General features: G+C 41.6%; 11 protein-coding genes and 1 long non-coding RNA gene across 14 annotated transcripts; 7 read left to right on the forward strand and 5 right to left on the reverse strand.

Annotated features, from left to right (window-relative positions):
* Window positions 1–25,783: 25,783 nt before the first annotated feature.
* On the forward strand, window positions 25,784–27,118 carry LOC124112752. Its single transcript, XM_046472880.2, has 3 exons — window positions 25,784–25,872; window positions 26,147–26,252; window positions 26,494–27,118. Exons 2-3 carry the CDS (start codon window positions 26,165–26,167, stop codon window positions 27,051–27,053), a joined length of 648 nt encoding a protein of 215 aa, XP_046328836.2. The 5' UTR covers window positions 25,784–25,872; window positions 26,147–26,164; the 3' UTR covers window positions 27,054–27,118.
* Window positions 27,119–29,898: 2,780 nt separating this feature from the next.
* On the forward strand, window positions 29,899–33,043 carry LOC124112753. Its single transcript, XM_046472881.2, has 5 exons — window positions 29,899–30,000; window positions 30,144–30,237; window positions 30,910–31,065; window positions 31,210–31,306; window positions 32,456–33,043. Exons 1-5 carry the CDS (start codon window positions 29,995–29,997, stop codon window positions 32,994–32,996), a joined length of 894 nt encoding a protein of 297 aa, XP_046328837.2. The 5' UTR covers window positions 29,899–29,994; the 3' UTR covers window positions 32,997–33,043.
* A 2,858-nt stretch (window positions 33,044–35,901) lies between these two features.
* LOC124112771 (ethylmalonyl-CoA decarboxylase-like) lies at window positions 35,902–50,164 on the forward strand. Of its 2 annotated transcripts, none has more exons than XM_046472909.2 (4): window positions 35,902–36,045; window positions 37,485–37,550; window positions 42,692–42,862; window positions 48,391–50,164. In XM_046472909.2, the coding sequence occupies exons 2-4, from the start codon at window positions 37,508–37,510 to the stop codon at window positions 49,068–49,070; spliced, it is 894 nt and encodes a 297-aa protein (XP_046328865.2). In that variant the 5' UTR covers window positions 35,902–36,045; window positions 37,485–37,507; the 3' UTR covers window positions 49,071–50,164. The 2 variants fall into 2 exon arrangements, with proteins under 2 accessions (XP_046328865.2, XP_046328866.2); XM_046472910.2 differs by having other exon boundaries at window positions 35,904–35,974.
* Window positions 50,165–50,750: 586 nt separating this feature from the next.
* On the reverse strand, window positions 50,751–58,727 carry LOC124112773 (elongin-C). Its single transcript, XM_046472912.2, has 4 exons — window positions 58,593–58,727; window positions 54,747–54,963; window positions 53,354–53,402; window positions 50,751–51,896 (listed from the first exon to the last, which is right to left on the reverse strand). The coding sequence occupies exons 2-4, from the start codon at window positions 54,913–54,915 to the stop codon at window positions 51,755–51,757; spliced, it is 360 nt and encodes a 119-aa protein (XP_046328868.1). The 5' UTR covers window positions 54,916–54,963; window positions 58,593–58,727; the 3' UTR covers window positions 50,751–51,754.
* Window positions 58,728–63,320: 4,593 nt separating this feature from the next.
* LOC124112774 (glyoxalase domain-containing protein 5-like) lies at window positions 63,321–77,505 on the forward strand. Its single transcript, XM_048399528.1, has 4 exons — window positions 63,321–63,446; window positions 73,393–73,539; window positions 75,295–75,447; window positions 76,712–77,505. Exons 1-4 carry the CDS (start codon window positions 63,402–63,404, stop codon window positions 76,844–76,846), a joined length of 480 nt encoding a protein of 159 aa, XP_048255485.1. The 5' UTR covers window positions 63,321–63,401; the 3' UTR covers window positions 76,847–77,505.
* A 9,143-nt stretch (window positions 77,506–86,648) lies between these two features.
* Window positions 86,649–120,192, forward strand: LOC124112744. Its single transcript, XM_048399182.1, has 56 exons — window positions 86,649–86,714; window positions 86,896–87,421; window positions 87,694–87,780; window positions 88,062–88,658; window positions 88,931–89,017; window positions 89,299–89,895; window positions 90,168–90,254; window positions 90,535–91,131; window positions 91,404–91,490; window positions 91,771–92,367; window positions 92,640–92,726; window positions 93,006–93,602; window positions 93,875–93,961; window positions 94,243–94,839; window positions 95,112–95,198; window positions 95,479–96,075; window positions 96,348–96,434; window positions 96,716–97,312; window positions 97,585–97,671; window positions 97,951–98,547; window positions 98,820–98,906; window positions 99,188–99,784; window positions 100,057–100,143; window positions 100,423–101,019; window positions 101,292–101,378; window positions 101,658–102,254; window positions 102,527–102,613; window positions 102,893–103,489; window positions 103,762–103,848; window positions 104,128–104,724; window positions 104,997–105,083; window positions 105,363–105,959; window positions 106,232–106,318; window positions 106,598–107,194; window positions 107,467–107,553; window positions 107,833–108,429; window positions 108,702–108,788; window positions 109,068–109,664; window positions 109,937–110,023; window positions 110,303–110,899; window positions 111,172–111,258; window positions 111,538–112,134; window positions 112,407–112,493; window positions 112,773–113,369; window positions 113,642–113,728; window positions 114,008–114,604; window positions 114,877–114,963; window positions 115,243–115,839; window positions 116,112–116,198; window positions 116,478–117,074; window positions 117,347–117,433; window positions 117,713–118,309; window positions 118,582–118,668; window positions 118,948–119,544; window positions 119,699–119,785; window positions 119,951–120,192. Exons 1-56 carry the CDS (start codon window positions 86,649–86,651, stop codon window positions 120,091–120,093), a joined length of 18,606 nt encoding a protein of 6,201 aa, XP_048255139.1. The 3' UTR covers window positions 120,094–120,192.
* Window positions 120,193–130,382: 10,190 nt separating this feature from the next.
* On the reverse strand, window positions 130,383–142,845 carry LOC124112775. The gene is made up of 8 exons (XM_046472914.2): window positions 142,139–142,845; window positions 137,527–138,631; window positions 136,085–136,368; window positions 135,239–135,436; window positions 134,647–134,735; window positions 133,578–134,103; window positions 132,097–132,183; window positions 130,383–131,692 (listed from the first exon to the last, which is right to left on the reverse strand). Exons 1-8 carry the CDS (start codon window positions 142,290–142,292, stop codon window positions 131,562–131,564), a joined length of 2,574 nt encoding a protein of 857 aa, XP_046328870.2. The 5' UTR covers window positions 142,293–142,845; the 3' UTR covers window positions 130,383–131,561.
* Window positions 142,846–143,085: 240 nt separating this feature from the next.
* Window positions 143,086–152,850, forward strand: LOC124112776. The gene is made up of 6 exons (XM_048399529.1): window positions 143,086–143,553; window positions 146,431–148,116; window positions 148,500–148,588; window positions 148,893–149,052; window positions 150,225–150,430; window positions 151,343–152,850. The coding sequence occupies exons 1-6, from the start codon at window positions 143,385–143,387 to the stop codon at window positions 152,021–152,023; spliced, it is 2,991 nt and encodes a 996-aa protein (XP_048255486.1). The 5' UTR covers window positions 143,086–143,384; the 3' UTR covers window positions 152,024–152,850.
* Window positions 152,851–161,138: 8,288 nt separating this feature from the next.
* Window positions 161,139–172,714, reverse strand: LOC125382019. The gene is made up of 2 exons (XR_007222141.1): window positions 172,587–172,714; window positions 161,139–162,093 (listed from the first exon to the last, which is right to left on the reverse strand). It is a non-coding gene; the product is annotated as an uncharacterized LOC125382019 (long non-coding RNA).
* Window positions 172,715–185,431: 12,717 nt separating this feature from the next.
* Window positions 185,432–194,088, forward strand: LOC124123029 (G2/M phase-specific E3 ubiquitin-protein ligase-like). Of its 2 annotated transcripts, XM_046486272.2 has the most exons (8): window positions 185,432–185,739; window positions 186,176–186,427; window positions 187,333–187,595; window positions 188,054–188,346; window positions 189,682–189,860; window positions 190,317–190,489; window positions 192,378–192,598; window positions 192,938–194,088. In XM_046486272.2, exons 1-8 carry the CDS (start codon window positions 185,587–185,589, stop codon window positions 193,192–193,194), a joined length of 1,791 nt encoding a protein of 596 aa, XP_046342228.2. In that variant the 5' UTR covers window positions 185,432–185,586; the 3' UTR covers window positions 193,195–194,088. The 2 variants fall into 2 exon arrangements, with proteins under 2 accessions (XP_046342228.2, XP_048255487.1); XM_048399530.1 differs by having other exon boundaries at window positions 185,614–186,427.
* Window positions 194,089–194,164: 76 nt separating this feature from the next.
* LOC125382018 lies at window positions 194,165–196,319 on the reverse strand. Its single transcript, XM_048399531.1, has 2 exons — window positions 195,379–196,319; window positions 194,165–195,148 (listed from the first exon to the last, which is right to left on the reverse strand). Exons 1-2 carry the CDS (start codon window positions 196,228–196,230, stop codon window positions 194,825–194,827), a joined length of 1,176 nt encoding a protein of 391 aa, XP_048255488.1. The 5' UTR covers window positions 196,231–196,319; the 3' UTR covers window positions 194,165–194,824.
* A 12,038-nt stretch (window positions 196,320–208,357) lies between these two features.
* LOC124112777 (cis-aconitate decarboxylase-like) lies at window positions 208,358–212,864 on the reverse strand. The gene is made up of 4 exons (XM_046472917.2): window positions 212,654–212,864; window positions 211,884–212,022; window positions 210,401–210,893; window positions 208,358–209,726 (listed from the first exon to the last, which is right to left on the reverse strand). Exons 1-4 carry the CDS (start codon window positions 212,669–212,671, stop codon window positions 208,811–208,813), a joined length of 1,566 nt encoding a protein of 521 aa, XP_046328873.2. The 5' UTR covers window positions 212,672–212,864; the 3' UTR covers window positions 208,358–208,810.
* Window positions 212,865–233,170: the final 20,306 nt, after the last annotated feature.

A 233,170-nucleotide genomic window follows, 5' to 3' on the forward strand; every position in this document is an offset into this window, starting at 1 on the left:
CGTTCACACGGCACGCCAATAGCCGGGGGTCGATGCCCCATATGGGTACAACGGAAGGTCTGGGGTAGGATCCCCGCCCGCGTCATACGCTAAGAGATGGTACTTGTTGTTACCCTGTCTGGCGCTCGGCATTAAGGGGCTAAAACAAGGACTGGTCGGCTCGGAGTAAGTATTCTGTGTCTGAGTGGGGTATTCATGTTAAACTGTGGCATGGTATCGCAGGGGGATAGCACTATAAAATCGGCATTCGTTAGGACTAGTACAAGCAGCCAAACACACACACACACACACACGCACACATACGCACGCACACACGTACTTGCACGTCGCTATATAAGTGCAATAATCTTGGACGCGACGTTAAACCCCATTTCACCTCACCTCACCACATGTCTGACCTTCTTTGTTCTGTAGTTCTTCTTGTGAGTGATGACAATGTGTGTACACGTTATTCAAGATATTACAAGTTAGAAGAAATTTCAAATATCATATGTTTAGATTTAACAAGTATTCAATATGTCTTGCATTGCCTGTTCAATTGCATTTTGTATTAATACATCTGTGGGTATAGTCTTGTTAATTACTGTGAAACAGCGAACTGGGGTGAGTGAGGTGATTTGGTTTAACGCGTCTTCGAACAATATTTCAGTTACATCATGGTGTGTCACCTTAATGTTAGTGTAAAGCACAAAGTTACGCAGTTTCCCACTTCAGTTAAATCCTTGAACACAGACATCGTGCATGCCGACCCGGAGTCGTTACGTTATTATGGAGTTACGTTTTGTCTGGACTAACGAGTCCATGCATAGTCCAATCAAATTCGCGCACCGAAATCGAAATCCGGTTCGTAAACTGTCGTGCTGATTTCGATCGATTGCAGGATTTGCAAAGCATGTGCATCGCCAATTCGTTGTCAGCAGATATTTCCCAAATCCTTTCATGTTTTTAATCAAGGTGCTCACGTGATTTGATGCATTTCGCGATGTAAGATCCGTTTTATCACAATTTAGATCTTGATTATCGATCAGATCGTCCTGACTGGGCGCCACCTTTATGTGCCCAGTAATTCCAGCCTAGTTCGGCAAGGGTGAAAACTGGACTTTTAAAGTCAGTGAACTCCCTTGCCTCGGGAAGATGACCCGGGATCACGATTGGTATGAATCGTGGATTGGAACCAATGACAAATGGACCTTGCAATGGGCAGGTAAGGGTCAGGATGGATCATGTGGGGCTGGGTTTTCCACACGTTTTACACGATGGCCTATATGAGTGAGTGAGTTCAAAGTGGCAGTCCAAATACAGGTGGTAATCCATCCGCAACCTCCACGTCTTCAGTGAAGTCCGTCAATCCCTTCCATCACAGCTTGTGACATCCCCACCCTCATCACGTGACATTGTTAACCGGGGCACCGTCTGAAATCTCCACATCCTATATTTAGCAATATCACAGCAATATCACGGCCGGGGACACCAGAAATGAGCTTCACACATTGTACCCATTTGGGGAAACGAACCCGGGCCTTCGGAGTGACGATCTAACGCTTTAACCACTAGGCTACCCGACCGCCCCTGTGATGCATGTAATATCGCCTATGATACCTGTATGTTTCATTTTTTGCCACCATCAAACATGGGTGTATAATTTCTTTTGCTCGGCAGTTTAGTAGCCGTCTAAACGTATGTCCATGTATCACCTGTTGATGTGTCACGTGGACAACTTAGTTTTTTATATTGTTATTGACGCAGTCAAACTTGAATGAAACAATGAGACAGATGAGGGTGATGGAGATGCCAAATATAAGAGGAATTACATCGGTGATATCTGTAGCAACAAACAAAACAATTCAAGCACGTATACGTTGAATAGGAACTACATGAAGCCCGACAAACAGGTTCCTGATATCTGTCCAATCAATGATGTGATTCCGATATCAACGAAAACTACAACGATCAATATCTGGATTCGACAAACCAGTGACTGATAGCTTGAACACTTATCCAATCACGAAATCGGGGTACGATGACACTATATCCACAAGCTCATATGATCTATAGCCCGTTTTTATACTGTTATGTTTTGTATAGTGCCATTGATTTTATGATTAAATACTAGTTTTAAATTTATTTCTGTGTTAAGTCTAGTTATTTAACTGTCCCTCGTTGGCAGGTTTTTATGTAAGCTTCAATATATGTATTATATTTAACCATTGATAGTCACGATATGGCTGAAATATTGCCGATGTGACTTAAAACTTAACTCACTCACTCACTCACTCACTCACTCACAAGCTCATATTCTGAAATAGTCCCTCCATAGCTCCATTCATTCTGTACAGCAGTTGTATGTAGCATTCCATCCAACTTGAGTCTTAGAGGGGCGGTCGGGTAGCCTAGTGGTTAAAGCATTCGCTCGTCACGCCGAAGACCCGGGTTCGAATCCCGACATGGGTACAATGTGTGAAGCCCATTTCTGGTGTCCCCCGCCGGGATACTGCTAGAATATTGCTAAAAGCGGCGTAAAACCAAACTCACTCACTCACTCACTTACTTGAGTCTTAGAGAAGCTTGGAGTGCATGCCTTCTCTCTCTGGACAGCGATTCCCTCGAGGTCTGCATAACGCGTGTGTGAAACCGATACACAAAACATCATGCTGTCAAAAATGACCTACTCACGTCATCTCACATGCTGAAACCACCAACAAACGCTTATGCAGGTGCCCCGGCACTGGATGTTTGCAATATCATCTATGAACTTTAGATACATCACGGCTCTCGATGTTGTAATACTAGAGTGAGGTTATCTTGACATTTTGTTTTGGTGAATCGGGAACATATTCATGCAGTGAGACGAATATGAGTTCCACTGAGACAAATTATTGTAAATTTCAGTATACTGTATACTGAACAAATATGGTTGGGAATCATGAATATCTAGAGGAATCCTATTATAGCAGTGAAGACTGAGTTTTTATAAATGTATACGGTATATAAAACTATTTCATGATCCCTCTTTTTGTTCAGCATACATGCTCGGGATCTTTGGTTGAGTTCAACGTTGTGGTATTGGTGTGTTGGGTATTTCGCCGCTTTCAGCAATAATCCGATCATAGCTCGTGCAACACCAACAATTGGCCGTCACATGCGGGAATCAAACCAGTGTCTCCGGCAAGATAAGTCGACGGCTTAGTTATTCACTAGGCTACCCCCATCGCCGTTTAGTCCTAAATATTTCGTCTACATCACAGCTATGTTGATATAAATGCAGTCAAAATGCACGTATGTTTAAAAAGAATAAGTACTTGTCACACCAGACAGCTATCGATAGTCCGACGTTATCATTTTAAGTACACTTGCTTCAGTCGATAATATATGACTCCGCCTTATAAGAGGTATAGTTCATGTGGACATTTATCGTTAATGCCATCGTATTGCTATGGATCTAAAATACTGTTACTTAACCTGTCTGGATATCTATACCTCGTAATCTCGAATGTCCGGATATCTCGAAGTTAGATTTGAGATTACGGGTTTCGACCGTAAGCGAATGCACTTGTTGAGTAGTCACGCATCAAAACTAAAAAGCATCTGACACAGAATTGTGTTTAAGCTATCCGTGCAATACAGATCAGGCTTTCTTTTCTACATATCCGCCGGCCAAAATTACTGACAAAATGAAAACAAATAAAAATAAAAATCATGTTTTTAAATACTTCGTCATCAAAAGTGTAACATAATATTTTTTTCATGAATCTTGCAACGCAGTAACGATGAGACTTTGCTTTCAAAACAGGCGTTTCTCACGCCCCTATATATTTTTAAATGGTGCAATTAAAAGTAATATGCTTTCCAGAGAGAATAAATGTATATATACCTTTTTATTTAGTCACCCCACCCCTCCACCACATTTTTTTTTCTTTTCTTTTTTGGGGGGCCTGGGGGGTGGGGGTCCATGAACCAACTAATAAAAAAGGTCTCAATGGGTATATAGTAATTGGCAAAGACATATGCAAGCAACATTAACATTTAAAGTGCAAACATTCACTTGGTAAGAGGAAACAGTTTCTTGTCAACATCATTAATCCGCGCCCATTTGCTCTAAAGTCCGCAGTTTATATTCCTTCATCAAATTACTCATTCCTCAGAGTAAATTTAAAATGGGAACCGAGCATTTGAATGGCATCCCCATATCACGAAGCTGACATTTGATGTTGTGGAAGACGATGCCAGAAACCGGTAGTACACAGACGCTACCTCAACAGAATGTGCCGGGGGTTGTGCTGTCGACCTTTGTCTGGCTCTTGTAGATCAACAGGTGGGACGTCGTTAACTCCGTGTCAGCCACCTCTGGGTATAGGTGGAGTTCTATTCCTGTCCCCCGGGGTTAGTTCGGGAGACGTGTTCGGGCTGAAGTGTGAGATTCATTTCAAAGGATGTTACAAGTCTTGCAGGAACCTAGTGTTCCGTGAACTGGCTGAAACTGGCTGAACTGGCTGAAACTGGCTGAACTGGCTGGTGTTGGCTTCTGGGCGCTGGGTAGCCTCGTTAAAGCGTTAGTTTGTTCGTTTGTTGTTTAACGTCGCACTCAACAATATTCCAGCTATATGACGGCGGTCTGTAAATAATCGAATCTGAAACAGACAATCCAATGATTGACAATGATGAGCATCGATCTACGCAATTGGGATACGATGACATGCATCAACCAAGTCAGCGAGCCTGACCTACCGATTGCCTCTTACAACAAGCATAGTCGCATCTTACTACACGCGTGGGTTGCTGAAGACCTATTCTACCCCGGATCTTCACGGGTCGATCAGTCATGGTCTCTCTAAATACCGGATCAAATTTACGGTCCTGAATTTATTAGGATAAAGGCCCAATAATGTCTTTCAAAATGACCAATTATACACCGGATCTTCACGGGTGCTTTCGCTCGTCACGCCGAAGGAGGTTGGTGCAGCGTGTGGGTGTTGGGTGCAGAGTATGAAGCCAATGTGTGGTTCCCCCGTCGTGATATTGCTAAAAGCGGCGAAGAAATATTCTCAAAAAACTAAAACACACAGCTTCTATCCTATTACAAAGTGATCGGGTTAGCTTCTATCCTATTACAAAGTGATCGGTTAAGTTTGCTAAAATAGACACGAATATTTAACATAACGAAAACTGTTTTCTTGAATATGCATTTTGATGTACCTATAGTCAGAATGGTTATCATGCATAGACATTCATGAGAAAAGTATGTCGAAAACATTATAAAATGCGATGTTTTAGACCATGTTGCCATCGTTACGTGTGTATGAAGCGTAACTCTACCCCACACCGCCAACCCTCCACTGTGGTATTGTGTGATGAGTGTGTGAGTGAGTGAATGTCACGGACTTCTTTATAATCGAGTTTGGGCTAAAAATGAAGATATGAACATCGCAAACAACGACCTACAAAGTCCGGGTACGATGATTCAATGAGCCAGATCACACATTGTAAATGAGTGAGTGAGTGAGTATGGTTTTACGCCGCTTTTAGCAATATTCCAGCAATATCACGGCGGGGGGACACCAGAAATGGGCTTCACACCTTGTAGCCACCCGATCCTATTTTGTTCGGGGTCAAGTTACCGGTGAACTATTCTATATTCTGGTCGCTTGAGGGCGAGAGAACCTGGGGAATTCTGGGTAAGAATATAAGTTCCCAGCAACCTTTGCTTGTTGCAAGAGGTCACTAAGTGGATAGGGTGATCAGGATCGGTGGTTTCCTTGATTGCATGTCATGGTGTGTTCATGATATCAGTCACTAGCTTGTCTGGTTCAAATTATTTCAGACAGCCATCATATTACTGGAATAGTGTTGAGTATGGTGTTAAATAAGTGCTGACAGTGAGAGGCATGGAATACAACCCAGTCCACACTTCGTCCTATTGAGAGTCGACCACGACGGGTTGAAGGAGGGAGAACACACTGCACACAGGGCTACCGCCCTGCCACCAAATATTTATTTGTCTGCAAAATTTACATTTAAGACCTGTGAAGATCCGGAGTACAATAGGTCTTCAGCAACCCATACTGGCCGTAAAAGGCGACTATGCTTGTCGTAAGAGGCGACTAACGGGATCAGTTGGTCAGGCTCGCTGACATGGTTGATGCATGTCATCGTATCCCAATTGCGTGGATCGATGCTCATGATGACAGTCAACGGATTGTCTGGTCCAGACTCGATTTTTTTACAGACTACCGTCATATAGCTGGAATATTGCTGAGCGCGGCGTTAAACAACAAACAAAACACAAATATTAACACTCAAGTCAATGTGAGTTTTTACCGAGAAGGATCGCACATCATTAAGCTGGCGGTATCAGCGACAATCTGTACCAACATATTTGCGATAGACACCATTCCACAATAAATGAAGTCATTCCGCCTGTTCTACTCACATGGCGGAGTACCTTCTTTAGATGTAGCATTTATACTACACAGAGCATCAAGTTGCTGGCAGGTGCTTCCCGAGACGAGTATGTGTGTGTTAAACGAGTATTTTGAACCCCCCTCCGTCCCCTACAAACATCTCCCCACCCCAACATTCCCGCGGCCCTTCCCTCCCACATAAGTGTACACACCCAGCCAAAACACAGCCCCGTGAAGATCCGTGGTAGAATTGGTCTTCAGCAATCCATGCCCGTCAAAGAGGCGACTAACGGGATCGGGTGGTCAGGCTCACTGACTTGGTTGATGCATGTTATGATCGTCATCGGATCTCAATTGCGTAGATCGATGCTCATGATGTCAATCACTGTTTTGTCTGGTCCAGACTCGATGAAATACAGACAGCTGTAATATAACTGTAATATGGCCGAGTGTAACAACAAACAAACAAAAGCACACACACACACACAACCACACACAGAAGCGCGCGCACACACACACACACACACACAAACACACACACACACACACACACACACACACACACACACACACATCCTTCTACAGCATGCATGTAGATACAATACTCTTCTCTGTCACCAAATAAATGACGACTGACAGAGACACAAGCCTGATGTTCAATCCGACAGTCCCCCGTGGGAAGACGACTAGTCCAACTCTAGCCGCCTCCACATTGGTGGACGGGCGCCACGATTCGCTGTGCAGAGTTGCGTCCCTTGGGCACGCCATAAACCTATGATTGTGGGTTCGAATCCCGGTTCGCCCCAATTATGTATCTAGGTTTGTCAGCACCATACCCGTGCTCGTGGATTTCACCGAAGTGGTAAACGTCTGAGACCTGCATCACTTCGGGCTTTCCTCCCACATTAAGCTGACACGCCATGATATAACTGGAATACTGTTAAAAGCGGCGTTAAACCCAACTCACTCACTCACTCACTCCACATCGGTGCGGTTCTCACGCAGGGACAACACAGAACTCGTACGAGGATATATTACAAAGACTAATTCAATAAACAGTAAAATTTTACCATATTGCCAATTTCCCCATCACAACCTGGTGGAAATTCCTCGAATTTGGGGTAGTAAAGATGATTAATGTTAAAATCCTGGCAAATTCTATAATAGCATTGAATTTCATTTGACATTTGGCGGCATGCCATCTCTCGCGCTTACGGCGTTTACGACAAAATTTCAGACATATGCATGCAGCCTGTAAAGTTAGTGCTAAATAGAACCACACTGCCTGTAGCTCACGTGAATTATGAAAAACAACAACGTTGTTTTACGCTTCAGCCTTGTTTATCGAGACAACGATCAATGGTGAGTTAGCTATATTGGTGCAATAAAGAAAAGGCATGTCTATGGCATCAAAGTTAAGTACCAAACATGAGTTTCGTTTCCATTGTATCTGTGAAAATCTACTGAAAAGAATATGTCCGCGTGTGTTAAAAAATGGGTTTTTAATGAGAAACCTTCATGCAAAATTTCAGCATACATGAAAGTCAAAGATCGTAGCTTGATAAATAAACATTCTATAATCATAAGAAATCTCTGCTGACAGCAATGTCCATAGAAAGGGTCCGACTATCATAAGCATGTGTTTGTGAAATCATATAGTAATGATACCAGATGAGAATATTGGTAATAAAAGCGACGAAAAACATTTCCATAATCATAAAGAAAAGAGACAAAACCTTTTCCATATTCATAAGAAATCTTTGCTGAAGAGTCAATTGTGCAATTCCGACTTTATCATAACCATGTGTTTATGAATCACGTATCGTAGGTTATTCCGCGAACTGCATACTTACATATAAAAAAATGATTCATGTAGAAATGGCCGAGTAACGGTCAAAAAATATATTTTCAACATGGCATCCGTAACGGGCGTTTAAAAACAGATGGATTCTGTGAGAATGTTTAGGGCACAAACGCGATTTCAAATTTGCAGTTCCATATGCTTTAAATATTGGAGAGTTAGGCACGGACAATGCCACCACATAAGCTCACGTCACTAAAAATCGAAGTCAGTTACGGGGCATCCGATACTCCCACATCCGTGTAACTACAACAAGCATACACAGAGCGACCAAGTAACTTTATACATGTACATTATACAAACCATGACACAACTGTCACCATCTGGCAAAACATAGAGCATAATGGAGAATAGACGTTCAAAGCTCCCTGTTTGCTCAGCAAAGGGCCATAACTCTTTGTCATTGACAGCCGCTAAACACAAGCGAGGACAATCCTTAATTGTGTCTTACATTTATAAGTGACATGTACTCCTGTTTTCGTGTCACGCTGGTATGTAAGTGTGGTGAAGAAGCAGTATTGTACTCCAGATCCGGGGCTGATAATGGGCAGAATTTAACGCCTGCGGGTTTGAGATGAGTGAAGAAAGGATTCGACAGCACGCTGGTGGCACGATGAAGATTGTGACCGATAATTAGTGTGCTATCACTGCTGTGATAATTTATCGACTCTTTAGTAACAGATGCATAAAGAAACTGTTTGTGACGGTTTTTCGCTTAGGCACGTTTGAGATGTATGAGCAAAAATTGTAAACAGTCGACCACACAGGCGCAGCTGTAATATGAGGATCAAATGTGTGCACAATGTTATGTTCGGCAAATTCCGAAAACCGAAGTTTATTTTTTTTCCATTTCATTCAAGGGCACAAATAATCTTCGATCGAAGGTGGATGGTTCTACTTAAGGAATAGTGACGTCATTTATTAGTATGAACACTGTTACATCAATTTGATGTGACCAGAATTGAGCTATGACACGATTATTAAGATTCATAATATCAACCATTGACTTGCCTTTGCATGTGTTTGTGGCGGTGCCACCATTGGGGCAGCATACGCTCACCTTTTCGCGAACACCTGTCAGCATCACTATTTGATAGTAATTCATTAACCTGCTCATGATGTAGTCGGAATCGAACAATCAACTCTGCTTTCAGCAGAGATTTCTTTTGAATATGGAAAGGGTTTTTATGCTTTATTATTGTTTAATTGTAGCAACGCTAAGATCGCTTTGTGGAAAGGGACAATGTGCCTACTTCTCATCTAAGCCTAGACGTTATAACTGGTGTCATGTATGAAATTCACATACTGTATCTGATTACTTACGTGACCATCATAAATTGTTTGTTTAACGCCCCACTCAGCAATATTTCAACTTTATTACGGCGTTCTGAAATACTAGTGTCTGGACCAGACAAGCCATTGATTGATATTGCGAAAAACAATCCACGCCCTCATGGTACGCTGACACGAAAAGGTCACGGTCATTGCGACAGCATGTAAATCATGCAGTTAGTGTTCCAAATTAAACAAACGAGGAGGGAGATTGATCGCATAACATTTTGTATGGGATGATTGCTACTGGCTGTTTCACAGAAGTCTTCATCGGTATACACGATGTTTGTGGCTTGTCTTCTGTGATCTGTTGTTCGTGTTTTGAATGTGCAAGTGGAAAAAAACTCGGTTTTAACTGTTTCCAGGAATGGACCCGTACTGCCGAATCCTTGTCTTCAGCATGATGTCTGTTGTTTGTCATCTTGCCTGTTCCCAAGAACGGTCCGACCCAGTTATAAGTTTTGTCATAAGCTTAAGAGCGCTAAGACAGCTTCAAGAATAGACTTAGGTATGATCTGTTTCAATACACCTTAACGACAATCTTAGCCCTGTTACAGCCCTGAATAGGCGCCAGGTGCTGGTTGGTTGGTCGTTTTTTGTTTAACGCCGCACGCAGCAACATTCCAGCTCTATATCGGCTAACTGTACTGACTGGGTCAGATAATCCTGCGATGAGCATCGTCATGAGCATCGATCTACGCAACTGGGATACGACGACGATCATAACATTCAAGAACAACCAACAACAGCCTCAACAACCGATCCTCCTTGACAAGCATGGGTTGCTGAAGACCAATTCTTCTTCTTCGACCAGACAATCCAGTGATTGACATCAGGAACATCGATCCACGCAATCGGGATGCGATGACATGCGTCAACCAAGTCAGCGAGCCTGACACCCCGATCCCGTTAGTCGCCTTTTACGACAAGCATAGTCGCCTTTTACGGCAAGCATGGGTTGCTGAAGACCTATTCTACCCCGGTCAGGCCCCAGGCGTATGCAGTTCACACCGAGAAACCGCTACATCTCATTCGCCATTTCAAATTTGAGAAAATACAATTTTGTTTCATATTTTGGATTACAAAGCAAACTGTCCCTATCGACCTGCACAAACACATTCGGCCCCTCATACTTCTCAGACAAATAACGTAATTATCCTGGTTCCCATTCACTACCCTGCATCAACCTACTATACACACACAGTTATAAGACACTGTAATACATGTAGCATATTCGAAGGCGGGACGACAAATAGATGTCGATCTAATCAAACATGTCGGTGACACCCATACGTGATCAATAGAGGCAGGTGTGTTTGCGGTAGGTGCACGAGATGTGTTGTATACTAACAAGCCCCCAGCTACATACTGCGTTCAGGTGTCAATGACACGTTACCTTCATGCAGCGAACATGCAGTCTGCATTCATCTATAGCTTCTCAGAGCGTTACAAAATGTCCATTAAGTGTGTGTGTGTGTGGGGGGGGGGGGGGGGGGGGGGGTATTTTTCAAAATACTACAAATAGGTTTTTTTAAATACACGAAATTACATTGTTATAAAGCCTTTATTACTAAGGTTTTGATGAAAATGTCAAAAATATTTGAATGGCTTTTCTTCACCCATTAAAATCTTGTCGCTGGAACGGATATGGTTGGAACTGGGTTCTTTCTGAATAGTACATCTCTCTATCGCTCTGATAGGATGAAATGAGGTGAAATGTGGTTTGACGTCACCTTCAATTTAAGATTATTGCACATATACAACGGCCGTGCATGCACGTATGTGTGGCTGATTGAACTAGTCCGGACTATAATTCCGCTTTTCTAGTGCTAGCCCACTCAGGTAGCACGCCACAGTTTAACATGAATACCCCACTCAGACATAGTATACTGACTCCGAGCCTACCAGTTCTCATTTTCCCGAGGCAAGAGAGTTAACTGACTATAAAAGGCCAGTTTCCACCTTTGCCGAACTAGGCTGGTATTATAGAGTTATATTTTGGCTATGCTAACGAGTCTATTTATAGTCCAATCAAAATCGCACAACGAAATCGAAATCCGGTTCGTAAACTGTCGTGCTGATTTCGATCGATTGCAGGTTTTGCAAAACATGTGCACCGCCAACTCGTTGTTAACAGATATTTTCCAAATCCTTTCATGATTTCAATCAAGATGCTCACGTGATTTGATGCATTTTGCGATGTAAGACCCGTTTTAACACAATATGGATCTTGATTATCGATCAGATCATCTTGACTGGGCGCCACCATTTAGTTTGAATCAAATGCGGGTGATACGAGGGGCGGAATCTGATTGGTCCATGGGAGAGGTTTAGAAGGGACTCTAATAACCACTGGTGGCGCGACGATCGAGCCCAGGAATTCAAGCCTAGTTCGGCAAGGGTGAAAACTGGACTTTTAAAGTCAGTTAACTCTCATGCCTCGGGAAGATTGCCAGGCCTTGTCTTACCCCGTTAATGGCGAACGCCAGGCAGGGTAACTACTAGTGCCACCTTAACGTCAGTTGGTATGACGCGGCCCCGGTCAGGCCCCAGGCGTATGCAGTTCACACCGAGAAACGGCTACATCTCATTCGCCATTTCAAATTTGAGAAAATACAATTTTGTTTCATATTTTGGATTACAAAGCAAACTGTCCCTATCGACCTGCACAAACACAGTCGGCCCCTCATACTTCTCAGACAAATAACGTAATTATCCTGGTTCCCCACTGGTGGCGCGACGATCGAGCCCAGGAATTCAAGCCTAGTTCGGCAAGGGTGAAAACTGGACTTTTAAAGTCAGTTAACTCTCATGCCTCGGGAAGATTGCCAGGCCTTGTCTTACCCCGTTAATGGCGAACGCCAGGCAGGGTAACTACAAGTGCCACCTTAACGTCAGTTGGTATGACGCGGCCGGTGATCTAACCACAGGCATTCCGCACCCCAACTATGATTACTCTTTGACATGGATGAGTATGTGCCAGCGTACCCTCTTCTGTCTTTGCTCGCACCATCGACCTGGCTTGTCAAACCAAGACTCGCCATCTTGTAATGCTGTAAATGCAACGTTCATACTGCGAAGCAAAACACAATCTACAAACTCCTCAGTGCGAAAGGTCAGAGTCAACAGGAGCACGCATCTTGCCAGAGAGAGACCCGTGAAGATCCGGGGTAGACTAGGTCTTTAACAACCCATGCTTGCCGTAAGAGGCGACTACGCTTGTTGTAAGAGGCTACTAACGGGATCCGGTGGTCAGGCTGGCTTACTTGGTTGATGCGTGTCATCGTATCCCAATTTTATGGATGCGCATGATGTCAATCTCTGGATTGTCTGGTCCAGACTCGATTATTTACAGCCCGCCGTCATATAGCTGGAATAGTGTTGAGTATGGTGTTAAATAAATGGTGACAGTGAGAGGCATGGAATACGGTCTTATTTTGCAGTCCACACTTCGTCCTATATTGAGAGTCGAACACGACAGGTTGAAGAAAGGAGAACACATTGCATACAGGGCTACCGCACTGTCCCTAAATATTCATTTGTCTGCAAAACTAAGTATATACACTTAAGACCTGTGAAGATCCGGAGTAGAATAGGTCTTCAGCAACCCATGCTGGCCGTAAAAGGCGACTATGCTTGTCGTAAGAGGCGACTATCGGGACCAGGTGGTCAGGCTCGCTGACTTGGTTGATGCATGTCATAGGATCCCAATTGCGTGGATCGATGCTCATGATGACAGTCAATGGATTGTCTGGTCCAGACTTGATGAAGTATAGACAGCTGTCATATAGCTGGAATATGGCCGAGTGTAACCGCGGCGTTAACCAACAAACAAACAAACTACTACTACTACTACTACTACTACTACTACTACTACTAGTGCGGCGTTAAACAACAAACAAACAAACAAACTTGCCAGAGAGGCATCGGTGAGGTGGGTTATGCGCATGACGGAAGTAGGCGCTGATACACGGTTCTAGCCACCCATCTGGGTGCATGCCAGGTAGGTCTCATAACCGTGATGCCTACGTTCGGTCCCGTGAACGCTATGTCAGAGAACAAGCCAACGTTGCCTCATGTGGAATCTACCTGGGCCGCAGAGCTGGCTGCCTTGGTGGTGCATCGTGTGGGGCAGCATGATGGATGATTGATATCAGTAATTAGAATAAACTAACAATTTCAAATATAGGTAAACAACGTACATCCACAGCGTCCTGCTTGCTTATACGATCTGTGAAAAAATATGTCTAACTTGCATCCAGGAATCAGGGCACAGACATCTCAAGTTGAACGCTCACGTTGCACCAAATGCCGCCACCGTATTGGCATAGTCGAGGTGTCAGTTCAGTACACAAGTCCGTGTCTACACGTGTGTGCATGCGGTTTAATGGTGTACATGTGCGTGTAGGGCTTTTTAAGCACGATAAATGAGGAAAACTATAAAAAAGACAAAATGTGACGAAGTCAGCAGTTGGCAAAATGAAAGCCATTCCCCGATAGATCTGTTCCTCACCCAGATTAAGCGGTGCGAGGTGACACAACCAGCACTGTAACAATACGAACATTGTCCTGTTCTGTGACAGACAAGGGGCAGTGGGGATGTATTTTGCCCTCCAAAGGATACGAGTTAGTTCGCCCAGTGTCACCTGATGCATCCTCCAATTGTGTGTTTGTTTGTCAGATCTTCTCGCAGAGTTTATCCAAGGGATTAAAATATTTAATTATATATAAATCTTTAGGGTGAGGTGAGATGAAATGGGGTTTAACGTCGCGTCCAAGATTATTGCACTTATGCAATGTACATGTGTGTGTGGCTGCTTGTACTAGTCTAGAATGATGCCGATTTATAGTGCTAGCCCACTGAGATACCATGCCACAGTTTAACATGAATACCCGATACGATATAGAATCTAGTCTAGGTTTGGATGCACCTGCTGCAGACCCATGAAGATCCAGGGTAGATAGGTCTTCAGCAACCTATGCTTGTCGTAGAAGGCGACTATGCTTGTCGTAAGAGGCGACTAATAGGATCGGATGGTCAGGCTCGCCGAGTTGGTTGATGCATGTCATTGTATCCCAGTTGCGTGGATGGGTGCTCATGGTGTCAATCACTGGATTGTCTGGTCCAGACCACCGCCATATATTTGGAATATTACTGAGTGCGGCGTTAAACAACAAAAAAACAAATAAAGCATCTACTGCACGCTGCGGTGCAAAACTACATTCCATCGCTTACGCACACACACTTAACATATCTGCCAGAAAAAACAGCGTTTAAGGAGGTTTTTGATGAGCAGGCAGAGCTTCCTGTATCGTCATAGTTCAGCATGTTAGACATGATCAACCCCATGCGCTTCCTGCTTGGCATTAAGGTGTACGTGTGCATGTGTCGGTCTGACATTGTGTTACATACATGTTTATGCCGTGAGCGGAAGCAGCTAGTACATTCAGTAGTAGACAGGGTCGTCACGTCAGAGGCTAGATGTTCGCCACGCACACGGAGTGTACACTTCAAGTACCACCGTGTCTCATGGCTCGCATCAACTCCTACAGTCAGAACTGTTGGAAATGTTCTGGAACTCCTAGAGGGATATAAATAATGGCCTACTTGTATATTTCAAGTGTCCCAGTCTTATATCTACACATCTTTAACACGTTACTTTAAGTGAGCACTCTGTTGCATGGTGGACTGTAATTACGTTGATATTATGCAAAAATGATAAAAACTTCAGTGTCCATGTTGAGTCCAAAGTGTGAGTGTGGTTTACGCCGCTTGTAGCAATATTCCAGTAACATCACGGCGGGGACACCATAAATGGGCTTCATACATAGTACCCATGTGGGGAATCAAACCCTGTTCTTCAGCGTGACGAGCGAACGCTTTAATCACTAGACTACCACACCGTCCCGTGTCAGTATTGAAGTGCCTTTTTTTGGTTTATTTAAATAACCACAAACAATGAAATCATTTTCCGGATTGATTCAAATTATATTACTCCAACATAATCTGAAGAAATGACCAAGGAATGGCTTTGATTATTGATCATTCGTCCGACAAGTGATTTCCATGTATTGAATGTGTCTTGTGTGATAATAATGAGTACTGTCAGCCAAGTTGCAACCTAATGACAAAATATTAAATTGTAATAAAAGCGTCATTATTCAAATACACAGCATCACATATGTGTCACGTAGTTGTCATTGCATCTCCCCGAGGCAGGGGAGTGAGTGAGTATGGTTTTACGCCGCTTTTAGCAATATTCAAGCAATATCACGGCGGGGGACACCAGAAATGGGCTTCACACATTGTACCCATATCGGGAATCGAACCCGGGTCTTCGGGGTGACGAGCGAACGCTTTAACCACTAGGCTACCAGATAGCCCCCGGGGCAGGGGAGTCAACTGACTATAAAAGTCCTGTTTCCAGCCTTGCCGAACAATTTCTGGATTCTTACGTTGCGCCAGCAGTGTGTCCCTTCTATGTCAGTTAACACCCTTGCCTCGGGAAGATGTTGTCGTTAATGATATCCGACTGTGTTATGGATGCAATAATTGGAATGTATATCGTCCGTAACTATTCCTCAGCAATGTCTACAAAGAATATATCAATCAATGGTTTGTGCATGTGTTTGAAGTTTTGGAACTGTGTATAATTTTCTTTGGTCGAATTATCAGAGTAAGCACGGTATTTCTCAGTACATTTTATGTTGTCTTGCGTGTTTACAAACGTTGCAGCTACAATGATAAGAAAGCACATTTATTCCTGTTAAAGTGGTTGTTCAGCGAAGCTGTTTTGTTTTACAAACGTCAGTTTTCAAGACACGATGTTAACTTAAAAAGATGGACTCCGAAAAATGTTTGACGTTTGAAAAAAAGGACAGAAAAAATTATCTCAAGTTGTCGGCACGGATACGGCTAACATTAAATTCTTATCAAGTTATACGAAGATTGGTAGCCAGAACAAAAAGCGTTAGTTTGTAGGTTTCTAAGCCATCTTCCTGCACGTTTTTGCTGCATCAGCCTTTCCCTAGAACCAGAGTGCCAGTGTTACAACAATACAGTCGTCAGCATGTTCCCTTGATAACAGAAACTTGCACCCAATTCCATTGGGATACAAACGGGTACTAGTAAGAGTAAGCCAATATAGCGTCTCCGGGTTATCAACAAGCGACCACAAACGTTATAAAGGCCTCCCCGAGCCCCCTAGAAAATACCACAGCTAGGTGGATAGGTGCCATGACTGTTGCTTCTCGACAAACTATATCATCCCTGGGTATCGCGATCCGAGCTGAAGCAATGCATGGCACCGGTGTGTTTAATGATGTATATACCACGATGCTATTGATCACTGCTGCATGCTGCACATGTGCCAGTCTGATGCATCCCCTAGATAATTCCATGCGCTGCACTGACACATAGGCTGATACGGGTATTTTACACTGTCACGTGGTTTTAGCCAAGCGTCGATGTGTCTTATCTCGGAAGAGAATGGTATGGTAAATGGCAATGAGTGTGGTAGGGTAAATACCGTGTAAAAATGACAAAATGTGTCAAAGATGGGTTTACATAATTGTCCTAGAAACAATAGGAAACGGATAATTAGGTATGTGCTCTACTTGTCTTTGGCGTGTAGGTTTCAGCTCGTGTAGTGCGCACGTGAAGAATGTACTTTGTCTTAAACCCCGCGAGATAAGATATTTGTAAGGTAAGAATGGGGATCTGTCAAATGTTTTTTTCTACTTTTTTTAAGCCTGTGAGGCAGCGTATTTTATTTTATTTTTTTCTCAAAGCCAAATTTGTCATTATTTCACTGCTGAAAACGTTGTTTTTTTTAATTTCCATTGACTTTAACGCTAACCTATAAACCACTAAAAAAAGTTTTCACGTATATGATAATGACTTCACTTAACGTATCCTTATTACATATGGCGAGAAAATATCAAATCACTAGACCATGCTAGACAAAGACCATGATATGATATGAGTTTGAACGCAAAACGCATGAAAATAAACGTGTTGTCCTAATACTACAAATCCAGGTCAGAAAACCACACCCATATATAGCTGATCCGCTGTGGATGACAAGGCGATGTTCTTTCTCAAGTTTTCTTTATGAAATCGTCTTTCTACTGAGAACAAACATGCTAGGCGTCTACTGGTGCCATGGGAATATCTCACAGGGAATGTTCTACCAAGGGTTCTGGAAAATAACACGAAAAGGACAAAAGAATAACATAAAAACTATTTTTTTCCGGATTTAAAAAGAATGTTACCCAGATTACGCGCAAAACAAACCGGCCAGTGTTTTCCCGCGAGTCTCAAATGGCAGCTTAGCTTTAGGATTCGAACCTCGGAATATGCAACAAGCGTGCCAAACATGTCGGCCTAGCCCTTTGAGACCTGCCCTCTGCGTCCGCTTTTGACTCGGGGTCAAACTCAAGTTTACACGTTTATTGGATCACTCTTGTGGTGTTGTGTAAATTTCCTCAATTTTCTAAGGCCATGTGTTTCTATATGAAATCCACATGGTACACACATAGTTCGTGGAAATAAAACATTCCATGGTGTTGGCGATGCTTTTAAATCTCATCTCAGCTGTTTAGTGAATGGAAGCGTCCTCGTGAGCGTTGTAGTCGATGATTGTGTTATGGGCTATTTGGTGTGATGTACGTCACCTACAGTGGGCTGATTGTTTTGTTTGTTTGTTGTTTAACGCCGCACTCAGCATTATTCCAGCTATATGACGACGGTCTGGAAATAATCGAGCCTGGAACAGACAATCCAGTGATTAAAATGATAAGCATCGATCCACGCAATTGGGATCGATGACATGCATCAACCAAGTCAGCGAGCCTGGCCACCCGATTCCGTTAGTCGCCTCTTACGACAAGCATAGTCGCCTTTTACGGCAAGCAAGACCTAGTCTCCCCCGGATCTTCACGGGTCGCTCTCTGGCAAGATGCGTGCTCCTGTAGTAGTAGTAGTAGTAGTTGTTGTTGTTGTTGTAGTAGGCGGATGAAGTAGTAATATTGTACCAGTAGTAGAGAAGTAGAACTAATAGTAGTACACATTTTATTAGCGGGAGTAGTAGTGAGTGAGTGAGTTTGGTTTTACGCCGCTTTTAGCAATATTCCAGCAATATCGCGGCGGGGGACACCAGAAATGGGCTTCACACATTGTACCCATGTCGGGATTCGAACCCGGGTCTTCGGCGTGACGAGCGAACGCTTTAACCACTAGGCTATCCCACCGCCCGCGGGAGTAGTAGCAGTAGTAAAGTAGAACTTAATATGATCCTAATAATAGAAGAATAATATCGCTTATGCAAGAACAGGAAAGTATTCATTTGCAACATCCCAGGAGAGTCTGATATAATTGATAGAACTACATGTATCAGCCACCTCGTATTAACCTCTGATGTTATTTCATTCACGCTGAAATAAACCAACAGCAAACATATGCATGACTCTATCAAAAACCCATTTAAATATTTGATTTTGATTTTCCGCTCAGTAAATCGTCGTATTTTTACCCCCACGGAGGTAATTTTTTTAATACTCACCACGAGTTGGCATTGCAAACAATTACCGTAGCCATTACGACTCACATTAAATCAACATTTTCCCAGTTTAAGCAGGGTGTGTACCAGCAATGTATAACATGTTGCCACAGTGTGGACCTCTTCAGCTTGGCTTGTGCGTACAGAGGGGGCTGGTCTGACTTGGAGTGCAAACAAATTACAAATACCGTTAATTACCAAATAAACTTCGTATGGTTACACCGTAAACACCAAATGACTTAGTTATCATCTTCCAGAGGCAAGGGAGTTAACAGACTATAAAAACCCAGTTTCCCTTGCCGAACTAGGCTGGAATTATGGAGTTTATGCATGGACCAATCAAAGTCGCGTAACGAAATCAACACCAAGTTCGTAAACTGCCGTGCAGATTTCGGTCGATTGCAAGATTTGCAAAGCATCTGTACTTTCTTAATTTTTTCATGTTTTTAATCAAACTGCTGACGTAATTTGATGCACTTTGCGAAGTAAGACGGGTTTTATCAAAATATAGATCTTCATTACCGATCATATCGTCTCCACTGGGCGCCGCCATTTTGTTTGAAGCAAATGCAAGTGATATCAGAGGTGGAGTCTAATTGGTCAAAAGGAGGGAAATAGAAGGGACATAGAATAGCCACTGGTAGCACTATGATCGAACCTAGAAATTCCGGCCTGGTTCTGCAAGGGTGGAAACTGGACTGTTACAGTCAGTTAACTCCCTTGCTACAGGAAGATGCTTAATAATATGGATACATGTTTACATGCAAGGTGGTTTCTTGCCTCTGGTTTGTTTGTTTGTTTTTTTAACCCTCACTCAGCAATATTCCATGTATATGACCGCGGTCTGTAAATAATCGAGTCTGGACAGGACAATCCAGTGATTGATATCATGAGCATCGATTTACGCAATTGAGATACGATGACATGCATGATCAAAGTCAGCGAGCCTGACCACCCGATCCCGTTTGTCTTGGGTTGCTGAAAATCAAATCTTATCCGGATATTCATGAGAAGTTGCCTTTGCTATTTGGATGGGTTTGTAATATTGTAGTGACATGGTGTCTTGTCATGGGCATGATTTATGATATAGACTGCTTTGTGTCTGCAGCAGTGTGTGAGTGAGTATGGTTTTACGCCGACTTTAGCAATATTCCAGCAATATTACGGCGGGGGACACCAGAAATGGGCTTCACACATTCAGGGTTAGATTTCCTTGTGCTGAACTATTGCTGAAAGTGGTATTAAGCCTCACTCACTCACCCACTCACTCACTCACTCACTCACTCACTCACATACATGTCGGGAATCGAACCCTGGCCTTCGGCGTGACGAACGAACCACTAGGCTACCCGACCGCCCCGTGTCTGCAGCAGATTCGTCAGTTGATGAAATACCTGTGTAGAGTGAGGGTACGTCAAGTACAAGGTGTGTACTCCACATGCTATCAACAGATTGGGTTTGCGTCTGTCAGACGTGTTAGCATCAGTGACACGACGCACCCTGAATTATGTATTTAAACGCTCATTGAATGTATATACTATTAATGACATGCAAACTGTATTCGATCACGTTCCAAGGCGAGGTCAAAAGAAAATAGACAACAGATGATGCCTTGACATATTTTATTTCTTAAACAAAACCGTTATTTATTTGACGTTCAACGGTAACGATTCGATGTCAATCACAATGCCGATCTCATTCCCATAATGCATCATTTTGAGTAATCTTCCGTGTGTTCGGGAGATGTTCAGCATGGACTTGGGATAGACGTAGCGTTACTGTTTAAATTCCTATACTTAAAAGTAGACGTGCGATAGACGTAGTTTTACTGTATAAATGCCCATATTTGACTTGATAGATGCAGCATGACGATTGTTGTAACTCCAATACCTTAACGCAGACTTATGCTAGCAGTAATAGATCGCTAGGTTCTGGTATATAACCAACAGTTAAAAATCTCCCCAACTGTTTATGGCTATAAATAAATATCAGCTGCAAAAACTGGACATTTAAATCACCATATTTGAAGGATTCTGTGTTTGGTTGAGTCGACATACTTAATAGTGTTATATGTTTCCGGTACCATGACGGTACCTTGCGCTACAATGAAACCGAACTGGTATAGCATCCAGCAAACAGCAAACATGTCACGTTTTGTTCCATCTTATTGTTAGATTTATGTTGCTGCTGTTGCTGTTGCTGTTTATCGGAGTTATAAGAAATGAAAACCACCATACATCGTCAGGAAGAGAATATATGGATGTCAACTTCTTTAGTATGAGGAACAGTACGTTTCGGTTTATATGCTTACTCCTTCATCGTCATTCCTATATTTTATTTGTTTAATGCAATGGTTGTCATTCAAAGTCTGGGAACATTTGCTAACCATATTGTTCTGTAAAAGACTGTCCAACTTGTTCAATGAACGTTAATCGCACATTGATCCACCGTGCCATCAAGACATTGAGATTCCGAATCGAGTCGGTTGATCATTTCTTGAAGCCGTGTCTCTGTACAAAAAAAACATGAAGAAAACAAAACAGAAACTACAGAGGTAACAGCTGTGTTTGTTTAGGATTGCACTGCTAAGAATACTTGGTCTCCGAATTCTTGGCAGTGTCACACTGCTGTACGTATGCGTGGCCAATGAGATAGCTTAGAACTGTTACTATAAAACACTCCGCCGAGCAATGTGCATTACTCATCGTTTTCTTTTGTCACGTGAAACACGCTACCTCAAGCTGTAATGGTCAAATAAGGCGACAGAGGAGGGGATTGAATGGTCACAATGGCGGAGTGTCCATAGAGAACATCTGGGAAGCCCAGTCCAGTGGAGGATATTACCTGTCGTCTTACTCCAATACAGTTACATATACGCTTCACGTATTAAGAGAAAATGTCGTAGCTTTGAAATCGTTCGTCAAAATGGGATGAAAGTGATTGTATGTCCCACTTGTGATCGATGGCGGTCCCGCATTGCTGTTTGTTTGTTGTTCAACGCCCCACTCAGCAATATTCCAGCTATATGATGGCGGTCTGTAAATAATCGAGTCTGGACCAGACAATTCAGTGATTGACATCCTGAACATCGATCCACGTAATTGGGATACGATGACATGCATCAACCAAGTCAGCGAGCTTGACAACCCGATCTCGTTAGTCGCCTCTTACGACAAGCATAGTCGCCTTTTACGGCAACCATGGGTTGCCGAAGACCTATTCTACCCCGGATTGGTCTAGGCCTAACACTACGAACTCTACGTGCAAGTGTACCAAAGTTATTAATCAACTAAGTAAACGTTACGCTCAGACTAACACTTACAAATTTAAACATACGCCAGTGGTCTACACCGCCACAACCCGCTGTGCAGAGTTGCGCCCCCTGGTCGTGTCAGGATCTCATAATCGTAGATTTGAATCCCAGTGTCACCACCATTTATTTTAACAAAGCGGTTAATATCTACGACGTGCGTCACTTAAGGCTTTCTGTCTGACTTTAAGCTGCCACATCTGGCTAGAACCGAAATACAGTTCGATACAGCGTCAAACCCAACTCACTAACTCAAGTATCGGGATATACCCCAAACCATTCCTACATCCCCCTGATGCTACATTCTACTTCACAAACTCACAGACTCCTCAACACGTGTTCTGTTCAGCATGGTTAATGGTCTGTTTATCATAGGGAAATGACCCTGAGTGACCTTAAAAAATCGTAATGCTCTTTGTAGCGCATCATGTATACATTGACGTAGAAGGTAGAGTAGGGTCAGTGTTATGAAACTATTTTTTTACCACAACGAGAATTATAAAAAATAAGCGTCATCTTTGATGTAAGAACATCTTGTGTTCAAAAAGCTAACCTATGTGACAGCATGGAGTTGTTCCACCCTCGCCGTGTGTACAGAGACGAGACGCGATGTTTGGTAACAGCTTCTCAACACGAGCCCACAAAGCCTTAAACGCTTTTCTATGTTTTCTCGGAAAGTAAACGCACACGAAATGGTTTTTATTAAATTTACAGTCACTTTAATTACACACAGATATTATTTGGACTCGGAAAGTAACAAGTTCTGCCAAGACGTCGTGAAAATATTATTGCTGTGCCTCGCGTCAATATCCACATGCTGTTTGTATTAAACTAATTTCCGTCTTGCTGAATGATAATATTTGACGAAGGCTCGCTGACAAGCAGCGGCTTGTCCGTGGGATGCACATGCATGGGCGTGGCCGTGGAGACGGAATACAAGACTATTCGACAAGCACGTAGCACAATAGTCGTAAGGTCAATAGTTTAAACCAACCATGTAGCAATGTTTCCGTTGTTTAAGAGAGTAGTGTGGGAGCGTTGTTATTCTGGTTTTCGTTCTCGTCTTTAAGTCTCGTGACATCAATGTTACGGTGTGTTTACCTGTGTAACACTAATAAACCAGTTCATAGTCAACATGACAAACTGATATTATTTCACCCGAAGTACGAGCATCAGAACCCATTATTTACTTGAATCTTTATTATCTGAAACCAACCGTAGATGAGGTTACGAGACATTTTATGGGCGCTTTCATTAGTTTAACCTCGTTACTGATGTGGCCCGCCAGTTCATCAATGTTATATTCAAAATGTTTTGTTCTTTTGTTTGTTGTTGTATATACATATATGCATGTCATCGATCCCAATTACGTGGATCGATGCTCATGATTTCAATCACTGGATTGTCTGGTTCAGACTCGATTATTTACAGACCGCCGTCTAGCTGGAATATTGCTGAGTGCGGCGTTTAACAACAATTCAACCAATCAATCAATTTAATCTAAATGTAGTGTGTTGTAGGCATTAAGAATGACTAGGATTTTGAGATTTTGGACCCCTCTCTTTTAAAATTGCTGGATCCGACCTTGAGATGGTTCAATACATTATGCAGTATAACTGCAATTCTCATTCACTGTCGTTTATGTTATTGCTAATGTCGTTGAAGGTGAGGTGAGGTGAGGTGAAATGGGGCTTAACGTCGCGTCCAAGATTATTGCACTTATATAGCGACGTGCATGCACGTGTTTGCGTGGCTGCTTGTACTAGTCCGGACTGATGCGGATTTATAGTGCTAGCTCACTGAGATACCATGCCGCAGTTTAACATAAATACCCCACTAAGACACAGTATACTGACTCCGAGCCGACCAGTCCTTGTTTTAGCCCCTTAATGCCGAGCGCCAGACAGGGTAACAACAAGTACCATCTTTTAACGTCTTTTGGTATGACGCGGCCGGGGATCGAACCCCGGACCTTCCGCTCTCCGGGCGGACGCTCTACCTCTAGACCACGGGGGCGGCTCTTATGTTATTGAATGTGTATTGTAAGATGATTAACATTCTACGAGTCACCACCAACTAATTTGTCATCTCGTCTCAATTAGTCAACAACGCTTGAAGTATACTAGTACAACACCTGTGGCAAGGTGAATTTTAAACGATCTGTCATCTACACTGGCTACGAATCAAGGGGTTACTAATCTAGGATCATGAGTTATATGTAACAGAGTAACCTACCTTTGACCGAATTTGAATCTTTGTGGTACACGGCACATATATCTCACATCAATGCAATGCAAATATGTAACCGCTGATAAAACATTTCGTTTGCGTCATCACGTTTACTGAATGAAGTTAACAATGGTTCACATGACACAAATAGGAAACACGCAGTGTATGAAATAAGTGGATCTAGACATTAAAGCAAAAGGGTAAACGGCTTTATGTGTGTTTGTTTTGTTTGTTTGTTGTTTAACGCCGCACTTGGCAATATTCCAGTTATATGACGGCGGTCTGTAATTAATCGAGTCTGGACCAGACAATCCAGTGATTGATATCAAGAACATCGATCCACGCAATTAGGATCGATGACATGCGTCAACCAAGTCAGCGAGCCTGACCACCGGATCCCGTTAGTCGCCTCTTACGACAAGCATAGTCGCCTTTTACGGCCAGCATGGGTTACTGAAGACCTATTCTACCCCGGATCTTCACGGGCCTAAACGGCTTTACAGCTGGATTATCGAGGTAGGATGTGAAAAGGGAGCCTTGTGGCATGATAAAGTGCCATTAAATAGCAGTTGTCCTATTGTCATCCTAATTGCTGCTACAGGGAAGGAAGCCATACTAATATTAACTCAAAATAGAATCATATGCATTTATTGCTGGTTTTAATTAACGATACACTTGATCCAATTTTACGAGGATGTATTGTGCAATACATTCAGTTCATCCTCGAAAGGGGCGGTCGGTTCGCTCGTCACGCCGAAGACCCGGGTTCGATTCCCGACATGGGTACAATGTGTGAAGCCCATTTCTGGTGTCCCCCGCCGTAATATTGCTGGAATATTGCTAAAAGCGGCGTAAAACCATACTCACTCACTCATCCTCGAAAACAGGAACGCCAAGGTTTGTCGAATGCCAGGAAGTCTTGCATTCGTCACCACACGCCCCTTTCCGTAACCTGCAAGAAAAGCGGCTTGTCCCGGAATAACACGAGTTGGTCACGAATGGAAGTACTGCAACGGAAACGACCGATTCTTTGGTCGCTAGGACGTCACTAGGAGGTATTATGACGTCACGCTATTGTCTGTCATTGTCTCAGCTTTGCTGCAGCAGCATCAAGACACGGATCACGCCTCTTGAGTTTTGTACCGCTACGGATAGATACTACAGTCAATAAGCTTTACAAAGGTAGGAAAATGTAATGATTCGTTTCATTTCATATTCAATAATGATAGGATGAACGGACAAGTTCTGATCAAAGAGGATGCCTAACGTTGCATTGTCGTTCCTTGTTTCGCACAGGGAACGTATCTCTATTACTGTCGTAAGTCTATGTTGAGATGCGAGGTTTAGGTTTAGTTTTTTTTCGGATTTGTGGATTAAAAGGTAATATGCATCTTTTATTTCCACTATAAAAACCAGATGTTATTAATAGAGTAATACAATAATGCATATTTTCCAGTCATTCACTGAGACCAAGATGCCGGTCGTCAGACTCCTGTCGAAGTCTGAGTGTGAGGGGTTCGATCCCGAGGTGGCGGAATGTTTTGCTCCAACAGAACCAATAGGTAGGTGTACGATCTTATAAGTTCAAAAACATATTCGAACCAAAACTTACCTATAATAGTTGATTCCGAAATCAATTCCCTTCTATAATCAGGGTTGACAAAGACCACGTGTTTCACAACCGGTCAAAGAATATTAGTTTACAACATCAACATGATTTTGTCAGACAGTGTCAGGTATAAAATAGGAATATATTTATTAATATTTTTAGATTCAAATGACAGCTATTTGTACATATTTCAGAATTCCATGATTCGGCTCCAAAGTTTGCCACAATCAAGCCAACTCCCATCCGCCCCGAGCCACCATTCCAGTGGGACTGTGTTAAGGAGGACAAACAAGCCAAGGAGCACGAGCTCCACGTGCAGCTAATGGCTGTCCTGGCCGAGGTGAACACTCTCCGCGCTGACCTCCGAGATGCTGGACTCCGTTCTCAGTCTCTGGACCTGAAGAACCTTCATCTTCAGATGCAAGTCAGACAACTCTGGGACCAGAAAGTCTCCCTCAGGAAGCAGGTGCATCGCTTGGTGAAGGAGGTGGACATGGTGAAGGGACAGCGTGGGCACGGGGGAGAGGGTGAAGGATTTGTCCACAACGACAGGAACACATTCATGTCTCTAGAAAAGGACAATGTGTCAGCCAGACACCTCAGTGACCTCGCTCTAAGTGATCTGTCCTCTACAGCTGATGTGTCGCCAACAACAAACAACTCCTCAGAACTCTGCAACGAGGGACACCATGCAGTCAAATCTTTATCTGTGTTTGGTCGAATTAGGAAATTGTTCAGAAGAAGGAAATCATAATTCTATATTCACATATAATTCAAAATTGTATATATCGAACTGATTAACTGATTAAAACTGATAAGTTAGAACTATTCTGTCATCTTGTATATTTTCACGACACGTCAAGTTTTCTTCGGGTTTTATCTGATGCAACTTACGCTACAGTTTTGGTTGTCCAGTTAAAACCAAAACTTGTGAAAGAGGTGTTGTGTATACTAGATTATGATTGGTCATCGGGTTTCAAATCATAAAAATATATCCCCAATGCAAAAAGCTGGATTTACCATCTTGAGTGAGTGAGTGAGTGAGTATGGTTTTACGCCGCTTTTAGCAATATTCCAGCAATATCACGGCGGGGGACACCAGAAATGGGCTTCACACATTGTACCCATGTCGGGAATCGAACCCGGGTCTTCGGCGTGACGAGCGAACGCTCTAACCACTAGGCTACTCACTAGTGAGTGAGTGAGTGAGTGAGTGAGTGAGTGAGTGAGTGAGGCTAAATACCACTTTCAGCAATAGTTCAGCACTATCACGACAGGGGAAAACCCGAAATTGACTTCACACATTATTCCAAGGAAATCTAACCCTGAATCGTGACACACCAAAGCCATGCTACTAGCCTACCCCACCGCCTCAGGCTGTACGGGGTTCAACAGGTTGTTAATATGGACTCATCACATGTACTTTGTGATCATCTATGTAAATAGTTGTCGATAGAAAAGCAACCTTCGTGCAGTGGATACAAACAGGTCTATTTGGATACAAACAGTTCTATTACAAAGGTCTGTTAAGCACATAGAGTTACACCTCGTCCGACCAAATCAGTGACCAAAAGTATGAAACCGATATACAGTAAACTACGGTTATAACGAACTCAAAGGGACTACTATTTTTAGTTCTTTATAACCGTAGTTCGTTATAAGCATATATACAGCATAACTACAGCAACTAGTCGGGACTAAAAAGTTAGTTCGTTATATCCGTCAGTTCGTTATAAGCGTGTTCGTTATAACCGTAGTTTACTGTATGTGCATTCGGGGCATAGATACATCAGCAGATCTGATAGACTTGAAAACGGTGTCCAGAGTCGTGCCATGATCCTCAGGTCGTGTGTTCGAATCCAAGATTCTCCCCGATTTGTACATTTAGTGAAACCTTAGTCACACTAGAGACGGAATGTTTATTCCTGGATAGTCGAAATGCATTCTAAAACTTCTGACTGCATTCTGAGTGCATTCCAAATATTCGGGCCCATTCTTGTGGCCGGCCCGAATGTTTTGCTCATGCTCAAAACATTCGAGTTTCATTCGAAGTGGAGAAATATCGAACGGCATTCGAAGTGTATTCTAACTGTACTCTGACGGCATTCTAAATATTCTTACGGCATTCCAACAGCATTCGAAATATTTTGATCGCATTCGAGGAAGAAACGAAACGACAAGCCACTACAAATCCTGCCAGAATGTCCCGAATGCACCTCTAATGCATCTCGATTGCTGCCGGAATCTATTTCAATATTAAAAGAATTCAGCTGGAATGCACTTCGAATGCCGTTCAGAATATTCGATTGCCCCTCGAATGCGGCTCGAATGCACTCGGAACGTCCCGATTGGCCATCGAATGAGTGCGGACGTAATTCAGAACACCGCCGTATCGCATAAAAACGCGGCCAGCTACCGCTGGAACGTCAGTCTGCATTGACTTTAATTGATTTGAATGGAAACTGTAATATGTTTGTAGAAACACAGTTAGAATGTTATACAAAGAGGCTGCAACAAAGGGGGCGGTATGCTACACATACAGTTTAGTAAATGATTAAGACTACATTTTAACCACGGACTCTCTGTGGTGCCTTTTTCGTCCTAATAATCTTACGTTTGGTGCCTTTATTAGGCAGAGTTGACCCCAAAACACTTATCATTCATTAAACGTACAGTTACCACTGACAGTAATGGTCAACCAATACAGCATATTCCCTAGAAAAGTTTATGTAAAATATTGGTAATCGATTATAACTGGATTGATGGGATGGAACTAGCTAGTTCTAGTCAAAGAGTGACGATTAATACCCAACACTGTTTCTGAAAGAAATATTGACATCTTGAAACTTGATGCTGGTCACAGTCGTTGCCCAGTGATTCTATTGTACTTTATTTGATAGGCTTACAATGGTTAAAGAAGAATGACACATTTACACGCCGAATATGATGTATGAGGACTTTTATTTTCTATTCATGCTTCGACATTGTCCGAGGTTATAAATAAGTCAAGAAGCTGCAAATTTGGAGTTTTTTTATATGTTTTTCAGGCTAACACAAGCTATAATATAAGAAGCTTCAAACTTCTCACACAAAATATCAAAACAACGACGTTCCTTTTATCTTGACAAAAAATAACAACAGGCACAAGGCATATTTAGCTGAATAATGATTGTAATTTACACAAAATATGTCAATGGTCCAACAAGAATGACAAAGACCTTTCCCAGCACCACATATCGTAAAACAATTTAAATTTAAATTTTAAAACATATAAAGATCTTCACTTGTTTTAATTATTGATAAAAATTGCAAACTTTCTCTTATCGCCCCTGGTATCAAATTCACAATACACTTAAATAATTGCACTTGTTTTTTTAATCAGTCTTCAGTGTATTCTTGCTGAGATGACTTTGATAGTGATATCCGACGACTATTAAAGGCAGGTAACTCTCGATGACCTGATGTATCTCGCCTACCATATATAATCGTCGCCAATCACTCGAAAGATTCCGCTCGATTCCGAGTTGACCCGAGTGAACCTAGTGTGAATACAGTTACAATGACGTAGCTACTAGATATTGTGACGTCATGCTATTGTACGTCATTGTCAATCGCTACTGCTGCAGCATCACGACACAGCTCTCGTTCATCAAGAATGTCACGTCAAACATAGAACAGAGCCATCCTCTCCTCAAATGGCGGTAAGAACTAGGACAGCTTTTGATTTGAATCAAGGAGTTTTCGACACAAAGCATATGTTTCCAGAACGGGGTCAATGATTTTATATGAGTAAGATAATATAAAGTTTCCCCAAGTCTGAAATTATTAACTGCATTTATTTCAGTTAAACTTGCGAACACTGGATGCCTTGGTTCTGCCGAAATTCGAGGAATATGACCCTGAAGTGTGGGGTTTCTTTGTTCAAGGAGAACCAAAAGGTAACAGCTGTCTCTTCTGATAATTTTCTGTTTATAAGCGAGTATTTAGCTAAAACACAAACCAGTTGAAATTAATAACTGTCTCTTTCTTCTGATTATTTTCTTTTTATTAGCGTATATAGCTAAAACACAAACCAGTTGAAAATGAATATCTGTCTCTTCTGATAATTTTCTTTTTATAAGCGAGTAGTTAGCTAAAGCACAAACCAGTTGAATATGAACATACATGTATTCTGTTGACGGTCGGTATTTATTAACAAAGCAAACTTTTATCATCGAATTCTAAGCCTACGGTGTTGGTGATTTATAGATGTTGAATTTCAAAGTTATGGCTACTCGCATTTATTTCATGGCGCATTTTAGGCTAGTGGTCGACACTTTCATTAAGTTCATTGAGTGAGTGAGTGAGTGAGTATGGTTTTTACGCCGCTTTTAGCAATATTCCAGCAATATCGCGGCGGGGGACACCAGAAATGGGCTACACACATTGTACCCATGTCGGGAATCGAACCCGGGTGACGAGCGAACGCTTTAACAACTAGGCTACCCGACCGCCCCCATTAAGTTCAATGATTTGTCGTTAATTGTCATGCTGCGATGTCGTAATGCATTCTGAAACAGTCATCATTTCCCATCAGCTGAAACTGTACAGCTACGCACTCCTTATTTCAGAGTTCCACAGCACTCCCCCGACTGGTGTTATCAAACCAACCGCAATCCGTTCAGTGCCTCCTTTTTCCTGGGACTATGACGGGTCATACATTCCGGGTGTGGCAGCATCGAAACTAAACTCGGCCTTCTGTCCCGTTACTGCAGATACCTGGCATGGTGAGTATATTCCACAGTTAGCTTTACTGCGAAGGTTAACTGTTATAAACGAATGTACGCCCTTCAAATCGTAATGTGTGCAGACAAACCGCACCCGGAATAATGATTACATTGTTTTGATATTTGTGTCGTTACATTCATCAGGTGCGGGGGAAGTGTCATCTGCAGGTACGGATGTTAAGAAACTCCTCAAATCCATGAAGATGACGGAGAGACAACTGAAGTTTCAGTTGCTCCAAAGGTGAGAACACATCACTTCCTCCACAGGCTATTGTGTGTTGTAGTTTACATGCATGTACATTCAACTGTGTAATCGTGTCACGTTTTGAGTGGTAGAAGCATTGGCAACAATATCTTCCGACACGAACACATTAAGATGACAGAGTGTTTTGAGTCATGCATGTAATTAACTGTAATTAACGCCTCTTTGAAAGGTATTACTGTTATATCACGGCATGCCAGCTTGGTGTGGCAATGCCCAAGATTGGTGCAGTTTATTGACATTTATAAAACTCTGATGAAAGATACGAGGGGCGTTCAATAAGTTGTGCAACTTCAATATAACAAGTCGCAGAATAGCTTTTGCACTTTTATTTTTCAATATAATCTGCGGATTTCTATAAAAGTGGTATTAAAAGCTTGAAGGACAAATGGAAGAGTGTATTGAGGTGAATGGAGATTATATTGAAAAATAAAAGTGCAAAAGATATTCTGCGACTTGGTTTTATATTGAAGTTGCAAAACTTATTGAACGCCCCTCGTATACTGTTCAAAGCGGTGTTGAACCAAATTCACTCACTTACTCGCAAAACAAAACACGTAAACCCTTAACCAATCTCATTAAAATCAGATCTTCTTGTTCTTGCTGTGTGTAGCGTTAGAACTAAGATCTGATTTTAAAGAGATTGACTCTTAACTGGTCTTGTCAAGGAGATATTGCACTGTATTGAATTAGTTGATTCCAAAGGGGTAACTATTTTAACTAATTAACAAGAACTTGTGAACACTAGTGCATCAACAGAAAATAGCGTAGATGAGCGAGTTTTAACAGTATTGCAGTAATAACAAGGGCGGATCAAGCATTTTTTAAATGGGGGGTAGGGGGCGGTAAATCGTCTCTCACTCGGTAATTTTACTGCCTACAACACACTACATTTGATTTTCAAAATGGGGTCCTGACCCCCTCCCCCCCCCCCCCCCCCCCCCCCCCCCCCCCCCCCCCCCCCCCCCCCCCCCCCCCCTCTTGATCCACAGCGTGTAAGCATGTAGTTTGAGGAAAGTCTAAAGTGACGCCAGGTCCCTGGCGTTTACCTTTTGGTGAAACCATTGCATCGCAAGTCTTCTTATGCCAAATCGCCTCGTTTATCTACCAGTGTACGTTTCCTTACAGGGCTCAGATGTATGAGAGAGAAGATGAGCTCAGTCAAGACAGGATGGTTCTCGTTGCTGAACTCCGAGACATGACGGAGTATGCCGAGATTTTGGAGCAGAAGAACCGAGATCTGAACACACATTTGAGACGAGTCACAGAGGAGAACAAGTCTCTCAGCTCCCACGTGGACCGCTTGGTGCGGAACATTAAGATGGTGGTGGCAGGGGAACTGCGTCAACAGAGGGGGGAGGGGGAAGGCCCCGGGGGGCTTGCTCAGAGGGTACAGGTCAATGAGGAGACTGGGATTGACCAGCAGGAGAGTTGGACAGACCTGTCTCCTTACGATAGTGACGTAAATGTTAATGAATCGACCCATGAAGATATCGATGGGCGGTTCCATTCACCGACTCGCCACGGTGTTAGTAGTGAAGTTCGGCTCATCAACGAAGATACTCCTCCTCTCGTGTCTTCAAAACGCAGGACAAAGAAGTCACAGATACCGAAATCTCTGTTTGGACGTCTCAGGGGTGCGTTCGGGAGAATTCGGGGTCAGATTTAACCTGGGAGAAGTGTATTTCAGGATGGAAATTAAAATTGTTAAAGTTATTTAATTTATCTTTTTATTGCGATCTATTAATGAACCTGGGATGAACGGAATACTTTGATGAGTGAGTGAGTATGGTTTTACGCCGCTTTTTCGGTGTGGCGAGCGAACGCTTTAACCACTGGGCTACCCCTCCGTCCCTGTGATTATGAAGTGAAATGGGAGTACAAGGACAAGTTCACAAAGTACTGCCATCTTGTAATCTGAGTAAAACTCCCCCCTTGCGGTCTACTGAACCTGGAACATAGCGGACGTTTGTTTCTTTGTTTGTTGTTTTACGCCGCACTCAGCAATATTCAAGCTTTATGTAAAATTGCTATATTCGAGTCTGGTGCAGACAATCCAGTGATGGATAATTAGCAACGATCCACGCCATCCTGACCTGACCACATATAAGACCCCCACTTCACGAGCATATGCTTGTGGAGACCCATTTTAACCCGGTATCCCTATAGGTAAATGGGGTGGCGTTAACTTGCCATCATTATCCCAGTAAACCTGCACGTGGGGAGGCTGTGCTAGGTATAAACGTACTCATCCTTTTGCATGCAGGGTACATGCGGTTTTATGCGTTCCTCGTTAGGTTTTATACCTCTCGCCTCCTGCTCGGGGTGCATGCAGAGCACATGCGGTTTTATGCGTCCCTCGTTAGGTTTTATACCTCTCGCTTCCTGCTCGGGGTGCATGCAGAGCACATGCATGCGGTTTTATGCGCTCCTCGTTAGGTTTTATACCTCTCGCCTGCTGCTCGGGGTGCATGCAGAGCACATGCATGCGGTTTTATGCGTTCCTCGTTAGGTTTTATACCTCTCGCTTCCTGCTCGGGGTGCATGCATAGCACATGCTTGCGGTTTTATGCGCTCCTCGTTAGGTTTTATACCTCTCGCCTCCTGCTCGGGGTGCATGCAGAGCACATGCATGCGGTTTTATGCGCTCCTCGTTAGGTTTTATACCTCTCGCCTCCTGCTCGGGGTGCATGCAGAGCACATGCATGCGGTTTTATGCGTCCCTCGTTAGGTTTTATACCTCTCGCCTCCTGCTCGGGGTGCATGCAGAGCACATGCATGCGGTTTTATGCGTCCCTCGTTAGGTTTTATACCTCTCGCCTCCGTCTCGTGTATAAAACCTAACGTGGAACGCATAAAACCCCTTGTACCCCTCGTGATCCTGCTACAACAAATATTCCCGCTACAACGAAGTGAATATGCAATGTGAGTTGGCTGTGTAAACACTTCTGTCTGTCTGTCTGTCTGTCTGTCTGTCTGGACAGAGTACATGTTAGATGTTGTTATTTCAATGTTATCTCTTCCATGCTGTAAAGATTCCATATTGTTTAACCAATCTCATCAAATTACTTTACCTCTGTACACACCAGAAATAAAGTAAATAATATGAAGTTTTATGCAAAAGAATAATTTTACTCAAATTTTGACCACCTTTTAAATTATACGTATTATAAACAAGCCTTTGTACTTAGTCTTACGTCATGTTGTCCAAAGTTCTGGTAAACCAAACTCTGTCCCACACTTCTTTATAATTTAAGACGATGATCAACCAATCGTGTTCTCGGACACAGGGAAAGTTGAAATGTTAAACGAATAGTTTTGCTCTGTTTGCAATACAAATCCAGAGAAAGAAACTGTACCTTACTTTGAACCACGCACGTCTAGTTTCTCATGTACAATTAGTGTTACGGAAACAGACATATCTGATGTAATTAAGAGTCTCCATGTAAACAAGGCTCGAGGGACAGACATAATTAGCCACAAATTATTATATAAACGCTAATCATGTAAACATTTGGGGAGAGGATATCTAAGTTGTTAAAACGTGTGCCCAATTCTTTTCCTTGTGAATAAAATGAAAAACATGAATATATTTTTATCCTAATGAAGTTCTATAACTAATGTTACTAGTATGTATTTGTATATATGTATATGCTCACATATACTATGTATAATTCTTATATATTTGTAGTAGTAGTAGTAGTAGTAGTAGTAGTAGTAGTAGTAGTAGTTACGCATTCTCGCTGAACATATCTATGTCTGTATGTGTGTACATATGTATAAGCATCTTTTTTTCAATTCTCTGTATCACACGTTGTTATTTATGAGACTTGACTTGACTTGATTAATGATGAAATGAGGAAACTAAGGGGCCTCTGAGCAGGTCTAGATAAACCCCTGCAAGTGTAGTGTTTGTTTTAATACAAAATATGCGACACAACGATTGAGTTTTGTCGTCTATAATTTTAGGGCGGTGGGGTAGCCTAGTAGTTAAAGCGTTCGCTCGTCACGCCGAAGACCCGGGTTCGATTTCCCACATGGGTACAATGTGTGAAGCCCATTTCTAGTGTCCCCCGCCGTGATATTGCTGGAATATTGCTAAAAGCGGCGTAACACCATATATTTACGGCCACACGTAAAACTATAGAGTGAGTGAGTATACTCACTCTATAGTTTTACGTGTGGCCGTTTTGACTTTTGTTTGGTGGTCTTTTTGACTATGGGTTTTGACTTTACACTTTTAAGGCCGTTCTGACATAGGCCATTTAGACCTGCTCCCGCTCCGACTCGATTATTTACAGTCCGCCGTCGAACACATACCTGGACCATTGCTGAATGTAGTGTAAAGCAACTCACCCAACTAACTATTTGTAACCTTAACCTATATAGAAATTGGAATCACATTCAATTTGTACCATTTATATACATTCATATTCATGTATGTATGAATCATTTCAAACTAGTTTTCCAAGAAAAAAATAAATAAGCACGAGACTCGAACATGCCACTATAAAGATAGGATCGAAAAGAATGCCGTTCGACAAACTGCTGAATAATAAACGAGAGTTACTTCCCTTGCGCTGATGACTGTCGAGCCAACAATCACATCTAAACGATAGAAGGCGTCCTTGACATGTAAATTTGAGGGTATTAAATACTTTGAAGTGTATATTACAACTTTTATCGCACATACACTCGTAAGTCAAAAACACCTGTTGGTAAGTACCGATAATTAAAAGAGGTTATCGTGTCAGTCACTGGCCCAATCGTTATCAGTAATCAGCTGGTAATCAGCTGAGTGATCATTGAAATAACAACATTCCCCATCACACGATACTGTCTGTCATTGTACGTACGTATACAATGTACTATAGGGAGCCCAGGTCTGACGGATCTGGCATTAGTTTCTCTCCGATGCCTTTGTCAGTCGCCTGCTATTTTCCAAATACTACAAATATATCCAGTAGCGCCTATAAACAGTCATTCAATTTATGGATTATAAATCAGTCATTTTATGTTTTCACGCTAATATGTTAAACAGTGAACATGTTTTGTTTCTTTGTTGTTTAACGCTGCTCTCAGCAATATTTCAGCTATATGATGTTTGTAAAGAAACAAGTCTGGACCAGACAATCCAGTGATTGACATCCACGCAATTGGGATACGATGACATGCATCAACCAAAGTCAGCGAGCCTGATCACTCGATCCCGTTAGTCGCCTCTTATGCCAAGCATTGTCATCTTTATGCCAACATGGGTTGCTGAAGACCTATTCTACCCCGGATCTTCAATGGTGCAGTGAACATGTGAAAGTTAAGAATTAGAAATCATGTCCAAAGACATTGTTGTGCTACTACCAACTCTGCACATGTCTTTTACAAAAGCCCTGTCTGATCTTGAAATGGAATGTTCAAAGCGTTGTGTATATCAAATGGTTGATGTTATTATCATGATACACGTACCAGTGTGCATAGCTGACATGTTGCAGGCCAGTTTATACATGGACATTTGTGTAGTGTTTTAGGAGATATGTTGGAGAAATAACATATATCAAGGCATCATCTGAAGTCTATTAGATGATGGGCAGTGTCTTTGGTCCCACCTCGAACAATGATAGAATGCAGTTAAATTTGCATGTCATTAATAGTATGTATACATGTAATGACCATGACATTAAATACATCAAACCACATCTGTTTATAGCATATGTAGAGTACACATCCTGTATGTGGATGTGCCTCCACCCTATACAGCGATTTCATCAACTGACACATGTACTGTTGTGAATGGTCTGCATCTTAAATCCAATGTAGATCATGCCCATGACAAGACACCATGTCACTACAATACTACAAACCCATTCAAATAGCAAAGGCACTTACTACCTGTGAATATCCATGTTAGAACTGATTTTTAGCAACCCATGCTTTTCTGAGAGGCGACCAACAGGATCGGGGGGTCAGGCTTGCTGACTTGGTTAATATATGTCACGATATCCCAATTGCGTGGATTGATTCTCATGATGGTAAGCACTGGATTGTCTGGTTCAAACTCAAATATTTAGACCGGCGTCATCTAGCTGGAATATTGCAGAGTGCGGCGTCATACAACAAACAAACTGAACACCTGTAGTGACGAGGTCTTTGTGTGTTGCAGGTGGAGCGGAAGGATCAACAACGATGATGCTGGCCAGGGTCATTGGAATCTCAACAGCGAAATATGGTAGATATCACTTGATTAAATTTTAAAACACAGATGGTGAAGCTTATGTTAGAAGTGACAATTTTTCTCAGACTCTTCTCACACTAACCCACACCACACATCGATAGGCCAACAGTTTTAGTTCACTCGTCTTTATAATGACAAAATATTGGGCAAATTTCTACTAGTCCTTATTGTACTGTAACTATTGGGCAGTTAGGCAAGGACTACAGGACGAGTGCCAATTTCTAATGCTGCTACACACAACAACTGAAGTAATCACAGAATTAAACAGAAACTTTGTCCTCTTGCTGCTGTTCTGTTTCGAACATTCACCTTCAGCTAACTCAGTGAAACAGTTGCAGTTCATTTGAGGATTGACTGTGGATTTTTTTAGGTATGAATAAAAAAAATGATGTGCAAACTGTATGAAACCTTGTAGTTTATTTTAGACTGCTGTACGGTGGTGTGTACAGAAACCAGTGAAGTCATGTTATAATGTCACGGAAAGCGTGTTGCGCCAAAGCTTAGCACTTGAACAATAACACAATCCTTCCTTTTTTCTTTAAAATGGACAACTCCAATGCATAACGAACTAATAAACAATAATAGGAAGGAGTGGAAATGTGTCAACTTTAAAGATCAAATCTCTGTGGCTGGTGGATGGTGGGGAGGTTGGGGTGGACCATGTTGCTTAGCTTAGTTTTTCCTCAGAGGGGGCTGTGACATCGCCGTGTTTTTCAGGGATGACTCAGGCGTGGTGTACATAGCAGGCTGATTTAGGTGGGGAACTGCACTTTCCTTTATCAGACTCGAATTGTCTCTTTGAGGGGAAATGTCACAGACCTCGGCACTGATGAGGTGATCAATATGGACGTGCATGTCACAACCGCCAGAATCTACTATGTAGCTGACAGGACCATGTCTTTCTATCGCTATTTCCATGGTCCATCTATCTGGACCTTTAAATCTTCTCATGGCAACATCGCCTCCGCGATCAAAAAGTTCTTAACTTCTTTGAGCCTTGAGACAGTTGTTGCTTCTCAACAAAGTTGCACTGCATATTAGGTTGGAGCATGTTGAGTTTTATGTCACCCCTTCAAAACTGGTTGTATTTGTCAGGTGTTTAATGCTAAATTTGGTATGAAATTAGATCCTCCTCTGTTTCAAATATTGTTCCACAATGATGTTAATCGACAGATGGTTGAAAATGTTATTATCATGTCAAAACTCGTTGTGAGGCAAGGCTTAGCGTATGACATTACGATGATTTCTGTTGCCGCTATTTTTGGCAAATGGAATAAATCTCCAATCATCACTATTATTTCATATTTCAGGTGTGTACTCAAATCAAACAAGAGACACACTCCCCAGTAAGGCCTAGATCATGTTTACCCTACTGTTTCATGTATGAGAACACTAGAAAGTATGTATTTGTCAGAAATTAAAATCTAGGTCTCATCATAAGTTAATCATCAAAATCTGTTCTTAGTATTAGTAGTTCAGTGTTTTGCGGTCAACGTGTCGGTTGTCAGTTTTAGGTGCTTATTATGCACTTTAATGAATCCTTAGAGTCTGTGAACTTCAAAAACTTATGGGATGTAATGTTATTAATACAAAAATCAGAAGTAAAGCAGTGAAGCATATATTTTATTACCGGATGTGGGGCGGTCGGGTAGCCTAGTGTTTGAAGCGTTCGCTTGTCACGCCGAAGACCCAGGTTCGATTCCCGACATGGGTACAATGTGTGAAGCCAATTTCTGGTGTCCCCCGCCGTGATATTGCTGGAATATTGCTAAAAGCGGCGTTAAACCGTACTCACTCACTCACTCACTATTACCGGATGTTGCATGATCAAGGTCACAGGTCATCATGCATACTGTATGTGGCAAACCAGAAATAAGGTCAAGGTAATACTTTGATTACGTTACTCAGAACAGCTTTACGAAAAGATCATGTATCTAGGAACGCTTTATGTTTTTAGATTAATAATATTTTGGAACATTATAGGTTTGTATTTTTAGGTATGTATCAGTTCGAAATTTACAGTTTAACAGTACTAAATAATCCAATCTAAAGAAAGGCATTATTAAAGGAACATTGTAAATATTTCATTATTATATGATGTGAAATGGTTATTGTTTAAATTGTTCTGGTATCCTTTATTAGTTATGTTGTTACACACAGTCCTTGTACAATTTGGTAGGTGTAACCAGTATCCTTTCAGAAGGTAGTTGAGGTCCCACATTACAGTATTGTGCAGTATAAGTACACACATGTATTAGGCATACTAACAAAGAATTATATGCTGTATGTGTGGAAAGTGAGACTCTATTATCAAAATATCAAGTAAAGGGAGATAACTCTGTAAAGCTCATGTGGACCATGTGATCTAAGGGAGATAATCCAGTTCATCCATCTCTTGTACTTGTGTACTGTATGACAATGATTTCTGTTGCCGACATTTTGGGTAAATGGAAGTGGAACACTGGGGTTTCTTGTGGACTGTCGTTTGTTCCGGAGGGGTAGACTTGAGAGGAGATCAGCATTTGATGCTCTTCAGCATTCCTGAACTGGATGTCATATGAACAGGCTGCCAAAATTAATACCCATCTTTGCAACCTTGGACCTGCAGGTGTGGGCCAGGTGTCTGTGGTCCCAATATGGCCAACAATGGCTTGTGATCTGTGGCAAGTGTAAAATGTCTACTGAACAGGTACTTGTGAAACGTTTTTACACCAAAAATGAGGGAGAGTGCCTGCTTTTCAATCTGTGCGTAGTCCTGCTGGGTCTTAGTAAGTGTTCTCAGGGCATGCACTGCAGGTTTTTCTCAACCATCTGGCAACACATGGGATACGACAGGTCCAAGGCCCATAACATGAGGCGTCACAATCTAACTTCAAGGAAAGGTCAATATCAAAGGTTGTCAAGAAATCTGCAGATGGAAAAGCTTTCTTTGCCTTCTCGAATGCATGTCGACACGAATCATCCCAAATCCATTCTACTCTATCTTCAAGGTGGTTGTTGATATGATAAAGAGTTGTCAGCATATCAGGAATGAATTTTGAGTAGTACTTTAGCATATCCAGAAATTACCTTATCTGAGTTTTGTTTGTCAGAGGTGGAGTGTCAACTTACACAATTACAAAATTAACTAGGTTCACAAATCAATACAAATTACTGCACAGCAATAACAATGGCAGTATGCAATGAGTGGTAGTTCAATATTCAATGGCAGTGTCAAATACAAAATATGATGGCAGTGGTGATATCAAAAAGTTAAGTGATAATAATATTCACCTGTTCGCAACAGTGGTCAAGATTCCGGGATAGGCCTAGGCTGGGAAAGTGATCTTCACACAAAAGCTGGTCTTGATGTAATGTCAAATGAAATGTGAGATGAGAGAGTGATGCACCCGCTCAACTTATAAAGTCTAACCAGCTTTCAGCACTTTCCACACAGTGCTTGACAAGTCCAGTGTCACAAGAGCAGCCCAGACTATTCCACTTTTCGCATAACGCTTGACATCCATCCATGCTATTCCGGAAGTTTACAGATAATTTGAGCACTTTAATACGAGAACATCCTCACCACTGCTTACATTAAATAGTACTTCATTCCTGACAAGTAATCATTGTCCAAATACAATGCAATGAATTTCTACTGAATCTAAACAGAAACAATGCAATACAGTTGCAATCATTGTTTAATAATAAAGTACACTGACAAAAAGCAATGTCAATTAGAGGAAAATGTAGTGACTGTCACAAAACAGAAAAGGGGGAGAAATGTATAACTAGATAGTTTTCATTAATGGGGCATTAGAAGGACAGTATTAAATCGAAACAAAAGCAAAATTCCTTCAACGATTCAGGCTGAAAGTATGGGTTCTGTAAACATCTCCCATATAACACCGGTACTTGCCTTAATGAAGTTAGGATTCAAATACACTAGGTGCGCAGCATTAGAAATTGATTACCACAGAAAAATGAATGGAAAGATTTGTCTTGAATCATTGGAACATCAGCTCCTTCCTGGTCTGGACAGCCTAAGCATGATAGTGATAGATAACGCAGGTTACCATAACATCCGCCTACCCAAAACTATAACTAGAACTAGAGGCAGTTTGAAAGCCACAATACAAGAATACCTTCCAACTCGCAGTGTTCATTTGAAACTGTCTAAGACAAACCTGCAACTCATGGAGAAAATCAGAGTAAGAAAAACTCCTATACAGTATAAGACAGACAGCCTTGCCGACCTTCGTGGTCATATTGTTGTACGACTGTCCAATACCGTTAACTCCATTTGATCTGATCTGACCAAACTGCAAGGATTTTGTGGCCTGACACAACACGACATTCTAACTGTTCTTGGGCCAGGATTAAAGTTCACCAGTGCTGATAATCTCATTGTGTTATATATACAGGTTTCAAAGTGGTGTCAAATGAAACTTACAAATTACCCTAACAGAGGAGGATTTTCCTCTGTTAAAATTGTATCAATGGCCAAACTTGTCAGAACCAAATTGTTCGTTTGGCGATTTTGACTTAGGCATAAAGCAATTTTAGAGAATTTCACAAGGTCTAGCAGATGAAAAGCATGTCAACTACAAGCCGAATTTATGTCAAACCAATTATTTACAGGAAAAAATAAATACATCATCTCTGCCTAGGCCAAAATTTGTGAAAATGTTTGATACACATGTACACATCAAGCAAGTGCCTTTTAAATTTTTTATTTATATTTGTTGATTAAACTGCAATGTTGATAAGACTAGGCTCATCTTGCTACATTTTGTATTTGATTTAAGGAATTGTTTAAATTTGCATTTTATTTTATGGATTTATCGAAAATATAATAGAAAGTAGCATTGTCTCTTCTAAATGAAAAATAATGTTTATTGAAAGTACCATTACTAATTCACTTAGGAAGGTTCAGATAGCTTTTTTATAATCATATAGTGTCGTGTTACTATGGATAGTTGATCCTGCCACAGTTCATCATGATGGTAGCTGTACATAAACTTAAGAACAAACCACAGTTTCTATTGATACAATGAAAAATATATGACAGACATGGACTTGATTTTGTGATTTATAGACTTTCAAAAAGGCTTAAGAAACCAAGGACTTTTTGTTAGACCTGATTCTAATTCTAGGTGTGTCCAGGTTTGTCCGAATGTCCACTACTCCTCAGGCCCCAAACCTGGATGACATCAGAGATCTGCTGAAGAAGTACCCAGGGGGCAGTGTTGACCTTGACCTTGACTCCACGTCAGGCATAGCAGTCCTCTCTCTCAACCATGTGAACAAGATGAATGCTATGTCAGGTAGGTGCTCTCAAATATTATTTCCTTGGTTAAAGTGCTAAAATGAAAGGTTGAGAGACTGAAGGTCAGAAACAAATTATGTACTGAATTTACTACGTTCTTTTAAGATAACTATTGATGAGAAAGGTGTATTTTCTTCTGAATTAAAATTTTCAAGAGTAGGGTTGAAATAAGCATAATCACAATCATAAAATATTTTTTATCAATTTCACTTTATTACTAAGTCAAAAGTCATGCAAGAATCAGAAAATCCAGGGTTTGAATCCCAGATTCATCCTGACTTTACTCTTGGTTTTACTCACATGTAATCCTGCATGTGGATGTCACCAAAATAAACCTAGAATCTGCATCAGTTAGGGCTTTCATCTTCATATTGAGCTGTACTGATGGGATATAACTGAATTACTTTTGAAAGTGGCATAAAACCTCCCTCACTCACTCACTCACTCACTTTTGATGATTCAGACACTGCCCACATCATCATAAAGTTCATTGCACATTTTGTTTTTGTTTCCATTTTCAATTTTTTTTGTGCATTGTGTTTACATGGTTTAAGTATTAGGATTTTTATATACTTTTGAAAATGGAATTAAAAACAAAACGTGCGGCAGCTTTATGATGATGCGGATGGTGCCTGAGAACCAAGACTATTATTTTTTTTAGCCTAAGCTTGTATATTTGAAGTTAATGTACAAAACACCAATCGGCATCACTCACTCAAAGCTAAAAATAAAATTTGTAGTGCCTCACTGGGGGTCACATATGGTGAATCCTACACCAACACACATACCAATAGAAATTGTACTGACCTGAACTATAAGGATTCCAAGGAAGACTGGAGCCTATCTACCCTAAACATGTCATAAAGGGTATATAAAATGGAGATTTGAGTGGCAATATGATTGAAGGCTGTAAATAGTCACCGGATGAGTGATCAGGTTGAAAGACTGACAGTTTCACTTGAGCTGGTAGTGGTGATGTGTTATTGTGCCCTGTGAGGTACACCAGACCTGCAAGATGGCGTGCCCTCCACCACATCCCCTGAACACACATGGGTATCACGTGCCTGTGTTGCTGGTGAACACACATGGTGTCACCTGGCTGATGTGTTGCTGGTGAACACACATGGTGTCACCTGGCTGATGTGTTGCTGGTGAACACACATGGTGTCACCTGGCTGATGTGTTGCTGGTGAACACACATGGTGTCACCTGGCTGATGTGTTGCTGGTGAACACACATGGGTGTCATGTGGCTGTGTTGCTTGTGAACACACATGGTGTCACCTGGGTGATGTGTTGCTGGTGAACACACATGGTGTCATGTGGCTGTGTTGCTGGTGAACACACATGGTGTCACCTGGGTGATGTGTTGCTGGTGAACACACATGGGTGTCATGTGCCTGTGTTACTTGTGAACACACATGGGTGTCATGTGCCTGTGTTGCTTGTGAACACACATGGTGTCACCTGGGTGATGTGTTGCCTGTGAACACACATGGTGTCACCTGGGTGATGTGTTGCTTGTGAACACACATGGGTGTCATGTGCCTGTGTTGCTTGTGAACACACATGGTGTCACCTGGGTGATGTGTTGCCTGTGAACACACATGGTGTCACCTGGGTGATGTGTTACTTGTGAACACACATGGGTGTCATGTGGCTGATGTGTTGCTGGTGAACACACATAGGTGTCACATGGCTGATGTGTTGCTTGTGAACACACATGGGTGTCATGTGCCTGTGTTGCTTGTGAACACACATGGTGTCACCTGGGTGATGTGTTGCTGGTGAACACACATAGGTGTCACATGGCTGATGTGTTGCTGGTGAACACACATGGATGTCACCTGTCTGATGTGTTACTGGTGAACACACATGGATGTCACCTGTCTGATGTGTTGCTGGTGAACACACATGGGTGTCGTGTGCCTGTGTTGCTGGTTAACACACATGGTGTCACCTGGGTGATGTGTTGCTGGTGAACACACATGGGTGTCGTGTGCCTGTGTTGCTGGTGAACACACATGGTGTCACCTGGGTGATGTGTTGCTGGTGAACACACATGGATGTCACCTGTCTGATGTGTTGCTGGTGAACACACATGGGTGTCATGTGCCTGTGTTGCTTGTGAACACACATGGTGTCACCTGGGTGATGTGTTGCTGGTGAACACACATGATGTCACCTGTCTGATGTGTTGCTGGTGAACACACATGGGTGTCATGTGCCTGTGTTGCTTGTGAACACACATGGTGTCACCTGGGTGATGTGTTGCTGGTGAACACACATGGATGTCACCTGTCTGATGTGTTGCTGGTGAACACACATGGTGTCACCTGTCTGATGTGTTGCTGGTGAATACACATGGTGTCACCTGACTGATGTGTTGCTAGTGAACACACATGGTGTCACCTGTCTGATGTGTTGCTAGTGAACACACATAGGTGTCACCTGACTGATGTGTTGCTGGTGAACACACATGATGTCACCTGTCTGATGTGTTGCTAGTGAACACACATGGATGTCACCTGTCTGATGTGTTGCTGGTGAACACACATGGTGTCACCTGTCTGATGTGTTGCTGGTGAACACACATGGTGTCACCAGGGTGATGTGTTGCTGGTGAACACACATGGTGTCACCTGTCTGATGTGTTGCTTGTGAACACACATGGTGTCACCAGGGTGATGTGTTGCTGGTGAACACACATGGGTGTCACATGACTGATGTGTGGCTGGTGAACACACATGGGTGTCACATGGCTGATGTGTGGCTGGTGAACACACATGGGTGTCACATGACTGATGTGTTGCTTGTGAACACACATGGGTGTCACATGACTGATGTATTGCTTGTGAACACACATGGGTGTCACATTGCTGATGTGTGGCTGGTGAACACACATAGGTGTCACATGACTGATGTGTGGCTGGTGAACACACATAGGTGTCACATGACTGATGTGTGGCTGGTGAACACACATGGGTGTCACATGACTGATGTGTGGCTGGTGAACACACATGGGTGTCACATGACTGATGTATTGCTGGTGAACACACATGGGTGTCACATGACTGATGTATTGCTGGTGAACACACATGGGTGTCACATGACTGATGTGTGGCTGGTGAACACACATGGGTGTCACATGACTGATGTGTGGCTGGTGAACACACATAGGTGTCACATGACTGATGTGTGGCTGGTGAACACACATGGGTGTCACATGACTGATGTGTGGCTGGTGAACACACATGGGTGTCACATGACTGATGTGTGGCTGGTGAACACACATGGGTGTCACATGACTGATGTGTGGCTGGTGAACACACATGGGTGTCACATGACTGATGTATTGCTGGTGAACACACATGGGTGTCTCATATGACTGATGTGTTGCTTGTGAACACACATGGGTGTCATGTGGCTGATGTGTTGCTGGTGAACACACATGGGTGTCATCTGGCTGATGTGTTGCTGGTAAACACACATGGACGTCATCTGGCTAATGTGTTGCATGATGAACACACATGGGTGTCATCTGGTTGTGTTGCTGGTAAAACCCGCATGGGTGTCATCTGGTTGTCGCTGGTGAACACACATGGTGTCATCTGGTTGTGTTGCTGGTGAACACACATGGTGTCACCTGCCTGTGTTGCTAGTGACCACACATGGTGTCACCTGTCTGATGTGTTGCTGGTGAACACACATGGTTGTCACCTGTCTGATGTGTTGCTGGTGAACACACATGGTGTCACCTGTCTGATGTGTTGCTAGTGAACACACATGGTGTCACCTGTCTGATGTGTTGCTAGTGAACACACATGGTGTCACCTGTCTGATGTGTTGCTGGTGAACACACATGGTGTCACCTGTCTGATGTGTTGCTAGTGAACACACATGGTGTCACCTGTCTGATGTGTTGCTAGTGAACACACATGGTGTCACCTGTCTGATGTGTTGCTGGTGAACACACATGGTGTCACCTGTCTGATGTGTTGCTAGTGAACACACATGGATGTCACCTGTCTGATGTGTTGCTAGTGAACACACATGGTGTCACCTGTCTGATGTGTTGCTGGTGAACACACATGGTGTCACCTGTCTGATGTGTTGCTAGTGAACACACATGGTGTCACCTGTCTGATGTGTTGCTAGTGAACACACATGGTGTCACCTGTCTGATGTGTTGCTAGTGAATACACATGGTGTCACCTGTCTGATGTGTTGCTAGTGAACACACATGGATGTCACCTGTCTGATGTGTTACTGGTGAACACACATGGATGTCACCTGACTGATGTGTTACTGGTGAACACACATGGATGTCACCTGACTGATGTGTTACTGGTGAACACACATGGATGTCACCTGTCTGATGTGTTACTGGTGAACACACATGGATGTCACCTGACTGATGTGTTACTGGTGAACACACATGGATGTCACCTGACTGATGTGTTACTGGTGAACACACATGGATGTCACCTGACTGATGTGTTACTGGTGAACACACATGGTGTCACCTGTCTGATGTGTTACTGGTGAACACACATGGATGTCACCTGACTGATGTGTTACTGGTGAACACACATGGATGTCACCTGACTGATGTGTTGCTAGTGAACACACATGGTGTCACCTGACTGATGTGTTACTGGTGAACACACATGGTTGTCACCTGTCTGATGTGTTGCTGGTGAACACACATGGATGTCACCTGTCTGATGTGTTGCTAGTGAACACACATGGTGTCACCTGACTGATGTGTTACTGGTGAACACACATGGTTGTCACCTGTCTGATGTGTTACTGGTGAACACACATGGGTGACATCTTGGTCCCAGCCCCAACCTGTCCTCCTGCATCATTTTCAGTAGATTTCACTCTGTACATATAGGTTTAAGGTTTTTTAACAGACTGGAGACATTATTTTTTATGGAGACTGTGGAAATCAAGTCACAATTTCATTGATATGATGAAACCCTAAATCCACACTGGATCATACTTAAGTATCATATGATTTGTTGTTTCATAGACACTATACCTTATTTATCAACCAAACTGTGATATCTTAAAATTTAAGTTACTTTTCTGTTGTTAAATTTCCTATTGTGCAAAGTGCCTTGGTTGTGTTTTATGTCAATGTTATCTGTGCTGACAGATATACAGAATTGTTTTTTGGTCCCGGCCATTACTGTATATATGTTGTATATTACTACGGTAATAACAAACTAGGTTGTTTTACTGCATTGTGATATTTGTTACAACAAAACCTTTAAACATGTTAAACTTATTGTGGCTGCCAATAGTTCAGTGGTGTTTGTGATACTTTTGGCCCTCTACATAGCCAGTTATGCATGTACCATTGTCTGCCTGCACATGTGAGAATGTCTCTGGTTAGTGGAGATGTCTCTTCATTCTGCTTATCCTTCATTGCCCTTGTTAACCTTTGTGATCTTATATAGAATTCCCAGAGAATTTCAAGTGAGCTACTTCTTGATGTTATTGCATTTTTGTATTGCAGGTCAGATGATGGTAGAATTGACTGATAGAGTTACTGAACTTGAGTCATGGTCAGAAGGTAAAGCTGTAATCTTCACAGGAGCTGGCAACACATTCTGTTCTGGAGGAGACCTTTCCACTGTGAGAGGGATTTTTGATCCTGAAAATGGTAACCAAATGTGCTACTACATGCAGAACGCAACAACCCGTTTCTGGAACTTGCCTTTGTTGACCTTTGCCCTTATTAAAGGGAGAGCACTTGGTGGTGGTGCAGAATTGGCTACAGCATGTGACTTTCGACTGATGTCTTCATCAGCCAAACTGGGCTTTGTCCAAGCCAAAATGGGAGTGACTACTGGATGGGGAGGGGGTACTAGGCTTGTGAAGCTGCTTGGCAGAACCAAATCTCTTAGTTTACTGTGTAGTGGGCAAGTGCTAGATGCAAAGACAGCCCAAGAAATAGGCCTTGTGGACCATGTGTTGGAAGATGTGGAGTCTGAACTGACTGATGTCAAGAGACTGATAGCTAGCCAATATTGCAGTCCCGATAGAAGCATTGTTAGAGCGATGAAAAGTGTTGCTACTGCTGCAAGTGATAATAATGTTTGTGAAGCTTTGGAGATTGAAAGGAATATTTTCCAAACTAAATGGGGAGGCCCATTACATGTTGCTGCTATAAACAACAATGTTAAACACAAATAGTTGAATATTAGCAAGAATGTTTTTGGTGTGAGAGAGAATAGTGTGAGTGGAAAATATTAAATAAATTATCATGCATTGTTTCAGTGTTTGTCTTCTCTAAATTAAATGCTGAGAAAATAAAAGACTTTGCTTGGAAAATACATAAACACAACTCCAGCCCGAGTGAACAAGTTACAGCTCTGGGACAGCCATCAGTGAATCAAGTTGGACCAGATAAACCTGTGGGAATAGTGTGAGCATCATTCTGTGCAGTTGTGTACAATGACAGGTAGCAGCTCTGTGGTTCGTCTTCCTCCATTATCCAGTGACCTGGGTTAGAATAGGTATCCAGTACTATTGATTTTCAGAAGAGGCTACGAAATGGGTTGGTATGCCCAGTCCAGATTTACAGATCAATGTGTTGGTTTGTCGTTTAACACCACACTCTGCAATATTCCACCAATATGATGGCAGTCGGTAAATAATCAAGTCTTGACCAGAGAATCCAGTGACTGACAGGAGCATTCATCTACGCAATTGCGATATGATGACATGCATCAACCAAGTTAAGTGAGCCTGACCACCCGATCCCACTAGTCCGATCTTGTGACAAGCATGGCTGAAGTTGAAGACATATTCTCGACCCGTATCCTCACGGGTATTTGATCTATGTGTACAGATAGAACATTGCTGACTGTAACAGCAACAAACAACAGGTACGACCTGGGTAACAACCACTTAGAACAGTATTTCAGTAATATCATGGCCTGTCATCTTCTTGTAAAAGGAAAGTCCAAAGTGATGCAAATTAGGGCTGACTAAAAAGATTGATAACTAGAATTATCGTTGATGTGAAGAAATATTTACTATGATCGATATGAAATTGTGCCACTGATATCTTACATAATGTATTGTGATGAAATAAAGTTTTAATTTATCGAAGCAGACTTGTTATGTCCATTGCCAAAGATGGCAAGCAACTGATTTTGTTATATCATAAATGTTGACAAAGTAATCCATGCATATATGTGTCACCACTCAACAAAGATATGGATTTGCTCCCTTAAGCATATTTGCTCAAAATTACTTCTCCAATATATTTATTGTTAAGGCTACAAAAATAAATCTTGGTTCTCAGGCCAGCATCATCATAACACTGCACGTTTTCCATTTTATAAAACAAACAAAAAATCCTTAAATATACCAAGTCCAACAGTAGTCAAATACTGGATTCCGGTATTTTACTCATAAAGGAATACATTTATGTAGGGAGGCCCTTTCCCAGGTTGATTGTACACAATTGTTTATTTGGTAACATTAGTTCCCCCCCCCGCCCCCCCAAAAAAAAAACACACTTCCCACCCACACAATAGTTTCAAAAACATTGCCTGAGAACCAATTCTTTTATTTTTTTTATGTCTAATTGGTCGATATTTAGTTAACGATTATCAATCTCTAAGATCGATATCGATAGCCAGCCCCAACATGCCTAATGCAAATTTATAGATTTGCAAATTTGACAAAACCCACACACATGGGTAAGGAAATTACAATTGGGGTAGACCTAGGATAGATCAGGGAATCGCTCCAACCAAGGCACCAACACAGACTTTGTCCGGTCTAAGCCCCTGCAGCGACCAGTACCCTAAGGAACTGCACCAACATGGAATTTGGATGTCAAATAAACAAAGGAGATCCATATGTTACGACAACACTGTCAGGACATATTTATTAAGACACTCTATAGTTTGTAAATGTACCAACATTAGTTGAAGAGCTGGGATAATGAATACCCTTTACACCAAATACAGATTCTCGACAAGACTCTGATAAGGATTTTGGGTCAATTTGGATCAAATAACAAAACTTCAATAGAATAAATGTACAAAAACAAGTCACTGTTTCATACCCATTAAGTGACCTATAGATCAAGCATGGTAGTAGAATCTGTGCTAGGTAGTGTCGCAAGGAACGACTAAAACAAAAAATATTTTTTTCCGGTACAACAAGCGAAGTTCATGCTTTTAGGTTCATACTCTACGGATAACGCTTGATTACTTCACATCGACAGAGCGCCACAAAGGTGTCCTTATGTATAAAACCTATTTCCTTTCTGCAGTGAGCTTTGCCATACCCTGGGGGATGCTAAAGCAGAACGAAAGTACACATTTTTTTTAAAAACAAGTGTTCTCCATATGCAGGATTGGATATACATGTATTCGAGGGACTATGATATATCCTAGATGGTACAGTATGTAACATGTATTACGTTATTCTAGGTGACATCAAAGCATGTTATTACTTGCAATTTGAAAGGTTTCTGTGAGGTACTTGTGCAAGTATCCGGCTAGGAGTGTAATTACCACTGCTTCACTTTCTCATCTTTCACACATTCAGCTTCCTCGAAAAAGCCTTTCCTCTTCTCTTCCTCTCCATGCATTGGGAAACGTTCAATATTAATATTATCAATATATATAATCCATCTTCATAGCAAAAATGCCCCACTGCTTGCCTTCTTCCGAGAAGACGAAGCACTTTGCATAACGCTCGAACTGGGAGCAGTTGAAAGCCAAGATACACGTATGAAAAACTAAAACACTTTCCAGTTAAACACCAAATAGTTTCCTCTAGCACAATGAGAATAATAATTAATATGTAATGATTATTGAAAAAAAAATTGGCAAATTTCTATGGAAAACAAAAGTTCAACAGTCGAGGAAATTGGCAGCCATGAGTAGCTCAAGTGCTATTTCCGGTGCAATGGGGAACTCGGGGATCTCTGTCGAGCTGTTGGTGTACCGGACTTTGTAGGTGAAGTACATACACACTTTCTGTAGGACATGTGACCTGAAAGCAAAGAAACAAGTCAATCAACACCTCATCTTCAGTTTATTGTAACATCAATTGAGTTTTGTCAGACCAAGTTTGAATTAACTTGACGTTTCTCAATGTATGCTTAAACCTGAGTTCAAGATTAAAGAGTCTAAACGATCAGAAGCAACACTTTTTTGTGCATTCCTGCAAGGGAATTCCCAGGGGCAGTGTTCCTGTTTACCGGTAATTACCAGTCTTTCACCGGTACAATTAGACTTGGACTAGTAATTCATGTGACTGCCAGTCCCTGTGGACCGGCAAATAAAATACCTTAGAAAGCTTTGTGGTTAAACAAAACATCGGCGATATTCATATTCATATTTCGAACGAAGTCAGCTTGTCTCTTACCATCTGGGTTTCCCCATGTTTATAAGGAAATAACATTTCGCTTTGCTTCAAGGTTAACAATATATTTGTGGTGAAATATTAAAAAAGAAGAAGAGAAAACTGTGACTGAACTTGCGTGAATGATGTGTAGGTCTAACTATGCCACGTCGGAGATGATGTCATTGCATTTAACATGATGTTGAAAGAACTAATACCAGGTAATTTTCATACTTTTTTTTATTTGTTGAAAGTTTGAACTGACAAAAATTAGGGGGGGACTTGTAATTTTTAATGATGACAGTCCACCAGGACTGGCAGTTTCAAAAGCAAGCGGGAACACTGCAGGGGTTTTCCCCCCTTATATATGCTTATGAACGTCAGTTTCGCTTCCATGTGAACATAACCAGCAACACAACTACAATACTATATCATATTTAGAGCTATGATTCATATACTAATGTCAATATTCCCGATTGTCCCTTCTACAGCATCATGTCAAAATTGCTGGACAAAACTGTGAAGCAAGGGAGGTAACACAGCTCAACCTTTGAATGGGTAAGCCTGGAGAAATCAGGGACAGGGTCACCCAGTGTATGGTTGTATGGAGTGGCTGATAGTGTAAGCAGCAATCAATGTGCTTGGTTATACACTGCTTGAATTCTTTATAATATTACTATATATTTGAGCCACAAATCTGGTTTATTCGTTTCAGTTTCTTTTATTCTAAGATTTTTCATTTCTTTAATTGTTCATGCTTGTCATTCATATTAAACATGACCATTTTGCGATGTCATTACAGCCAGTGAGCTGTACGTAGTGATTGCAGACACAGGGAAAGTCAATACTTACGGTATTTCTCTACAATTAATCTCATTATTACTCCCTTTTTCGTGTAGATACCACAGGACTCAGAAACGACAGGATGTATTGTTAATTGTTTTGAGATACTGAAATCTGATATGCAGGTTCAAGTGCTCACTCATCCCAAGAATTTATAGGGATTAGAAAGTTCACCTGATAAGACATTCAATGGAGGTATCCTACGACCTCAACATGCTTAATGCCGAGAAGTGATAGTAGACACAAGGAAAGTCAATACTTACGGTATTTCTCTAAAATTAATCTCATTCGTCTCATTTTCTGAAAACTGACCTGAAAGAAAATGAAATCATTATTAGCAGAGTTATAAAACAGAAGAGTGATATAAATCTAATAAACAAGAAACAAAACATGATTTACAAGTAAAGTGCTTTTAATAATGAAGCCAGGGAAAAACCACCATGTCATGTGTCCTCACATTTGCGTCCTACTGAGTATCTTGGTGTGGAAGAATTTCCCATTACACTAACAATGTTGACAATGCAGGGGTAGATATCTTTAGTCATATCCAAAGAGTCTGTAGCTCAGTTCACCTCGTGGCTTATGCAAAACTAGATTTTGGGGAGAAAGCAACATGTCCCTCCAGTGGCCGTGTCTATCCTCGTTTTGTGTTTCAAATTTTCAAGTCAGACACTAAATATCTACAACATCCATAAATTTCAGCAGATGCAGTGACGTTGAACATTGTAAAACCATGGCTGACACAATCAATCTGAACAAAAGTTCTGAAATATTATTTTGGACAATAAAATTAAAGGCTCCATAGTCCATAGATATTATTGCCGAGTGCCGTAATCTCTTCCCATGTGACTGTGGAAACTATTTGTACATGGCATATGTTATGTTTGAACTTAAATCTAACAGATAAGCAACTACATTAAAATAACATATTGACACTGATATGATACCTATCTCCATGGAGATCTGAGGACACCTCAATAGAAGATCTTAAACAATTCAGCTTAATTTTTGTAATACATTGATTCAGATATTTTGATTTTAACAAGTGAAATCCCACAGAGAACATAAATATTCCTTTAGTGGTACTCCCTTTTGGTGTAGATACCACAGGACTCAGAAACGACAGGATGTATGAAATATCCACAACAATATAAAGGTGTGGCAATAATTTCTAATCCTGATACTTGTCTTAATTGTTTTTGAGATACAGAAATCTGATATGCAGGTTCAAATGCTGCACTCACTCGTCCCAAGAATTTAGAGGGATTAGAAAGTTCACCTGATAAGACAATCAATGGAGGTGTCCTCCGATCTCAACATGCTTAACACAGAGAAGTATCATATTGGGGTAAAAAAAATTAGGTCATTGTCATAACACAAAGGTTATAAAATAATTATTAAAGGGGTCCCTAATTTTAAACAGTTCAGCAGTAAACCTTAGGCTCTCAGGACCCCCATTATTTTTCCAACGATGAAATGCCAGGGTGTGAAGAGGAGCAAAGAAGATTTGGGGTTTCAAATCCCCTTAATAGCATTGCTTAACCATGTATTTACAATATGAATTCTGCTTAATTAATACAAAGAATATCCTTACAATTAGCATATTAAGAAACAGTATAACAAAACTGACCCATGGTCAAATCATGTGTAACTTACCAGGTCCGCTTAACATAGCCTTGATCGTTCCGGATGTGAGGGCGTGATCCCTCTTGACGATGAATTCATGCCCATCCGATGAGATTAACTTGACATACATGGCATCGGGCCCCTCGCATCCCCCATACACCTTCTCATCATCCCCCTTGTCTTCCTTTGTGTCAGACATGGCTGTCAGCTACTGGGGGAGGGGACGACGACGCCCACCTACAGAATCCTAGAACAGATATATGTGAATTAAAATCATATGATCATAGCAGGCACACATCACTTCAGCTGTCTGTTTGAGCGTGTGTGTATTGATAAACATCGCACTCAGCAATATTCCAGCTTTATGGCGACAGCCTGTAAATAATCTTGAGTTTGGACCAGACAACCCAGTGACTGATATTTTGAGCAACGATCAACACCACCAGGGTACGATGACACATCATTTACTTAAACGTACAATTTGTCTCAAAATACAGTATCAACAAAACAACCACCAACTGGTACTATCAATACAAATATAACCATAATTCCTTGCACTACATTGGTCACTGTTGGTCACAGTTGTATTTTGTTGTTGTTGTTTTACACCGCACTCAGCAATATTCCAGCTACATGACAGCAGTCTGTAAATAATCGAGTCTGGACCAGATAATCCAGTGATTGACATCATGAACATCGATCCTCGCAATTGGGATATGATGACATGAATCAACCAAGTCAGCGAGCCTGACCACCCGATCCCGTGAGTCGCCTCTTACGACAAGCATAGGCGCCTTTTACAACAAGCACGGGTTGCTGAAGACATATTCTACCTCGGACCTTCACGACAGTTGTATTTTAACAATACCAGTTTTAATGATGGACTAAAACAGATATTGTGTGATTATGATTACATCAGCATGATTAGTTGATAATATATCATAATCATCAACAATGAATATAATCACCTGTGTACAAGCATAGATCTTATCCTGCTTATCATTGACTCCGAGTGAGTGAGTGAGTATGGTTTTACACCGCTTTTAACAATATTCCAGCAATATCACGACAGGGGACACCAGAAATGGGCTTCACACATTGTACCCATGTTGGGAATCGAAACCGGGCGGGGCGTGCGAACGCTTTAACCACTAGGCTACCCGACCGCCCCTCATTGACTTGGAACCTATGTCTAACGTTTTGTGAGGGATTATAAGGCTGGAAATTACTTGGGTTTGTGTATTTCTTAGTCTTGGGGACTCTCATTAATAGTTTTAGGATGTGCTAGGCATGAAAATGGAGGTGACCATTGAAATTCTTGATTCCCAGCTTTAAGGATTTAATAATGGAGACATCAGAGGTCTTGAAGCCTTACACTAGTCATAGATGGAGATTTCATAGTTTAATGTACAAATTTGTGATTGAATAAAGAAATTCAGACGTGGGGTTTAGATCTTAAGAATGTATTTCTTATCAGAATAGAACTGTCACCAGTAAAATTGAACGTGAAAGCTCGAAAATGGGTAACATCATGTTTTTTTATGATTCAAACAAATACTTTTTCTCATCATATGATGCTCAAAGTCACACTGTGCCAACAGGCACAGGCATAAAATTTGCATCCGTTCATTTTTATTCATATACAATACAAAAATTTAGTCACTATTACTTGAATCAAAGATATGCTTATTGCAAATTTTGGTTTTTTTGTTTTCAGGGACATAATCTTCCTTTCATCTTTAAACTTAATTGAACTTATATTATAGGAAAGGATGCCCGATTTTGAAGGAATATTGCCCATGATTTGTGTACATACAACATAACCATTGCCTCAGTCACTTTTGTGTTTTTTCTGCTGCATATAATTTTACTTTGAGTCTGTGAGTGAGTGAATGAGTATTGTTTTACGCCGCTTTTAGCAATATTCCAGCAATATCACGGTGGGGACACCAGAAATGGGTTTCACACATTTTACCCATGTCAGGAATCAAACCCGGGTCTTCGGCGTGACTAGCGAACGCTTTAACCACAAGGCTACCCGACCGCCCTCTTTGAGTCTGTGCCATATAACAATTGAGTCTACACTAGACCAAACTAGTCACTTTACTAATATAATATAGGGATGTTTGTTATCTAAGCATACCAAAGAAATGCTTCCAGATCAGGTTCTGCTAGCACACGATATTTTAATCCATCTTGCCTCTCAATGCAGTGTTCAAACAGAATATATCAAACAAGTCTAAAATGCCAAGAACTACTTTTGACAATGATAAAGTAAGTGAATGAGTTGTATTTTACACTGCTTTTAGCAATATTCCAGCAATATCACGACAGGGGGCACAAGAAATGGGATCCACACACTGTACCCATGTGGGGAATCAAAACCGGGTCTTAGGCGTAACAAGCAAACACTTTAACCATTAGGCTACCCCACCATCACAACAATGATAAAGGAAACAAGAACACAAAATTAATACGATGTAGGTATACACTTTCATCTTTATTTGCAGGGAAAATAACTGTTATGTTTTCTACTAAGAACACATATTAATATGCTGTACTACATGTCTACACTAAATCAGTTTCTATATTATGTTTTTTTGGCAGGGAACATAATTTTGCAATGAGATTTGTTTGTTGTTTAGAGCAATATTTCAGCTATATGACAGCGGTTTGGAAATACTCAAGTCTGCACCAGATAATCCAGTGATGAGCATCGATAGACGCACTTGGGATGCGATGACATGCATCAACTAAGTCAGCCAGCCTGACCACCCAGCCTGTTAGTCGCCTCTTATGACAAGCATAGTCACTTTTAGCAGCAAGCATGAGTTGCTGAAAATCTATTATATCCATGATCTTTGTAATGAGAATACATAATTTATGACAAATAATCATTTGATCGTGGCAAAGCCCTAATGAAACACTGGTTGAGAGACAATTCCTACTTGATATTACTAATTAGCATATACATAATGAAGAGTCTGAGTATGACGGTCTAAGGGAATGACACATAGTTTTTCCATGATTCACTTCTTTCATACAATGAAAAACAGTCGAAATAACCGCCAGTCCCTGCAGTCACTCTGACACAAATATACCTAAATTCATTAGCCTAACCAAAATGTATCAAATTCCAATATACTGTGTTATATAACTAATGACAAGTCTGAAATAGGATGAGTTGCATACACTTTGATTGTCATAGTCACAGACACTATGCATTTCCAAAGGAATTTTCAAAAGCTTAAATCAACCAAACATTAAGTTATGGTGGAGAGTGAAAGGGGTGTCTGGGTAGGCTGTGCAACACATGACATTGTTGATAAAACGCACTCCCAACGTGGTAGAATTGCTTTAGGCCCTATATGTCTCTCAAACACCACGCCTATTAACCGGATGAGATTATGGTTTCACATATTACTAACAATCGAAAGCCTTGATTTCAAAGATCGTCACAGGTATACTTTGTGTAAAAGAGTCATTCCCGATTCATTGACTGCTCTACTAAATATAACTGCCTACACGCGTGGGTTGGTCTGGATTCGATCGACTGTACAGTTTCGTAAACATCCCATCATACTTGAAAACAAGCTTTTTATACGATCAATTCAAAATCGGAATGTGAAATAACTAATGACACACGATAACATGGTACTTTTGAGTGCCCCAATTACGCCATAAGCATTGTTTTAAATTCGAAGCGGTCACCTATTTTCGTCATAAAAATGGCTGAAAACACGTTTCCTTGTTCAAAATTACACGCAATTTGCCAATACATGGTGCATAATCAAACAGAACAATTGGTTGTATATTGGTGCTAAAGTAATCACTTCGGCATATTATTGTTCATGAATGTTCATAATTCATACTCACCGAAATAAAGGTAAAAGTCTCAGGGTTAACCCCTGATATTGACAAAGCAAAACAAGTATTCACAACTCGACTGTCCTTACCAACAAGTGACCCGGATGTAGATCACATGACCAACGGGTCACTACGTCACATCCGCTTTTGATAGGCGCGCGAATATTCGAGGATTATTAATATCACTAGCCGGATTATTCAACGAAGTCAATCAAGAATACCGTACATTCAAATCCATCTCTTCTGGTATTCATTATACAGAATACAACATAATTAATTACTTTGGACAAAAAAGCTTAAATAACAGCTTATTCAAACTTGTTATTGCTAAATGATAAAAATATAAATGGTAGATCTAATATTTTACTGCTAAGAAAAGCAAACCGTATAGTTTACGAAGTCACTTGAAAAAAAATAAGCTAACATCAACGTTTTATTTCAACTTCATCTAATCAGATACAGATCATAACAAAGATAATAACAAAGAAAAGTGTGTTACTTAAAAAGAAAGCCTAAGTAAATATCCATAATATTACTCATAAAAAATTATTTTTAAAAACCCATTAAATCTCCAATATTAAGCAAAATAGCCCAACTGCATTGCGTTGGTATAACAACACCGTTACCATGGTCACCCTTAACAAGCCGTGACAGGTGTGACATATCGCAGTATAGCTTGAAGGTTAGGTGTGCATAGAAACATAATCTGGCCGCGCTGTTCTTCAACAAATCAACGGATATCTTAAGTACACAGTGTGTTACCGAACGAGTTAAATAAAACCACTTAGCAATGTTCAAACACAATACAACGATCCCCCACCCACCACAGCGAACTCGACAATTGACCAGCCTAACCGGCAATATTTACCTCGTACATTTTCAGTTATCTTTACCGCTAACTGCAACACAGTGGTGTGGCCCGAGATTATAAAAGAAAATATCAACTTTGCATTATATTTTCTAATAATTTGAAAGCTTCAAATAACAGAGGGGATAAATTGAACACTGAATGTATACATTAAAAAATAGAAGGCAAACTTCAAAATAGCACGAAAAGTTAATGTTGATTCTTGTAATGAGTGAATCCGCTTACCTGTTCATTACATTCATAGGCATTAACTCTCTTTCATTCATTAATTTCATAAGTTACACATGTCTATCGCTATGGTTTGTTTTGTTACGCGTTTGTTTATATATCGCAATTTATTATATCCTTAATGATCGTGTATTGTACGCGGTGACTAATCCCTTGAGCACTCCGCTACCGTAACCCCATTATCATTGTAATATTTGTTAATATATAGCAACGTTATTTTACGGTCATATTGACATATGTGATGAATTTATGTACAACAGTTACACTAACGTCTATAAATTATTCAACATATTTCATGCACGTATTCAGCTTGCTATAACTGTGTAACCATAGCAAGGACAGCTGTTACAATTGACTATTAACCTACCTGCGCGCATGCGCAATAGACAACACCATTTTAATTGTACACACAGTAAATTAAAAAGTATTGTCCCAGCTACATGGGAAAACATGAGATGTGTGTGTGTGTGTGTGTGAGAGAGAGAGAGAGAGAGTGTGTGTGCGCGCGCGTGCGTGCGTGCGTGCGTGTGTGTGTGTGTGGGTGTGTGTGTGTGTGTATGTGTGTAACTCAAAACAAGTTCAAGAACACCCACAATTGGAAGGGTGCAGCCTTGATAGATACAATGGTCTTATGAAAAATCAGCTGTTCTTTAACCTCTCTTGGGTAATTTATAATACTTAGATAATAGATATGAAAGTGAACTTTAAGACAATTTTTCTTCTTAATAAGATACCACTTACATAATCCATCTTGGATTATCGCTACCTCCTTTCTGTTAATCCGCCCAGCAGAATCTGCCTGGTGCCGGTGAATACTGATACTCTGCATTGATTTCAGCAGTTAGCGAACACATGGTCTCTATATGTGTCGGGGAATGCTACAACTACATATTCCCATCAAGATCATTAAAAGGGGTTAAAAGCGTGTCGCACGTTGATGGTCGCTGGCATGAGAAATTATGATAATGATCATGACGACCATTTTTTGTTAATTTGTCTTTTTTTAAAAGTAGAAGAGGACATTTAAGTCCAAAATATTACCATGTACAACCATCTGTCCCAAAATTTATCAGTATTCTATCTACCAGAAATGATTGTGTTATTAAAAACCTGTCCATATATTTAAAAAGACATTTACCTATGTAAATAGAAATGTCAAAAATGATGAACGTTTGTCGTAAGAAAATTTGTGCATGGGCATAGTATATATTATTCCTGTAAATGAAATCTGGGCCATGGGGCCTTCATTCATGAATAAACTTATAATAATAATAATAATAATAATAATAATAATAATAATAATAATAACAACGACGACGATTATTAGTAAAAATGCCATTGATATTGCACTATATTTCCAAAGAGAGTCATGCTCAAAGCGCTACATTATTATGACCCAGGTCAATGGATCAGTGTGCACTCGAATTTCTTTCTCAGCTTCCTAGGGAGTATACAACCCAGGCTTCCTGAGAGGTGCTAGAAGGTTAACAGTCACATTACCATCTCACCCTACCGGGTACCCATTCGCCGCTGAGCGACCAGCAGGCAGGGCATGTCGTCCATGCCGTAGGTCACCTAAATTCCACAGGCTGCTCGATTCAGCGCCATCAAACAGTAGGTCACGTTGCATCCGCAGGCTGCTCGGTGGAGCATTATCACACAGTAGGGCGGGCCTCCGCACTCTGCATGTAAATGTTGCTATGAATAGAGCGGTGACTGTTGATCTCTATTTCACTTACAGAGGGTGTGTCCGATATAACTCAAACAACATCTTTGAATGTTCACGAGAAGCTACCGACTGTTTCAGTGGGAGATACAACAAAAATTATATAAATATAACATTCATTTAACAATCGGTGATAATCATGAGGACTTTCTAGGGTGAGGTAATTAAAATTATGAATTTCCACTCAACATGTTATTTCGTAGTTCCATCCCATGTTTTACAAATAAAGACAGTTTAAACATTACATCGGCATCATTCGATGACAAAATAGAAACAAAAGCTATTCTACTCGTCTTAGATAAGAAACATTCTGGTATATATTTAGTACGTAATTCTGCATAATAAAGACATTCAAAGGTAAAATGTATTTCGTCTTCTATTGCAGAGTTACAGAATGGACAAATTCTTTGTATTCTTTCAAGTGATATATTCCGTCCATAGTTAATCTCCCAATCTGTAAATTCTCACCCACTGTATTTATCTGAACTTGTATATGGGCCGATGGCCTTTGATACAATAAACATCTTTGACTTTGACTTTGACTTTGACTGTTTCAGTGTTTATTGCGATTCTAAGGTACTACTGACTACACTTTTAATATTTGTTTTATATAATTCAACTTTATGAAAAATTTATTTGTTTGTTTGTGCATTTTGTGTGTAATCCTGCTTAGAAACTTCACAACTAAGTAACGTTGAAAACATACACAATGTGTTGAGAGGTATTTCATGTTATGTGTCAGCTATTTCCTGGAGTGAGTGAATAGGTGAGTATTGTTTTACACCGCTTTTAGCAACATTCCAGCAATATCACGGCGGCGGACACCATAAATGTATTTCCTTGAAATAAAATACGAAATAAGACGTACGTTTAGTATTTGTTTTAAGAAAATAGAAGGAATATCATTTTCAAAATCATTATTTTGAATGTTTTTTTAAAAACATTTTTTAGTCTTATTCCATTGAGTTTGTTGATACATTTCATTAATGGAAAAGCAAGCTCATATCTTGTAACATGTCATTTCCTTTCACTTGTATTTTTACCTTCATTTTAGTTAAACGTATTTAATCAACAAATCAAAGTCAAACGGAGTGGCTATTTCCTCCGCCCTCATCGCACTTACACATGCGTGAGGTTACAAGTTGATACACATTTCATGTTAATAACATACGATTTCATACAAGTAAAGAGTGCCCATGTACAAGACAGCTCGAAATGTGCATTGCCTTCTTATAAACCTCGGTACAACCATGTTAACCTTCTTCATGAATTCAACCTCTGTACAAAATATTACTTTTAAATGAATGCTTTACAATGTTATTTTTGTAAAATTCCGACCACTTTTAAATAAAATCCTTAAACCAGGTAATATAATAGGCGATGGCGATTAAATAGTGTGATATAACTTAACATTATTTTCCCTATCATAAGTATACTACTAATATACAGAAAGATAGGGTTGTCCTTAACTTGTTTTGAGTAGTATGAGACGGCAGAGGTTTCTGGAGTATGCGTCATGGTATCCCAGTGGGCTAGCACTATAAATCGGCATCAGCCCGGACTAGTACAAGCACACACACACACACACACACACACACACACACACGTCGCTATATAAGTGCAATGATCTTGGACGCGACGTTAAACCTAATTTCACCTCACTTCTTGACAAGCGGGTTTAACACTTAATATCAACAATTTTGATAACAACAGAATTATACCAACACCACTTATTGTTATTGCTAATGTTGATGAGGGTGACAGTGAACGTGATTGTTTATCATCATGAACAGAATAACTGTTTTTATTGTCTTATACTGTCTGAAAAACACCACACGCGATCAACCCAGGAGAGGGGTTTCCCCGTGCCTGGCACTTGTTCTAAATATAGCAATTAAAGGAATTCCACCGCCGAGCTCACAGCGCCTTGGACAAGGAGCGAATAGCGACAACGTGGGTTCATCGGAGTCGGCAAACAGGCATCTCCCTCCGAACCATGTGGCAGAGACTAGTCAGCCAGCAGTTCAGGAAACAATTACAGGTAAATCGGGGCATTTAGTAAGTTTGAGACGTTTTAGTACATCGACGATTGGCCAGGTATCACAATTGCGTTAAGTGATTGTACTGACAGTACGAATCTCACCATTACACACTTTGAACTTCCGGGTTACTTGTTGAGTGCTGTGTGACGTATACTTGTCGTACTGGGTACACTGTTTCATGTGTCGGTGAACATGTACATGGTCTTTGAAGTTGGACGTTTGATTTAGAATGGTTATAAATTAACGCCCTATTTTCTAAGGTAAAGTATGCTATTTCTGTTACTATCCACAACTCTTAACCCGACAATTGATGAAACGTGGCTTTATTTTGTTTCTATTTATTTAACCCATGCAGTTAATTTACATGAGAAGTTGAACATAGTCTGATGGTATTCCACTGGGCGTTGCATATGCAAAGGGACCCGTGAAGATCCGGGGTAGAATAGGTCTTCAGCAACCCATGCTTGCCGTAAAAGGTGACTGTGCTTGTCGTAAGAGGCGATTAATGAGATCGGGTTGTCAGGCTCGCTGACTTGGTTGATGCATGTCATCGTATCCTATAATTGCGTGGATCGATGCTCATGATGTAAATCACTGGTTTGTCTAGTCAAGACTCGATCATTTACAGACCGCCGTTATGTTGCAGGAAAATTAGTGAGTGCGGCATTAAATAACAAACAAAATATATTTTTAAAAAGCAAAAAAAAAGCTTAGGGACAGATATATCATAAAATATACATCCAGTTTACATGGATACACACCAGTCATACGAAGTACATATGCAATGTGTATGGCTGTAAGACGGTTTTCTAACATCGCTTCTGTATAGCAAGTGAGCGTATTTAAAGGGGGTAAGGTTAAGCTCTGATATTCAATATGCCAGTTTTCATTAATTTATTATTACAGGAATATAACATTGATGATACATGATTTCGGATTTATTATTTCAGCTCCACACATATGTTTTATTGTTGCATTTGCATGGTTAAGATTACGCCATTTTCATACAATGCAGGATAGTATAGGAATATATAGAAAGTGATGGTTGTTTATCGTGGCTATGTGTTATCCTGTTCGTTCTAAATTGCCTATAATGTAAGGAACAAAACCAAAGAAAACTGTATTTATAAGGTGAATTCTTCAATCTAAACACATAATACATTGTTGAACTATATATCAAGAGCACTCAGGCGTTTGGGAAATATAGATATATTTCAAACCATTAATCAGCAAATTAATACTCGAAACCTGTTAAACACTTCGCAACCGAGGATTGGAAATGCTCACTCAGCTCAAATCACTGTCCGTCGGATTAGCTCGGGAATGCGATCTGTGCAGGGCCCGAATACACCTGTATCTCTGATATTATACGTGCGCATTCAGGGACCGTATACACTTTGTGGTATACTGACTATGTAAACAAATATGCGCGAGTATTCTGTATGGTCGAGAGAATGGCACTGTAGGCCCGCGTTAAACCCTACAGTGTGAGACAGCGGACACCTTCAGCTGTTCAAACATTGATACGTGACTTGTTCTGCCACGCACCTGTCCCGTGTGGCCTTGACCTACTTTTATGTCAACTGGGCCACGACAATTTTAAGATTTCACACCTGTGAAAATCAATATCTTACATCGCGAACATACTCAAATTTCATTATATATGCATAAATGATATTTACATGCTTAGGGTCTCCGTAAAATAAGCCGCAGGCTCGGAAAGATTTGCAGAAATGGCAGTGCAAGAAAATTTGATTCAAATCATTCAAAAGATAGTTTGATTTTTTCATGGACCCAAAATATATATCGTATTAAGTGGCCATGATTGTATGCCGACTCAAACTGTATGGTGTAGATCAGTCTAACAGTAAACGGCTATTCTAACCACACAAAGACAATGTCTATTTAAGACAGTGTGCTGGGGGCACGGGTAGTCCAGTTGTTTAAGGCACAGCAATTCGTTATGCAGAGTTGCGTCCCTTTGCCGTGTCAGAAACCTATATTCGTTGGTTCAAACCCTAGGGTCGTCCTTATTATGTTTCAAGGCCTTATCAGCACCAAAGTGGTAAACGTCTAAGACATGCGCGCGCATCACTTCAGGCATTTCCCCTTCATAAAGCAAACACGTGGTGATGTAACTGTAATACTGTTCAATGTAGCGAGACCCGTGAAGATCCGGGGTAGAATAGGTCTTCAGCAAACCATGCTTGCCGTAAAAGGCGACCATGCTTGTCGTAAGAGGCGACTAACGGGATCGGGTTGTCAGGCTCGCTGACTTGTTTGATGCATGTCATCGTATCCCAATTGCGTGGATCGATGTTCATGATATCAATCACTGGATTGTCTGGGCCAGACTCTATTATTTACAGACCGCCGTCACATAGCTGGAATATTGGTGAGTGCGGCGTTAAACAACAAACAAACAAATCAGTGTGGCTTAAACCTCACTCACTCTCAGCATGGGCGCTATTATTACAAGAAAACTTTGATGCGAGTCAACTCGGCGGCAAACTCTTTGTTCGTCTGATCATATTTACAATAAAATAATAGTCCCTAACTGTTTAATCAACACAGGCATGTTGAAAACAATATGGACGATAATGGTTTCAGTTCATTTCCTGTTTTAGTTCATACACCATACTTTGACTACTATTCGATTACCTCCCTTGTATACTGAATTTGGTAAATGAGCGCAGCCTATTCAGGCCGAAACGAGATAACAAGCATTCCGCTCGTGATAAACTAGCAATTCTCTTTCTCGTTGTTGCGGTAAACTATCAAACAAATGACATGCATTTCAGGGTTAAAATTTTATAATATACCGACAGCATATCGAGAATTTTAAGAACTATAGTACAGTTAACTACGGTTATAACGAACACGCTTATAACGAACTGACAGATATAACGAACTTACTTTTTTGGTCCCGACTATTTGCTGTAGTTACGCTGTATATATGCTTATAACGAACTATGGTTATAACGAACTATAATTAGTAGTTCCCTTGTGTTCGTTATAACCGTACTTTACTGTAGACCAAATGTGACATGTATATACACTTGTTTAAGACAACATGCATGTATTTTCTCTTCAATTACCCATTCGTTCTATATTCAGGGCTTAAACCATGTAAACGATGTCCTGTAGATGGATTGAATCTTATTACATTTTTGTAAGATCTTTAATAACACTTTTGGTTTCATAAGAAAACAAGAAAACAGCGTTATCAATATCCCCCACCGTAGGGCACACTAGGATTGTGTTTGTTCATATAGTAGTGAATATAGGCTACAAAATAGAGTTCTATAATTTTACAAAGCGTTGAGAAGTGATAGGCACTAGAGTCACTTTCATCATAAAAAAATGATTAAATGTGAAAATTATACACACACAAGGCCCTTTCTCTCAAAAAATAATTTATGGCACCAATTCTCGAATTCCGTCTTGATAAATATCTTTTAGATAAGCTAACTTCAGTAGTCTCTGTGAACAATTGTCCTTTTTGCAGACACTATGTATTTGTAAAATAACATGGATCAAGGCCCATAACTGTGCATGCTCAAAATCTAAAAAAAGATGCAGAAGGGAAGTAACTCTGGAAAAAAATTCGAATTCAGTCTTGACAAGTATCTCACTGATAACGTCATAGTAACGACTATGTAACGTCATAGTGACGACTACGTAACGTCATAGTCATAACGTCCTCATTGCTCACAATGCACTTAGTTGAAAAGCACGGAGCAAGGGCCATAACTCTGTAAAATGATACGGCACCAATTTTCTAACACATCTAAGATCATGACCAGTAATATCAGTGTGTCAAATCTCATTTCTCCAACTAAAATAGACCCGTGAAGGTCCGGGGTAGAATAGGTCTTCAGCAACGGTACCTCAGCAACCCATGCTTGCCGTAAAAAGGCGACTATGCTTGTCGTAAGTGCCGACTAACGGGATCGGGTGGTCAGACTCGCTGACTTGTTTGATGCATGTCATCGATCCCAATTGTGTGGATCGATGCTCATGATGTCAATCACTAGATTGTCTGGTCCAGACTCGATTATTGACAGACCGCTGTCATATAGCTGGAATATTGCTGAGTGCGGCGTTAAACAACAAACCAACCAACCAACCACGTGCGGCGTTAAACAACAAACCAACCAACAAACTTAAATAGTTTTTGAGAAAGCGGACCTACGGTAGGACGGACAGACGGACGAACGTATCCGTTCCTATACCTCCCGCCCCACTTTGTGGCGGCAGATAATACACTAGCTACCTCCTCATGTGAATTTATGTAACGTAGGCTTAATAAGGAAGCCTTTAAGGGCCAATTGTTTATCAAGATACTAAGTTGAAATTTCAAGAAACTAAGTTGAAATTTCAAGATACAGAAGTTGAAATTTCAAGATACATACTGAGTTGAAATTTCAAGATAATGATCTTGAAATTTCAACTTATGTATCTTGAAACTTCAACATAGCATCTTGGAACTTCAACATAGCATCTTGAAACTTCAACTTAGCATCTTGAAATTTCAATAAAAAAATAAATAAACAAATGGCCCTAAAAGGCTTCCGTAGCTTAATGTACCAATCTATGAATATCGGATGACACGTCAGTTAATTCAGCTTTGTTCCTCACTCATGAAAGATTGACATCCACTGCACTTCGCACTGGCCGTTCATGGTCATTGAGGGCGGTCGGGTAGCCTAGTGGTTTAAGCGTTCGCTCGTCACGCCGAAGACCCGGGTTCCATTCCCGACATGGGTACAATGTGTGAAGCCCATTTCTGGTGTCCCCCGCCGTGATATTGTTGGAATATTGCTAAAAGCGGCGTAAAACCATACTCACTCACTCATGGTCATTGAAATGATCAGTGTTGAATTTTACGACGTTTCATTCAGTTTGCGCTACTAGTGCCATATGTTAAAATGATATTGACGCATACTTTACATCGACTATTGTTTTTTAGGATTTGGTACAAGTCTTAGACACGTGTATGTTATCAATATCATTAAAATCAGATTTGAATATGATCAGATTTGAATGAGATTGGTATATTATTAGACTAAAGGGATCGGGTGGTCAGGCTTGGTGACTTGGTTGATAGCGTGTCATTGTACTCGTAGATAGGATAGTCTTTAGTTAGGGCTCACCTTTGGAAAAAATACCATATATGCGCCATATTTTGCGTATGGTATGTGTTTTACTGGAGTGCAAATACCGATGCGGTACATCCTATTCTATGGACCAACATCTAGTCTCTGAAATGAGAATTTTTGACTGAAAAATAGTTGTAAAATTATCTTAATAAAATACTATAAAAAGGTCCGGCGAAAATTTGTGAACCTTCAGCAACCGTGCTTGTTGGTTTCGCTGAAGTGATACACATCTAAAACCTCATAACTTTGAGACCCGTGAAGATCCGGGGTAGAATAGGTCTTCAGCAACCCATCTTTGTCGTAAAAGGCGACTATGCTTGTCGTAAGAGGCCACTAACGGGATCGAGTTGTCAGGCTCGCTGACTTGTTTGATGCATGTCATCGTATCCCAATTGCGTAATCAATGCACATGATGTCAGTCACTGGATTGCCAGGTCCAGACTCGATTATTTACAGACCGCGGTCATATAGCTGGAGCTGGAGTGCGGCTTTGAATAACTTTCCTTACTCTCTCTTTATCGCCAAGTAGGCGTGGCGGTCAACAATAGTGCCCTTTGAGCTCTTCCGACCGAGAGGGATGAGGACACAGCTAGTACAGTAGCCAAGTGGCAACAAAGCGTCATAACTATTACCTGATGTTACAGTAGCCTACACAAACAATGCTTTTTCTTGTTTTGACTATTATTATTAATACACCGGATTATATCGCGAATGTATCCAACTGTCCCCATGTCATTAAAGCATCACCTTCACCGGAGGATATCAGTTCAGTTTCGACACGGTTTTATAATCAATAAATGTTTGGCTCGTTTTATAGCTCTGAGTAGCGGTCCTTGAGCAAAACCGCTGACACTTTCCCTGGCGTTGTTATTGTGTTTACAGAGTCTTAATACCAGGTACATTGCCCTATTAGGTTACCTGCAAACTTTTCAGTGCGCATAAAAATTTTCGTTTTTTCATCCTGTACAAATTTTCATGGAAAGCCGCCTCTGTTTGAAGACAAACAATGGGAGTAGGATGCAAAGCCGCTTGCACACTCTAGACTTCCGATATGCCGCTACAGTACAAAGCAAAAATAAGTTTTCTTTGTCACACTAAAACACCAAGACCAAACTCAGTTAAACCCAGTGACACAATGAGAGTGAACCTCTACAATTCCGTCCGACTTGAATGACATGCCTTTTTATCACTAAAACTACAGTCAAACATGTGGTGGGGCGGTCGGGTAGCCTAGTGGTTAAAGCGTTCGCTCGTCACGCCGAAGACCCGGGTTCGATTCCCACATGGGTACAATTTGTGAAGCCCATTTCTGGTGTCCCCCGCCGTGATATTGCTGGAATATTACTAAAAGCGGCATAAAACCATACTCACTCACTCACTCAAACATGTGGTTAAACTCTGTGTCCGAGACCGCCTCTGTGGTTTGGTGGTAGAGCGTCTGCCCGGAGAGCGGAAGGTCCGGGGTTCTATCCCCGGCCGCGTCATACCAAAAGGCGTTAAAAGATGGTACTTGTTGTTACCCTGTCTGGCGCTCGGCATTTTGGGGAAAACCAAGAACTGGTTGTCCTGGAGTCAGTATACTCTGTCTGAGTGGGGTATTCATGTTAAACTGCTGCATGGTCACGGCAAGTATGCAGTAACTAGATTACATATACACATTTCTATGTTATTGAGTGAGTGAGTATGGTTTTACGCCGCTTTCTTTTAGCTATTTTCCAGCTATATCACGGCGGGGGACACCATGTCGGGAATCGAACCCGGGTCTTCGGCGTGACGAGCGAACGCTTTAACCACTAGGCTACCCGACCGCCCCTATGTTATTGAACACACGTTAGTTTTCGTAGGCATATCTTCATTGTATTCGGCTGTTACGACTAGAAAGGAGTAGTGGAGACTTACTCGGCCCCAGATATGTATTGACACATGAAGTATACGAAAGCCAAATGATGCAAGTTTGGTAGCATTAATGTATTTATTAAATCGAAATTTCTCTTATTTCAATTATTTGTTTAGTTTTTCAAAATCTTAATTTTTTTTCGTTGCTTCGATTATTTCTCGTTATTTCAATTTCATTTAAAAAACTCGAAATTTCGAGAAAATAATTGAAAAAACGAGAAAATAATGGAGAAAAAATTCCAAATTTCGAGAAAATAATTGAAATAACGAGAGAAAAAACTCGATATTTCGACAAAGTTAACAAATACTTAAACTAGCGAAAACATTCGAAAATAACATCAATGTATGCTTCCAAAGTGGCACCATTAAGTTTTCGTAATGAAGCGGAATTCAGTGATATCCACACTTGCCCGGTACTGTAGAACGGAATAAAAATAGCGTTCTAGGTCAGGTCGCTCGGAGGCGCTCGGGTGGAAGTGAATAGGGCAAGTGGAAGTATATATACCTCAGCATCATAATGACAACAAGTGACGTGTTAAAGGTATGTTCAGTCCCCTACGTGTTTGTCCGACAGTTCGTACGAAATACCCATGCAAAAGAATATTTCGGGTTGTTTTATGTTATAATGAATTGCAGCTTATTAAACAACCACATAGGACGCATGATGTGTGATTGTGAAACAGCAGTGTCAATGGGCACGTTACCTACATACAGTGTGATATAATCTTCATACTTGTACAATGTCAGTTATTGCTTGTTGTATTGTTGTAACACACTGATGTATATGCAGTTTACTTTATCATTCAGCCGTGACGACACACACTATGGCGCTAGACATAATATATCCAACCTATATAGGTCAAGTAAATACAGTTCGTGATACGAATACAGTGGTGTACATGGTAAGGTTGACACTGAATGAAAGATGTCGCTTCAGATTTTATATGAATAAAGCCGCACTGTGTTTAATAAAGATATGGTTTATTCTTCTTCTTTCTTTCATTTTTTTTGTGGGGGAGGGGCGATTATAACAAAATATGTGACGATGTTCAGCTGTTTGGTTTTTATGTTCTTGCATAAAATACCACATACAACGTTGTAAGCCAACAGCAGCTGTTAACAGTTTTAGGATATCTCTAGCCACACTTATTTATCTGATAGTAAATGCAATATACAATGCGTCTGTTAGTGTGTCATTGGGATAATAGTATATATAAACGACCACGGCGATGCGGATATTTCTCTTTCATCTTAAGTAGAATATGCTTCAAATTGATGGTGCACATTCCTAAATCTATTTAAATCAATATGATTAGCTTGTGATACAGGGTGAACGCGGTAGAGAATGCTGTATTTTGCCTGAGTCCTCGAGCTCGGTGGCTTTGATATTGAGCTTAACCCTTACAGTGAGTGAGTCTTGTTTAACGCCGCAGTCAGCAATAATCCCACCCAGGCATGTAATAAGTACGAAAGCCTATTGGTGCCACTTTGGTAGCACAAGCGTATTTTTTATATCGAAATTTCTCGTTATTTAAATTATTTGTTTAGTTTTTCGCGGTTTTGAATTTTTTCTAGTTGCTTCGATTATTTCTCCTCATTTCAAGTGTATTTAAAAAAAATCGAAACTTTAGAGAAAGTTATCGAAATAACGAGAAATTATTCGAAGTAACGAAAAAAATCTCGAAATTTCGAGAAAATAACCGAAATAACGAGCAGATAATCGAGAAAATTTTCAAAATTTCGAGATAATAATTGAAATAACGAAAATAAAATCGACATTTCGAAAAACTTAAGGCATATTTTAAATAACGAAATATTGCGATTTAAAAAACCATTTTTGCTACCACAGTGGCACCATTAAGTTTTCGGAATTCAGTGATATGCACACTTTCCCGGTACTGTAGAACGGAATAAAAATAGCGTTCTAGGTCAGGTCGCTCGGAGTCGCTCGGGTGGAAGTGAATAGGGCAAGTGGAAGTACATGTATCTCGGTTCGCACTTTGTGAAAGATGAGCAATAATCCCGCCCAGGCATGTAATAACAGAGTCCTGACCAGGAGAAAGCAAGTCGTGAGCAATGATGGACGCCATCGGACCACGATGACACACAAACTGATTAAACCATCCAATTTATTTCCTTTTGAATCACGCAATAGAGTGCTGCATGCGGAGTTATTAATACATTTGTTAAAACACACCTTTCGCTGGAAGGTGACTGTTCCACAAAACCTTCTTTGGGCTACGACTGGCTGAAATCCAAATTTTCAACATTGACTTACGAATGATCTTTTTGTTGAACAGGACTCACACGTATTAACCATCTGTTCCCATATAGTCGAATCGTACGATAATCAAGGAATGCAACGAAGTATTGCCTCATGAATAGTCGAACGAGTTCGCTTATGACGCCGAAGAGCTGGGTTCGATTCCCCTCATTGAAAGACTCTCAAAGCCTAATTTACGTATCGCCTTCGTGATCTAGCTGAGAGGGAGAGTGCCCGGAGAGCGGAAGGGTTCTAAGGACGTTAGAAATGGTACTTGTTGTTACCCTGCCAGGTGCTCGGCATGAGAGGCTGAGGAGTCCGTATATAATTGGATATCCAGCTGCGGTTTGGTATCTCAGTGGGCCAGCACTGTAAAAGAGTCCGAATTAGTACAAGCAGCCACACCCACACTCGCACGCACGCACGCACGCACGCACGCATATAGCTGGAATATTGCTAAGTGCTGCAGTAAAGAACAACAAACAAACAACAAGCGACGTTAAACCCCATTTTACCCCACCTTACCCGATGTACGTCTGTCCGCCCTTATGCGATGTTATGGAAAGCAAAGTGTTGATAGTTACCAACTGTCTTGTTTCACTCGTCTATACATTCGTTTTGCAGAATGTGTCCATTCCGACGATTGGCCGGCGGTCAGTCAGCGGTTTCAAGATTGAACGCCTTGACCACTTCGTCATCACCGTCGCCGACATCAACACATCCGTCGATTTCTACACGCAAGTTCTGGGCATGGAGGTCGCTACATTTAAAGTAAGAGCGACCGCCTCCGTGGTCTTATGGTAGAGCGTCCGCCCGGAGAGCGGAAGGTCCAGGGTTCGATCCCGGGCCGCGTCATACAAAAAGACGTTAAAAGATTGTACTTGTTGTTACCCTGTCTGGCGCTCGGCATTAAGGGGCTAAAACAAAGACTGGTCGGCTCGGAGTCAGTATACTGTGTCAGAGTGGGGTATCCATGTTAAACTGCGGCATGGTATCTCAGTGAGCTAGCACTATAAATCGGCATCAGTCCGGACTAGTACAAGCAGCCACACATACACGTGCATGCACGTCGCTATATAAGTGCAATAATCTTGGACGCGACGTTAAACCCAATTTCACCTCACCACCTCACCTAAAGTAAGAGCAGCATATTGATCCGCTTACTGATAACATGCTACCTAGCAACTGGTGACATGCCACTCAAAAACTGATGACATGATACTCAACAACTGATGACATGCTACTCAACAACTGATGGCATTCTACTCATCAACTGATAACATACTACTCATCAACTGATAACATACTACTCAACAACTGGTGGCATGCTACTCAACAACTGATGACATGCTACTCAACAACTGGTGGCAGGCTAATCAACAACTGGTGGCAGGCTACTCAACAACTGGTGGCAGGCTAATCAACAACTGATGACATGCTACTCAACAACTGGTGGCAGGCTAATCAACAACTGATGACATGCTACTCAACAACTGATGACATGCTACTCAACAACTGTTAACATGCTACTCAACAACTGTTGACATGCTACTCAACAACTGTTGACATGCTACTCAACAACTGTTAACATGCTACTCAACAACTGGTGGCATGCTACTCAACAACTGATGACATGCTACTCAACAACTGATGACATGCTACTCAACAACTGGTGACATACTACTCAACAACTGATGACATGCTACTCAACAACTGATGGCAGGCTAATCAACAACTGATGACATGCTGTTCAACAACTGTTGGCATGCTACTCAACAACTGATGACATGCTACTCAACAACTGGTGACATGCTACTCAACAACTGATGACATTCTATTCAACAACTGATGACATGTTACTCAAAAACTGATGGCAGGCTAATCAACAACTAATGACATGCTGTTCAACAACTGATGACATGCTACTCAACAACTGATGACATGCTACTCAACAACTGATGACATTCTATTCAACAACTGATGACATGCTACTCAACAACTGATGGCAGGCTAATCAACAACTGATGACATGCTGTTCAACAACAGATGACATGCTACTCGTCAACTCATAAGACGCGACTCAACAAATGATAAAACAACTCAGGTGTACTTACTCGTGCACCGTCTCTGTGGTGTAGTATATACATCGTCTGTCCGGAGAGCAGAGGGTCGGTGTTTCGATCCCTTGGCCGCGTCATACCAAACGGCACACGTTAAAAGGTGGTACTTGTTGTCACCCTGCCTGGCGCTTGGCATTTACGAATAAAACAAGGACTGACGGTTCAGAGTCAGCATAATTTGTCTGAGTGGGGTATCATGTTAAACTGCGGCATGGTATCTCAGTGGGCCAGGACCAACCGGAATAAGTCCGGACTTGTACAAGTAGTCACACATACACGTCCACGCAGCTCGTGTAATAATAATCATGTGTTTTGTATATAAATTGAAGAACTCAAATTTGAAATATCGTTTGAATATGAAAACAATAGCCCCGGTCACCAGTAATAGGTAAACGTTTTGTTCCAGGGTCGCAAGGCGCTCAATTTCGGCCTCTCTAAGATTAATCTCCACGAGCGTGGCAAGGAGTTTGAACCCAAGGCCAGTTCCCCGACCCCAGGGTCTGCTGATGTCTGTTTCATCACCCACACGAAGCTGAGCGAGGTCATAGAGCATCTCAAGGTACTGAACCGCTATGGCATTCTGAACACACAGACACACGGGGGGCACGTGTGGCCCAGTCGTCTAGGGCGCCGCGATTCGCTGTGCAGAGTTGCGTCCCTTGGGCGCGCCAGAAACCTATGATTGTTGGTTCGAATCCCGGTTCGCCCCGATTATGTTTCAATGTTTGTCAGAACCATACCCGTGCAAAGGGGTTCACCGAAGTGGTAAACGTCTGTGACCTGCATCACTTCCGGCTTTCCACGGCTGACACGCCGTGATATAACTGGAATAATGTTAAAAGCGGCGTGAAACCCAACTCACTCACTCACATACACACATCATGATGACAATCCAACAGTAAACGGAACGACTAAAATATAAAGGACAAAACAGAGAGAAAAAAAGTCTGCTCAAATATGATTGATAATTAAGAAGAAGCAGCATTCCCAGTTGATGTACTTTGCAATGTATACTTAGGCTTATTAAACCTTACGAGTGTTACCCTTGAATAGATACGTAGTGTTTAAAAATTGGGGTCTCTTTTGTTGACCCTTTTTTCTCCTAGAGGTTGTTTTGTAACTGGAGGCGCCCATCTTAAAACACAATCGGTTTTTATGTAGATGGCACAGACTATTTGCCCAGTGACTGATTGTGGGTTCGAATCCCGGTTCGCCCCGATTATGTTTTTAGGTTTGTCAGTACCATACCCCGAAGTGGTAAACGTCTGAAACCTGCATCACTTCGGGCTTTCCTCCCACATTAAGCTGACACGCCGCGATATGACTGGAATACTGTTAAAAGCGGCGTAAAACCCAACTCACTCACTCATTTTAATATTTATGATCACCTCCTGAGGTTACATGTACATTGACTAAATATCACGACATGAAAATCAAGTTGAAAAATATATTTCCTTTCAGCTAAAACATATTTTCTCTATGTGGCACTGATTTGAAACAGTTTGAATTTGAATTTCCATGAGCCTGAATATTTTTAGGACCCCACATGACAATTCATTACGAACTCAGGGTATGATATATAGTCAATTAACGTTTTATGATTCAATGGTCCAAAGGGCCGCTTCGCAGAGTTGCGTCCCTTAACAATGCCAGGATCCACTGGCTATTGGTTCAAATTCTTCACGTGTGCCGAATAGGATCCTTGGTTTGTCCGCACCAGACATGCGCCGCTTGGGTTTTCCTCCCACATTAACCCTTGCCGTCGTGGTATTAGGGAACTGTTCATCTTACATCGCAACTAACTCAATCACTTTTTATTTTAGAGCTGCAACGTCACTATCATGGAGGGACCAGTAGAACGGACTGGAGCTGTTGGACCAATCAGCTCCGTCTACTTCCGAGACCCGGATGACAACCTGATCGAAGTGTCCAACTATCCCGACAACATCAAATCATGAAAACAGCTGTCAGTAACACGTGACGCTCGTATTGCTGTTACCGTGGTGTCGTGCTTCCGATTTATCAAAGGTGCTTTTCCGAATGAGAAGAATATATCCAAGTAATTCATGGCTGAAATATCCGTTGATCTACTTTGATGACAGGTAACATTCCAATGGTCAAGTGACACTGCACAATATTAGCAGGCAAAATGTTTGACTCTTAAGGATTCAGCTGCCTTGCTTAGAGGAAGCCATGTCATCATGGCGCACCGTTGCTTGCTTGGCATCATGGTTGCACTGCTTGCTACGACAATGTTTGAACTGTCCACTTACCGGGTTTAATTAGCAGGCAAAGTTTAATTATGATTATTGCATGCGTCACTTGTTTTTCGTCAGTTGTTTACATATAATTATTGTGTATATCTCATTTAACCAGGTGGGGGCAGTGGTTAAGCTTTCGCTCGTCACGCCGAAATACCGGGTTCGATTCCCACATGGGTATATTGTGTGAAGCCCAGTTCTAGTGTCCCCCGCCGTGATATTGCTGGAATATTGCTAAAAGCGGCGTAAAGCCATACTCACTCACTCACCAGGTATGGTGAAGTTTAACCAGGAGCCGATGCTCTGGATATAGATGTTGTGTGTCATAAACAGAATAAATGTATCGCCATATCAAACATGACTTGTGTTTTCTATTGTTTAGACTATAGACTATAGTTTAGAACTTTATAGACAAACTAATTAAACATACAATCTCATTAATCAGATCATTTTCTCCGATACGATACCTCTCTACCTTCAAGAGTCTGATTTGAATGAGATTGTTAAACATTGACACATACGAATCGTCCGATCATCGATTCGGACGGCCATGATTATCGCGATTTCTCACGATATCACAGGCGCTGTAGATGGTTTGTTGTTTGTTTTTTGTTGTTGACGGGGGTCTGTAAATAATCGAGTCTGGACCAGACAATCCAGTGATTCCCATCATGAGCATCGATCCACGCACGCATCAACCAAGTCAGCGTTAGTCCGTTATAAATACTCGGATGATGGCTTGTTTATAAGAATGATACAATAGGTGACTGGTATGTTTTTCAGTTGTTCATGTGAAAAATATATAATATATTATTATATACTATGCCCCAGGGGAGAACATTATCTTGCGATCTCCTCACAGAGTTATTCCTCTAAACCCTTCACCCTGATGTCCTGATGGGTGGGGGAGTCGTGTAGACCTGCTGTCGGTTCATTATCACTGCGTACCCGGATGTAATGCTAACGAGACCCATGTTGGAACAAGACCGGCTCCATGGCCTAGTGGTCGAGTGTCCCCACGGAGTGCGGAAGATCCGGTGTTCGATCCCCTATCCGTTATACCAAAATACGTTAAAATATGATACTTGTTGTTACCCTGTTTTGCGCTCGGCATTAAGGGGCTAAAACAAGGACTGGTCAGCTCGAAGTCAGTATACTGTGTCTGAGTGGGGTATTCATGTTAAACTGCGGCATGGTATCTCAGTGAGCTAGCACTATAAATCGGCATCAGTCCGGACGAGTACAAGCAGCCACACACACGTGCATGCACGTCGCTATATAAGTGCAATAGTCTTGAAAGCGACGTTGAACCCTATTTCACCTCACCTATGTTGGAACATAAAGCATGTTCTTCCTGATCAAGAGAACAGAAACTTAAAAATGTCTGTATGTTTTTAAAAACATGTTGATGCCCGCCACGATTAAATTTTCATGAGTATTTTATCAACTGGAACTGCGGGAGTCGTCGCCGGGCTGTCTAATCAGGGAGGCAGTAGTTACAACCGTCTCGTGCCAGGTGAGGTCAACGTGTCCACCATTCAATGGGGTCGTCAAGTGTGGCAGGTATCGATGGCTTAACCAACCTCAAACGACTGCGTAATGGCACTTAGGTGGAGATGCGGGATTTGAAAACCTCAATGCAGTTGGGAATGTTTAGCTAAATGATTTCATCTATGATGCGAGATATCAAATACAGTAAACTACGGTTATAACGAACACGCTTATAACGAACTAACGGATATAACGAACTAACTTTTTAGTCCCGACTATATGCTGTAGTTATGCTGTATATATGCTTATAACGAATTTCGGTTATAACGAACTAAAATTAGTAGTCCCTTTGAGTTCGTTATAACCGTAGTTTACTGTACCACCATACACTCGGACCGTTGTGACCGTGTTATACATTAAGATGATTGTTTCCATAAATCCAATGACCCGATCCACATGAAAGTGGGGAATATGTAATTATATCATTTTATTTATGATCAGATATATCAAAAAAAAACCTACTCTTGACAGTGAGGGCCGTGTTGTATCGTTAAGGCGATAAATCGAATGACCCGAAAAAAATGACAATAGGGATTATCATAATAAAATATCATTTTAATTATTATTCAAAATATTTAATATAACGATACATGCTGTAGCACCGAAAACTTGCCAACCAGCGTTACGTATACAGCATGATAGCAAGAGTGAGTGAGTGAGTTGGGTTTACAGCCGCTTTGAACAGTATTCTAGTTATATGACGGCGTGTCAGCTTAATTTTTCAAAGAAAGCCCGAAGTGATGCGGAAAGTGACTTTGGTGAAACCAACAAGGACGGGTATGATGGTAACAAACCTGGACACATAATCCGGGCGAACCGGGATTCGAACCCACAATCATAGGTTTCTGGTGTGCCCAAGGGACGCAACTCTGCATAGACGACTGGGCCACCCCTGCCCCCTGATAGCAAGACTGTGATGGGGAACAGTTGCTGATGCGACAATAATTTCAACTGATCTTATCCTCATCATAATACTTTAACGTGATGAACTGAATGCTGTTGAAAGCGACATTAAACTCAACTCTCACTTACATTGTCTCTCTTTACATGGACTGTATATGGAAATGACGATTGTAACTTACGAAATGTGAAGTGTGCATTATCACCGAAGTACTGAATTCAAATAGTAAAGCGTAAGTACATGTACATGCGTTCATTTTACGTGAGATGTTCCCGCCCACGACGCTAGGCACTTACACATCAACTAGACTTCTTACTGCTACGGGGCAGTAGGGTAGCCTAGTGGTTAAAGCGTTTGCTGGAATATTGCTAAAATCGGCATGAAACAATACTCACTCACTCTGACCTGCCGTCATAACACACGCTCAACATACGGCGAGGCTGGATTCGTTCAAGTTATATTTGAATGCGGCCCGCTCACACAACAGCTGTATATGTGTACGTTCACTACACATACTTGCTAAGAATGTATACATTTGTTGTTTAAGGATATCGAAGAGCCCTTAATGCTATCAGGACATCCATTAAACCATGGGGGCGGTCGGGTAGCCTAGTGGTTAAAGCGTTCGCTCGTTACGACGAAGACCCGGGTTCGATTCCCGACATGGGTATAATGTGTGAAGCCCATTTCTGGTGTCCCCCGCCGTGATATTGCTGGAATATTGCTAAAAGCGGCGTAAAACCGTACTCATACTCACTCATTAAACCATGCTTGCTTGTTCATATCAGTCTTCAGTGACGATAAAGACAGAACATTCGCACAGGAAATCTTATATCGTTTCTGTTTATCCATCAATTAAATGGATACCAATTCGGCAAAAGAGATATAGCTCTATCTACAAGCCTTTCTTAAGAAATATCATGTCAGTCCAAAGAACTCCCCTTTCGCGTCGTCACTTTTGAGGAAATCTACTGAATACTTAATCAGCTGTGGTCTCAATAAATCAGTTGACAGGATGACATCCTGTTAATACAATGTCTCAATAGTTGCTTCGAGTTTTAGTGAGTAGCTTTATAGTCCGCCTTTTGCAATAACCCAGCCACAATAACGGCGGGGACAACAGAAATGGGCTTCACTATGGAATACTGTAAGGGACATTCTCGCGATCTCGACCTTTGGAAACGAGGTAAATATGCCCAAAACACGAGAATGCGAGATCGCGAGATCGCGAGATCGCGAGAACTCGAGATTTTTTCGCATTCTCGTGTTTTGGGCATATTTACCTCGTTTCCAAAGGTCGAGATCGCGAGAATGCGAGATCGCGAGAATGTCCCTTACAGTAATCCATACTTCACACATGAGAAAATCAAACCCTGGAGTTGAGGTCGTGACGAGCTAACGTTAACGAGTAGGCTAACCAGTTAATAGCAAAGACTCCGTTGCCAAGAGAGTTAACAAATTATGAACGTTAACACTGTTGATAGGGTTAAATATTATGGAGCTCGAAACAGTTATCTTAATTCATTCTTCTTACTTGATTACTTATTGAAACTACATACATGCATTCAAACACTGTTAACATCATTCGCTGACAGACTTTCATTAAATTCTGCACAAAACGCCGATATATCCATACTGATAATATAAACTGCCGGACAAAATAAAGTATACACTCATATGTTTGATGGTGGCTTTATAATGAAACAAGAAATGGTTATTCCATGGTGATGTATTTGAAACGGATATCATATGCATAGTTATGTTTTTGGAATGTTTAAGTTTGGAGTGTTTCGGCGACTGTTTTCGGCCTGGTAACGTTTTGATAAAGTTTGATTTGTTTTTGTCGAATTCAATTTTCAAGTGTATACTTCCTTTTGCCAGACAGTTTATGTTATTTTTTTTATATAGACGTAATATTTCTCCAAAGCCTGACCTCCATTGAAAATCGTTACTTATGTGATCTCCAGTGAAGGTATTCCCTAACATATGTCGTAGCTCAGTCACCTGCATCAATAGCTTTAAGGTAATACTCACTGATTTGCGACCGTCACTGTCGCGTCGGTCTTGATGAACAGTGTAGCCCAGAAACAAACAAGAGCACTTCCTTGTTCGTCAGTGTATTGTCGGCAGACTTGCTTTTGTTATATTATGCATCCTTCAACACTGTCTTTCTTAAATGAGTCCAGAAAACAGGCCAAAAACGTGACTTTTAAAATACTTTTAACCGATTAAGATGCACGGGGGGGGGGGTACCTCATCTAGATACGTATGAGCGTCCTTTGACCCCAGTGACGACATCACGGGTATACTCTTTTGGTCTCACGTGCATTGCTTATGCGTATTATGCACTCTACGTTTGGTTATATTACCGTTACAATTTATGTGTACTACGTCACGGTCTCACGTGCATTGCTTATGCGTATTATGCACTCCACGTTTGGTTATATTACCTTTACAATTTATGTATACTACGTCACGTTCAAAACGTTTTCGAATGGTGTCTATTAATGTCAATCACGGTGGCTGTTGTCAGCGATGTTGCTGTCATTGAGTCACGTGTCCCATGAACCCAGTCATTGCAACGATGATGCAAGTTTGAAGTAGAAGCCTTAAAAGTAGATATGACAATGTTTTGGGTTGAAATGTCTTATAATGTTGCGTTTCTACATTCTGTTACGATAGATGGCTAAAGCAAGCCATGGGCCCGGTGACAGAAGCGTTGGCTGTAGGTGTTACATTGAAGACCCAGGTCCAGGTTTTCACATCTTAACACGGTTTCAGGTGCTCAACACCCCCTCACATATTTCAAACTGATGAAAACCTCACTCTTAAAATGACTGTAGTAAGAATTAAAATGATATTCCTATTACTTCAACTGCAGGTTAAACGTAAAATAATAATGATAATAATAATGAATAACAGGGATCATTATCAGGGTGAACCTGGGACTCAAACCACTATCATCGTGTCCTGGCACGACTAAGGGACGTAACCCACACGTACATTGATATAGTTAATGAATAAACATATGTCTACTGTCATAGAAAGGAATAATAAAAACCGCCAATGCCAGAATATAATCAGTCTCGATTATCCGCCGAAATCGATTCCAATGGCCGTAAAAGTGAGTGAGTGAGTGAGTATGGTTTTACGCCGCTTTCAGCAATATTCCAGCAATATCACGGCGGGGGACACCAGAAATGGGCTTCACACATTGTACCCATGTCGGGAATTGAACCCGGGCCTACGGTGTGCCGAGCGAACGCTTTAACCACTAGGCTACCCGACCGCCCCCCAATGGCCGTAAAAGGCAAAATAGCGTTGAAAACTGTACGAATGGATCACTGTAATTCAGTGATGACGCGACGTGTTCGCAAACCCATGTTGAGATCCCGGGACCAAATACGTCACCAAATACCCAACTAAAACGGGGATCTGGTAGTCAGGCTCATTGACTTGTCTGATAGAGTCACCCTACCCCTAAAGACCGTTTGCCATGCTTTCACTCACTTGTTACGCGGGACAGCTGCAGTATTGCTAACTGCGGCGTTAGACAACATTCACCCAATCACTCATATACCGTTATCATATATCTTTTGTATAAATGTTTCAAACATTCTACAGTTCCGCCTCCAAGATGTTATTCTGCAATTTCCTTCATTGTAGCCGTATGCGAACAATGCATCTGTTAAAGGAAAAATATACGATTATTGGAAAAACGTTTCTAGTCGAAGAGGTACAGTGTTTTCCGCAAATATTTTTGTCTATCAGCATTTTTTTTTGGTGAGGTTTCGTGTAAAACTATGGAGAGTTTTATCATCCGACACGACTGTGAAACTGAAACGCCCTGTCTTGTCATGGAGAGATTTAGGTAGACAACAGTGTTCAACACGTGTGTTTTAAATCGTTACGTCACCAGCCCATGTTAAAATACACCGGATTTTACAATACGTGACGGGCCACCTTTTCCTCGTGTTCGATGTATTTGACGAAAGTGAAAAACACAAAAGGGGACTAAACACTGGTTGTTACAATTTAAAAAAAAACTATTCTAAAATATAAAAGGTGTTGCCCTCCGTTTAACTTGAACATGTGCATATTGACATGTAGACTTTTTCTTTGAAGTTAGAAAAACATAGATACATATATTTGACATGTTTGAACGATATCCCTTACAAAAAGGGCGTTGTATAATTTTATCATTATAAAAACATCATCCTGAATGCAATTGTAATATATCTGAATGTTTAAAAAAAACGAAAACAAAAGTGTAGATGTTGTCCAAGCATTGTCCCTTTGCTTGTTTTCGTTCTCTATCAAAATATTAAAATATTAGGGATTATGAATATTTTGAGGTAGGGGCGGGGTGTGGGGGCAGGGGTTGTTTTGGTAGTGAAGACTAAGGAGTCAATTTTATAACAATATCCCCAAAACTATTTATGATTTCTAACGTTTTTGTTTCAGTACATATTGTGACATATTTATCAAATTGAGTTTTTGATCATTTAGAATATAAAGAAACGGACGCATCTATGAATGAAAATAGAGCTTGATTGAAGTGGTCATTTTGATCGGTTAACCCAGTGGTCAACTAACCTTGTGCACTGGTCAGTTCGGACACGCGTCAATACTTTAAAGGGTCGCGTGCGACTGTAACGTTAAAGAAAGCACTAGCCACGGAAGCAAGCTTTAAAAAGGTTACGCCCGGGGCGGGGAAGCGAGCGAACGGACATTAACAACGTAGGCAATATGCTTGGATGACGTTTTTCTAGAAACCTGAACGAGCTGAAACAAGGTTTAGAAAACACCACACCCCATCTTGTCCAATGTCACTCGTGACATGTTTGTGTTTTCAACCCCCAAGTCCAGAGTTCCGTTTAAATGTTTCGAGGGATTAAACTTTTTTTTGATTGCATGTTTTCCGATTTTGCGGTTTTCTAAACGCTAATGAATTACGCAGCACACAATGACACACCCTCACGCTTAACTGTGTGGGGATTAAGTATGTAGAACTAACCTGTTATCTTGTAATGATGGATTTTTGTGGTTAACACTGCCGGCTGACATGCATCCGTTTACAAGGCGTGAAATTCATAAAAATATGACAGCGCTTAATATAGCGTTAACCAGTTGTTGGTTTTGCTTTGAAGTTCACATCAAATAGATATTAAATCCTAATTATGGATATATCCGAATTAAACCACATGATATATTTATGGTTTTGTGTTATATTAAGAATAAATATATGATACAGAAATAGACCAGATGACCGGTGATTTTTTTGATTTTTTGAAATCATGAATCAACTTGGATTAATGTGTTATTCTGTACAACCCTATCCTGTTTTGTTTCATCGGTTGAATCCACGCACGAGTAGAACTATTATTGCTTTTATTATCATCATTATTATATATGTCATAATTATTGAAATTCCCCATGAAAAAAAATATTTTAAAAGAAGCATAGGTCAATAGCCTTTAGGTCACAATATTTATACATATATGATATATCTGTACGTTTATGATGAATATGAAAATGCAAGTATGTTTTACCTATGTATTTGAAGTTGTACGTATATCAATATATACATAAATATTGATAATATTTACACCAGTTGACACCTATTACGTGTCATAATTTCAAAATTGGATAAATATTTCGACCTTTTGCCCGGACCCCCTAAAGTAATAAACGAAAAAAATACACCCAATAATAACAAGCTAGGTACCCCCCGCGTTGCTTTGTTGAGCCAACACAGCGATCAGCTGCTGAGATATTGACTGAAATTGACCCGTGTCGCTACACCTTCACAGTTTCTCTCTATGACCATTTCCTCAATGTCAACGCACGCCACGTGACATCAGCTTCTCCGTACCGCGTCTGCAAAACGCAGCATGCGTCAATAGACAGCCAGCTGTTATTGAATATATATTCCCCGATCCACGGGATAGCTAGAGCTGTTACTAAAAATGAAACCTACACATGCCGTGATCAAAGATGGCCGCCAATGTTGTCCCTCCTTAAGTCCAAATGTGGTGTTTGAAACAAGTAGCCACGCCTCCCTGTCAATGACGAATCGGCTGACCGCACTCACAAGCCGGGACCACTGTTGAGTATATATATATTCGACCGATGGCCGTTAGTGTTATCAGAGCTCTCTTTGAGATCGGAGGAGACGAGTTGGAATTGAAAGATAGCGTTTGACAAACGATTTTCTTTATATTTCCAACGTCGTTAAAAAGCTTGTGCAAATACGGGATTTGAGAACTAAGCACTGGAATTCTTGGAGTTTGGAGATAGCGTTTTCAACGAGTTTTCTTCTATTTTCCAAGTGTGTTTACATTTCTCGTTACCCTCGGAGGCCTCAGTTTCGACTTTCGGTACCTACCCGTGAACCTGGATATAACATCAACTGTTGTTAGCTAAGGATTTACACGACAAGCGTTATCTATTCACTTTGGTCATTTTGAAAGAGTTCAAGAACACATCGGTGCGAACACCAGACACAAAGTACGTATATTCTTATATTCTTGTATCTATCTATGTTCATTCTGATGTTGTTACTCATTTATGTAAGTGATATAACTAAGTGGTATTATTATATTTAATGAACAAATTGCAAAATCGGAAAATGAATAAATATCATAATAGTGCTTTCATTAAAATTATTAGAGACAGTTGTTTACAAAATAATAGTCGTTGGAGAAAGTAATAATTGAATATCAGTATTAAATCGCGAATGTTTACATGACATTCATGCACAATGCGGCCATAAACCCAAAACCTAGTGTCAGAAAACATAATCTCCCACAACCATTTCAGTTGAACAAAGAGTGAGTGAGTATGGTTTTACGCCGCTTAAGCAATATTCAAGCAATAACACGGCGGGGGATACCAGAAATGGGCTTCACACATTGTAATCATGTTGGGAATCGAAGCCGGGTCTTCGGCGTGACGAGCGAACGTTTAAACCACTAGGCTACCCGACCGTCCCGTTGAACAAAGATCGATTGATAAAGTAAATTATATTGCGTTTCAGAAATCACCATGGTTATTGGGATAATTCGACGCCCTCCGGTGGTTACCCCCAGTGACATAAGGAGGAACACAAAGGTATTTCTTGCTTTGAAACTTTCTTCTGTAATGACTTACAAGGTATTCAGTATAAACATAATACCTTGTCCATGCTGTGTGAACACAATTATTGATCTGAAAACAGGTGACAAACCCCTTTCAACAATCAAAAGAAATATATGTATGTTAAAAGCTCAGCAACCGTTATATTTCATTCTAGCATTCCCAACCGAAGGACAGATTGACAATTCCATGTCAACTATTCAACTCTCGAAAAGCATCCGCCTTGCGAAAGGTGGGTCGAATCTTGGCACAAGGTGGAATAATAGGAACTCCCACAGATACCGTGTATGCCATAGGAGCCTCCTGCAAACATCCCGAGTCCATCCGAAGACTCTACACAGTCAAGGAACGTCCTGCAACAAAACCCATCTGTCTGTGTCTGTCCAATCTGGATCAGTTGAAAGCAGCCAAGCCCGACTTCAGTCCTCTCCTTTGGAACTTCATGGAAAGATGCTACCCAGGTGGTATCAGCTGTGTTGTACCGAAAGGAGAATGGATGTACAATCTTGGTGTCGGTGATGCCTACGATATCGTTGGAACAAAGGACAACATATGCATCCGTGTTCCTGACAGTTCCGTCTTGGCCTACCTCGTGTCTGTGTCTGGTCCAATTGCCATCACATCGGGCAATCCCAGTGGAGGAGCTGACAGCATTCACCATGACATGCTTATCAATTCACTGGGTAGGTTCACGTTGTCAAATCAGGCTACTACATGGTGCATCATTCTACACTTTAGATGATCGCTTCAATAAATAGCCAACTTAAATGGGAATAATGTTAACAGCATAAAAAGTCACGGTGACTCTTGAAGCACTTATCTGGATACAATATATTGAAAGCGCAAGGAAATAGAATTTACTGAAGTGGATATGATTCCAATGATGTTATTACTTAAGATGAGAATCATTTGCAATTTCACTTTCTTTTGATACAATACGGGATTTCTTTTGCAGGCCATAAACTTGATGGCATGATCTGTGATGGCGATTCAAGAGAGCTGAGCGCATCAACAGTTGTCAACTGTATGAACATCGACCAAGGTATGTGTGACTCATGAGAAAAAACTTCTTTGCCACTCTGAATACATGAGGATGTCATTTGGAGTCCCAACCAAACTATTCGAGTGCTTTCTTTATGAGTACATTTTGTCAAATTGTAGCATTTCCTGGATACTTTACATAAGAGTGTAAGCGTTTTGCCAAGATATTTCTCAGCTGAGGCAAAGTCTAGTCGTTTGTAAGACTGAAATACTCTTTCTGTAAAACGAAAGCCACCCTGCTTGCATATTCTCTTCACATCAAATCCCCCCGTTTTTTTGCAGGTGAGATCACCTATTTTCGAGTTGGGTGCACACCACAGGAAATTGTGGACAAGCATTTGGAGGACGCCAAAGCAGAAATTGAAGGCAAAACAAGCTACCCTCCATGCACACTGTACGAGTCACGTAAATCCTCCGATCTAAGAGCTGCCGCTGCTATCCTGAGTGATGGTGGTGTGGTTGGAACTCCCACAGACACCGTGTATGCCATAGGAGCCTCCTGCAAACATCCTGAGTCCATCCGAAGACTCTACACAGTCAAGGAACGTCCTGCAACAAAACCCATCTGTCTGTGTCTGTCCAATCTGGATCAGTTGAAAGCAGCCAAGCCCGACTTCAGTCCTCTCCTTTGGAACTTCATGGAAAGATGCTACCCAGGTGGTATCAGCTGTGTTGTACCCAAAGGAGAATGGATGTACAATCTTGGTGTCGGTGATGCCTACGATATCGTTGGAACAAAGGACAACATATGCATCCGTGTTCCTGACAGTTCCGTCTTGGCCTACCTCGTGTCTGTGTCTGGTCCAATTGCCATCACATCGGGCAATCCCAGTGGAGGAGCTGACAGCATTCACCATGACATGCTTATCAATTCACTGGGTAGGTTCACGTTGTCAAATCAGGCTTCTACATGGTGCATCATTCTACACTTTAGATGATCGCTTCAATAAATAGCCAACTTAAATGGGAATAATGTTAACAGCATAAAAAGTCACGGTGACTCTTGAAGCACTTATCTGGATACAATATATTGAAAGCGCAAGGAAATAGAATTTACTGAAGTGGATATGATTCCAATGATGTTATTACTTAAGATGAGAATCATTTGCAATTTCACTTTCTTTTGATACAATACGGGATTTCTTTTGCAGGCCATAAACTTGATGGCATGATCTGTGATGGCGATTCAAGAGAGCTGAGCGCATCAACAGTTGTCAACTGTATGAACATCGACCAAGGTATGTGTGACTCATGAGAAAAAACTTCTTTGCCACTCTGAATACATGAGGATGTCATTTGGAGTCCCAACCAAACTATTCGAGTGCTTTCTTTATGAGTACATTTTGTCAAATTGTAGCATTTCCTGGATACTTTACATAAGAGTGTAAGCGTTTTGCCAAGATATTTCTCAGCTGAGGCAAAGTCTAGTCGTTTGTAAGACTGAAATACTCTTTCTGTAAAACGAAAGCCACCCTGCTTGCATATTCTCTTCACATCAAATCCCCCCGTTTTTTTGCAGGTGAGATCACCTATTTTCGAGTTGGGTGCACACCACAGGAAATTGTGGACAAGCATTTGGAGGACGCCAAAGCAGAAATTGAAGGCAAAACAAGCTACCCTCCATGCACACTGTACGAGTCACGTAAATCCTCCGATCTAAGAGCTGCCGCTGCTATCCTGAGTGATGGTGGTGTGGTTGGAACTCCCACAGACACCGTGTATGCCATAGGAGCCTCCTGCAAACATCCCGAGTCCATCCGAAGACTCTACACAGTCAAGGAACGTCCTGCAACAAAACCCATCTGTCTGTGTCTGTCCAATCTGGATCAGTTGAAAGCAGCCAAGCCCGACTTCAGTCCTCTCCTTTGGAACTTCATGGAAAGATGCTACCCAGGTGGTATCAGCTGTGTTGTACCCAAAGGAGAATGGATGTACAATCTTGGTGTCGGTGATGCCTACGATATCGTTGGAACAAAGGACAACATATGCATCCGTGTTCCTGACAGTTCCGTCTTGGCCTACCTCGTGTCTGTGTCTGGTCCAATTGCCATCACATCGGGCAATCCCAGTGGAGGAGCTGACAGCATTCACCATGACATGCTTATCAATTCACTGGGTAGGTTCACGTTGTCAAATCAGGCTACTACATGGTGCATCATTCTACACTTTAGATGATCGCTTCAATAAATAGCCAACTTAAATGGGAATAATGTTAACAGCATAAAAAGTCACGGTGACTCTTGAAGCACTTATCTGGATACAATATCTTGAAAGCGCAAGGAAATAGAATTTACTGAAGTGGATATGATTCCAATGATGTTATTACTTAAGATGAGAAACATGTGCAATTTCACTTTCTTTTGATACAATACGGGATTTCTTTTGCAGGCCATAAACTTGATGGCATGATCTGTGATGGCGATTCAAGAGAGCTGAGCGCATCAACAGTTGTCAACTGTATGAACATCGACCAAGGTATGTGTGACTCATGAGAAAAACTTCTTTGCCACTCTGAATACATGAGGATGTCATTTGGAGTCCCAACCAAACTATTCGAGTGCTGTTATTATGAGTACATTTTGTCAAACTGTAGCATTTCCTGGATATTTTACATAAGAATGTAAGCGTTTTGCCAAGATATTTCTCAGCTGAGGCAAAGTCCAGTCGTTTGTAAGACTGAAATACTCTTTCTGTAAAACGAAAGCCACCCTGCTTGCATATTCTCTTCACATCAAATCCCCCCGTTTTTTTGCAGGTGAGATCACCTATTTTCGAGTTGGGTGCACACCACAGGAAATTGTGGACAAGCATTTGGAGGACGCCAAAGCAGAAATTGAAGGCAAAACAAGCTACCCTCCATGCACACTGTACGAGTCACGTAAATCCTCCGATCTAAGAGCTGCCGCTGCTATCCTGAGTGATGGTGGTGTGGTTGGAACTCCCACAGACACCGTGTATGCCATAGGAGCCTCCTGCAAACATCCCGAGTCCATCCGAAGACTCTACACAGTCAAGGAACGTCCTGCAACAAAACCCATCTGTCTGTGTCTGTCCAATCTGGATCAGTTGAAAGCAGCCAAGCCCGACTTCAGTCCTCTCCTTTGGAACTTCATGGAAAGATGCTACCCAGGTGGTATCAGCTGTGTTGTACCCAAAGGAGAATGGATGTACAATCTTGGTGTCGGTGATGCCTACGATATCGTTGGAACAAAGGACAACATATGCATCCGTGTTCCTGACAGTTCCGTCTTGGCCTACCTCGTGTCTGTGTCTGGTCCAATTGCCATCACATCGGGCAATCCCAGTGGAGGAGCTGACAGCATTCACCATGACATGCTTATCAATTCACTGGGTAGGTTCACGTTGTCAAATCAGGCTTCTACATGGTGCATCATTCTACACTTTAGATGATCGCTTCAATAAATAGCCAACTTAAATGGGAATAATGTTAACAGCATAAAAAGTCACGGTGACTCTTGAAGCACTTATCTGGATAGAATATATTGAAAGCGCAAGGAAATAGAATTTACTGAAGTGGATATGATTCCAATGATGTTATTACTTAAGATGAGAATCATTTGCAATTTCACTTTCTTTTGATACAATACGGGATTTCTTTTGCAGGCCATAAACTTGATGGCATGATCTGTGATGGCGATTCAAGAGAGCTGAGCGCATCAACAGTTGTCAACTGTATGAACATCGACCAAGGTATGTGTGACTCATGAGAAAAAACTTCTTTGCCACTCTGAATACATGAGGATGTCATTTGGAGTCCCAACCAAACTATTCGAGTGCTTTCTTTATGAGTACATTTTGTCAAATTGTAGCATTTCCTGGATATTTTACATAAGAGTGTAAGCGTTTTGCCAAGATATTTCTCAGCTGAGGCAAAGTCCAGTCGTTTGTAAGACTGAATACTCTTTCTGTAAAACGAAAGCCACCCTGCTTGCATATTCTCTTCACATCAAATCCCCCCGTTTTTTTGCAGGTGAGATCACCTATTTTCGAGTTGGGTGCACACCACAGGAAATTGTGGACAAGCATTTGGAGGACGCCAAAGCAGAAATTGAAGGCAAAACAAGCTACCCTCCATGCACACTGTACGAGTCACGTAAATCCTCCGATCTAAGAGCTGCCGCTGCTATCCTGAGTGATGGTGGTGTGGTTGGAACTCCCACAGACACCGTGTATGCCATAGGAGCCTCCTGCAAACATCCTGAGTCCATCCGAAGACTCTACACAGTCAAGGAACGTCCTGCAACAAAACCCATCTGTCTGTGTCTGTCCAATCTGGATCAGTTGAAAGCAGCCAAGCCCGACTTCAGTCCTCTCCTTTGGAACTTCATGGAAAGATGCTACCCAGGTGGTATCAGCTGTGTTGTACCCAAAGGAGAATGGATGTACAATCTTGGTGTCGGTGATGCCTACGATATCGTTGGAACAAAGGACAACATATGCATCCGTGTTCCTGACAGTTCCGTCTTGGCCTACCTCGTGTCTGTGTCTGGTCCAATTGCCATCACATCGGGCAATCCCAGTGGAGGAGCTGACAGCATTCACCATGACATGCTTATCAATTCACTGGGTAGGTTCACGTTGTCAAATCAGGCTACCACTTGTTGCATCATTCTACACTTTAGATGATCGCTTCAATAAATAGCCAACTTAAATGGGAATAATGTTAACAGCATAAAAAGTCATGGTGACTCTTGAAGCACTTATCTGGCTACAATATCTTGAAAGCGCAAGGGAATAGAATTGACTGAAGTGGATATGATCCCAATGATGTTATTACTTAAGATGAGAAGCATGTGCAATTTCACTTTCTTTTGATACAATACGGGATTTCTTTTGCAGGCCATAAGCTTGATGGCATGATCTGTGATGGCGATTCAAGAGAGCTGAGCGCATCAACAGTTGTCAACTGTATGAACATCGACCAAGGTATGTGTGACTCATGAGAAAAACTTCTTTGCCACTCTGAATACATGAGGATGTCATTTGGAGTCCCAACCAAACTATTCGAGTGCTTTCATTATGAGTACATTTTGTCAAATTGTAGCATTTCCTGGATACTTTACATAAGAATGTAAGCGTTTTGCCAAGATATTTCTCAGCTGAGGCAAAGTCCAGTCGTTTGTAAGACTGAATACTCTTTCTGTAAAACGAAAGCCACCCTGCTTGCATATTCTCTTCACATCAAATCCCCCCGTTTTTTTGCAGGTGAGATCACCTATTTTCGAGTTGGGTGCACACCACAGGAAATTGTGGACAAGCATTTGGAGGACGCCAAAGCAGAAATTGAAGGCAAAACAAGCTACCCTCCATGCACACTGTACGAGTCAAATAAATCCTCCGATCTAAGAGCTGCCGCTGCTATCCTGAGTGATGGTGGTGTGGTTGGAACTCCCACAGACACCGTGTATGCCATAGGAGCCTCCTGCAAACATCCCGAGTCCATCCGAAGACTCTACACAGTCAAGGAACGTCCTGCAACAAAACCCATCTGTCTGTGTCTGTCCAATCTGGATCAGTTGAAAGCAGCCAAGCCCGACTTCAGTCCTCTCCTTTGGAACTTCATGGAAAGATGCTACCCAGGTGGTATCAGCTGTGTTGTACCCAAAGGAGAATGGATGTACAATCTTGGTGTCGGTGATGCCTACGATATCGTTGGAACAAAGGACAACATATGCATCCGTGTTCCTGACAGTTCCGTCTTGGCCTACCTCGTGTCTGTGTCTGGTCCAATTGCCATCACATCGGGCAATCCCAGTGGAGGAGCTGACAGCATTCACCATGACATGCTTATCAATTCACTGGGTAGGTTCACGTTGTCAAATCAGGCTTCTACATGGTGCATCATTCTACACTTTAGATGATCGCTTCAATAAATAGCCAACTTAAATGGGAATAATGTTAACAGCATAAAAAGTCATGGTGACTCTTGAAGCACTTATCTGGATACAATATATTGAAAGCGCAAGGAAATAGAATTTACTGAAGTGGATATGATTCCAATGATGTTATTACTTAAGATGAGAATCATTTGCAATTTCACTTTCTTTTGATACAATACGGGATTTCTTTTGCAGGCCATAAACTTGATGGCATGATCTGTGATGGCGATTCAAGAGAGCTGAGCGCATCAACAGTTGTCAACTGTATGAACATCGACCAAGGTATGTGTGACTCATGAGAAAAAACTTCTTTGCCACTCTGAATACATGAGGATGTCATTTGGAGTCCCAACCAAACTATTCGAGTGCTTTCTTTATGAGTACATTTTGTCAAATTGTAGCATTTCCTGGATACTTTACATAAGAGTGTAAGCGTTTTGCCAAGATATTTCTCAGCTGAGGCAAAGTCTAGTCGTTTGTAAGACTGAAATACTCTTTCTGTAAAACGAAAGCCACCCTGCTTGCATATTCTCTTCACATCAAATCCCCCCGTTTTTTTGCAGGTGAGATCACCTATTTTCGAGTTGGGTGCACACCACAGGAAATTGTGGACAAGCATTTGGAGGACGCCAAAGCAGAAATTGAAGGCAAAACAAGCTACCCTCCATGCACACTGTACGAGTCACGTAAATCCTCCGATCTAAGAGCCGCAGCTGCTATCCTGAGTGATGGTGGTGTGGTTGGAACTCCCACAGACACCGTGTATGCCATAGGAGCCTCCTGCAAACATCCCGAGTCCATCCGAAGACTCTACACAGTCAAGGAACGTCCTGCAACAAAACCCATCTGTCTGTGTCTGTCCAATCTGGATCAGTTGAAAGCAGCCAAGCCCGACTTCAGTCCTCTCCTTTGGAACTTCATGGAAAGATGCTACCCAGGTGGTATCAGCTGTGTTGTACCCAAAGGAGAATGGATGTACAATCTTGGTGTCGGTGATGCCTACGATATCGTTGGAACAAAGGACAACATCTGCATCCGTGTTCCTGACAGTTCCGTCTTGGCCTACCTCGTGTCTGTGTCTGGTCCAATTGCCATCACATCGGGCAATCCCAGTGGAGGAGCTGACAGCATTCACCATGACATGCTTATCAATTCACTGGGTAGGTTCACGTTGTCAAATCAGGCTACTACATGGTGCATCATTCTACACTTTAGATGATCGCTTCAATAAATAGCCAACTTAAATGGGAATAATGTTAACAGCATAAAAAGTCATGGTGACTCTTGAAGCACTTATCTGGATACAATATCTTGAAAGCGCAAGGAAATATAATTTACTGAAGTGGATATGATTCCAATGATGTTATTACTTAAGATGAGAAACATGTGCAATTTCACTTTCTTTTGATACAATACGGGATTTCTTTTGCAGGCCATAAACTTGATGGCATGATCTGTGATGGCGATTCAAGAGAGCTGAGCGCATCAACAGTTGTCAACTGTATGAACATCGACCAAGGTATGTGTGACTCATGAGAAAAACTTCTTTGCCACTCTGAATACATGAGGATGTCATTTGGAGTCCCAACCAAACTATTCGAGTGCTGTTATTATGAGTACATTTTGTCAAACTGTAGCATTTCCTGGATATTTTACATAAGAATGTAAGCGTTTTGCCAAGATATTTCTCAGCTGAGGCAAAGTCCAGTCGTTTGTAAGACTGAAATACTCTTTCTGTAAAACGAAAGCCACCCTGCTTGCATATTCTCTTCACATCAAATCCCCCCGTTTTTTTGCAGGTGAGATCACCTATTTTCGAGTTGGGTGCACACCACAGGAAATTGTGGACAAGCATTTGGAGGACGCCAAAGCAGAAATTGAAGGCAAAACAAGCTACCCTCCATGCACACTGTACGAGTCACGTAAATCCTCCGATCTAAGAGCTGCCGCTGCTATCCTGAGTGATGGTGGTGTGGTTGGAACTCCCACAGACACCGTGTATGCCATAGGAGCCTCCTGCAAACATCCTGAGTCCATCCGAAGACTCTACACAGTCAAGGAACGTCCTGCAACAAAACCCATCTGTCTGTGTCTGTCCAATCTGGATCAGTTGAAAGCAGCCAAGCCCGACTTCAGTCCTCTCCTTTGGAACTTCATGGAAAGATGCTACCCAGGTGGTATCAGCTGTGTTGTACCGAAAGGAGAATGGATGTACAATCTTGGTGTCGGTGATGCCTACGATATCGTTGGAACAAAGGACAACATATGCATCCGTGTTCCTGACAGTTCCGTCTTGGCCTACCTCGTGTCTGTGTCTGGTCCAATTGCCATCACATCGGGCAATCCCAGTGGAGGAGCTGACAGCATTCACCATGACATGCTTATCAATTCACTGGGTAGGTTCACGTTGTCAAATCAGGCTTCTACATGGTGCATCATTCTACACTTTAGATGATCGCTTCAATAAATAGCCAACTTAAATGGGAATAATGTTAACAGCATAAAAAGTCACGGTGACTCTTGAAGCACTTATCTGGATAGAATATATTGAAAGCGCAAGGAAATAGAATTTACTGAAGTGGATATGATTCCAATGATGTTATTACTTAAGATGAGAATCATTTGCAATTTCACTTTCTTTTGATACAATACGGGATTTCTTTTGCAGGCCATAAACTTGATGGCATGATCTGTGATGGCGATTCAAGAGAGCTGAGCGCATCAACAGTTGTCAACTGTATGAACATCGACCAAGGTATGTGTGACTCATGAGAAAAAACTTCTTTGCCACTCTGAATACATGAGGATGTCATTTGGAGTCCCAACCAAACTATTCGAGTGCTTTCTTTATGAGTACATTTTGTCAAATTGTAGCATTTCCTGGATACTTTACATAAGAGTGTAAGCGTTTTGCCAAGATATTTCTCAGCTGAGGCAAAGTCCAGTCGTTTGTAAGACTGAAATACTCTTTCTGTAAAACGAAAGCCACCCTGCTTGCATATTCTCTTCACATCAAATCCCCCCGTTTTTTTGCAGGTGAGATCACCTATTTTCGAGTTGGGTGCACACCACAGGAAATTGTGGACAAGCATTTGGAGGACGCCAAAGCAGAAATTGAAGGCAAAACAAGCTACCCTCCATGCACACTGTACGAGTCAAATAAATCCTCCGATCTAAGAGCTGCCGCTGCTATCCTGAGTGATGGTGGTGTGGTTGGAACTCCCACAGACACCGTGTATGCCATAGGAGCCTCCTGCAAACATCCCGAGTCCATCCGAAGACTCTACACAGTCAAGGAACGTCCTGCAACAAAACCCATCTGTCTGTGTCTGTCCAATCTGGATCAGTTGAAAGCAGCCAAGCCCGACTTCAGTCCTCTCCTTTGGAACTTCATGGAAAGATGCTACCCAGGTGGTATCAGCTGTGTTGTACCCAAAGGAGAATGGATGTACAATCTTGGTGTCGGTGATGCCTACGATATCGTTGGAACAAAGGACAACATATGCATCCGTGTTCCTGACAGTTCCGTCTTGGCCTACCTCGTGTCTGTGTCTGGTCCAATTGCCATCACATCGGGCAATCCCAGTGGAGGAGCTGACAGCATTCACCATGACATGCTTATCAATTCACTGGGTAGGTTCACGTTGTCAAATCAGGCTACCACTTGTTGCAGCATTCTACACTTTAGATGATCGCTTCAATAAATAGCCAACTTAAATGGGAATAATGTTAACAGCATAAAAAGTCATGGTGACTCTTGAAGCACTTATCTGGCTACAATATCTTGAAAGCGCAAGGGAATAGAATTGACTGAAGTGGATATGATCCCAATGATGTTATTACTTAAGATGAGAAGCATGTGCAATTTCATATTCTTTTGATACAATACGGGATTTCTTTTGCAGGCCATAAGCTTGATGGCATGATCTGTGATGGCGATTCAAGAGAGCTGAGCGCATCAACAGTTGTCAACTGTATGAACATCGACCAAGGTATGTGTGACTCATGAGAAAAACTTCTTTGCCACTCTGAATACATGAGGATGTCATTTGGAGTCCCAACCAAACTATTCGAGTGCTTTCATTATGAGTACATTTTGTCAAATTGTAGCATTTCCTGGATACTTTACATAAGAATGTAAGCGTTTTGCCAAGATATTTCTCAGCTGAGGCAAAGTCCAGTCGTTTGTAAGACTGAATACTCTTTCTGTAAAACGAAAGCCACCCTGCTTGCATATTCTCTTCACATCAAATCCCCCCGTTTTTTTGCAGGTGAGATCACCTATTTTCGAGTTGGGTGCACACCACAGGAAATTGTGGACAAGCATTTGGAGGACGCCAAAGCAGAAATTGAAGGCAAAACAAGCTACCCTCCATGCACACTGTACGAGTCAAATAAATCCTCCGATCTAAGAGCTGCCGCTGCTATCCTGAGTGATGGTGGTGTGGTTGGAACTCCCACAGACACCGTGTATGCCATAGGAGCCTCCTGCAAACATCCCGAGTCCATCCGAAGACTCTACACAGTCAAGGAACGTCCTGCAACAAAACCCATCTGTCTGTGTCTGTCCAATCTGGATCAGTTGAAAGCAGCCAAGCCCGACTTCAGTCCTCTCCTTTGGAACTTCATGGAAAGATGCTACCCAGGTGGTATCAGCTGTGTTGTACCCAAAGGAGAATGGATGTACAATCTTGGTGTCGGTGATGCCTACGATATCGTTGGAACAAAGGACAACATATGCATCCGTGTTCCTGACAGTTCCGTCTTGGCCTACCTCGTGTCTGTGTCTGGTCCAATTGCCATCACATCGGGCAATCCCAGTGGAGGAGCTGACAGCATTCACCATGACATGCTTATCAATTCACTGGGTAGGTTCACGTTGTCAAATCAGGCTTCTACATGGTGCATCATTCTACACTTTAGATGATCGCTTCAATAAATAGCCAACTTAAATGGGAATAATGTTAACAGCATAAAAAGTCATGGTGACTCTTGAAGCACTTATCTGGATAGAATATATTGAAAGCGCAAGGAAATAGAATTTACTGAAGTGGATATGATTCCAATGATGTTATTACTTAAGATGAGAATCATTTGCAATTTCACTTTCTTTTGATACAATACGGGATTTCTTTTGCAGGCCATAAACTTGATGGCATGATCTGTGATGGCGATTCAAGAGAGCTGAGCGCATCAACAGTTGTCAACTGTATGAACATCGACCAAGGTATGTGTGACTCATGAGAAAAAACTTCTTTGCCACTCTGAATACATGAGGATGTCATTTGGAGTCCCAACCAAACTATTCGAGTGCTTTCTTTATGAGTACATTTTGTCAAATTGTAGCATTTCCTGGATACTTTACATAAGAGTGTAAGCGTTTTGCCAAGATATTTCTCAGCTGAGGCAAAGTCTAGTCGTTTGTAAGACTGAAATACTCTTTCTGTAAAACGAAAGCCACCCTGCTTGCATATTCTCTTCACATCAAATCCCCCCGTTTTTTTGCAGGTGAGATCACCTATTTTCGAGTTGGGTGCACACCACAGGAAATTGTGGACAAGCATTTGGAGGACGCCAAAGCAGAAATTGAAGGCAAAACAAGCTACCCTCCATGCACACTGTACGAGTCACGTAAATCCTCCGATCTAAGAGCTGCCGCTGCTATCCTGAGTGATGGTGGTGTGGTTGGAACTCCCACAGACACCGTGTATGCCATAGGAGCCTCCTGCAAACATCCCGAGTCCATCCGAAGACTCTACACAGTCAAGGAACGTCCTGCAACAAAACCCATCTGTCTGTGTCTGTCCAATCTGGATCAGTTGAAAGCAGCCAAGCCCGACTTCAGTCCTCTCCTTTGGAACTTCATGGAAAGATGCTACCCAGGTGGTATCAGCTGTGTTGTACCCAAAGGAGAATGGATGTACAATCTTGGTGTCGGTGATGCCTACGATATCGTTGGAACAAAGGACAACATCTGCATCCGTGTTCCTGACAGTTCCGTCTTGGCCTACCTCGTGTCTGTGTCTGGTCCAATTGCCATCACATCGGGCAATCCCAGTGGAGGAGCTGACAGCATTCACCATGACATGCTTATCAATTCACTGGGTAGGTTCACGTTGTCAAATCAGGCTACTACATGGTGCATCATTCTACACTTTAGATGATCTCTTCAATAAATAGCCAACCTAAATGGGAATAATGTTAACAGCATAAAAAGTCATGGTGACTCTTGAAGCACTTATCTGGATACAATATCTTGAAAGCGCAAGGAAATAGAATTTACTGAAGTGGATATGATTCCAATGATGTTATTACTTAAGATGAGAAACATGTGCAATTTCACTTTCTTTTGATACAATACGGGATTTCTTTTGCAGGCCATAAACTTGATGGCATGATCTGTGATGGCGATTCAAGAGAGCTGAGCGCATCAACAGTTGTCAACTGTATGAACATCGACCAAGGTATGTGTGACTCATGAGAAAAACTTCTTTGCCACTCTGAATACATGAGGATGTCATTTGGAGTCCCAACCAAACTATTCGAGTGCTTTCTTTATGAGTACATTTTGTCAAATTGTAGCATTTCCTGGATACTTTACATAAGAGTGTAAGCGTTTTGCCAAGATATTTCTCAGCTGAGGCAAAGTCTAGTCATTTGTAAGACTGAATACTCTTTCTGTAAAACGAAAGCCACCCTGCTTGCATATTCTCTTCACATCAAATCCCCCCGTTTTTTTGCAGGTGAGATCACCTATTTTCGAGTTGGGTGCACACCACAGGAAATTGTGGACAAGCATTTGGAGGACGCCAAAGCAGAAATTGAAGGCAAAACAAGCTACCCTCCATGCACACTGTACGAGTCAAATAAATCCTCCGATCTAAGAGCTGCCGCTGCTATCCTGAGTGATGGTGGTGTGGTTGGAACTCCCACAGACACCGTGTATGCCATAGGAGCCTCCTGCAAACATCCCGAGTCCATCCGAAGACTCTACACAGTCAAGGAACGTCCTGCAACAAAACCCATCTGTCTGTGTCTGTCCAATCTGGATCAGTTGAAAGCAGCCAAGCCCGACTTCAGTCCTCTCCTTTGGAACTTCATGGAAAGATGCTACCCAGGTGGTATCAGCTGTGTTGTACCCAAAGGAGAATGGATGTACAATCTTGGGGTCGGTGATGCCTACGATATCGTTGGAACAAAGGACAACATATGCATCCGTGTTCCTGACAGTTCCGTCTTGGCCTACCTCGTGTCTGTGTCTGGTCCAATTGCCATCACATCGGGCAATCCCAGTGGAGGAGCTGACAGCATTCACCATGACATGCTTATCAATTCACTAGGTAGGTTCACGTTCTCAAATCAGGCTACCACTTGTTGCAGCATTCTACACTTTAGATGATCGCTTCAATAAATAGCCAAATTAAATGGGAATAATGTTAACAGCATAAAAAGTCATGGTGACTCTTGAAGCACTTATCTGGCTACAATATCTTGAAAGCGCAAGGGAATAGAATTGACTGAAGTGGATATGATCCCAATGATGTTATTACTTAAGATGAGAAGCATGTGCAATTTCACTTTCTTTTGATACAATACGGGATTTCTTTTGCAGGCCATAAGCTTGATGGCATGATCTGTGATGGCGATTCAAGAGAGCTGAGCGCATCAACAGTTGTCAACTGTATGAACATCGACCAAGGTATGTGTGACTCATGAGAAAGACTTCTTTGCCACTCTGAATACATGAGGATGTCATTTGGAGTCCCAACCAAACTATTCGAGTGTTGTCATTATGAGTACATTTTGTCAAATTGTAGCATGTCCTGGATGTGTAATAAAGAAAGTAAGCGTTTTGCCAAGATATTTCTAAGCTGAGGCAAAGTCCAGTCGTTTGTAATACCGAATCACTCTTTCTGTAAAACGAAAGCCACCCTGCTTGCATTTTCTCTTCACATCAAATGCCCCCTTGCTTTTGCAGGTGAGATCACCTATTTTCGAGTTGGGTGCACACCACAGGAAATTGTGGACAAACATTTGGAGGACGCCAAAGCAGAAATTGAAGGCAAAACAAGCTACCCTCCATGCACACTGTACGAGTCACGTAAATCCTCCGATCTAAGAGCTGCCGCTGCTATCCTGAGTGATGGTGGCGTGGTTGGAACTCCCACAGACACCGTGTATGCCATAGGAGCCTCCTGCAAACATCCCGAGTCCATCCGAAGACTCTACACAGTCAAGGAACGTCCTGCAACAAAACCCATCTGTCTGTGTCTGTCCAATCTGGATCAGTTGAAAGCAGCCAAGCCCGACTTCAGTCCTCTCCTTTGGAACTTCATGGAAAGATGCTACCCAGGTGGTATCAGCTGTGTTGTACCCAAAGGAGAATGGATGTACAATCTTGGTGTCGGTGATGCCTACGATATCGTTGGAACAAAGGACAACATCTGCATCCGTGTTCCTGACAGTTCCGTCTTGGCCTACCTCGTGTCTGTGTCTGGTCCAATTGCCATCACATCGGGCAATCCCAGTGGAGGAGCTGACAGCATTCACCATGACATGCTTATCAATTCACTAGGTAGGTTCACGTTCTCAAATCAGGCTACTACATGGTGCAGCATTCTACACCTTAGATGATCGCTTCAATAAAAAGCCAACTTAAATGGGAATAATGGTAACAGCATCAAAAGTCATGGTGACTCTTGAAGCACTTATCTGGCTACAATATCTTGAAAGCGCAAGGGAATAGAATTGACTGAAGTGGATATGATCCCAATGATGTTATTACTTAAGATGAGAAGCATGTGCAATTTCACTTTCTTTTGATACAATACGGGATTTCTTTTGCAGGCCATAAGCTTGATGGCATGATCTGTGATGGCGATTCAAGAGAGCTGAGCGCATCAACAGTTGTCAACTGTATGAACATCGACCAAGGTATGTGTGACTCATGAGAAAGACTTCTTTGCCACTCTGAATACATGAGGATGTCATTTGGAGTCCCAACCAAACTATTCGAGTGTTGTCATTATGAGTACATTTTGTCAAATTGTAGCATGTCCTGGATGTGTAATAAAGAAAGTAAGCGTTTTGCCAAGATATTTCTCAGCTGAGGCAAAGTCCAGTCGTTTGTAATACTGAATCACTCTTTCTGTAAAACGAAAGCCACCCTGCTTGCATTTTCTCTTCACATCAAATCCCCCCTTGCTTTTGCAGGTGAGATCACCTATTTTCGAGTTGGGTGCACACCACAGGAAATTGTGGACAAACATTTGGAGGACGCCAGAGCAGAAATTGAAGGCAAAACAAGCTACCCTCCATGCACACTGTACGAGTCACGTAAATCCTCCGATCTAAGAGCTGCCGCTGCTATCCTGAGTGATGGTGGCGTGGTTGGAACTCCCACAGACACCGTGTATGCCATAGGAGCCTCCTGCAAACATCCCGAGTCCATCCGAAGACTCTACACAGTCAAGGAACGTCCTGCAACAAAACCCATCTGTCTGTGTCTGTCCAATCTGGATCAGTTGAAAGCAGCCAAGCCCGACTTCAGTCCTCTCCTTTGGAACTTCATGGAAAGATGCTACCCAGGTGGTATCAGCTGTGTTGTACCCAAAGGAGAATGGATGTACAATCTTGGGGTCGGTGATGCTTACGATATCGTTGGAACAAAGGACAACATATGCATCCGTGTTCCTGACAGTTCCGTCTTGGCCTACCTCGTGTCTGTGTCTGGTCCAATTGCCATCACATCGGGCAATCCCAGTGGAGGAGCTGACAGCATTCACCATGACATGCTTATCAATTCACTAGGTAGGTTCACGTTCTCAAATCAGGCTACTACATGGTGCAGCATTCTACACCTTAGATGATCGCTTCAATAAAAAGCCAACTTAAATGGGAATAATGGTAACAGCATCAAAAGTCATGGTGACTCTTGAAGCACTTATCTGGCTACAATATCTTGAAAGCGGAAGGAAATAGAATTGACTGAAGTGGATATGATCCCAATGATGTTATTACTTAAGATGAGAAGCATGTGCAATTTCATATTCTTTTGATACAATACGGGATTTCTTTTGCAGGCCATAAGCTTGATGGCATGATCTGTGATGGCGATTCAAGAGAGCTGAGCGCATCAACAGTTGTCAACTGTATGAACATCGACCAAGGTATGTGTGACTCATGAGAAAAACTTCTTTGCCACTCTGAATACATGAGGATGTCATTTGGAGTCCCAACCAAACTATTCGAGTGTTGTCATTATGAGTACATTTTGTCAAATTGTAGCATTTCCTGGATGTGTAATAAAGAAAGTAAGCGTTTTGCCAAGATATTTCTAAGCTGAGGCAAAGTCCAGTCGTCTGTAATACCGAATCACTCTTTCTGTAAAACGAAAGCCACCCTGCTTGCATTTTCTCTTCACATCAAATCCCCCCTTGCTTTAGCAGGTGAGATCACCTATTTTCGAGTTGGGTGCACACCACAGGAAATTGTGGACAGACATTTGGAGGACGCCAAAGCAGAAATTGAAGGCAAAACAAGCTACCCTCCATGCACACTGTACGAGTCACGTAAATCCTCCGATCTAAGAGCTGCCGCTGCTATCCTGAGTGATGGTGGCGTGGTTGGAACTCCCACAGACACCGTGTATGCCATAGGAGCCTCCTGCAAACATCCCGAGTCCATCCGAAGACTCTACACAGTCAAGGAACGTCCTGCAACAAAACCCATCTGTCTGTGTCTGTCCAATCTGGATCAGTTGAAAGCAGCCAAGCCCGACTTCAGTCCTCTCCTTTGGAACTTCATGGAAAGATGCTACCCAGGTGGTATCAGCTGTGTTGTACCGAAAGGAGAATGGATGTACAATCTTGGGGTCGGTGATGCTTACGATATCGTTGGAACAAAGGACAACATATGCATCCGTGTTCCTGACAGTTCCGTCTTGGCCTACCTCGTGTCTGTGTCTGGTCCAATTGCCATCACATCGGGCAATCCCAGTGGAGGAGCTGACAGCATTCACCATGACATGCTTATCAATTCACTAGGTAGGTTCACGTTCTCAAATCAGGCTACTACATGGTGCAGCATTCTACACCTTAGATGATCGCTTCAATAAAAAGCCAACTTAAATGGGAATAATGTTAACAGCATCAAAAGTCATGGTGACTCTTGAAGCACTTATCTGGGTACAATATATTGAAAGCGGAAGGAAACAGAATTGACTGAAGTGAATATGATCCCAATGATGTTATTACTTAAGATGAGAAGCATGTGCAATTTCATATTCTTTTGATACAATACGGGATTTCTTTTGCAGGCCATAAACTTGATGGCATGATCTGTGATGGCGATTCAAGAGAGCTGAGCGCATCAACAGTTGTCAACTGTATGAACATCGACCAAGGTATGTGTGACTCATGAGAAAAACTTCTTTGCCACTCTGAATACATGAGGATGTCATTTGGAGTCCCAACCAAACTATTCGAGTGTTGTCATTATGAATACATTTTGTCAAATTGTAGCATGTCCTGGATGTGTAATAAAGAATGTAAGCGTTTTGCCAAGATATTTCTCAGCTAAGGCAAAGTCCAGTCGGTTGTAATACCGAATCACTCTTTCTGTAAAACGAAAGCCACCCTGCTTGCATTTTCTCTTCACATCAAATCCCCCCTTGCTTTTGCAGGTGAGATCACCTATTTTCGAGTTGGGTGCACACCACAGGAAATTGTGGACAAACATTTGGAGGACGCCAGAGCAGAAATTGAAGGCAAAACAAGCTACCCTCCATGCACACTGTACGAGTCACGTAAATCCTCCGATCTAAGAGCTGCCGCTGCTATCCTGAGTGATGGTGGCGTGGTTGGAACTCCCACAGACACCGTGTATGCCATAGGAGCCTCCTGCAAACATCCCCAGTCCATCCGAAGACTCTACACAGTCAAGGAACGTCCTGCAACAAAACCCATCTGTCTGTGTCTGTCCAATCTGGATCAGTTGAAAGCAGCCAAGCCCGACTTCAGTCCTCTCCTTTGGAACTTCATGGAAAGATGCTACCCAGGTGGTATCAGCTGTGTTGTACCCAAAGGAGAATGGATGTACAATCTTGGGGTCGGTGATGCTTACGATATCGTTGGAACAAAGGACAACATATGCATCCGTGTTCCTGACAGTTCCGTCTTGGCCTACCTCGTGTCTGTGTCTGGTCCAATTGCCATCACATCGGGCAATCCCAGTGGAGGAGCTGACAGCATTCACCATGACATGCTTATCAATTCACTAGGTAGGTTCACGTTCTCAAATCAGGCTGCTACATGGTGCAGCATTTTATACCTTAGATGATCGCTTCAATAAAAAGCCAACTTAAATGGGAATAATGTTAACAGCATCAAAAGTCATGGTGACTCTTGAAGCACTTATCTGGCTACAATATCTTGAAAGTGCAAGGAAATAGAATTTACTGAAGTGGATATGATCCCAATGATGTTATTACTTAAGATGAGAAGCATGTGCAATTTCACTTTCTTTTGATACAATACGGGATTTCTTTTGCAGGCCATAAGCTTGATGGCATGATCTGTGATGGCGATTCAAGAGAGCTGAGCGCATCAACAGTTGTCAACTGTATGAACATCGACCAAGGTATGTGTGACTCATGAGAAAGACTTCTTTGCCACTCTGAATACATGAGGATGTCATTTGGAGTCCCAACCAAACTATTCGAGTGTTGTCATTATGAGTACATTTTGTCAAATTGTAGCATGTCCTGGATGTGTAATAAAGAATGTAAGCGTTTTGCCAAGATATTTCTCAGCTAAGGCAAAGTCCAGTCGTTTGTAATACCGAATCACTCTTTCTGTAAAACGAAAGCCACCCTGCTTGCATTTTCTCTTCACATCAAATCCCCCCTTGCTTTTGCAGGTGAGATCACCTATTTTCGAGTTGGGTGCACACCACAGGAAATTGTGGACAAACATTTGGAGGACGCCAAAGCAGAAATTGAAGGCAAAACAAGCTACCCTCCATGCACACTGTACGAGTCAAATAAATCCTCCGATCTGAGAGCCGCAGCTGCTATCCTGAGTGATGGTGGCGTGGTTGGAACTCCCACAGACACCGTGTATGCCATAGGAGCCTCCTGCAAACATCCCGAGTCCATCCGAAGACTCTACACAGTCAAGGAACGTCCTGCAACAAAACCCATCTGTCTGTGTCTGTCCAATCTGGATCAGTTGAAAGCAGCCAAGCCCGACTTCAGTCCTCTCCTTTGGAACTTCATGGAAAGATGCTACCCAGGTGGTATCAGCTGTGTTGTACCCAAAGGAGAATGGATGTACAATCTTGGGGTCGGTGATGCTTACGATATCGTTGGAACAAAGGACAACATCTGCATCCGTGTTCCTGACAGTTCCGTCTTGGCCTACCTCGTGTCTGTGTCTGGTCCAATTGCCATCACATCGGGCAATCCCAGTGGAGGAGCTGACAGCATTCACCATGACATGCTTATCAATTCACTAGGTAGGTTCACGTTCTCAAATCAGGCTGCTACATGGTGCAGCATTTTATACCTTAGATGATCGCTTCAATAAAAAGCCAACTTAAATGGGAATAATGTTAACAGCATCAAAAGTCATGGTGACTCTTGAAGCACTTATCTGGCTACAATATCTTGAAAGTGCAAGGAAATAGAATTTACTGAAGTGGATATGATCCCAATGATGTTATTACTTAAGATGAGAAGCATGTGCAATTTCATATTCTTTTGATACAATACGGGATTTCTTTTGCAGGCCATAAACTTGATGGCATGATCTGTGATGGCGATTCAAGAGAGCTGAGCGCATCAACAGTTGTCAACTGTATGAACATCGACCAAGGTATGTGTGACTCATGAGAAAGACTTCTTTGCCACTCTGAATACATGAGGATGTCATTTGGAGTCCCAACCAAACTATTCGAGTGTTGTCATTATGAGTACATTTTGTCAAATTGTAGCATGTCCTGGATGTGTAATAAAGAATGGAAGCGTTTTGCCAAGATATTTCTCAGCTAAGGCAAAGTCCAGTCGTTTGTAATACCGAATCACTCTTTCTGTAAAACGAAAGCCACCCTGCTTGCATTTTCTCTTCACATCAAATCCCCCCTTGCTTTTGCAGGTGAGATCACCTATTTTCGAGTTGGGTGCACACCACAGGAAATTGTGGACAAACATTTGGAGGACGCCAAAGCAGAAATTGAAGGCAAAACAAGCTACCCTCCATGCACACTGTACGAGTCAAATAAATCCTCCGATCTGAGAGCCGCAGCTGCTATCCTGAGTGATGGTGGCGTGGTTGGAACTCCCACAGACACCGTGTATGCCATAGGAGCCTCCTGCAAACATCCCGAGTCCATCCGAAGACTCTACACAGTCAAGGAACGTCCTGCAACAAAACCCATCTGTCTGTGTCTGTCCAATCTGGATCAGTTGAAAGCAGCCAAGCCCGACTTCAGTCCTCTCCTTTGGAACTTCATGGAAAGATGCTACCCAGGTGGTATCAGCTGTGTTGTACCCAAAGGAGAATGGATGTACAATCTTGGGGTCGGTGATGCTTACGATATCGTTGGAACAAAGGACAACATATGCATCCGTGTTCCTGACAGTTCCGTCTTGGCCTACCTCGTGTCTGTGTCTGGTCCAATTGCCATCACATCGGGCAATCCCAGTGGAGGAGCTGACAGCATTCACCATGACATGCTTATCAATTCACTAGGTAGGTTCACGTTCTCAAATCAGGCTGCTACATGGTGCAGCATTTTATACCTTAGATGATCGCTTCAATAAAAAGCCAACTTAAATGGGAATAATGTTAACAGCATCAAAAGTCATGGTGACTCTTGAAGCACTTATCTGGCTACAATATCTTGAAAGTGCAAGGAAATAGAATTTACTGAAGTGGATATGATCCCAATGATGTTATTACTTAAGATGAGAAGCATGTGCAATTTCACTTTCTTTTGATACAATACGGGATTTCTTTTGCAGGCCATAAGCTTGATGGCATGATCTGTGATGGCGATTCAAGAGAGCTGAGCGCATCAACAGTTGTCAACTGTATGAACATCGACCAAGGTATGTGTGACTCATGAGAAAGACTTCTTTGCCACTCTGAATACATGAGGATGTCATTTGGAGTCCCAACCAAACTATTCGAGTGTTGTCATTATGAGTACATTTTGTCAAATTGTAGCATGTCCTGGATGTGTAATAAAGAATGTAAGCGTTTTGCCAAGATATTTCTCAGCTAAGGCAAAGTCCAGTCGTTTGTAATACCGAATCACTCTTTCTGTAAAACGAAAGCCACCCTGCTTGCATTTTCTCTTCACATCAAATCCCCCCTTGCTTTTGCAGGTGAGATCACCTATTTTCGAGTTGGGTGCACACCACAGGAAATTGTGGACAAACATTTGGAGGACGCCAAAGCAGAAATTGAAGGCAAAACAAGCTACCCTCCATGCACACTGTACGAGTCAAATAAATCCTCCGATCTGAGAGCCGCAGCTGCTATCCTGAGTGATGGTGGCGTGGTTGGAACTCCCACAGACACCGTGTATGCCATAGGAGCCTCCTGCAAACATCCCGAGTCCATCCGAAGACTCTACACAGTCAAGGAACGTCCTGCAACAAAACCCATCTGTCTGTGTCTGTCCAATCTGGATCAGTTGAAAGCAGCCAAGCCCGACTTCAGTCCTCTCCTTTGGAACTTCATGGAAAGATGCTACCCAGGTGGTATCAGCTGTGTTGTACCCAAAGGAGAATGGATGTACAATCTTGGGGTCGGTGATGCTTACGATATCGTTGGAACAAAGGACAACATCTGCATCCGTGTTCCTGACAGTTCCGTCTTGGCCTACCTCGTGTCTGTGTCTGGTCCAATTGCCATCACATCGGGCAATCCCAGTGGAGGAGCTGACAGCATTCACCATGACATGCTTATCAATTCACTAGGTAGGTTCACGTTCTCAAATCAGGCTGCTACATGGTGCAGCATTTTATACCTTAGATGATCGCTTCAATAAAAAGCCAACTTAAATGGGAATAATGTTAACAGCATCAAAAGTCATGGTGACTCTTGAAGCACTTATCTGGCTACAATATCTTGAAAGTGCAAGGAAATAGAATTTACTGAAGTGGATATGATCCCAATGATGTTATTACTTAAGATGAGAAGCATGTGCAATTTCATATTCTTTTGATACAATACGGGATTTCTTTTGCAGGCCATAAACTTGATGGCATGATCTGTGATGGCGATTCAAGAGAGCTGAGCGCATCAACAGTTGTCAACTGTATGAACATCGACCAAGGTATGTGTGACTCATGAGAAAGACTTCTTTGCCACTCTGAATACATGAGGATGTCATTTGGAGTCCCAACCAAACTATTCGAGTGTTGTCATTATGAGTACATTTTGTCAAATTGTAGCATGTCCTGGATGTGTAATAAAGAATGGAAGCGTTTTGCCAAGATATTTCTCAGCTAAGGCAAAGTCCAGTCGTTTGTAATACCGAATCACTCTTTCTGTAAAACGAAAGCCACCCTGCTTGCATTTTCTCTTCACATCAAATCCCCCCTTGCTTTTGCAGGTGAGATCACCTATTTTCGAGTTGGGTGCACACCACAGGAAATTGTGGACAAACATTTGGAGGACGCCAAAGCAGAAATTGAAGGCAAAACAAGCTACCCTCCATGCACACTGTACGAGTCAAATAAATCCTCCGATCTGAGAGCCGCAGCTGCTATCCTGAGTGATGGTGGCGTGGTTGGAACTCCCACAGACACCGTGTATGCCATAGGAGCCTCCTGCAAACATCCCGAGTCCATCCGAAGACTCTACACAGTCAAGGAACGTCCTGCAACAAAACCCATCTGTCTGTGTCTGTCCAATCTGGATCAGTTGAAAGCAGCCAAGCCCGACTTCAGTCCTCTCCTTTGGAACTTCATGGAAAGATGCTACCCAGGTGGTATCAGCTGTGTTGTACCCAAAGGAGAATGGATGTACAATCTTGGGGTCGGTGATGCTTACGATATCGTTGGAACAAAGGACAACATCTGCATCCGTGTTCCTGACAGTTCCGTCTTGGCCTACCTCGTGTCTGTGTCTGGTCCAATTGCCATCACATCGGGCAATCCCAGTGGAGGAGCTGACAGCATTCACCATGACATGCTTATCAATTCACTAGGTAGGTTCACGTTCTCAAATCAGGCTGCTACATGGTGCAGCATTTTATACCTTAGATGATCGCTTCAATAAAAAGCCAACTTAAATGGGAATAATGTTAACAGCATCAAAAGTCATGGTGACTCTTGAAGCACTTATCTGGCTACAATATCTTGAAAGTGCAAGGAAATAGAATTTACTGAAGTGGATATGATCCCAATGATGTTATTACTTAAGATGAGAAGCATGTGCAATTTCACTTTCTTTTGATACAATACGGGATTTCTTTTGCAGGCCATAAGCTTGATGGCATGATCTGTGATGGCGATTCAAGAGAGCTGAGCGCATCAACAGTTGTCAACTGTATGAACATCGACCAAGGTATGTGTGACTCATGAGAAAGACTTCTTTGCCACTCTGAATACATGAGGATGTCATTTGGAGTCCCAACCAAACTATTCGAGTGTTGTCATTATGAGTACATTTTGTCAAATTGTAGCATGTCCTGGATGTGTAATAAAGAATGTAAGCGTTTTGCCAAGATATTTCTCAGCTAAGGCAAAGTCCAGTCGTTTGTAATACCGAATCACTCTTTCTGTAAAACGAAAGCCACCCTGCTTGCATTTTCTCTTCACATCAAATCCCCCCTTGCTTTTGCAGGTGAGATCACCTATTTTCGAGTTGGGTGCACACCACAGGAAATTGTGGACAAACATTTGGAGGACGCCAAAGCAGAAATTGAAGGCAAAACAAGCTACCCTCCATGCACACTGTACGAGTCAAATAAATCCTCCGATCTGAGAGCCGCAGCTGCTATCCTGAGTGATGGTGGCGTGGTTGGAACTCCCACAGACACCGTGTATGCCATAGGAGCCTCCTGCAAACATCCCGAGTCCATCCGAAGACTCTACACAGTCAAGGAACGTCCTGCAACAAAACCCATCTGTCTGTGTCTGTCCAATCTGGATCAGTTGAAAGCAGCCAAGCCCGACTTCAGTCCTCTCCTTTGGAACTTCATGGAAAGATGCTACCCAGGTGGTATCAGCTGTGTTGTACCCAAAGGAGAATGGATGTACAATCTTGGGGTCGGTGATGCTTACGATATCGTTGGAACAAAGGACAACATCTGCATCCGTGTTCCTGACAGTTCCGTCTTGGCCTACCTCGTGTCTGTGTCTGGTCCAATTGCCATCACATCGGGCAATCCCAGTGGAGGAGCTGACAGCATTCACCATGACATGCTTATCAATTCACTAGGTAGGTTCACGTTCTCAAATCAGGCTGCTACATGGTGCAGCATTTTATACCTTAGATGATCGCTTCAATAAAAAGCCAACTTAAATGGGAATAATGTTAACAGCATCAAAAGTCATGGTGACTCTTGAAGCACTTATCTGGCTACAATATCTTGAAAGTGCAAGGAAATAGAATTTACTGAAGTGGATATGATCCCAATGATGTTATTACTTAAGATGAGAAGCATGTGCAATTTCACTTTCTTTTGATACAATACGGGATTTCTTTTGCAGGCCATAAGCTTGATGGCATGATCTGTGATGCCGATTCAAGAGAGCTGAGCGCATCAACAGTTGTCAACTGTATGAACATCGACCAAGGTATGTGTGACTCATGAGAAAGACTTCTTTGCCACTCTGAATACATGAGGATGTCATTTGGAGTCCCAACCAAACTATTCGAGTGTTGTCATTATGAGTACATTTTGTCAAATTGTAGCATGTCCTGGATGTGTAATAAAGAATGTAAGCGTTTTGCCAAGATATTTCTCAGCTAAGGCAAAGTCCAGTCGTTTGTAATACCGAATCACTCTTTCTGTAAAACGAAAGCCACCCTGCTTGCATTTTCTCTTCACATCAAATCCCCCCTTGCTTTTGCAGGTGAGATCACCTATTTTCGAGTTGGGTGCACACCACAGGAAATTGTGGACAAACATTTGGAGGACGCCAAAGCAGAAATTGAAGGCAAAACAAGCTACCCTCCATGCACACTGTACGAGTCAAATAGATCCTCCGATCTGAGAGCCGCAGCTGCTATCCTGAGTGATGGTGGCGTGGTTGGAACTCCCACAGACACCGTGTATGCCATAGGAGCCTCCTGCAAACATCCCGAGTCCATCCGAAGACTCTACACAGTCAAGGAACGTCCTGCAACAAAACCCATCTGTCTGTGTCTGTCCAATCTGGATCAGTTGAAAGCAGCCAAGCCCGACTTCAGTCCTCTCCTTTGGAACTTCATGGAAAGATGCTACCCAGGTGGTATCAGCTGTGTTGTACCCAAAGGAGAATGGATGTACAATCTTGGGGTCGGTGATGCTTACGATATCGTTGGAACAAAGGACAACATATGCATCCGTGTTCCTGACAGTTCCGTCTTGGCCTACCTCGTGTCTGTGTCTGGTCCAATTGCCATCACATCGGGCAATCCCAGTGGAGGAGCTGACAGCATTCACCATGACATGCTTATCAATTCACTAGGTAGGTTCACGTTCTCAAATCAGGCTGCTACATGGTGCAGCATTTTATACCTTAGATGATCGCTTCAATAAAAAGCCAACTTAAATGGGAATAATGGTAACAGCATCAAAAGTCACGTCGACTCTTGAAGCACTTATCTGGCTACAATATCTTGAAAGTGCAAGGAAATAGAATTTACTGAAGTGGATATGATCCCAATGATGTTATTATTTAAGATGAGAAGCATGTGCAATTTCATATTCTTTTGATACAATACGGGATTTCTTTTGCAGGCCATAAGCTTGATGGCATGATCTGTGATGGCGATTCAAGAGAGCTGAGCGCATCAACAGTTGTCAACTGTATGAACATCGACCAAGGTATGTGTGACTCATGAGAAAGACTTCTTTGCCACTCTGAATACATGAGGATGTCATTTGGAGTCCCAACCAAACTATTCGAGTGTTGTCATTATGAGTACATTTTGTCAAATTGTAGCATGTCCTGGATGTGTAATAAAGAATGTAAGCGTTTTGCCAAGATATTTCTAAGCTGAGGCAAAGTCCAGTCGTTTGTAATACTGAATCACTCTTTCTGTAAAACGAAAGCCACCCTGCTTGCATTTTCTCTTCACATCAAATCCCCCCTTGCTTTTGCAGGTGAGATCACCTATTTTCGAGTTGGGTGCACACCACAGGAAATTGTGGACAAGCATTTGGAGGACGCCAAAGCAGAAATTGAAGGCAAAACAAGCTACCCTCCATGCACACTGTACGAGTCAAATAAATCCTCCGATCTGAGAGCCGCAGCTGCTATCCTGAGTGATGGTGGTGTGGTTGGAACTCCCACAGACACCGTGTATGCCATAGGAGCCTCCTGCAAACATCCCGAGTCCATCCGAAGACTCTACACAGTCAAGGAACGTCCTGCAACAAAACCCATCTGTCTGTGTCTGTCCAATCTGGATCAGTTGAAAGCAGCCAAGCCCGACTTCAGTCCTCTCCTTTGGAACTTCATGGAAAGATGCTACCCAGGTGGTATCAGCTGTGTTGTACCCAAAGGAGAATGGATGTACAATCTTGGGGTCGGTGATGCTTACGATATCGTTGGAACAAAGGACAACATCTGCATCCGTGTTCCTGACAGTTCCGTCTTGGCCTACCTCGTGTCTGTGTCTGGTCCAATTGCCATCACATCGGGCAATCCCAGTGGAGGAGCTGACAGCATTCACCATGACATGCTTATCAATTCACTGGGTAGGTTCACGTTCTCAAATCAGGCTGCTACATGGTGCAGCATTTTATACCTTAGATGATCGCTTCAATAAAAAGCCAACTTAAATGGGAATAATGGTAACAGCATCAAAAGTCACGGTGACTCTTGAAGCACTTATCTGGCTACAATATCTTGAAAGTGCAAGGAAATAGAATTTACTGAAGTGGATATGATCCCAATGATGTTATTACTTAAGATGAGAAGCATGTGCAATTTCACTTTCTTTTGATACAATACGGGATTTCTTTTGCAGGCCATAAGCTTGATGGCATGATCTGTGATGGCGATTCAAGAGAGCTGAGCGCATCAACAGTTGTCAACTGTATGAACATCGACCAAGGTATGTGTGACTCATGAGAAAGACTTCTTTGCCACTCTGAATACATGAGGATGTCATTTGGAGTCCCAACCAAACTATTCGAGTGTTGTCATTATGAGTACATTTTGTCAAATTGTAGCATGTCCTGGATGTGTAATAAAGAATGTAAGCGTTTTGCCAAGATATTTCTAAGCTGAGGCAAAGTCCAGTCGTTTGTAATACTGAATCACTCTTTCTGTAAAACGAAAGCCACCCTGCTTGCATTTTCTCTTCACATCAAATCCCCCCTTGCTTTTGCAGGTGAGATCACCTATTTTCGAGTTGGGTGCACACCACATGAAATTGTGGACAAACATTTGGAGGACGCCAAAGCAGAAATTGAAGGCAAAACAAGCTACCCTCCATGCACACTGTACGAGTCAAATAAATCCTCCGATCTGAGAGCCGCAGCTGCTATCCTGAGTGATGGTGGTGTGGTTGGAACTCCCACAGACACCGTGTATGCCATAGGAGCCTCCTGCAAACATCCCGAGTCCATCCGAAGACTCTACACAGTCAAGGAACGTCCTGCAACAAAACCCATCTGTCTGTGTCTGTCCAATCTGGATCAGTTGAAAGCAGCCAAGCCCGACTTCAGTCCTCTCCTTTGGAACTTCATGGAAAGATGCTACCCAGGTGGTATCAGCTGTGTTGTACCCAAAGGAGAATGGATGTACAATCTTGGGGTCGGTGATGCTTACGATATCGTTGGAACAAAGGACAACATCTGCATCCGTGTTCCTGACAGTTCCGTCTTGGCCTACCTCGTGTCTGTGTCTGGTCCAATTGCCATCACATCGGGCAATCCCAGTGGAGGAGCTGACAGCATTCACCATGACATGCTTATCAATTCACTAGGTAGGTTCACGTTCTCAAATCAGGCTGCTACATGGTGCAGCATTTTATACCTTAGATGATCGCTTCAATAAAAAGCCAACTTAAATGGGAATAATGGTAACAGCATCAAAAGTCACGGTGACTCTTGAAGCACTTATCTGGCTACAATATCTTGAAAGTGCAAGGAAATAGAATTTACTGAAGTGGATATGATCCCAATGATGTTATTACTTAAGATGAGAAGCATGTGCAATTTCACTTTCTTTTGATACAATACGGGATTTCTTTTGCAGGCCATAAGCTTGATGGCATGATCTGTGATGGCGATTCAAGAGAGCTGAGCGCATCAACAGTTGTCAACTGTATGAACATCGACCAAGGTATGTGTGACTCATGAGAAAGACTTCTTTGCCACTCTGAATACATGAGGATGTCATTTGGAGTCCCAACCAAACTATTCGAGTGTTGTCATTATGAGTACATTTTGTCAAATTGTAGCATGTCCTGGATGTGTAATAAAGAATGTAAGCGTTTTGCCAAGATATTTCTAAGCTGAGGCAAAGTCCAGTCGTTTGTAATACTGAATCACTCTTTCTGTAAAACGAAAGCCACCCTGCTTGCATTTTCTCTTCACATCAAATCCCCCCTTGCTTTTGCAGGTGAGATCACCTATTTTCGAGTTGGGTGCACACCACATGAAATTGTGGACAAGCATTTGGAGGACGCCAAAGCAGAAATTGAAGGCGAAACAAGCTACCCTCCATGCACACTGTACGAGTCAAATAAATCCTCCGATCTGAGAGCCGCAGCTGCTATTCTGAGTAATGGTGGTGTGGTTGGAACTCCCACAGACACCGTGTATGCCATAGGAGCCTCCTGCAAACATCCCGAGTCCATCCGAAGACTCTACACAGTCAAGGAACGTCCTGCAACAAAACCCATCTGTCTGTGTCTGTCCAATCTGGATCAGTTGAAAGCAGCCAAGCCCGACTTCAGTCCTCTCCTTTGGAACTTCATGGAAAGATGCTACCCAGGTGGTATCAGCTGTGTTGTACCCAAAGGAGAATGGATGTACAATCTTGGGGTCGGTGATGCTTACGATATCGTTGGAACAAAGGACAACATCTGCATCCGTGTTCCTGACAGTTCCGTCTTGGCCTACCTCGTGTCTGTGTCTGGTCCAATTGCCATCACATCGGGCAATCCCAGTGGAGGAGCTGACAGCATTCACCATGACATGCTTATCAATTCACTGGGTAGGTTCACGTTCTCAAATCAGGCTACTACATGGTGCAGCATTCTACACCTTAGATGATCGCTTCAATAAAAAGCCAACTTAAATGGGAATAATGTTAACAGCATCAAAAGTCACGGTGACTCTTGAAGCACTTATCTGGCTACAATATCTTGAAAGCGCAAGGTAATAGAATTGACTGAAGTGGATATGATCCCAATGATGTTATTACTTTAGATGAGAAGCATGTGCAATTTCACTTTCTTTTGATACAATACGGGATTTCTTTTGCAGGCCATAAGCTTGATGGCATGATCTGTGATGGCGATTCAAGAGAGCTGAGCGCATCAACAGTTGTCAACTGTATGAACATCGACCAAGGTATGTGTGACTCATGAGAAAGACTTCTTTGCCACTCTGAATACATGAGGATGTCATTTGGAGTCCCAACCAAACTATTCGAGTGTTGTCATTATGAGTACATTTTGTCAAATTGTAGCATGTCCTGGATGTGTAATAAAGAATGTAAGCGTTTTGCCAAGATATTTTTCAGCTGAGGCAAAGTCCAGTCGTTTGTAATACTGAATCACTCTTTCTGTAAAACGAAAGCAACCCTGCTTGCATTTTCTCTTCACATCAAATCCCCCCTTGCTTTTGCAGGTGAGATCACCTATTTTCGAGTTGGGTGCACACCACATGAAATTGTGGACAAGCATTTGGAGGACGCCAAAGCAGAAATTGAAGGCAAAACAAGCTACCCTCCATGCACACTGTACGAGTCAAATAAATCCTCCGATCTGAGAGCCGCCGCTGCTATTCTGAGTAATGGTGGTGTGGTTGGAACTCCCACAGACACCGTGTATGCCATAGGAGCCTCCTGCAAACATCCCGAGTCCATCCGAAGACTCTACACAGTCAAGGAACGTCCTGCAACAAAACCCATCTGTCTGTGTCTGTCCAATCTGGATCAGTTGAAAGCAGCCAAGCCCGACTTCAGTCCTCTCCTTTGGAACTTCATGGAAAGATGCTACCCAGGTGGTATCAGCTGTGTTGTACCCAAAGGAGAATGGATGTACAATCTTGGGGTCGGTGATGCTTACGATATCGTTGGAACAAAGGACAACATCTGCATCCGTGTTCCTGACAGTTCCGTCTTGGCCTACCTCGTGTCTGTGTCTGGTCCAATTGCCATCACATCGGGCAATCCCAGTGGAGGAGCTGACAGCATTCACCATGACATGCTTATCAATTCACTGGGTAGGTTCACGTTCTCAAATCAGGCTACTACATGGTGCAGCATTCTACACCTTAGATGATCGCTTCAATAAAAAGCCAACTTAAATGGGAATAATGGTAACAGCATCAAAAGTCACGGTGACTCTTGAAGCACTTATCTGGCTACAATATCTTGAAAGTGCAAGGAAATAGAATTTACTGAAGTGGATATGATCCCAATGATGTTATTACTTAAGATGAGAAGCATGTGCAATTTCATATTCTTTTGATACAATACGGGATTTCTTTTGCAGGCCATAAGCTTGATGGCATGATCTGTGATGGCGATTCAAGAGAGCTGAGCGCATCAACAGTTGTCAACTGTATGAACATCGACCAAGGTATGTGTGACTCATGAGAAAGACTTCTTTGCCACTCTGAATACATGAGGATATCATTTGGAGTCCCAACCAAACTATTCGAGTGTTGTCATTATGAGTACATTTTGTCAAATTGTAGCATGTCCTGGATGTGTAATAAAGAATGTAAGCGTTTTGCCAAGATATTTCTCAGCTAAGGCAAAGTCCAGTCGTTTGTAATACTGAATCACTCTTTCTGTAAAACGAAAGCCACCCTGCTTGCATTTTCTCTTCACATCAAATCCCCCCTTGCTTTTGCAGGTGAGATCACCTATTTTCGAGTTGGGTGTACACCACATGAAATTGTGGACAAGCATTTGGAGGACGCCAAAGCAGAAATTGAAGGCAAAACAAGCTACCCTCCATGCACACTGTACGAGTCAAATAAATCCTCCGATCTGAGAGCCGCCGCTGCTATTCTGAGTAATGGTGGTGTGGTTGGAACTCCCACAGACACCGTGTATGCCATAGGAGCCTCCTGCAAACATCCCGAGTCCATCCGAAGACTCTACACAGTCAAGGAACGTCCTGCAACAAAACCCATCTGTCTGTGTCTGTCCAGCCTGGATCAGTTGAAAGCAGCCAAGCCCAACTTCAGTCCTCTCCTTTGGAACTTCATGGAAAGATGCTACCCAGGTGGTATCAGCTGTGTTGTACCCAAAGGAGAATGGATGTACAATCTTGGGGTCGGTGATGCCTACGATATCGTTGGAACAAAGGACAACATCTGCATCCGCATTCCTGACAGTTCCGTCTTGGCCTACCTCGTGTCTGTGTCTGGTCCAATTGCCATCACATCGGGCAATCCCAGTGGAGGAGCTGACAGCACTCACCACGACATGCTTATCAACTCCCTTGGTTCGTCACAGTTGTGTCTTTTTGCAATTGCTGTTGATTTGTGTGTGTTGCATCATTTGTAATGGATCACCTGGTGTTATTTCTATTTAAAACATTTTGTAAACAAAATATCCACTTCAGATTCAAGATGTTAATACTGCTTGTCTTTCTGCAGGTCATAAACTTGATGCTGTCCTTTGTGATGGGGAATCGGATGAAAAATCAGCATCTACAGTAGTTAACTGTATGAACATCGACCAAGGTAATGGATCTTTGTGTATGTAAAATATGTAAGAATAAATATATAATCCCTTTTGTGATTTAGAATCTTACTTTTATAGTCCTTTAGAACTTGCATATCTATTCTTCCTGCATTTATTAACGTTTTTCCTCAAAACTCTAGACTTTCTATTCTTTTTATTCACAGGTGACATCAGTTTCTTCCGGGTAGGATGTACCCCGCGCAATGTCGTCCACCGGCATCTGAGAGACGCAAAGGCTGATATTTTCGGAAAGAAATATGTCTTAGAGAAAATGGTCCCTTTGTTTATGATGCAAGGAGGGGCATAGCATCTAACACATAAAGGGGAGATGCGTGTCTCTGTGCGTATGCGTGTGAGTGTGCGTGTGCGTGTGAGTGTGTGCGTCTGTGTCTGTGTGTCTGTTTCCTTGTGGTCACTGGGTGTCCTTCACAACAGATTAAAAACAAGTTTCATTTGAGACCTTAGCAGCCTACGTCACTGGACTGAAGGAACTTTATTAGTCGTTAAATTTCGAAATTGAAGAAGATTTTCATGTGTTATGGGGTTAAATTAGCTGAATGTTAATCGCAATAACGCCAGGGAGGAAACACAGTTATGGGCACTAGTATATGTTTCATTAATGGATATACTTGACCTCATAAATGTTCTGAAGGATATCAGGTGATCGCTTTAGAAGTTCGGGTATGGATTTTGTACTCAACTCATTGATTTTATACTTCATTTGTTTCTGTTATTTTGTTCTTTTTCATAACTGGTTCATGGTTGACATGTGATGTGTTGTTATCGAGTTAATGCACTGAAAATCAGGAAAAATAGAAATACACTGATACATCGAATCGGTATATCACTTTAATTACAAACCGTCGACACCGAACATAAAGTAATAGTCACAGTCTTATAAAAGCATTCGTTCATTGACTAAAAGTAGTGTATTGTTTTTCATTTTTAATTAAAATTGCCTTCTCATGCTGGGACGTTTTTATGTGAATGATGAAAATGTGTACCTTCTAGTGATTTACTTCATTGTTATTCACATGTAATGTATATTTGTTTATCAACATTGTGTTAGAAGTTATAGAACTTTTTCATTGGTCTAATTCATTTATTTTCTCTCTTTAATATTCAACATATTAATTCGGCATCCGGTATGCATTGATTTATTCGTGTTCATTGTCTTGTACCTATCGTCCTTAGTGTGCATAACCACTTCATTCCGTGTAACACAGATGCACCACGTAGCAATCTGGTTCATGTATATATCATCGATCGCTACATTAGAGGTTGCTATAGCAGTGAATACCTGCCATAATGTCTTGTACATAAAGAATTACAGTATTATTGTTCATCTTTTGTTTCTTGCATATGATGTATTGAATTTGAATAAAGGTATTGTACATAATAACAGTTCTGCAACTTGTCCAGTTACTCCTATATACCATTTTATAAAAGCGATAAACCCCTTTCCATGGCCATAATGAGTCCATTGTAGGATTCCGACTGTATCACGAGCATGTGTTAACGAATCACTCTCAAATAGTGGCGAAAAATACCAGGTGTTCGCGAAAAGGTGAGCCACACCGGTGGCACTCATAGTAAACCCAGACAAAGGCAAGTGTCAACTGTTTACCTGAACAAAAACACGGGAACATATTTTACAAGTCAAAATAGGGAATTGCATCGGACATCCTGTTTTTCATTGATGCGTCAGATTTGGAAATGTCCTCCACATGTCTACCATAAGAAAAAATGAAAGCTTTTCTGAGTCCTTGAATGTTGTAACCTTGATCAAACAATTTTTCAGCAACAAACGTATGACCCTCTTTGAAATCTACTTTAAAAAAAGGTGTGCTCGATTGTACCTCAAAGGTGAAATGTAGACACCAAAGGCTTGAGCTGCTGGTGCTGATTGAGCTGCTGAAATATTGCACCACATAAAGGTAAAATTGACTTCTGGAAAGTTGAAGTCATCCTTCTTGTCTTACAGTCTTGTTGGGAGTGTTTTGTCACTCTGAATCTTTGTGCATAAATCTAAACGTGAAACAGAAGAGGTGGTCCCACTGTCTCCTTTATTTCTAGATCACGTGAGTAAATCAGGGAAGGGACTTGATATTTGGTAGTTATTAAACGATATCAGATCAGAAATTAGCTCTACGAAACTAAACGCAACAAAACCCTTTTCATAATCATAACAAATCTCCATAGTCCGTTGTACGATTCCCACTATATTGTAAGCATGTGTTAAATGAATCACTATCAAATTAAGATGGTACCAAGTGTTCGCGAAAAGGGGAGCGTATCCTGTCCCACAGGTAGCCCCGTCACAAACACAAGTCATGCAAAAGCAAGTCAACTGTTCACCTGAAATAATACGGGAGCACAAGGCACAGGCCAAAATACGGAATTGCATCGGACATCATTTTTGTCACTGATCCGTCAAATTTGGAAATGTCCTCCCCATGTCCGGACAAAGTAGCTATGTCTATTATAAAAACGTTTGGAAAGCTAAACATGAAGTTCGACCCCTTATTCATATGCTTTGTGTTACTTGTTAGTTTGGGTTTCAGTTACTATCGTTAATTTAAGAAAAGGTCAGTCGTGCCTTGATATGTCAGACGTGATATGAATACACCATTGTTTTTCAACCCATTCCATAACTAAGAACATATGTGTGTGACTTCGCGGTGCAGAGTTGCGTCCCTTTGGCGTGTCAGAAACCTATGATCGTAGGCTCAAATCCCAGATTCTCCCTGTTTATGTTTCTAGTTTTGTCAGCACCATTACCCACGGGTTTCACCGAAGTGGTAAACGTCTCAGACCTGCATCACTTCGGGCTTTCCCGCCACTTCAAGCCCCCACGCCGTGATGTAATTGAAATGTAGCTGGAATATTGCTGAGTGTGGCGTTAAACAAACAAATACTGGGGCGTTAGGGGGCGTTCACAGGGGCGTTAAACCAAAATTCACTCACTCACTCCGTTTTCATCAAAGAATGTCGACCCATGACAATTAATTCCGCTAACAGGAACAAAGGGTGACTGAGAAAGGGAGTTTGTTTGTTTGTTTGCTTGTTTGTTTGTTTGTGTTATGTTTAACGCCACACCTAGCAAAAGTCCAGCCATATGACGGCGTTTTGTAAATAATCGATCTGGTGAGTGATATCATGAGCATCGATCAACGGAATTGCGATACGCAGCAAACAACCAAGTCACAGATCATGAACACTCGATCCACTTAATCGTCTCTTATGACAAACATGGGCTTCTAGAGAGCTTTTGTCTCATCCGGATTCCCCACGGGGGAAGTTAGATATATGACCTTAGCTATGCAGAGTTTATATAAACATGCTTCTTATTACCATGCTGGTTGTTGAAAGTATTCCGTGTCTTCAGGACGAGCAATAGTTATTGGTTTTGGTCTAGTCGTGCCGCCATCGATGTTCAGTACCGTTCTAACTACTCACACCAAACCAAGACACTGGTCAGTAAAATACCGGTCAGTGGGTTTTATGTATATCATCGCGACCTTCAAATAACATATCAAGAGTCAGAAATTTCATATTGACGTCCAAGCTGTCGGAGTACGATGATACGCAATCAACCAAGTCACAGAGCCTGACCACCCGATCCCATTTAGTATCGCCAAGCGAGTGTAAGAAGCCTATTCTTAGCCTTGTCCTCGAGGGTCGGCCGAGACCATCAATGTACCCAGCTACCCTCTCGATCGAAAAATCTACAAATCATCATTTGTCCAAATAGATTGTCCGGTGGTAAATGTCCGGGTGGCAGTTGTCCTGCTCCCATAGAAACACAAGACATTGAGGACGTAAGTCATGGAACAAGTTCTTATATCATGGGGGCACGTGGCAGTTGTCCTGCTCCCATATAAACACAAGACATTTAGGACGTAAGTCATGGAACAAGTTCTTATATCATGGGGGCACGTGGCAGTTGTCCTGCTCCCATAGAAACACAAGAGATTTAGGACGTAAGTCAAGGAACAAGTTCTTATATCATGGGGGCACGAGGGGCCAGAATCGCTATGCATAGTTGCGTCCCTTAGGCACGTCAGAAACCTATGATGTGGAGGCAAATCCAGGTTCGCCCCGATTATGTTTCAAGGTTTGTCAGCACCATACCCGTGCTCGTGGCTTTCACCGAAGTGGTAAACGTCTGAGACCTGCATCACTTCGGGCTTTCCTCCCACATTAAGCTGTCACGCCGTGATATAACTGAAATAGTGTTGAAAGCGGCATTAAACCAACTCCTCACTCTTAAATCACGGCTAACTGCTCTATATATTGCACTCAACTTAGTAGGGATATTTTTCTTTCTTAATGATTCATAAAACTGATTCTCATAATATGTCAAGTGTATAAATAAATTAATGGCATGTCTGATTATTCCTATCAAAAACTGACAAGGACATATGAGATCACAGCGGTGAATATTAAATGACAATAAATAATGCAGTCAACCATCATAGGGTCTATGCTGTGTGTGCATTCCACGTAAACTGTGGTATTTTGTTCTCCTTACACTGAATAAGAATTCGTCTACTGACGGGATATAAAGCATCGTTATCGTCGTGGGTGTCCTTGGTCATGCAGTCACGCGTCCTCTGTCCAGGCTAAATCCTGTATTGAGTCAGTAATGAATTATCTGTTGTTATCTACCTCACTCACTCGCCCGATGTGATGCAGACCTACATAAAAAAACTGACGGCAATCCCCATATGGTTGTTCATACTTTACATCATCACTTTACAACTGATTTACAACTGATTTGCCTGGCGCAGACCCAGCAAAAATAGCGCTGACAGTCGACAACATTCTCTCAATCACACATGTGAACCCATGGGACGGAACCAATCAAAGCACATTTACATTTCACTGTCTTGCACCAGGTTTAGTGCTAAGTTCTGGTTGTGCGGTCCGGCCTGGGTTCAAAGACTCAACAAGGCTGTGCATGCACTCAACAGGTAGGGCGTTATGAACGTATTGTCCGCGGTCACTAGTTCTATATATGTCTGAATGAACTTCCCTCTGAGGTCACACGTCCTTTGATGTCCGTGTAGTGTCCACGGCGATTTTACAGGAGTGGTCGACAGTACGATACTGACCACTGTGTGGCCGACCTACAACCACTGGGCACTTCGTTTTCTGCTTAGAGCTATATATGTTATGCTGTGTAGAAAGATACGTTCTTTCGTTTTTTCTATGGTCTAACATACGCCCGTAGGATTTGTAAGTGCAGTTAGGTTTCTCGGTTTGAAAACGAGCATCTAACAACAATACCTTACATAGATCTTCTGGTAATTGGAGCCTGTATTTCAAGACATTTTAGAAAAATGAAAATAAAATTTATGTAAGGATCTTAAATAATAGTTTTGACATTTATCAGAAATGTTCAAATGGTCAGTGAGCAGCTAGATTTATTTATTTTAAAGACTTGCATCGTTTGACCTCATAACAACACTAAAGTATAGCTGGACAATTGTCTAAAAAGATAATTAGAAGGTTTTTGGGAGAGTTTTTTTCTGGTAGTGGTAGTTGAATCGGAACAAGTCCTCAACACAAGGTGTTTTCTCAGGTGATGTATGTTGAGACTTGCGAACACATGGTGAAAACATTGTAACCATAGTTCTGTTCTGGCTGGGTCAAGTTATTTATCCCAAATTCGCAAATTATAGAAAAGCCAGTTTTTATACTTATATGTCCGATTACTTTCATGACAATATTTCCAAATTTCCCGTGCATTTTACACTTACAAAGGTGGAAAAGCCATTACCACCACTTATCCTTGCGATAAGAACTCGAGCATTAACGCTTAAGAAGTGTCCAACTGAGATATGACAAGGTGAAGTACATTATGATTGAAGATGTGAAGATGACGCGTACTGCCCTAGAGCGAGTGAATGTTGTTTTACGCGACAGTCAGAATTTTTTCACCTACACCACGAGAATCTGGATATATTCAGTTATGGTTCTACTGGAAGAACTGAGATCCGGGACACACACACGAGCACGCACGCACGTACGCACGCACGCACACACACACGTGGCTATATGTTAAATAATCCTGAATGCGACGTTAAACCAATTTCACCATACTTTCCTCTCTTCACTGCACTGGCGAAGCGGTCTCAAAACTGTCAATATTATGCAGGTTGTTAGTTAGACACATCAGGAGTTACTTCCCTTGGACCAGTAGCCGTGAAACGTAAACTGGCTATTCTGGAGCAGCCCGGTCATTCGACTCTGATGTCAGATTATGTTTAGCTGGAAACGTCTGGGGCGAACAGAGGCTAATGATCTTTCATGATTCGAGTAGTTTCTGGCTGCCTACATAGTCCCTTTGTACAGATTATTGCCGCAGCCACAACGATTGGAATCAAATGTATACTAATAACCATTGTTTTTCTAAACACAACACACAGTTTTTATGTTTATTCTGTTGACTGGCATAAAGGAAGTTCAAAGGCAATAAAAGAATTGAACCGAAAACAGTTCACTGATTGGAGTGGTCATGATGCCTAGTTTGACACAAGTGGGTAGAACTCTTGACCCAAGCAGTGATCACTCACCGGATGCCTATGGTGTAATTCCTATTCTTTGAATGACATTGTTATAAGTTGTTACAACTGCTGCTCAATAAATATTTACTGAAATAAAGCTCTCTCTCATGAATGCGATGTTTCATTAATGCGAACAAAGACCACTCTCATTTTTCGCATTTAATTCACGCTCGCGTTACTTTCAAGATTTACAGTTCATATTAACATCAATATACCCATATGTAGTCCAGGTGACAAACTAACTGCATGCGTTCCTGGTTATTATAGTTAGATTATTTACTATCATATTGATCAAGTCTATGTATTTCCTTGAAGGTTAAAACTGCACTGGCGTTGTGCTTGAGATGAGTCTCAATGACCGTGTACATTCATATATTTTCTAAATTTACATTTAAACCAGTTTAGTTTTCAAATGAAAATGCTGCTGAACAATTGTGCTTCTCTGCATACACGCAGTTGTCGATAATATAAGTGTTTACAATTCATTATTACAGGGGCGACCCGTGAAGATCCGGGGTAGAATAGGTCTTCAGCAACCCATGCTTGACGTAAAAGGCGACTATGCTTGTCTTAAGAGGCGACTAACGGGATCGGGTTGTCAGGCTCGCTGACTTGGTTGATGCATGTCATCGGTCCCAATTGTGTGAATCGATGCTCATGATGTCAATCACTGGATTGTGTGGCCCAGACTCGATTACTTACAGACCGCCGTCATATAGCTGGAATATTGCTGAGTGCGGCGTTAAACAACAAACAAACAGACAAATTACAGTCTGTAGAACTCACTCCCTGTCCCGCCAGGTGGCGAACGTGACTCGCGGTGTTATTTGGGTGCCAGTGATACTGTCAGCACTATGGACAAGCTTGCTATAAATGCTGGCATGCCACGTTCTCTGTAAAGATGTAAAGCTTGACATGTTTTCATGTGAAGTCCATTGTTCAGATATATACCGTCACAGTCATGTGACGCCAACTGTACAGATATATTCGGACACATACAGTCATGTGACGCCCACTGTACAGATCTATTCGGACACAGTCATGGGACGCCCACTGAACAGATCTATTCGGACACACACAGTCATGTGACGCCCACTGTACAGATATATACCGACAAACAGTCATCTGACGCCCACTGTGCAGATCTATTCGGACACACACAGTCATGTGACGCCCACTGTACAGATATATCCCGCCACACACAGTCATGGGACGCCCACTGTACAGATAAAGACTGACAAACGCTTCAATGCGACGCCCACTGTACAGATATAGACCGACACACACAGTCATGTGACGCCCACTGTACAGATATAGACTGACAAACGCTGCAATGTGACGCCCACTGTACAGATATAGACTGACAAACGCTGCAATGTGACGCCCACTGTACAGATGTAGACTGACAAACGCTGCAATGCGACGCTTAAGAAACAGTTTGTGTTTATGTATGTTAGAATACGAAAGGTTTCTAAAACGACATATGGACAATTTATAATATTCGAGGTGTCTTATATGAGATCAAAGACAGCTTCCGTCATTTCTTGTTATGTAAACAAACAATAGCCTCACTTCTTCGCTTCACGACCTGCAACTGACGGTTTCTTGGGTGTGTCTATTTCCGCTAAAGGTCACGGGTGTTTTGCCGTTGTCCGGACACTGACCGCTGTGACCTACACATAGTGCGCGGTCAGCTGACTGAAGTCTGACCACCAGGGTCATGAAGGAAGTATATTGTTCAAAAGGCGACAGGGAGTAGCTCTAAAAACTATAATCTTGGCGGAGAAGGAACGATTTGACGATCAAGTTCGTAAGCAATTGACCGACTAAGCACATTTACATCTTGACATCGAGTCAAATAAAGTATTATCTCGGCAGGTTATTTAACATATATGCAATGAAATATAGTCGAAGTAAGACAGGTCTTCTTCGTATTTCAAAGTAGGTTGCGTTATATACATTATAGATACTGTACCTTAAGAATCTAGCTGCTCATTAATCTACGTACCTATCAACATTTACAACACTCACTCACTCACTCACTCACTCAAATAATAGTTATAATTAAGTCATGGTCGTCAGATGGAACACTAGGGGCATTTCTCAAATTAGTGCCAGTGACAGAGCAAATGTTCTTTTCCTATTTCCAATAAGAAATGTAACCTTTAAAGCAGATCTGGACTTGGTAGGCAACTGCAACGTTATCAACAATATACGCTATCAGAGAATCACCACGCCGGCCATAACCCCATTAGTCCGGAAATTTGGTAAGACCGGAAACCCCAGTAGCTCGGAAACCTCGCTAGTCCAGAGATCCCGGTAGTCTGGAAACCCCTTAAGTTCCGAAACCCCGTTCGTCCCGAAACCCTGTTAGTTTGGAAACCCAATTAATCATGTGATTGCGGAAACCCTATTAGTTCTGAATAGTTATCCTGGAAACCTCGTTTGTCCGGAAATCCTGTTTGTCCGGAAACCCCTATCAGTTCGGAAACCCCGTAGACCAGAAATCCCGTTTGTCCAGAAGTCCCAGGATTCCAGAAAGCCCATTAGTAAGCCTGGTAACCTTGTAAGCCTGGAACCCCTTATTTCGGAAACCTTGTTAGCCTGGAAACGCCCTTATTCCGGAACCTTGTAAGCCTGGAACCCCTTATTCCGGAAACCCTGTTAGCCTGGAAACGCCCTTTTCCCGGAAACCCTGTAAGCCTGGTAACCACGCTAGTCCGGAAAACTCATTAGTCTGAAAAAAAAACGTTAGCCCAGAAACCACGTTAGTCTAGTAACCTGTTTAGTCCTAAAGCCGGTTAGTTCGGAAACCTCGTTAGTCTGGAAAACCTGTTGGTCCGGAAACCTTGGTAGTCCGGAAATGCCATGATTCTGGAAACCCTGTTAGTTCGGAAACCCCATCAGTTCGGAAACCCCCTTAGTCCGGAATACCGTTAGTCTGGAAACCCCGTTAGCTTGGTAACACAATGTCTGGATACCCCATTAGTTTGGAAAACTTGTTGGTCTCTAAACCCAAATAGTCTGGAAACCCCGTTAGTGTGGTAACCCTGTTATCCCGGAAACCCTCTTACTCAATAGACTGGAAAACCCATCAGTTCAGAAACCATTTAGTCCGGAAACCACATAAGCCCAGAAACCCCGTTAGACCAGAAACCCGGTTAGTCCGGAAAACCCGTAAGTCAGACAATTCCGTCAGTCCGGAAACCCCTTTTGTCTGGAAACCCCTTCAGTCCGGAATCCACGCTTTTTGGATGATTGATCTGTTAAACTAAGGGAATAAAGTAATATACATATCATCCCATACCCACACATGCTTACTCTAAATACTCATCCTGACGATATTACTCGGACCAGTACCATGTTGATAATGGTCTACAAACCTTTCAGCTTGTTTTGTGGTACACATGTGGAGGATATTTCCCAATTTGACGCTTTAGTGACCAAACTGGTGTTCGGTAATCCCCTATTTTGACTTGTGCCAGGTGTTGCCGTGTTTTTTTCAGGTGAACAGTCTACTAGCCTTTGCGTGTGTTTGTGATGTTGCTCCGTTAGGGCAGGATACGTTTACTTTTTCACGAACACCTGGTATCATTACCATATGATAGACCCGTGAAGATCCGAGTTAGAATAGATCTTCAGCAACCAATGCTTGCAGTAAAAGGCGAGTTTGCTTGTCGTAAGAGGCGACTAACGGGATCGGGTGGTCAGACTCGCTGACTTGGTTGATGCATGTCATCGAATCCAATTGCGTGGATCGATGCTCCTGATGTCAATCAATGGATTGTCAGGTCCAGACTCGATTATTTACAGACCGCCGTCAAATGGCTGGAATATTGCTGTGTGAGGCGTTAAACAACAAACAACAACAACCATTGGATGGTGATTCAGAAACACATGGTCATGATATGGTCGGAATGGTACAATGGGCTTTGTTTTAGCAGATATTTCTTATAATAATGAAAATGGTTTTGTCGCTTTCTTCGTTCAATGACAATAACATATAGAATTCAAAACATTAATAAATCGGACATGAATTTATTTTCAAAATATAATATGTACAAAGGTAAAAAACAATATACATGTAAACAATAGCAATCAGTTCTAAAAGTATGAAAGTTTGTGAGGGTATAAAGACGAATGTGCAGAATTCTGATGACTGACTCTTCTTCGTAACGTGTTCCACAACATCCTTCATTAACATAAAGCTAAACATATCTGCAGCACGTGCACTCGTACCTATGACGTCATCTACATAACAAACGGCCCTGAACTAGCGTATGAACACAGCTATATAATACATTGGCACTAGGTATAATATTACATCCGTAATAATCTGTATTTTTTATTGATAATGTTGGGTAAGAGAAAGTAATATTATGATATACTATTAATGAATTTCGTGTATTTTCAAATTCCTGATGTCTTTGCTGAATTCCTCATTATACGTGTGATGAAATACTTATTTCAGCAAGTTAGCCATGAAGGATTGACCCCGAAAGTGAGTGAGTGTGGTTTAACGCCGCTTTGAACACTATTTCAGTTATGTCACGGCGTTTGAGCTTGAAGTGGGCGAAAGCCCAAATTTATGTATGTCTTAGATCTTTACATTTCTGGTAAAACCCTAAAGGACAGGTTCGGTGCTGACAAACCAAGAACATGGTCATAGCGAATCTGGGATTCGAACCCACGATCATAGGTTTCTGGCAGGCTAAGGCACGCAACTCTGCACAGGTAATTGCAGCGTCTTAGACTAGTGGGCCACCCCTGCCCTATACCCTTAAGAATAGCCACGGGGGGTATATATAAATGTTTATAATCGGTGTAGGTTTGTACTTTCATAGAACTGACATTCATCAATGATTGAATAAATAAATAAATGAGTGTGGTTGATACAACAGCTTTGCATTATTTGAATACAATATCAGAGGTAAAGTTGAACGACGATGATTTATCACAATGGATATGCATGACTATCAATAACCCTTAACTACTGAATGTTTCATGAGGGTATATTTCGTGTAATGTTGGTGTTGTCGTTGCACCGTGTTCAGGGAACATCAGAATGCATATCCAGGATGCCATTCGCAAGTATCGCCAACGACAGTGAGCGTTGATAGAATACTCATCAACACAAACATAAAACTGTCATCTAGTTGGTTTAAGTTGGTCTTTATCACATCCACAAGGGCTAACGCTCTGGTCATTTCTTTAGGTCAGCGGACCCCAAAGTAACCACTGTGTTCTTTTCTGTCATAGCGGCTTTGGCGTCTTCGAAATGTTGGTCCACAATTTCTTTCGGTGTGCACCCGATACGGAAGTAGCTAATATCCCCTGAAAACACAACACACAAATGACGTTAAGGTGATGGGAAGTTTCGTATCCTATGGTGTTAACTAGTGTTGCACAGGTTGAACGCTAGCTTGATATATTTTATTCAAACATTCAAGGAAACACTGAGCCGATACTTCCTTTGATAGGGATTTACTAGAGGATTAACTCCATGGCCACTAACAGCAACGGACGGATGTGTTCGGGTAATCTCATAACAGTGACATCCCGTTAGTCTGGAAACCCCGCTATTCGGGTGATTATTTTAGGACGTGTTTTGCATACAGTGGCGTTGCTCCGTTACAATGACTCCATATTCCGGACATTTATAAATCGGATGATTTCCCTGAAAACGACACTGTCCGGATTAACGGGGTTTCACTGTATACAAATGAATGTGGTTTTACCTTGATCTATTTTCATACAATTGACCACTGTGGACGCCACAAGTTCCCGAGATTCACCATCACATATAACAGCATCTAGTTTCTGGCCTGCAATACAACAAAAAGACATATTTAATCTCTGAAGCACGTACATGCAAATTGAGGGGACAAAATGCAAGCGTTATCACAACGTTACTAGGCTGAAAAACACTAGTTGACACCGGTATCAAATAAATCACCATCGAATAAAAAATTCTTTTTTTTCCCCTTCATTTTAGCCCCCACCATCAAACATGAGTATACAGTAAACTACGGTTATAACGAACTCAAAGGGACTACTAATTTTAGTTCGTTATAACCGTAGTTCGTTATAAGCACATATACAGCATAACTACAGCAAGTAGTCGGGACCAAAAAAGTAAGTTCGTTATATCCGTCAGTTCGTTATAAGCGTGTTCGTTATAACCGTAGTTTACTGTAATTGTTTATCTCATTATACAACTGATATAAGATTTGATATTTGATCTGTCAAGGATTTCTTCATTGGAGTAGAATCCAACTATAAAAAAACATTGTAAGTACATTAAGTACTGAATTCAATCTAAACACACGCAATACATAGATAGAGTAGTGCAACGCTAAGGCAAACAACAGTGTGACCTAATTCGTACGTGAGGTTTATTTAAAAATGTTACGGCCATCTAACTCCTTCCGGGGATCAGAATTAACGTCGTAATAAGAATTAAGGTTGAGGTTGGAGTAATGCAAAGTTAAATGGTTTTAAAGCATCCTTTTACCGAGTATGTTCATTCATTAAAAAATGTTTAAGCTCATTATAATGACCATTAGAGTTGCGGTCGGTGGAATACGTGCAGGGTGCGATTGTACACACTGCTTACGTGCTTTTAACGTTTAAAGATATTTAGACCCTAATTCGGTGCAATTACTACAAAATAACTTGACGAACTGTTTGTAAACGCCATCACGTGTGAGAATTGAGGAACAAGTATACGTGTGTTAACTTCATATTGCCATAAAATGCATGTCATAATTCAATTCAAAATCATAAATTATGAAACAATGTATCTCTTCCGTGAATATTCGATATTGAAATGGGGTTTCATATTGTGAATAATATAAGGCAGCTCTATAATGTATAATAGTAAAACAGATAACAAAATATATCAATAAACTACGTTTATAACGAAAACGCTTATAACGAACTGACCGTTATAACGAACTTTTCTTTTAGTCCCAGGCATTTGTTGCATATATTCTGTATATATGCTTATAACGAACTACGGTTATTACGAACTAAAACAACAGTGGTCTCCCTGAGTTCGTTATAACCGTTGTTTAGTGTATTAGAAATTATATTTTCCATATCTGTAAATGGAACTAGTATTCGTCAAAATGCATAAAGTAAGTTCAAGATGGGAGTCAAGGTAGATTCGATTGACAATTCTGACTGAAATTATAAAAATAAATGAACAATGACCTACCCAAAGACCCAATAAGCATACTGTGATGAGTGCTGTCGGCGCCACCGCTGGGGTTACCGGAAGTGAGAGCAATAGGTCCAGACCAGGATACCAGGTAAGCAAGGACACAACTGTCAGGTACCCGGATGCAAATGCTGTCCTTGGTACCAACAAGATCATAGGCATCCCCGACCCCAAGATTGTACATCCATTGTCCTTTGGGTACAACACAACTGATACCACCTGGGTAGCATCTTTCCATGAAGTTCCATAGTAGCGGGCTGAAGTCGGGGGTGGCTGCTTTCAACTGATCCAGGTTGGCGAGACAGAGGCAGATGGGCTTCTCTGGGGGGCGTTCCTTGACGGTGTAGATGCGCTGAATGGACTCGGGGTGTTTGCAGGAGGCTGCGATGGCGTAGACGGTGTCTGTTGGGGTGCCGATGACGCCGGCGTTGTCCAAGACCTTGGCTACCTTCCGGAGGGCGGACGATCGACGTGAGGGGAAGAGGGGACACGGGGGGTTTTCGTAGGGGTCAACGTACTTCTCCTGTAGTGCAAAAATGAGTCATGATATCATATTTGTTTTGTTTTTTGTTTGTTTGTTGTTTTACACCGCACTCCATATTCCAGCTATATGACGGCGGTCTGTAAATAATCGAGTCTGGACCAGACAATCAAGTTATTGACATCATGAGCATCAATCCACGAAATTGGAATACGAAGACCAAGGAGACCAAGTAAGCGAGCCTGATCACCCGATACCGTTAGTCGCCTCTTACGACCAGCATAGTCGCCTTTTACGGCAAGCATGGGTTCTACCCCGAATCTTCACGGGTCTCATGATATTATAACGAACGTCATGTACCATTGCAGACTTTCATCATGAAACCTTCTATTTATGTTGGTTTGCACCCTGTTATGATCATTCTTATTATCGTATGAAATAGTGTTCTTGTGAGATCACCGCAGGTTCGTTATCGTCACTATCTCCTGACATCAGCTCTCCGCGTCTCGAACAACGGATTAATCGACCTTAGTAGGGAGTTTCCTTAAGATTACGGAAATGGTTGCTTCGCTTCTATTTACTTACCTCAAAAACTGGATGACCGACAGGGATGACCACGTCCATCAACACGCCGTTTACCAACTCAGCAATAGCTCCATAGAGACACACGGCACCTACAACGACAGTGGATATAAATTGTGGTAATTACACTCGGGTATTCGGTATATTCGACTTCATAACGTCCGGTGTCCACTGTACTTGGAAATCAATACTCATTGGGAAATGGAGGGTGGGGGTGGGGTGGGGGTAGGGGGGGGGGGGGGGGGGGGTGTGTGTGTGTGGGGGGGGGGGGGGGGGGTGGGGGGGGGTGGTGGTGGTAAACGTTGGTTATTTTATATGCGATTGGTCGTCATACCTGTACTTGTCGTACATAGAGTAGCCTTACTTTGAAAGTATGACATACACAGCGATGGATGATAGAATTTGGCTTTTAGTTGGTTTGAATATGCAATGGTTGAAAATTCATTCGGTATATCCGAAGTTATCTGATCCACGGGGTTGGAACATAAATTGAGTATGCAATCCTCGTATATTCGGCATAAACGAAGTTGACTTTACTTCATTCCGGGGTGGTTGGAATATAATGGAGTATGCTGTTGATGATTATTCGACTTACAAGCAAGAACGGCTGTGACGAGGATCATCCAGGTGGGGTTGGTGTTGAAGCAGCGGACGACGAGTGCGATACTGCACAGCTCCATGAACATGGAAAAGGGGATCCACACCCGGGTGAACACCGGCGTCACAAACATCCCGATTGTATGCAGGACCAGAATCCCCACAGCAGCAGAACGCAGGGGGAATGCCTGGGTGTCTGAAACAAAACAAAAAAATTAACTAATTATTCCAATTTCACTTCAATTTGTTGTTTTATAAAAAGCCTTGAAAATGATGATTGAAATAGTAAGATATGCATGTCATAGTTTCCGATCTATGAACGAAGTTTCCGTTCTATGTTGCTCCAGTTCGTAGATATTCGCCAAACAGGTATACATAATTATGTTTAACACCTGGTAGCAGTGTTCGAAAAAGCGCCTGCCCGTGGGGCCGTGGCAAGTAGATTTCGTGTCCGGCCCGTAGTTTCAGCGCTGTATGGGTCCTTATGGCCTGCAGTAAACTTACGAGTTTATATATTTCTCACAAAAAGCTATTTTTTAAATGAGGGCCTGAGAAGTTTAGTCAGGGCCTGCAGCTTCTAAAGTATGTGGGTTCTGATGGCAGCTTGGGGCGGTCGGGTAGCCTAGTGGTTAAAGAGTTCGCTCGGCACGCCGAAGACCCGGGTTCGATTCCCGACATGGGTACAATGTGTGAAGCCCATTTCTGGTGTCCCCCGCAGTGATATTGCTGGAATATTGCTAAAAGCGGCGTAAAACCATACTCACTCACTCTAATGGCAGCGTGGCAGTTTGTTTTATTTCAAGCATAACAAAATATTATTTTCAGGAAAGTTGACAGAACTCACTATCAATAAGCAGAGCGCTCCATACAGCCCAGAAGCCAGCCAGAACGAGGATGTAGTAGGCCTTCGCTAGACTCCCCGCGGTGAAGGAGAGTCGGACTGCGTACAGGTTGAGCAGGATCCCAGCCACCACCATCCAGGGGAGGGCCAGGGTCCCCCCTCTCTGGCCCTCAAGGGGGGCCAGGCACGCCAAGGCGACGCTGTTGGCGATGAGCGCGAGAGTGTCGACTATCTTCATGTCGACCTTGTCTTCGTCTCTGTACCAGCTGTTGTCTCCCTTGCCGCCACTGAAATAAAGATAGAGAACGCCATTTATAATGTTGAAACTCTCTGAGGTTCAGAAAGGGAGTTTCAAATATGCTTAATGACTTTCTAGTCATCTCATATCATAATCATTGGGGCGGTCACTTGTGTAGTTAATCGTAGTGAATATGTGAATTAATATATTTTAATATTATATACAATGTAGATGTAGTTTTCTATCTATACATAAGGAATTAGTCGGAAATTTGATGGCATGAAAATAAATAAATAAATAAATCTATAAAAATAATGGTAAATAGATAAACAAATAATTCAATAAATAAATAGATTTAAAAATTAACCAGCTAAAAAAATGTTAACATTTATGAATATACTATATTTATTGTTATTGAAGATATTTAGATATTTGAAGCCATTTATAAGTAAATGTGCAAAATCATAGGAAAGGAAACTACAATTGCAATTCAATCAGCAAATGTTTTTTACCAAAGTGTGTCTCTTTATACAACACATCCATGTACCAGGCTGACCCAAGGCGACAAAACAAAGATAGGTCAGTGATTTTAGAAGGGCGGCAATCGTCTTTGATCTTTGTCTGTTGTCTATTTCCGCTAAAGGTGAAACTTACACATTCCACATCACCACATGCCGGCGTCACGCATGCTTATTGTGCAAGATGGTTATTTTCATTACGTATTTTCTGTCAGGCCATGTCCGGTAAAAATTTGAACTATTGAACTCCAGTCACGGGCGGGTTAGATTTTCTTTCATAACGTGGCGTTTGTCATTGTTGTGTAACACGTTTGTCTTGGGTGTGTAAGTGCTTGTATTGGGTTTTTTAAACGAAAACTATTTTGTTTTTTATTATTTTTTACACTAAATCTTAACATTTTGTCGGTGAAATGAACGTCTAACCCGTAAGTGAATAAAAATGAAAATGAATTTTGTACATTGTTTTCAATAATCGGGAACAATAAACAATTATTTGATCAAAGATTCTCGAAAAGCCTACTGACTGCATTCTTCATTGTGTCAACGCAGATCAGTAATATTCAAACCTTTCTAGGTTATCACTCTGGAATGGCCTGAAGAATTTGGAAACGTGATCCCTATACAATGTTGATATCTACTGTATTATATGATCAACAACTCAGAAACTGATGATTCATTTTGATACATACCCCATTCCCTTGAATATTCCGATTAAAGCCTTCTTCAGCTTGTCTGCATGGACAACCTCTTCCCCAATCCACATGACAGACTTCTCCGCGATGGAGTTCTCCAGATGTGCCATGGACACATACAGGGACACGATGGCGAAGATCGCCCCCGAAACCCCGAAGGAGAAGTTGTGGGCCCGATGAGGGATGTGGTCGACGGAGAGTACCACCACGCAGAGAAACAGGAAGTTGTACAAGAAGACGACCTTATTACGGGCAGCGGACAAGAGGAGGAGGAACAGGGCGATCGCGATGAGACCCCACTGACCGAAAAAGTTCACCCTGAAGTCGTCGATGCCGGGGAAGTTGAGGGAAATGAGAAGCTGGACCGCTCCCCTTGACAACCAGAACAGGAAGTAGATGGCGAACTCGACGGCGTGGAAGAAGTCGTGTCTGAGGAACGCGTAGTAGCTGGCGAGGAGGTGGCAGTAGAAGCAGTAGACGAACATAGGCATGGCGGCCCGGAAGTCGGAGAAGTATCCCAGATGATGGAAAACCAACGTCGCCGCAGGCACCACGTTGCCCATGTAGCCGAGGCCGTAGGGTTCACCGTACTTGGTGTTCTTCCTAGCTTCATTGGTAGTGTTGGGGTTTTCCTTGACTCGGATAAGAAGTGGGTCGAAGATGGCGTTTCCAAGGCCGGGCAGGATGTATCTCTGACTCACCCCTTTCAGTGCCATGACAACCGAGGCGTAGACACTGGTGATGACGATGAAGAGTTCGAACGCTGCGGCGACTCTTCTTCCCCAGTCGAAGAAGGCCCCAACACCTTCGAAAATGAGAGTCAACATGATAGCAAAGAGGACAGGGGGCATGATGTAGTTGACGGTGATGGCGCAGAGAGACAGAATGACTGCCACGGTCATGAAGCCTATCATACCGGGGAGGATCCCCACCCTCAGGATCTCGGCCCCCATGACTGGGGCTAGGATGTGGTTGATGCCCATCACTGTCCACAAGGCGGCGAACACGGCGAAAGCTGTTCCGGTCAAATGGTCGTTACGCCGGAAGCAGAGAAGAGATGCTACCAGCTGCAGAAACCCTCCCATCACAATCAGGTGCGCCCCTGTGGAAGAAAATATATATACTGTAGCCATGGCAATTAAATAAATAACGTGAAGAAGAATCTACATATCTTTGAAAAATTACCTTTCATTTACCGAGCTACTGATATCAGCGTATCATGGAGATGCATTTTTCATCAGTTAATGTTTATCAACAATTCAGAAACTGAAGTTTTTAATTGACAAAATCTTAAAAAATTATCCTACATTTCCCTTTTTCCCCGTTATACCCGTTTTCTGTTTCCATTTTCATATTGTACAATGCAGTATGTAAATATTGTAAAGCATCATTTTGCGATCTTATAATAGGCAGGGAAGGATTTATTAGAGGTCTGTGGTTATTGCTCAACTTGCCTACGTTGGGTACGCTTTATACATGAATATAATTCTTCAAGTCAACTGCAGCATTATTAAAAATCTACACTTTTGATATTTTTATAAATATTATTCTATCCATTCAACTTCATTTCTTTATTACAAGTCAATGCAACGAGCCCAGCTATACCAGCCCAACATAAGCAACACGCAAAGCTGCCCACAAACTGTGAGGAAGTGAGTGGGTCGTCTCCACCATCAACAAACCAAGGCTGTACTTCCTAGCCTCCACTGCTCGTATACCGTTATACGGGAACCTTAACGTGACTCGCGATTAACCCCGTTAACCAATTACCCGGGAAATCCTGTCATCACCTTAATCGCAGTTGATGCCCTACGGCCGTGAGACCAGAGTGTTGATGGAGATTAGGAAGTTAGTTTTTCCTGTCTTTAACTTGTTGACATACCATATTTCAATATTCGTTTGATGTGGGTTTTATATGTTTTTATAAACCATATTGGTGTTACAAAAAACATAATACTCTTATAATTGGGTTAAATTTTGAAAAAACTGCAGAAAATCTGCAAATTCTTCCGGAAATGTAATATAACTGGAATGTTAAATTTGTTTTTTGTCACGAAAAACATGTAGTTTAGCTCTGTTTGAGTATAAACATTATCTGTCACGTGCGAACAGATCATAAAGTGCACTTTTTGTCTGTATTTTTTCTAAACCCTTTGTTCTAGGGTCTTTGTGTGTACTTTTCTCGCTTCCAGAAATCAATTTAGAATTTTAACTGTTTCTTGACTCAAAACGTAACTCAAACACATTCATGAATAGAAATGTTGATCTATTTTATCATGGTTGTGATCTCTTCGCGTTGTATTAGAACATGTCTTTTTTGCTTTAATGCCCCACCCCGTGCCTGTGCAAACAAGGGACGTAACTCCTATCGGCCTCGCAGTCCACCCGTTCCAGAAACCCCGCACAACACTTGTACTCGGCCATAAACTTGATTTAGCTATGATAATTTTACAGAATATTGTAATATACTTAATTCATAATATTTTAATAAGTGGATATCTACACGCATGACAAAGAAAACTATTCATATGCCAATAATTGGACACCCTTTCAGTCGAAGCTGAGAGAGTGAATTTTAAACCATGGACTGGCGTGTGTGTGAGTTTGATTGACAGGTAAAGTGTTGACCGTACAGCTGACCGACGTGTCTTGGAAGTTATTTCGCAGGAAACAGTGACCGATGGGAAACAATTGAGAGGAAGAAGAACAAATAAAAGACAAAAGAAGGTCGAATTGTGTCTGTCTGCCTTACATGTTTTAATGGATTCGTGACTACCTGATCTGCCGCGTTTCTAATTAGACACGCACGCGGTATTTTGGAAACGGTTCTCTTCGCTACTGCTTGTTAGAATGGTTAAAGGAATTACTTCCTTGAAAACATTCTTTGGGCTTGTTGTAGTACGTCAAACGAACCGAAATTGATTATTTTAAATCACAGTCATATTTGATCGAAGAGTTTTTTCATGGTTATTTGATGACAATATGTAAGTGATTGAGTGAGTATGGTTTTACGCCGCTTTTGGCAGTATTCTAGGAATATCGCGGTTGTGGACCCCAGAAATGGGCTTCACACACTGTACCCATGTGGGGAATCGAAACTGGATTTCGGTGTGACGAGCGAACGCTCTAACCACAAGGCTACCATACCACCCCCTTAACAGTATGTAAATATTACATTTGCTGGTTGTCATGGTAACAGCAAAGATATATGATAACCAGGTATAATCACTACGTCATTTTGATGGAGACCTTTTGAAATTAGGAATATGACCTATACGTGTTATGTTGATAGATTAATCATTTATAGTAAATGACGGCGATGGTGCACCAGAAATGGGTTAGACACATTGTACCCATGTGGGGCATCGAACCTGGACCTTTGGAGTGAAGAGCGAACGCTTTAACCACTAGACTACCCCACCGTCCAACACCACTTAGATACGCCAAAACGACAAATATTCTTGCGACCTTCTTCTACGTTCGTATCTACCCACACTGTACATTCAATACGCATTGGAATTTATATTCCCGCTTTTTCAGCTGTAAACCTGTTTCGTAAAAATATTTAATTTCCGCGATCATTAGTCGTTGAAGTTTTAGATTCGACTTTAACATCCATATTTAGATCTAAACCGCGGGAGCGGGAACAAATATAGACAGAAAACTGATATTTCCGTTTCATCGTTGTTGTTACATTCTTTTTATCTGACGGTTGTTCTTTAATGTAAACCAGATTACAAGGGGAACGTTTCAAAAGGAAATGAGAGCTATATCCTAAGGTTACACAACAGTGGTAATCGGCTTAGCGACAAGCTTAGACTTAAAACAGTAGGCGACTTACATGTATTTCCTTTTTATACATACCAGCTACACATGTGTGGCTTCGGAAAAACGGAACATTTAGCTACTTGTGCAAACATTTCCAATTTTTAATGCACTTACAAAGTTGCACTTTGGTGATGTACAAGACATATTTTTTTCTATAAATGGATGTCTGCATTTTTTACTTCAACAATGAGATTTTCTCATTTACAATCTTCTAAAATCTCATCAAAGATATATATTATTTTTTAATATGATTTTATTTTGTAGTCGTGACAACAGAAATGATAGTTATCAATAATGGTAATCGAAGAGCATTTTCTCTGTAATCTCACAAACAGTTTCAGTTGAATTGAACATTGTCATTGTATTGAAAATTGAAAAATATCGAAATTTGGAATATATGTTTCAACATTTTTGACAAACTCCTGTTATGTCCCGTTGAAATCTTAAGCCGGCGATTTCTATTTGTTAAGTTACGCAAATGGCGGGGGAACGCAATAGGGAAGTAAGCGGCACACGAGGAGACGTTTCCTTGTGTGTGAAAGCATATCTCCAACATAAACAAAATAATGTTCTACCAGAAAGGTTAAGATGAAAGAAACAAAATCCCAAACGAGTTAACGTCAAAATATATGAAAATATGAGTGTTAAATCATATTTCAGTTCAGATTGGGACCAATACAAACGTATGAATAAATATTGATTGATATATGTTGTTTTAAATAATTAATAAATATTAATGCCCAACCATATATTTTAAAATGGAACATTTTTTTTTACTTACCTGCGAGAGTCATTGCGGGCTGTGAGAATGGACCGTCAAGCATGTTTTCTACTGCAACGATCAAAGCTGACATAATATTTGCAATCAAACCAAGGGTGCCAGGTTCGGCGTATAATATCGCCGCAAAGGCTTCAACCTTCTCTTCTGGATCCATAATTGTCGTCTGCGATCAGAACGGTCGTCTGTTCCGATCACGTCTGCTTGAAGTGATTCTCACACTCTGGTGGAAAATAGAGTCGACGACCTCGGGAATTTGTAATAATTGTCCGCTTTAGTTCGAGAAACGATGAGGAAAATATTTTTGAAAATGAGCTGTCCTTTAGGTTAAATGTCGCCTGGCTAACTACTGGCCATGGAACTCGCGCGAAAATATTCAGTGTTGCCTTCAAACGAGTTCCAGTGTTTGTGGTGATGAAGTAAGCAGTTCTCCGTTTTGTGTTGTCAACGCGGACACAGGGAAACGCCACACGAAGATTCCCGTGACTCGCAACCCTAATCTCCCGAAATGTCAAATTGCTGCAGTGTCGTCGCGAACCTTGAATATATAACCAATTTTGATACGGGTCTACAACGACGTATATCTATTTTTATCACTGGGTGGAGTCACGACATGCGTAGGCTTTGATATAATATTTTCCAGAGTGGGTGGCTTTCCCAAAACGCATGTATCTTTCAATCTTAGACGTCATTCTATATCTGAGGCCGGATCTTCCCGGTCCGAACAGTTGTAGCGCCGCCCCCTGCCGTTTCTTACTCACCTCCACTTTTAGCATAACCCTTGTCTACACTACATCGCGCACATTGATTCGCGCACTGACCGCTGCTCTCTTTTCCTACTAACCAATCGGTAGGGACACGTCTGTTCTTGTAGCCAATCCGTAAACCCGGAAGAACCTCTGCACTGTTATTGTAAGGTACATCAAAAATTAGTAACTTACCTGACACGGAACTAGTCGCGGAATGTTCGTGCGCGCAGGTGACAGATGAAAAAGGCACGGCGTGACAAAAAATATTATCTTCATTGAAATCATATGATTGCATGACGTCGAGGAACATCGCCACGCCTTCATACTGACAAAATCCGCCTTATATTTAAATGAGCTAACCATTTTCACAGTTTCATACACAGTGACGTTTTTTCTGCCACCGCAAGGAAAAGAGAGTGCGAGTGGTTTTATTCTCAAAGGCCAGTTGTTTGCCGACACAAGACGAGTAGCAATTGAGACGTCAAGACCACATAACGAACATGGGCCTGATACGGCGAACCTCGGCCACTGTAGCTGGTCTATACTGTACATTTGTCACACTACTTGTAGTGTGTATCTTTAACTTTAGTGTTACAAACAACACCCTCCCCATCAACGTCGCGTATGGAGCCGTCCTCATCGTGCTGTCAATACTCAGCATCATTGTCGGTAAGTCAAGTTTCCTTGTTTCAATTTATAAATTATAAATTAACATTTCAAATTTTCTTAATATCTTTTTGTAGTTACCAAGCTATATATGTATGAACGCAGTTTATTTTATTGATGATGTTTATCATAATACTAGTCATATTTATATTAAAATATCGTCACATACGTGAAGTGATATTGATGCGAATTTTTAAATAATTAAGTTATATTGTATTGACTCGATACTCTCCTTAAAGGTCATATCGCTTATAGCTGATACGATGTTGAAAATTAGAACGAATATATATCAATAACAAAACAGTGGTTGACATTTTGTATATACGATCTCAAATATATATATATGTAAATATATATACATACATTCATGTAAATCTATTCACTTTGTATATACTTATGGAAAGAATTAACGGAACAAATATAGAGAACAGTTTCACCTGTCATTTTGCCTTTACCCTGTAACTTGACTGGGATGTTTGTGTTGTAAAACAAAATATTAGATATTTGACTATTGTTTATTATAAGAAGCTAAACTTAAATTGGTGTTAAATGAAGATGCTTTTTTCATGAATATATAAATGAGAATTGAGAAATGGGTACATATACACATCGACAACTATATCAATCCTGGTATCAGGAGTGAGTGAGTGAGTCAATTGAGTTTAACGCCGCTTTTAACAGTATTTCAGTTATATCGCGGCGTGTCTGCTTAATGTGGGAGGAAAGCTCGAAGTAATGCATGTCTTAGACGTTTACCACTTCGATGAAACCCACGAGCACGGGTATGGTGCTGACAAACCTAGAAACATGATCGGGGCGAACCGGGATTGGAACCCACAATCATAGGTTTCTGGCATGCCCAAGGGACGCAACTTTGCACAGCGAATCGCGGCGCCTTAGACGACTGGGCCACCCTCCTGGTATCTGGAAGTATTGGACATTTGAAACTGCACCTACATATCCATATTATTTTCATTATATCAAACCTAATATTATCATACAGCATCCCTTCCGTTCCTCTCGCTGTTATAGATTTCAATGTAGGTAACATCAATTACTCGTGTATGTCTTTAGAGGCCAATTCATGTACTTTGTCAAATGCGGTGTATATTTCATCGATTGAATTCTAACCATTCATATTTTCGAAGTCAATTCATGCCTTTTGTTCCATTGATTCGATTGTCTGCTAAACACCTTTTGACTTGACGTCATGAGGCATTTCACTGACGCGATAATGCAACATGACGTCATCCATTGTTCATGACGCGCTAGTCGATTCAACAAGAGACTATAGGTGTGGATGTCTCTTTCATGTGACCTACGTTTATGTGTATGTAAGGAACCAGTCCCAAAACGTAATCGTAACACGCGAGTTAAAACTATACTTGTGATCCAGTAAATTCCAACTAAACCTGTCATTAGCCGTCTTTCGACACAGAGGATGAGACTGTTGATTCGCCAGTTTTAATATTTATTTAAATTACAGCCTAACATCAGTTGCATTTAGGCCATATAGAGTTTCACCCTCCTGTCTTTTCATACCCCATATATCAACACGAGTCGATAAAAGTTCCAAATTCCCATGCAGGCCAGTGTTTGGATGATAAACGTGGAATAACATTACAATTTGCTGATTATATAACAAAAATAAATAAGGCTAATTTCACTGGCTCGCGGATAGCCGTTGAAAAAAAGTAACGGAGGAAGGAAATGAAAAAAGATGTGTACTTCCTTAAGACTGTAGACAAGTGTCCATGGCCTGGACCGTAGCCCGCTGACTTACCGACGACGTGGACAGGAAGACGAGGAACTGAGGGGATGTGTGATGCAGAGCATTTCACATTTATTTCCTTTGGAAGTAACCGCAAACATGTATATAAATAATTCCGCGTCGTGTGGTTACGTTTTTAAATAATGCAAAGCCATGTGTACTCTACTGCTATTGCATCTCTGAAATCTCAAACATTCAGTAGCCAATTCGTCATTCTATCAAATTTTATCAGTTAGTATTTAATTTTTAAGCATATAAAGGCTTAACGTCATATACCACTGCGACGTCATACAAACTAAGGTGCAAAATTTATGTAACTGACAATTGAAAGAATTGTTTCATTATGTCATTATTTAAATATCACTCCTTTCCTGCGACAGTTTGTGAAAAATAATTTTCGGCGCCGTAATTTTGGTAAAAAATATTGGTTCAATGAAGACTGGGATAAGAAATGAATTTGCAACCACATGGCCATATTTGAAATGTTGTTAATTTATGCCGAAAAAAGCAAATTTATTGATTTTCAAAGATAAATTATACTAAGGTACCAATGAGTTGTTGTGTACTATGCGAAAATTAAAAACATTACAAACGTATGATTCCTATATTGATAAAATCATTTAAATAGAATCTGCCCTTATTGATGATTTCACGTTCAGCCCACAACGAAAACATCGACTCAACGTGATACGTGCGAGTCATATCACTACAACTTCATGTCGTTGCTGACCGTCTCCGTGGTCTAGTGGTAGAGCGCCCGCCCGGAGAGGGGAAGGTCCGGGGTTCGATCCCCGGCCGCGTAATACCAAAAAACGTTTAAAGATGGTACTTGTTGTTACCCTGTCTGGAGTTCGGCATGAAGGGGCTAAAACAAGGACTGGTCTGCTCGGAGACAGTATACTGTGTCTGAGTGGGGTATTCATGTTAAACTGCGGCATGGTATCTCAGTGAGCTACCACTATCAATCGGCATCAGTCCGAACTAGTACAAGCAGCCTCACACATACGTGCATGCACGTCGCTATATAAGTGCAATAATCTTGGACGCGACGTTAAACCTAAATTCATCTCACCTCATGTCGTTGCTGATGTATTCATTTTGACTTTCAGGTATATCTGCCGAACACCCTGAAGAAAGCGTCCTCAGATCCTTTCAGCTCTGTCTCGCGGCCATGTGGGGCAGCATCGGCATCTATCACGTGACTGAAGGCACCAACCCCCAGGGTGTGACAGATTCCCAGGCGCTATGGGCGGGGTACGGCGCCTTCCTCCTGATATTCCTCCTCTTCGTCATCGGAGCGCTTCAGCACAAGGCGAAGTTTGCAGCGGTTCTCTCCCTTGGTTTCTTTCTCTCCTGCATTTTCGAGATTGCCTCCCTTTGGCGCCCCCTCCGCTCCAGTGCCGGTTCCTACTACATCCTCCTCGCCGCTCTGACCCTCTACAGCATCGCCAGCAACCTCATCACCAAGCTGAAGAAACGAGACGACAAAGACAACGTTGAACCCCAAAACCACGCTCAAGGTCACTCGAAAGATTACATCCCTCTGGGCCATGCTATGGACACGCTAGCCTTTGCTATATTTGCTGGCCACGTGACCGGTATCTATAACAACCCCAGACAGGAGTTCATGTGGGTCGTATCAGCTGGTATATTCCAATCGGTCGCCGGCGTCGTCGCTGTCCGTCGTTCCGACGCCTACAACGGCTGCCTCTTTTTCCTCCACGGCATGTTCTGGATGGCCAACGCTTACACCCTCACTGTGGAATATGCCACGGGAACCCCAATGCCACCCCTTATAGCTGTGCAAGTCATCTACATCATCACCTTCTTCTGCGTCTCAATTATCTCCCTTACCCGCGAGATCTACCAATTCCTTCAACACCTTTCTCTCTGCATCATGTGCATCGCCTTCTGCGTCAACGGTTTCTCCGGCGTCTTCCTCGGCGCCATGGGGTGGATCAGCTTCATCTTCTCCCTCTACGGCCTCGCCGCCCACATCAGTCGACTCCAGAACGGCTCCTTCAAGATCCCGCTCGGGGTCCGATGCGTTGAGACGGCAAAACTGAAAAACTTCCTGGTGAACAAATGCCGCTGTTGCGCCGTCTGCATCTACGGTAGGCTGAAGGAGTCGGGAGGACGTCGTAGTAGCAGCCTCTTCTCCTCCAGTGAGATGTTGGGCTTCTCCAAGTATCTGGACCTCGATAGTGTCGGGTTTGCCCTCAATGCTGTATCGGCTCTGGCCGTTGTCTGGGCCCCACTGGGACCAGCAGTCATGCCATGGGTGATTGGGTTCGGCGGTATTCCTCAGATGGTTGTAGCATCCATTGCCTTCGCTAGAGGCCTGACAGTAGAGAGCTGTGCCTTCTTCACCTTCTCCTGCCTCTGGTTGATCTGGGGACCTGCTCGTGGACTTGGCATCCTCGTCCTGGACAACAGTGTTGCTGCTGCTACTGGTTGTATCGCCTTCCTGTGTGTGGGCCTCCTCAACATGGGTTTGGCCGCCCTCATCAACAAGGCATGGTTCGTCGTCTGTGCTGTCTTCGAACTGGTCGTCCTGGCCTTCCTGCTGCGCGTTCTCGCCGTCCCTGCTGTCAGCGTCTACGAGATTGTCATCATCATCATATTCGTCATCGTCTGCGTGTACTGCTTCGCTGCCTCTGCTCTGAAGACTGTGTGGGGTCGGGAAGTCCTGCCCATGGGTAAACCTCTTCTCCAGGTTAGCTACATTCACTCTCAAGGGGACAGGGCAATATGGGCAGATGCGAAGAAGCAAAGCGGAGTTAACACAATTGGAGGTATGTATTCAATCCCTTACAAATTCATTGAAAATTACCATGACCATGCACGTTACATGCCTATTTATCTGTATACATTTGAGGGGCGGTCGGGTAGCCTAGTGGTTAAAGCGTTCGCTCGTCACGCCGAAGACCCGGGTTCGAATCCCGACATGGGTACAATGTGTGAAGCCCATTTCTGGTGTCCCCCGCCATGATATTGCTGGAATATTGCTAAACGCGGCGTAAAACCAAACTTACTCACTCACTCACTTTATACATTTGTCTTCAAGCGTAAATTAAATTGAATTTATTGTTCACAGGCTTTTCAAATACAAAAGCATCTTCTCCCGTACTAACATGACTTTTAGTGTCACCATTGTATATACCCTTCTCGATTTCAGAGATAATGAACAAAGGCGGCATCTGTGGTATTCCGACTGATGTGGTGTACGTGCTTGTCGCTGCTGTCAAGTTCCCAAAGTCCGTCGAGGTAAGAAATACTATCATGCAAAACTACCGGGCAAGTCCAAATATTCATGCATTCTATGACATCCAAATGAGGCTGAAACATCAACCAATATGCTACTCAAAAACAGTCATGACAAATTAACTATTTTAGTAATATGAAAGGATCTGTCTGTCCTTAACGTATTTTGAGTAGTATTTACTATTTACCTTACCGACAACGATTCTCAGTTGACTGCATCTAATTCTCTCTGAGTTATGCACTCAGTTATTCATTATAGAGTTTCATGTTGTGAGCTCATGTTTGAACCTGTGTGTGTCTGGTACAGAGAGCCTACAAGTCCAAGAAGGAGGCCGAGGACCGACCTATGTCAATGTGGATCTCCCGGAGAGATCAGATCGCGGCAGGACGTCCTTTGTTTGGGGAGCTCCTGTGGGACTTTATGGAGGAGATCTGGCCAGGAACTGTCAGTCTAGTGCTGCCCAAAGGTACGCTCCACTTTATATAGCCAGTCTAGTGCTGCCCAAAGGTACGCCCCACTTTATATAGCCAGTCTAGTGCTACCCAAAGGCACGCCCCACTTTATATAGCCAGTCTAGTGCTGCCCAAAGGTACGCCCCACTTTATATAGCCAGTCTAGTGCTGCCCAAAGGTACGTTCCACTTTATATAGCCAGTCTAGTGTTGCCCAAAGGTACGCCCCACTTTATATAGCCAGTCTAGTGCTACCCAAAGGCACGCCCCACTTTATATAGCCAGTCTAGTGCTGCCCAAAGGTACGCCCCACTTTATATAGCCAGTCTAGTGCTGCCCAAAGGTACGCCCCACTTTATATAGCCAGTCTAGTGCTGCCCAAAGGTACGCTCCACTTTATATAGCCAGTCTAGTGCTACCCAAAGGTACGCCCCACTTTATATAGCCAGTCTAGTGCTGCCCAAAGGTACGCTCCACTTTATATAGCCAGTCAAGTGCTGCCCAAAGGTACGCCCCACTTTATATAGCCAGTCTAGTGCTGCCCAAAGGTACGCTCCACTTTACATAGCCAGTCTAGTGCTGCCCAAAGGTACGCCCCACTTTATATAGCCAGTCTAGTGCTACCCAAAGGCACGCCCCACTTTATATAGCCAGTCTAGTGCTGCCCAAAGGTACGCCCCACTTTATATAGCCAGTCTAGTGCTGCCCAAAGGCACGCCCCACTTTATATAGCCAGTCTAGTGCTGCCCAAAGGCACGCCCCACTTTATATAGCCAGTCTAGTGCTGCCCAAAGGTACGCCCCACTTTATGTAGCCAGTCTAGTGCTGCCCAAAGGCACGCCCCACTTTATATAGCCAGTCTAGTGCTGCCCAAAGGTACGCCCCACTTTATATAGCCAGTCTAGTGCTGCATAAAGGTACGCCCCATTAATGAATACAGAACTGCTTTACAATGTATAACGGTGCTCTTTTGGTCTTCATTCAATCATTCCTTCTTTAATGATATGCAATCTTTCAAAAAATATACATGTAAAACAACTTTACTTTGGAGTACATAATACAACGCGTATACAATGCAATGATCTTTTGTGAGTTTGAGTACAATCTAAAATTACATTTACTGCAAGCCTTTTTCTGTTCAATGTGGAATATTGTGATGATGATTCAATTTGTGTCCGTTCTCCCAGGCCCGTGGCTGGACAGTCTAGGTATCGGCTACGCTGAGAAGTACATCGGCCGTCCCGACAGTATCGCCACCCGTATGCCCGACAACACCGTCACGTCCGCCCTCCTCGACATCTGCGGCCCCGTAGCCTCCACCTCCGCGAACCCCACTGGCGAGGCCGACACCACCCATCATCTCCAAGTGCTGGCTAAGCTGGGACTTGAAAACGTAAGCTTTGGCACATTATATGTTTCCAAAACATTAAACTGTGCTCCAGTTTAGAACTTTTTAGTTCCATAATGTATGACGTGATGTAGTGAGTGAGTGAGTATGGCTTGACGCCGCTTTTAGCAATATTCCAGTAATATCACGGCGGGGGGCACCAGAAATGGGCTTCACACATTGCACCCATGTCGGGAATCAACCCCGGGCCTCGGCGTGACGAGCGAACTAGGCTACGCGAACGCCCCGATAATGTGATGTAACCCAGTTTAGATGTTACCGTATACTTATAATGATGATGATGTTGATGTTGATATAGGGTAATTTATATACCGAAAGGATGCACATCACACATGGTCATGCTCAAAGCACTTGGCATAATTACTTCGGTCAACGGATCAGTGTGCATCCCAATTTCATTCTCAACTCCATTGGAAGTATACATATGATATCAGAACATTTCTACTATTAAAAGGAATAAGCAACATTCTCCTTAGCAAAAGTGTATATTTGTTGGTCTATGTACGATTTGATATGATAGCATTTGCAATAACGACAGGCAATGAGATGGCGTGTTTTATACAGGTTTTCCGTATTATGAGTGTGTGTGTGTGTTATTATCAGGTTTCTCTATTTTCCCTTTCTCACCGTACCCACATGGATATAACGAACTACAAGGAACCAGAGAAATCAGTTCGTTATATCTGTTGTTCGTTATATACGTTTTCGCTCGGAAACGTCCGCCATCTCTGACAAAACAAAACACAATACATGCCATTGCAGCAATGACTTGTATAGGAGATAAATCGTGGATTTTTTAACAGTTCGATGTATCCGTTTGTTCGCTATATCCGTGTTCGTTATATCCGTGTTCTACTGTAGATGAAAACTGAGTAACGTTGTATTTACATGTTTTAGTGTGACGGGATTCTATGCAGCGGCCCAGCTCCGGAGAACTCCGCATCCACGGTCGTGGACTGTCGGAATATCAACAAAGGGCAGCTCGGGTTTTTCCGTATCGGGATCGTCAAGAGAACCTTTGTTGAGTCGGTGTTCGAGGGAGTTCTCAACTCACACAGAGGGAAGAAGATGGGTCTCCCCGCTTCTCCTTCCACCGCCAGCCTCGGCAGCCGAGACAGCGGTATGGGCGGCGGTGACGGTAACAACACTGATTCCCCCAACAAACACGCCGACTCCGACAGCGGAGGCGGCCATGACAACCCCGCATTTGAAGACGACACCGTCTCCATCCCTCTTGACGACGTCACTACGGAAGCACAGGTTTATGAAGAGCAGATAGGCGGTAGAACCAACCCATCTTACGACGAGGAAGAGTTCTCAACCGTTACTGGTTCCGAGACATACTCTAGAGACAACCCATACGACGAGGCCGCTCCCGCTGCACCCGGCCGAGCCTCTCTGAATGTAGACTTCGGGTCGGAAAGGTCCACTGATCAGAATCCTTACGAACCTATAGCTCGATTTTCGGGTGTCCCTGCTCTTCTAAAAGCATCGAGACAGATTGGCGGTAAAAAGTCACACAGTTTTGGCGGCGCTGATGCCCATATTCGGCTGAACCCAGTCTACAAAGATAAATGAGAGTTAGTATGGACTCGTTCAATGAAACTTGCTAGTCTGTGATTTCCTGAGACTCCTTGCCTCAGCTGATTTTATTTACAACAAAGAATATAAATGTTATTCTTGATGAGGCGAACGTACGTTCACACCGTTCACAATGTTCAGACAAGTTCTTGACTGGTACCACTGGTCATTAACTTATATCTTGTTGTAGATGCTCAAAATTCAACAACTTGTCATTGGAGAATGGTTTGGAGAAAGTCTCATTGCTCATATTACTCGAGTTAAACATATGATACATATTCACAAAATACACCACAAAACACTTAAATATGTTGCCCTCTGAAGTCCTTCCTACAGTACTTACGACTTATTGATGATATTATGATTATTCTGATATTTTATTTAAACAAACTTATTATGGTGCTCTCTGAACTCTCTCCAACTGAACTTACAATAAGTTGATGATTTTATTATTATACTTATGTATATTAAATGGAATACCTTGTAAATATGTAAATAATAATTTACGACTGTGAAAACTGGCACAATGGTGCAGTCGATGTGGAATTATCAGTAACATGACACAAGCTTGGAGAAAATCCTGATATGTCGACGTCGGTTACAGCAAAATGTCATGTATAGCAAATTCTAGTCCACAAAATCTCTGTTCACGTGACCAGGCAGTACGGATATAACGAACTTAAAGTTATTGTTCGCCATATCCGTTGCAAATCGGGAGAATGAATTTGAATATGTGTGGAGTGTATATTAGTTTTCTATTTTTATGTATTTTTATACTGATGCAATGTGCAATGCGTATTTCACAATAAAATATGAACTTAAAATGATTCATTTGTTTTCCTTACCCTAACGATTTTCATATATGTTAACGACTCGTCGGAGGGGATGAATATTGAGTATCATATCAGATGAATATTGGCGCTATGGCAGCTCAATAACAGAAAGGGGCATTTTAATAGACGTGGGGTGGAGTAGATTGTGGGACATCTTTGTATTAGAATCAGTTGTTTAGAAACTACAGTTCTGAATGTGTAAGTCTGACCATAGTTCTGTTTATGTAGGTCTAACCATAGGTGTGAGTCGAACCATAGTTCTGGATGCATAAGTCGAACCATAGGCGTGAGTCGAACCATAGTTCTGAATGTGTAAGTCGAACCATAGTTCTGAATGTGTAAGTCGAACCGTAGTTCTGATTGTGTAAGTCGAACTATAGGTGTGAGTCCAACCATAGTTCTGAATGTGTAAGTCGAACCATAGTTCTGAATGTGTAAGTCTAACCATAGGTGTAAGTCGAACCATAGTTCTAAATGCGTAAGTCGAACCATAGGTGTAAGTCGAACCATAGTTCTAAATGCGTAAGTCGAACCATAGGCGTGAGTCGAACCATAGTTCTGAATGTGTAAGTCGAACCATAGTTCTGAATGTGTAAGTCGAACCGTAGTTCTGATTGTGTAAGTCGAACTATAGGTGTGAGTCCAACCATAGTTCTGAATGTGTAAGTCGAACCATAGTTCTGAATGTGTAAGTCTAACCATAGGTGTAAGTCGAACCATAGTTCTAAATGCGTAAGTCGAACCATAGGTGTGAGTCGAACCATAGTTCTGAATGTGTAAGTCTAACCATAGGTGTAAGTCGAACCATAGTTCTAAATGCGTAAGTCGAACCATAGGTGTGAGTCGAACCATAGTTCTGAATGTGTAAGTCGAACCATAGATGTGAGTCGAACCATAGTTCTGAATGTGTAGGTCGAACCTAGTTCTGAATGTGTAAGTCTAACAATTGGTTTAAGTCGAACCATAGTTCTAAATGCGTAAGTCGAACCATAGGTGTGAGTCGAACCATAGTTCTGAATGTGTAAGTCGAACCATAGTTCTGAATGTGTAAGTCGAACCGTAGTTCTGATTGTGTAAGTCGAACTATAGGTGTGAGTCGAACCATAGTTCTAAATGCGTAAGTCGAACCATAGGTGTGAGTCGAACCATAGTTCTGAATGTGTAAGTCGAACCATAGTTCTGAATGTGTAAGTCGAACCGTAGTTCTGATTGTGTAAGTCGAACTATAGGTGTGAGTCGAACCAAAGTTCTGAATGTGTAAGTCGAACCGTAGTTCTGAATGTGTAAGTCGAACCGTAGTTCTGAATGTGTAAGTCGAACCATAGTTCTGAATGTCTAAGTCGAACTGCAGTTCTGAATGTGTAAGTCGAACCTTAGTTCTGTATGTGTAAGTCGAACCGTAGTCCTGAATGTGTAAGTCGAACCATAGTTCTGAATGTGTAAGACGAACCGTAGTTTTGAATATGTAAGTCGAACCATAGATTTGAATGTGTTAGTCGAACTGTAGTTCTGAATGTGTAAGTCAAACCATAGGTATTAGTCGAACCATAGTTCTGAATGTGTAAGTCGAACCATAGGTGTAAATGTGTAAGTCGAACCATAGTTCTGAATGTGTAAGTCGAACCAGTAGTTCTGAATGTGTAAGTGGAACCATAGTTCTGAATGTGTAAGTCGAACCATAGGTGTGAGTCGAACCACAGTTCTGAATGTGTAAGTCGAACCATAGTTTTGAATGTGTGAGTCGAACCATAGGTGTGAATGTGTAAGTTAAATCTTAGGTTTGAGTCGAGCCATAGTTCTGAATGTGTAAGTCGATTCGTAGTTCTGAATGTGTAAGTCGAATCATAGGTTTGAGTCGAACCATAGTTCTGAATGTTTAAGTCGAACCATAGTTCTGCATGTGTAAGTCGAACCATAGGTGTGAGTCGAACCAAAGTTCTGAATGTGTAAGTCGAACCATAGTTCTGAATGTGTAAGTCGAACCATAGGTGTGAGTCGAACCATAGTTCTGAATGTGTAAGTCGAACCATAGTTCTGAATGTGTAAGTCGAACCTTAGTTTTAAATGTGTGAGTCGAACCATAGATATGAATGTGTGAGTCGAATCATAGGTTTGAGTCGAACCATAGATCTGAATGTGTAAGTCGAACCGTACTTCTGAATGTGTAAGTCGAACCATAGTTCTGAATATGTGAGTCGAACGAGTGTTCAGAAAGTGCGAGTCGAACCATAGATTTAAATGTGTGAGTCGAACCGTAGTGTTGAATGTGTGAGTCGAAATATAGTTCTGAATAGTGAACCTCGCCACCCTTACATTAGACAGTTTAGATGGTCTAGTGTACCTTGAAACCTATGCATTATGGTCTAGTGTACCTCACCATGCTTACATTAGACCGTTTCAATGGTCGGGTGCATTTCACAACCACTTAGATCCCTAAGTCATCTGTCCTCTACTGGAATAGGCCTCCAAGGAGCGATGTTTCGTCATGTCTGTTTCAGATGGTCTCCCCGCTGTACAATACACACATATACCACTCCATCCCTGATAGGGATACAGCGCATTGGGATTCATACTTACAATTAAAAATTAAAAAATTAAAAATGTCACTGAGTAATCAAAAATTGATTTAACCATATCGGAATTTGATTTGTATGTGGTAAACTGGAATGGCTAAGTACGTGAAACATGATGTTGGCAGAGTGAACTAGAAATAATTAGTTTTAGGATGAGTGCAATCTTGCGAACCAAATATAAATTGCCAATGCAGGAGAACAACGAGTCTAGATCATCCTCTGAAATAGATTCCATTTAACACGAAGGGCAAATGGCTGCGAAAACTATACGAATGGACCACTGAAAATCAGTGACGACACCAGGTGTTCACTGACAGAGAACCCTGAATGACAAGGACGGGAAAATGATGCAAAGTCAGAAAACACGCGTATATAATTAACTGAAGTAATCTCCCTTTGCCCAATTCGCTACCTTCTGTCCAAGCTAGTTCTGAAATGTCCCATAAGGTGCTGTTGTACATGTTCAGTCGTAAACGGTCTTTACCGAGAACAACCGAACGGCTCGCGGTCAGTGCAAGAAGTGCGGCTAGGGGAGTGTTTAGCATGGGGTTAAGCGCAAAGGAAAATAACGCCTTCATCACGCTCACGTTAAGGGATTAGGGTGGTAATGTCCGTGTCCCGTGGTAAAAGCTGAGGATTGTCACAATGGGGAGGATTAGGCAATAGTTACCAATGTGTAGCTTGTCTGACCTATTTCAGGGGACGGGGAGAGGCGAGTTTATGACATCACACAGGTTATTAAAGCTTGAAAATGTGATGTTTTGTTAAAGGTATTCTTGTAAAGATAAATTTATTCACGCTTACAATAAAAGACGAAATGTCTCTTGTTAGTTTTAAGGGTCTTTGATTAGACTTGCCATCTTTTCTCTGAACATTAACTTCCCAATCATAATGTTTACTGTTATCCCTGGATGACATGACCACCAGTAAATGTCCTATTTCCATCTTGTTGACAACTGACCATGAAAACGCCCTCGCCAATATTAAACTCAACTCATTCACTTTCACATACCGTAAAAGAGTCTACCATGTGTAAGTGTTAAATCATAACCATTCAAACTCGATTATCGATTAAATTCATTACAGAACATTAAATACAAAATATGTGATTGGTGGACACATTTTCAATTGTGCACTATATATGTTCTGTACAGACATGGGTTGTAAACTTCTAACAAGGATCAATCTGTTTAGTAGTGACAGTACATTTGAAATCCCTATTCAGTTTTCAGGGAACGACTACAAGCACTTCAATGATAAATCTCATGATGCAAAATCAATATGTTTAACACTGACAATACAGTCACGGAGACCCCCTATTGAGTTTTCCGGGAACTATCACTATCACTTCAATGATAATCTTGTTGTGCAAAGCATATATTCTTAACGCTGACAGATGCAGGTTTTATGAAAATTCCATATCTCATTCTCGGGAAACGACTGCTTCAGTGGAACCTATATAGAAGTATAAAAAATCAACGTAAGCCCTTAATCTGGTCTGGAGAATGAGGAAGTTGTCGAGACGCTCCATTGTAGCAACGCCAATTACGTTTGTTGGAACGCAAAGAGAGCTGGCAGGACCGAGTGTGTAGTGTGGGTAGGTCGGCATGATTAAACATGCAGTATCTGTCTATAAACCGTGTTATGTTGACTCACGGAGACGGCCGTACAAACGGAGCAGTAATAGGTGGATACGACATTGTGGACGGTGCTTCCCCAAATGTTTCCCCATGACGGCTATGGAGACGACTTTAGATCTTGAATAAACATGTGTATATCATATAACGTGTAATATTTTGATTGCACATGTCAATATTTTATACCAGCCATTTCGTATTTGCTTGTGTCACTCATGGAAAACCTACTAACATGTAGGTGTGTGTTTTTTAAAATATATATTTGTGTGTTGTTATTTCTGTTTGTTTTGATGAGTTTTTTTGCTGGGGTTGGGAAGATTTTCGTGGGGTTTCATTTCCATTCCATTTAGTTTATATCATTTTAAGTTGTTCTTTTAGTTTAGTAACATTTCGAAGAATGTGAAGACGCCCCCAAACTGCAGCCTTCTGCTTAACCATAACCGAGATTGTCAGAAGGGCTGTGGTAGTAGTAGTAGTAGTAGTAGTAGTAGTAGTAGTAGTAGTTTGGTTTGGTTTGGTTTGTTTGTTGTTTAACGCCGCACTCAGCAGTATTCCAGCTACATGACGGCGATCTGTAAATAATCGAGTCTGCACCAGACATCCAGTGATGATTAACATCATGCGCATTGATCCACGCAATTGGGATACGATGACATGCATCAACCAAGTCAGCGAGCCTGACCACCCGATCCCGTTAGTCGCCTCTTACGAGAAGCATAGTATCATCACTATTTGATAGTGACACGGGTCAGTAGTAGTAGTAGTAGTAGTAGTAGTAGTAGTAGTAGTAGTAGCAGTAGTAGTAAAAAAAAAATGAAGCAAAGAGGGTTTGAGTGATCCTGGCACAGTCAGACTGGTTAGGCTCAGCCTCAGCTCAGGGCCCTTGCCCCCTCTAAACGCAGCCCAGAGAGCGATTGGGACTTCTCCCAGGAAGCGCTGCCTACTAGTCAAACCCACCCAGAACTTTTCGGAGAATGTGAAGACTCCCCAACACTGCAGCTTTCTGCATTACCCAGATTGTCAGAAGGGGTGTATTCCTGGCAGAAAACCCGGGTACTCTCCAATTGTCGGTCAACGGATTGGGAGGTACCAAACCTAAGGCACCGAGAACAATGGGGAGTCGAACAACTTGGTACTTGGGATGCAAGCGGGACATTTCGAAAGCGAGGTCCGCATATTTGCAATGTTTTTCAATGTGTTGACAATGTGATAAACGGTAACAAAATGATCGACCCACTCCATCATCTCGCTCAAGATAGTGTGTGTGTGTGCCAAAGTTGGGCATTCACTGACAATGTGTTGGACAGTCTCATTAAATTCATTACATAATCTACATTTCATAATCGCATTTTGAGGGTTTCGAGTGGGAAGTGACTGGTCCTGAGCATCAAACAGAAAGCCTTCTGTTTCACATTATTATTATTATGATTTTTATTTTATTTTTATTATGATTATTATTATTGTTGTTGTTGTTGTTGCTTTTGTTATTCTTGTTAGTAGTAGTAGTAGTAGTTTTGTTGTCGTTAATGTAGTTGCGGATGTTGTAAACTCCCTTAATACAGATGACTAGGTGACCAGGTGATTAGATGACTACATTATCAGGTCATCATGTGACTGGAAGATTAGGTGACAGCTGATGGTTAATCTGTTTCTGAAATCCGTTTAGCCATGGACTTTAAACAATACGTTAAGGAGAGGCCGGTAGTTGCGAGTATCTTTTCTAACTTACACATCTCTTCTTGTAGACATTGGCTGAACATTCTTTTGAGAAACTGTTTGAAACTACTCCAGGGTGCCGTTGTACAAAGCGTGATCGTAACTCCCATACCTTAACATAGACTTAGACATGGAAAGTCGTAGCGCTAAGGTTGTGTTGAACAACGTCACCCTGAACTCTATTGAGAGTCGCCCTAAACAGAGATTTAGAGCATGAGAACATAGCCCTGAACAAGGATATAAATGTTGCTCCTGGTTTTTCTTTTCGCTTTTCTCATCAAAGGTTTATCTCACTGCTTTAATATGAGTATCGTGTTTGTAACAGTATGTAACACAACATATATATCATTTTCTAAGCCTTAAAGTATATACAGATATTTGAAAATAATTAATTGTTTGTATAGGCTTCTTGACAGGCGGAGACCGCCTCCGTGGTCTAGAGGGGGAGCGTCCGCCCGGAGAGCGGAAGGTCCGGGGTTTGATGCCGGGCCGCGTCATACCAAAAGACGTTAAAAGATGGTACTTGTTGTTACCCTGTCTGGCGCTCGGCATTAAGGGGATAAAACAAGAACCGGTCGGCTCGGAGTCAGTATACTGTGTCAAAGTGGGGTATTCATGTTAAACTGCGGCATGGTATCCCAGTGGGCTAGTACTATAAATCGGCATCAGTCGCACGTACGCACGCACGCACGCACGCACGCACACACACACGTACATGCACATCGCTATATAAGTGCAATAATCTTGGACGCGACGTTAGACCCCATTTCACCTCACCTCAAATTATAACTGGCTTCATTTGCACGTATACTAGTATGTGTGAGTATGGGTAGATAAACAGACGGACAGATAAATTTCGAATCATGAGATAAATTATTATATATGGTATATGAACATTTTGAAGTAAGTTATGATATACAATGTATATTGATTAAGAGGTTAGACATGGGTTTCCATAAATACATGAAGAGGTATACCGTGGTTATCAGTTTGGATATTTCTATGTTATCTCCAAGACCAGGAAGAAGATTGATAGAACGTTTGATCTATTCCAAGACGTTTACATAGTCCACACCTTACACTTTGAGTATTTTATCCAGGTAAGACATGTCGCATATCGTGTCGCTTTTTCCAGTATTTGAAGACCTGTTGACTCCAGTTGTCAGATTCAACGCTGGGAAGGAATGTTGGAATGTTCAGCATGATAACCCTTGATTTGGTGACTCCGAACATGACTGTCTACTGTCTCGCAATTAAGTGGATTGATAAAAGCATCCTGTTTGACAAATATTTTAAATTTCAAGAAGAAAAAATAAAACTTAATATTTTGATTATATCGAAGCACTGAGATGTAATTTAAAGTGTTTACTTGCATGAATGAGTAGGGGCCTCATGCAAAGTCAGTTGAGTTGTTGCTACAAATATTACGTATACATTCTTTATAAGCATTTAGTTGGATTAGAACATGAGAAGGAGTATTACTATGGACAACAACTTCTTTATTATACATAGTTCACCTGTTGTTGGGGCAAGAGTTAGCTCTGGAACGTCGTGTTTGTAAAATAAAGAAGTTGTTATCCATAATAACACTCCTTGGCTTTACGTATGTACATAGACGCACATATATAACGACTGACCACGACTCATCCATCAATCTATTATAGCGAGTGCGCAGGATTTCTGCAACGCGCAACATTAGGTTCGTTGAAGCGGATTGTTCCTCTTGCTTTTGCGTTTTGGATTTACATGATCTGTCCTTGTTCATTTCTATATTGATTTACAGTTTGGTGATGTTGCTGTACTTTGAAAACGTTGTACATCTTCTTGTGTTTTTCGAACCTTTCTCTAAAGAGATCGGATTGGCGCAATTGCCTTCTTCGTAAATCTGTTTATCTTGTTATCTGTTTTTGGCATACGTCTTCAATACGTCATGTATGCATTCAGTGACTGAAAGCGATGCGAAATGTCATAACAACAAGCTCATCTGTGACAAACGAAGTAGGGGGGGGGGGGGGGGGGGGGGACACCCAAGAAGTTTCGTAGATTGCGCATAAGTGGGGAATCGAACCCGGTCCTCGTTTGGATGAACGAGCCTTAACCACTGAACTACCCCTTCGGGAAGCCAGTTGGTCAGACATATCATCTCACATACCACAATCTGCCAATGGCGTAGTTACAAAAATTCTATGTGTCGTTTGATTATCTCAGTTCGCATCGTGAAATATCAAAATGATTTTTTTTTGGTAATTGAATTGTTTAAATATGAAATAAAGGTATGAAAGTTAAACAAATGATTAAAATCTAGCATGACAATGACAACAGTTCAATAGAACGCAGTAAAGAAACACGTCTATTTCTTTGAAAAAGAAATTATTCATATTATTTTATTTAATTTCAGAGATTATTTAGTCTTCAATACAAAACTATGGATAGCAACTTATCATACTAGGTGGATTTGTGGGGGGAAATCCCGATTTGTTGTTGACTCACTGACGCTTGTTGACAATGACAACAGTTCTATAAAAGCTATATGCGCAGTAAAGAAACACGTCTATTTATTTGAAAAGAAATTATTCATATTATATTATATACTTTCAGAGATTATTAAGTCTTCAATACAAAACTATTTATGGCAACTTATCATACTAGGTGGATTTGTGGTGGGAAATCCCGATTTGTTGTTGACTCACTGACGCTTGTTGACAATGACAACAGTTCTATACAAGCTACATGCGCAGTAAAGAAACACGTCTATTTGTTTGAAAAGAAATTATTCATATTATATTATATACTTTCAGAGATTATTAAGTCTTCAATACAAAACTATTTATGGCAACTTATCATACTAGGTGGATTTGTGGTGGGAAATCCCGATTTGTTGTTGACTCACTAACGCTTGTTGACAATGACAACAGTTCTATACAAGCTACATGCGCAGTAAAGAAACACGTCTATTTGTTTGAAAAGAAATTATTCATATTATATTATTTACTTTCAGAGACTATTAAGTCTTCAATACAAAACTATTTATCGGAACATACTAGGTGGATTTGTGGTGGGAAATCCCGATTTGTTGTTGACTCACTGACGCTTGTTGACAATGACAACAGTTCTATATAAGCTATATGCTATATTCATTGAGGCGTGTCGTTGATTCACCGACGCATGTTGGAGATGAATAACACTTTGGTGAACCCGGTATTACGGATGGGTCGATGTCAAACATCGTAAACATCACTTTGGTGACAATCCTTGGGATCCATACGTCAGGACTGTTGCACCACTGAACATTTCTTGGGAACATGTATCTGGAACAAAGCGAACAAACTGATACCATCACACTCGAATACATTAAACCCTAACACAGTCACGCTAGTCGAGTATTGTTCCACCACCCCAGGGTCCCGGATACAAAAACTACACTCATGAATAGCCTCAGTCACAAACATGCCGGGATGAATGGGGTGTTACTGGGACATACATATTCACTGTATAAACTGTTATTTTTATTTTCGTTTTGGTTGTTTATATATTCTTTTTTATTTTCAATACATATTTTGATGAGCAGAATGTGATACAGTCTTTCTGAATGTATTTTTAAGTTTAGTAAGTTTAGTTTAGTAATATTGATATGATAAGTAATATTGATATGATAGTAATATTGATATGATAGTAATATTGATATGATAGTAATATTGATATGATAGTTTGATAGTAATATTGATTTGATAGTAATATTGATATGATTGTAATATTGATATGATAGTAATATTGATATGATAGTAATATTGATATGATAGTAATATTGATATGATAGTAACATTGATATGATAGTAATATTGATATGATCGCAATATTGATATGATAGTAATATTGACATGCAGCGTTAGCATAAAATGGACAGGTTCTTCGGGAGGATGAAACCGATGAATAAAATCAGTATTGGTTGGAGTACTTTTTGTAAATATGCAAATAAACAAGGTCAGGTACGTACTATTTTCAGTGTCACCACATTAACATGACGTCTCCCTTGTCTTTCAAACCTCCATTAAAGCATAGTATTATGCCATGCAATGTGCTTATTATCATTATCAAAAGTTGCTATATATGAAATAATGACGATGCAGCGTGACAAGTTTAAGTTGGAACTATTCGGTCTGTTGTCAGTGTCGGTTGACTAAGACTGACCTTGTGACGTAATGTATTAATGCGCACGTTCAGGAAAATGTGCAGTGTTAAGGTACGGTTTGAGAGGTGGTGCGATTTCCAAGAAATATTATGTGAAAAGGGGTTGTCACGCTTTTGTGTTGTTAGGATGGTGAATATCTGGTGAATACACTGTGCACTATGTAATGCAATATGTAATTTTATAAATGATATTTTCCATCGCCAAACACACGTGATAGCATACTACGTATTATGCAGAGTGGCATGCACATATAGATGTGTGCTTGTGGTATGCCTGTATAGGTGGCATGTGTATGTAGTATGAATGTATATAGTCCAAGTTGTTTGGAATTGCTCAAAATCTGTTTGATCAGGGTTCCGAAAACCTGGCATCATCAGTATTTGATAGTGATTCCTTCACACATGCTGATTTTATAGTTAGAATCGTACAATGGATTTCTTATGATTATGGAAATGGATTGTGTCGCTCTTATATACAAATTCAAACCTGGTTTTGTTTGTTTGTTTGTTGTGTAACGCAGCACTCAGCAATATTCCAGCTATATATGGGCTGTCTGTAAAATAATCTAGTCTGGACCAGACAATCCAGTGATTGACATCATGAGCATCGATCCACGCCATTGAGATCGATGACATGCATCAATTATGGCCGCGAGCCTGACCACCCGATCCCGTTAGTCGCCTCTTACGACAAGCATAGTTGCCTTTTACGGCAAGCATGGTATCATATCTATTAGATAGTGATTCTGTTACACATGCTCCTGGCATATATACATGTGGTCGGAAGCGCATTAGAGGTTTCATATGAGTATGGAAAGGGTGTTGTCGCTATATTCAATGTATTAGGCTGTATGAATGCATTCGGCTGCATGTGTCTCGTTATGTGTCATAGTACTGTCTCTTTGTTTCTGACAAATCTGTCAACACGGTGCTGTCGTGATTTGCCATTGTGGAATAATGGCTACTGTGCATTAATTTTCAAATATAGTGAGTAGTTCATTCCACGTTGACATGACTCAGAACTAATAGAACTTTAGTTGAGGTGAGGTGAAATTGGGTTTAACGTTTAATGCACTTATATAGCGACGTGCATGCACGTGTGTGTGTGTGGCTGCTTGTCCGGACTGATGCCGATTTATAGTGCTAGCCCACTGAGATACCATGCCGCAGTTTAACATGAATACCCCACTCAGACACAGTATACTGACTCCGAGCCGACCAGTCCTTGTTTTAGCCCCTTAATGCCGAGCGCCAGACAGGGTAACAACAAGTACCATCTTTTAACGTCTTTTGGTGTGACGCGGCCGGGGATCGACGGGCGGACGCTCTACCACTAGACCACGGAGGCGGTCTATAGAACTTTAGAGGTTTGTTTTGTCATTACCGCTGCCGTGGGCGGTGTGGGTATGGGTGTGGGTGGGAGAACGATCTTACTCCTCTTATAATAACTCCAAAAACTCCACAATAAATTGAATGCTTACAGCAGTGTTGGAAACACCCACTAAAAAAAGCATATACATAAAAAGTGCAAGCAGTATCACATGGCTCCGAATAAATGCCTCAATGTCACAAAGCAATATTACCTGTTTGTATCCATAAAAAAATTTTTTTTATTTATATAATGGTCGAAGTCAAAGGATTCTAGTGAAAAAGTCGACTCTTCCTATCAATACGTAAGATCTAAAAGTGTTCTGTATAAGCATTTCTTATCACTACAGTAAACTACGGTTAAAGCGAACACGCTTATAACGAACTGACGGATATAACGAACTTACTTTTTGGTCCCGACTATTTGCTGTAGTTATGCTGTATATATGCTTATGACGAACTACGGTTATAACAAACTAAATTTAGTAGTCCCTTTGAGTTCGTTATAACCGTAGTTTACTGTATTATTAGTAAACACGTATAAAGCGATTGTTCTGTTCAATGAGCACTTCAATGACAAATCCCATTCAAAGCCAATATGTTTAACGCTGACAGATGCAGGTTTAATTAACTTCCCTGATCCATTTTCGGGCAACGAGTGCTTCGGTGGAATCGATGTATGAGTGTAAGCCCCTTAGTCGGGTCTGGAGAATGAGGAAGTTGTCGAGATGCTATGTTTAGGTAGGACCTATAATGTGTACTGTGTGTAGGCCAGTATAAACATGTGAGTATCTATAAACCGTGCTGTGTTGACGCATGGAGATGGCTGGACTGACGGAGCTGTAACGGGTGGGTACGACATTGTGGACGGTGTCCCCAGATAAACCCCATGGCTACTTAAGATCTTGAATAAACACTTCTATGTCATGTTACGACATGTAATGATTTATAACTTTTTTATAACATTTTGTCCGTGCGCATGTCACTGGAGGTAAACCGACTACCCTGAGGAGGGTAGGTGTGGGCGGGTTGTATATTTTTTAGACTTTTATATCTGTTTGAGTTTTTGTTGTTGTTTGTTTTGTTGTTATTAATTTGGGGGGTTGTTCTTTTGTGTGTGTTTTTTGTTTGTGTTTTCTGATTTTTGGGGTGGTGGGGGTTGATTGTGTTCCGGGTCTACCGTTTAACGCTTTAATACTTGATATTCCCAGCCAATCACTTAGACAATCATTGACTGGCCATGAATATATTTACGATAGCAAAAACTGAGATCGAATCAGGACGTTAAACGTTGCTCAAGTTAGGAGCACTTTTATTACTTATCAGCCTAAGATATATGTGACACTGACCAACACGGTTAATGCGTTATACAACTCTTCATTGTAAACAACATACAGTGTGCTGAACATTACATTTTTCTTTTCAAATTTTCAATCAACAAGGAAGAAACTAAATTAAAAGCTTCTGAAACAAATCGCTAACTTATAAATTACAATCAGTAGAACAACCAGTATTCGCCACTGTATGGTGATAATGTATTTTGGTACAGGACTTGAATAATGGGATAAAAATAACATTATAAAATATGTCAAGAACAATATGGAGAAAGAGTTTACCTAAACAAATCAGATACATATCAGATTGTAAATACTTCTTTATATTTTGAAAGAGATGTTTAAAAATATTTTTGTTCAGTCCCTTTGGGATTTTTAATTCATTTTAACCTCTAAGAGTTCTGAAGGATTTATGTAAAATAACATGCAGTCATGTTCGTTCGAGGCTGATTATTCTCACGTTAGCGTTTTGGATTCACATTATCTGTTCTTGTTTATTTCTGTAATGGTCTGATTAAAGTTTGACAACGTTTCCATGGATCGTTGGACATTTTCTTGTATCTCAGGGGCGGTGGGGTAGCCTAGTGGTTAAAGCGTTCGCTCGTCACGCCGAAGACTCGGGTTCGATTCCCGACATGGGTACAATGTGTGAAGCCCATTGCTGGTGTCCCCCGCCGTGATATTGCTGGAATATTGCTAAAAGCGGCGTAAAACCATACTCACTCACTCACTTGTATCTCAGACTTTGTCTGAAGAGGTCGGATTGGCGCGTCTGCCTACTTTGTGATTTTGTTTATTTTTATACTTGTTCTTGAAATGATTGTTCAACATTAAATGTATGTATTAAAAAACTGCAAGAGGGGCGGTGGGATAGCCTAGTGGTTAAAGCGTTGGCACGTCATGCCGAAGACCCGGGTGCGATTCCCCACATGGGTACAATGGTGTTCTCCCGCCGTAATATGTCTGGAATATTGCTGAAAGCGGCGGAAAACCATACTCACTCATTCACTACATACAAAATGCCATGGGAAAAAACGAAATGAGTACCGGTGGTCTGTGACTCGAAACGGAAACAGCCAGAATGAGCACGTTGCAAACACGTAGAAAATCGAACCCGGTTTTCGGTAGAATGCGCGAACCTTAACCACCGAGTTGCCCCATCATGAAGCCTAACGCGACGTTAACCCCTTTCACCTCACCTCACCTCACCTCACCTCACCTCACCTCACCTCACCTCACCTCACCTCACCCGTAAAGAAACACGTTTACCTGTTTGAATAAGAAATTATTCATGTCATATTCTTTACTTTCAGTGAATAGTTAGTCTTCAATATAAAAGTATTTACAGCAACTCATCATATTAGGTGGATTTGTGGGGGGAAATCCCGATTTGGTGTTGATTCATTGACGCTTGTTGACAATGACAACAGTTCTATATAAGCTATATGCGCTGTAAAGAAACACGTTTGTTTGTTTGAAAAAGAAATGATTCATATTATATTATTTACTTTGAGAGATAATTCAGTCTTCAATACAAAACTATTTATAGCAGCTTATAGCAGGTGGAAAGGGGTGGGAATACTGATTTGGTGCTGATTCATTGACGCTTGTTGTTGATCCACTGACGCTTGTTGTTGATTCTCCGACGCGTTTTGAAGATGATTAACACTTTGGGAAATCCGGTATCACGGGCGGGTAGATGTCAAATATTACAAACATGACTTTGGTGACGTCAGTACTGTGGCACCACTTAACATTTCTGGAGAAAGTGTATCTGGGGGACCAGGAACAAAGCTCACAAACTGACACCATCACACTCGAATCCATTAAATCCGGATACTGCCCAGTGTATTGTTCCCTCATCCCAGTGGCCCGGATACAAAAACTACACCAGAGAATAGCCACAGTCACATGCTGGAATGAGTCATGTGTTCACTGAGGTGTAACCGGGGTATCAACATCCTTAAGAATTACTATTACCTTTTTCATTGTGTTTATGGTCATATTTTCAATGCATTCGTATTTTGATGATGGAAATGTTTTCCGAAACATCTTTACGTTTAATGCATCGAAATTAATACCCCGAAGATGATCGAAAAATGTTATAAAAATACATCCTCTGTATTGTTATCATAATGTATTTCAAAAGACATACATTGCGCTTCCATACTTCCCATAGCCCGTGAAGATTCGGGGTAGAATAGGTCTTCAGCCACCCATGCTGGCTGTAAAAGGCGACTATCCTTGTCGTAATAGGCGACTAGCGGAATCGGGTGGTCAGACTCGCCGACTTAGTTGATGCATGTCATCGATCCAAATTGCGTGGATCGATGTTCATGTTGTCAATCACTGGATTGTCTGGTCCAGACTCGATTGCTTACAGACCGCCTCCATATAGCTGGAATATTACTTACTTACTTTGGAGATTTAACGTGCGCTTTCCGACTGATGCGTATTTCGCACACGGGCTGGAATATTGCTGAATGAGGCGTTAAACAACAAACAAACAAACAAACAAACCACCGGCAGCACATTGTCTCACTGCATCAGCTCAACGTTCCTCCCAGCTAGTCTCCACGTGAGATGAGGCATCATTTTTGTTTCAGTAATAAGTCGACATCATACAATTTAATTTTCGAAACCTGTGTAAAACCGCTTTGTCATCAGTTTTCATTGTACATGCATATCTTTCTGATCCCTTTAATTAAACATGCCACCACGATTCGAACAAAATTTAGAATTTAAACACAGTGCTTTTCATTGGACATTAACTCAAATATGATAAAGATGTATAATATAAATTAGAATCAAATGTACAATCAGAGGTACTCGCAAAACAAATATTACATCAGGGCATTCAACGAAGTTGTTACAATATTACTAAAATTATGTACAAATAAACCAAGGTAAGATCATGGTGAGTAGAAAACGTGAGTGGTAGCGTGAAGGACATCAAATCAAGAGGTTGTAGATTCATATCTCGCTGTTTTTAAAAGTGTTGTGTTAACAAAAAATAATGATTGAAAGTAAATTATTAAACTCGGACGGAAACGGAACGAAATCAATGACACGCCAATACCCCCATTAAATGCTAAAACACATAAATATATAAGGCGCCCCTTTTTCAATAATTACATCCAATCAATTTCAAGTGGTGGGGGAGTTGGGGTGGGGTGGGGTGGGTACAGGTCTAGATCTATCCCACGTTCAGCTGTTAAACACAACCTTGAATACCCAAGATGCTTTGAAAGTACGGGACAAGGATCGCGCCTAGGTTTGTGTTTAGGACTAAACACATATCTTTTCCAGTGAATCTTGCCCTTGCCTTTCATAGATATAATGTTACATTTAACAGAAAACGCCGGGCACGATGACAAAGCAATGTAATCATTATTAGCTATTTCATTTGGTGCACATGACCACGACAGAAACTCTCTGTCCAAATTATAAACTCGAGACTTGCACAACAGGACGAGTTACGTGAAGCCGCGAAGTAGGTTAACCGGATTCATCAAAATTCTTATTCCTCCCGAGGAAAAGTTTCGAAATAGATCGCATTCCGATGTTACCATGAACCACCCTGGGTACTCAACCCAGGGTCCTGTTTATAAGATTATTAAGACCACCAGCTGTTTGTGCATGTGCTGACAATTTCAACCAATCACGTTACGTTTAGGGACCAGGAAGATACGTCAAGCATGTCTTGTAATGACCCATTAAACTCGTTTTCATGCCAACAATTTTCAGGATAAAAGAGTTATTCATTAACAAGAACTGTAAATTCCCCGAAAACTGAATTATGAGCTAAATAATTTTACTCTAAAAATGAACACCTCTTCACTTTCGTAGGTAAGACAAGAGAGCTAGACAAATCGTGCCGTTTCAAGAAATTCAAAAAAGCTCATGCCAGAGAATAATTAGTCTCGACTATCTGCCGATACAGTTTCCATAGGGCGTAAAGGGCAATATAGTTATGACAATTATGTGAATGTTTCACTGAAAATCATTGATGACACAAGGTGTCACGCTCTATTACACGGTAGCTCACCCGCCACTTAAAACATACTAGGTGCCAGTGAGTAAAGCGGCGTGAAAGATTATTGTATTGGATAGCATTGCGTATCATCTTGAGAAACGATGTGTCGGTTTTTATCAGTTCCTCTGAAAGTCTACCATAAAATCTCAGGATGACTTAATCAGGCATTTGATGCTGAAACCTTTGATTGAAAAATCCCGCGTTGTAAGCATAAACGGTCTTTCCATGGGATATCATAGCATCGCGTATCATCTTGAGAGGCGACGTTTCAGTTTTAAACAATTTCTCTGAAAGTTTACCATAAAATATCTTGAAGATTGAACAGAAATTTGGTGCTGAAAACGTCTTGAAAAGTTTAGTTGTAAGCGTTATTGGTTTTTCCATGAAATTTAAAATTACACGCTCTAACACACCTAAGCATTTGAAGAATGCACACACCATAAGCTGGTGACGGTGCATTGTTTAACAGGAAGAGAAATCGGAGTCATCCTTTGTCGTGCTTGTTATCATTACCAAATAATAGTCTAACATACAAAAATCTGTGTTCAAAAAACAAGTCTCAGTTGAAACTTTTGTGCCTGTTGTCACTGTCATTTGACTCAGCACTGGTCTTGTGACGTAATATGTTGATTTGCACGTTAAGGAACATTTGCAGTATTAAGGTACAGTTTGAGAGATGGGAATAGACTTTTCGATGAAATAATTCAAGAATGACATTACAAGATAAAGAGGTTGTCACGATTGTGGGTTTGGGGATGGTAAATATCCTGTATTGGGAAGAAACACAGTGTGCTATGTAATGCAATGTTTGTTAACGTCTATGTAAAGTGATATGAATTATGCACATAAGTATGTATGTACATATGAATGTGTGCTTGTGGTATGTATATACATATGCATGTGTGCTTGTGGTATGCATGTACATACGAATGTCTGCTTGTGGTATGCATGTACATGTGTGGTAAGTATTTTCATATGAATGTGTGCTTATGGTATGTATGTACATATGCATGTGTGCTTATGGTATGTATGTGCATATGAATATCTGCTTGTGGTATGTATGTACATACGAATGTCTGCTTGTGGTATGTATATACATATGCATGTGTGCTTGTGGTATGTTTGTACATATGCATGTCTGCTTATAGTATGTATGTACATATGAATGTGTGCTTGTGGTATGTATGTACATACGAATGTCTGCTTGTTGTATGTATGTACACATGCATGTGTGCTTATGGTATGTATATACATACAAATGTCTGCTAATGGTATGTATGTGCATATAAATGTGTGCTTATGGTATGTATGTACATACGCATGTCTGCTTGTGGTATGTATATACATATGCATGTGTGCGTGTGGTATGTATGTACATATGCATGTGTGCTTATGGTATGTATGTACATATGAATGTGTGCTTGTGCTATGTATATACATATGCATGTCTGTTTGTGGTATGTACGTAAATATGCATGTGTGCTTATGGTATATATGTACATACATATGAATGTGTGTTTGTGGTATGTTTGTACATACGAATGTCTGCTAATGGTATGTATGTACATATGAATGTCTGCTAATGGTATATATGTACATATGAATGTGTACTTGTGCCTATGTCAGTGGTATGTATATGTGTATGATGTGTGAATGTATTTAGTCCTTGCGCTTTTGAATTGCTCAAAGGGTGTTTGATCAGAGTTTAGCGATTCATAAATACATGCTCGTGATATAGCTGGAATCGCACAGTAGACTCAAATTGTAGCAGAGGTTTCTTATAGTGGACATGTGGGGGACATCTTCCATATGTCCGATTCAATTGCCTATTTCGACTTGTACCATATGTTCCCATGTTTTTTTAAGATGAACCATTGACTTTCCTTTGCATGTGTTTGTGACTGGCAACTTTTCAGGAACACCTGGTATTATCAGTATTTCATAAGGATTCATGCTCATAATAAAGTCGGAATTGTGCTGTCGACTCTAAAGCAGATTTCTTATGAAAATGGAAAGAGTTTTGTCTCGTTTATTTATGATAATGGAAATATTTTGTCGCTATTATTTACACCTGGTACCAGGTCATGATAGCGATCACTAAACACTTGCTTCTCATAATGATGGACAGGGTTTTGTGGCTTGTTTTAACATTATTTACGACACGACTTATTAAAAGGCGACTAAGCTTGTTGTAAGAGGCGGCTAGCGAGATCGGATGGTCAGCCTCGCTGACTTGGTTGATACATATCATTGTATCCCAATTGCGTTGATCGATGCTCACGATGTCAATCTCTGGATTGTCTGGTCCAGACTTGATTATTTACAGACCGCCGTCATATAGCTGGAATATTGCTGAGTGCGGCGTTAAACAAGAAACCAACCAACAAACCAACTCCGCAATTCCCTATCAATTGAGGGACAATTACCAACACCCATGGATATTTTGATGAATGAACATTAATGTATTGTATGGATTACATACAAATCTCACTAAGTATATGTTTTACATTTTGCATGCATGGAGGAGGGGATGAAAGGGGAATGCACATGTTTGTTTTCTGTTTCTAATAACTTGTGGAGGAGATTGGTAAAAATTAAACATGGAGCAAGCATCAAATTAGTGATAGATGTGACAGATCTCACAGGGTAACATTCAACAGACTCATTACCGTGTGGTCATGTTTACGTTTTAATAAACAGTTTCGAAGAAATGGAAAAAAATGGAAATGATTTAAATTGCAAAATGAGAGAAGAAATTAGTAGTCAATGTTTTTTTACAGACTGTCGTCATATAGCTGGACTATTGATGAGTGTGGCGTTAAACAACAAACAAACAAACGAACACTACAACATTAAACGCTTGCTTTGTCATTACCGCTGCCTGGGGCTGTGTGGGTGGGGATCAGTTCAACATCTTAAACTCTTCGTGATATCCTGGTGACTTATCATTGTCCCTCTGAGACAATTAATTGAATGCTAGCTTACAGCTGTGTTGGAAACACGTCCTGAAAAAAAGCATATGAATAAGAGTGAGTGAGTGAGTGAGTGAGTTGGGTTAAACACCGCTTTTAACAGTATTACAGTTATATCACGGCGTGCCAGCTTAATTTAGGAGTGAGTGAGTTTGATTTTACGCCGCTTTTAGCAATATTCCAGCAATATCACGGCGGGGGACACCAGAAATGGGCTTCACACATTGTACCCATGTTGGGAATCGAACCCGGGTCTTCGGCGTGACGAGCGAACGCTTTAACCACTAGGCTACCCGACCGCCCCTTAATGTAGGAGGAAAGCCAGACGTTGTGCAGGTCTCGAGCACGGGTATGGTGCTGACAAACCTAGAAACATAATCAGGGCGAACCGGGATTCGAACTCTGAATCATAGGTTTCTGGCGTGCCCAAGGGACGCAACTCTGCACAACGACTGGCCACCGGTGCCCCCCCCCCCCCCCCATATGAATCAGAACGGCAAGCAAAGATACATCACTGCTCTTTTTATATGTCGAAATGTCTCTCACAAAGCAATATTACCTGCGTGATTCAATATCACTCCGTTAAATATTATATATAGTCGAATTTACAGAATTTCTGAGATAACGTCGTCTTGTTTTATTAATGCGTAAGGTCTAAAAGTGTCCCCCTGGGCGGCCCCACACACTAACAATGTTTACATTCGTCGCACGGTACTTGTTGTACGTTGTTTGGGGCTGGTCAACTGTCGTATGATCACCTTTTCGTGACTCACTTGGCCAACATCCTGAATCAGTGAATGATTTCGTTTCTATGTCAGGGATTGTTTATTTACGTCTCACCTCGTCACAATACACATGGCATAGTAAACACATAAAACTATTGAGTAAATTTTGTAACGAGCCGCTCTTCAATGCAAATACAACGCTTTGAAATGACGATAAAATGAATAAATATATAAACATATATACATTTCACAATTTCAAAGAATGATATGGCATTAAAATCACTGTTTGATATGTAACATACATTTTCTGCGTATGAGAATAAAGTAACAGGTTTTGGTAGCAGCATAGCATAAAAGGGGGGCAGGATAACACTTACTTTATCCGTTTCACTATATAGGTAAAAAACAAAAAACATTTTCACAGTATTTTCAATAGTTGAGTTCTGTCATCGCAGTAAAGTGAGGAGAATGAAATAAAGCATTAGATTCGTGTTATTTGGTCAGGACAGTTATAACATCTTCTTTGATCCAGGGATAGGTTGGTGTAGCGGCCTGTTTCCATCTTCAGGGGGAGGAGAGGGGGGGGGGGGGGGGGAGGGGGGAGGGCAACTATATTGACACCTTATTCAGTTTTACTGAAAGGTATATTTCAATGGGGTAATTACAGGGGTGATTTAATATAGAAATATAAGTAAACTGGTTGGCAAAAGAAAGTATGCACCCATGTTTGTTTGATGGTTATTTGAACGAAACAAACAAAATGATTATTCAATGATGACGTATGTCATACGGGTATCATAGTTGTGTTTTGGACCCTCAGTCTGAGGTATTTCGGGGACGGTTTGTGTAACCTAGTAACGTCTTCATAACGTTTATACTTTTTGGTCAAATCCAAATTCTTTCTTTTGCCCGACTGTTTATGTTCCAACTGATTCATCCTAGGTTGAACCTGAGTACGTTTCTAGGTTTGTCAACGAAGCATCCTTGCTAGTGGGTTTCACCAAAGTGACGTCACCAACGTCGTTAATCAAGCTTACTCACTCAAACACACACTTTAATTACATAACTGTAACAAACATATAATCGAACTGACTTTCTTGTCCGAAAATGAGATGGGACTATAGGGATCACACACTCTGATCACATCAAGTGCGGAAGTATAGTCTATACACACAACGACGCGAAAATTCTTGATTCTGTCCAACATTTGTCCAAAATACATGGGAAACAAACATGGCGATAAGTGAAACACATTTTCTTTTCAACCTTTTAATATGGACTTCGAACATGTACCTTAACTGTCACTGTCAGTAATATATATATATATATATATATATATATATATATATATATATATATATATATATATATATATATATATTACTTCTTGAATTCGTTTATGTACATGTTACACTCACAGTGAACACGATCCGTGGTTTTCTTTTCTATCACTACTCTATACATTGTGTACAGAAGAGAAGCTCATTCAGTGTTAGCACGCCTATAGTACAACATGGTATTATGTTTGATTGCGGTAATGATGCGGTAAACGTGCGGTAAACGTGCGGTAAAAAATGCGGTTTAATTCTTGATTGTCAGAAACTTAAATCATGATAACTTTGCACCATTATTTTCACATAACATTATTCGGAAGGTTTGCGTGAAAAGAAGCAGAAAATATGACTTGGTGTTAAAACAGAATTCTGCTTTCTATTCAGTCCTTCTGTATGGGGAAACAAGGAATGTGAATGACTTGATTTGAAAGTCCTTGATAGAAGTGGCAAACTTCAAATACCAAACACATTTATGTATTGTAACGTTTGAGTCCTTTCTCAAAACTGCAAAGGTTCATGATTGACAGTAATATTGAAACCGGAATTGCTTTTTCTACCCTCGTATTCGCTTTTAAAACTGATATTTGCAATATGTTGGCACATGTTTCTGTCTCTCGTCCCTTTAGTTTCCGAATCAAACAATGTAACAATATTTCAGTGAGGCAGCGTATCTAGCGTTTCGAATATTTGTCCATATTTGTGTGCAGTTGTTTAGAGACATGTACACCTACTCACATTCATCCATGTACCTTAGATATTTTGTTCTTGTTTTGTACTACCTCGATTGATCAGGCACCAATATGACAAATGTCCACACGCACCAAACACAGACAGACAGACAGACACAGAGAGAGAGAGACAGATACTCATCGCCAAAAGAAACGCGAACCATAGAAATATGTAAAGAAGTATGTACATGTACGTTATGAAGGGATGTTTCCAATGTGTACCACTTAATGACAAAACTAACAATCAGTCTCGTGTTACCACAGAGTGTCTTTATTCTTATCACGATATGCTGCACGTGATTTCCAAACTTAACACGCGAATTCTGCACGATTCTGGTACTTCTTGGATCTATGACGTCACGTGTGATGCGTATGTTCGTTTATGAGTAAGGCAACACGTATGGTATTCGCGGTGTGTGTACACCCCCCCCACCCCCAACACACACACACACACTAAGGTCAGTTGTTGAATATGCATACTGCAATAGAATTCGTAGAATTAAGGAAACATAAGTATGTTTAAAGTATGAAAAAACTGCAATAAGTTCAAGTCAGGACAGTGACACATCGTCCATATTCATCGAAAAATATCACCCGAAGGACAATCACGATGCCTTCAAGACACTCTCAAGACACAGTGCATTAAGACCTATCTTCAAACAAGCTGTGCTATGTCCTGGTTTGAAATGCTAACAGCAACTTAAGTTTGTATACATACATACATACATACATACATACATACATACATACATACATACATACATACACACACACACACACACACACACACACATACATACATACATACATACATACATACATACATACACACACATACACATACATACATACATACATACATACATACATACATACATACATACATACATACATACACACACACACACACATACACATACATACATACATACATACATACATACATACATACATACATACATACATACATACATACACACACATACACATACATACATACATACATACATACATACATACATACATACATACATACATACACACACACACATACACATACATACATACATACATACATACATACATACATACATACATACATTGTACATCGTGGCAACACAAGCATCCCGGACACAATGCCAGCCTGGTATCAGGTGATGCTGTGGGGTGGGGGCGTGGGGGCAAGGAAGACGCGGCCCATGCATGTTAGGGATATAGAGATTTTGAAGATTAACGTGGGATTTCGTGTTGTTATTTCTATTGTTCATTAACATGTCGGGTTTTTCAGTTCCTTTGGAATGGGAATGTTTTTTTCAGTCACGAAGCGAACCACTCTTGTTTCTTCTGGTTGAAATACTTTGTTCAACATGTATGTAATCATCAACTTACCCTACTGCCTAGAGGTTCATTCCTCTTACACGCATGGGCAACCGTGACGCAAATAGTGTGTACCCCGTTGGTCACTCGTGTGGAACCCATCCGCCTCACGTGACATCTGTGTGCAACGCGTTTAACACGGGTGTGTACCCCATCCGCCTCGCGTGACATCTGCGTGCAACGCGTTTAACACGGGTGTGTACCCCGTTCGTCATTTGGGTGCAACCAGTGACACACGCATTTCGGAGGAAACAAACTTTTGACCAAAAGCAGTGTTCTAATTGCCGTACCACATAAACTCCAAGTGCTACTGTCAATATATCTTCTAATCGAATCACTGGATTGTCTGGTCCAGGCTCGATTATTTACAGACCGCCGTCATATAGCTGCAATATTGCTGAGTGCGGCGTAAAACACAAACAAACCAATCTAATCGATCCTTTGCTACATCATTTTGGCATTTACAGTATATATTTTGTTCAATGTACATTAATAGTTTACAATCATGTGTTATAGAATATTTGTGATTTGTGTTGAGTTTACAAGCAATAATTTTTATTTATGGTGGCATTTAAATATAAAACGTTTCATATGTAAAATATGTAGTAAGTTAGATCGTAAATAATAATATTGAAATCATATTAAAATACAATGATATTGTTTGTTTGTTTATTTGTGTTTAAAACCGCACTCAGCAAAAACAACAAACAAACAATATCATTGTATCTAAATACAATGATAACAGTAATATATATCTGAATATATCTATACATCACGCAGGTATTAAGTGAACATTACAGACAGGTACGACACTTGTTGCTAGTTATAGTTTATATATTGTATATTATTTACATATCAAACGGCAAATAGTAAGGTATCAACATGACAAACCGAAATCTTATTTTCACCGGCCAAGAGGCCCGTTGGCCTTCCACCAGCTTGGTCATCAGCCATAAATCTTCTTTAATTTATAAAATTAACCCACTTGTCAGCATAGGTTCAGGATATGTATGTGCAGGAACGGTGACAAAATGTGGCTCGATAAGTTAAGAGTTACCCCGAACACCCTACCCAAATCTGCCCATTAAAATACTAAAATTACACATGCTCGTGACATAGTCGGAATTGCACAATTGACTCTTCAGCAGATATTTCTTATGAATATGGAAAAGGTTTTGTCTCGTTTATTTAATATGATTATGAAAATGTATTAGTCGCCGGTGACAATATGTACCATGAACGTTGGCATATATTGCTGCAGGCGACAATATATGCCGTAACACACCCTCTGCTCCTGCCTATCTTTGTGTTCGGACGATGGCGTATGGGATACAGCAATAAGTGGTTCTTATTTGGCGTTTTCTCTTCTTTAGGGTAATTATTTAATCAACGATTGGGTTATTAATTTAGATGTGATCATTGATATGAAGAATGTATTGCTGCAGTCGGGTATTTATGAAAATAAACAATGTTAAATGTAAGATTAAACACATTAGAGGTGCAGTGCAATACCAATGGATGTTTTCTTTTCTATTGTAGCTTTTATGATGATCTTAGGTTTGAACTTGTTAATCTTTTGAATTTTAAATCATCTGATAAGACTTTTACTATGTTAACTGATAAGACTTTTACTGTGTTAACTGACGTCATGTCAAGCTCTGACGCCTCGTTAATCAAACTTTTAGTATCAACTATTAATGAAATGTTTAACAGGAGACAGCATTTTACATAATATATGTCTTAGTCGATTGATATCTGTATATATTAATACATTTTAATCTATTTTATTTTTCTATTAGGTATGATCTTACTAGTGTATATCTGTTTTAAAATAGTGTCTCATAAGCCTAGCTAGGCTGGATGGTATGATAAATTAAATATGATGTATTGTTATTGTTTCATGCCATGTGACACTTTAATAAACTATGTCTATGTCTATGTCTATGTTAAGTCAACAAACCTACAGATTGAATATCATAAGTGTGTGTCAGGTTTCTTAATGCTTAATTATGTTTTCAGTATAATTTGGTTCTTCTACAAGAGCTAAACAACATGTCAACATAAAAATATATGAATATAAACACATAAAGCGCTGCGTGTAAAGATACATTTATATACGAATATAAGATTTAAACACCTTTTTACACGGTAACATTTAGATAGTGTCATATCACACTTTGAATTGAAAGCAATACAAAAAGTGTGTTTCGTATAATCGATGATACAGAATGGTATTTAGGAAACATGTTTGACGATTTCTGTTAAAAAGACCTTATTTCAGTTCAGTTGCCTCACCACAAAAATACCGACATAAATAATTCGTATGACGTCACTCTATTGTCCCAACCGTCTATTATTCCCGACGAACAATTTTTGCCAAACACATGCGGTTGTAACCCCGTCGACAAGACGTAAATGTCGTATCGGATACAATCCAACGCAAATACTTTATTTTTTCATGATGTTGCTGCCTATTTGTTACTCCATGAAATGCCTATGTCATTCATGATGTATCGTGGGTACAATGTGTGAAGCCCATTTCTGGTGTCCCCCGCCGTGATATTGCTGGAATAATGCTAAAAGCGGCGTAAAACCATACTCACTCACTCACTCATGATGTATCGTGGAGTCGGACACCTCGCCATACAGACATTTCCCCACATGTCGTACAACAAACGCTTCAGCAACCCATGCTTGCCGTAAAAGGCGACTATGCTTGTCGTAAAAGGTGACTTAACCTCATTGCGTGGATCGATGCTCATGATACCAATCACTTGATTGTCTGGTCCAGACTTGATGATTTACAGACCGCCGTCATATAGCTGGAATATTGCGGCGTAAAACAACCAACCAACCAACCAACACCGCAATTCCCTATCAATTGAGGGACAATTACCCACACCCATGAATATTTTAATGAATGAACATTAATTTATTGTGTGGATTACATACAAATCTCAATTAGTATAGGTTTTCCATGTTGCATGCGTGGAGGAGGGGATTAAAGGAGAATGGGAGCCGTGCCAATTTACACTTGTCAGAGGGGTACTCAAAGTACGTGATCTAGACTATCAGTTGTCGGACTTTCATTTTAGTGGAAGCCTCGGTGGCTGAGTGGGTTAGATCGCTGACTTTCTGTGCTGGCGATTAGGTGCCTCATTCTGGCAAGTGTGGGTTCGAATTCCGGACGGGACTCAACCCCCCAAAAAGTAGGAAAATCTGTACTTTACTAAGAAAGTGTAATCCCAAATATAACAATTGTTACATCCCTGTCTCTACGTATTTAGTTGCCAATCGGTAACATTCATTATGCTGCGGTAGACATTTATAAGCTTTCATCTATTGCTGCAAGCTTGACATCTTTGTTTACACAATAAAAATTAACTCCTGAGGCAGTCAATCACCTACATTACCTATTGACATTATTATCAACTAAAGCAGCCATTTTACATGTAGTCCAACAAACTGACAATAATTTCGTCACAATGTAGCTGAAACATTGTTGGCATGACGTCACATTTACAATCACTCAATGACAATAAATATTTTCGCAAGAGTGCAGGACAATTGCCCACTCGCACAATACCACACACTGACATTTCCCCTCTGGACTTTTTTGGGATAAAAATCATAATTCATACTATAGTTTTATTTATAATTTGACAAACTGTAATTATGTGAATGTTAAAATTCATCATCACTTGTCAAGTTCACTAAACTGTCACCAACTGGAAGTATTGGAATCGAACCGCTTGTAGCAATATTCCAGCAACATCACGTGTGCTTCACACAGTATTCCCAACCCACGCGGGGAACCAAACCCGGATCTTCTGCGAGACGAGTAAACGCTTTAACCACTAGGCTACCCCTCTCTGCTCCAAGATCCAGACACGATTAAGGGAGGCAACACTGAAGAGCGTTTTGTGCCTCATTTCACCACCAGGTCACCTACGCCCCAGACAATTATAAATCCAGTCTCGTTAGTTTTATTCTCACTTATTTACATTTGCACTCAGCTCCATTTTCATTGTAGACATTATAACGTAAAGCACTCATGAAGCTGTGCTCGGTGCAGTGTAACCCGGAAGTAGTGTACGAGTTGTCCGCCCATGGTGCTCCCGTGTCCCGGGACGTGACAGCGTGATGATATGAGGTAAACTGAGGACACAGTGGCGAGACTAGAGGAAACATTGCCAACTTGTCACGAACTTTAAATAGGTCGAATACCACATAAAGTAGATTTTCAGCTTGATAACACCATGGACATTGAAAAAACGTGTCAGACTCTTATTAATTGCTCGTCCCGGGGAGATCCGGGTACGAATTGGTCTTAAGCAACCCATGCTTGTCGTAAGAGGCGACCTACGGGATCGGGTGGTCGGGCTCGCTGACTTGGTTCATGCATGTCTTCGTATCCCAATTGCGTAGATAGATGCACGTGATGTCGGTCACTGGATTGTCAGGTCAAGACTCGCGTATTTAAAGAACCGTTAAACAACAAACAAACAAACAAACAAACAAACAAACAAATGCCAATTGATTTATTATGAACTTTTAATTGTCTTTGATCTTTTTCTGAATATGATTATTTTTACTTACTTGCCATAGATATGGATGCAACGAAATTTATTGACTTATTAATTTGATCGATTATTTTCCGAAAAATGTTGATTGCTTACACAGTTTATATCGTGTCTTCGGTATTTCCGGCAATGACTTAACGTCAGATGTGAATGTAAGAAGCAGTCAGCCAAAGGCAAGCTTTATAAAAAATCGTCTGTTAATTATTGTTGAAAATTAGCAACCACTGGTGCTGCTTCTGCGCGGCACAAAAAACCAAGTGCTTACAATTTGAAAAGATTACAAAAATATAAGTACAACATAAAACCAAATATGATATAGTTTAACTACAATGTAAATTCATGTTCTTTCAGACTTTTGTTATAGTAACATGATCTTTGCTTGTGAAAATCGTTCATGAGTTAGTTCGATAATTTTGTGGTTTGCTTGTTGCGTTAGAATCGAAGATATCCGAGCACGATTAATGCTCAAGCTGTTCTGCACTTACAACGTGTCATGTCCTGAACAGTGAATGGATTATGTGATATATCTCTGTTTTAGATGTATTGTACGGACCTGCATGTGTTTAGAATGGGTTTTAATTTATAAGTGTGTGAGGAATATATTGTTTGCTTATATTTAGTTTTCGACTGGTGCGTCCCTGGCAACGACTCACGCTGTTGGGGTACGATGCCTCATACTTCGCCCAGTAACACACCGTAACTGCATAAACCTTCATTGGTGAGCTCTTAATTCACCGAAGGGATAATGAGACCCAATACGTGAATCCCCACGGGGTCAATCCGTACACGCAGGCACGTTTCGGGCGTGCGTGCGTGCAACATTATAATAATTACCATTGATTCTTTATTGACCTTTAGGCTTAAAGGTAAACAGGGCGCGAATTAATACAGGTATATAAGTATGTGTATTCATTCACACTTTTGGCACAGCTGGTGTGTTTTGTTACAGAAATAAGCGTATGAAAGATCGGTAATGGTCCTGATCATAAAGACTGCGATTGCAATATCCGAATAATAATTCTGCTAGAATTATAAAGAATATTAAATGTCCAAGATTTTCAAATGGCAAAATTGCAGTATGTTTAGTAAAACATAAGGTGATGTGTCAAAGGATCGATGTCAAAAGGTATCGTTTTTCATTGGCTTTTGTAGGTGTGAGTCAAATGATAGAACTTTTAGTTGTCATAGCGAGAATACATACATTAAGTGATTTCCTTATTGAGCAATGAGAAACAGGTGCGGTCCCCAGGCCCCCAGAGAGGTGGCGCTTGTAAATGAGATTGTGGCTCCGGGAAGTCGTTATCATCTAGGATGTTTGGGGCTGTGCGTGGGCTGCACATGACTTATATTGAAGGGTTTTGTCGCTTATATTATCTTATCAACAACATTGCTATGTCCGTCTAACCTATAACATTTCTATATATATATCACATAGGCATAACCATCGGAGTGAATACAACTTACAACCAATACATAAAGGCATTCTAAGGGATCGGATTTTCTAAAATATCTTTATCTACGTATTAGCTCCTAGGGAAGGTCAAATGCTAAACGGGAAACTTATTGGTACACAATTTAGGGTTATTTTAGCGCCTGGTGTCGCTGTTATCGTTGATCGATTCGTGTGGTTCCCGCCGCTGTGTTTCTTTTTGAGCCCAATGGAACCTGTTCCGCCGGATAATCGCGACTGGTTGTCCTCTGGATTTGGCGTTTTGTATTTATAATAAAAAGGGTATATACTATTCTACTCAACCGCTAAATGGTTATTTTAGTGGTGACCTGTGTAAAGCACACGACAGCAGATAGCCTCGGTAACGGTATCTCTCTTCTGGTCCAAATAAACGATTTTGATATTTTGATATCGTTTCGCTGGTAAAAAATAACTATTTAGAAGTCGGTTGTTTGTTTGTTTATTTTTTAACGCCACACTCAGCAATATTCCAACTCTTTGACGGCGATCTGTAAATAATCGAGTCTGTACCAGACAATTCAGTGATTGGCCATGGCATCATGAGTATCGATCCACGCAATTGGGAAACGATGACATGCATCAACCAAGTCAGCGAGCCTGCCCACCCGATCCCGTTAGTCGCCTCTTACGACAAGCATAGTCGCCTCTTACAGCAAGTAAGGGTTTACTGAAGACCTACTCTCTACCCGAATCTTCACGGGTCATATTTTTAGGTCACCGGGGTAGAAACGATATGAAGATATAAGATGCATAATATCTCAAAGGACCTCTATGGTTGAAACACATCTTAATGAGTGTTCATAAACATTCCGACGATTACTGCGTGGTGTTCAAAGAAAGACCTTTCTCACTGATTATATTGAGATACATACTATACTTCAACGTTAAGCTCACTAATGTCCATTGTGTTATTAAAATGTATTTTAGACCAAGTACATCTCGAAAACTCACCATGCTACGTAAAACACTTTTCAACTATTCCTGACAACATTTCGACTTTAATAACTGATGGACTAAATAAGAGTCTTCTACGGAACCGTAGAGGGGACATCGGATGAGAAAATAAATATCAATAGTAAGGCGTGGCCACGAGATAATAAGTCGAGGCCACGAGATAATAAGTCGTGGCCACGAGATAATAAGGCGTGGCCACGATATAATAAGTCGAGGCCACGAGATAATAAGTCGTGGCCACGAGATAATAAGGCGTGGCCACGAGATAACAAGTCGTGGCCACGATATAATAAGTCGAGGCCACGAGATGAATAAGGCGTGGCCACGATATAATAAGTCGAGGCCACGAGATAAATAAGGCGTGGCCACGACATAATTTAGCCAATGAAAACTCAGGTTACGTATTTTCGAATTTTAGGATGGAGGACCTCGAGCGTTTTCTCACAGACAGGGGAGTTCCTAGCGAAAACGTTCAGCTACTTGTTGCTGACAAGGTAAAAAGACGATAAGGTTTTCGTGTAAAACGTACTCTTCAGGTTTGCATGTAAAAATCACATTTATTACTGTATTTTCACGGTAAACGGTTGACTTGGCCAAGGTGTATGTACCATTAGGTGATGAAGAAGTAAGCTCTGCTTTTAAGCGATTTTGTACCATATTTATGAATCTTGACCATTTCCCACGAAGACCTAGAGACGAAGTTCAGTGTTTTCGTGCAACTCAAGTTTTGAACGGGCGAATCTTGAATATTACTGATATACATTGCAATAATCATTGTAATGCTATCCTACATACAAAATCTTTTTGACATCATCAGACAACCAAATATATTGCTGTTCTCTTTGAGTTTTGTTTTTAACAAAACCCAATAAACAAATATAGAAATATAATGAAACAAACAAACTATTAAACAAAATTGGATGTGCTTAAATAGTTTCATAGCCTAAATGTAATAATGTGCACAACATGCATTGGCAACATTTATCAGTAAAGAGCGAAGTAATAAGATATATCGTGAATATTGAAATAATCATTTGTGCTGACAATTAGCATCGATTTTCGTAGCTTATTTTCGATTTTGAACAGGCTTAAAGTTCTGGGATACAGTCCTTACCATTAGATTGTTAAATGATTTAGAATTAAATTATAAGATAAATAACAGGTAACATTAAGATGAGTTGAGAATTATTACTATTATTCATGTGATTTAAAATATAAGCTTTGATGTGATTAAACCACTGACGAGATACAAATATTTATGTTAAGATCGATCCAAGCCTTATCCTTGAGATGAAGGATGAAGAGCTTTCTAGATATATTCCTACATACGGGGACAGGCTTGCGACGGTAGTCTGGTGCAAGTCAAGGCAATTGGAAAACCCAGAAAAACAGACCAAATCAAGCGGATTGTTCGACAGAATTCGAGAAAAAATGTCAAATCGAAGAAAGAGGGGTCAGAAAGATTTTGACTTTCTGCAAGGTAACAAAAACGCAAGAAAAACATCTCGGCGAATTGAAGTTGGGTGGATGGATTTTGACACGAAGGTTAATGCCTTTAGGCAAGTGCGGAGTCAAAACGGGGGTGGGACAAGACATTTATCAGTTTATAGGGATGCTGGACAAGCAGATATTCTGGCAGTAGCCAAACAACTGTTCTTTACCGATGGTGAAAGCAAAAGGGGAAACGAGGCGCAATTCACTTTCTCCATCAAAGATTTTAAAGGGGAAGAAATGGGCCAAAAAACAGTGGCTAATGTATATGAGGAAACTAAAGTAAAGATTATTCGTTTCTACATGTACACAAAGAAAAAAGAGAATGAGCAAGATCTGTCAACTGACGTGGTCCAACACCAGTCTAACAATGAATCGGCGAGTCAAAAAAAGGTAAAACCATATTTTGATATCAGGTAAAAGTAAAATTGATTTTTTTGCCATACAACATAAATAAGGTTGGAATAAACCTTCTCTGAGATGTCTAGTTTCTAGAAGCCTCACACCTCAGCGCCATAAAATAACATTGGTAATACCATCACATCGAACGCTTTCATCAAACAGTCAAGTGGAGAATGGACTTTTCTTGCATATACATACAGACGAATATACATGCATCTTTCACAGTGTAAAGGCAGGGGTCAATATTGTTGGATGCAAAATCTGCGAGAAGGAGCGTCACACTTAAACATACGAAAATATGTGTATTGCATGCGATTAGAAATTTGATTTATCTTAATATATGCAGTTGTATGAAATCCCTTAGATTTGTTCTATTGGAGATTATAGACATTGTTGTTTTTACCCCTAAATAATCTGGACAATGGAGATTGATGACGGCACTCCAATTGCTTCTACGGGAACGCCTACTGCTTCTCCTGGGACGCCTACTATTTCTACTGGGATGCCCACTGCTTCTACCAGGACGCCCACTGCTTCTACCGGGACGTTTACTGCTTCTACCGGGACGTCTACTGCTTCTACCGGGACGTCTACTGCTTCTACTGGGACGTCTACTGCTTCTACCGGGACGACTACTGCTTCTACGGGGACGCCGACTGTTGTTTTCAACTCGGGCAGTGTACGTATAAGCATTAAACACGTGGAGTATCATACTTACAGACCCGTGAAGATCCGGGATAGAATTGGTCTTCAGTAACCCATCCGTGTCGTAAGAGGCGACTAACGGGATTGGGTGGTCAGGCTCGCTGACTTGGTTGACACATGTCATCGTATCCCAATTGCGTTGACCGATGCTCATGCTGTTGATCCCTGGATGGTCTTGTCCAGACTCGATTATTTACAGACCGCCGCCTTATAGTTGGAATATTGCTGACTGATGCGTAAAAATAAACTCACTCACTCACTCACTCACTCATAATTACAATTGAAATGAATGCCTAGACTTCTTGACACCGTAGTGCTTTGTTTTAAATCAACTCCTGACGAAAACAAGTGATGTGTTCCAACAAATGGGTTATACATTTCTTGGGTTTACAATAGAAAAAAAGCAATATGATGAATAATGACGTCATCCTTGTACGGTCATTCGGTAGAGATAAACTAGATTTCACAGTATATTGTCAAATAAAGCGTACAAGAAATAACATATTATATGATACAGTCAGTATAATCAAATATCTTGTAAAGTGAAAAAAATAGATATTTCACTCATCGCTATGCTACTTGGGAAAATATCTCCACTCGATAAGAGACAATTGCTATGTCATTGCAAACATCTAGTATCCACTATTACTATTTTCACAATGTCTCTTGTAAACGTCACAAGACATGACGTCAAACGTCACACAATCGATGATATACCTCTTCTGAACATTGTGATTTGAATTTTGGTTGGGAAAAATCAAGGTCAATGTCAATTGGATATTTATTACTTTTATCAACTTGTGTGGATATATTTTATATCGGAAGGCACTCGGTTGTGGTTCTTTATATTTTATACTTCATTGTTTCGTCTCCTTGCAGGCAATGCAGTCAATTTCAACTGATGATTCACTACCAGATCTAGACACTGTTTCATCAGAAGGCGGGGAAGCCGAACTTGGTGTTGAAGACCAAAATGGTGAAACTGTAGACAGCACGGTCACATACAATGACGTGGATTCAAGTGAAGGAAGTGACTTGGCAGTATTTGACATACCAAGGCAGTCCAACAGGAACCTTGTGTATACCCGGAGTGACCAGCCACTCCCCCTTCAGCCTCCACCCCTTAGACTTGAGGCCGTGCGGTGAGAGAATTATTTATGTGATTCAAACATAAGGGAAAACACAGTTTCATCAGTAAATTGAAATAACCTAAATCAGCCATGCATAAAACGTTTGTCATTTTCCCATTTGAGTTGCAGCTTATTAAAAATTCAAGTAGATATCGTCAATTTGTATCTTGAAAGTACTTTGCAATTATTTGTCATATGTTTATGCAAACATAAATCTTAGATGTAAAGTATAAGGTCAATTGTATTTCCTATAGGTTTTATCGAGTGGATTCTTTCATATCCATAACAAAACGGAAAAAGTAACATTAAAGTTATGTTACAAACTGTTAAAATAATTTGGTCTGAGTTCAGAATTGAAGTAAGACGAGTTCTATGGATGAACAACTTCTTTATTACAATTAGTGCGACGTTTCGGTGTAGATCCTAACACCTTTTTCATGCAAGTGATGAATTGTTTTCTTGTTTTATAGACATTCAGAAAATCTTCACGAGATATTGACCAGACTCGCGTCAGTGATCAATAAAGAACGACGGAACATTGTTAATGTCACAAGACGTAATGTAATGTCAGGTGGCATCAGAGCTTTCAACAGGCCATCTTTCAACCCTGAAAATGGCTTGTCTGTTAAGTTTGCTGGGGAATATGCAATAGACGATGGCGGGCCAAGCAGGGAGTTTTTAAGATTGCTCATGAAAGAAATATCTTCTCTCCCCATATTTACCGGTGACGAGACAAAAAAGATGCTGGATTTGAATTACACTGGTAAGAACTTGCATGTTTTGTGAAGTGTATTGATTTTTGCATAACCATTTGTTTACCTTGAACTGAAGTTTACTGATAGACCTTGGGGGTATTTGACTTGAACTGGACGGGATTATAGTGCTATTCAATATTTTGTATAATGATAGATTTAGCTCTTTGACATATTTATACCATTTGAGTATCATCACTAGATATATTGATACATATGTCAAGCTGTATCCCAGAAGGTAAAAGGTAGAATACACCCATAAAGTAGTATCGAAACAAATTATGTTTAAAGGTTTCAGGTGTCAGGAAATATAGCTACATGTACATCACAATTTTTATTGGTTCTGGTCAGTTTGCAACAGCTGACAGTAAACCTTTAAAGAAATATTCCGAGATCCAGATATGTGGGTGCTGGACTTCCTCATTGACAATAATTTTGTCAAGTTTGGGGATAGAACATTTCGCCAAACGGTTGGAATCCCCATGGGTAGTAACTGTGCTCCACTTCTAGCTGACCTTTTTCTCTTTGAATATGAGTCTGAGTGTTTAACAAATCTTGTTAAATCCAAGAAACGTTACCTTGCTAAAAAGTTTAATCTCAGTTTCAGGTACATTGATGACATTATTTCACACCAAGATAAATGAATTTCTGGATTTGATATATCCACCAGAATTAGAAATTAAAGAAACCACTGAGAGCCAATGCTGGGTTTCCTATCTCGACTTATGCATTGAGATTGACAATAATGACAGCATTTCTACTAAGCTATATATGACAAGAGGGATGATTTTAATTTTGCCATCGTCAACTTTCCTTACTTGTGTAGCAACATCCCCTCAGCTCCCGCCTATGGTGTCTGCATTTCACAATTGCTTCTGTACTTAAGAGCATGTACCTTTTACTCAGACTTCAAAAAAAGACATGCGCTACTAACAAATAAGCTCTTCAAGCAAGGTTACACTATCCAGGGCCTTGTCAGGTCTTTCCAAAAATTATATGGCAGACATTCGGAAGCCTGCACTAAATATGACAAGTCACACTTCATATGATGTGATGCCATCCCATTTAATGACATTCATGTTGAGTTTTCTAAACTCACGGCAAATTGGCATTTAATATTTTCTTGAAATTTTGTGAACGACGGGTGCTACCGGTAGGGCAGGAGAAGCTTACCATTTCGCGAACACCTTATCTCATCACAAGTCGGTGATTCATTCAAAATCTTTCAACACGATTTTGCCTTTCATGTCCAATGGAATCTGTTTCGACAGATATCGAGTTTGATTGTTCTTTGGCGTTGACGTTATTAATTTATCCATTCACTGATGTAAGTTTTCTTGTTTTAGCCCTACAAAGCGGTCTCTACTTGACAGCGGGGAAGATGATAGCATATTCTGTCGTACACAATGGACCTCTTCCACGGTTTTTCAGTCCACTGCTGTTCAGTACGCTTGTTGGCGACAGCCAAATTCAGCCAAAGATTGATGACATCCAAGATGTCGCACAGAGGGAAAGTCTACTGAAGGTCGATTCAAACTCAATTCCCTAATTAGGTTTACATGATGCGTTACAAGATGCGTAACTGCCTTATCAACATTTGTGTGGTCCTATAGTGTCATATATGTTTCATATATTCAAAAGCAAATGTATCAACTAGAATTATACTTCAGAAATATGTACTGTTTCAACACTGCTATATTTGGAATAGCACTATATGTAATAGTAACGATTCTAGTACTTTGTGGTTGAGTGCCATTCGGGCTTTGAACCCACACCATAAGAATCAGGCACCAATTTGCCAGCATTGAAACTTCCACCATGTACCACCTCAACCACTTGGCATCGAAGCGATTTGTTATTAAAAAAATAACATGTTTGCCTTTGTTCATCAATTAAATTGCATGAATTAACTGTTTGTATTAATTCTATAACTTCTTTTGTCTGAATTGTTAAAACTATAGAAATATGTAATGTTTTCCAGATACGAAATGCAGAGGATATGTCTTCGTTCCTGGATGCCGTAGGTGGTGCTGATCAACTTATCCAACTTGCTGGATGTTACTCTCTTACTCTCTCCTTAGCAAAGAAGGAAGAACTTTGTGATGCCTTGATCCATTTTATTGTGCTTGGCAGAATCAAAGAGTGCCTAGATCAGTATGTACTGCTACCAAGCTTTTCAACGAATGTTTGACCGTTCACTGTCTTGTTAAATCCTTCCAAATGTTTTATGGTAGACAGAATGATATTTCTACCAAATATGACAGGCCGCTTGCAATATATGTGCATGGTGGGTGCTACCGGTAGAGCAGGACACGTTCCCCCTTTTCGCGAACACCTGGTGTCATTCCGATTTGTAATCAGTAATCCATGCATATATTGTTCTCTTTACATCGCCACAAATGCCCCATTGAATCTGTTTCGGCAGATATGATAAATCACAGCCCTAAGGCGTTGACGTTTACTATTAAATATCATTAATAAGTGCAATCGGGTTCGTTAGTGTTGCTGTTGCTGAATGGTGTCATAGTGCAGTAATGGTTAAAGTAATTTTAGTATCTGCGACAATTTAATACGCAAGAGTTAATAAAAAACAACAACATACACTCTCTCAAAAAAGAAACGCAACCCCTATATTTTCAAGATGTTTATCTCAATATGCAAGTTATTATAACACATTTAATATTGAAGACAACAATATGACATTTGGCATGGTGGCAGTACAGTTATGCATCTTTAAGTCCAGACTTCGACAGTTCTCTCACTAAGATTGACTTGACGCAATGGGGCGTCTCTGATCTTTGGTTGTAAGACATGGCTCCCCACATCATGACGTTCCCTCCTCCAAATCTGTCGACCTGCCGAACACAGTTCGGGGAAAAACGTTCGTTTCCTCTTCTATAGACACGCTGTCTTCCGTCACGGCGTTGTAAGAGAAAACGTGATTCGTCACTAAACCAGACGCGCCTCCAGTTTCTCAGGGTCCATATCCGAACGTTGGTGCACCACCTGATGTTGGTGGCGTAAAACAGGTCCAATAAGTGGTCTTCTTGCACGTAGACCGGCCTCTAGTAGACGGTTCCTAATTGTTTGTGCGGACACTCTTCTCAAACCTGGCACCTGTGTTGCAGTGACGGTAGGTGTGGCTAGCCGATTACGTAGGTGGGTGACCCGGATGAATCGATCCTGAGGTTGTGTGGTAACCCTTGGCCTACCATTTCTGGGGCGATCGACAGTTGCATGAAACTGGGTGTATCGGCTCCAAAGTCGGGAAATCGTTGTTTTATGAACATTGAGGTGCCGGGCAACGTTTCCAAAGCTTTGTCCGGCCTCAATACGACCAATGGCGATATTTCGATCTGCAGCACTCAACCGTAGCATATTCGACCTTGTCTTTCGGTGAAAATGATAGAGTGAATCTCTAATCAACGCGTGCTTTTATAAGCCCATACTTCTACTGCTCTTTCCATGAATTGCACGTGCATGAGGCTTTTGGCATGGGCCACGTGAAAACTGTGCTCACTATGATGAAAGAAACAATAAAATGCCCTTGTGCACGAAAATTGGTGTGTTTGGGCGCTTACGTTAATAAACAGTGTACATGGTATAAGTGCATATCAGAAAAATTGTATTTACAATCAATATTTTTTCTTCTGGGGGTTTTCTCACATTTTCAGACTGGGGTTGCGTTTCTTTTTTGAGAGAGTGTATTTGGAATGTTTTCACAGTTAATTCAGTTATTATTCATAACAACGATCTGACCGATGCACAATTATACACATGAATTTTGACATCTGAGAATTGATCGTTAATGGGATAAAGTATGAAACCGTCTTTAGGATAACGTTCCAATGAAACAAACACATGCAACAAAAAATTTATCAAACTCAAATTTATTTTATAAAGTGGGTATTGTTCGAGTTAAGGTGCATAGTCTTATCTGTTTCCTTACACAAACTACTTTAAGATAACTAAAGTAAATGTCTTCTGGGTTTTATGACATCCATGTCTATTGCATATTAGCACAAGATATTTTCAATTCTAGATTCCAAAAAGGACTGGCCACTTTGGGAGTGCTTGCAGAAATGCGTGTTCACATCAAAGAAGTAAGGGAACTTTTCTGTTTCGATGAAAAGTATGAATTGAACGCTTCTGTGCTTGAAATGGTGTTCAGTGAACCATCCTTCTCCGAACCTGGGAGCAACAGGCGCAGAATGGAAGAAGAGACAGTCAGTTATTGGATGGACTATCTTCTGGACGTAGCAGGTAATGAGATAAGAAAAACAGTCGGACGTTAGTGTGTTTATAATAACTGTCATGGTGAACAAAGAATATTTATAACAGCAAATTACATGGGGATATCCATATGTAAAGCTAGAACGTGTTTGAGAGTCCAGATAACCAGACACGATCAGGACTGAGAACATGGTCCCTCTTGTGTGTGTCTCTATCACCTGTTAAGATCTAACTGCATTCGCAAATATGTGTCATGATGTATTGTCAAATGAGTGAATATGGTCGGTGAGTTAATGTGGTTGGGTACATATTGTTTAGTGAGTTCCTATGTTTGGGTACTTTCTTTATTTGACAAAACTGTATTTTCAGAGGGCACAGAATCAGTCACCCTGAGTGACATATTGGTTTTTGCGACTGGCGCGGGATCCATTCCCCCCCTTGGTCTCCATCCACAGCCGCAGCTGACATTCCACACTGCAATTGAACTCAACCCTGAGAACAGAGAGAACTTCCCTCGAGCTAACACATGTGCAAATGTATTAGACATTCCAATGATCAGTAATTATAACCTGTTCAAGAAAAACATGAATGCAGCAATCAGTGTGAATATCTTCACTTCCGAGTGAAAAGACGGGCATGACTGTTTGTCATGAATTGTCTTCCCCCTTTAAGTTTTGTTTTGCATTTGTTTCACTTTTACAGAACTGTTCTGCTATAATCGATTGAGCTTTTAGTCTAATTTTATTGAATCTGTTACTACCAAATAGGTTAATTGGTACTGACATCTGATTGTTTAAGAAGATTTTATTTACACCTGTTCAAAACATTTTTAGACGAATGTCCTATCGTATTATTTCTAATATACAAACCAGGTGTTGAATTTTTAATGGTTTGATGAGGTATGTTATTAAAGTTTAGTTTAAAGGAATTGCATGCTTTGATATCAACATGACAATACCGTGTTCCCTGTAGGGTCAGAAGAGGGGTCGTTTGAATCATTTTACATTTTGTGCTTTTGGTACAAGAGAAACCTTAAATTACTATGACCCGTTTAAATGTGTCTCTTAATGTGAAAATTAAGCGGAATTTGTTTTTGGAGTTTTTGTTGAGACAAAGAAATATTAGCTCATAGGTTTGTGGCATATAGTAAACGTGTTATTTTGTAAGCCTGTAAAGAACGTTTATTGTAATGAAACGAAGAAGGATGCAGATATGTTCTTTCTTTAAAACCCCAAATACGTTTAAATGACCATTGTAAGCAAGTTTTTTTGCAGTCAACATGTTTATGTTGTAATGGAAATTAAAAAAATATTGATGTTGTTGGTTAAGAATTACTAAGTTTGGGTACAGAAGGTTTAAAACTTACAAATATCGCATCTGTTAACATTTTGATTTATTTGGATTGCATATTATGAACATCTTGTTATGTTTTGAACAGACAGAATAAATCCTGTTTAATTGATAAAAGTTAATGGAAGTCACTCTACCCCAGATATCCTGTTTTTTTCCCGGTGTGGATTACACCGTTAGCATTATAGTTTCTTGAAGTATTGTATTAAATTTGCAGTCATTTTAAAAAGCTGTCACACAACACAATAAAGAGCCATCAGTTAACAGCTTAACAGGCTATTTTATGTCATTCTTTTAATGTTAATTCGTGAACATTCATTTGTTTCATGTATCTACCTAGACTGATAGTTTTGGAGTACAACGTTCAAAGTACATAATTTGCGTTGCGAACTGATATAAAACTTATTATCATAGCAAATAGTCATCTGATAATCTTTACTTATATTACCACCAGGGCTTGTAATTCAACAATTTAAGCAATTGTTCCAAAGGTCTGCGACTACAGAATTATAACATTTTACGAATGACGTGTCAGCTTTCTGTAATTCGGACATTATGTTAATCATGCACTAAACAAGTCAACTAAGCTTATGCAAGTTATTGTATGCACATAAATTTATTGTAGGGTTGCGGCTTTTGTATCAGCAAACATTTGTCAGAAGTGCAATCAGTTGGAAGTTTTGCTTATACTTCTTGTAAAACATCAGATCTAGAGTGAATCAATGTTAAATTTGGGAAATGGTTTATGTCTGAAACATTAAACGAAAGTTTGTACTGGCATTTATACCTGCTTTAGTTGCAAAACACTAATGTTAATCATAACCATCAATAGGAATACGTGCCTCGTGGAAGGAGGCAACGAGTTACATTTGGTAGGATCATAAAACAGATGTATATTAGACTTTACTACAGGACTTCGTAGATTTCTTGTCGGAGATGTATATACAGATCAGCTGCTTCTTGAGCATTCGTTGCCGGTTGTAGGTTGTCTCTCCCCATGACTTTAGTACATATTTCATAAACGTCTTCATCACAGGGGATTGTTGAGCGAATCACGGCTTCCTCAAGGCAGGTAGAGACGTCTTCGTCGGACACAACACAGAGTTGATCTTCAGTTTCCCATAGAGCTGGAGCACTGTACATTTGCTCTGGATGACCACTTGCAATATTGTTTCTTGAGGGTCTAATGCAATGGTTGTCCCAAACGGCAGCCACGGAATCCAGATCATCCTAAAAATGTTAATGTTAAAGAATTGTTTCCAACCGATTTATCTGGTGTAGATTAGGACATGAAAACAGCAAAAACCTGTTTTATATTGTATTGATCATTGTAGGTAACAGTAACATATTTTATAGTAAAGAGAAATATAAAATATATGTCGAAGAAAGTTTACATGTATGAAGTCGTTACTTTATGTATGAACAGTTCTACTTGCATGACATAATACAATAAAGTGTACCTGAACAATAGCCATGAAACAAAACTGGATAAGGTTTTTGTCCAAGAAATCTCCCCTGAAATCTCCATTTTCCTCGAGACCTTTGAACGTTTCAATCCAAAACTGTGTACATTCCTTTCTTAGAAATGACCACCAGACTTCGATTCTTTGATTTGATGTACTGGAACCATCAATGAAGCATCTTCCGGCTTGTGGATCTGTATTGTCACGTCGAAGATACTGTTGATACACTCGGACGTGTACATTTTCTGTACCATGGTCAGCCCTTACAATGCGTGGGCAACCTCTGTGGGTCCTAACGGCCTCTAAAAAGTATCCACCAATTACCTTTGGATTGTTGTTGGTATTGTAGACCTTGATCCATATTACTTTTCTTGAAAATCCACAAACACAAGCGTGGATACAAAGTCCAAATGGTTTAAGTTTATCATATCCATCTACATGCCAAACAAAATTTGGCCCTTTGGCATAATAGGAACGCCGACGTAGTCGCCGAACTCTCCTTGATGCAACTCCCACTGGATCTAGATGACGCAAAATAAGTCGAACGTCTTCCATTCTAGCCTTTACACCACTTTGTTGACATCTAGCGTACATGATACGGTAGCCACACAGTTGTCCTGAAGCTGATAGTTGATCCTGTATAAAACTCACAACATCCACGAGAGGGCTGAATCTACGACGACTCAGATTCATAGTCCTCAGAATTCTCTTAAGGTGCCGCACACTTAGTTTGAATCCATAGATGTTGTCAAGAATGTACACAATATCCTTGTAATTGATTCCAAGATGGAAATAATGTGATATTACTTCACTGCGAAGGTCTTGATTCATAATATGACCAAGTTTCATAAGTAATGGAATGATGAAAAGTATATAAAATGGCCGACCAAAACAGCAATTCTATTGGTTAAATTATCTCATGGCCACGACTTATTATCTCGTGGCCACGACTTATTATTTTGTGGCCACGCCTTATAATCTCGTGGCCACGCCTTATTATCTCGTGGCCACGCCTTATTATCTCGTGGCCTCGACTTATTATGTCGTGGCCACGCCTTATTATCTCGTGGCCTCGACTTATTATGTCGTGGCCACGCCTTATTATCTCGTGGCCTCGACTTATTATCTCGTGGCCACGCCTTACTATTGATATTTATTTTCTCATCCGATGTCCCCTCTACGGTTCCGTAGTCTTCTCCGTTGGTGGTGTTGGACATTTTTTTCTATTCAATTTTCTTCGGGTTCCGAAATTGAGTGAGACGACCGACCAGAAACATACGGGTGGGGTGCGCAGTGGGGTGTGGTTGCCATTACAAACACATTTATACCCTGTCAAAAAAAACACGCCAAACTATAAACAAAGAGTCACAGCATTATGGGTCCATGATCCCGGATCCATGTCTTTAATTAATGGCTACGTTCAGTGACGGAGTCCGGATACAAGTCGATCAGACTTCGCATCACCAGACAAGTAGGAGAAAAAACATTCTTGTCAGTCACTATCCGTGACCATGTCGTGACTCCCACCCACGCACTACACCTGTACAGATGGAGTGATTATCTAGCGTCATTGAATTCAGCGAAATGCTGTTGCAAGTTTTAGATAGAATTTCTGTTATTATTCGTGTAAAAATATTCTATTTTGAATCTTTGTTGTGTCAAAACAAACTGAATACATAACTAAAGTCCAAAAGAAAGCAACCCATGGGAGATGTTAGAAAAATACAAAGAAAAGGATTTTGTACAAATATGTTTTTTTTGCAACTACTCAAACGTCATGTGCATTTGATAGGAACACAAAGTTTAAAACCAGTGATTTGAAATTTCATCTATCGCAACTATATTTTCGACTTTATTAATTGTTGTAACTCTCAGACCAGATTTTGATTTAGCAGCTAATTGTCCACAAACACAAATGAAAAAATGACAGAACAAATACGTTTTGCTGACTGTTGTGACGAGTGTGATCAGGTTTAACCCCGTCTCAACCCAAAGCGCGATGCACACCAAGCTTATTGTTACGGCAATGTATCTGTTACGGCAATGTATCTGTTGATCTCTTGAACGCTGATCTGTGCACATTCTTCAGGCTCGTACTGGAGTATGGCCCTGCCTAGAATTCATGAAATGACATGCTTAGAGATAAAATTGGGTTTAACATCGCGTCCAAGATTGGTGCACTTTTATAGCGACGTGCATGTACGTGTGTGTGTGTGTGTGAGTGTGCGTGTGTGTGTGTGGCTGCTTGTACTAGTCCAGACTGATGTCGATTTATAGTGCTAAGCCCACTGAGATACCATGCCGCAGTTTAGCCCCTTAATGCCGAGCGCCAGACAGGGTAACAAGTGCCATCTCTAACGTCTTTTGGTATGACGCGGCCGGGGATCGAACCCCGGACCTTTCGCTCTCCGGGCGGACGCTCTACCACTAGACCACGGACATTCCTAGACGTGGCAGTGGAATCCCAGAGACTGTATGGCGAACACTATTGGAAGTCGTGATATATTTTTCAAGTTGTATTCAGTAATCCTTGGGGCAACTGCACCGACAGTTACTCCCCTTACTCAGTCAAGGATACGCTGATATGAGTTTGAAACAATTGCCACTGATTATATCCTTGATGTGTCAGCATCATTCACGTGATCTCGTGTCTCAACAAAGTGGTGGACGTCTACGTTCAACGTGGCTTTGATCTTTCCTCCAACATCAAGCTGTCACGCCATGATGGAACTTAAATACTGTTTGAAGCGGCGTTACACTTAACTCACTGCCAATCAGAACATGACCTCCTTGCTTGCATTTAAGAGGACAGCAGGGGACATAATGTAGGAGCGCATATGTTTCCGTTTCGGGGACAGTTTTTTTTCATTTGATATTAAATTCTTAAAGGAACTAGTTTGGATCCAATTGGCAGACTGCATTACCCTTCTTCTTCTTCTTCTTCTTCTTCTTCTTCTTCTTCTTCTACTCGTCACGCCAAAGACCCGGGTTCGATTCCCGACATGGGTACAATGTGTGAAGCCCATGTCTGGTGTCCCCCGCCGTGATATTGCTGGAATATTGCTAAAAGCGGCGTAAAACCAAACTCACTCACTCACTCACTCTTCTTGTACTATTTACCCAACAACAATGGCTGACATCGCACTGCTAGTATATGGGTCAATTGTCGTTTCTTAGGCCAGGTTTACACAGTGCCGATTACGGCACCAGTTTGAGATCAGACAGCGCTACGACACGAAAAGTGAAAAAAGTCGGATTACTATCCTCAATGACCTGGAATGACCTATCATTATCTGAACGCAGTCGTATACGTTCGTAACAGAGTCCTACGGATCGGGAAAGGTCCAGAGAGGTCGGCCAGGCACTCCAGACAGTATGGTGCGTCCCGTAACATTCGGGAAACTCAGCCGATTTTGTCTAGTCGGAATACAATCGTGACTATGTCGTGACAGATTCTTCTGTATCGGATCAAAATCGTAACAGTGTCCTGTGTTGTTTGGACGGTGATCTGTGGGTCGGGATGCTGTCGTGATGAACAAGCATGAATTGTTCATTGCCGTTTCTTGTCGATTGAGTCCAGATTGCGTCCAGATCGTGCGGAATGCGAACCGTCTTTGTCGGTTCACTGTTCGGTCACTGTCTGATCTCTGTCGGATCGCATTCGGGAGAATCGGGACGCTGTCGGGACAGATTTGGTCACGATGCGGAAGATACAAATCGGATCAGATTCGGATTGAGAACGGGAGAATCGGGACGAATTCGGCTGGAAACGGCTGAATCGGGACGCTTCCTGAACAATATCTGATTGTTTGTAAATTTCCTGCCACGAACCTAGGATCTTGATTAGACTTTTGACAAATTTTAAACGGGAATGGCCCTATCAAGGATGACAGTAAACCCCCTAAATGTGTGACTGAGCCTTTAAAGTCTACGTTAATTAAACCTGCATGTTTTGGCCAATATGAATTATATATTCTTGAATAAATGTCTTACACACATTCCATTACGGGGCGGTCGGGTAGCCTAGTGGTAACAGCGCTCGCTCGTCACACCGAAGACCCGGGTTCGAATCCCGACATGGGTACAATGTGTGAAGGCCATTTCTGGTGTCCCCCGCCGTGATATTGCTGGAATATTGCTAGAAGCGGCGTAAAACCATACTCCCTCATTCACTCACATTCCATTACACAGCTTATATACATTATACTTTAAAATCAAGTAACTCAGAAAATAAACATATTTTATCTTTACACCATCGTCACTGATAGTTTGGATCAAATAACAGTACAAATGACATTCCAATCTGTGATCAGACAACATCTAATCATTGCAATGTTATTTGAGATATTTATATTATATGGACTATGTTCACATTTCGTAACGTCCCACATACAACCAAGTAAAATCTTGGCCCCTCCGTATTCCTTCTTTATTCATCAGTTTTCGGGTGTGTCGAACCTCGACTAACTCGAAGTATTTACGTAGGTCCCTTCAACTTCGACACAACGGTATTTGACTATTTATTCCAATATGAATAGATGTTATTTGTTACAGTCAGTGCATGGTGGTAACGGTGCCGGAAGCGGTGACATCATATACTGGCTACTGCCTCGGATTCATACTTAAACCATCCATGCTCCCCACTAACACCAGATGTCATCTTTCTTGAACATAATGCCGAACCTTGGGGTCGTCAAAGTTGGAATAACCCCCCTCAGTCTTTGCTTTCCGTTCTATTCCTATCCACAATATATACCACATACACGTGTAAAAGTAACTGTGGATACATTCTTATGTTTCATGCTTTGACCTTTTTAGAAGTAAAACCAATACCAAAACTCATGTTCTTTAGCGTTGGAGTGAAATCTACATGCATTTAATATGATAGAATGAAACATACTTTCATTTTGTAAATTACAATTTGAAACAAGTTTAAAATTTAAAATTCAGATTCTGTAGTTTCTATGCTTTGTTTGTTTGTTTGTTGTTTAATGCTACACTCAGCAATATTCCAGCTGTATGACGGCGGTCTGTAAATAATCGAGTCTGGACCAGACAATCCAGTGATTGACATCATGAGCATCGATCCACGCGATTGAGATACGATGACATGCATCAGCCAAGTCAGCGAGCCTTAACACCCAATCCCATTAGTCGCCTCTTACAAGCATAGTCGCTTTTTACGGCCAGCATGGGTTGCTAAAGACCCATTCTACCCCGGATCTTCACTTGTCTCTATGCGTTCTACATAGTTTATGATGAAATGTCTGGTTATTTCTCTTAGAGGTGTACGGCAATTTGAAATATCATACAGTCAAGCATGTTCTAAATCAAAACCGTACAAAAGTATTTGCTTTAACAATCGAACGATTTAGATGAGACTAAACTTTATACCAACTAAAACTATCTTGTGTCTGTTTTTGTTTTCATACATTCGAATTTAGGCCGATGTTTATTCACGAGACTGTCATTTATTTACCTATCAGTATATAAGTGCATGTGTATAATATAAAACCTCAACGCCAGATGATAACCAGTCTCGATTATCCGCCGAAGTAGAATCGGGCTTTAAAGGCAAAATAGCCGTGAAAAGTATATGAATGGATAAAGGACCTTTTTACACAGGGCTGCGATCGTTGTGTCACATTTGAGCGATAAAAAACTGGCCAGGACGCTGAATGGTCGCCTAAACCCAGGAAATCATGTTTCAATGTAACTGCTACAGAAGGTGTTCAGCAGTAACTGCTCGAGTTGTTCAGCGTCTGCAACTACAATGAAAAACTGCAGGTACAAGCCCTCTATTTATAGGCACTCTGAGGAGGCACTTCAGGTAGCTCAAAGGAGGCAGGAAAGAGGCAGAAGCATTGCCATGGTGTCTCAAGGGTTGCCGTGGTCGCCAAATGGAGGCACGGCGGTCGCCAGTCATCGTTCAATGCACTCTGTTGGTCGCCCCAGGGTAGGCATAGCATCGCCCAGATTGATGGGACAATATTTCAACAGAACGCATCTATTACCTGGCGACCATTGGGCGACCACTGTGCCTTCATTCTGCAACAACGGCAATGCTTGTGCCTCCCTTCTGCCTCCTTTGAGCCACCTTTGAGCAACCAACTTCCTCGGCGACCTTTGTGCGACTGTTTTAAACATGTTAAAAAATTCACGGCGACCATGGCGTCCATGGCCATGTCTGAACCTCCTGTGTACAACCTTGAAACGACCTAGGCAACCACTCTGCCTCCTTTGAGCCTCCAACGACGATCTGGCAAATTGTATGGTCGCACACGGGTGGCACAAAGATCGCAATCCTGTGTAAAGGCCCCATAAAGGCCCCATAAGTGCAAATCAGTGACGGACATAAAGCTGCGCTTCTGCAGCTTTCAACAGAGCGAAACTGAAGTTTAAAGTAGCATTCAGGTACATAAAAGTCAATGTTGAACACGGCTGATAATTGTCGTGACGCCTTCATGCCTAAGGCCAATGTTGACACGGAATTCCGGGAAAACGCAGTTTGTTCGCCCGTATTGGATTATCATGGTACGGTTCGAAACGCTTGATCAACTGCACAGGTGATACGTCTTGCTACTGGCGGAGTTGGTGCTGCGTCATGATCACGTGGTACATACAACTGTAAACATCGTGGTGTGATGATTCACGTGCTGGGTGCTGTCGTGGTATATGCTATCTCGGATATGACATACTGGGACACGGCTGACTGATTACTACGACATCCCGTCAACCCGGACCGTGCACAGTGAAATCGTCAGTTCGGATTGACAAATGTCCGGATTAACGAATCACTCTTAATGTAAAAAGTAAATTCATTTGGATATCTATATTGATCCCAACAAAAAACTTTCATTTGTCATTTATGTATACAAATGTATCTTTTTATGCAAATGATAGACTAAGTGTTATTTATTACTTATAAGTGAAGTTTAGCACAATTTTTTTTTACTCCTCATTTATTTATCAAGTATTTTTGTAATATACAAGTGTTATACATGTGATTTATGGCACAATATATTCATCTTCTCGGTTTCGAAAATTCATGTTTTTCCCAAGTACATTTGTAACATACAAGTGTCACCGCAGTGATTAATGGCACTAGATGTTTATGTGCTCGGTTTCGAATTATGGGGACGTTTATGGCCTGAGTTCAATAAAGTTTAGTACAAGTCAGCGTTTGCAACATGGAAGTCCCCCTATGTTAACACAGTTGCCAGGATTTGATTCATCACAGACGAAGTCTTTTTACGTTTATATCAGGGCACTGCTACTTGAACCAACTTATCACTAATAAACACGAAGTCCCCGTGATGTCACAACGAACCAAAGCATGAGACTCCTGTAGTCAACAGACTCTGTATATATATATATATATATATATATATATATATATATATATATATATATATATATATATATATATATATATATATATATATATATATAACAGGCCTGTAATGTTTGCAGGCTATAAGTACCCAGACGCAACATATATATAAAAAACACCCAACCCAAGTAACGATTCGCGGAACATTTTAAAAACATAACACTGAGTGAGTGAGTGAGAGTATGGTTTTACGCCGCTTTTAGCAATACTCCAGCAATATCACGGCGGGGAACACCAGAAATGGGCTTCACACATTGTACCCATGTTGGGAATCGAACCCGGGTCTTCGGCGTGACGAGTGAACGCTTTAACCACTAGGCTACCCGACCGCCCCACATAACACTGTATTCAACGTCAAGCTGCAATCTGAAAATAGTTATAGTAGTAGTAGTAGTGGTAGTAGTAGTAGTAGTAGTTGTAGCAGTAGTTGTAGTAGTAGTTGTTGTAGTAATAGTAGTAGTAGTAGTTATTGTTGTTGTTGTAGTAATATCAGTAGAAGTTGTAGTAGTAGTAGTTGTAGTAATAGTAGTAGTAGTTGTTGTTGTAGTTATATCAGTAGTAGTAGTAGTAGTTGTAGCAGTAGTTGTAGTAGTAGTTGTTGTAGTAATAGTAGTAGTAGTAGTAGTAGTAGTAGTAGTTGTTGATGTTGTTGTAGTAATATCAGTAGAAGTTGTAGTAGTAGTAGTTGTAGTAATAGTAGTAGTAGTTGTTGTTGTAGTAATATCAGTAGTTGTAGCAGTAGTTGTAGTAGTAGTGTTCTTGTTTTTGTTGTTATTGTTGGTAGTAGTATTCTGTTGTTGTTGTTGTTATTGTTGTTGTTGTTGTTGTTGTTATCATTATGAGTATCGGTGGATATAAATACATTTCTTTGGGGCTTTCAATTTCAGCGCATCTGTATTACCAAACATTTGCCTTGATTTCTTGTTGTCCTTGCGGCTATGTTCCTGAATGGAGGTACTTTGATTTATCATTTAACTTAAGCATTTATCCATGACATAAGCTTATGACATAAAAACATGTATGTCATACCCCAATGACATAAGTATGCAAATTACATATGCAAATTAGATAACCGGAAGAGCGAGCGGTTTGATTCGAAACTATATATTATAAGTGAAGTTACACCAGAGATATAATCAGATTATACAGAATCGTTGTTGTTACCGTTATTAAAGTTTCAATTATTCTGCGAAAGTCTGTTCGAGGAACTTTTTTTCTCAGCGAATTGTTTATTTTGGTTTACATGGCTATGGAAAACATGTATCATTACGCACGATCTATACGTAAGATTTCGACAAGTTGCTGATGTTAATGTTTAATGCAATTATTCCTTAATTGGGAAGCAAAAATGTGAAAATGATAAATAGAATTCATCACTCGTGTTTTTTAATATGGGAAATATCAACCTCGTCCCGTTAATCGGTATTTGCCTCGCCAAAGGCTCGGCAAATACCGATTAACTAAGACTCGGTTGATATTTCCCATATTAAAAAACACTCGTGATGAATCCTCTATATATCCATCATGTCATATATCAACATTAGGAATGCAAGAAGTACTTTGCAGCTATATTTAACGATATATGATAATCGTCGATTTATATACTCATCCACTTCGCTTGGCGTGAAGGATTGTCAATAGCAAACACTATATAGACGACGAATGCACTTTGTGCATATTTAACTGCCTGAAGCATTTATACACCAAGTAATAAAGGAAAAGGCACGCCAGTAAAGGTAGATAAAGAACTCAAAAGCCCACAGACAGTAACATCGTCAAACTGTAGTCCGTAAGAGTGCAGATTGAGAAGAGACTTTTAATAGGACGCTATGTTTCTTGTTATGACAGAGGTACTACCTCTAACAATTGACCTTACTGTTTGGGCTGTCATCGTGTGAATTGTGATAAAAAGGCAATATTTTGCACTTTCGCGCTCTGATTCGGATAGTGTTTTCGACTTCAGCAATATTCCAGCTATATAGTGGCAGCCCGTGAAAGACAACCATGACTAACGGAATCGGGTGGTCAGGTTCGTTGACTTGGCTGATGCAAGTCATCGTAACCCCAATTGCTTGGATCGATGTTCATGATGTCAATCACTGGATTGTCTGGTCCAGACTCGATTATTTACAGACTGCCGTCATATATCTGGAATATTGCTGAGTGCGGCGTTAAACAACAAACAAACAAACAAATAATGTAAATAAACTAGACCAGACAAACCAGTGACTGATAGTATGAGCACCGCTCCACGTCGCCGTGGTTGGATGACATGCACAACGAAGTCACTAAGCCTGATCGAATGAGGCCACCTCTTGCGACCAGCATGCAGTGTGCTGGGGAGCTATGGTAACATGAATCTCCACGGGGGATCATTCGTCACCACTCGCCCCTTTCCGTGACCTGCAAGAAATAACACGAGTTGGTCACGAATGACGTGGGATTTGCTCTTTAGTAAGTGAGTATGGTTTTACGCCGCCTTTAGCAATATTCCAGCAATATCACGGCGGTGGACGCCAGAAATGGGTTTCACACATCGACCCATGTGGGGAATCGAACCCGAGTTTTCGGCGTGAAAGGCGAACGCTTTAACCACTAGGCTACCGTTCACCGTCCTGATTAGCACGTAAAAACTATATAGAGGGGTGCATGCGTTGCTTTTAAAACTCTTCACTATCACTACGTCAGTAATAGTAAATTACTATGTGTTGTGTGATAATGCACACCTGTATTAAAAGTTGTTATAATGAACCCTATGCGTTTTGTTATAATGAACACATATTTGTTGTGTATTAAGGAACATGTATGTGTATGTGTTGATATTATTATGATAACAAGAGACATCAAATTGCGGGGTTGCATGTGGCTTATAGAGATAGTGACGTGCCTTTTCTTGGCGGTGATGTTCTTCGTTCTTCTCATATGAAACTGTTAACTTACGTGTACGGTCACTTCAGTGTATGAGCGTTGATTTATTATTCCACATATTCCTGTCGATATGTTATCATCACACAAAGATTCAGGAAGTGGTCCCCTTGAACTGGCACGTCCCACGTTAAAACGGGGAAGTCACGTGACGCCGTGGGTGACCTCGGTGCTTTGGTTAGTCATGGTGTACATACAGACACACAAACACTCGAGAATTACAGTTTCTTGGAAGCGGCTGACGATCTACGTTGATCATTATTAATGCACGTGGTATGTTTTTGTCGTGCAAGTTAACCTCCCTGCAGTGTTTTGAGGATAATGCGTTTGTGAGCAATAGTTCTCTGCCTACCGTATTTCCTCTATTAGACGCCCGGGCTTCTGACCAGGCGTCTATTGGAGGCCCGGCGTCTATTAGAGGCCCGGCTTCTATTTTTTGCACTGAACAAATGACCCGGCTTCTATTAGAGGCCCGGCGTTCGTGCACGTGCACTTAATTTTATACATCTTATACTAATTTCAGTCTCAACAAATACTACACCCTTTGTCTCGACAACTTTAATGGGTGAAATGAACCACTCCCCCCCCCCCCCCCCCCCCTTCTAATTTGGATGGTAGCGTTCACAATGAAATCGTCCCGATCCAGATAAGCTAGTAAGTAAATTAGTATGGTTTTAGCACTGTTCCAGCAATATCACGACGGGGGACACCAGAAAAGGGCGTACACTTTGTACAATGTGGGACTCGAACCCTGGCCTTCGGCGTGACGATCGAACGCTTTAACCACATGGCTACCCCAGGTGACCCTATCACGCGTACGTGGATATGAGGACTTAAGCGGTTTCAAGTTAAATTAAAATTAAGTTAAATTCTTAAATGCAACTGAGGTCACGGGTCCCTCAATCATCTTGGTTGCCGCAATTTGCTGTGGAGAGTTGCGTACCTTTCTCGTGTTAGAAACCTATGATCGTGGGTTCGAATCCCGGTTCGCTCTGATTATGTTTCTAGGTTTGTCACCACCATACCTGTGCTCGCTGGTTTCACCAAAGTGATAAATATTCAAGACCTGCATCACTTCTGGCTTTCCTCCCACGCTCAGACGCGGTGATGCAGAAATACTGTTCAAAGTGCCGTTAAACCATAATCACTCAGTTAGAGTCGACTACAATAGCCATTCTCGAAGTCGATTAAATATGTCATTTGATCAGCAGTTATGTATCTGACCATGAGTCGACTAAAAAAGTCTCTTTGGTAGAAGTATTTAAGTCTTCACGAGGCAAGGGAGTTAACTGACTGTAAAAGTCCAGTTTCCACCCTTGCCGAAATAGGCTGGGATTATGGAGTAAGTTGTATTTTGGCTGGACTTACGAGTCTATGCATAGACCGGACGTGAAGTCGAATTAACGTGTCCTTTGTATTAACTGTGTTTCCTTTTCATATATGCGGGGACGAGAATTAATTTAAGTAAATGGGGTTTGACAAGACGCCCCAAACTCGGTTCAGTTCAGTCATGTGCAGTCAAATTCAGTCAGGTTTCAGTTAGTTTCCGTCAGATTCAATTAGGTTCAGTCACGTTCAGTCAGGTTGTTAGTTTCAGTCATGTTCAGTCAGTTGCAGTCAGATCCACCCAGTTAGGTGCAATCATGTTCAGTCAGATTCAATTAGGTTCAGTCATGTTAAGTCAGATTCATTTAGGTTCAGTCATGTTCAGTTAGTTGCAGTCAGATCCAGTTAGGTGATGTCATGTTCAGTCAGATTAAATTAGGTTCAGTCATGTTCAGTCAGGGTGTGTGGTTCAGTATTGTTCGTTTAGTGTCAGTTAGATTTAATTAGGTTCAGCCGTGTTCAATCATGTTGTTAGGTTCAGTCATGTTCAGTTAGTTTTAGTGAGGCTTAATAAGTTTAATTCAGGTTGACTTAGTTTCAGTGAGGTTCAGTCAGGTAAAGTTAGGTTAAATAAAAGCTACAAAACTTTTCAATATTCATAATATATTGTACGATTCTGACTATATCTTGACCATGGGTTAATGAATCACTATCAAACAGTGAAGACACCAGCTGTTTGCGCAAAGGTCAGCTTATCCTGCCCCACCAGTGGCACCTGTCACAAACACATGCAAAGGCAAGTCAGTTGTACACCTGAAATCAGGTTCAGTTAGTTTCAATAACGTCAACGAAATCAAACGTACCGAAAGTAACTATTATATAGTTACGGAAAACATTCTTTCCTGGTGCGTTTTCCTGTGGTCAGTAAACAATACGATACCGAATGTTACAACATAAATAAACTCTATTGTTAAAGAAAGGCGTAACCTTTCAAGGAAACAGATACAAAAAAATGTTTTTTAGAAACTTCCTTTTATTATACTTAATTACAAAAGTTATATACGTATATACATTTCATTTTTTACGAAACGATTAGTATCAGACAAAAACGACACATTTGAATATGCATAGAACATCCATACACACAAACTAACATATATGTACATATATATGTATGGATCATCCACATACTCAGACTAGAATTGAAGGTAATGTGAATACGTTTCACGTTTCTGTACACGATGATACATGAAGACAACTGATTACAGCACCAGCCTACTCCCCAGTAACACGTAGTCCCAGTTGTCAATGCATACCGGGCTTTGATAAATATATAAATACATCATTAAACTTTCCCTTTACACATCCATTGGGTTATGTCCACATATATATTTCATTTGTAAGACCGTCAATTAGACGGTTAGCCCGAATCGTGATGAATTTGGTAAGTAGTCTTCAAGCACATGTGCTTCTCTGCCGGAGGTCCCGTTAATCATAGGACATGTACGGAGCCATCCACACACTGAGAAAGATCCTCAGTACGTCAACAGAAAAGACTATGACCGGGGTTATGATATATGTATGATTCACACTAGCCAGGTATTGCAAGCGGGTAAAACCATTCCCACTCACTCATTAGCAGTTAATAGCATCATCTAATGTTTGTATGGTTTCTGAAATTCGTTCGTGAAACTTTATTCGTTGATTAACCTTTCGTGTGGTTAATTTACTTTTGTTCAATAAATGAACGTTATTGCCTTGTAAGTTCCCAACGTCTTCATAGCATTAGTCTCTGAGAGCTTCCAGGAACTCTGTCGCTGGTTTCCCTGCAGACATGTTCTTGATGGTGTTGATGAGTTGGATCTGAGACTGGTACGACATGTCTTTCGTGTTGGCTAGGAACTTTCCCTCAAGATCCTTCTCAGTCAGAGGGTTCCTCCAATGTCCGTAGGGGGTGTCACAGCGACTTTTGGCAAGAGTCCCGTCTCTCATTGTCACATGGACCTCCACGTACATGTCGTTGAAGGTGGGGATGTTGTCCTCGGGGCAACTGACGCGTGTTTTTGACAACAGCTGGTTGAGAGGAGAGCGGCGTCTGTAACTATGGGTGAAGGAATCGGGTGACACGTGACCATCTAACAAAGCCGTGCACACGTTGAACTGGAAGGAATGGCGGGCTTCATGCTCGGTTGATGGAAGTGGCCTGTTGATGTATTTAGACTTTGGGGCCATGATGTGGACCTCGGACACTTCTTCTGGAACTATTCTTCTCGCGGTCTGGCAGATCTGATCCCTGGCTCCCATTGTGGCGTCAATTGCCCAGTGCATTCCCAGATGCGCGGGGAATCTCTTGATGGCGATGTCTTGATTGTGGAGGACAAAGTCTTCGTTGTTGGAATGGGCAAACAGGAACTCCTCAGGGTCGTAGTCATCATAGAAAGCCCCGTAACCAGAAGGTACGTCAAGGATGTCGTGATTGCCTTCCAATCCATGGTCCGCCAACAGGGCTGCCTCCAGGCCGAAACGGGCGGCCTTCCCGGCATGCAATGGTTTCGTGGTTGTTCCGGCGTTGGCCATAGGTGCACCTGCAAATGATGCGGCGATGGCGAGAGCGTGGCGAGATTTGTGTGGGCCCAAACCCAAGAGGCGAGCTGAGGCCGCGGCACTGCCCATCACCCCAACAACAGCAGGAGGGTGAAACCTGAAATAGCAGGATATTTACACTGATGATGGTAGAATAAATAATCAATAATAAAATCATCAAGCGCCTCATGGAACCATTTGACAAAGTCTGTTGGTTTGGGGAATGTCAATATACAATGTACAAGTGATTGACTGCTTTAGGGTTAACACCGCTTTTAACAAATTCCAATAATTATTACATAACGGCGTGTCAGTTTAATATTGGAGGAAAGCCCTAAGTGATGTAGGTCTCAGACGTTTACCAGTTTGGTAAAACCCACGAGCCCAGACACGAGCCCGGGATTCGGACTCACGGTCCATATGGTTCTGGCGTGCCCATGGGACGCACCTCTGCACAGTTAATTGCGGCGCTTTAGACGTGCCACCGTGCCCCAATATACAAAAGTATATTACAAAATACTTGTATTGATATATAATCTGGCGACTGTATTGTCATAAGGTCCCGATTAAACCACATTAATGGGGGCTCAAACTTGGCGTGAAGGGGTGATTGTGTGAAATTTTACGCCGCACTCAGCAATATTCGAACCCTATCACGCCGGGGTCACTAAATATTGGATTCACAAACGTTCCGAAAATCGAACCTGGGTCTTTGGCGTGACCAGCCAACCCTTTAACCACTAGGCTACCCTACTTCAACATTGGACTTAATATGAAATAGACGTCACCTACCTGCAAGGGATCTCCTTTGCGATCTCGGAGCATCTGAGCAAGAGACCCTGTACCTCTATGCCAACGTTGTATGCCACAAGAAGATCTTCTGTGGTTGGTTGATAACTTCCTGTCATCGTCTCAGCAAGGGCGATAATTGATGGCAGAACCGGACCGCTAGGGTGCGTGGCTGGGTACCAGGTGTCGTCAAAGTCCATAGAGTGAACGTTGATGCCGTTGAGAAAAGCTGCCATAGCTGGAGAGGCCTTCTGTCCTTTGGAGCCCCAGATGGTAGATGCAGAGGAGCCTGCTCCATCCATGGCTCCTGTGTTGAGCGCACATCTCAGGACAGTCTGGGTGATGTCGGTCTTGAAGCCAAGAATCCCCACCCCAAGGGTGTCAAGCATCATACGTTGAGAACGGTGGACGACAGTGTCAGAAAGGTCGGCCCGCGTGGTGTCCGCAGCGAGGTGGGAGATCCAAGTGGTGACGCTAGTTGCAGGAAGATTGGCTTCTGAAAGACAAACGAATGGTTGATAGATGCTAGGGATGGGACGAGTCCAAACTTACTACCCGGGTACCCTCCACCTTATTACCCGACCCTACCTGGGTACCCGCTGTAGATATTTAGAGATAGATACAAACTGTCAGATTTGGAAACGTTTGACCTTAGCCCTGGCAAAATGTATTTAGATACACGTGTAAAGCGATCTGTTTACCGCATGAAGTTTTATGTTTACTCAGACATATAAAAGTCAGAAGGAATGGGTGCATTGTCAGAAAGAAATGGGAACATTAGTGACTTGTAGTGTAGCCATAGAGTTTAAGATAATTTTTGTCATTTAACAACTTATCACGTGACTAACCGGGTAGTACTGTGGATACGCGAGTCCTACTCAGGACCCATCCGACCCGAGTACCCGAGTTACCCGTCCCAGCCCTAATAGATGCTACTCGACATCTCAACATAACGACATCGCAGCATACGACGATACAGCATGACGACATCTAAGAATAATGATATCGGATCATACGACGTTAAGCACATCAACGTCACAACGACACCTTTTGAAAACTATATGTTAAAACGAAACTGTCAGATCGTACTTGTCAACCGGGCAGATGAGATCGATCTTACACCGGCGTCAAAAGGTAAGGGGTGGTTTCACAGCGAATCATTTCTGAACACGTATGAATGTGCTGAAGTAAGCTTTATCTACAATACAAAAATGATTGCATTACTGCATGCTCTCTCGAGAGCGTTATTGCTCGGACTTACAGGTTCTTTAGTGGCAGTATAAAGCTATCTTCTGTTCTGCATACAGTTTCAGCTGGCGTGTTGCCACAACAGCAATATAAGTATTCCCCATGGCTGCAGTTTCCTTGTTATTGACAAATGTCACCTACTTTCCAACATGGTCTGATATTTTACAAAACACAAATTCACTTCCCTATCAAAACATGTCAATTTCATGCGACAGGAAAAACGTCAAATTTGTTGTACCTGCAACAGCAATGTTCTGATGTGCATATCGTCTCCCTGGTGTTGTCAATTTCTCCCCTGCTTTGCTTGAGTACTTCCTGGTGTTGCTGAGCCCAATCTTTGCATAGCGAGTCAGTTTCAACACAGTATTCGTTGCGTCCTGGCAAAGAGAGAAAAGTTTGTAACAGTAAAGATTTCAAAGTGAAATGTTTTTCTTGAAATATTTTTGCATGTTTTACGAATTATAATTTCAGAACTATAGATAAGCTGCGTATTTGCGTAAAAATACCCCCATCCCCGCCCCCCAAATTTAAAAAATAAATTAATGTTCAAAACCCAATTACTTTCAATTAACTTGCGTACAGAAACGCATGCATTAAATGAAAAACTCAAATGTATAAAAACACAACGCGTAAATACCCAATGAAGCTTTGTTAGCATGCGTACAACGGAGCTAATTTCCCAATCACAGTTACGAGCTTTTCTGAATCAAGCCTATAGTTAGAACCGTTATAATCATCTAATACATTTTTTAAATCACAAAATGTTTACTTATTTTGGGAAAAACCCAATAGAGTGATGAAGAGATGAGTGAAAAAATATTGGTTACCCAACGAAAAATGTAAAAGCCCAATTAAAATAAAAACCTTTGAGTAAAAACTTAATTGCTCAACATGTTGTTTGGAGCTCTGTAATTATATAAAACAATAACATAAACTTGTGTTTCCATAAATTCAAACAGATATGTTCTTTTTTTATAAATTAAAGGCAGAAACATAAAATAGCGTTACCTTTGCTATGATGTCCATGTTGTCTGTTATTTCTGCTAAACCTCTTCACGTGTACGGCGATGGATACTGAATACTCTCCGAACAAATTCTCCCCCAATTTATCCAAATACGACGAACGTGGGCGTCCCTGGTATTCCCATTTTCATGGAAAATACAGTGAATGAAGCACCACGTGACCGAGTCATGTGACGTTCAGCTATACGCATCATCTAATTTAAGAAAGGGAAGTAGATTCGTTAATAATATTCTATCGTGTGACCTATCTATCACCCCTATAATGTATCCTGGACGACCAATCAACACTGTTCATGGCCGCATATGGGAGGAGTGTGACCAAAATACGTTTCTTTACGGATACGATTTTCAATGCATTACGTATTCGAGCTACGCGGTCGAGATCGATCTTGACTTCACTAGCCACGCCCCCTGCTTCTCACTGGCGCTTTTGTAAACAAACAAAGGGTGTAGGAATTGTGATGCTCTGAAAAATGAAGGAAGTCCTCTGTTTCCCCTCCGAGTGAGTAAATAGGTCGTGATTTATAAGCATGTGTATTCATACACGCACGTTCCCTCTGACGTCAATTTGTTAACTTTCATTAAAGAAGCCCGAAGCATGTTCACACATCAGTGCTGACTTACCATGTTTCCGGTTTCTATTTTTAAAATAATTTCACAAGGTATATAGCAAACTGCATTTGTTAAAGTAAGTTAATGACCTCATGTAACACGTGCAATAGTGTGGTCAAAATCTAAATTGAAAATTGGATTTGACGAAAACATTACAAATGTTGTCAAAGCGATTCTAGGCTGAATACAGTCACCGAAACACTGCAAACTTAACGTCCAAAACACTATTATGATCAAATGCACACCCATCGAATAACCATTTCTTGTTTGCTTCTTTTCTAGCCACTATCAAACATAGGTGTATATATTTTGCCTGGCAGTTGTTATAAAAAAATCAATATCTCGTTCTGGCTTTCAAAAGGGTTACAAACACAACTCTCATTATCAGATTTATGCATGTGTTGACACTCAGTGATAGGATTGTATGGGAAGTATGTCAAGCTTCCTCATGTTGACAAGTTTCACTATTAAAAGCTGTAACATTTTTATATCCGTATTTGTTCCCGACTATGTACCACCTCGACTCGTTATTACGCGTTATATCCATTTGCTTAGGGGCTGGTCATTTATTTTGGGGGAGGGGGCGATGAGATCGGGGCCCAAATTTATCACAACTATAGAGGCGGGCATGAAATAATGACACATTTCTATTTTTGTTTTTTTGTAAATTTTGACATAAGTAAGGGACTGGTCATTAATTATAGTGGGGGGAAAGGGAAGGGCATGAAAAAAATGTTACATGTTTAGAGTAGGTTGGACATGAAACAAAAGTTGGGAGAGAGAGAGAGAGAGTAATATCAAATATTACACAGTCCAAGGATAAATCTCTTAACATCGATATTAAGAAAGAGAGAGAGAGAGAATAATATAAAATATTACACAGTCCAAGGATCAAACTCTCCACATCGATATTAAGAGAGAGAGAGAGAGAGAGAGAGAGAGAGAGAGAGAGAGATAGATAGATAGAGACTAATATAAAATAGTACACAGTCCAAGGAGCAATCTCTCCACATCGACATTAAGAGAGAGAGAGAGAGAGACTAATATAAAATAGTACACAGTCCAAGGATCAATCTTTCCACATCGATATTAAGAGAGAGAGAGAGAGAGAGAGAGAGAGAGAGACTAATATAAAATAGTACACAGTCCAAGGAGCAATCTCTCCACATCGACATTAAGAGAGAGAGAGAGAGAGAATAATATAAAATATTACACAGTCCAAGGATCAAACTCTCCACATCGATATTAAGAGAGAGAGAGAGAGAGAGAGAGAGAGAGAGAGAGAGAGAGAGAGAGAAATAGATAGATAGAGACTAATATAAAATAGTACACAGTCCAAGGATCAATCTCTCCACATCGATATTAAGTACAATGTAATCAGACGGGGTGCACTGTTTACATCAATACACAATGTGCAAAGTCTATACTTTGTTCTGTGCATGACTTCCTGGTTGTAGTGGACAGATCGGGGGCAACCGATTTATGATGCTTTATTTTTAATGTTTCGATGAGACGAAGTGAATGCTCTTTCCTATGTGTGTTATCATATGTCTAGTGGTGGCAGATCTAGGGGAACATACCCATAAACCGTCATCAACCATACGTAGGGAAAATACCTGTCGAAAGTGTATGTGAGGCATTTACGTTTTTGTCTAGTCAAGTGGTTGTTCACGGGCTGAAGGAAATTTAGCCGAATCAGTCAGGGTGCTTTAATGACGCTTCAGAAGACTCTATGTATTAAGAAGAGTGAGTGAGTGAGTTGGGTTTAACGACGCTTTTAACAGTATTCCAGTTATATCGAAGCGTGTCAGCTTAATGTGGGAGGAAAGCCCGAAGTGATGCAGGTCTCAGACGTTTACCACTTCGGTGAAATACACGAGCACGGGTGTGGTGCTGACAAACCTAGAAACATAATCGGGGCGAACCGGGATTTGAACCCACAATCATAGGTTTCTGGCGTTACAAAGGGACGCAACCCTGCACAGCGAATTGCGGCGTCTTAGACGACTTGGGTACCCGTGCCCCCCTGTATTAAGATGAAGAAGAAATTTATTTCATTATTGTGTCATATGTTATATTACAATATACACAGAAAGGATTAGGCTAAAATGCCAACACCCGGCCTTCAGGCCTATGAGACACTCAATACAATAAAATAGCATAGCATATAAACTTTGATAAAATGGTAACAAAAAGTATTAAATATATTAAGCCTTAGTCTGCGTTAAGGTCCTCCAATCGTAGCCTTAAGGCCACATTATAGTTGGCATATTCAGTATACTTGAATATGAATACGTGAGTATATTCAGTATACATATTTTCTACATGTGTTTAACCTCCTCCCCTCACCCCCATCCCTCACCCCCATCCCTCACCCCCAACCCAAACCCCACCCACACGATTAACAGTGGTCAGAAACGTTATCATTCGCGTGAACACCAGATTTCTCATCAGGATAATATATTATATATTTTCTTTGCTTAATATGTTAATGTCAATAGGTATTCAATAATTACACAATTATATCTGTAGTTACTATATCACATATCTCTATCTCATTATTATATTAACAGGAGCATAGTTGTGGGAAACACAACAATATACAAAATATTCTCTAAGCGTTTAAGTATTATACAAATATTCAAACATATTTAATTATTAATAATTATTTCACACCGCTCTACCATGTGGTTGACTGTTACACGTCCTTAAATCAGACAATGGGAGTCCCGCTGGCGACACATGCCAAGACGGTAACAACTCGCGTATAGTGTTACGTAGTAAATTATTCAGCTTAATTACCTCCCTTTCTTAGCTGACGTGGTACATCGACCATTCCAACTGTGGTTGAAGAATTGCCTGTCTGCTGTTTTTGCCTGAACGGTTGATTTGAAGTTTGACGGTTAAAATGTCAAAATGATTGTTGTGGTTGATTTTAAACATATTTACATGATATAGCTACCTAACGTGTTAATGTGAACTCGATGGTTAAAGATACATTAGTGGGCTCGGTTGCTCCCAGTACTCGGCAGGGGCGTAGCCAGTGTGTGTGTGTGTGTGTGTGTGTGTGTGTGTGTGTGTGTGTGTGTGTGTGTGTGTGTGTGTGTGTGTGTTTGTAAGCAAATATGTACATTTCTTTTACACGCTTTTAAAGACCATAAATCGCAGGTACGTAACAATTTTAAAACAGATATCACAAGAATATCCATACCCTGTTCTGGACACTAACATTTAACCCAGTAACCCTTAATTCTAATGCAAATGCAACAACAAACACAACATCAAACCAACTCATCATCGATTTTCACCGTGGTAGCAGGGTCAACTTGTACTAAAACAAACGACTGAAATAAGGACACACCAAACATAAACTTTATGTATTTCCTATTATTTGTGTAACGTTTTCAAAATGTAAGCACTTGCACGTTGTGCTTCGTTATTTGCGTGTGAGTACTTACTAATGAGTGGAGGAATACTGATTTTGGTACCCGTTTCAACACTAGAAGGCGTGGTAAATTCACTCACGATGACCAGGGGGCTTCACGGATATGATTTGTCCCTAGCGCTTCCTTGTTGCCAGACACGATCGTACTCACTAGGATGGTTCAGTGCGCATGTGCAGTGACCTGATGGGGTGATGGTAAGGATTCACCATTGTACTCCCGTTACCCGTTCGTCCAATCGGATAGTACCCCTCATGGGTCCCCCCGTGTGTGTCATTACCTCATGATTTATAGCTATAGGGCAGACAGTCGCCTATTCGTTGTTGACGGTGGTCTTATGTTTAAAGTTCAGTGATCTCGCGTAAGGGGTCCGGGTCCCATGATCAACGGGTACCGCTTAAAAGCATTTCTAAAGATGACTCAGTAATACCATTAGGTACATCTACCGGGGCTCACACAACGGGGTTTCATAGGAATATGTCGTAATGGGTTTTTTTCATGCTGTGAATGGGAATAGTTTGAGTCACAGGAACCTGTAGGAATGACAGGCTGATGACGACAAGCCAAAGATGTTTGTAGATACTTCAACGTGTCGTCACGATAAACTGTACAATTTGAGTTTAACCCATTTTGAAGATGTGTATTTGGAAAGAGAAACAGAAGGCCGGGCTCAAACATATATGGCGTCCTCTTTAATCTAATCTTTAATTTTGAACTTTCTCAGAATAGGAAAACACCGCTGAAGAAACAGTTGAGGTATGGATTTCAATTTCTTTAATCTTTCAGTGCGAAGGTTTGGTACAGATGATGTTACCTTTCATCCATAACTGGCGAAGACATCACTGCAATGAAATTGCATCACAATGCTTTGCACACCATTGTGGTATCATCCATGACCATGACGTCACAATCAAAAGACATCACTAATCTCTCTGCTACTGAAGCTGGTTAGCAGTTCTTTTTAACTGCTTACAAATCAAAAGTTGGAAGAATGATGCTGGATGATATTATAAAATAGAATCTCTTATGTCAACATTTGTCGATAAAAGTCTAAAACTCCTTTGCCAGCCTCGAAGTTTTATTTTTTATCGACTCATGTAGATATATTTGATATCAAAAGACACTCGGGTGAGATTCGATGTATCTCTTTAAAATTGGTATTGGAAACTGGGACAGCTATAATCAGCTGCTGGAATTAAACAATATGTTGATAGACAAAACTTATGTCAGCTCTTCAGGTAGCTTCCGAATCCTCCAAAACCCATTCGTGATCATATGATTACTACTGGCGCACTGACTACTACATCTTGGCGGAGATTCTTGTCATCTTGTCACTGAAAGGAATTATTTGAATTCAGATTTTATCGGAAAACGTATCGCCAGCGGGGCTCGTACCATCACTGGTTGTATTAGTTGATGAGGTGTTCTCGTCGATCACGTCTACGGCGTGTGAAATGATCTATGAGATATTTTTAAATATTTGCATAATCCGTGAAGTGAGTGAGTGAGTTTGGATTCACGCCGCTTTTAACAGTATTTGGGTTAAATCACAGTGTGTCAGCTTTATGTGGGAGGAAAGCCCGAAGTGATGCAGGTCTCAGACGTTTACCACTTCGGTGAAACCCACCAGCACGGGTATGGTGCTGACAAACCTAGAAACATAATCAGGGGAACCGGGATTCGAACCCACATTCATAGGAGACCCCACAGAAACTATAGAGAGATATATGTTTATAAATGTGTATAGATTACAACCTGAAAGCCAAATGCAATTAACACTAGCTCTTATCTAATTTCTAATACCATATGCATTGTTTTAATGACTGTAATGATTATTTTAACCATTCTCCCTTCAGGTAAATAATACAGGAATAATACTGAACACAGCTGTTTGCACTAACATGTAACCTAGAAACACTCGATTTCCTTCAGTGAAGGTTGGCGTTCTTCTGTCTCGCAATTGTTTCTCTTTATTGATGAGACCCGTGAAGATCCGGGGTAGAATAGGCCTTTAGCAACCTATCCATTGCCGTAAGTGGCGACTATGCTTGTCATAAGAGGCGACTAGCGGGATCGGGTGGTCGGGATCGCTGATACATGTCATCGTATCCCAATTGCGTGGATCGATGCTCATGATGTTAACCACTGGATTGTCTGGTCCAGAATCGAACATTTTACAGACCGCCGTCATATAGCTGGAATATTGCTGAGTGCGGCGTTAAACAACAAACCAAAACTTTATTGATAAATTGTTCAGAAAAGTTATACCTAAATCCATAGTCATTGTCAAGTTTGTAAAATAATTATTCAGACCTATCCTTACCCTATATCCCCACGGGGAGTGAATGTGTACGTTATTCAGTTGTATGTTATCCATACCAAGAACTTCCTGGTTCTCAAGAACCGCCGGCGAAATCTCGGAAAACCCAGATTAGTGAACAACAGACCCATATGACAGGTCATATAATAGAACGTTTTATCTGGTTATGTCAGAGTAAAATCGCCCTCAATATCAATGTTCGCGTTGTCTCTGTCAACCCATTTCTATCCACACATACCGAGACAAAGCTTTCAGGAGATTAGCAGTAACTAATCTTATGTTGGGTAGACTCCATATGTATGGCTTGTCTTATCAAAGATCCGGCAGTGTTCGAAATACCTGTCAGCCCGACCGTCCGAGACGGGTTGATTTCAACTCGGGCTGCCAGATTTTCAAATCCCCCTGCCCGGCGCGCGAGCGTGCATGCACGTCGCTATATAAGTGCGATAATCTTGGACGCCACGTTAAACTCCATTTCACAATGCCTCACATTACTTAACAGGACTCTCATATTTCCGATAAGACTGAGCCCCTAGTTTTGTAGGTCAAGGTAAAACCTCAGAAGTGATATTGCTGGAATAATGTCAAAAGCGACCTCAAACCATTCCTGGTGTGGACTTAAATAAGGCATTAAAGTTGGCCGCTTGGTTGGCATGTTATTGCACGGATCCTGTCAATCACGTGATCACATGCACCAATCACAGTTATATCATCATGATCTATGAGGTTTAGGTCCAATTTCGTACACCAGGCACGAAGGTGGGGTTACATTTATAATGGGTATGGCGTTGTCTTCTTGGGTGAGTATACCCTGTGGCGGTTGTGGAAGTCCTGCGTCAGCCTTGCAGTGTGGGGTCTGGCGTTGTCTTCTTGGGTGAGTATACCCTGTAGAGGTTGTTGAAGTCCTGCGTCAGCCTAGCAGTGTGGGGTCTGGTGTTGTCTTCTTGGGTGAGTATACGCTGTGGCGGTTGTGGAGGTCCTGCGTCAGCCTTGCAGTGTGGGGTCTGGCGTTGTCTTCTTGGGTGAGTAAACCCTGTGGTGGTTGTGGAAGTCCTGCGTCAGCCTTGCAGTGTGGGGTCTGGCGTTGTCTTCTTGGGTGAGTATACCCTGTGGCGATTGTGGAAGTCCTGCGTCAGCCTTGCAGTGTGGGGTCTGGCGTTGTCTTCTTGGGTGAGTATACCCTGTGGTGGTTGTGGAAGTCCTGCGTCAGCCTTGCAGTGTGGGGTCTGGCGTTGTCTTCTTGGATCAGTATACCCTGTGGCGGTTGTGGAAGGCGTGCGTCAGTCTTGCAGTGTGGGGTCTGGCATTGTCTTCTTGGATGAGTATACCGCGGGTGTTGTTGAAGTCCTGCGTCAGCCTTGCAGTGTGGGGTCTGGCGTTGTCTTCTTGGGTGAGTATACCTTGTGGTGGTTGTGGGAGTCCTGCGTCAGCCTTGCAGTGTGGGGTCTGGCGTTGTCTTCTTGGGTGAGTATACCCTGTGGCGATTGTGGAAGTCCTGCGTCAGCCTTGCAGTGTGGGGTCTGGCGTTGTCTTCTTGGGTGAGTATACCCTGTAGAGGTTGTTGAAGTCCTGCGTCAGCCTTGCAGTGTGGGGTCTGGCGTTATCTTCTTGGGTGAGTATACCCCGTGGCGGTTGTGGAAGTCCTGCGTCAGCCTTGCAGTGTGGGGTCTGGCGTTGTCTTCTTGGGTGAGTATACCCCGTGGCGGTTGTGGAAGTCCTGCGTCAGCCTTGCAGTGTGGGGTCTGGCGTTGTCTTCTTGGGTGAGTATACCCCGTGTCGGTTGTGGAAGTCCTGCGTCAGCCTTGCAGTGTGGGGTCTGGTGTTGTCTTCTTGGGTGAGTATACCCTGTGGCGGTTGTGGAAGTCCTGCGTCAGCCTTGCAGTGTGGGGTCTGGCGTTGTCTTCTTGGGTGAGTATACCCTGTGGCGGCTGTGGAAGTCCTGCGTCAGCCTTGCAGTGTGGGGTCTGGCGTTGTCTTCTTGGGTGAGTATACCCTGTGGCGGTTGTGGAAGTCCTGCGTCAGCCTTGCAGTGTGGGGTCTGGCGTTGTCTTCTTGGGTGAGTATACCCCGTGGCGGTTGTGGAAGTCCTGCGTCAGCCTTGCAGTGTGGGGTCTGGCGTTGTCTTCTTGGGTGAGTATACCCTGTGGCGGTTGTGGAAGTCCTGCGTTAGCCTTGCAGTTTCGGGTCTGGTGTTGTCTTCTTGGGTGAGTATACCCTGTGGCGGTTGTGGAAGTCCTGCGTCAGCCTTGCAGTGTGGGGTCTGGCGTTGTCTTCTTGGATGAGTATACCCTGTGGTGGTTGTGGAAGTCCTGCGTCAGCCTTGCAGTGTTGGGTCTGGCGTTGTCTTCTTGGGTGAGTATACCGCGGGTGTTGTTGAAGTCCTGCGTCAGCCTTGCAGTGTGGGGTCTGGCTTTGTCTTCTTGGGTGAGTATACCGCGGGTGTTGTTGAAGTCGTGCGTCAACCTTGCAGTGTGGGGTCTGGCGTTGTCTTCTTCGGTGAGTATACCGCGAGTGTTGTTGAAGTACTGCGTCAGCCTTGCAGTGTGGGGTCTGGCTTTGTCTTCTTGGGTGAGTATACCCTGTGGCGGTTGTGGAAGTCCTGCGTCAGCCTTGCAGTGTGGGGTCTGGCGTTGTCTTCTTGGATCAGTATACCCTGTGGCGGTTGTGGAAGTCCTGCGTCAGCCTTGCAGTGTGGGGTCTGGCGTTGTCTTCTTGGGTGAGTATACCCTATGGCGGTTGTTGAAGTCCTGCGTCAGCCTTGCAGTGTGGGGTCTGGCGTTGTCTTCTTTGGTGAGTATACCCTGTGGCGGTTGTGGAAGTCCTGCGTCAGCCTTGCAGTGTGGGGTCTGGTGTTGTCTTCTTGGGTGAGTATACCCTGTGGTGGTTGTGGAAGTCCTGCGTCAGCCTTGCAGTGTGGGGTCTGGCGTTGTCTTGTTGGAAGAGTATACCCTGTGGCGGTTGTGGAAGTCCTGCGTCAGCCTTGCAGTGTGGGGATTGGCGTTGTCTTCTTGGATGAGTATACCGCGGGTGTTGTTGAAGTCCTGCGTCAGCCTTGCAGTGTGGGGTCTAGCGTTGTCTTCTTGGGTGAGTATACCCTGTGGCGGTTGTGGAAGTCCTGCGTCAGCCTTGCAGTGTGGGGTCTGACGTTGTCTTCTTGGGTGAGAATACCCTGTGGCGGTTGTGGAAGTCCTGCGTCAGCCTTGCAGTGTGGGGTCTGGCGTTGTCTTCTTGGATGAGTATACCGCGGGTGTTGTGGAAGTCCTGCGTCAGCCTTGCAGTGTGGGGTCTGGCGTTGTCTTCTTGGGTGAGTATACCGCGGGTGTTGTTGAAGTCGTGCTTCAGCCTTGCACTGTGGGGTCTGGCGTTGTCTTCTTGGGTGAGTATACCGCGGGTGTTGTTGAAGTCCTGCCTCAGCCTTGCAGTGTGGTGTCTGGCGTTGTCTTCTTGGGTGAGTATACCCTGTGGCGGTTGTGGAAGTCCTGCGTTAGCCTTGCAGTGTGGGGTCTGGCGTTGTCTTCTTGGATGAGTATACCCTCTGACGGTTGTGGAAGTCCTGCGTCAGCCTTGCAGTGTGGGGTCTGGCGTTGTCTTCTTGGGTGAGTGTACCCTGTAGCGGTTGTGGAAGTCCTGCGTCAGTCATTTAGTGTGGGGTCTGGCGTTGTCTTCTTGGCATAGTATACCACGGGTGTTGTTGAAGTCCTGCGTCAGCCTTGCAGTGTGGGTTCTGGCGTTATCTTCTAGGATGAGTATACAGCGGGTAGTGTTGAAGTTCTGCGTCAGCCTTGCAGTGGGGGGATTGGCGTTGTCTTCTTGGGTGAGTATACCGCGGGTGTTGTTGAAGTCCTGCGTCAGTCTTGCAGTTTCGGACATGGCGTTGTCTTCTTGGGTGAGTATACCCTGTGGCGATTGTGGAAGTCCTGCGTCAGCCTTGCAGTGTGGGGTCTGGCGTTGTCTTCTTGGGTGAGTATACCGCGGGTGTTGTTGAAGTCGTGCCTCAGCCTTGCAGTGTGGGGTCTGGCGTTGTCTTCTTGGGTGAGTATACCCTGTGGCGGTTGTGGAAGTCCTGCGTTAGCCTTGCAGTGTGGGGTCTGGCGTTGTCTTCTTGGATGAGTATACCCTCTGACGGTTGTGGAAGTCCTGCGTCAGCCTTGCAGTGTGGGGTCTGGCGTTGTCTTCTTGGGTGAGTGTACCCTGTAGCGGTTGTGGAAGTCCTGCGTCAGTCATTTAGTGTGGGGTCTGGCGTTGTCTTCTTGGCATAGTATACCGCGGGTGTTGTTGAAGTCCTGCGTCAGTCTTGCAGTTTCGGACATGGCGTTGTCTTCTTGGGTGAGTATACCCTGTGGCGATTGTGGAAGTCCTGCGTCAGCCTTGCAGTGTGGGGTCTGGCGTTGTCTTCTTGGGTGAGTATACCGCGGGTGTTGTTGAAGTCGTGCCTCAGCCTTGCAGTGTGGGGTCTGGCGTTGTCTTCTTGGGTGAGTATACCCTGTGGCGGTTGTGGAAGTCCTGCGTTAGCCTTGCAGTGTGGGGTCTGGCGTTGTCTTCTTGGGTGAGTATACCCTGTGGCGGTTGTGGAAGTCCTGCGTCAGCCTTGCAGTGTGGGGTCTGACGTTGTCTCCTTTGGTGAGGATACCCTGTGGCGGTTGTGGAAGTCCTGCGTCAGCCTTGCAGTGTGGGGTCTGGCGTTGTCTTCTTGGGTAAGAATACCCTGTGGCGGTTGTGGAAGTCCTGCGTCAGCCTTGCAGTGTGGGGTCTGGCGTTGTCTTCTTGGGTGAGTATACCCTGTGGCGGTTGTGGAAGTCCTCCCGTCAGCCTTGCAGTGTGGGGTCTGGCGTTGTCTTCTTGGGTGAGTATACCCTGTGGCGGTTGTGGAAGTCCTGCGTCAGACTTGCAGTGTGGGGTCTAGTGTTGTCTTCTTGGATGAGTATACCCTGTGGCGGTTGTGGAAGTCCTGCGTCAGCCTTGCAGTGTGGGGTCAGGCGTTGTCTTCTTGGGTGAGTATACCCTGTGGCGGTTGTGGAAGTCCTGCGTCAGTCATTTAGTGTGGGGTCTGGCGTTGTCTTCTTGGAATAGTATACCGCGGGTGTTGTTGAAGTCCTGCGTCGGTCTTGCAGTGTGGGGTCTGGCGTTGTCTTCTTGGGTGAGTATACCCTGTGGTGGTTGTGGAAGTCCTGCGTCAGCCTTGCAGTGTGGAGTCTGGCGTTGTCTTCTTGGGTGAGTATACCGCGGGTGTTGTGGAAGTCCTGCGTCAGCCTTGCAGTGTGGGGTCTGGCGTTGTCTTCTTGGGTGAGTATACCCTGTGGCGGTTGTGGAAGTCCTGCGTTAGCCTTGCAGTGTGGAGTCTGGCGTTGTTTTCTTGGGTGAGTATACCGCGGGTGTTGTTGAAGTCCTGCGTCAGCCTTGCAGTGTGGGGTCTGGCGTTGTCTTCTTGGGTGAGTATACCCTGTGGCGGTTGTGGAAGTCCTGCGTCAGCCTTGCAGTGTGGAGTCTGTCGTTGTCTTCTTGGGTGAGTATACCGCGGGTGTTGTGGAAGTCCTCCGTCAGCCTAGCAGTGTGGGGTTTGGCGTTGTCTTCTTGGATGAGTATACCCTGTGGCGGTTGTGGAAGTCCTGCGTCAGCCTTGCAGTGTGGGGTCTAGCATTGTCTTCTTGGGTGAGTATACCGCGGGTGTTGTTGAAGTCGTGCCTCAGTCTTGCAGTGTGGGGTCTGGCTTTGTCTTCTTGGGTGAGTATACCGCGGGTGTTGTTGAAGTCCTGCGTCAGCCTTGCAGTGTGGGGTCTAGCATTGTCTTCTTGGGTGAGTATACCGCGGGTGTTGTTGAAGTCGTGCGTCAGCCTTGCAGTGTGGGGTCTGGCGTTGTCTTCTTGGGTGAGTATACCCTGTGGCGGTTGTGGAAGTCCTGCGTCAGCCTTGCAGTGTGGAGTCTGTCGTTGTCTTCTTGGGTGAGTATACCGCGGGTGTTGTGGAAGTCCTGCGTCAGCCTAGCAGTGTGGGGTTTGGCGTTGTCTTCTTGGATGAGTATACCCTGTGGCGGTTGTGGAAGTCCTGCGTCAGCCTTGCAGTGTGGGGTCTAGCATTGTCTTCTTGGGTGAGTATACCGCGGGTGTTGTTGAAGTCGTGCGTCAGTCTTGCAGTGTGGGGTCTGGCTTTGTCTTCTTGGGTGAGTATACCGCGGGTGTTGTTGAAGTCCTGCGTCAGCCTTGCAGTGTGGGGTCTAGCATTGTCTTCTTGGGTGAGTATACCGCGGGTGTTGTTGAAGTCGTGCGTCAGTCTTGCAGTGTGGGGTCTGGCGTTGTCTTCTTTGGTGAGTATACCCTGTGGCGGTTGTGGAAGTCCTGCGTCAGCCTTGCAGTGTGGAGTCTGTCGTTATCTTCTTGGGTGAGTATACCGCGGGTGTTGTTGAAGTCCTGCGTCAGCCTTGCAGTGTGGGGTCTGGCGTTGTCTTCTTGGGTGAGTATACCGCGGGTTTTGTGGAAGTCCTGCGTCAGTCTTGCAGTGTGGGGTCTGGCGTTGTCTTCTTGGATGAGTATACAGCGGGTGTTGTTGATGAAATGACATCAGATCGGGTCTCAAAACTTCATTTTTAAGGTTGCCCGAATTCACAACTAATCTTGTTTTCTATCATTATCGAGCGAGCTCATCGTCAAAGACACTAGGGAAGACAGAAACCTATGACAAGCTAGTGAATAATGGCGAAGTCTATGTCCTTGAATAAAGATATGGCTACAGGTGCATGAAGTATTACATGAATGTTAAACAGGTTTTAGACATGACTATTCTACAATTGATGATGTATTTGTCCTTCAATCTTTATGTCAAAAGTATTGGAGAAAACCAAAACACAGATTCTAAGCAGCTTTCATAGATTTTTGTAAGGCATTTGACTTTGTTGACAAACATAAGCTATTGAATGTACTTTTTTATGAAAGGTGTACATGGGAAAATGTTTAGAAATATAAAAGATATGTATGACAAGGTGTCAGCTTATGTTAAAATCAGAATCTCGAAAACTTATATATTCACAACATTATGTGGAGTATGCCAAAGATGTATGTTGAGTCCTGTTTTATTTATATTTTCTATTTATGAAATAGTAGGTGAAATGAAGAAATGTGGACTGAATGGTATTTTGTCAGAGATAGACTAAATGATGTCATACTGCTGTTATTTGCAGATGACTTTGATTGATGACACTGTAATAGGCCTACAAAGACACCTTGATGCGTTAAATACTATTGTAACAAATTGGGCCTAGACGTTAACCTACAGAAGTCATGTATTGTCGTTTTCTGAAATGTGGATACCTAAGAATACAACTAAATAGACTCATGGAGGTAAACATACGAAAGTAGTATCCCACTGATAAATAAGATTAATTTGGCCAAACGCGTGTGACACATCAGCACTACAAACCAGAAAGGCTTCGTTTTCTTTTCATACCCTATATAAGGATTATCCAAATATTTATGTAAAGGTAGTGTCTACAATATTTGACAGTAAAATAAAAATTGCTCTCGTACGAATATTGAAAAGATTCATAGTTTTTACTTTAGACGATATTTATGTGTTAATAAAAAATAGTATCCACCAATGCTGTACTGGGCGAAGGAGGTAGAACTTAATTTAATTATCCCACATTTAATTATTTTAGCCGTTGTATAAAGTATTGGTGCCGCTGTTGTATATGGATAGTTATCGATACCCATAATCATGTTATGAAATACAGGGTGAAAACGGCAGCCAGAAACTGGGTCACACACGTTCGTTTACTGCTATTGGAAACTGGATTTACATATGTTTGGATCGCACAGAATTGCGACAATACATCCAATTTGACTTGCCAAAATTATTTCTTCGTCATTTCTAAACCATTATTCTACATATAAGTCTGCACTCGAACCAGTGAATAATACCCACATTAAGATCTTATGTAAAATTAATGTAATTTCCGATGTCTGAGCCATAAGTTAGGTATTTAACAGTTTTGTTACAATGACCGAATCAATACTGATTTACATAAGTGCAATAAATGTAATCATGATATAATTGAAGATGAATATGATTTCCTTTTCGTTTGTCCATTTTATATGGAAAACAGAAAGCTCTACATTCCAAGCTACTATTACATTATCCATTACGAGCAAAATTCAATCAACTGCTAGTAACAAATAAATGTTAAGCTAATTAAAAATATTGCGGTATATTTGCCGAGAAATCTGCCTGTATAATGTAACATAAAAATTATATTAATTATAACATTTGTTCCACCTGTCTATATGCATAAGTTTTATCTCATGTATTGTACTCTTAGCCTTATGGCCTTTGATACCGAATAAACTACTTCTTCGTCGTCTTCTTTTTTTAATCTTGTTTCCAAGTCCCCGTATATTCCACCCTTGACTGTGACACCACCCCCTCAAAAGGCTTGAACTTCTTGGACACAGTTCAGCGCTACGCGGTCACCTTGACCTCTGTATACATACGTTGCCGACCATCAGTTATAAACTGGCAACCTGCTCTCATCAGAGAATCAGAGAACTCGTCCCCAATCCCGCACTTGCCCACGGCAAACCCTGCTGACCTCAATCTCAATCTGCCACGTCGGTGTTGTTGCCTTAACGTCACTCCACTGTAAGGTCGACGTGCTCGGATACCACGTCCCCTCAATCTGACTGCCGTGGATCCAGATGTCGTCGTTGGGAGGAAACGTTTACTGAGACGTTAAACGCGCGGTGACGGTTTCGAATGGGCGTGGTTGAACGCGGTCCCCACTCCAAGGCCTGTCAGTTCAAGCCCTTTCTCCTGTAAACGTTCCCTCAAGCTAGTTGGGTATAACCGAACGTTCTGGCAACGAGGTCATGCTCCAAGCTGGAACCATACCAATGCCCCTCTCTATGTGTGCTGACAAACGAGGCATTTTTTCCCTGTGTTTTCGGCTACTGCGATCCTAACGGGTCGTGATTTTTATACCAGTTTAGCACGTGAATTCTGTGCCGCGTGTGCATAACGCCATTGTGTCCGAATGTTTGTTTTTTGTAATTCACACTTTCACGAATTTAAATCATCGGATACATTTGGTTAATTTTGGGCGACATATTCAAGCAAGATTTCATTTCCATTCTTCAAATTGTCTTGGTGTAGTTTCTTTTGGACGTCAGTATATATGTAGGTGCGAGTGACTTTACTATACGTTCGTACCATAGTTTTTTTAGAAATGTTTTTGAGTAACAACTTCTTTATTGTCTGTTTCGAATATTGAGTGCTACTTTCTGCTCCTTCTTGTGAATACTGAGTAAGGGTATGCGTCATTATGTATACAAAATGCTTACAAGTTTGCAAAAGATAAGCATAATTAAAAAGATAATAATAGAACAAGGAAGCCAATTGGATTAACGGGGGAGAGGCCAATTAAGTGCAGTGAAAGTGAAAGTGAAAGGCCATAGTGATGGAGCTGTGTGTCATAACAAACAGCTGACTTGGGTCACAATACACTCTCCAAAAAAGGAAACGCACAGGTAGATTTTTATTAAATTTATTGTACCTAATAAAGTCGATATACATAATTTAACATCATAGATACAAATATGAATTTTTGGAGCTCGATAGGCACATGTTGTACAAAGGCATAGAAAAACATTGTCAATATAATCAATCATGGCTCTGCATCTCCTCGGCACTGACTGGATAAGTGTACGAATGCTATCCTGCGGAATTCTGCGCCATTCTGCTTCAAACGCGTTGGTCAGCTGTGGGAGTATCTGCGGCGCGTTCTGACGTTGACGTACACGTCGATCGAGTTCATCCAAGAGGTATTCGATTATGATGGTAGTTTACCGTGACACGAGCTGTGTGCGGTGGAGCGTTGTTTGAAACAGCTCCCTCTGGTGGCCAATGATAGGAAGAAAGTGAGGTTGAAGAATTTGTCAAATTACCCTGAACCACAACCAAGTCAGATCTCCTGGTGTAGGATAAGTCAAAACTCTCTTTGCGACGAAGATAATCACGTTGTCTTCCATGACGCCGGTGAAGAAGAAATCATGATTCATCACTAAACCACACTCGTCTTCAGTTTCTCAAATTCAAAGACTGTAAGGTATGGCTGTCGATGGATCTGTTAACAGGGACGATAACTGGTCTTCTGGGTCGGATTCCAGCCTCGCAAAGATGTTTCCTGACAGTCTGGTCCGATATCCTCCTCAAACCAGGTGAAACAGTCGAATGTAGCGATCCTGTGCAGGGTGGTAACTCTTTGTCGGCCAGTTCTCGGACGGCCTGCGGTGGAATTGAACTGCGTGTCCCAACGGCGGCAAATGGCGCTGTGGTGGACGTTGAAGTGGCGTGCACACGTCCTATGGCAATGTTCCGATCGGCAGCGCTGAGCCTCGGCATTTTCGAACTTGTGAAAACAATGCCGTTTAAGACATTGCAAATCGACAATGGCTGCGTTTTGAAGCACCGTTTGACGAATATCAGACCGCCACCATTTTCCAATAACATATATCCAATTTATACACCGGATTGTTTGTGTAGTCAGGTTCAATGAACTACATTCTACCTGTGAGTTTCCTTTTTGAAGAGTGTATATATTTACCCAGCGGCGACAGTGGTCTTCCGAGATGGGCTAGGCAGCGAATCAGGGATAATGAGTGATCCTCACATGAAAGCTGGTTCCTATGTGATGAAAGATGAGAGATGCGTCTTGTCTCCTTATATGCATCAAACCTAGCTACACAGTGCCCTCACAACAAAGAATATTCCACGTGTTTCTACAACAGACCAACACCGTCCGCGGTATACCGGATCGGAATTTTACACACCACACTAGCATCTAAATATAGTAACTTTCTGATGACTGCTTACATTAAATAGTACCACACTTCTGAGGACTAATCACTGTCCAAACACAATGCAATGAGCGTCTACCGAATCTTAACACAAACATTGTTACACAGTTAGAATCATTGTTAAACACTAAAATATACTGCCACATAAGAAGATATAGATATATCATTGAACATAGATGGCCTATGAGACATATAAAATCAAGTAAATTCAAATAAAAAAAAGAACTGAACGTGCTACGAAACAGTATACTAATGCAAATGTAGGTTACTCTGCGAAACAGTTCTTGTTTTCACGTGTAACGTACGAGAAGGTACTTTCAAGTGACATGATACCAATATCACAACAATACTTCCACGACTTAATCAACAGGACCCGGCATTCCAAGAAAACACCGAAACATATTCTTAAAAATAATTCACTACTTCGATCATGTCAATGCTTCACACTTGTTTTACCCCCTCAATGCCAAGCTCCAGGCAGGGAAACAACAAGTATACAGACAGGGATCAAACCACCGTCCTTCCACTCTCTATCCACTGGACCACGGAGGTTGTCAACAGACCTAGTGTTCCAAACACAGTTGGCCCCAAACCCACAATCAGCTGCTTCCAACACACAGCTCTGGAATGAAACTCTGGCGCTTCAAATCACCTGGAAATCTGTGTCCCCTTAGTTGGCTTGAACATACAGCAGCTATATATGGAATAACCAAACTTAATATTGCTTTGACCACACCTGAAACTAGGGAAAATGTCGTCGGGATTAATTTATCTCGTTATTCTTATACACAAGCTACATTGTTCCCTCGTTATTGCTCCCTTCAATATAGCCTTAACTCAATTATAGCGCAGCGGTAACGCATGGCAACCAAAATTTACGTACATTTAAAAGTGAGTGAGTGAGTATGGTTTTACGCAGCTTTTAGCAATATTCCAACAATATCACGGCTTCACACATTGTACCCATGTGGGGAATCGAACCCGGGTCTTCAGCGTGACGAGCGAATGCTTTAACCACTAGGCTACCCGACCGCCCCACGTAAATTTAATAAAGTTTTACACTGACAAGAAGTTTTTTTTGCCACAGCGCAAAAATTTACCAGCTTATCACTACTAGCATGTAACACCGGAAATACCAGCCAACCAAAGCGAACTGAAGTACGCAATTTCAACGTATCATTACACTATCTGTTTATAAAAAGATGTTTTCATTGTATATCAGGACTTATGTCTGTAATATATTAATTTTATTAAAAATTTCATTCAATATTGTTTACATTAGTTTCAGAGATTGAACGCAGCACACTATTATTATAAAGACAGCTTGTTCAGTGGGAGACATATTCCGAAAAGATTGAAAGAAGTTTGTTGACTTATTCAATTCTGAGGTCTGAAAATTGATGCCTTGGTCAATGAGTGTCTTGTGTCGTTATATTTCTATAGTTTCTTGAAGTTTCCTCTTGTTCCAGTCATTGTTTTAAAACCATTTTTTTTAAAATAGTATTTACTTTTTCATTCAATAGTTCAGCGGCAGGACACATATAATTAAATTTATTTTACATTATTCATATTTTAGGTTACAAGGATAATAATCTCAATAACAAGTTCCTCGAAAAGCACTGGTTACATTGATATATACAACCACGTAAATGGTGGAGGGTGGTAAGAAGTATTCAAATGAGGAAACAATGAGTCAGCTACTGATATGTTAGATTGTTTGCTCCCGAAGTTTGACCAAGTTGTACCTACATACGTTTATTGTATCATATCAACCTTCTTCCCGGTTGAATCAGTGAATTTGTATAATCTTTTATCACGTCAGCGTGTGTTTTAATCGCTGACGTCACATAGTCGACAAGGGCAGCGTTATCCTGCCTCGACACGTATTAAGTCCACGTGTGTTTTGTGCAAACTGTGTCTCGGTTGAACAGGTGCATCACATATGTCTTTACCGATACACTAATGTAGTTTGATAGAAAACACTCGGGGCATGGATGAGAGTTAATTCATTATTTGAACAAAATATAGTTTTATGCCACTTTTAGCAACCAATGGCCCGCTCGTCTCAGGCACCGCGGCCTAGGCAACCCCATTCCCTGGACAGAGTTGGGCACCTAAGGTGAGGGCGGGGTGAGAGAGTGTTTGTTGTTTGTGTGTTGTTTAACGCCGCACTCAGCAATATTCCAGCTATATGACGGCCGTCTGTAAATAATCGAGTCTGGACCTGACACTCCAGTGATTGACATCATGAGCATCGATCTAATCAGTTGGGATACGATGTTACCTTTTATGGTGTGTCATGATCCTCTTATTTACTTTGTTACACAGTGTTATTTTGCTTGGTAATATGATCTCCGTTATCTGTCTTAAAGGTACACCGTCCCAAGGCCCTCTCTGCTTAAGGACCAGCACTGAGCCTGTTAATGGAATGTCATTTTGTAACCTGAAACTCCACAATCTCTGATCAGATCCGAGCACATTCTGACAACTGGAGGATATAGTATATTATGATAGTGGGTTCAAATCCCAGATTATTGGTTCGGCAGCATACCCGTGCTCGTGGGTTACCATGTACTTTGGCGATGAGCTTTTCTGTACCCGGAATATCGACCTGCTTTACAACTCTGTGTGAAAGTCTCATCACGCAGTAAACTTTCGAAAGAGTGAATGCTCTGTAATAGGCATGCTTTCGACTTTGACATTATTTTACATTGTGAAGCGCTGATATCAGAACAAAATGCATTTTTCTCTTCTCTCATTGACGTACTTGGGGCTGAAACAAATATACTCACAATCTGGATCAACACACTGGTAAACTATTATACTACAATTCGCCTCGTATCTGTACAAACTAAAGCATCTTTTGATATATATCTTTTAGTGAATATCTGTCCTCGTTTAGGTATCTGAATTTGATAAACTGTGTGTAATTGTAAATATGTTCTGCCTTTTATTATTGTGTAAATGAATATATTTTCATAGTAATTGAATGACATCTGGAGGAAATATAGAATCTCTCTCTCTCTCTCTCTGTCTCTGTCTCTGTCTCTCTGTGTCTCTCTCTCTCTGTCTCTCTCTCGCACGTGAAATGACTTACTGATAACGCGCAAAACTATGAAACATTGACATAAACGAGATAGTGAATCGTTTTTTAAGAATATTTACTAATGTGTGTGTGTGTGTGGGGGGGGGGGGGGGGGGGGGTGTCGGAATGCGAGAATGAGATAATATTATTGTAGTAGTGGAGTGTGGCACTCCCTAAAACAACACCTTGTGGGTTTGTTTG

The sequence above is a fragment of the Haliotis rufescens genome, unplaced genomic scaffold, assembly GCF_023055435.1.
Source record: "Haliotis rufescens isolate VD_foot unplaced genomic scaffold, xgHalRufe1.0.p SCAF_2, whole genome shotgun sequence".
Taxonomy (NCBI): domain Eukaryota; kingdom Metazoa; phylum Mollusca; class Gastropoda; order Lepetellida; family Haliotidae; genus Haliotis; species Haliotis rufescens.

Bases quoted from the DNA above. Each gene is read 5' to 3' on its own strand.
- LOC124112752 (XM_046472880.2), top strand. From the start codon at position 26,165: ATGCCGGTCGTCAGACTCCTGTCGAAGTCTGAGTGTGAGGGGTTCGAT. The intron at 26,253-26,493 runs GTAGGTGTACGA...TACATATTTCAG, and splicing joins TGCTCCAACAGAACCAATAG to AATTCCATGATTCGGCTCCA.
- LOC124112753 (XM_046472881.2), top strand. The intron at 30,238-30,909 runs GTAACAGCTGTC...TCCTTATTTCAG, and splicing joins TGTTCAAGGAGAACCAAAAG to AGTTCCACAGCACTCCCCCG. The intron at 31,066-31,209 runs GTGAGTATATTC...TACATTCATCAG, and splicing joins TACTGCAGATACCTGGCATG to GTGCGGGGGAAGTGTCATCT.
- LOC124112771 (XM_046472909.2), top strand. From the start codon at position 37,508: ATGATGCTGGCCAGGGTCATTGGAATCTCAACAGCGAAATATG. The intron at 37,551-42,691 runs GTAGATATCACT...TTCTAATTCTAG, and splicing joins AATCTCAACAGCGAAATATG to GTGTGTCCAGGTTTGTCCGA. The intron at 42,863-48,390 runs GTAGGTGCTCTC...TTTGTATTGCAG, and splicing joins CAAGATGAATGCTATGTCAG to GTCAGATGATGGTAGAATTG.
- LOC124112773 (XM_046472912.2), bottom strand. From the start codon at position 54,915: ATGTCTGACACAAAGGAAGACAAGGGGGATGATGAGAAGGTGTATGGG. The intron at 53,403-54,746 runs GTAAGTTACACA...ATTTTCTTTCAG, and splicing joins GGCTATGTTAAGCGGACCTG to GTCAGTTTTCAGAAAATGAG. The intron at 51,897-53,353 runs GTAAGTATTGAC...CTTTGCTTTCAG, and splicing joins ATTAATTTTAGAGAAATACC to GTCACATGTCCTACAGAAAG.
- LOC124112774 (XM_048399528.1), top strand. From the start codon at position 63,402: ATGTGGCAGAGACTAGTCAGCCAGCAGTTCAGGAAACAATTACAG. The intron at 73,540-75,294 runs GTAAGAGCGACC...GTTTTGTTCCAG, and splicing joins TGGAGGTCGCTACATTTAAA to GGTCGCAAGGCGCTCAATTT. The intron at 75,448-76,711 runs GTACTGAACCGC...TTTTTATTTTAG, and splicing joins AGGTCATAGAGCATCTCAAG to AGCTGCAACGTCACTATCAT.
- LOC124112744 (XM_048399182.1), top strand. From the start codon at position 86,649: ATGGTTATTGGGATAATTCGACGCCCTCCGGTGGTTACCCCCAGTGAC. The intron at 101,379-101,657 runs GTATGTGTGACT...TTGCTTTTGCAG, and splicing joins CTGTATGAACATCGACCAAG to GTGAGATCACCTATTTTCGA. The intron at 119,545-119,698 runs GTTCGTCACAGT...GTCTTTCTGCAG, and splicing joins CATGCTTATCAACTCCCTTG to GTCATAAACTTGATGCTGTC.
- LOC124112775 (XM_046472914.2), bottom strand. From the start codon at position 142,292: ATGGATCCAGAAGAGAAGGTTGAAGCCTTTGCGGCGATATTATACGCC. The intron at 135,437-136,084 runs GTGAGTTCTGTC...GTTTTGTTTCAG, and splicing joins GAGCGCTCTGCTTATTGATA to ACACCCAGGCATTCCCCCTG. The intron at 131,693-132,096 runs GTAAAACCACAT...TTGTGTTTTCAG, and splicing joins TTGTATGAAAATAGATCAAG to GGGATATTAGCTACTTCCGT.
- LOC124112776 (XM_048399529.1), top strand. From the start codon at position 143,385: ATGGGCCTGATACGGCGAACCTCGGCCACTGTAGCTGGTCTATACTGT. The intron at 143,554-146,430 runs GTAAGTCAAGTT...TTTGACTTTCAG, and splicing joins AATACTCAGCATCATTGTCG to GTATATCTGCCGAACACCCT. The intron at 150,431-151,342 runs GTAAGCTTTGGC...TACATGTTTTAG, and splicing joins CTAAGCTGGGACTTGAAAAC to TGTGACGGGATTCTATGCAG.
- LOC124123029 (XM_046486272.2), top strand. From the start codon at position 185,587: ATGGGCCAAAAAACAGTGGCTAATGTATATGAGGAAACTAAAGTAAAG. The intron at 187,596-188,053 runs GTGAGAGAATTA...CTTGTTTTATAG, and splicing joins CTTAGACTTGAGGCCGTGCG to ACATTCAGAAAATCTTCACG. The intron at 188,347-189,681 runs GTAAGAACTTGC...TTCTTGTTTTAG, and splicing joins GCTGGATTTGAATTACACTG to CCCTACAAAGCGGTCTCTAC.
- LOC125382018 (XM_048399531.1), bottom strand. From the start codon at position 196,230: ATGAAACTTGGTCATATTATGAATCAAGACCTTCGCAGTGAAGTAATA. The intron at 195,149-195,378 runs GTACACTTTATT...TAACATTTTTAG, and splicing joins GTTTCATGGCTATTGTTCAG to GATGATCTGGATTCCGTGGC.
- LOC124112777 (XM_046472917.2), bottom strand. The intron at 210,894-211,883 runs GTACAACAAATT...TTTGTCTTTCAG, and splicing joins TCAGAACATTGCTGTTGCAG to AAGCCAATCTTCCTGCAACT. The intron at 209,727-210,400 runs GTAGGTGACGTC...CTGCTATTTCAG, and splicing joins GCAAAGGAGATCCCTTGCAG to GTTTCACCCTCCTGCTGTTG.